At 31.9% G+C, this 288,358-nt stretch overlaps 3 protein-coding genes and 4 long non-coding RNA genes across 13 annotated transcripts; 2 read left to right on the forward strand and 5 right to left on the reverse strand.

Moving 5' to 3' along the window:
* Positions 1 to 17,260: 17,260 nt before the first annotated feature.
* Positions 17,261 to 89,771, forward strand: LOC127729564 (uncharacterized). Of its 5 annotated transcripts, none has more exons than XR_007994703.1 (3): positions 17,261 to 17,298; positions 77,771 to 77,833; positions 80,162 to 80,418. It is a non-coding gene; the product is annotated as an uncharacterized LOC127729564 (long non-coding RNA). The 5 variants fall into 5 exon arrangements; XR_007994705.1 differs by lacking the exons at positions 17,261 to 17,298; positions 77,771 to 77,833; positions 80,162 to 80,418 and adding exons at positions 77,201 to 77,300; positions 87,127 to 87,189; positions 89,515 to 89,771; XR_007994702.1 differs by lacking the exons at positions 17,261 to 17,298; positions 80,162 to 80,418 and adding exons at positions 77,202 to 77,300; positions 89,515 to 89,771.
* Positions 23,809 to 115,584, reverse strand: LOC127729569 (uncharacterized). Of its 2 annotated transcripts, none has more exons than XR_007994715.1 (5): positions 115,462 to 115,584; positions 97,097 to 97,288; positions 96,553 to 96,654; positions 25,335 to 25,452; positions 23,809 to 23,945 (listed from the first exon to the last, which is right to left on the reverse strand). It is a non-coding gene; the product is annotated as an uncharacterized LOC127729569 (long non-coding RNA). The 2 variants fall into 2 exon arrangements; XR_007994714.1 differs by lacking the exons at positions 96,553 to 96,654; positions 97,097 to 97,288 and adding exons at positions 27,270 to 27,371; positions 27,814 to 28,005 and having other exon boundaries at positions 115,462 to 115,581.
* LOC127729574 (uncharacterized) lies at positions 83,599 to 85,333 on the reverse strand. The gene is made up of 2 exons (XR_007994726.1): positions 85,265 to 85,333; positions 83,599 to 83,721 (listed from the first exon to the last, which is right to left on the reverse strand). It is a non-coding gene; the product is annotated as an uncharacterized LOC127729574 (long non-coding RNA).
* Positions 115,585 to 135,464: 19,880 nt separating the features above from the next.
* LOC127729581 (uncharacterized) lies at positions 135,465 to 139,284 on the reverse strand. The gene is made up of 2 exons (XR_007994733.1): positions 138,889 to 139,284; positions 135,465 to 136,449 (listed from the first exon to the last, which is right to left on the reverse strand). It is a non-coding gene; the product is annotated as an uncharacterized LOC127729581 (long non-coding RNA).
* A 73,281-nt stretch (positions 139,285 to 212,565) lies between these two features.
* Positions 212,566 to 224,420, reverse strand: LOC127729563 (B-cell lymphoma/leukemia 10-like). 2 transcript variants are annotated; one of them, XM_052237394.1, is made up of 4 exons: positions 218,797 to 219,026; positions 216,098 to 216,377; positions 214,805 to 214,994; positions 212,566 to 212,650 (listed from the first exon to the last, which is right to left on the reverse strand). In XM_052237394.1, exons 1-4 carry the CDS (start codon positions 218,854 to 218,856, stop codon positions 212,581 to 212,583), a joined length of 600 nt encoding a protein of 199 aa, XP_052093354.1. In that variant the 5' UTR covers positions 218,857 to 219,026; the 3' UTR covers positions 212,566 to 212,580. The 2 variants fall into 2 exon arrangements, with proteins under 2 accessions (XP_052093354.1, XP_052093355.1); XM_052237395.1 differs by lacking the exons at positions 212,566 to 212,650; positions 218,797 to 219,026 and adding an exon at positions 224,164 to 224,420 and having other exon boundaries at positions 213,365 to 214,994.
* Positions 224,421 to 227,200: 2,780 nt separating this feature from the next.
* LOC127729562 (uncharacterized) lies at positions 227,201 to 254,272 on the forward strand. The gene is made up of 2 exons (XM_052237393.1): positions 227,201 to 227,272; positions 253,162 to 254,272. The coding sequence occupies exons 1-2, from the start codon at positions 227,227 to 227,229 to the stop codon at positions 253,872 to 253,874; spliced, it is 759 nt and encodes a 252-aa protein (XP_052093353.1). The 5' UTR covers positions 227,201 to 227,226; the 3' UTR covers positions 253,875 to 254,272.
* A 13,354-nt stretch (positions 254,273 to 267,626) lies between these two features.
* Positions 267,627 to 277,731, reverse strand: LOC127729561 (cysteine-rich venom protein 2-like). The gene is made up of 7 exons (XM_052237392.1): positions 277,462 to 277,731; positions 275,631 to 275,846; positions 272,765 to 272,883; positions 272,065 to 272,156; positions 271,265 to 271,297; positions 269,909 to 270,118; positions 267,627 to 267,882 (listed from the first exon to the last, which is right to left on the reverse strand). The coding sequence occupies exons 1-7, from the start codon at positions 277,606 to 277,608 to the stop codon at positions 267,761 to 267,763; spliced, it is 939 nt and encodes a 312-aa protein (XP_052093352.1). The 5' UTR covers positions 277,609 to 277,731; the 3' UTR covers positions 267,627 to 267,760.
* Positions 277,732 to 288,358: the final 10,627 nt, after the last annotated feature.

The following is a 288,358-nucleotide window of genomic DNA, read 5'->3' on the forward strand; positions in this document are numbered from 1 at the left end:
ATATTGGAATGGCACATATTCATGAAAAATCAACAAATGGTCCGAAAGTCGGAAAGATGAATCGGGTTAGGACTCCAGTAGGTAACCCCTTAAGGTCGAGAGGTTATATTTATAAATTGCCTCAGTTCACCAGGACGTCACTAGTCAAAATGAAATAACATGTAACAGACAATTAACATCTTTAAATCCAACATAATTTTGGTTTTGGTTATCATGGTTATGAATATTTATCTTTAAATTTTTGGACAGATATTCATAATTCGTCAAGTTTTGACAAACTTCCAGTTTTGGCCATCTACAGTAGGCCTATCCACACCAGAGACCAAATGATGTACAAATTAGCTATAGATAACCGTACAATCATCAACAATGAGCCAAATCCATACCATATAGAAAACTATAAACATGATAAAAGGCCTCGAAATGACAAATGTAAAACAAATCAACAAGAAGCCTAACATTTATAATTTTAGAATTTAAAAGCCTGAATACTGTAAATTTCAGAAATTATTGCATGCATTATTATTGCCAATTTTAAAAAATGCACGAAGATGCGAGATTATTTTTTGAATTCAGGAAAACCTGCATACAGATATATGTATCAGATATAAGAATGCGATACAACTAACAGTCGCATCATTCACACAAAAAAAAACTCGCAATAATGGCTGAATTTACAGTTTTGTAAGATTCTCAAAATGTACACATTGAGCTGTGAATCTAACATTACTCATATCAACTAACATACCTTTTCAAATAACCCTATTGCATTGTATAGTGCAATGAATTCAGAGATATGGCAATACCTCTTTAATTTCAAGGTCAAATCAATCTTACGCATGTACAAACACATATGCTCACACAATAGACATATGGTCCTCAAAAATAAGAGGTGTCCATGCTATATATGACAAGATTTTAATCAAGTATCAAAAAAAAAAAATGTAACGTTTAGTTCTCTATGATGTTTAGGTTTTAAAGCATAAATATAGTTGAGCAGGATCTGCTAACTCTCACTGAGCACATGAATTCAACCCCAGTTTTTTGGTGGTGTTGGTGTTGCTTAGTCTTAAGTTTTTTAATTAAGTGTTCTGCTTTTCTTTTCTGCATCTTGTTTTTTGCCTTGGCATTATCAGTTTCTCTTTGTCTTATCTTTGTAATTTTAATTAATTAGAGAGAATAGACAAAAAAATATGGAAAATTTAAATTGGCTTAGTTCAGTGGATATTAATGACATAGCTAACAAAAAAAAAGCTGAAAAACATTGAAAAAGAAAAGTAAAAACAAAATTCCTTTTCTATAGTCTATTGTCTAATAGTCTAGGAGATAGTCAGTTTTGCTCCGACGCCCCTGCATTTTAGCAGGCACTTAATACAATTTTTTTAATTGAAGCAAACCATATCGGCGGAGGACATTTTAGCGCATTGACAGGACATTTTAGCGAGAAAAATCGGACGTTTTAGCACCATAGCATAACCCATTTTAGCTCAAGATTTTAAATCCATTTTAGCATAAAGTTAAATAATTAATGCCCATTTTAGCACAAGATTTTCAACCTCCTTTCAGCGAAAAGTGAAATTATCAATGCCCATTTTAGCGACAGAAATTATGAATAATAAATTTCAATCAATAAAGCACAATATAAAAAAAATATTATGTCAATTACAATACAACACTAAAAGTCTTAAAAGGTTATTTATAACTCAAATGTTACAAGTCCGTTCTAGTCTGAAATTTATATCATAGAGAACGTTGTAACAAAAAATTTGTTCCGGCGTGACATTTGTTCCGCCGGAACAAATTTCATAGGAAATATGTTCCACCGGAATTTATATCACAGAAAATATGTTCCAGCACTGTAAAATTTGTTCCGGAACTAATTTTTTGGCCAAATGTGAAATAAGTTCCAGAACAAAAAACTTAGCTCCATGAATTTTGTTTCAATTAATATTAAAAAGTTTTAAATAAGTTCCTGCGACATTAGTTTTAAACGAACATATAAATATTTCATAGAAACTAATGAATAAGTTCCGCTCAATCATTATTGCACACCGAAACATTTTCTTGTTACACTTAAATTATAATGCAAGCTAAATGCTGTACTGAGTGTACTTGCATGGGATACATTTGCAATTGAAGGCATGACTGTAACTATAGGATGAAGATAAGAAATAAAAGCGATGGTAATGTATCATAATTTGTATTTATGTTTTATGCGGTATTCCTCCTTGGTTCCTGTTAACTGTCATGGCCCCGTGTTCTAGTCATACATGTTCTTAGGACATGGCACAGTTTCAAAAGAGTGTGTCTTTTTTTTCTTCATGTCTTTTCATATTTATAAATGATCAAGTCACTTTGTCCTATTCAAATAAGTACATATGTTCCTCTTAAACTATACTTTTTTTCTGAATGATTTTTCTTAATCTAATCTTTTCTGGTTCATAAGTGTAATTTAGATATTTTTTACAGAGTATATAATAAAACATTTGCTATACTCCATAGGATCCAAACTGGATGATTTACACTTTTTATCTATTATATTATTAATATAATACTTATTTTTATAATGCTCTTGAATGATAACTTTAAACTCACTGATGACAAATGCTCAGTATATACATGCATTGATATAAGATAACTTGTTTAACAAGTGGAACATATTTCACAGACAAGAAACTTATTTCACCAGGTGAGGAACAAATCTCACAAACTCAGAACTTATTTCACCAAGTAAGGAACAAATCTCATAAACCCAGAACTTATTTCACTTGGTAAGGAACAAATTTCACCAGCCCGGTACTTATTTCACCAGGTAAAGTGTGGAACTTATTTTATAGAGATGGAACAAATTATATAGAAATTACCTGTGAAAAAAGTTCTCCCAGAACATATTTCCTGTGATATAAGTTCCACTGGAACTTTTTTCACAGGAACAAATTTTGGCTCACAACGTACGTAAAGGGCTCTTGATATACCCCCTGTGTAATTCTGTTCATAAAATTGGAGTAGGCACTGTTCCTTTTCTTTATTTTGTCTAGATTGAGGTGCACATTCATCTACACTTCTTTTGTTGATAAATGTTGTTGTTTTCAATTTGATGATAGTATCCAGAAAAACGTATAATGTTTTATACATGATTAACCAAACTGTAAACTGCAGGCTCCAAACTTGGGACAGACACATTAAGAATATGAGGGGGTTATATAAAAATAAGAAGATGTGGCATGATTTAAACACGTTTGCTGGTGCCGATTTCCTGCAAAAAAACACAGACCGGACAAGGCAGGACATTTATACATCCCCCATAACAGAAAAGACACAAAGTACAGATCTGCTAGTACTCACAGTTACTGACAGCTAGTTCAAAACCAATAACAACTAATAATAAAAAAAACCAAGTTTGTGAGCCCTCAACCCTACCCTAACTTGGGATAGTGGTTTAACAGCTCAACATAAGAACAAACTGTAAAAAAAACCGTTGCAATTGCCTCAACTCAAAAGATCGCTAACATGCACAAAATCATCTAATATAAAAACCATAGACAAAAAGCACGGAAATAAGAGATCTCACAAGTAAGAAATGAAAGTTTCTTAAAATGTTCATAAACCTCACAAGATAAGCTTTTTTATTGCTATTTCTATCTCCATTTATAACATTTTATTTGTTTATTTTGTGTATTTATAGGTCAGACATCTTGGTTTTCATGATCATCAAATGCATCAATAGGTCAATACTGAAGAGGAAACTTAGAGTTGATATTTTTCTACATTGTGCGCTAATTGGATTAATGTGAAATGGAATGTGTGCTTTCCTGCAAAAAGAAATAGGAAATTTCAGCATAATCACATGATAATGGCTATAAACAAAATGGAGTTTTATCATAGATGCACAAAAACACAATTGTGTAAATGCAACAACATATTGAATATTCCTTGAAAGAAGGGAGAAATGATGAAAAAAATAGTATTTTGTTGTTAAAAGGAACACCTGCTTTATCCACTCATTTACATCGCTCCCTCATATCAAATATACAGAGGACGATCTTTGAAGAACAAATTGCAAAAATGTTTTCTCTAAGAATTGAAAGAAAATGTTTAGTGGATGGAATAATCTATGCACTGAACTCTTAATATTTGATTGAATAACTGTACACAGCAGCTGGAACAGAAGAAAATTAAAATTAACATGAAAAGTGGTTTTTTGTTTAATCTGCAAATATGAACACACTATTACAATGTAAGAACACCACAAATGGTATGACATTCAAATTGGTTGCTTATTAATGTATTGCAATGAAACAATAGCAAAGAAAGCATAAAACTAAAAACTTTGCTACAAAAAATATTTTCTGAATCAAAATTTGTCATATAAAATATGTACAATACCTAGACCTAAACAGTCACACTGTATTGTTTTTGTATACATGTCATGATACTTATCAGTCAAAAATTTATTAAAGTTTTAAATATCATTTGTATCATTTATTCAGTCTAGCAAAAATTATATTCATACTGTTTGTATTGTTAAGAAATTTCCATAGAGGAAAAGTAGGGGAAAACATTTCCTATGGGGAAGTTTGATGTACAGACATTTCCATAGAGGAAATTTGGAGAACAATTTTTTCCTTAGAGGAAATTTACTGTCGTGAATTTTCCCTCAAGGAAAAATGTTTGTCAAAAATTCCTCAAAGGAAATGGAAGTTGACAAAATTTCAGCACAGGAAAAAGAATTTCCTCAAAGGAAAATTTGATGCAGCAAATTTCCTCACAGGAAATAGAATTTCCTCAAAGGAAATAGAATTTCCTCAAAGGAAATATGTATGCAGCAAATTTCCTAAGGAAAATCTTTTTCCTTTGAGGAAGAAAACATTTCCCTTGATGAAAAATCTTTTTCCATTAGGGAAATTTGATTTCCCTTGAGGAAAACAACTTTTCCTCTGAGGAAGTTTGTAAAAAAAGGGGATAACTTTTTCAACAGTGGTGCTAGAGCCAATTTTTTTAGGACAAATATCAGGGAACCAATACCAATTAAGTTATCATTTTTATTTTCACCTACCTCCAAAAATTAAGATGACAACTTTTGCACTCAGCGGAATTGCAAACTTGTCCCGGAGACTGTTCACGGTACTCTCTATTTTATTCAAAAGGTCAGTAATATTGTTCCGCAATGCGAACTCTTTAAATAATATAAATAATGGGATGTGATATTCCGTTTGGAATAAGTTTTTTACAATGACAACCAAACTTTCGTTCCAAATGTATGTACTTATGGATGAATTTAGTAACGGTTTTATGTAAATTGTGTTAACTTAATCCCGTATTTCAATAGTAATACATTAATCACGTTCATTGAAAAAGTAAACGTCACTGCGGATATTGGCATAGCGAACAACTTTTGAAATATATACATCTTTAGAAGGGATCAAAGGAACATGTCTGTCAATTTTGGTTTTTGTTGGTCATAAAGAAATGTTTTTAAAATTAAAACATTGGTGTGACGTCATTCTATTGTTGTACCGTTCTTTATTTCAGTGATTAGACTATCATTTACCTGTAAGAAACCATTACCTTTAACTGTCCAATATTTTTTAAAATAACCCTCCTCTTTCTTAAAAATATTGGACAGCTGAAGGTAGCATAATTGAATCGTACAGGTATATGATAGTTCAAGGACTAAAAAAATCAACCAATTTTTTGTGCTTTTAGACATTTCCTTTTGCAAAAGATTTATCTTCTTCTTCTTTGGATATAAAAATCGCCCTCTTCTCTTTTTCTTCCGAATATCATTTTCAGCAACAAGGGAAATAAAAAGAATAAATAATGCTTCTAACGCTTGACACATCATGTCGCAATACAAGGACCACAAGTAAAATAATTATATTATCATAATGATGAGAAAATCGTTCATCTGAAGTAAATGTTTTACCAAGTGTTGATGTGCAAGCCACATATTGTTCCTTGGACAAAATAGCTAATCAAGAATTTGATTAACAACATTAACATCACCCTGTGTACCAAGTGCAAATCGAGAACTTGCTTTATGAACTAGGGATCTTATATAATTTTCAGGTGTCGGCGTTGATTTGAAAGTTGTTTTTTTTATTTAAAAAAATTGATATTATTGTCTGTTACGGAATATAATGTAAAACTTCGCTTATCAACGACGATGAATATGGTAACAGAAAAAAGGAACACGTTACCCCAGGTTAAAGAAATAAATCATGTGTCCGATTCGCACTTTGTTCGGAGTGAATGATTTGTTAGAAACCGATGTACTATCTTGAAATTAAATAAACGTAGGTGCTAATTTAATCATATGTGTGTTTAATATAACGTAGGTGCTAATTTAATCATGTGTTTGTTTAATATACGTTTTAGACAGTTTTTAATTGTGATATATAAATTTGAACATAAAAACCTTTCTTGCATGGAATTGATTGAAAAGGGGAGGGGGTGGAGTTATTAATAAAAGTATTTTGACTATACATAACATCAAATGACGAATTACATTTGTTTTATTCCAATGTATTTATGAACAGTTTCAAACATTTCACTTTAGTTTAGATCGCAAAGGTAGAACCTGATGTTTAGTGGTTGTCGTTTGTTGATGTGGTTCATAAGTGTTTCTCGTTTCTCGTTTTTTATATAGATTAGACCGTTGGTTTTCCTGTTTGAATGGTTTTACACTAGAAATTTTGGGGGCCCTTTATAGCTTGTTGTTCGGTGTGAGCCAAGTCTCCGTGTTGAAGGCCGTACTTTGACCTATAATGGTTTACTTTCACAAATTGTATCTTGGATGGAGAGTTGTCTCATTGGCACTCATACCACATCTTCTTATATCTATATACATTGTATAAACTTGCCATTATTAGCTGCTATAACTATATCCTCCTCGTTGTCCGCACTGAAATCGGAAATATCTAATTACACATTTGATTAAATCCAGTGTTTAAAACAACACAATCACTATATATACGACATCAATTTCTTCTTTTTTTGCATTAAGAATATACTTTCATCTTCTTTATCCATTTTGAGACACCAAACGCATGTGAAAGAGGGACGAAAGATACCAGAGGGACAGTCAAACTCATAGATCGAAAACAAACTGACAACGTCATGGCCAAAAATAAAAAGACAAACAGACAAATAATAGTACAGATGACACAACATAGAAAACTAAAGACTAAGCAACACGAACCCCACCAAAAACTGGGGGTGATCTCAGGTGCTCCGGAAGGGTAAGCAGATCCTGCTCCACATGTGGCACCCGTCGAGTTGCTTATGTTATTACAAATCCGGTAAATGAAGGTATTCACGGAAAATATAGTCCTAGACACGCACACAGCATGATACACATGACCTGTGTCTTCATGTACGTGTAGCTATACATGTTGTTTACCTTCAGCTGTAGTTTATTTTTGTCTATTGTTTAAGTTGAGCTACTGTTTAGAAGGGGCCAACATGTAAGATAATATTAATAAAGTTTATCCATAAAACAATTTACACACTTGATGAAAATAAATCCTAACAAAAGTTTTTATTTGATTTCTTTTTCACCTAGTTTACATGTTAAACTATGTTTTAAGTAATATATAAGCCTGTGGCCTCAGACCTGTCCAATATTTTACAGAATGGACTGTTATCGACTTATATCCTTTACATATGGATATTTGAGCAAGAAGTTCCGAATACGAATATTTTTATTCTCATAAACATAATGTTACAGAGAAATTAGTATACAATTATAATACTAAAAATCTAAATAGCTTCTCCATAACCAAACTTACAACTTGTGAATGAATTATGATTTTAATAACTTCTATATATTTATTCTAAAACTGTCTTAAATGTGTAACAACTTAAATTATCGATTTTGACCTAAACCACATGCTACACGTGATATGCTTCTCACTCGAAAGTTTACTATGATAAAAACTTGTTTTAAACATATAATATTACTTCATAATAATCATAATTCAACTTACAATATTTGAATGTTCACAATTCTGTTTCCAATTACACACGTCACATTGTGTTCCCAAAAACTTGTCAGTGAGTGACAAAAATAAATGTCAACCTCTTTTAACTACCCACGCTATTATCTGCGCAATCGCAGTCAACTTTAACCTACGAGAGTATCAAAAATCTCTTTTTACAATAAAATTAAAATCTATTTATTTTTATCTTTATCTTCTTTTTATATATTCTTTGAATATCTTAATCACTAAATAGTAATTATTTTAGAATAAAAATAATTTCCAACTAAATTTCAATAACTATACAAAGGGAAACAATTCAATCTAAAAAATTATCAAAATCTCAATCTCTCATGCTACAAATCTTCCTTGTTTCCAAATTGTTGCTAGTTGAATACCATAAACATTGTCATTTAATTTGTCGACAACTTTATAAGGTGTTGGCTTCCAATTGTCTTGAATTTTACATCGTCCTTTCTCATGTTTCTTGAGAAGGACTAAAGTACCTAAACTAATGGTCTTATCATTTATAGTCTTCTCACGTATCAATTGTCTCTCTTCAATTTATGTTTAATAGATGGTAGATGTGTATATTAGTTCAATCGATCAATATGTTGATATTTTATCAGAATAAATAGACGAATCAATGTTTTCCTTTTCTGCTGATCAGATACAGTACACGCATGTTTTGTAATCATGGTTGACTAAAATTATTATTTAGAGTGATATTTGCTGAAAACATGACAATTGAAACATAAAATAATATCAAAAATAAACATGGAAGTTTCCATAACATATCACAGAACATAAGACTTATCAGAAATCTAAACAGCTTCTCCATAACTAAACTTACAACTTGTGAATGAACTATGACTTTAATAACTTCTATATCTTTTTTCTAAAACTGTCTTAAACGTGTAACAACTTAAATTATCGTTTTTCACCTAAACCACATGCTACACGTGATATGCTTCTCACTCGAAAGTTTACTATGATAAAAACTTGTTTTAAACATATAATATTACTTCATAATAATCATAATTCAACTTACAATATTTGAATGTTCACAATTCTGTTTCCAATTACACACGTCACATTGTGTTCCCAAAAACTTGTCAGTGAGTGACAAAAATAAATGTCAACCTCTTTTAACTACCCACGCTATTATCTGCGCAATCGCAGTCAACTTTAACCTACGAGAGTATCAAAAATCTCTTTTTACAATAAAATTAAAATCTATTTATTTTTATCTTTACCTTCTTTTTATATATTCTTTGAATATCTTAATCACTAAATAGTAATTATTTTAGAATAAAAATAATTTCCAACTAAATTTCAATAACTATACAAAGGGAAACAATTCAATCAAAAAAATTATCAAAATCTCAATCTCTCATGCTACAAATCTTCCTTGTTTCCAAATTGTTGCCTTCAACAATAAAATAAAAAATTATCAAAATATTTTTTTTACATTTTTCTTTATATTATTTTTTCCTTGTATTTTTTCCGATATATAAAAAAAACATCATATGAATACAATTTGAAAATAAAATCTAAAATGTAAATGTACAAAACAGTGTTCAAATCATAATTGTTAAAGTGATTGTTTTTCAGCCAAACTTCTTTCAGATTCTGTCCCAGTGATTTCCCTAGACTTTCTCCTAGTGCAGCCATTGCTTGTCCTAACTCCTCGAAATTCACTAAATTGCTTACTTGTTGGTCACATTTTTCAGATTTCACCAACACATTTTGATATTCAGACTTATTTTCACAAAACACAGAATTTTCTTGAGTATGAACTTTATTATGGTTCAACACAGATTTCGGTAATTTATACAGGTTTGAATGCTTTCCTGCTGATGAACGAGTTGTCTTCCTACGAACTGGTTGATCTTGAATCTCAGTTGAAGAATCACTTAAATCATCAGATAACACTGAATCTGTATACTTCCTTGTTTTGTCAAATAACACGGTATCAGAATTCTTCCTTGTTTTGTCGGTTAACACGGTATCATAATTCTTCTTTGTTTTATCAGCTGTTACGGTATTAGAATCTTCTTTTGTTTCATTTTCTGCAGTCTTGTCTAATAGAGTTCCTGTCTCTGGAATATGAGATATTTCTAAATATCCATCCCACTCCTCAGAAAATGAATCGCTGTCTTCAGCGTTTTCTTTTTCAACAGTTTGAGTACCTGTATCCAGAATTTCAGTTCTGGTGACGTTTCTGATTGGACCAGATCCATCTGCTAGTTGAATACCATAAACATTGTTATTTAATTTGTCGACAACTTTATAAGGTGTTGGCTTCCAATTGTCATAAATTTTACATCGTCCTTTCTCATGTTTCTTGAGAAGGACTAAAGTACCTAAACTAATGGTCTTATCATTTGTAGTCTTATCACGTATCAATTGTCTCTCTTCAACTTATATTTAATAGATGGTAGATGTGTATATTAGTTCGATCGATCAATGTGTTGATATTTTATGTGAATAAATAGACGAGTCAATGTTTTCTTTTTCTGTCTGATCAGATACAGTACACGCATGTTTTGTAATCATGGTTGACTAAAATTATTAATTAGAGTGATATTTGCTGAAAAGCTGACAATTGAAACGCGGTGAATTGTATTGATGATTAAATTGGAATTCCTGTGGGACCAACTTCAGTCAATTTTTTTTTTAATGAAATTAGATACCAATGCATGTTCAACCTATGCTTCTGATAATCGTCCATAGGATGAGGCGCAAATTTCAACGATTATCAAATATACATTAAATTATTTCAAATATAACTCTGTCAAACATCGCTTTAAAACTTAAATCTTTTTTTTTTCAAAAGTCAACAACATGGCGCCAGCGCCCTCACCTATATCAGTTCAAAATTAAAGTACGATAATACTGACATGCAGCCGAATGATGGCATGTTGCAAGTTTATCTTTAGTAAGCATAACTTGAGTAATTCGAATTCTAGTTCTCCTGTCAGATAGGCAGGTGTGTTTGATTGTCAGTATGAAATGCACTACAAAATAACTGTGTTCTCGGGCCTAAGAGATGAATTCAGGAAATGTAGTTTCTGTACTTTGGCAACGTCCCTAAATTGTTTGCTGGTTTCAATTTGTCAAACTCAATAAAAGTAAAGGATTTACATCTTTATTTGAAAGAAATTCTGTTAAAATGTCCCATTTTGACATTATACGACTGAAATAAGCATTTTAAAGCAGTTTTCATTTTTAAGCCTAAGAGGCATGCTGACTTTCTATCTTACAGCTTTTTATGCTTTGATATTTGTGTTTCTATGATTAATTCAAATTCTATTAACCATTTGTGAACTCTGAATATAGAGAAAAGTAGATTATCACAGAAAAAATATGTTGTATTTAGGCCCTGGTCGAACGGCCTGTTTAATGTATGTGAAATGTGAAGAGCTTTGAACATAGAATGTGTAGTCTATCATAAAAATTTCACTAAATCTGTAAAAAAAAACACTTGACAATGATCTGTGCACCTTATCCTTTTCATATACTACCTTTATATTCTTCTGTAGGATAGTATGTGGTTCAAATATATGCCAGTTGAGACTAAAACTACATTCAAGTTTAACATTGAAAAGTGAAAAAAACTGTGCATCAGACCATACTGTCTGCAAAAAATGTTGAATGCAAGAGTTCTTTTGCAATTAGACTTCTTGTATCATGACATCTTAGCATAGAACTGAGCACAAAGTAACAAATTTCCATTTCTTATAGCTTCTGTATGCATTTTTATATGTAAATATGTGCTAATTGACACTAAATAATTTTCAGTCTTACATAGCCTAAGACCATTTTATACTCATTTGGTATGCTTTTTGTAACTTTTCTTTCCATTTAAAGTACATTTAATACATATGAAAGAATAAGTTATAGTAAAAAACTTCAAAAACTTCAAATTGGTTGAAAGAAATGCATGTTTCTGAAAGGCTCCCCTTAATTCGAAAATCTCTATTTTCAGGCACAGGCTCATATAAATTTGACTTTTGAATAATTGTAATAAATCTGATAAACCAAAGGAGTGTTCAGTTGCTTTTAATACTTGATATATTATATTTAAGGTAGATTCATGGTATACCGCCATCTTGGATTGTACAATCTCAGTACAAAATTGGTCTAGTTATTTGCCCAAATCTGCAAATTTGGAGACAGATTTGCAATTTAATGGTGAGATTGTTTATTTATAAAGAAAACTTGGTGATTTATTGTATTATTCAAAATATTTAAACAAATATCAAATTTTGTGTTTTTAGAATCATTTTTTTTCAAATAAGCCATTTAAGGGGAGATAACTCTTTTAGTAAAAAATATATATTGGACTGATAGGGAAATTTTTTATTTTTACTTGTAGCAAGAAAACAAGTTCGGTGACACCATTTTTTCTTTTTATTTTTTTAAAACATATTATAAAACCTATCTTCTTACAATTTATTTCAAAATTCTATCTGATAGAATTTTTTTTATGCGCACAAATGTGTTTTTTCATTAACAATCTAACCAAATTTAGGCAATTTTCAACGACTCATAGCTTGGAAAATAGCACGGTGACCCATACTTTTTATTATATTTTTGAAAAAAGCATAGTAAAATCTTCCTTTTGGCAAATTATAAGAAAATTCTATCTCAAAAAGTATATACTTATGATCTACCTTAAGAGCATTTAAAAAGCAAATTTGGGTGCTGAATCTTTATGTTAAGTAGTGATTTGGTCCAGTTAAAAAAGGTCAAAAACTAGAATGTCTGAAACTGTCAAACTGAATTTTAGACCCCCTTAACATAGAATTGTCAATATTTTGAGTTAGAGCTGGTAGACTTTTCTATAATTTTGATATTATTTGTCCCAATAGTAGTACACTACACTGTAAAAATCTTTTTGAGATAGAGCAGGTGCGATTATTTTTTATTTGACTTTATTGTCTAAAAGAAATGCACTACGAAATAACTGTGTTCTCGGGCCAACTGCTCGAAATAAAATGACGAAAATTTATTATTGTTTTTCCCGTCATTACATACACTCATGAGATTGGTTGATATAAGTTCTTTTGACCGTTGCACCTCTCGTGCCACTAACATCGAATCCATTCTTAAACCGCATTTAAAATGTTTAAGAAGGTTGTATACTTATTCAAATTTAAATTATCTTACCAAATATAAGGTTGTTATTTTAGTGTGCCCAATCAAATATATACTTTAAAGTTGAAAAACAAAACAAGTAAAATCAAGAAGTTTACAAAATATACTAATTTTGTCATCGTTTGCCATAGTAACTAATCAAATGTGAATTAAGGATTTTTTTCTTAACTGCGTTTACCTTAGTTATGTTAGGACAAAGTTAAGACCATGTATGGTAAAAAAAGATTGCACTACATTTTGGACTAGAGGCCTATATTATATTCCATCATCCAACATTCGTCAGGCAATAGTTTGAATAGGTGTGTTATATATACACGGCCATCGACCCCATTATGTCATACTCGAATGATTGGATACAAACGCGTTAGTGTGACTTCCTTGTATTCTAATGAGGTACTTAATCTTTGACACTTGGCAAAGTAAGTAATCCTTTATCGTTATTATTTTTGCATTTATCAACAACGTAACTGAAAACGAGACATTTTTTTTCTTTTTTTCTTTTACATGTTTTCTTTCATGGGTTTTCACCAGTTGATGCAAATCTCTATGAGATCCTAGCGGACATATTATTCTTTTCGTTAAACGGACAAGTGTTGATCGAAAACTGCCAATTTCATAATTTTTGTGAAAAGATGTAAGATATAATTAAAAGACGACCATTTGATTTTTTGCGAAGCCGAGAAAAAAAATTAAGCATGCATAGAAACAGATGAAAATGTAAAAAATCCCCCTGCCACCTAGAATATCAAATTAAAAAGAAGAACCAAGAAATATAAATCAAGTGCTTGCATTGGTGATAACATGGGAAGGAAACTATTTCAAGGATTGAATGACATTCGTGATTCGTGTTAATTGACATTTTTGGAATATGCAAAATTTATAACGAAAACAGAATTACTTACTTTGCGAAATGTTCAATATTAAGTACTTCCTTATCATACCAGGAAGTCGTACTAACACGTCTGTTTTCGTATTACTTAAGTATAAATCAGGATTATAATAAAAATCTTGATTATTATTGACGGGATGCGTTTTTTTTTGTTGTTTTTTTTTTTTTTTTATGAAAACCTCTAGCAAAATGAAAGCATAATAGATATACATAAATCAAATTTGACTCGGTGGTATTTTATAAACATGATAAAGTGATGAGCTGAAATGAATTTCGACGAATATTAAACATATTAAACCGTGGTTGTCTTAATGTTTGTATTGTTTTTGCAGTCTTTAGTGTGATTGTCGGTCTACATTATGACAGTAAAAGTTTGATTTCTTTGCCGGATAATTGATATTACTCCATGGTTTTTTTAATTCTTCAATTCACAGGTGTGGCGTGATCGTCAGTTGTCAAAGAATTACTCTCAAACCGGTGATAGGGACCGTCTAAAACTTGCAATGAGGTGAGAGTTTTTGCTCCGTGTTGAAGTCCTCACTTTGACTTTGAAATGAAGAACAGCTATAAAGGCGCTGTTCGTTTGCTTTTTGTGTTTTTTACTGTGCATGTACTGATTTTGTGTCGGGGATAGATAACCCATATCCTTTTTTTTTATTAAGCATGCACTGACAATTAAAGACATATATGTATTTGGCACACACAAAGTTTAAAAAACGCCCTTAATCGTGTGTCTTGGCCAGATTAAGCTTGTTACCAAACAGCAGGAATCGTTGATTTGAAGGTCTAAAAGAGAAACAGATATTTAGCCTGAACGTGACTTTGGCAAAAAATAGCCAACTATCTACAAGCATGAAAATAACCAAGAATATCAAAGATGTATAAATACAAATAGTATAAGACATCGAACGTTTATCTTTTGTAGGGGGACGTTTTTTTTTCAATCTGGTGTCTTAAAAAAAAATGTTTTAATAGGGAGTGTGAAAAAAAATAGATTGATTCTTTTTAAAAACTAGAAAAAATGAAAAAGTTGTAATTTGAAAACAATGTAGTGACTGTATGTTATTGAAAAAACAAACTAGCCGGCACGGTAAAGCCAATGGTACTGAAAATGGCGTTAAACACCAAAAATCAACCAATCAATCTGGAGTTTCCAATTGCAATAAAGGCAATGTCAGTTTTGACATACCAATACACGGTTTTATACATGATTTTCAATTTTATATATCTATATTTCCAGAAATTTGTCTCCGTTAGTTTATTAATGTAATGGCCATAAAAAAAGTAAAAAGTATAAATAATCAAATAATTTTGAAGCCATCATTACAAATACAAAGTTAACATGATTAAGAGTAATGGAAACATTAATACTATAAGCATTTGCTGAGACTTCGATAAAACCTTGGAGCTACTAAAACAACCTTGACTAGTACTATTCTCAAAAAAAAAAACGGACTTATTAAAGTTAAAGTTTCCCAAAATATTCTTTTCATTCAATTACAAGTATTTCAGAAAGGTGTCTGCAAAAGTTAAGAGGGAAAGATTCTGGAAATTCTTTTCCATTAATGTTTGATTTCATATACGCATATGAAGGGCTGTATTTTAAATCAGGCCTTTGGTTTTCTAGTTTGAATAGTTTCACTTTTTGGTAATGTCAGGGCCATTTAAAGCTGAATATACAGTATGGGGTTTGCTCATTGTTGACGGCCTGTATTAATTTTGCTTACATGCATGTCATTTGGACTCTGGTGGATAGTTGTGTCATTAGCACTCATACCACATCTTTTTATTTCTATTTTCATTAGGTTTATTAAAAACACATTTTGCAAAAGATCATGTCAAGTATAACAACAAAAACGTTACTGTAATTTGAACCGCAACGCCTTTTCACTTTAGTCTAAATGTAAAACATAATTTTGAATGGTTTTACATTAATCATTTTTTGGGGCCCTTCATAGCTTGCATTTCGGTCTGAGCCAAGGCTCCGTGTTGAAGGCCGTACTTTGACCTATAATGGTTTACTTTTACAAATTGTGACTTGGATGGAGAGTTGTCTCATTGGCACTCATACCACATCTTCTTTTATTATACTTCACGTTACAATGCCATATTTTGATAGGCTAATACGAGGGTGTTAATTTACTTTATTACCCTTCATGGAGACGCTTGATCAAGTGTGCGCTTTATTAAATACGACTCTATCCTATGGCAAATACTCTATTACCCTTCACGGAGACGCTTGATCAAGTGTGCACTTTATTAAATACGACTCTATCCTATGGCAAATGATCTATTACCCTTCACGGAGATGCTTGATCAAGTGTGCGCTTTATTAAATACGGATGGTTGCTATGTACAAGACGTCATAGTTTATTACTTTGAATTTGAAATTTAATCGACAGTAAAAACAGAACATTCAGTATAATAAATTGAATAACACATATCTGAGAGGATGATAGAGCAGATTGTTACCCTTCGAAAACAAATTGTCAACCTTGGCTTCGCCTCAGTTGACAATGTTTTCTCGGGGTAACAATCTGCTCTATCACCCTCTCAGCTATGTGTTATTTATATAATATCTATATACATACTTCCCGAAGCGCCCCAAAGTTTACAGTGGTGCGTGATAGTAACCGTCGGGTCTTAAAAAAGATGTTTGGTTGTACTACGGAGTGATATAAAATACAAAATGTATATGTTTTGGCCAAAAAACAGGAAAAGAAGAAACTGTATTGAAGAGCTATAGAGAACAAGATCGTAACCCCACAATCACCCTAGACAGTGGATGCATAACCTTTTTCTGTTATTACGTATACACATGCAAACAATATGAATATCTTGGATGGAGTTTCATTAACAATCTGAAATTTTAGAAGTGTTGCAGAATTGTCGGCTTTCGTAGTTCTTAAATGTATTCTTATCTTGGAAGCCCTTCAAATTATGTGTTTTTGTCTTATGGAGATACTGTTAACAGGGATACACATAATGGCGAATTGTTAGAAATTGTTTGGTTAAGAGATGGCAGCAAGAATCAACGTCCGATTAGTTAGTTATCAGAGATCCCCAATCGGTGGCAACAAGTACAGTTACATGATGTACAGTAAAAAGCATTTCTTGAAAGTATTTCCCGCTATGTATAGCATTTTTGGAAAGTTTGTTTTTAAGTGACCACTTCAGTTGATCTCATATAAAAATGTAAATAGCGCAGTTGAAATTATATTCAGTATTACATTTAACTGTTTTATTTGAATGTAAAACATTTCTAAGGTAAGACTTATATTGTACACTAGCAAAAAGGGGGATGTTTGATAAAGGATTACTTCTCAATGCATACTTTTACATGTTTTATTCAATATGCAATTTGGAGGAAAATGATGCAGGTCTTTTAATGAAAACTGTTTAATAAATAATTTATAACGTACATGTAATACTACAATTAAAAAAACGTACTATTTTCACGATCATGATGATCATACAGGATCGCCTCTATTTGTCGTTTGTTTTTTTGCTTTTTTTCATTGGTTTTGTGTTGTTGGGTTTCTGTGTCATTGTCGTATACTTCAAATCTCCTTTTATTCTCGTTTATGATGCATAATTATACGTACAAACTTTATCACACAAAGAATACACCCTAAAAATCAAGCAAATTTACGACAGGATCGACATACTATTTTTCAAATTCAGTGCAATTTAGTTCTTTCGAAAGAGATGACAGTCTTGTAAAATGTTCATCTTTCGTTTACTAGAAACGAATTAAGGAGGGTCCGAAGCACCAAATTCATTAAGTTAACGACTTATTGAACCATAATTTTCAAATACACCATGGATTCTTTACATCTCAAGTTGGCTTTCTTCGTATTGACCTTCATATCAATAGTAAGTATACATACTATTTAAGGGCATACGATACAGTTACAAATTACAGGAGAGGTCATAACGTTGCTACCGTAAACTGTTATTTTTCGCGACGTCAATATGTGACATATCGGATAAAGATGCATTTTCGACTGATTTTAACCACTAGCTTGAAAACGAGTGCATAGACCTCTCTTTTTGAAATTGACATTTGGCTTGATTATGTATGAAGATTATTTTTACCAATTTTTATGAACAAATCAACGATGATTTGTTGTTAAATTAGATAAATATACAGCAATAAATGCCGGCTTTTTTTCTAAAATTATGAAAATATAATAAAAAGGAACTATTTCCACGATATTGTTTACGCATATTTAGAGCACTACTTATGTAAAGAAAATATTCCAAATTCTTTTACAAAAATCCGCTTGTGTTTGTCTTTGAAACAAAAAATTAAGATATGTCTGTCCATAGGATAGAAATATCAAAGAAATCTAAATTTTAGTAAATGTCTACAATTTCGACCCCATTCATCTCTAAAAGTACTACATGAAGATATATTTTTTTATTAATTATCTAAATTGACTATGTGAAAAATAGCTTCTGTTCGCCAAAAATTCATGGTGGGAATAAAACTGTATCGCATGCGTTTAAACTCAAGTTACAATAAATAGGCTATATCACCGATTTTCTTAAAATTTTGGCTCGTTGAACTTTAACTGAAAATCAAAAACATAATGCATTTATCTTTTTTTTCTCAGAAATATTATGATTGAATTCTTTCAAAATAAGTGTACATTTGTATAGAAAGCACAAAAAACGGTGAAAAACGTTCTTAAATTTGTCTTAAAATCATCAAATTTCCAATTTTTATTCCATATATTTTTCTTAAAAAACAATATGTTGTTGGTACAGAAATTTCCGTTTTAATGATATAGAAATAATTTGGTCACCGACTTCGTTTTAACGGTATACATCATTCAAAGTGGTGTACTAGGTGAAAATAATTCCACAAAACGTCGAAATAATCGTAGCTTCATCGTGTTGTAGGTCGTGAAACGTCGATTTTCAGATGGTTTTTGTCTAAAATGTTTTGTATATATATAAAAAAAAACAATTGCGGCCCCTTATTAGCGATAAATTTCCAAAATTGTCAACCCTAAAAACCCTAGGTGTTCACCTTTTCAACGGACCATCAGTGTATATTACTATATTGATTCGAAGTTGGTGTAATATCAAATCAGGAAACTACAGAAAAAGGTTGGGGGCGAGCAGTTTTATTATTATTTTGTACATGCATTCAAGGTAAAAAAAATTATAATGATACCATATTATGATAAATAAAAGAGTAGGACATCTTTAACCAGTACCTCTGGCTACTTTCATGTAATAGCGAGCAAACTTTAACTCTGCTTTCCAAACTATACTAGTCAACAAAAGAAACGATACAAGGCAATGTATTTTCCATATATAATAAAATTGGATACACTGTACCAAGGTAAATAATTGCCCAATTGGTCTTATATTTACAGAGTGTTTTTTTCTTATCAAAACCATTGATTTAAGGCAAATATGCGATTTTTTGTTGTTGCAATTTTTGTTATTTCAAAAATCGTATTTTCACCCAAAAATTCAAAAATCGATATAAGAACTTAAAACTCTAAACTTAAACATGGTCTGCTTAAAATTTTGAATGCCTTTGCAGATATTTGTATACTTAATTCATATCTTCGAAATTAAGTACCGACTTTTGTCATCATTTTCCGCTAAATAAATTTGACCCCTGTGTTCAATAACACGGTATTTTCTCACTTTCAAATTTGGTCAGATTCTTTTAATCATATGCATTTGCTTTGCAAATGAATGTTTTTTCTTAGGTAATTTAACAGTTTTTCCTATTTATTATATTTTATGATAAATTGGAGTTCAAACTTGTGTATCGTTACTTTTGTTGACTAGTATATATGCCGTCGTATTCTTTGTTCGACATATGATGTAGATAGGCAAATAATGAGGTTTGTGTGCAGGTAAACAGGTTCTACCGCACCACGTTGTGTGCAGGCAAACAGGTTCTACCGCACCACGTTGTGTGCTCGTACAAATTTGGCCTAGTATCTGGACCACGAAAAAATGTTGGTTGTTGTTAGTTTTTGGGAATTTTTTTTCGGAGTAGTCGGGCGTCTGTAGTTAGTATTTTTTGTGTTTCCTGTTCTCTTTTTTATGCATTATTTTATTCTTTTGCTGTAAATATACGGATGCCGACTAGGGCAACATTGAAAAACAAACATTTATCGTAATTACGGCATACCGTATAGACAAAAAGACGAACTGGAAATTTGTTATGGGCATACATGTAACAGTTATATATTTCAAAAACTGAACTGTTAACTTTTCTGGTAAATCAACAATTCATATGAAGATATTTACAATTATTCTAAATGTGCGTTTAGGCTTTTTATACGCGTTTTACGTGTTTTATCTTCAAAAGATGTCATTAAGTGACACGAACCTGTTACCTCAGATACTGTAGAAAGCACACAACATTTAATGTTAGATAGAAGTGATGGGGATTTTGTTTTCTGTTGTGATCTGTAGCGAAGTGTTGAAGGAAAAGAAAATGGATTGACTTTAAAAGTGCAAAAAGTAAATAATCTTACTATGACACTCTCACTGATAAGTACAAAATTTAATGTACAACGACGACGAGTTGGAGATGGGATATCGCGGGACACAAAAAGAGGTTGTTGAAACTTTTATATCACATTAAGGAGTTTACAATATCATCACTGTTTCCCTGCTTAAGGATCACTATCTTACATGTTTTTTTAGGGGGGGGGGGGGGGGGGGGGGGGAGTGTCGGAAGAAAAAGGACATACCCCTTATGGTTATATGGTTGACCTCTTATAAAATAATTTATTCTTCTATTGCAGCAACTGTTTTCGAAAAACCCGCCTTAAGCTGAAGGTGATATGCGGAAGACTGAGAAGAGTTTTAAGACGCACTTGTGCAGGTTGTACAGGAATTTGTGAAAGAAAAGCCCGAGGACGTTGCCAGTGTCGAGTCTGTATGAGGAACAGAAACAGGAACAGATACAGAGGGCGCTAACTATTCATATGATTTAATTGTTTATACAGTTTAACAGTTCTTTTGTCTTTTTAAAAAAACGTTTCACTAAATTGAATTACTAATAACTTATAGAATACCAGGAAATGTGGAGTATACGTCAATTACTCAACATCAGTGGTTAATAAAGAAGACAGTTAAAAGTCGCCGTAGGTATACGTACGGCCTGTTCAATAAACCAAATCTAAGTGTGGATGGTAAGCTTTTCAATCGCCCCTAAGTATAGGTGTGTTGTTAATATGATCAAAACAGACAACCAAATAACCGACTTCCACATCAAATTCTCAATCGACATAAATATGGAGAATGACAACTATTGACGATATCCTTGACTTCTTTTCAGACAAATTTACATCAGCCGGGGTACTCAATCCCCCCTCTTGTGTATCTTAAGCATTATTACTATGTTCCTCTTTCGAAAGCATTTTAGTGGTAGCAATTAAGAAACAGTTAACGTAATATGTACAGTTAATAAAGAAAAAAAAACAGAAAATATAAAATGTATATTATATAACAAAAAAAAAAAAACAAAAACAGTAAAGATCCGAATTATTTTCTTTTACTTTAAAAAGATTATATACTCTGGAATCTAAACACTTTTTTTTCGTCTCTGAAAAGTTACTTTGTTGTGACTTGGCAGTAAATTGTGTTGTTGTAGTTACTTTTGAAGTACAAAAAAAAAAGCAACAATAGTTTACCGATGTTCAAATCTCGTGAAATATCGAGGGACACACGTGCCCCAACAGGGTAAGCGTTTCCTGATATGTATGCATCAGCCACTATGCGAATCCACACTCAATAGAAATGCTCAGTTCGAATCATTTACGTTGCGTTTTATTGAAATCTGGATACCAAGACGATTTAATGGTTTTAGTAGAAATCAATAGAATTCACATTTATCTAAATCTACTTTATAATGAAATAAATGAATATTGACCATCTTGGATGACGCAATTTTACTTTCGTACTGTACAATTCATTGTCGAGCTGAAAAGCTGACTGTGACACAGTCAATTTTATAAACTTGTACTGTTATGGCTTTAAACGTGTGAATACTTGACACCCATTAATTTTGTATCAATGATCATCGGGTTGTGTAAGCTTAGGTCCTTATAATGGCATGGTCATTTCACTTTTTTTTGCGCCTTTTGCAGATTGAAATAGTCCCTAAAGCTCCAAAAACCATGTCTTTCTTTCGTTATCATTATAAATGCCATACATTTATCGCTTGGCGTGCAGTTGAGATTAAAAGCAAACCAATAGCTCTTTATAATCAGAGTATACATGTACATTGTTTCGATGGGTTTATAAACCATTTCTAAGAGACGTCCGTTTTATGGACCGTTCATAGGCATATTACTGTTGAAATCTTTAATAAAAAGTACTGACAATGCTGAATTTATTTTTCAGTACAAATATTTTTAAAACGATTTTGTATGATTAAATCTACTATCAATATTTAGAAAATGATAATTAACAAGATTCTTTAATTCTATAAAGAAACATTTTTTCTTCAATGATGAAAGCAATTTAATTTTTCCATTAATATTTCAATTTTTATTTAGTCTGAATGATAGATCTTACACAAAGGATTGATCCCTTTCGTCAATATTATTTTAGAGGCTTTCTTATTCTTTTCCTATTTTAATGATTGTTTCAATTTGTCCTGAATGTTCAATTAATTTGCCAATAACTATTTTTTCTTCGCCAGAATTTGTTTGTTATATGACATTCATTCAGTGATTAGTCTTTAGGCATAATCAAAACGAATATATTCGACGTCATTTTACCAAATTTAATGGAAACGAAAGTATATGGTATATTAATACACGAAAATTGTCTACCCATAGTTATTGATCTGCTTCATCTCAAAGTCACGGTGAGATAAAACGCATGTTATATATCAAATTAAAAAATAAAACTGTGCTACAACGTTCACCGATGTTGATGGTAAATTATTTGAATCGTTTTGCAATGTTCAAGGTAATTTTGTTCTTGGAATTAATTTTCTGCATTATTCACGTTTCTTGCAATTGCCTTCAAACTGCTGCTCAGACGCCAAATGTCAATTTTGAGTTTATACAAATGAATTATGTTATATATACATTGTCGCTATCATAGAATTAAAACCGTGACAGTATGGACAACAGCAACACGTATTTTGTTAATAATACTGAATTATTCACCTTTAACTTCTTTGTCATCGGCTATCGATAACAATGATTTTATGCTCACACAGTCTGTCAGAGGCCTTCCAGTGGGGATTTAGATAATCGCTTGTTACAGATTTCGAAACTTTCTTTTTACAAAACTTTAAAGGAATTTGTTTAAACTATTCTTAATATCAGCGCACCGAACAGCTTCACTTTAAAGAATGATAAATATTCAGAGCTAATATCATTAAAAAATACATTTACAGATTTCGATTTTCATTGTGGAAACTTTACGTTGATGAGATTATTTTACAAAATATCTTACGAATGATGTAAATGTTGTAATATGCCTAAAAGGTGTATTGCTTTGGGAAATAAAGTATTATTATTATTATGTTAAACATCTATGAATATGAAATCTAATATTATACAAATTTAAACATATGGATCTTTACCAATTCAACTGTGTAGAAACATTTGCACTCTTTATATCTCAGAAGAGTTCTGTCAACACTGCAATGATCTTTTTTTTTCCCATGATTTATATGGAAAGGTCGTTACAAAAAAAAAAATAAAAAAAATAAGAGAGTTATTCTTTTTTCTAACCTCGTCCTATATATATTAAGTTACAACAAAGTCAGCATTATTAAGTTATACGATAACTTTTACATTTATTTTTCAAGCTGACACATTTACCAGTTACCAGGTGGTTTGAAAAAGTTCTTATAGCTGATTGGAGGACTTGTGTTATATGCGCACTGATAGCTAAACCATGTAACCCTGAAAAGACAAATCTTGATCTCATATAGACAATTGATTTTAAACGTGAATATTACTGCTTATGCGACAGTTATCTGTCCCCCAAAATTCACTTGTGCGTAAATTTAAAGCCATTTAGGTAATTTGATTCAGTTCACTTTCAGTGTTTTGAAAAGATCCTACAAATCATCCTTTCTGATGAAGGTAAATCCAGAAAAGCTCTTTGGACGGATGAAATTCTCTAACGTGTTGTTTTCATTTTTTACAGCACTGGGTCGATACCTCTGCTGGTGGACTGCCAGTCCCGAGAGTATCATCAGCTTAGTAGTCAGTACTTGGGTACTACATGATTTATAACAAACCTTTCTAAAATTGCCCGTTTATAAATTTTGAAATTATAAAGAAACTAGGGTTTCAACTCCCTCAGGCAAAGTTGACCGTTGATAGATTTGACTATTTTTTAAGGTATTTGTTTGTCATATAGCTCTACAACTATTTCGGGTCATATACATCCTAGGCTTTCAAATATTCGGCTTTGAGCGTTCCTGATGAAGGTAAATCCAGAAAGAGCTTCGGACGCATGAAATTATTTAACGTGTTGTTTTCATTTATTATTGTATTCTTATTCTACGATTTCGGACGTACGTTTATCGGCTCTATCTTTTTTGTGTTCATTTTGAAACGATAGATAACATTAATGAAGCCTCTATACTATTTTTTTTTTTTATGTAATGAACTTTCAGTAACAATGGCTGATATATCTTCAGTAGTCGACTAATTTTTACTTCTGCAAGTTTGATTCTAGATCTTTTTAATCATTTACAAGGAGAATGCCAAAATAGACGGGCGAGAACCAACCATCGGACCCCTGGTTCAATTTGCGTTTAGGATTAGAGCTAGTGAAAGTTTTAGGTATGTGTATGGTTAAGGTTAAGGTTAAGAATAAACTCATCATAGATGCCAGGATTCGTCCACAAAAGACTCACCAGTGACGTTCAAATAAAAAAAAAGTTAAAAAGGCCAAATAAAGTACGAAGTTGAAGAGCATTGAGGACCCGAAAAGTTATTGCCAAACACAGCTAAGGTAATCCTTTCCTGTGCTATGTGTTAGGATCAGCTTTGTATAGCTTTGTATGGGTTGCAACCCCTGAAGTCAAAGAATGTCAAATTATATTCCAGGTTTAAACTTGAGCTACATAATGTGGTTATATTTTACTACTCTCCTTACGCTTAGAACATACCGTTTATACATGTAATATATATTTAGAGAACATAAGGAACTGATGAAAGCCTTGAATTATTTATTATATATTCACATAGTTTTGTAAAACTAGAGTTATCATTCTTTTCCCTAACAGATATATAGGATATTTTAAAGGCCCGAACGATTGTGACTACGTTAATACAAACCCGCCATCAGGAGACCAAGATGTGGTCATGAACTTCCCTTTATCTACTCTAAAAATCCGTCCTTGTGGAAGTTTGTCATTATAAACAAGTCTGCAATCTTTTAGGGAGTACTGTATTCCTAAAGATATTTTAGTAAAAGTTCAATTTTATTAAAGAACTAAAATGTTTAAACATAAACATCGATACGATACTTGACTTTCACTACATGATTACATGGTTCATGTAACTTTAGCTGTTTTTATTCCTTTTGGTAATGCTACCTTTATACACATTTGGTTCTTTAAACTCTTGGAACTCAGCTTTAACGTTCCTTGGAATTGATTAATCATAAAAGTGCTTCCAATACACACAGCAAAATGAAAAAATAAAACATTTTGACTTATTCTGCAGTGTGTAATATATGTTCGGAATCTTTTGTTCATTCCAATTAAACGAAAAAAGTTTTGACTGTTTGCTTGATATTAGAAATTGACCTCGAGACTGCATTATAGCCTGCTGGTAAATAGTTGTGCCGTACAAAATCTTGTCAAATAAAATAATTAACATTTAGACCATGTGATTTTCTTATTTTGTGTATTCAGTCTATTGACGTCAGTCCAATTGGTTGCAGTTTTATATCAAGCATTCGACTTTCTTTCCTTGACGTGTGAAACACAACTTCTATGATATTTCATGAAAATTTATAGCCGACCGTACGAGACCCTCATGGGTAGTCAATGTCGTTAACACCCCCTAGTAGTATGACAATACAATTTTGCAAAAACACATGTAATGTAAATTTCAAGTACGGAAAAAAAACCTTAACCACTCGCGTAATACATGTGCCTAAATGTTTGATAGCATTTCATCCCGTTCCCGTCTATACAAAATACAATACCAATTCATGCTTTCGTCATCCTGACTGAATTATTAAATATTTTTGTATAATTGGTAGCTTCATGATTATCTTTGTGTTTCCTTCCAGTTGTTAGACTATAAATGAAAATATAACTCTTCAAATAACACAGGAAAAAGGTTCGGGCATCTTTAATTTATATATAGATATACAAATATGTAAATGGTTTTGGAGGCTTGACATGTTCGCCTTTATAATGTGGTTCCAAGATCATTTAATTTATACGCAATAAAATGCTTGCAGACCCGTAAATCGCGTTTCAGATCTTATTTGATTAAGTTTGACGTACTTGGAAATTAATGGTAGACATATCCTGATAATTTTAAAGACCAAATATTCAAAATATCACCAGATTTCTAGAACCAGTTTTCAACATTTGGTGTCATATAGTGCTATAAAAATCATTAGTTTGTTGAACACTAGCGTCTTGTCAACGATTGTAGCTTGAATGTTCTCAGTATATGTGTAGCGAGTGTAGAAAATATTATTTTACAAAACAATGTACATGTACGATAACATTGCAACAACATATCCATCTGCAAATAATCTTGTTTTACTGAACATTAAGTAAAAAGAATCGTTGCCATGTCATTAGAATACGTGAAGGAATGAAATACATTGATTTGATTTATGCATGTTTGTTAAGGATGTACTTAGGTCAGGTTAAGGAGTTTTTGTCAGATGATCGAACTCCTTGGTTTTTTTCCTACTATACAGGGTAAAATATTTTGCCCCATAGCACCCATTTTTTTTTCATATAAAACTTCAATAGCTCATAAAAGGTCATTTACCAAAATTTAAGCAGATTCTAGATTTCTTTTCTTTCGATTTGAGACCCAAAAAATACCAATGCAAATATAAGATAAAAGTCTGAGTCAGCCTTTTCCCGCCATTAAAAAAAAATTAAATATCCCGAAAATATATTTTTAGCTTATTTTGTTCCTTAACTAATGCTCTTTTGACTTATAGTATCAATTTCAAATTTTAGATTTTTTTAATTTCAACTAAGTACATCCTTATTAAGAATATTATATATTTACCTGGCTCTCTACAACATTTTAGCATTCGTTTCAAACCTAGGTGGAACCAGCCACTATAGTAACCATATTTAGGACACTGAAAAAAATTGCTCACCGTGGAATCTACCAAAATAAAACGTCAAATATAACACATATCTTTATGAGCCGCAAAAATAAAAAAAAATGTTAAAAATCAGGAATCTATATATTGACCTAAAATTAAAACCAAATATTTTTTCATTGTATACAAGTAACATTTGAACAATTTGTGTGTTTCAGGATTAATCGCTGATTCTTGAATATTAAAAAAATATTTATTATATAATATTAAAATTTAGAAACCAGGAAATCTTATGTATTAATCATCACTATCATTACTTTGAAAAAATAAGGATATGGAGTTAAAAGACTGGTGAACAAAGTGTTTTCTTTCATTTACTCTTTATTTCAATAATAGTTTGATTATACATTTGCAGATTTTTTTTTTACAATTTATTCTACATTTAAGTTTCAAAGTTGAAATCGTTAATGCATAATGAAGTATTCGTCTAAATCAAATACTTACGGAAGATTTTGCACTTAACATTTTTGCCAGGCCCAGGTCCAGGTTTACATGCGATTCGATCTTGATCTGGAAAAACTTGATCTGGAACATTGCCATCTGGACACATTTGTATCCTCTTATAAGGTCTCATCAGGACTCTAGTTCCATTTGCACTTTCGGCAAAAAGTATTGCCAAAAGCGCAAATATTAAACCTTTATCGGTAAAAGAAAAAATATCAGTTCTCAAGAACAGTAAATTTTGAAAAAATTACAAACTCAGACAATATTGGCAGATTTTGCTGAAGAGACGTCAAGCAGCTGGGGAAAGCACATGCTGGAGTATTCCAACTGTCCAATTTTAGAAATTCTAACGTATCAAACGTTTTAAGCAATAACCATGATAACAAATTTTACATTTTTTATGAATTTAGTTTCAACCGATATGAGAATCTTCAAGTTTATGTTTTTTTACGTTATACATACATCATCTTCATTGATATACCAAAAATCAAAGTATATAAGGTCAAATAGCGATAGTACCAAAATATACACAACATGAGATGTTCTTACTAGTACAGTTGTCTGCAACTGAATAATATGCTTTTGTTTTGTTTTGGCCATACCTAGTAGTATGTGTCATAGACACGGAAGTAAGTATACTAATTTTTGCATGAACCTTATTGATAGTTTTTGTAGTCTTTCGGAATACCGGAAGTGCCTACTGTTTTTTTTCGGAATACATCTGTTCTTTTCTATGCCAACCTACGTAATAGGTAATTAATTCATCTAATGAATATGTATTGGTGTTCTACAGTTGCTATAGAGATAAGTGTTAATCGAGGCTGATTGATATCCTACAAAAGTAGTTAACTAGAAAAAAAATATAGAAAAGCAAACTGAACCTCAGAATCGTTGAGATGTTTAAAATACAGATATAAGATGCAACAACGAAACATTATATTTTTAAAGTTATAAACATATTTTTAGAGGTATGATGACGATTCTGAAAGAATAATAAAATGTTTGGGCGTGAAGTCTGTGATGTCAGATATTATGCATATGTAATAGCAGTGATGAAATTCTAATACAGGGTCAGAGATAAAATAACGAATGTCTAGTTTTATAGAGACTGAGTGATGATAGATACAGTCAGAGTTAAGATACTAGTAATGAATTTCTACTTATAGTAATTAAGGTTTTACTTTTTTATCAAAATAAAAATAAGGAAACGAAAGCAATAATAAGACAACTCAATGGCATCAGGCAGTTAGTTTTCTCGTATGAATTGTTTTACATTTGTCATTTCAAAGCCTTTTATAGCTTACTTTGCGGATTTTGCTAATTTTTGAAGGCCGTACGGTGACATGTACTGAGTTGTAAACTTCTACGTCATTTAGTCCCTAGTGGAGAGTTGTCTCTTTGGCATTCATGCAACATCTCCCTTTTTAAATAAAGAAACCATACTAAATCTTATTTAGAAATGCAAGTTAACCCTGGAAATTACGATGAAATTTAAAGGCGCCTCTTAGGTGCGTTAAAAGCAAAAATTATTTGTCATATTGAAACAGTTCATAAATAAATATGCGTTTGAGTCCTTAAAATAATACTATAGACATGAAACGATTTACAGACACACTGAGTGATATTCTTTGTGATAGGTGACCCCCTCCCCAACACACACACAATCAGACTTAAAGTTGAAGTAGCTGGTGGACAACGTCATGTCCCACCTAAAGAAGAATCAGTGCAAGATTCTTCTGGGAATTCCGTCAATGTGTTTTCAAGGAGTTGAGGCAATCTCTATTCATAAGCGAATTTAAAGGGTCTAGTTGACAGAGGCTTGGAACGTTTTTGGTAACACAATAGGACGATTTCTTAACGTTTGTATTCATACGCAAAAAATAGCACAACTAAGAAACAAATGTTTTTTATTTACTCAAAATCAATTTCCGTATTCAACGGAGATGCGATCGCAAAAACCGGATTTTTAAATAGCGTACTGGACATGAGCTATACTAAATTGGCACAGTTATTCCTGCTTCCTTCTGTCTGTCACACAATCGTATAACAAGAAGATCTAGAGATAAACAACTTCATTATATTTTGGCTAATTTGGAAAAGGCCAAGTTATGAAATGAAAAAGTGAGATTTGTTTGAACAAACTGATTTAAGTATAAAGCTGAGGTTTCAAACTATTTCTACTGTAAAAACCTGATTGGAGTGTGTTGCCTTGTGTATAAATAAATTGAGATCGAGCATATCTTGAATATGATAGCCAATGACCAAACCATATAAACCAGTGTTATTGGTTTTCCAAAACGGTTTTAGTTCGGAATTAACAAATAAGAATATAGCTTAGGGTTTTGAACTATTTTCAAACTGGCTACAAAAACAAATAATCATGATTCATTTGTTTTCTTCACAGAAAGACTGTTTTCATATTTAAATGTCGACTATATCCAGGAAGCTACCTCATATTCCCAAATCAGCACCTCAAAATGAAACATACAGTGGTTGTCTCCTATTTGGCACGTTTTAATGTTATCTATTGTAAAAGAGAGGAATGGGAGAGAGAGGAATAATTTCTTTGAGAAAATTATACCCATTATTGAACAGCAGTGTGTCTACATCTTATATAAAAAATGAAGTAAAATTATACATCTTTATTTAACAATTATCTGATCTTATATACATGTACCAAACCGGCATGTAGGTTCACGATTGCATTTCTTTTTTGAAGAAAACAACTTGTTATGAATTTTAGTTTTATCCTACTCACTCGGTTGAATCCGCTGCTCTCCGTGATGTTCATTCTAGCAACGTAAGTAGCCACGATCCTCTAGTGGCATGACAAAAGGGTGTATTTCTGCATTTTCAACACTGAGGTTGTGAGTGCGAACCCTGCACGTGGCAGGTGAAATCGACTCCAATCTTAATTGACTAGGATTGTCAGTTTTCCTACAGAAGGTCGGTGGTTCTCTCCGGTCACTACGACTTCCTCTACCCATAAAAAATGACCACCACGAAATAGGTAATGGGGCTGAAAGTGGCGTTAAACACCAATCACTCAATTAATCAAGGTATGTAATTGCACTAAAACTACAGCTCAATTAGTCAACGGTGACTTGGAGGATTGTTTTCTTATCAATTAACATTTATATATAAGCTCTTTTGGTTTAATGCTTTTAATTCTCCAATGTGACTAATATAAGTGGTTTGAGTAACACGTTTTGTTTACAGTAAGATGCGTATGTGCTTATTTTATCGTTGTTTTTTCTAAAGTTAGCACCGCTACTTGAATACTTTCGTTCTCCGAGTGTCCAATCCATCCTGTAGCCGGTGCGTCGGTACTGGAATGATTTAAAATTTATATGTCTTGTTAGTAAATTTACCTCTCATAAATTAGGTAAATCTACCAACCAAGAATTAAATTTTCAGCGTTAATCCATAAGGCAAAGCTCAGTTTTGTTTAATGTTCTGTTGAACCCGCCCTTTTAATTGTGTGCTAGCAAACGATATATCTGTCCTGTATCTGATCCCGTTTGTACACGATTACGGATTTCATTGTGTTATGATTAACAGTTTGCCAGTTATTGTATTTATATTTCATAACGTTTTATTATGGAATAATTAATAACTTTATCATTAAAGGGGCATTAGCTACGAGATATAAAAAAAAATAAGATTTGTTTTTTGTTTGTTCAATCATTAATGAAAGTGAAATATTGAAATAATAATTCGCTTTTAGCAGCCAGTTTGGTTCAATTTTGTCAAAATAAGCTAAGAAATATCGCTGATGAATTATTCACTTGCAAGTTAATAATTCGACCTCATTGAATCCGTTTTCAAGTGACCTTTTATTCAACTCCTTAGCTAGAGATAGGTTACCTATGTTCAGCTATTAAAAGGATAAGAATGTCAACATTGAAAATGTAACAAGGATAAATCATTTGAATGACTGATTCGATCCACAAAATATTCATTCTTATACAGGTAAAAACGAAGATTAACATATTTGTTTAATCTATAACATGAAATCAAACAGACCTAGAAAAATCCAACTGCACGTGTTCGCTATTTATTTATATCTATATTTATGTTTATATCGGGTTATATGACCGTTGGCAGTCCTCGGGGGTCACCTCGTTGGTTAATAAGATGGCGTCTAGACTTTTTGTAAGTTGAATATACGTTTTAGTAGGTTATAAATCAAATATGAGATTTTGAATCAAATCGATGAACTTGAATTTGACAGCTAATGCCCCTTTAAAATCGATTTTATGTAAATTCATTACAGTTTTATTCACCGTTTTTGTTTACGACTATGGAATTTAGAAGTTTAGTTCTTTCAACAGTTTGTTCTTTTTTGAATATGATTAAGTAGCAGTCTGGCTAAGAAACATGCAAAATGATGAGATAGTAATACACAGTGTATCACAGAAATTTACTATACTTTTTGTATTGCAAGGTCTTGTAAAATTAGTACTGACTTTGTAATATTAGACCATTCAACACAGTATATTTGTCTTGGTACTATATTGAATGTTTTGAAAATATGAACTTTCCCCACTTATTCTAGTCTAGAAATTTCACTATTTTCTACAAAGGCCGGATGATTTAAGGAAAATTGTTAAATCCAAACTAAAGAGAATAATTTTCTTTAACAAATATGATAAAATGAAATATGTAGCCTTATACTGGTTTTGAGTAAATTTGGTTTTATTTTAGAGTAAACATGATCTAAGAAAGATAACTCTTTCTATGAAATATAAGTCCCTCACACATAAAAACAGTTGCCATGTGACTAAAACATATTCAAGGTCATTTTCTAAATGGAATTAAAACATTTTTGAACCATTTTTGATTAGTTCTTTTTATGACAATACAGACTAGTGGTTCATATTCAACAAAAAGGAATAAATAGTATACAAACTATATTACTCTTCATTTACCCTGAACTGCAATCTTTACATTTACTCACTTTTTAGGCTGGTATGTTTCATTTGATATTACACATTTTTGTGTCGTTTTACCGTAACGGGCGTTCATATCCCTTATGAGAAGATACTGTGCATGATGTGGAGATATTTTTTAATTGTTTAGACAAAGACAAGTCTTTTCATAACTTTTCCAGTGACATGTTGATTTCTCAAGGAGAATTCCATTGGTTGTACTAGTAGTTTTCAATTTATCAGGACTTTATCAGCGATCTCCCCAGAAGACCAGCCAGTCAGACAATAAGACTGCAACACATACACATTGTAAATCATTTACGAAAACTGAATTAGAAATGTCTATACATTGTAGTACCAACATGACAAAGGGAAATTTTACAATGAGCAAGCATGGCATAACTTGTGAGGACGTTTTTGTATGTCGTCGCTACGCCATGTGTGGCTTTTTTTCAATACTAATCTTTCTTTTGGCTGTGTGCCCTTTCCATCAGAAAAAAAGGGAAAACAGTGTATTCACCCTCTACCCAGTTGAATAGGGAGAGCGATTAGAGAAGTAACCAGTCAGCAAAACAGGAAGACCAAGATGGACCATGGAGTAATGGTACATGTACATGTAAGTAATTGTAATACTTATACATGTTTTAATTGAATGTAAATTCATTATTCTCCTGTGAAGGATAGATTTATATTGAGAAAATGTAATCAAATGATATAAACACCCATCAGGGGTCCATTGTAATAATATAACAGTGTACGTATTACTTTTACATCACCACTCCCTCCCCCCTATTTTCTATGATTTATCTTTAAAAATCCAAGAGACTATGTTTTTGTAAATGAAGTCGAATCGATGCTCACTGTTATTGCCAATACATGTTTACAAAACAAGTACCTCTTTAAAACATGGGGGAGTAGACAAAAATATGACTAAAATGACTAAGGACCCGTCTAAATTGCATTTTATTGATAAATTCAACCTGCACTTACTGTTATCTTGATGACATTTTCTCGCTAAATAATCAAGAATTTTCTCAATATACTGCCAAAATATACCCAAAGGAACTTACTTTAAAAAAATCAATTATAAACGGTTATAACTGTCCTTTCCTATATTTATTGATTTCAGTTTTACACGCGAACTCTACACTAAAATTTACGACAAAGGGACATTTTTTCGTTCGCTTTTGTTAATTTTCTTTTCTTGGACGATGAAGTCCCTTTGGCACCATCAAATGAAAAAATCAGTAAACATAAATTTGAACATGTACATTATTCACTGATCAATTCTGTTTTGTATTTCACTTGTTAAAACACATTTTAAAATCATTTTTCATAAAGTTAGTATCTTACACATATCTGTTTTACCCCTTCTGACACCCACATGTATAGCAACAAATGTACTCCCTCCAGAAAAAAAAACCAAATAATAACTACAAATGTACCTCAACCGCCCTTTTTCCCCATTTAAAAATATTTTCAATAAAGTGATTTGTTTATTCTGTTAAAGGCCCGATATTCTGAATAATGTACATGAACATGCAATTGCCTATATTTGAAATTTATTACCTATACTGCTACACACCCACTAAGGCAACAACATTGAAGCAATCTTTAATGGTTGTAAAAATAGAAATGTTCTGGCTAATTTAAAAAGTTTTTATACCCCTTCCGAATATTATTTACATAAAGTGAGGGTGTATTGTCATGATAATGTCTCTGACAGTTTGGGAATGATATAGAACTGCTTTACAAAATTGATTGAAATTGTATTAGATTTTCTATGACCATGTACATGATTTACATGACTAAATACAGAGAACCACCTTTCTAAATGTGATAAAATTTTATCAATTTGTATGTACATGTAATAACAACCTATTGTTTTTACTGATTAAAGATCAAGAATAATCCTGATCTTTTAACAAAAATGAATATTTTATCTTAAATGATATGTAATAATGTTTTTTACTTTCATGTACATTATATTCAACATTGTACATGTTGTATGTCTTATTTTATAGGTATTTGTAACCAGTTGCGTAGATGGTGTATGCCCCTTTGATTGAGAACTATATAATGTTTAGGCACAAAATATAAAAAAAAGAAGTGTTAGCATTCACTTAGCTTGACGGTATATATTTCGTTTTCTGTAATTTCGTACCCCCCCCCCCCCCCCCCCCCCCCCCCCCCCCCGCTTTTTTTAAGAAAATTTAGGATCTGCCTCTGATTTCTGACTTGGTACAGACATTATTCAATGGTAGGTTAAACCTGGTTCTTTAGCTAGCTTAACCTCCCACTTGTATGAATTATTTATCGTTCCCTTTTATAATGCAAAAAGGTGCTCTCTGACACGTCGGCGTACTGATGAATTAAAATATAGGCAATCGTTTCTTACGTGGTAAACACATGCTCGTTTTCCGAACCACCTTTTAAAAAATTCACACTGTTGAATAGATTAGCAAAATTAAGTAACATTCTACTTAATTATGTGTCTTCATAAATCTCAAGATGGATTGTTTTTTAAACAAGCTGATCAAAAACGGATCAAATTTACCTTAAAATCTCCATTTTCATAAAAATTATCTATGCCTATGCTTCAAAGGAGTAGGTCCGGTAAGGGCCGATTTTGGCCTCAAAATTCAGGTTCATCTGATGAAAGATTTTGGACACTTTTTAAACACTTGAGTGTCTACTTCAGTCGATTCAATTAGTTTATGTGAAAGATTTGAACTGATTTAGTCATTTAAGACGCTCAAATTCAAGGTCATATATGAAAAATCTATCAAATATGCCATAATATGTCACTTTTCATATGGTTTTTTGTCAAAAATGAAAGTGGCCGCATCCGTGTTCATTCTCAATCTTTATATATGTTATGTATTATCATCAAATACAACTTCCATTTAAATATTTAGAATGAACACAAATGCGGCCACTTCCATTTAAGACGAAAACCGTCTAAAATTTAACTCAAATGCTAAAATTGTGAAGATTTCAGTAATTTAGCATGACTTAATAATGCTAGTACCCGATATATGTGCATTGTATTGTCAAAAACAGCCCATGTTTATGTAGCAGAAGTATTCTACTTTCCAATAAATAGCTTAATGTTTACATTTTAACAATTTTGTAAAACTGCTATATTTTGGGGCCAAAAATAGGTCTTTGAAAATTGTATAAAAGCATTATTCACATTAAACTAGTACTAAAAATTGAATAATGTTGTGTACAGGAAGCTTATTTATATTATTATTTAGAAAAGAGTGCATAAATATTGTAAAAGACGTTAAGACATGATCAACATTTAAAAAAAAATTTACCAGGCTACATATTTTCATTTTTGATATGTTTTACACAAGAGTCAACTGCAATAGTATGATCAAACAAAATAATTCTAATACCCTGTTCTAGGGAGATAATCAAGTTTGAAAACGTCAAATATTTTATTTTTTTCCAACATGAAATATTTGATGATTTGCTTGCCATGGTAACCAAGTTGCCTTGCTTTCATCCGTCTTTTCAAATGTTTCCTATTTTAATTGAACATTGTAGATTGTAACATTTAGTATATTTTTCTAAACAGTTTATCATTACTGTATTATTTTGATTTGAAAAAAACAATACAAATTTAAAGTTTTTAAGACCATTTAACACCTTGTTGCTAGGTAGAGCTGTTTCCATAGCAACATCTTGGATTTTTGTGTGCTGATTGTCATTTATATAAATTCTGCCTCAAGTCGAATCAATTTAAGTATAGCAGATACATATCCTACACTGTAGATGTATCACCCCTTGCATGATTCTTAGCTGAACAGCTTCTTTATTAGAATTCAATGTTTCAAAGGACAGTTTTTTTGTTATAAAATTATGTTTTTATACACAATATTACATAATAAAACCAAATAGGACGAAACATGTGAAAACATTCTAATGATCTGTTTTCGGTGTTCATAAATCATGTAAATAAACAGCTTTTACAACAATTACATGTCAGTAAATAACCAGTGAACATCATTTTAAGACGGATCAATACACTTAAAATGTTTTCATGCTTGTATTGACAAAATAAAACTCACATTGCGTAATACACATTTCGGACGCATGAAATTTACAACGTGTTGTTTTTATTTTTCTACAATTACTTGTTGGTAACATCAAAGATATGTCATAAAAACTACAAAATAAAACTTCAAACGAGTACTAGTTAAAATTAGTATTCTAAAATATTTCTAAGACATTAATCAAGTCTAACACTATGCTATATCGTAGTATACAAAATATAGACGAAACACATTTCTGAATGTGTAAAGGTGGTTAATGCGTATAGACTTGATATTTAAACTATTTATTTTGTTTTACTAATTTCCTGGTAAAGAAGCAAAAGTCACTAAAGTCAAAGAGAAAACAATAAAAAAAAAAGGAAAAATGAAAGACGCCGTAAATACAAACAAAAGAACCGACAATTCTTTATAGAAAATTAATGTCTTAGCAACCCTACCAAAACCCTGTGTGATTTAGGGTATTACGGAAGCGTAGTCAGATCCTGCCCCCCATGTTGAAACCGTTGCACTGGGAATGCAAAAGTAGACATATTAACACAGGTAAAGGTGTTGACAAAACATACATGATACATGAAAAAAGTAATAAAGACAAAACAGATAGTACGAATGGTTCGCTTCGACAAACGTCGGAAAGCTTATTAACGAAAAAGAAATCAGTCAGATAATGTCAGTGGTAAAATCGATTAAAAGCTATAAAGCGTCTGAGTTTGCTTAACGTCCAAAGGCAAATATTTCATTCATATTATCACAAAAAAATCTTCCACTACGGAGCATAGGTATTAACGTCCAAATTCCGACCAAGCGCGTAAATGTACACTCCATTTTGAAGATGTGTTTTCCCGTAGACAATCTTCATTGTTAAGGGAAAGCTCAACTTTGTTTAATGTTCTGTTTAACCCGCCATTTAAACTCTGTGCTAGCAAACGATATATCTGTCTTTTTCAAACTATAATCTTAAAAATACATGATTAAGGAATTCATTGTTTTATGATTAACAGTTTACGAGTATTAGTTATTAGATTTCGTAACGTTTGATTTTGGAATAATTCTTAACTTCATCACTATATCGATTTAATGTCATATCAATACAGTTGTATACACCGTTTTTCTTTACGATATGTATGGAATTCTTTCAACAGTTTATTCCGTTTTGAATATGATCAATTAAAATTCAATGCTTCGAAGTAGATATATTAACACAGGTGAAGGTGTTGACAAAATATATATGATACATGGAAATAGCGTCCTAATTCCAACCGAGCGCGTATATTTACATTAAATTTTGGAGATGTATTTCCCCGTAGACAATCATTAGTCCTAAGGGAACCAACTGTGTCCCTTTTACGTGGCGACCTGAAGTACATTCCATACAAGAGCTTTGCAAGAATAAAAAGGAGCCATTATTAACCTTTTATTCTTATTTTATAGTTAAATTCTTTAAATTTAGGTTCTACTATATAATGTCATCAGTAAATCATTCCTGGTTTTAAGACTATGCTGATGGCACCTATCATATCGAATTTGAAATAAAAGATACTAAATGCAGTAAAGCCTGCATCATATCTTGACTTACATCTAGAAATTGACAATGAAGTTGGCTGAGAATTAAACTTTTTGACAAACGTTAAACGATACGATTTTACCTTTCCCATTATGATATTTGATTAAGAATTGCGACTGTTCCCCTGGTAGTCTTTCTTTCTTTGCCAATCAGCGATTGACATTTCGAAACTATCAAGGACGCCGTTTTTGTTTAACATATTACCCAAAACATTTTTTTCTGATTGTTTTTTATTCTCTTCTAGTTTAAAGCTTTTGGACTGCAGTTGTAAGAGTTGTAAGTTGATATCAGGATTTGACACATTAAATTCCGTTGGTAAATCGATCAACCTTACATATTTTCTTCTAAATTATACTTAATTTTGAAATTACTAGCTTTGGCCCTTGAAAATCTTTCTAAAACGTCAATTCCGAGTCTGCGATTTACTTTAAATTTGCGAAATAAAAAATGGACGATTTTCTTTTCAAAAACAAAAAATCAGAAACATTTATTTCTATTTCTTTAGATTTTTTTCTTTAGAACCATAAAGTTTTCGAACTGCAGTTAATATCAGATGAAAAGAATTCACACATTAAATTCCGTTGGTAAATGAAGGCGACTTTAAATCTCGGAATTCGATTAGAAAGAGACAAATAAAGCGTTAACAAACAGAAACTGCGGGAATTGCATGAACTCAAAAAAGAGTAAAACCAGGTTCAGTAAGTCGACGAGTTAACACATTTGATGTCCTACTAAATTATACTTAATTTGAAAATAACTAATTTTGGCCCTTCAAAATTATACAAAAATTGACTATCTTACCTTTCATTGTGTAGAAGATTATTTCATTTGAAATATTTGTTTGATACACAGATACTTTTAGTGTATCACAAATGACTAATATATATTTCATGTTATTATTTTTACAAAAAAGTCGTAAACATGGTAAAGGGATAATTTGTAGTAACAAAACCAAAAAAATATAATGTAATATGAACATAGATTGATCAGTCCAATATCCATCACGTAGTACATTGTTCTTACAGTGCAGATGGTCGTATATTTCAAATAAATCAAAACTCATTGTTTTACGTCATAAATTTGGTACCTATAAAGGTATACGGTTTAACCTGTTTCGTGCATTAATGTTTATTCAGTGATGCTTGACGTCACAATACTTGAAAATCAATCTTAAACCTAATACAAATTACTTTTAAAACGCACTTTATGGCAATACCACTTAATTAATCAAAATGAAATGTTTCGCAGTATTTTAAGAAATGATTGCACTATTTATCGGTCGTACCACTGTCTGTACCAGTCTGCTTTACTCTAAATAAAATTGCTTATCGGCCGTCCCGCTGTCTGTATCACTCTGCTCAGCTGTTAATAAAATTGCATATCACGGCTTTGTGACGTCAAATACGTTAACCCGGCCCTGATAACTTTCACCCGGACATATCACTGACGTCATAATTAATAAACCGACGTTGACAAGTATGACCCGAACTGAACAAGTCATCCTCAGTTTGCTGGTGAAACAAAGAAAACACTTGTTTCTATCATGCAAAATACACAAATACAACCTGATAATTGGTACGTGTCTGTGTATTATGTATTATTAATAAACTCCTCACAGGTACGAGGACTAAACCCTGGAATCCAGACGCGCACTCCGTTCACAACAAAAGCACGAAGTTAAAGAGCACAGAGGACCAAAAATTCCGAAAGGTATTGCTAAACACAGCCATGGTAATCTTTTCTTGAAAGGGTAGAAAATCCTAAATATTTCGAAAAAATTAAAGTTTTGTAAGCAGTTGATTTACAATAATATCCATATCAACTAGTATCTCAATTGTTTGTAAAACAATTGAAATGTCTTTCCAGTTAAAGTCTGATATTTGTAATGCACTCTTTACGACCTTTCATTTGAAATGCGACAAGCATAGCTTCTGAAACTTTTCACTTTTTGCACTTAATGACCCTATCCACTTAATTTTCTAGATCGTAAGTACGATATTTGTAATGTAGACTTGATGACCTTTCATTTGCTATGCGACAACACCATCTTCTAGAAAGTTTGATTTTTGCACTTACTAACCCCATCTAACTCATTTTTGGAGGAGAGGAATTTTGTTTTTGAAATGTACACATTATGACCTTTCATTAAATATAAAACAACCTTACCTTATGAGACATTTTATTTTTTGCACTCAATGACCCCACCCAACCCATTTTTGGGAGACATCAATTTGATATTTGAAATGTACACATTATGACCTTTCATTTAATATAAAACAACCTTACCTTATGAGACATTTAATTTTTTGCACTTAATGACCCCACCCAATCCATTTTTGGGAGACATCAATTTGATATTTGAAATGTACTCTTTATAGACTTTCATTTGATATGCGACAACCTAACCGTCTGGGAAGTTTGAAATCTTTGCACTAAATGACCCCACCCATCCCACTGGGATGAAAAAGGGGTTTAAAATTTTCATTTTTGAGTAGAGCACATTTAGGCGTTCAATTTGATATACATAATGACCGCATTTGGCAAGTGTCAAAAATGATGCAATATCAATTATATAAATAGAACTTATGAAACTTACAAAGTCAATGTAAAAGATGAAAATTTCAAATTGTTTTTTTTTTTCGTTTTTCATTGAAAGTTTTTGGTAATAAGTCAAACATATAACCATGTTAAACTCTTCAATTTCTGACATTTCAGGTGGAAACTGTTGTTGATTCAGAAATACATGCTCCGCTCGCAAAATTTCAAACTGCATTATCTCTATAACAACAATAGATATCTCAAATCTGTTAAATGATAAATAATCTGCAGTTAAAAGACAACATTGTAGAAAAAAAATGGGACAATTCCAAAGTTCATCAAGGTCACAATGAATCATCAAATATATGATGCAATACCAAACTTGAGAACCGGAAGTCGTAGAGACATGGGACTACCACCATTCAACTCAGGACCACTTGACCTTTCAAATATCACAAGATCAAGGTCATTATACACTTTGAAGGTCAAGGTAAAATTTCATCATGACCTGACATTGACCTCAAATTGAAGGTCTTAAAATACTGATCACTTTTGCAATTTATAGTAGTTGATATCTGTTACCTTTAAAAAGATATACACACAATATTATACTTTTAAGAATCATCTCGTCGTAACTTTTGAACAGACGGTCGGACAGTTTTGAATTTAATGTATTATATGTAAAGCTCGTCTAGAGGAACATTCTTAAAAGTATAGTATTGTGTGTATATCTTTTTAAAGGTAACATATATCAACCTACTATAAAGTGCAAAAATTATCAGTAATTTAAGACCTTCAATTTGAGGTCAATGTCAGGTCATGATGAAATTTTACCTTGACCTTCAAAGTGTACTATGACCTTAACCTTGTAATATTTGAAAGGTCAATATGGTCCTGAGTTGAATGGTGATAGTCTTATGTCTCTACAACTTCCGGTTTTCAAGTTTGGTAGTGCATCATATATTTGATGATTCATTGTGACCTTGATGAACTTCGGAATTGTCCCATTTTTTTTCTACAATGTTGTCCTTTTACTGTAGATCATTTTACTTTTAACAGATTTGAGATATCTGTTGTCGTTTTAGAGATAATCGATTTGAAATTTTGCAAGCAGCGGCAAGTATTTCTGAATCAACAACAGTTCCCACTTGAAATGATCAGAAATTGAAGAATTTAACATGGTTATATGTTTGACCAAATACCAAAAACATTCAATGAAAAAAAAAACCCAAAAAATCAATTTGAAATTTTCATGTTTTGCATTGACCTTGTAAGTTTCATAAGTTCTATTTATACAAATGATATTGCATCATCTTTGGCACTTTGCCAAATGAGGTCATTTGATATATCAAATTGAAGATCTTAATGAGCTCTACTCAAAAATGAAAATTCTAAACCCCTTTTTCATCCCAGTGGGAAGGGTGGGGTAATTTAGTGCAAAAAATTCAAACTTCTCAGATGGTTAGGTTGTCGCATATCAAATGAAAGTCAATAAAACGTACATTTCAAATATCAAATTGACGTCCCCAAAAAATGGGTTGGGTGGGGTCATTGAGTGCAGAAAATAAATTGTCTTCTAAGGTAAGGTTGTTGTATATCAAATGAAAGGTCATAATGTGTAAATTTCAAATATCAAATTCCTGTCCTCCAAAAATGAGGTAGATGGGGTTATTAAGTGCAAAAATCAAACTTTCAAGAACATGGCGTTGTCGCATATCATATGAAAGATCCTCAAGTCTACATTACATATATTACACTTCCGATATCAAATATTTAGGCGGATGGGGTCATTTAGTGTAAAAAGTGAAAATTTTCAGAAGGTATGCTTGTCGTTTATCAAATGAAAGGTCTTAAAGAGTATATTACAAAAACATCACTTTTACAGGAAAGACCTTTCAATTGTTTTACAAACAATTGAGATACTAGTTTTTTTTTTTTCTTCCAGCATTTTTTTGACATGGCTTTCCCTTGTTTCTATTGGAGTTATCAGAACCAAATATGGACCATCGATAGACCTCATCATGAAGTATTACCAGATGAGGCTGTGTAAGGATTTCATCATCCCCTTTAGAAGTTATCTCCCTTTTATTGTTTTTTTTCGACATGGCCACCCTCGTTGTTTTTAAAGATATCATGACCTTATTGAAACAATAAGTAGATCTCATCATTATGTATTACCATATGAGGCTGCGTAGGATTTCATCATCCCCTTTGCGAGTTATATCCGCTTAAAGCAATTTCTTTAATTTGCATTTTTCTTAAAAAGTATTAGAGATAAAATCGAATTGAAAATTGGAGCATCAACAAGAACAGATGGCAATGTTAATAAACATAAACAATGAATTTGTTATCATCCCTTATAAGGAGTTATTTCCCTTTAAAAATTATACACATTTTTTGAAAAATTCTATTTCGAGAACCGGAAGTCGTAGAGACTTGGGGCCTTCACCAATAATCTCAATTCATGTTACCTTTAAGTTGCACCCAAGGTCAAAGGTCACTGAGTGCAAAACAAATTTACGCTGCAATTTCAAGCTTACATATTAAGAAAACGATAAGAGTTTGCTGCATGCATACTGTGTATAAAATGTATCTCGTTGCAACTTTTGAACAGACGGTCGGACAGTTTTGAGCTCATCGAGAGGAACATTTTATACACAGTATGTGCGCAGCAAACGCTTATGGTTTTCTAAATATGTAAGCTTGAAATTGCAGCGTAAATTTTTATGCACTCAGTGACCTTTGACCTTGGTGCAAATTAAAGGTCACATGAATTAAAGATTATTGGTGAAGGCCCCAAGTCTCTGCAACTTCCGGTTCTCAAAATAGAATTTAAAAAAAATTGTGTATAATTTTTGAAGGGAAATAACTCCTTATAAGGGTTGATATCAAAATAATTGTTTATGTTTATTAACATTGCCATCTGTTCCTGTACATGCTGCCGTTTTCAATTCGATTCTATCTCTAATACGTTTTAAAAAAAATGCAAATAAAAGAAATTGCTATAAGGGGACATAACTTTCAAAGGGGATGACGAAATCCTACGCAGCCTCATATGGTAAAACATGATGATGAGATCTACCTATTGTCCAAATAAAGTCATGATATCTTTAAAAACAACGAGGGGGGGGGGGGGGGGCATGTCGAAAAAAACCAATAAAAGGGAGATAACTTCTAAAGGGGATAATGAAATCCTACACAGCCTCATCTGGTAATATTTCATTGGGGGGGGGGGGGGGGGGGGGCGTTGCTTTTTTGTCATGGCGTTGCTAGTTTGATTTTGACTTGTGAGTTTGTATATCACTTGGGTATCTTTAATCTCTCTTTCTTCTGATGACCATAAGCGTCTCACTAGTTAACATACCTATGTGCGATCAAACATCTTTCTAGCCTGGAACAGCGGCATAGCCGCACATCGTTAGAACATAATGTCAAAACAACTTAAACATTTAGTTTAACAATAAGTTTATGTGTACGTTTTAAATTGATGTATGACATTTAACAACGAACAGTCTCTGGGACAAGTTTGCAATTCCTCTGAGTGCAAAAGTTGTCACCTTAATTTTTGGAGTAAGGTCAAAATGAAGTTGATAACTTGGTTGGTATTGGTTCCTTGATATTTGTCCTAAAAACTAAAAAAAATTTGGCTCTAGCACCACTGTTAAAAAAGTTATGCCCCTTTTTTTACAAATTTCCTCAGAGGAAAAGTTGTTTTCCTCAAGGGAAATCAAATTTCCCTAATGGAAAAGATTTCCCTTAGGAAATTTGCTGCATAAATGTTTCCTGTGAGGAAATTCTATTTCCTATGAGGAAATTTGCTGCATTCAATTTTCCTTTGAGGAAATTTGCTGCATTCAACTTTCCTTTGAGGAAATTCTTTTTCCTGTGAGGAAATTTTGTCAACTACCATTTCCTTTGAGGAAAATTTTTACAAACATTTTTCCTTGAGGGAAAATTCAAGACAGCAAATTTCTTCTAAGGAAAATATTGTTCTCCAAATTTCTGTATATCAAATTTCCCCTATTTTTCCTCTATGGAAATTTCTTAACAATACAAACAGTATGAAGATATTTTTTGCTAGACTGAATAAATGATACAAATGATATTTTAAACTTTAATAAATTTTTGACTGATGAGTAACATGACATACAAAAACAATACAGTCTGGCTGTTTGGGTCCAGGTATCATGGGTATTGTACATACTTTATATGACTTAAATTTTGATTCATAAAATACTTTTTGTAGCAAACTTTTTTGTTATTTGTTTTCTTTGTTATTGTTTCATTGCAATACAATAATAAGCAAACCGATATGAATATCATACCACTTGTGATGTTCTTAATATTGTGCTCATATTTGCAGATTAAATTAAATAAACACTTTTCATGTTAATTTGAATTTTCTTCTGTTTGTGCTGCTGTGTATTATTATTCAATCCACTATTTAAGAGTTCAGTGCATAAATTATTCCATCCACTAGACATTTTCCTTCAATTGGTAGAGAAAACATTTTTTAAATTTGTTCTTCAAAGATCTTCCTCTGTATATTTGATATGAGGGAGCGATGTAAATGAGTGGATAAAGCAGGTGTTCATTTCAACAACAAAATACTATTTTTTTCTACATTTCTCCCTTCTTTCAATGAATATTTATGTTGTTGCATTTACACAATTGTGTTCTTGTACATCTATGATAGTATTCCATTTTGTTTAAAGCCATTTTGTTGAAATTTCCTATTTCTTTTTGCAGGAAAGCACACATTCCATTTCACATTAATCCAATTAGCACACAATGTAGAAAAATATCAACTTTAAGTTTCCTCTTCAGTATTGACCTGTTGATGATCATGAACACCAAAATGTCTGACCTATAAAAAAAATGAAAAAAAAAATGTTATAAATGGAGAAAAAAACAGCAATATAAAATAAGCTTATTTTATCATGTTTATGAACATTTTGAGAAACTTCCATTTGATATTTTTACTTGTAAGTTCTCTTATTTCAGTGCTTTGTGTCCTAGGTTTAATATAAGTCGTTTTAGTGCCTTACAGTGATATTTTTGGTTGAACCACCTGCAACAGTTTTTACAGTTTGTTCTGATGTTGTGCTATTAAAACCACTGTCCCAGGTTAGGGTAAGGTTGAGTGCTCACAGACATGATTTTTTTTTATTAATTGTAATTGGCTTTGAATTAGCTGTCAGTAACTGTGAGTACTAACAGATCTGTACTCTGTGTCTTTTCTGTTATAGGGCATGTATAAATTTCCTGCCACGTCCGGTCAGCAAACATGTTAAACCCCACCACATTTTGTATGTGCCTGTAATTCAGTAGTTGTCCTTTTTTGCTGTATATCATATTTATTTTTCGTTTCTTGTTTTGTACATAAATCAGGCTGTTAGCTTTAACCTTTGAATTGTTTTACATTTGTCATGTCATGGCCTTTTGATACCATACAGTTAACTATTATAGCTAACTGTATGGTATCAGATTTGCTCATTATTGAAGGCTGTACGGAGAACCATAGTTGTTGTTTCTTTGTTATTTGGTCTCTGGTGAGTAGTTGTCTCATTGGCAATCATGCCATATATTTTTATTGTTATATTAACACTGATTAACCACGCCATATTCTTAATGTGCCTGTCTATAGTAAGGAGCCTGAAGTTCAGAGGTTGTTGTTGGTTCATGTCTGTCATATTTGTTTTTTGTAAATTGTTTTGTTATATAAATTAGGCACTTAGAGTTTTATAGTTTGGATTGTTTAAATTTTTTCATGTTGGGGCCTTTATTGGCTGACTTATAAGGTATGGGTTTTCTAATTATTGAAGGCCGTCTTTGGCCTATAATTGCTTACATCCACTTCATTGAACTCTGGTGGATAGTTTTCTCATTTACCATACCGCATCTTCTTATTTTTAAAATAGTAATCATTCAAGGGCAATAACTTTTATAGATATGGCCTTACCATTTAGGCCTTTTTGTGTTCGGTTTATCTTGTTTTGCCGATCATTTCTACTGTTTATATTTTTCTTTATCTTCTATAGTTCTTGCCCTTAACATAAAAAGGGTAAAAATTATCATTTAATGCCAATAACTACTATGAGAAGTCAACTGACAATTTTGGCAATGTTGACTCATTTGTAGATCTAGTCTTGCTTATAATTTTTGCTGTTTAATTCCTTTTTTTTTTACCTATTACAGTTTTTGCCAAAGAAATAGGTAACAGGCCCGAGAACACAGTTTTTTTGTTGTGCATTTCTTATAGACACAAAAAAGGCAAATTTAAAAAATTGCACTGGCTCTATCCCAAAAAGAATTTTACAGTGTAGTGTACTACTTTTGGGACAGATCATATCACAATTATAGAAAAGTCTATTAGCTATAACTCAAAATATGGACAATTTTATGTTTAGGGGGTCTATAATTCAGTTTTACAACTTCAGACATACTAATTTTTTACCTTTTCAAACTATACCAAATCACTACTTTACCTATAAAAATGGCCGCAATTTTTTTCCAATGTAATTTCATCCTCTTACTTACTATTTTATCCATAAAATATAAAGAAATAAATTTGGAAGGAGTATGGAAATTATTTGCAAGTTCTACACTTTCCACACTACGGACCTAAGAGAGTAGAAATACTTGACAATTTTAATCAAACTTGCCATGAACTAAGATTAGGGAATTATAAGACAGTTTACCTAGTTTCATGGCAATAGCATATACATTAAAGACTATATGGTCATTCTTATGTTTGAACTTTGGGTGTTTATGTTTTTACGTGTAAATCGAAAAACTTCAACTATCAAGATTTGGGCCTACATAATTTAAATATTGCAAAATATTGCTTTTTAAATGCCTTAATATATAATTTTGCATGTATTTAAAGCAGCTGAACACTCATTTGCTGTCTCAGATTTATTACAATTCTTCAAAAGTCAAATTTATATGAGCCTGTGCCTGAAAATAGAGATTTTCTATTGAAGGGGGGAGGAGGCTAATATAGAAATGTAATTTTATCAAACAAATTTTAATTTGTGAAGTAATTTTTCTATAAATAATTCTTCCATATATATTTAATGTATTTTAAATGGAACGAAAAGTTACAAATAGCATACCACATGAGTTAAACAAGGTCCTAGGCCATGCAAGACTGAAAATTATTTAGGGTCAATTTAGACCGTAACACATATTTACATATACAACATGAAAAATGCATACAGAAGCTAGAAGAAATAAAAAAAAATGTTTCTTTTCGGTAACTTCTAGGCTAAGATGACATGATACAAGAAGTCTGAGTCATGCTTAAATTTTTTTTAAATGTAATTTCATCCCCCTACTTACTATTTTATGCATAAAATATATGAAGAAATAAACTGTCCACACTAGGGACTCTATTTGTAGAGAACGAAAATCAAAGGATGATAACTGTGTCCCCGGACAAACAAGATTTCACATGCTGAAATGTCTCGCCTGCTTTAGTTTTGTTCAGAAATTTTGATTCCATGCATCAAATATAGTTTACCTATTGCTTATAGTATCTGATAAATGACAAACCAACAAAACTTATCATTGACCAATGAACCATGAAAATGAGGTCAAGGTAATCTAAAGCCTTGCAGACATACATGTACACCTTACACTCATTCCATGCGCCAAATATAGTGGCCCTATTGCTTATACATGTAGTATCTGAGAAATAGATCAAACCACAAAAACTAAACATTGTCCAATGAACCATAAAAAAGGTCAAGATCAAGGTCAGATGAAACCTGCCAGTCTGACATGAACACCTTACAATGATTCCATACACCCCATACAGTTAACCTATTGCTTATAGTATCTGAGATACGGACTTGAACACGTAACTGTAGCCTTGATCACTGATCCATGAAATGAGGTTGAGGTCAGGTGAACCCCTATCTGACTGACATGTAGACTTTGCATATACCAAATAATATTTTTTTGTCACCTTTCACAATATCTTCCTTAAATTATATTATTTTTTGGGTAAAAACATTAAATCTAAAACAAATTGAATGCAAATACATATCAGAATATTACTTTTTTATTATTTGTCTACCTTAGAACAATAAAAAAAATTAATATTTTGAAAGTTATTATGTTTATCTCTTCTTCCTTTAAATGCTTAATTTGATTGGCTTATCCAGCACCATGAGACGATATTACGACATTTCCATTGACTATTCGTTAGGTCATAGATAACTTTCAAAGGTTTAGACGATGTACATTTCATCCATGGCAACGGACATATGTGCATGATGTGATTTCTCCAAAAATATACAAAACACTCACACAAAACACTCACACTTTTCACCTGGAAATGGTTTTTTTTTGTCAAATTTCATTAGATTCTGAAGCATACAAAAAATTTTAAAATGTCTGGTGTTAAAGTTGGACGCTGGAAAAGGAAATATGACGTCATGCTGTTATGTGCAGGAGACTACTTCAACGATTCGCGGAAGTTTTTTTTTAACAATAAGAGTGTTGACCATAAGAGCAATAGGTTTAACAACTCTTGAGACTGGGATATCGCCTGATATCAACTCTCGTTATTCAATTTAAATATTAATAATAAACTCACCGAAGGCTCTCTTATTATTATATTGAAATTAAATAACTCTAATTGATATCAAGCGATATCCAATTCTCACTCGTTATGAAACATACAAGTCTCACATTCTGCAACTTTCGTTGCAGGCAATACAAAAAACTTAATTGAAGGGCAATAACTACTATAAGGAGTAGACCCAAGATTTAAAGTAGTTCAGTTTTTGCAAAATATGCAAATAATGGGTAAACATCATCATTGAAGGGAACTCCAATAAGATTTAACTGTTTCTATTTATATATTAGTTTTCAAGATAAAATGGCAAATATGAAGAAATAAAATTGGTAAAAATCTTCATTTTAGGGCAACTAGTCCCATTAGTATGGTTGATCACATAGGTGCTTGAGGACAGGATCCTGTTATGAGCCCCACATAGTCCCTCCCCCTTATTATCATAAATCTTATATTTTTCAATATATATCACTTGTTTGTACCATATATATACTAATATACCATATTTTTACTCTTAATATGCATGTTAACTATCAACGTGAATCTCGACTATACAGCGAAGCGAAAGGTTGCCAACTTCGTTTCAGGGAATTTGGGCTATGTTCGGGAAAAATTGTTTTAAAATGTAATAAAATGTCACCTACCGGTCTAATCAACGAGTACTTGCTGTTCCCAAGTAATTATCCTTATTGAATATCAATATCGGTGTTGCTGTTTTTTTTTTTCTCCATTCGACTTCGATCAACGGAAGTTACAAAACAACGACATCTGTGTGGTCTTCAGCTCAAGAAGGATAACTCCACCTGAAAACGCGGGAAATTAGATGATTTCCGAGAAACAATGTACAGAACGAAAAGATAAGAGAGTTTCGAATTGATTATTTGGCTGAAATTTTAAACTGTGAAAAAAAATCTTAATCTGTGGAAAACAATAGTAGATAGTGATGGCAACTACCAAAACACCCATTTTCACTTGGGTTGTATAAAATTTACAACCATGCAATGAATCTGAATTTGTTGATCTCATTGAAACTAAGAAAAAATGTTAATTTGAAGTGACAAGTTCTGCTGTGGGTAATGTCATTACAAAACTTTCAACAATGTTAAAATAAAATCAGGTCGCTGAAAAGAAAACTAGCGTAAATCTTCCCAAAGATACTATGGTTTATCATGGAAACAGGACACAATTAGTCAGCCTGGTATATCATTTATTGACATTCAAACTCTTCTCCCTGAAGACTATTTTGTAATATCGAAAACTCAAACATCAACGAAAAAAGGACATTGTACGGGATAAATTATAAATGGTAGTAAAATAATGATTGAAATTCAATTAGAAGCAGATGGGGGCATTTCTCTCCTAGTGATGGGAAAGAAAATTGGACTTGAAAAGATAGAACTTCAGGAAATGTTTCCAATGACAGTAAATTTAGTTGAATCTCTTTTAAAAGTTATAAAACAACTTAGGTACTGTATTGGCGTTAATAGTGTCGAGCAAGATTTACCTCATTTTGAAGAGCAAGTGTGTCTTGTAGGTGACGAGAACTCCGAACAAATACGGTTTCGTGCCAAGACGCGTTGTAAGGTTTTGCCATTCAAAACTTCTAATGCTGCCTCCTTGTGTTGTGGTAACTGTAAAAAATTAAAAACAAAAGTTCAAACAAAACAACAAAAGTGTGACACAGATGAGAAAAATAATAATGATATAAACTTAAATGACAACAATACACATGATAATGAAGTTATCCTAGGTGAGACTGATCATAATGATTTGAGTGACATTTTGACAAAAAATTTTCCTGATTGTTCTATGAAAATGCGGACATTTTTGATTAGTCAAAAATGGCCTTAGAAAGGAACCAAAATGGCCGGAGGTGGAACAAGGAAATTATACGGTTGTGTTTAACTTAATTTTTACTGCAGAAGTCCAAGGGGCTATAGTGAATTAAGAAATAGCAATTTCATAATATTACCATCCCAAAACTTGCTTCGACGTTATAAAAACTCTGTTTATCAAGAGGCAGCCATTAATAGTGATATGTTAGATTGGATGGCAAATAAAGCAACAATGAAAAGTATACCCCTGAGGGATATCAAGGTGGACTTTTTATAGATGAGATGTCTATACAACAAGATTTGCAATTTCGCAAGCGAAAACACAATATAGAGCTGATTGGCTTCACTGAATGTTCACTGGAGTCAATTATATTTGAGCAAATAAAGAGTAATAAAAAAGAAAGAACTCTTGCTACGCATGTTCTTCAATTAGTTTTCTTAGGATTTACAGGTAACCGTTTTCCATTTGCACGTTTTCCTTCTCATACTGCATCAGGACATGAACTTTACTTACTTGTATGGAAATCTGTTAATATGTTATCAGCATTTGGATTTACAATTCAATATATCAGTACTGATGGGGCACAAAGCAACAGAGACCTTTTCAAAATTTTGTTGCCAGACTTTAACACTATAAATGCAATCACATGCTCTTTTCAAAACATTTTTCTCCAAAGGAGAGTCAAAATTTTTGTTTATCATGGACATTTGCCATACTGTTAAGAAAATAAGAAATAACATTTCTAAAAGTGGAGATGGTGCTTTTTGTAACTGGAGGTTAAAGTTTAAGAACAATTTCATAGAATGGACTCACTTTAAACAGGCTTATCTATGGAACATTTCAACAAACCCATTTCCAGTTCATCATAAACTAATACAAGAACATATTTTCTTAACATAAGAAAATAAAATGAGGAATCATTTAGCAGAGGAAGTTTTAAATAGTGACATGTTACATTTAATGAAACTTTACAAGTCAAGCTTATGGGATGCAGGAACTAAGGTTGATGCAACCATGGAATTGCTACAACATACAAGTGTGCTCATTCAAAACTTTAAAGACTCACGGCCTATAACAGATTCAAGCGATGAGAGGATTAAACAAAATCATGATGTTTTACAGTGGTTTTTCAGTGGTTAAAAAATTATTAAAAACAATAGTGAAATAACAAACAAGGAAAAACATCTTATATCCCATCAGACTAGGGAAGATATAATTTCTTCTATCATGGGATTTGAAGAAATGTGTATATATAAACTTAAGTGTTCAAATGCATCAATAATTCCAAGTCGTGTAAATAGTGATGTCATAGAGAACATATTTTGTCAACAGAGAACACTTCATAATGGGGCTAATACTAACACAACATATCTAGGTTACTGTCACTCAGTAAATTCAGTTATTCTTGGACAGACATCAATATCTCGCAAATCTAATGCAGGAGGTGGAGAGGGAGCACAATTGAACCAAGCAGTAAGGGCAAATAAAAAGGGACAAAGGTTTATTGTTGAAGAATGTACATTGCCATGTAGATGGCTTTTCATATTATTTTGTTGTTAGGTTGCTGTCATTTGCATGTACCCCACAACTCAATTTTAAACCAAATAAGCTGTTATATAATAATATAACTCTGAAACTGAAAACTGACAGTGTATGTTTTAATGCGATAAAAGAAATCTTTCAGAAAAAAAATTATGCAGAGCAGAGGTGAAAAGTAGTCTCTTAGCAATCATACATCATATTCTTATTTAATATTTTTAAAGATGAAAGAAAATTGAGTAACCTTAATGGCCAAAATTCCTAGAGGGTAGCATAAATTCCCCCCTTTTTTTTGGGGGGGGGGGATTGAATAAATCTACACAAAAGAACAAATTACCTGTGAATATACGCTATTGGCACAGTGGGCAGGTGATGAAAGCAACTGCTTCACTAAGACTAGCCCAAGTTTCATCATCTTGTAAATTTGCACAATCCCTATGGTACCATAAAGTACAAGCATCACAACATATCCAATCCTCATCTCCAATATCCGGCTTATTACACACCACACATTTTTCATCAGATTCATCAGATATTAGAATATTTTTCTTTCTACTCTTCCCTTTCCCCTTTCCTTTACCTCTCCTTAAAGTTTTTCTTTTATTTGATTGTATTTTTTCTTTATTTTGAATTGTAGGTTGGAGTTCTGAAGCCAAAGAATCAGGTGATGTAGAGGCTACATTACTAGGGCCTGGAACTTCTGAGACCATTGATTGAGGAGCTGCTGAAACTATAATTTTAGAAGTTGGCTTAGCACCTATTCCAGAAACATCACTTTTATCCGGATATGGTACGCAATCACTTTTTAATATTGCTTTACCCAATTCAGAACTTATTCCTTCCTTTCGCTTTTGAGTTGAAATATTTACATTGTACATAAGACACAACATAAGCAAATCTTTTTTAGTGAAAGAATTTTCTGAAAGAAACTTTTCATTCTGCATAAGTTCTGATCTCAGTCTCAAATGTGAACCTTCTTTGTCCTTTGACTTGTCTTGAATCAAAAATTGCATATTAAAAGATTTCACCACTTTTTTTGATTTCTCTGATACTTTTTTACGAAGTGCCTTTCCTTTCTCTTTTTGGAGAAAAGTTAAATAATCCCTTCTGAATTGACTGAAAGACACCTTCAAAAACAGATGCACAGCTAAATTGTAAATGTCTATATAATTTTCACTTGAAAGGGTTATGGAGTGAATAATACTGTAAATATTGTCTGAGGATGTATACTGGATGTTGTAATTACAAGTTAGTGTTTGAACCCATAAATCAAACATATATTTGTCATTTAATAATTCATCTGTGACATAGATATATAAATTTTTTCCATGCTCAACAAGATTTATGTGAGATAGTTTTTGTCTACACAAAGTTTCAAGTTTACTAAAGAATTCAAAAGTTACATCAGTAATGTTGGTTAAACTTTCACGCTAATTCTGTTTTCTTTTAGTCTCTTCTAAGCTTTCTGGATCAATGCTTGAATTCATTAAGACATCATAGGAGGTACAAAGAGAAGATAATATGTTCATTCGATCTTGAAGCTTCAATATTTTTTATTCTGATCCTACAGCAAACAAAGAATTTCTTATTTTAATAGACAAATTATGTTTTAATTTAGCTAGAACATAGCCACTTATATATCTAATTTTTCCTTTTGCAGGGGAAGACAACTCATCAGATGTGGGAATGTTTTAAATGATTCTGGCTTCTGTAAATTTAAATGAGAAGGTAAATCTTCAAAAAATCTTCTTTCCAAGTAATATAAAACAGCTGTCATAAACTGATAATATATTCCAGATGCACATTCATCTTTGGAATACATACTTAGTAAAGACTGTACACTTTTAACATACTCCTCTGAATTCAAATATTTATGAAACTTTATACAAAAAATCATGATGTCGTTTAGCTGGATAGTTTTTTTCTCCTTCTGGAAGACTTATTAGTCCAATGTCTTCAATTGACGATAATTGTGATTGATACCACTCATCAAAAATACAAAAATTTTCTAAAATTTTCATTTTTAAAGATTTCATGTCATTTTCTAACTGTGACCCAACATATTCATTAAAAACAGAATCAATGACAGCCTTAGCTTGTGATGATGATTGATCGTTTGTCAAAACATTTTTTTCAATGAAACAATCAAGAAGTTCTAGTTTTTCAATTTCACTGTCAGAAAATCAGAATCAGAGTTAAAATTATCATCAATTTTAGCATATGTACATGTATTATCAGTATTATCATTACTGTCATCATCGTCATCATTATCATCTTCATCATCAGAATCAGAGTCATCATTTTTTGTCTCCCTTATTTCCTATACCATGTCTACAACATGAAAGATCATCCTTCAAAATTCCTAATGTAAAATTGTTGTAAAAATCTAAAACATGGGAAGGATGCTTTCGACACATTGATTTTTTGAAGTTGCGAACTCGCAGACCATCAACTTGTTCTGCCCTGCCTACAGCCACACCTATTTGTCCTGGTTGGAAACAGTATTCGCAATTGACAACACTTTTTAAACTCATACCTTGTGCCTTATGAACTGTAATAGCATAAGCTAATTTGAGAGGTTTTTGAGTTCTGTTTGCAAGAAAGACATTATCTGCAGGATCATATGTTGTAAACACAACAGGTTTCAGTGTTACTGTTGACAACTTATTGTTGATTATAAATTTGACATCAACTGAATCTGAGTTCAGTTGATTTACCGTACCACACTATCCATTTACTAATGTATCGCTTAAATTTCTCACAAGCATCACACGACAACCAACTTTTAGACCCAAATTCTTTGGTGCCAAAAACTTTCGCAAGTAGAATTCAGATCCTACATCATTAGCTTTATATGTTTTAAGTTCGCCTTGCAACTGTTGTATTTTATTATAGTTAAAAATATCAACATCATAGTTTCTAGCATAAAGATGAACAGCTGTGTCCTCATTTGGCAATGGACGATCTTAAGAGTTTAGAAAAGCAACATTTTCATTTGATAGTTCTCCCTTTTCGAGTGCATTTATGCACTGAATCAATGCAGTTTCACTTTGCCTAGGAATTATATTCAATTGTACCTTGTGTGGAAAGCAATCATTAAACCATGGCAGTTTAAAACAGTGGCTACTAGAATCTCCAATAATTTTATTTGGAACAAGGGGTAATTAATAAAAGTCACCCGACAGAATTACTTGTATCCCTTCAAAGTATTTAGCATTATCATTAATTTTTCTTCATAGTACCTCAACTTTGTTGAATGTTTTAGCGCTTACCATTTAAACTTCGTCAATTATGAGGAGATCTGTCGTTTCAATATTATGTTTTACAGACATAAAAGGTTCTTCTGATTGAACCAGGTGTACAATCTCTTCTTTAAGATGCCTTCCATTCTCTATCCCGGCCCATTTGTGTAAAGTTTTGGTCCCACATCATCGTAGAGGGTGGATGCTATACCCGTCGAACAAACTATGGATACATTTCTATGTTTTTCACGTTGGTCCTTCGCGATATATTTGATAAGAAAGGATTTACCTGTTCCTGCCTGACCACTGATAATGAGATTATGCCCATTTGTTAAATAAAAGCCATCTTCTGATCTTCGTCTAACATTTTAGATTTGTTTTGAAATGTTTATGTATATACTTTATGTCGTTTGTTTACTTATTTGAAACTCTCTTACCTTTTCGTTCTGTACATTGTTTCTCGGAACTCATCTAATTTCCCGCGTTTTCAGGTGGAGTTATCCTTCTTGAGCTGAAGACCACACAGATGTTGTTTTGTAACTTCAGTTGATCGAAGTCGAATGGAGAAAAAAAACAGTAACACTGCCAGCGAAAATAATAATTAAAAGTGTTTAAACGGTAATATTTTATGTCTGGATATTGATATTCAATAAGGATAATTATCTTGGAACAGCAAGTACTCGTTCATTAGACCGGTAAGTGACATTTTATTACATTTTAAAACAATTTTTCCAGACCATAGCCCCAATTCCTTGAAACGAAGTTGGCAACCTTTCGCTTAGCTGTATAGTCGAGATTCACGTTGATAGTAAACATGCATATTAAGAGTAAAAATATGGTAGTTTAGTAAATATATGGTACAAATAAGTGATAAATATTGAAAAATCTAAGATTTATGATAATAAGGGGGAGGGACTATGTGGGGCTCATAACAGGATCCTGTCCTCAAGCACCTATGTGATCAACAGTATATCTTTTAGATTGTCACCGTTCACTGCAAATGGATCACTTGAGATAGGGGAATGGAACTAATAAATTGATCGGATCAGATATGAAGTTCCCAGTAACGGAGAACCTCTATCTTTGAGTTAATATAAATAGTGTCGGTGGTCTCACAAATGAATCTGAAGGTGAATTGCAGGTAAATTAATTAGCAGAAGTGAGACAATTATCAAACTTGCACATTATTCATTATTTCGCAGTTATTTACGGTTTATTAGCTGTATATTTCACAAAACAGGTGCTTCTGAAGGTATACATGTATGTAATCAATCAATATACTTTTGTGTATTTTACTGCTACAAGATATTTTATTTGCTTATCACGATGCCCGTTGCTGGGCAGGGTAACATAATTACAAGACAGGCAAATATATGACTGTGAACCCAAGTACTTTGACTTTTATATATTACATGTATATCAAGTCCTGACACAGTTAGCACAACGTGTGTGTTAAGTTGATCACAAAGAGGGTGGTAAAAGGACAAGGAATTATAAATTTACAATTCTTGAAAAGGGGGAGAGTACGCGGACGAACGGGACTTAAAATAGCCACTTCACGATGATCGAAAAAAATACCTTGCACGTTATTTTCACCATCTTGTCTGAAACACGGTGAATAATGAGCTTCAAGCACGAAAACAATAAGTCATGTGAGTTACTAATGACAAAAACACGTTGTACGGAAATAACCCTTAAACCCTTCAATAAAGTCTCATGTTAAGTCAAATGAAAAACAATTATAGCGAGGAAAGATAGATCTAAATTTGTTAAGATTGCCGGATGTAAACAGTGCCTATGCAGTTCGGACATTTTGCAGATACATTTTGCCAACATAACAAGCTCGAATGATCTAAACCTAAGAATAAGGATAGAGTCATTGTCAACATGGTAAAATCCGACCTGTCACCTTGCGACCTGACCTGTAAGAATGTTCAAAACCGAGAATGGTATAATTTGATAAGAAATAAAACCTGCCAGTCAAATTTGCTTTACGAGACTGTGTGACCTCAGGCAGTTTTAAAATGTGACCGTGTGTCTCTACTTGAGCCCCACAATTCATCGTGTGCGTGTGTGTGGTTAAAAAGCGGGGACATTGATTTTTTTCATTTGGGACAAAAAATTTGTGTCCATCTTGATTCAAAAACTTATTATTTTTTAAGACCAACCAGAAACTTTTTTCAAAATTCAATGTTGTATTTCATAATTTAATATCAAAACTAAATATTTGTTATACTTCCCTGCTGATTTTTTCTCAAGAAATCATAGAATCAATAAATGTATACATGTAGATCTTAATTATGCATGTCTGTGTGAGATCCATTTCATGAGACCAATGATTTCTATAGAAATCCTTAATGGGACCCTTTATAAATACAGTTTTCTATTATTCCCGGAATAGATAATAATTTTCTTTTAATCTTTGGGAAATAATCCGATATGTTTTCATGTTAAATTATTTCACTTCATAATTATGATAAAGTAAATCCTTTTTTTTTATTTAAACTGAATATTTTCAATTTGAAAAACGTTTTAAATTTTAGTGGCATAGTCAGTCAACTGATTAGTTGCATGGCTGATTACAGGTAAAGCAGTAATTTTCCATATGACAGTAGCGTGTACCATGGGGTGTGTATAACTTATTTGGAATACCTTAAATTTCTGGGGAACATCCTGTCCACGTGTAATACTTAATATATATTGCAACTGATGACATTACACAAATTTTCTTCTGTTAAATGTATTATCTGTGTCGATTTGATATTCTTCCAATCAAAATTTTCACAAAAAAAGATAATTTAATAAAATCATTAAAAAAACCACTAGCAAATAAACTTCTGTAACTACGCATTGAGTAAACGCAGATTTGTGTTTTAAGGGCTAATTTCCAGTGGACTTATTTCATACTAGATAACTAGACCTGAGATAACTGTACCTCTTTATATATGACAATTAAAAAAAAAACTTCCGATCTTATACATGTACCTATAAGTAACAAAATTTTGAACAGCTTCAAATATATGGCTTAATATTTGAGATGTACCATTTGTATCACGTCTTGCTGAACGTGTAACCAAATTAAAAGGCAGAAAGAAGGCTCAAAACCGCATTTTTTAAAGATATTGTTTTTCAATCCCAAAATAGAGAATGGATATACAGATTAAAGTCCAGATGAGATGAACTTTCTTTTCTGCCGAAGTAAATATATTAACAAGGATTTGTATAGTAGGATTATACAAGTCCTTGATATTAATAAATTGTTAAATTCATTAATTTTCTAAATTTGAACATGTGAGCGAAACAAATAAAGGGGAAATTGGCCATACCTTTTTGGTAAGTGGACAAAAAGAAAAGAATAATTTATTTATTATTCTTCAAATATATAAGAAAAAGTTCTTAAAAAGATTTCTATTTATTCCATTTTTTTCAGTTTAGGAAATTGTTTATTAGCCATGAAGCCATTTATGTACCAAGCCATTTTGACTATTTGTTTTCTTAACAATTAATTGATCATTATTGACTTTTTAAGAATGAATTTTTAAATAAATTACTTTATATATAGTAGTTCAAGAAAAATATATATATTGTTTAGATAACTGTTTTCTTTATATTCAATGGAACAAGAAGTGAATTCGTTAGAGAACTAGAGTAACGTCCTTTATGGCGTGAAACATTATTTTTTACAATAAGGCAAAAAAAATAATGACAACAAAACACCCTCACGGGTGACTTGGGAATAGAAATATGGTCGTTACAGGTCTTTTTCTGACCGCAATAAAACCCTAGCAGAAGTGGGACGTCCATTGGGCTGTGCGGGATGTATGTAGACGTACTCAGCCACGTCCAGTCAGAATGGGGGACGTTGAATCCGATGCCTCGTGAAGCGAGAGTGCAATGCTTTTCCACATGAAGAACCCTTGCAACAACTCTTTGAGGGGACCGTAGGTGGCCTGTTGTTAGGCCAAATTTCTGTCCCTCATTTTTCAGTGGCATTCGAAATTTTCCCGACCTTATCCCGGACGGCCTCAATTACAAGACCTACCTATCGTATTTATTGTTAGTTTTGTTAATTTGTTCTCGTCCTGAACATACATCAAATATTTGCCACTGGATGTTAAGCAACCAACAGTCAATATTTTACAATAGGGAATGAATATCTCCCACATTCACTTGTCTCTTGAAGGATCAATATATAATTTCTTCCATTTTTCCCCCTATAAAATTAATAAAATATGTAATAAAAAGAAAATATTTCAAGATCTTTCCCTTATATATATTCGAACAATTGTCACCAAATTATTTGTGACTTTTTGTCCGTTTACCTAAAATTACATAGTGACGTGTGTTTTTTTTTTTATTTTGCGAAAGACCAACAAATCGATTTTTATCACCAAATTTGTCTTTGCTGGGATTAACACTAAACACGTACAACAAAAAGTATCAATTAAAAATTCACAGTTCAGTTTTGGGATATTTTTTTCTTTGGATACCAAAAGACTTATTGTCAAAAACGTTGAAGTACTTTTTTTTTAACCATCATTTATAAAACGAATTTGTAAACAAAATTTATTCTTAAATATTAATAATGATCAATGATTGTTAAGAAAACAATCCGCCAAAATGGTTTGTTAATTAACTGGCTCCATGGTGTAAAAATATCACCTTTCTTTAACAAATAATTGATAGAAAAAATATGAAAGCGAAGCCTTTACTGTAAAATAAATTTATCTAATAAAAATAAATTCATCAAGATTTTTCTCTCATAACCTTTAAACTGAGACTTCTATAACAGTTATAGTAGTCTCAGCCTTTAAACAATTATTGTAAACTAATTTATTTGAACTTTTGTCCTGTGACTTGCTGTACGTTTACCAATACTTATACTTTGTGAAGTGTTTTCATATCCATTGCTCATTAACTTCATGTTTTTCGAATACTTATAATGGGGTAATTATTATAGTCAGCAATAGCTCACAATTTATCTAAAAGAAACGAGATGTTATATTCAAATTCTGAAATATGAATCTAGTACTTAAAATTCACAACAACAAAATTCTACACCTCCATTTATTTACCTAAGTCTTTTTGTCTCCGCTTTGAAGCCGCCATCCCGTACCAAACATAGCCAACACCTCGCACATACATGGCATATTCACGATGTTGGGGTTTGGCAATATACAATCAAACACCTTTAAGTTAGCAATATACAGCAGGTAGTAGATATGAATTTGTAAATTGGTATATTGGATTTTACCTGATTAGAACGTGTCTCGTTAATTTTCCTAATAAACTTGCACACACATAATTTGACTTTTAATCGTAAGGTTGGAGTATCGGTCGTTTTGTATTCAAGAAACTGGGTTTGCATCAAAATAGACTAACTAAAAGCAATATGCTATAGTTGTGTTTTATAGATTATTTGTCATTTGGTCGTTCTTATTTTAGTTTTTGATATGGCGTTGTCAGTTTGTCTTCGACTCGAGTTTGATATATTCTGCATCTTTTGTGCTGTATTTTAACAATTATTTACAAGCATGCTGCATGTTTACACATTCATCAATATATCGAATCTAAATAAAGCTTTCTTATAACAAAAAATAAAGAGATGTTAAATGATTGGTAATGAGACAACTATCAACCAGAATTCAAAATACCTGATATAAGCAACTGTGACTTACTTACTTTCTTTAGTCAGAGTGATCGTAAATTAATCGGATAAGCTGGAGAAAGGGGGGGAGGCTTCATATTAAAAACAAAATTAGCCGAGTAGTTTTTTTTTGTGATAAATAATTAATTCACAGTTACAGACATTGATACGATAAAATAAGCTCTTGAAAGCTCAAGTCCACTTCAAGTTTAACTGGTTTTTAACGCTGCACCGGGTCTATGAACCAGGGGCTCATTTGACAAATTATCTTTCCATTAAAATTGATCGTAAGATATAACAATGAATTGAATATTTAAATATACAATTCCTTGGGTTATAAATACTAAAAAAAATGTTCATGGTCTTCATGACTTTATACGAGTATTTTCACTCGTACGATTTTTTGTGAAATGAGGCGTAGAGACATATATAAATGTATATCGGGATACTAACTGCATAGTAAACTATTTATGTACTATTAGTTATATTTAAAAGTGTATGTATGTATTGTTCTCGAGCACTATCGGTAACCTCCTCGACACGGCTCATTTCGGTCTTAAAAGTAAACATATATATACTATGTTTCCTTCCCCTGCATTCCTCGATCGCTCTTGTAAAAAATAAACAGCACAGTAGAATAATGTAACAACAACAGCAATCGACGTCAGTATTGAGTACCAACAAATGGAAAATTATTCAAAAAGAAGGCACAGAAAATTCAAATACTGGTATGCACACAAACTAACATGTCACTGTAGTCAACCTCAAACATGATCTGTTTGTTAATGTGCCAAGTTCGTTTCTTTCACACGACAACGATGGTGGGGGAAAACCCACCAAATTGGAATAGTTCCCCAAATGAGAAACTATCCCGCACTTTTCTAGTGTAAAGTTTTTTTAATACATATTTTATATTGGAATGGCACATATTCATGAAAAATCAACAAATGGTCCGAAAGTCGGAAAGATGAATTGGGTTAGGACTCCAGTAGGTAACCCTTTAAGGTCGAGAGGTTATATTTATAAATTGCCTCAGTTCACCAGGACGTCACTAATCAAAATGAAATAACATGTAACAGACAATTAACTTCTTTAAATCCAACATAATTTTGGTTTTGGTTATCATGGTTATGAATATCTATCTTTAAATTTTTGGATAAATATTCATAATTCGTCAAATTCTGACAAATTTCCAGTTTTGGCCATCTGCAGTAGGCCTATCCCCACCAGACCAAATGATGTACAAATTAGCTATAAATAACCGTACAATCACCAACAATGATCAAAATCCATACCATATAGAAAACTATAAACATGATAAAAGGCCTCGAAATGACAAATGCAAAACAAATCAACAAGAAGCCTAACATTTATAATTTGGGCAACTGTTTAGAATTTAAAAGCCTGAATACTGTAAATTTCAGAAATTATTGCATGCATTATTTTTGCCAATTTTAAAAAATGCACAAAGATGCGAGATAATTTATAAATTCAGGAAAATCTGCATACAGATATATGTATCAGATAAGAATGCGATACAACTAACAGTCGCATTATTCACATAAAAAAAACAACTCGCAATAATGGCTGAATTTACAGTTTTGTAAGATTCTCAAAATGTACACATTGAGCTGTGAATCTAACATTACTCATATCAACTAACATACCTTTTCAAATGGCCCTATTGCATTGTATAGTGCAATGAATTCAGAGATATGGCAATACCTCTTTAATTTTAAAGTCAAATCAATCTTAATCATGTACAAACACATATGCTCACACAATAGACATATGGTCCTCAAAAATAAGAGGTGTCCATGCTATATATGACAAGATTTAATCAAGTATCAAAAAAAAAAAATATGTAAAGTTTAGTTCTCTATGATGTTTAGGTCTTAAAGCATAAATATAGTTGAGCAGGATCTGCTAACTCTCACTGAGCACATGAATTCAACCCCAGTTTTTTGGTGGTGTTGGTGTTGCTTAGTCTTAAGTTTTTTAATTAAGTGTTCTGCTTTTCTTTTCTGCATCTTGTTTTTTGCCTTGGCATTATCAGTTTCTCTTTGTCTTATCTTTGTAATGTTAATTAATTAGAGAGAATAGACAAAAAAATATGGAAAATTTAAATTGGCTTAGTTCAGTGGATATTAATGAAATAGCTAACAAAAAAAAAGCTGAAAAACATTGAAAAAGAAAAGCAAAAACTAAATTCCTTTTCTATAGTCTATTGTCTAATAGTCAGGGAGATAGTCAGTTTTGCTCCGACGCCCTGAATTTTAGCAGGCACTTAATTCCAATTTTTTTAATTGAAGCAAACCTTATCGGCGGAGGACATTTTAGCGCATTGACAGGACATTTTAGCGAGAAAAATCGTACGTATTAGCACCATAGTAAAACCCATTTTAGCTCAATATTATAAATCCATTTTAGCGTAAAGTTAAATAATCAATGCCCATTTTTGCACAAGATTTTAAACCTCCTTATAGCGAAAAGTGAAATTATCAATGCCCATTTTAGCGACAGAAATTATGAATAATAAATTTCAATCAATAAAGCACAATATAAAAATATATTATGTCAATTACAATACAACACTAAAAGTCTAAAAGGTTATTTATAACTCAAATGTTACAAGTCCGTTCTAGTCTGAAATTTATATCATAGAGAACGTACGTAAAGGGCTCTTGATATACCCCCTGTGCAATTCTGTTCATAAAATTGGAGTAGGCACTGTTCCTTTTCTTTATTTTGTCTAGATTGAGGTGCACATTCATCTACACTTCTTTTTTTGATAAATGTTGTTGTTTTCAATTTGATGATAGTATCCAGAAAAACGTATAATGTTTTATACATGATTAACCAAACTGTAAATGCAAACAACTTAAACATTAAGCCAGCATAAATTACAGTTCGTGGTTTTAGTATGATGAGTATCAACCAGGTAAGTTTGCGCTAAAATGGGCTATCGAAAAAACAGGTGAATGGATTAATCCTGCGCTAAAATGGGCTATAATTTCTGCGCTAAAATGTCCCCTGGTAGTTCAAAATGTTCGATAAAATGTCTTGCGCCAAACCATATTGAGTCTTTGATAGTCTTTGAATTTTATCAATGTGATGAAAATACAATAATCATAAAATTTTTATAAAACTTTGGTGAATTGTTTTTATCTATTGACGTAAGCTCCCTTACGATTTTTATAGATTTTAGATTTTATAATTCCAAGGATTTTATTCATAAAAAAGGGGGGATTTTCCAGTTTTCTGACTAAAACTCAAAAATGCTTTGAGCAATTTTCATGAAACTTGGTGAATTGTTTAAATATATTAACATAATTTCTCTTTCAATTTTTTTCAATTTTTTGATTTTAGTTTTTTTAGTATTAGGACTTTCGACAGTAACTAAAAATTGCTTTCACCAATTTTCTATTTGAGCAGTGCTCACAGTTTTTCTAGTTGATCATTAAAATTCATTTAAAGCATAAAGACAAGCTAAAAGGGCAACATGCTAATCATGCACTTATGGCGCAGCCCTTTATTAAACACGCATTAATATGTATTAAACAGCAAAATAATAATTGATGCAAGATGTCATTAAATAATAATTTTTACCCTTTTTATGTGTAGGGCAAGAACTATAGAAGATAAAGAGAAATTATAAACAGCAGAAATGATAGGCGAAGCAAGATTTGCAGAGGTCAACAAAGCCTAAATTGTAAGGCCACTTCTATAAATGTTATTGCCCTTGAATGATGACTATTATAAAAATAACAAGATGTGTTATATATGATAAGAAAACTATCGATTATAGGTCTATGATAGCAATTATAGGCCAGTGACGGCCTTCAATAATGAGAAAACCCATACCCTATAGTCATAATAGTCAGCTATAAAAGGCCCTAGGATGAAAATATTTTAAACAATCCCTATAAAACTATAAAACTAAATGCCTAATTTATAACAAAACAATTGAAAAAAAAATTAAATATGACAGACATGAAACAACAACAACCACTAAAGTTTAGTGTCAGACTAAACTGCAGGCTCCAAACTTGGGACAGACACATTAAGAATATGAGGGGGTTATATAAAAATATAAGAAGATGTGGCATGATTTGAACACGTTTGCTGGTGCCGATTTCCTGCAAAAAAACACAGACCGGATTAGGCAGGACATTTATACATCCCCCATAACAGAAAAGACACAAAGTACAGATCTGTTAGTACTCACAGTTACTGACAGCTAGTTCAAAACCAATAACAACTTATAATAAAAAAAAACCCAAGTTTGTGAGCCCTCAACCCTACCCTAACTTGGGATAGTGGTTTAACAGCTCAACATAAGAACAAACTGTAAAAAACCGTTGCAATTGTCTCAACTCAAAAGATCGCTAACATGCACAAAATCATCTAATATAAAAACCATAGACAAAAAGCACGGAAATAAGAGAACTCACAAGTAAGAAATGAAAGTTTCTTAAAATGTTCATAAACCTCACAAGATAAGCTTTTTTATTGCTATTTCTCTCTCCATTTATAACATTTTATTTGTTTATTTTGTGTATTTATAGGTCAGACATCTTGGTTTTCATGATCATCACATGCATCAATAGGTCAATACTGAAGAGGAAACTTAAAGTTGATATTTTTCTACATTGTGCGCTAATTGGATTAATGTGAAATGGAATGTGTGCTTTCCTGCAAAAAGAAATATGAAATTTCAGCATAATCACATGATAATGGCTATAAACAAAATGGAGTTTTATCATAGATGCACAAAAACACAATTGTGAAAATGCAACAACATATTAAATATTCCTTGAAAGAAGGGAGAAATGATGAAAAAAATAGTATTTTGTTGTTGAAAGGAACACCTGCTTTATCCACTCATTTACATCGCTCCCTCATATCAAATATACAGAGGAAGATCTTTGAAGAACAAATTGCAAAAATGTTTTCTCTAAGAATTGAAGGAAAATGTTTAGTGGATGGAATAATTTATGCACTGAACTCTTAATATTTGATTGAATAACTGTACACAGCAGCTGGAACAGAAGAAAATTAAAATTAACATGAAAAGTGTTTTTTTTTTGTTTAATCTGCAAATATGAACACACTATTACAATGTAAGAACACCACAAATGATATGATATTCAAATTGTTTGCTTATTAATGTATTGCAATGAAACAATAGCAAAGAAAGCAAAAAAACTAAAAACTTTGCTACAAAAAAAAATTTCCGAATCAAAATTTGTCATATAAAGTATGTACAATACCTAGACCTAAACAGTCAGACTGTATTGTTTTTTTATACATGTCATGATACTTATCAGTCAAAAATTTATTAAAGTTTTAAATATCATTTGTATTATTTATTCAGTCTAGCAAAAATTATATTCATACTGTTTGTATTGTTCAGAAATTTCCATAGAGGAAAAATAGGGGAAAACATTTCCTATGGGGAAGTTTGATGTACAGAAATTTCCATAGAGGAAATTTGGAGAACAATATTTTCCTTAGAGGAAATTTACTGTCTTGAATTTTCCCTCAAGGAAAAATGTTTGTCAAAAATTCCTCAAAGGAAACGGAATTTGACAAAATTTCCGCACAGGAAAAAGAATTTCCTCAAAGGAAATATTTATGCAGCAAATTTCCTAAGGGAAATCTTTTTCCTTTGAGGAAGAAAAAATTTCCCTTGGTGAAAAATCTTTTTCCATTAGGGAAATTTGATTTCCCTTGAGGAAAACAACTTTTCCTCTGAGGAAGTTTGTAAAAAAAAGGGGCATAACTTTTTCAACAGTGGTGCTAGAGCCAATTTTTGTTAGGACAAATATCAGGGAACCAATACCAACTAAGTTATCAACTTTATTTTGACCTACCTCCAAAAATTAAGATGACAACTTTTGTACTCAGCGGAATTGCAAACTTGTCCCGGAGACTGTTCACGGTACTCTCTATTTTGTTCAAAAGGTCAGTAATATTGTTCCGCTTTGCGAACTCTTATAAATAAATAATGGGATGTGATATTCCGTTTGGAATAAGTTTTGTACAATGACAACCAAACTTTCGAACCAAATGTATGTATTTATGGATGAATTTAGTAACGGTTTTATGTAAATTGTGTTAACTTAATCCCGTATTTCAACAGTAATACATTAATCACGTTCATCGAAATAGGAAACGTCACTGCGGATATTGGCATAGCGAACAATTTTTGAAATATATAAATCGTTAGAATGGATCAAAGGAACATGTCTGTCAATTTTGGTTTTTGTTGGTCATAAAGAAATGTTTTTAAAATTAAAACATTGGTGTGACGTCATTCTATTGTTGTACCGTTCTTTATTTCAGTGATTAAACTATCATTTACCTGTAAGAAACCATTACCTTTAACTGTCAAATATTTTTTTTAAATAACCCTCTTCTTTCTTAAAAATATTGGACAGCTGAAGGTAGCATAATTGAATCGTACAGGTATATGATAGTTCAAGGACTAAAAAAATCAACCAATTTTTTGTGCTTTTAGGCATTTCCTTTTGCAAAAGATTTATCTTCGTCTTCTTTGGATATAAAAATCGCCCTCTTCTCTTTTTCTTGCGAATATCATTTTCAGCAACAAATGAAATAAAAAGAATAAATAATGCTTCTAACGCTTGACACATCATGTCGCAATACAAGGGCCACAAGTAAAATAATTATATTATCATAATGAGGAGAAAATCGTTCATCTGAAGTAGATGTTTTACATAGTGTTGATGTACAAGCCACATATTGTTCCTTTGACATAATAGCTAATCAAGAATTTGATTAACAACCTAAACATCACCCTGTGTACCAAGTGCAAATATAGCTATACATGTTGTTTTCCTTCAGCTGTAGTTTATTTTTGTCTATTGTTTAAGTTGAGCTACTGTTTAGAAGGGGCCAACATGTAAGGTAATATTAATAGAGTTTATCCATAAAACAATTTACACACTTGATGAAAATAAATCCTAACAAAAGTTTTTATTTGTTTTCTTTTTCACCTAGTTTACATTTCAAACCAATTTTTAAGTAATATATAAGCCTCTAACAGTCTGCGGCCTCAGACCTGTCCAGTATTTTACAGAATGGACTGTTATCGACTTATATCCTTTACATATGGATATTTGAGCAAGAAGTTCTGAATACGAATATTTTTATTCTCATAAACATAATGTTACAGAGAAATTAGTATACAATTATAATACTAAAAATCTAAATAGCTTCTCCATAACTAAATTTACAACTTGTGAATGAATTATGACTTTAATAACTTCTATATCTTTATTTTAAAACTGTCTTAAACGTGTAACAACTTAAATTATCGTTTTTCACCTAAACCACATGCTACACGTGATATGCTTCTCACTTGAAAGTTTACTATGATAAAAACTTGTTTTAAACATATAATATTACTTCATAATAATCATAATTCAACTTACAATATTTGAATGTTCACAATTCTGTTTCCAATTACACACGTCACATTGTGTTCCCAAAAAATTGTCAGTGAGTGACAAAAATGAATGTCAACCTCTTTTAACTACCCACGCTATTATCTGCGCAATTAACCTACGAGGGTATCAAAAATCTCTCTTTACAATAAAATTAAAATCTATTTATTTCTATCTTTATCTTCTTTTTATATATTCTTTGAATATCTTAATCACTAAATAGTAATTATTTTAGAGTAAAAATAATTTCCAAACTAAATTTCAATAACTATACAAAGGGAAACAATTCAATCTAAAAAATTATCAAAATCTCATTCTCTCATGCTACAAATCTTCCTTGTTTCCAAATTGTTGCCCTCAACAATAAAATAAAAAAATATCAAAATATTTTCTTACATGTTTCTTTATATTATTTTTTCCTTGTATTTTTTCCGATATATAAAAAAAACATCATATGAATACAATTTGAAAATAAAATCTAAAATGTAAATGTACAAAACAGTGTTCAAATCTTAATTGTTAAAGTGATTGTTTTTCAGCCAAACTTCTTTAAGATTCTGTCCCAGTGATTTCCCTAGACTTTCTCCTAGTGCAGCCATTGCTTGTCCTAACTCCTCGAAATTCACTAAACTGCTTACTTGTTGGTCACATTTTTCAGATTTCACCAACACATTTTGATATTCAGACTTATTTTCACAAAACACAATATTTTCTTGAGTATGAACTTTATTATGGTTCAACACAAATTTCGGTAATTTATACAGGTTTGAATGCTTTCCTGCTGATGAACGAGTTGTCTTCCTACGAACTGGTTGATCTTGAATATCAGTTGAAGAATCACTTAAATCATCAGATAACACTGAATCTGTATACTTCCTTGTTTTGTCGATTAACACGGTATCAGAATTCTTCCTTGTTTTGTCGGTTAACACGGTATCATAATTCTTCTTTGTTTTATCAGCTGGTACGGTATTAGAATCTTCTTTTGTTTCACTTTCTGCAGTCTTGTCTAATAAAGTTCCTGTCTCTGGAGTATGAGATATTTCTAAATATCCATCCCACTCCTCAGAAAATGAATCGCTGTCTTCAGCGTTTTTTTTTTCAACAGTTTGAGTACATGTATCCAGAATTTCAGTTCTGGTGACGTTTCTGATTGGACCGGATCCATCTGCTAGTTGAATACCATAAACATTGTCATTTAATTTGTCGACAACCTTATAAGGTGTTGGCTTCCAATTGTCTTGAATTTTACATCGTCCTTTCTCATGTTTCTTGAGAAGGACTAAAGTACCTAAACTAATGGTCTTTTGTAGTCTTCTCACGTATCAATTGTCTCTCTTCGACTTATATTTAATAGATGGTAGATGTGTATATTAGTTCGATCGATCAATGTGTTTATATTTTATGTGAATAAATAGACGAGTCAATGTTTTCCTTTTCTGTCTGATCAGATACAGTACACGCATGTTTTGTAATCATGGTTGACTAAAATTATTAATTAGAGTGATATTTGCTGAAAACATGACAATTGAAACGCGGTGAATTGTATTGCTGATTAAATTGGAATTCCTGTGGGAACAACTTCAGTCAATATTTTTTTTAATGAAATTAGATACCAATGCATGTTCAACCTATGCTTCTGATAATCGTCCATAGGATGATGCGCAAATTTCAACGATTATCAAACATACATTAAATTATTTCAAATATAACACTGTCAAACATCGCTTTAAAACTTCAATCTTCTTTTTTTCAAAAGTCAACAACATGGCGCCAGCGCCCTCACCTATATCAGTTCAAAATTAAAGTACGATAATACTGACATGCAGCCGAATGATGGCATGTTGCAAGTTTATCTTTAGTAAGCATAACTTGAGTAATTCGAATTCTAGTTCTCCTGTCAGATAGGCAGGTGTGTTTGATTGTCAGTATGAAATGCACTACAAAATAACTGTGTTCTCGGGCCTAAGAGATGAAATCAGGAAATGTAGATTCTGTACTTTGGCAACTGTACTTTGGCAACGTCCCTGAATTGTTTGCTGGTTTCAATTTGTCAAACTCAATAAAAGTAAAGGATTTACATCTTTATTTGAAAGAAATTCTGTTAAAATGTCCCATTTTGACATTATACGGCTGAAATAAGCATTTTAAAGCAGTTTCCATTTTTAAGCCTAAGAGGCATGCTGACTTTCTATCTGACAGCTTTTTATGCTTTGATATTTGTGTTTTTATGATTAATTCAAATTCTATTAACCATTTGTGAACTCTGAATATAGAGAAAAGTAGATTATCACAGAAAAAAAGTGCAAACTATGTTGTATTTAGGCCCTGGTCGAACGGCCTGTTTAATGTATGTGAAATGTGAAGAGCTTTGTACATAGAATGTGTAGTCTATCATAAAAAATTCACTAAATCTGTAAAAAAAGCACTTGACAATGATCTGTGCACCTTATCCTTTTCATATACTACCTTTATATTCTTCTGTAGGATAGTATGTGGTTCAAATATATGCCAGTTGAGACTAAAACTACATGCAAGTTTTCCATTGAAAAGTGAAAAAACTGTGCATCAGACCATACTGTCTGCAAAAAATGTTGAATGCAAGAGTCCTTTTGCAATTAGACTTCTTGTATCATGACATCTTAGCATAGAACTGAGCACAAAGTAACAAATTTCCATTTCTTATAGCTTCTGTATGCATTTTTATATGTAAATATGTGCTAATTGACACTAAATAATTTTCAGTCTTGCATAGCCTAAGACCATTTTATACTCATTTGGTATGCTTTTTGTAATTTTTCTTTCCATTTAAAGTACATTTAATACATATGAAAGAATAAGTTATGGTAAAAAACTTCAAAAACTTCAAATTGGTTGAAAAAAATGCATGTTTCTGAAAGGCTCCCCTTAATTCGAAAATCTCTATTTTCAGGCACACGCTCATATAAATTTGACTTTTGAATAATTGTAATAAATCTGATAAATCAAATGAGTGTTCAGTTGCTTTTAATACTTAATATATTATATTTAAGAGCATTTAAAAAGCAAATTTTTGCAATATTTAAATTTTTTAAGCCCAAATCTTGATAGTTGAAAATATTTGATTTAAACGTCAAAATTAAACAATCAAATTTCAATATTAAAATTGCCATAGTTTCTATAATATATATACTATGGCCATAAAACTTGGCCAACTGTCTTATAATTCCTTAAGCTTAGGTTATGCAAAGTTTTATTAGAATTGGTCAAGTCGTTCTATACTATTAGGTCCGTCCGAGGACACATTTATCGTCCTTAGATTTTCGTTGTCTACAAATATAGTGCCTAGTGTGGAAAGTGTATAACTTGCAATTTTTTTTCATACACTTTCCAAATTTATTTCTTGATATTTTATGCAGGAAATATTAAGTAAGGGGATGAAATTACATGTTAAAAAAATTTGGGTGCTGAATCTTTATGTTAAGTAGTGATTTGGTCCAGTTAAAAAAGGTCAAAAACTAGAATGTCTGAAGCTGTCAAACTGAATTTTAAACCCCCTTTACATAGAATTGTCAATATTTTGAGTTAGAGCTGGTAGACTTTTCTATAATTTTGATATTATTTGTCCCAATAGTAGTACACTACACTGTAAAAATCTTTTTGAGATAGAGCAGGTGCGATGTTTTTAATTTGACTTTATTGTCTAAAAGAAATGCACTACGAAATAACTGTGTTCTCGGGCCAACTGCTCGAAATAAAATGACGAAAATTTATTATTGTTTTTCCCGTCATTACATACACTCATGAGATTGGTTGATATAAGTTCTTTTGACCGTTGCACCTCTCGTGCCACTAATATCGAATCCATTCTTAAACCGCATTTAAAATGTCTAAGAAAGGGTGTATACTTATTCAAATTTAAATAATCTAACCAAATATAAGGTTGTTATTTTAGGGTGCCCAATCAAAAATATACTTTAAAGTTGAAAAACAAAACAAGTAAAATCAAGAAGTTTACAAAATATACTAATTTTGTCATCGTTTTCCATAGTAACTAATCAAATGTGAATTTAGGATTTTTTTCTTAACTGCTTTTACCTTAGTTATGTTAGGACAAAGTTAAGACCGTGTATGGTAAAAAAAGTTTGCACTACATTTTGGACTAGAGGCACATATTATATTCCATCATCCAGCATTCGTCAGGCAATAGTTTGAATAGGTGTGTTATATATATACGGCCATCGACCCCATTATGTCATACTCGAATGATTGGATACAAACACGTTAGTGTGACTTCCTTGTATTCAAATGAGGTACTTAATCTTTGACACTTGGCAAAGTAAGTAATCCTTTATCGTTATCATTTTTGCATTTATCAACAACGTAACTGAAAGCGAGACATTTTTTTTTTCTTTTACATGTTTTTTTTCACGGTTTTTCACCAGTTGATGCAAATCTCTATGAGATCCTAGCGGACATCTTATTCTTTTCGTTAAACGGACAAGTGTTGATCGAATACTGCCAATTTCATGATTTTTGTGAAAACATGTAAGATATAATAAAAAGACGACCATTTGATTTTTTGCGAAGCCGAGAAAAAAAAATAAGCAGCATAGAAACAGATTAAAATGAATATTCGCTCCACCGAAAAATCCTCCTGCCTCCTGGAATATCAAGTTAAAAAGAAGAACAAAGAAATATAAATCAAGTGCTTGCAATGGTGATAACATGGGAAGGAAACTATTTCAAGGGTTGAATGACATTCGTGATTCGTGTTAATTGACATTTTTGGAATATGCACAATTTATAACGAAAACAGAATTACTTACTTTGCGAAGTGTTCAATATTAAGTACTTCCTTTTCATACCAGGAAGTCGAACTAACACGTCTGTTTTCGTATTACTTGAGTATAAATCAGGTTATAATAAAAATCTAGATTATTATTGACGGGATGCATTTTTTTTTTGTTTTTTGTTTTTTTTTTGTTTTTTGTTTTTTATGAAAACCTCTGGCAAAATGAAAGCATAATAGATATACATAAATCAAATTTGACTCGGTGGTATTTTATAAACATGATAAAGTGATGAGCTGAAATGAATTTCAAGGAATATTAAACATATTAAAACGTGGTTGTCTTAATGTTTGTATTGTTTTTGCAGTCTTTAGTGTGATTGTCGGGCTACATTATGACAGTAAAAGTTTGATTTCTTTGCCGGAAAATTGATATTACTCCATGGTTTTTTTATTCTTCAATTCACAGGTGTAGCGTGATCGTCAGTTTACAAAGAATTACTCTCAAACCGATGATAGGGGCCGTCTAAAACTTGCAATGAGGTGAGAGTGTTTGCTCCGTGTTGAAGTCTTCACTTTGACTTTGAGATGAAGAACAGCTATAAAGGCGCTGTTCCTTTGCTTTTTGTGTTTTTTACTGTGCATGTACTGATTTTGTGACGGGGATAGATAACCCATATCCTTTTTTTTTATTTAGCATACACTGCCAATTAAAGACATATATGTATTTGGCACACACAAAGTTTAAAAAATGCCCTAAATCGTGTGTCTTGGCCAGATTAAGCTTGTTACCAAACAGCAAGACTCGTTGATTTGAAGGTCTAAAAGAGAAACAGATATTTAGCCTGAACGTGACTTTGGCAAAAAATAGCCAACTATCTGCAAGCATGGAAATAACCAAGAATATCAAAGATGTATCAATACAAATAGTATAAGACATCGAACGTTTATCTTTTGTAGGAGGACGGTTTTTTTCAATCAGGTGTCTTAAAAAAATGTTTTAGAAGGGAGTGTGAAAAAAAAATATATTGATTCTTTTTAAAAACTAGAAAAAATGAAAAAGTTGTAATTTGAAAACAATGTAGTGACTGTATGTTATTGAAAACACAAACTAGCCGGCACGGTATAGCCAATGGTACTGAAAATGGCGTTAAACACCAAAAATCAACCAATCAATCTGGAGTTTCCAATTGCAATAAAGGCAATGTCAGTTTTGACATACCAATACACGGTTTTATATATGATTTTCAATTTTATATATCTATATTTCCAGAAATTTGTCTCCGTTAGTTTATTAATGTAATGGCCATAAAATAAAGTAAAAAGTATAAATAATCAAATAATTTCGAAGCCATCATTACAAATACAAAGCTAACATGATTAAGAGTAATGGAAACATTAATACTATAAGCATTTGCTGAGACTTCGATAAAACCTGGGAGCTACTAAAACAACCTTGACTAGTACTATTCTCGAGAAAAAAAAACCGGACTTATTAAAGTTGAGGTTTCCCAAAATATCCTTTTTCATTCAATAACAAGTATTTCAGAAAGGTGTCTGAAAAAGTTAAGAGGGAAAGATTCTGGAAATTCTTTTCCATTAATGTTTGATTTCATATACGCATATGAAGGGCTGTATTTTAAATCAGGCCTTTGGTTTTCTAGTTTGAATAGTTTCACTTTTTGGTAATGTCAGGGCCATTTAAAGCTGAATATACAGTTTGGGGTTTGCTCATTGTTGACGGCCTGTATTAATTTTGCTTACATGCATGTCATTTGGACTCTGGTGGATAGTTGTGTCATTAGCACTCATATCACATCTTTTTATTTCTATTTTCATTATGTTTATTAAAAACACATTTTGCAAAAGATCATGTCAAGTATAACAACAAAAACGTTACTGTAATTTGAACCGCAACGCCTTTTCACTTTATTCTAAATGTAAAACAGAATTTTGAATTGTTTTACATTAATCATTTTTGGGGCCCTCCATAGCTTGCTGTTCGGTGTGAGCCAAAGCTCCGTGTTGAAGGCCGTACTTTGACCTATAATGGTTTACTTTTACAAATTGTGACTTGGATGGAGAGTTGTCTCATTGGCACTCATACCACATCTTCTTTTATTATACTTCACGTTAAAATGCCATATTTTGAAAGGCTAATACGAGGGTGTTAACTTACTATATTACCCTTCATGGAGACGCTTGATCAAGTGTGCGCTTTATTAAATACGACTCTATCCTATGGCAAATACTCTTTTGCCCTTTACGGAGACGCTTGATCAAGTGTGCGCTTTATTAAATACGACTCTATCCTATGGCAAATACTCAATTACCCTTCACGGAGACGCTTGATCAAGTGTGCGCTTTATTAAATACGGATGGTTGTTATGTACAAGACGTCGTCATAGTTTATTACTTTGAATTTGAAATTTAATCGACAGTAATAACAGAACATTCAGTATAATAAATTAAATAACACATATCTGAGAGGGTAATAGAGCAGATTGTTACCCCTCGAAAACACATTGTCAACCTTGGTTTCTCCTCAGTTGACAATGTTTTCTCGGGGTAACGCTCTGCTCTATTACCCTCTCAGCTATTTATTATTTATATAATATCCAAATACATACTTCCCGAAGCGCCCCAAAGTTTACAGTGGTGCGTGATAGTAACCGTCGGGTCTTACAAAACATGTTTGGTTGTACGGAGTGATATAAAATACAAAATGTATATGTTTTGGACATACAACAGGAAAAGAAGAAAATGTATTAAAGAGCTATAGAGAACAAGATCGTAACCCCACAATCACCCTAGACAGTGTGGATGCATAACCTTTTTCTGTTATCACATATACACATGCAAACAATTGATCTTGGATGGAGTTTCATTAACAATCTGAAATTTAAGAAGTGTTGCAGAATTGTCGGCTTTCGTAGTTCTTAAATGTATTCTGAACTTGGAAGTCAATCAAATTATGTGTTTTTGGTCTTATGGTGATACTGTTAACACGGATACACATAATGGGGAATTGTTAGAAATTGTTTGGTTAAGAGATGGCAGCAAGAATCAACGTCTGATTAGCCAGTTATCAGAGACCCCACATCGGTGGCAACAAGTACAGTTACATGATGTACAGTAAACATCATTTCTTGAAAGTATTTCCTGTTATAAATAGCATTTTTGGAAAGTTTGTTTTTAAGTGACCACTTCAGTTGATCTCATATATAAATGTAACTAGCGCAGTTGAAATTATATTCGGTATTACATTTAACTGTTTTATTTGAATGTAAAACATTTCTAAGGTAAGACTTATATTGTACACTAGCGAAAAGGGGGATGTTTGATAAAGATTACTTTTCAATGCATACTTTTATTCAATATGCAATTTGGGGGAAAATGATATGTCGTTTGTTTTGTTTTTTTTTTTTTGTTTTATTGTTTTTTTTTTCATTGGTTTTGTGTTGTTGGGTTTCTGTGTTATTGACGTATACTTCAAATCTTCTTTTATTCTCGTTTATGATGCTTAATTATACGTATAAACTTTATCACACAAAGAATACACACTAAAAAATCAAGCAAATTTACGGCAGAATCGACGTACTATTTTTCAAATTCAGTGTAATTTGGTTCTTTTGAAAGAGATGACATACTGCACTAAGTCTTTTAATTTCTAAATTTACATCTTTCATTCACTAGAAACGAATTTAGGAGGGTCCGAAGCACCAATTTCATTATATGAACGACTTATTGAACCAGTATTTTCATATTGCAGAAATACACCATGAATTCTTTACATCTCAAGTTGGCTTTCTTCGTATTGACCTTCATATCAATAGTAAGTATACATACTATTTAAGGGCATACGATACAGTTACAACTTACATGAGAGGTCATAACGTTGCTACTGTAAAATGTTATTTTTCGCGACGTCAATCTGTGACATATCGGATATAGATGATTTCTCGACTGATTTTCACCACTAGCTTGAAAACGAGTGCATGGACCCCTCTTTTTGAAAATGACATTTGGCTTGATTATGTATGAAGATTAATTTTACCAATTTTTATGAACAAATCAACGATGATTTGTTGTTAAATTAGATAAATATACAGCAAGAGATGCCTTTTTTTCTAAAATTATGAAAATTTAATAAAAATGAACTATTTCCATGATATTGTTTACACATATTTAAAGCACTACTTATGTAAAGAAGATATTTCAAATTCTTTTACAAAAAACGCTTGTGTTTTTCTTTTGAAACAAAAAAAAAAAAGGTATGTCTGTCCACAGGAAATATCAAATAAATGAAAATTTAAGTAAATGTCTAAAATGTCGACCCCATTCATCTCTTAAAGTAGCACGTGAAGGTATATTTTTTATTTATTATTTAAATTGACTAGGTGAAAAACAGCTTCTGTTCGCCAAAAATTCATGGTGGGAATAAAAACTGTATCGTATGCGCTTAAAGTCAAGTTACAGTAAATAGGCTTTATTACCAATTTTCTTAAAATTTTGGCTCGTTGAACTCTAACTGAAAATCAAAAACATAATGCATTTATCTTTCTTTTTCTCTGAAATATTACTAATTGAATTTTTTCAAAATAGGTGAAGATTTGTATAGAAAGCACAAAAAAACTTCGGAAAACGTTCTTAAATTAGTCTTAAAATCATAAAACTTCTAATTTTTAATCCATAGATTGTTCTTAAAAACTATATGCTGCTGGTACAGAATTTTTTTTTTTCATGATGTAAAAATAATTTAGTCTCCGACTTCGTTTTAACGGTATGCATCATTCAAAGTGGCGTGCTAGGTGAAAAAATGCCACAAAACGTCAAAATAATTTTAACTTCATCGCGTCAGATTTTTGTCTAAAATTTTTTTATAAAAAAGAAAAATAATTGCGGCCCCTTAGAAGCGATAAATTTCCAAAATTGTCATCCCAAAAAACCCTAGTTGTTCACCTTTTCAACGAACCATCATTGTATATTACTATATTGATTCAAAGTTGGTGTAATATCAGATCAGAAAACAACAGAAAAAAGGTGGGGGCGTGCAGTTTTATTCCTATTTTGTACATGTATTCCAGGGAAAAAAGTTTATAATGATACCGTATTATGATAATTAAAAGAGTAGGACATATTTAACCAATACCTCTGGCTACTTTCATGTAATAGCGAGCAAATTTTAACTCTGCTTTCCAAACTATATGCCGTCGTATTTTTTGTTCGTCATATGATGTAGATAGGCAAATAATGAGGTTTGTGTGCAGGTAAACAGGTTCTACCGCACCACGTTGTGTGCAGGTAAACTGGTTCATCCGCACCACGTTGTGTGCTCGTACAAATTTGGCCTAGTATCTGGACCACGAAAAAATGTTCGTTGTTGTTAATTTTGGGAATTTTTGTTTTCGGATTAGTCGGGCGTCTGTAGTTAGTATTTTTTGTGTTTCCTGTTCTCTTTTTTAAGCATTATTTTAATTTTTTGCTGTAGATATACGGATGCCGACTAAGGCAACATTGAAAAACAAACATTTATCGTAATTACGGCATACCGTATAGACAAAAAAGACGAACTGGAACTTTTTTATGGGCATACATGTAACAATTTTATATTTCAAAAACTGAACTGTTAACTTTTCTGGTAAATCAAAAACCTATATAAAGATATTTACAATTTTAAATATGAGTTGAGGCTTTTTATACGCGTTTTACATGTATTATCTTCAAAGATCTTCTTAAATGACACGAACCTGTTACCACAGATTCTGCAGAAAGCACACAGCATTTAATGTTAGATAAAAGTGATGGGAATTTTGTTTTCTGTTGTTGTGATCTGTAGCAAAGTGCTGAAGGAAAAGAAAATGGGTTGACTTTAAAAGTGCAAAAAGTAAATAATCTTACTATGACACTCTCACTGATAAGTACAACGGCGACGAGTTTTTTTTATATATAACTTTAAGGAGTTTACAAAATTATCCCTGTTCCCTGCTTTAGGATCACTATCTGACATGTTTTTTTTGTTGCTTCTTTTTGTTTTTTTGTTTTTTTGTTTGTTTGTTTTTTTTTTTTTTTTTGGGGGGGGGGGGGGGTCGGAAGAAAAAGGACATACCCCTTAAAGTTATATGGTTGACCTCTTATTAAATAATCTTTTCTTCTATTGCAGCAACTGTGTTCGAATAACCCGCCTTTAGCTGAAGGTAATGTGTGGAAGACTCTGAGACGAGTTTTAAGACCCACGTGTGCAGGTTGTGCAGGAATTTGTGAAAGAAAAGTCCCAGGACGTTGCCAGTGTAGAGTCGATCGCGTTTGTATGAGGAACCGAAACAGGAACAGATACAGAGGGCGCTAACTATTAATATGATTTAATTGTTTATACAGCTTTACAATTCTTTTGTTTTTTTAATTAAACTTTTCTCTTTACTGAATTTCCAAATTACTAATAATTTATAGAATACCAGGAAATGTGGGGTAACGTCAAGTACTCAACATCAGTGACAGTTAAAATTCGCCTGTTCAATAAACTAGCGACAAGTGTGTATAGTAAGCTTTTCAATCGCCCTAAGTATAGGTGTACTGTGTTGTGAATATGATCAAAACAGACAACCAAATAACCATGATAACTGACTTCCACATCAAATTTTCAATCGAAAACATGGAGAATGACAGCATGATTTTGTGCAGACAAACTAACATGAGTCGAGGCACTCAATCTTCCCTATTGTATTTCTCAAGGTCTCATAATTAGGTTCCTCTTTCGTTAGCATTTTAGTGGTAGTAATAAATAAACAGTTACATGTACAGTTGATATTAAACCAGAAAATGTAAAATTATATACGCATTACAGAAAAACAACACACAAAAACAGTAAAGATCCGAAAATAATTATAATTTTCCTTTACTTTAAACAGATTATATACCTGGATTCGAAACACTTTTTTTCGTCCTTGTATCTGTCAAGTCTCTTTTTTGTGTCATGGCAGTACTTTGTTGTTGTAGTTACTTTTGAAGTACAAATAGAAGCAACAGCAATTTATCGATGTTTAAATCTCGTGAAATACCGAGGGAAACACGTGAAATCTAAACAAAGCAAGACCAGGTGCCCCAACAGGGTAAGCGTTTCCTGATATCAACCACTCAATAAAATTGTTCAGTTCGAATCAATTACGTTGCGTTTTATTGAAATCTGGATACCAAGACGATTTAATGGTTTTAGTAGAAATCAATAGAATTCACTTTTATCTAAATCTACTTTATAATGAAATAAATGAATATTGACCATCATGGATTACGGAATGTTAGGGAGCTGCCATTTGATTTTTATGGGGGGAGCTAGGATGAAAATTTTGTCCTGCATTTTTTTTAGTTGTAATCTCTGTCCTGCCTTTTTATTTTTCACTCTATTTGGTCCTGCCTTTTTTATTATAAATTTTTCCTGACTTTTTTTTTTTTTACATAAATTGTATTCCTGCCTATTTTTTGCCAAGTTACTAGTCCTGCCCTTTTTTTTTACTCAAAACTCGTGTCCTGCCTTTTTTTCAAATTTCATCCTAGCCCCCGCTATTTTGTATCAATGGTCATCGGGTTGTATAAGCTTATGTCCTTATAATGGCACAATCATTTCACTTTTTTGCGCATTTTGAAGATTGAAATAGCCCCTAAAGCTCCAAAACCATGTCTTTCTTTCCTTATCATATAAATGCCGTAAAGTTATCGCTTGGCGTGCAGTTGAGATAAAAAGCAAATCAATAGCTCTCTATAATCAGTGTATACATTGTTTCTATGGGTTATAAAGGGGCACTAGCTGTCAAATTCATGTTCACCGATTTGACTCAAATTCTCATATTTGATTTATAACCATGTAAAACATTTATCCAAATTATAAAAAGTCTAAAATAAACTATTTACAGGGCATTGGCTCGATAATATGTAGCTCTGCTTCGTGTGTATTTTAGTTTTGACGCCAGTCTTGCAAGTGAATAATTCATCATCATTGTTTCTTAGCTATTTTGACAAAATTGAACCAAACTGGATGCTAAAAGCGAATTATTATTTCACTATTTCACTATCATTAATGATTGAACAAAAAAAATCATACTTTAGATTTTTTATATATCTCGTAGCTAGTGCCCCTTTAACCATTTTCTAAGAGAAGTCTGTATTATGGACCGTTCATAGGCATATTACTGTTGAAATCTTTTATGAAAAGTACTGAACAATGCTGAATTTGTTTTTCAGTACCAATATTATTAAAATGATTTTGTATAATTAAAGCTACTTTCAATATTTAAAAAATGATAATTAACAAGATTCTTTAATTCTATAAAGAAACATTTTTTCTTCAATGATGTAAGCAATTTAATTTTTCCCTTAATATTTCAGTTTTTATTTAGTCTGAATGATAGATTTTTACACATAGGATTAATCCATTTCGGCAATATTATTTGGGAGGCTTTCTTATTCTTTTCCTATTTAAATGATTGTTTCAATTTGTCCTGAATATACAATTAATTTACCAATAATTATTTTTTCTTCGTATGAATTGCCATAATTTGTTTGTTACATGACATTCATTCAGTGGTAGGTGTTTAGGCATAATCAGAACGAATATATTCGACGTCATTTTACCAAATTTAGTGGAAACGAAAGTGTATGGTATTTTAATACACGACTTTGCTCTTCTTCATCAGAAAGTCAAGGTGAGATAAAACGCATGTTAGATATCAAATTAAAGAATAAAACTGTGTTAAACAGTTCACCGATGTTGATGGTAAATTATTTAAACCTTTTTGCATATGTTCAAGGTAATTTTCTTCTTGGAATTAATTTTCTGCAGTATTCACGTTTCTTGCATTTGCCTTTATACTATTGTTCAGACTTGTCAAATGTCAATTTTGAGTTTATACAAATATGTTATATACATTGTCGCGATCATAAAGGTAAAACCGTGACAGTATGGACAACAGCAATTCGTATCTTGTTAATAATACTGAATCATTTACCTTTAACTTCTTTGTCATCGGCTATCGATAACAATGATTTTAAGCTCACACAGTCTGTCAGAGGCCTTCCAGTGGGGATTTAGATAATCACTTGTTACACATTTCGAAAGTTTTTTTTTCACATACTTTAAATGAATTATTCTTTATATCAGCACACCGAACAGTTTCAATTTAAAGAATGATAAATGTTCAGAGCTAATATATTTTAAAAATACATTTACACATGAGGTTATTTTACCAACTATTGTACGAATGATGTAAATGTTGTAATATGCCTTAAAGGTGTATTGCTTTTGGAAATAAAGTATTATTATTATAATGTTAAACATCCATGAATATAAAATCTAATTTTATACAAATTTAAACATATGGATCTTTACCAATTCAAATGTGTAGAAACATTTGCACTCTTTATATCACAGAAGAGCTCTGTCAACACTGCAATAGATCTAAGTTTTTTTTCCCATGATAAGCATGGAAAGGTCGTTACAAAATAAAAAGAAAAAAGAAAAAGAAAAGAGAGTTATTCTTTTTTTCTAACCTTGTCATATATATATATATATATTAAGTTATAACAAAGTCAACATTCATTAAATTATACTATAACTTTTACATTTATTTTTCAAGCTGACACATTTACCAGTTACCAGGTGGTTTGAAAAAGTTCTTATATGTGATTGAAGGACTTGTGTTGTATGCGCACTGATAGGTAAACCATGTAACCCTGAAAAGAGAAATCTTGATCTGATATAGAAAATTGATTTTAAATGTGAAATATTACTGCTAAAGCGACAGTTATATTTCCCCCAAAATTCAGTCGTGCGTAAATTTAAAGCCATTTAGGTAATTTGATTCAGTTCACTTTCAGTGTTTTGAAAAGATCCTACAAATCATTCTTTCTGATGAAGGTAAATCCAGAAAAGCTCTTTGAACGCACGAAATTATCTAACGTGTTGTTTTCATTTTTTACAACACTGGGTCGATACCTCTGCTGGTGGACCACCAGTCCCCGAGAGTATCATCTGCATAGTAGTCAGTACGTCGGTGCTGACATGATTTATAACGAACCTTTCTAAGGGAGCTACCATTTGATTTTTATTTTTTTTTTAAAGTTTATCCTGACTTTTTTTTAACTAAATTGTCATCCTCACTTTTTTTTTGCAAGTGTCTCATCCTGCCTTTTTTTTTACTCAAAACTCCTGTCCTGACTATTTTTTTCAAATTTCATCCTAGCCCCCTCCCCATAAAAATCAAATGGTAGCTCCCTAAAATTGCCCGTTTATAAATTTTGGAATTATAGATGGATTTGGGTATTTTTTAGGTATTTGTTTGTCATATAGCTCTACAACTGTTTCGGTTCATATACATCCTAGGCTCTCAAATTTTCGGCTTTGAGCGTTCCTAATTAAGGTAAATTCAGAAAGGGCTTCATACGCATGAAATTATTTAACGTGTTGTTTTCATTTATTATTGTATTCTTATTCTACGATTTCGGACGTACGTTTATCGGCTCTATCTTTTTTGTGGTCATTTTGAAACGATAGGTAACATTAATGAAGCCTCTATACTATTTTCTTTTTTTTATGTAATGAACTTTCAGTAACAATGGCTTATATATCTTCAGTAGTCGATTAATTTTTACTTCTGCAAGTTGGATTCTAGATCTTTTTAATCATTTACAAGGAGAATGTCAAAATAGACGGGCGAGAACCAACCATCGGACCCTTGGTTCAATTTGCGTTTAGGATTAGAGCTAGTGAAAGTAATAGGTATGTGTATGGTTAAGGTTAAGGTTAAGAATAAACTCATCATAGATGCCAGGATTCGTCCACAAAAGACTCACCAGTGACGTTCAAATAAAAAAAAAGTTAAAAAGGCCAAATAAAGTACGAAGTTGAAGAGCATTGAGGACCCGAAAAGTTATTGCCAAATACAGCTAAGGTAATCCTTTCCTGTGCTATGTGTTAGGATCAGCTTTGTATAGCTTTGTATGGGTTGCAACCCCTGAAGTAAAAGAATGTCAAATTATATTCCAGGTTTAAACTTGAGCTACATAATGTGGTTATATTTTACTACTCTCCTTACGATTAGAACATACCGTTTATACATGTAATATATATTTAGAGAATATAAGGAACTGATGAAAGCCTTGAATTATTTATTATATATACACATAGTTTTGTAAAACTAGAGTTATCATTCTTTTCCCTAACAGATATATAGGATATTTTAAAGGCCCGAACGATTGTGACTACGTTAATACAAACCCGCCATCAGGAGACCAAGATGTGGTCATGAACTTCCCTTTATCTACTCTAAAAATCCGTCCTTGTGGAAGTTTGCCTCCATAGCTTGCTGTTCGGTGTGAGCCAAAGCTCCGTGTTGAAGGCCGTACTTTGACCTATAATGGTTTACTTTTACAAATTGTGACTTGGATGGAGAGTTGTCTCATTGGCACTCATACCACATCTTCTTTTATTATACTTCACGTTAAAATGCCATATTTTGAAAGGCTAATACGAGGGTGTTAACTTACTATATTACCCTTCATGGAGACGCTTGATCAAGTGTGCGCTTTATTAAATACGACTCTATCCTATGGCAAATACTCTTTTGCCCTTTACGGAGACGCTTGATCAAGTGTGCGCTTTATTAAATACGACTCTATCCTATGGCAAATACTCAATTACCCTTCACGGAGACGCTTGATCAAGTGTGCGCTTTATTAAATACGGATGGTTGTTATGTACAAGACGTCGTCATAGTTTATTACTTTGAATTTGAAATTTAATCGACAGTAATAACAGAACATTCAGTATAATAAATTAAATAACACATATCTGAGAGGGTAATAGAGCAGATTGTTACCCCTCGAAAACACATTGTCAACCTTGGTTTCTCCTCAGTTGACAATGTTTTCTCGGGGTAACGCTCTGCTCTATTACCCTCTCAGCTATTTATTATTTATATAATATCCAAATACATACTTCCCGAAGCGCCCCAAAGTTTACAGTGGTGCGTGATAGTAACCGTCGGGTCTTACAAAACATGTTTGGTTGTACGGAGTGATATAAAATACAAAATGTATATGTTTTGGACATACAACAGGAAAAGAAGAAAATGTATTAAAGAGCTATAGAGAACAAGATCGTAACCCCACAATCACCCTAGACAGTGTGGATGCATAACCTTTTTCTGTTATCACATATACACATGCAAACAATTGATCTTGGATGGAGTTTCATTAACAATCTGAAATTTAAGAAGTGTTGCAGAATTGTCGGCTTTCGTAGTTCTTAAATGTATTCTGAACTTGGAAGTCAATCAAATTATGTGTTTTTGGTCTTATGGTGATACTGTTAACACGGATACACATAATGGGGAATTGTTAGAAATTGTTTGGTTAAGAGATGGCAGCAAGAATCAACGTCTGATTAGCCAGTTATCAGAGACCCCACATCGGTGGCAACAAGTACAGTTACATGATGTACAGTAAACATCATTTCTTGAAAGTATTTCCTGTTATAAATAGCATTTTTGGAAAGTTTGTTTTTAAGTGACCACTTCAGTTGATCTCATATATAAATGTAACTAGCGCAGTTGAAATTATATTCGGTATTACATTTAACTGTTTTATTTGAATGTAAAACATTTCTAAGGTAAGACTTATATTGTACACTAGCGAAAAGGGGGATGTTTGATAAAGATTACTTTTCAATGCATACTTTTATTCAATATGCAATTTGGGGGAAAATGATATGTCGTTTGTTTTGTTTTTTTTTTTTTGTTTTATTGTTTTTTTTTTCATTGGTTTTGTGTTGTTGGGTTTCTGTGTTATTGACGTATACTTCAAATCTTCTTTTATTCTCGTTTATGATGCTTAATTATACGTATAAACTTTATCACACAAAGAATACACACTAAAAAATCAAGCAAATTTACGGCAGAATCGACGTACTATTTTTCAAATTCAGTGTAATTTGGTTCTTTTGAAAGAGATGACATACTGCACTAAGTCTTTTAATTTCTAAATTTACATCTTTCATTCACTAGAAACGAATTTAGGAGGGTCCGAAGCACCAATTTCATTATATGAACGACTTATTGAACCAGTATTTTCATATTGCAGAAATACACCATGAATTCTTTACATCTCAAGTTGGCTTTCTTCGTATTGACCTTCATATCAATAGTAAGTATACATACTATTTAAGGGCATACGATACAGTTACAACTTACATGAGAGGTCATAACGTTGCTACTGTAAAATGTTATTTTTCGCGACGTCAATCTGTGACATATCGGATATAGATGATTTCTCGACTGATTTTCACCACTAGCTTGAAAACGAGTGCATGGACCCCTCTTTTTGAAAATGACATTTGGCTTGATTATGTATGAAGATTAATTTTACCAATTTTTATGAACAAATCAACGATGATTTGTTGTTAAATTAGATAAATATACAGCAAGAGATGCCTTTTTTTCTAAAATTATGAAAATTTAATAAAAATGAACTATTTCCATGATATTGTTTACACATATTTAAAGCACTACTTATGTAAAGAAGATATTTCAAATTCTTTTACAAAAAACGCTTGTGTTTTTCTTTTGAAACAAAAAAAAAAAAGGTATGTCTGTCCACAGGAAATATCAAATAAATGAAAATTTAAGTAAATGTCTAAAATGTCGACCCCATTCATCTCTTAAAGTAGCACGTGAAGGTATATTTTTTATTTATTATTTAAATTGACTAGGTGAAAAACAGCTTCTGTTCGCCAAAAATTCATGGTGGGAATAAAAACTGTATCGTATGCGCTTAAAGTCAAGTTACAGTAAATAGGCTTTATTACCAATTTTCTTAAAATTTTGGCTCGTTGAACTCTAACTGAAAATCAAAAACATAATGCATTTATCTTTCTTTTTCTCTGAAATATTACTAATTGAATTTTTTCAAAATAGGTGAAGATTTGTATAGAAAGCACAAAAAAACTTCGGAAAACGTTCTTAAATTAGTCTTAAAATCATAAAACTTCTAATTTTTAATCCATAGATTGTTCTTAAAAACTATATGCTGCTGGTACAGAATTTTTTTTTTTCATGATGTAAAAATAATTTAGTCTCCGACTTCGTTTTAACGGTATGCATCATTCAAAGTGGCGTGCTAGGTGAAAAAATGCCACAAAACGTCAAAATAATTTTAACTTCATCGCGTCAGATTTTTGTCTAAAATTTTTTTATAAAAAAGAAAAATAATTGCGGCCCCTTAGAAGCGATAAATTTCCAAAATTGTCATCCCAAAAAACCCTAGTTGTTCACCTTTTCAACGAACCATCATTGTATATTACTATATTGATTCAAAGTTGGTGTAATATCAGATCAGAAAACAACAGAAAAAAGGTGGGGGCGTGCAGTTTTATTCCTATTTTGTACATGTATTCCAGGGAAAAAAGTTTATAATGATACCGTATTATGATAATTAAAAGAGTAGGACATATTTAACCAATACCTCTGGCTACTTTCATGTAATAGCGAGCAAATTTTAACTCTGCTTTCCAAACTATATGCCGTCGTATTTTTTGTTCGTCATATGATGTAGATAGGCAAATAATGAGGTTTGTGTGCAGGTAAACAGGTTCTACCGCACCACGTTGTGTGCAGGTAAACTGGTTCATCCGCACCACGTTGTGTGCTCGTACAAATTTGGCCTAGTATCTGGACCACGAAAAAATGTTCGTTGTTGTTAATTTTGGGAATTTTTGTTTTCGGATTAGTCGGGCGTCTGTAGTTAGTATTTTTTGTGTTTCCTGTTCTCTTTTTTAAGCATTATTTTAATTTTTTGCTGTAGATATACGGATGCCGACTAAGGCAACATTGAAAAACAAACATTTATCGTAATTACGGCATACCGTATAGACAAAAAAGACGAACTGGAACTTTTTTATGGGCATACATGTAACAATTTTATATTTCAAAAACTGAACTGTTAACTTTTCTGGTAAATCAAAAACCTATATAAAGATATTTACAATTTTAAATATGAGTTGAGGCTTTTTATACGCGTTTTACATGTATTATCTTCAAAGATCTTCTTAAATGACACGAACCTGTTACCACAGATTCTGCAGAAAGCACACAGCATTTAATGTTAGATAAAAGTGATGGGAATTTTGTTTTCTGTTGTTGTGATCTGTAGCAAAGTGCTGAAGGAAAAGAAAATGGGTTGACTTTAAAAGTGCAAAAAGTAAATAATCTTACTATGACACTCTCACTGATAAGTACAACGGCGACGAGTTTTTTTTATATATAACTTTAAGGAGTTTACAAAATTATCCCTGTTCCCTGCTTTAGGATCACTATCTGACATGTTTTTTTTGTTGCTTCTTTTTGTTTTTTTGTTTTTTTGTTTGTTTGTTTTTTTTTTTTTTTTGGGGGGGGGGGGGTCGGAAGAAAAAGGACATACCCCTTAAAGTTATATGGTTGACCTCTTATTAAATAATCTTTTCTTCTATTGCAGCAACTGTGTTCGAATAACCCGCCTTTAGCTGAAGGTAATGTGTGGAAGACTCTGAGACGAGTTTTAAGACCCACGTGTGCAGGTTGTGCAGGAATTTGTGAAAGAAAAGTCCCAGGACGTTGCCAGTGTAGAGTCGATCGCGTTTGTATGAGGAACCGAAACAGGAACAGATACAGAGGGCGCTAACTATTAATATGATTTAATTGTTTATACAGCTTTACAATTCTTTTGTTTTTTTAATTAAACTTTTCTCTTTACTGAATTTCCAAATTACTAATAATTTATAGAATACCAGGAAATGTGGGGTAACGTCAAGTACTCAACATCAGTGACAGTTAAAATTCGCCTGTTCAATAAACTAGCGACAAGTGTGTATAGTAAGCTTTTCAATCGCCCTAAGTATAGGTGTACTGTGTTGTGAATATGATCAAAACAGACAACCAAATAACCATGATAACTGACTTCCACATCAAATTTTCAATCGAAAACATGGAGAATGACAGCATGATTTTGTGCAGACAAACTAACATGAGTCGAGGCACTCAATCTTCCCTATTGTATTTCTCAAGGTCTCATAATTAGGTTCCTCTTTCGTTAGCATTTTAGTGGTAGTAATAAATAAACAGTTACATGTACAGTTGATATTAAACCAGAAAATGTAAAATTATATACGCATTACAGAAAAACAACACACAAAAACAGTAAAGATCCGAAAATAATTATAATTTTCCTTTACTTTAAACAGATTATATACCTGGATTCGAAACACTTTTTTTCGTCCTTGTATCTGTCAAGTCTCTTTTTTGTGTCATGGCAGTACTTTGTTGTTGTAGTTACTTTTGAAGTACAAATAGAAGCAACAGCAATTTATCGATGTTTAAATCTCGTGAAATACCGAGGGAAACACGTGAAATCTAAACAAAGCAAGACCAGGTGCCCCAACAGGGTAAGCGTTTCCTGATATCAACCACTCAATAAAATTGTTCAGTTCGAATCAATTACGTTGCGTTTTATTGAAATCTGGATACCAAGACGATTTAATGGTTTTAGTAGAAATCAATAGAATTCACTTTTATCTAAATCTACTTTATAATGAAATAAATGAATATTGACCATCATGGATTACGGAATGTTAGGGAGCTGCCATTTGATTTTTATGGGGGGAGCTAGGATGAAAATTTTGTCCTGCATTTTTTTTAGTTGTAATCTCTGTCCTGCCTTTTTATTTTTCACTCTATTTGGTCCTGCCTTTTTTATTATAAATTTTTCCTGACTTTTTTTTTTTTACATAAATTGTATTCCTGCCTATTTTTTGCCAAGTTACTAGTCCTGCCCTTTTTTTTTACTCAAAACTCGTGTCCTGCCTTTTTTTCAAATTTCATCCTAGCCCCCGCTATTTTGTATCAATGGTCATCGGGTTGTATAAGCTTATGTCCTTATAATGGCACAATCATTTCACTTTTTTGCGCATTTTGAAGATTGAAATAGCCCCTAAAGCTCCAAAACCATGTCTTTCTTTCCTTATCATATAAATGCCGTAAAGTTATCGCTTGGCGTGCAGTTGAGATAAAAAGCAAATCAATAGCTCTCTATAATCAGTGTATACATTGTTTCTATGGGTTATAAAGGGGCACTAGCTGTCAAATTCATGTTCACCGATTTGACTCAAATTCTCATATTTGATTTATAACCATGTAAAACATTTATCCAAATTATAAAAAGTCTAAAATAAACTATTTACAGGGCATTGGCTCGATAATATGTAGCTCTGCTTCGTGTGTATTTTAGTTTTGACGCCAGTCTTGCAAGTGAATAATTCATCATCATTGTTTCTTAGCTATTTTGACAAAATTGAACCAAACTGGATGCTAAAAGCGAATTATTATTTCACTATTTCACTATCATTAATGATTGAACAAAAAAAATCATACTTTAGATTTTTTATATATCTCGTAGCTAGTGCCCCTTTAACCATTTTCTAAGAGAAGTCTGTATTATGGACCGTTCATAGGCATATTACTGTTGAAATCTTTTATGAAAAGTACTGAACAATGCTGAATTTGTTTTTCAGTACCAATATTATTAAAATGATTTTGTATAATTAAAGCTACTTTCAATATTTAAAAAATGATAATTAACAAGATTCTTTAATTCTATAAAGAAACATTTTTTCTTCAATGATGTAAGCAATTTAATTTTTCCCTTAATATTTCAGTTTTTATTTAGTCTGAATGATAGATTTTTACACATAGGATTAATCCATTTCGGCAATATTATTTGGGAGGCTTTCTTATTCTTTTCCTATTTAAATGATTGTTTCAATTTGTCCTGAATATACAATTAATTTACCAATAATTATTTTTTCTTCGTATGAATTGCCATAATTTGTTTGTTACATGACATTCATTCAGTGGTAGGTGTTTAGGCATAATCAGAACGAATATATTCGACGTCATTTTACCAAATTTAGTGGAAACGAAAGTGTATGGTATTTTAATACACGACTTTGCTCTTCTTCATCAGAAAGTCAAGGTGAGATAAAACGCATGTTAGATATCAAATTAAAGAATAAAACTGTGTTAAACAGTTCACCGATGTTGATGGTAAATTATTTAAACCTTTTTGCATATGTTCAAGGTAATTTTCTTCTTGGAATTAATTTTCTGCAGTATTCACGTTTCTTGCATTTGCCTTTATACTATTGTTCAGACTTGTCAAATGTCAATTTTGAGTTTATACAAATATGTTATATACATTGTCGCGATCATAAAGGTAAAACCGTGACAGTATGGACAACAGCAATTCGTATCTTGTTAATAATACTGAATCATTTACCTTTAACTTCTTTGTCATCGGCTATCGATAACAATGATTTTAAGCTCACACAGTCTGTCAGAGGCCTTCCAGTGGGGATTTAGATAATCACTTGTTACACATTTCGAAAGTTTTTTTTTCACATACTTTAAATGAATTATTCTTTATATCAGCACACCGAACAGTTTCAATTTAAAGAATGATAAATGTTCAGAGCTAATATATTTTAAAAATACATTTACACATGAGGTTATTTTACCAACTATTGTACGAATGATGTAAATGTTGTAATATGCCTTAAAGGTGTATTGCTTTTGGAAATAAAGTATTATTATTATAATGTTAAACATCCATGAATATAAAATCTAATTTTATACAAATTTAAACATATGGATCTTTACCAATTCAAATGTGTAGAAACATTTGCACTCTTTATATCACAGAAGAGCTCTGTCAACACTGCAATAGATCTAAGTTTTTTTTCCCATGATAAGCATGGAAAGGTCGTTACAAAATAAAAAGAAAAAAGAAAAAGAAAAGAGAGTTATTCTTTTTTTCTAACCTTGTCATATATATATATATATATTAAGTTATAACAAAGTCAACATTCATTAAATTATACTATAACTTTTACATTTATTTTTCAAGCTGACACATTTACCAGTTACCAGGTGGTTTGAAAAAGTTCTTATATGTGATTGAAGGACTTGTGTTGTATGCGCACTGATAGGTAAACCATGTAACCCTGAAAAGAGAAATCTTGATCTGATATAGAAAATTGATTTTAAACGTGAAATATTACTGCTAAAGCGACAGTTATATTTCCCCCAAAATTCAGTCGTGCGTAAATTTAAAGCCATTTAGGTAATTTGATTCAGTTCACTTTCAGTGTTTTGAAAAGATCCTACAAATCATTCTTTCTGATGAAGGTAAATCCAGAAAAGCTCTTTGAACGCACGAAATTATCTAACGTGTTGTTTTCATTTTTTACAACACTGGGTCGATACCTCTGCTGGTGGACCACCAGTCCCCGAGAGTATCATCTGCATAGTAGTCAGTACGTCGGTGCTGACATGATTTATAACGAACCTTTCTAAGGGAGCTACCATTTGATTTTTATTTTTTTTTTAAAGTTTATCCTGACTTTTTTTTAACTAAATTGTCATCCTCACTTTTTTTTTGCAAGTGTCTCATCCTGCCTTTTTTTTTACTCAAAACTCCTGTCCTGACTATTTTTTTCAAATTTCATCCTAGCCCCCTCCCCATAAAAATCAAATGGTAGCTCCCTAAAATTGCCCGTTTATAAATTTTGGAATTATAGATGGATTTGGGTATTTTTTAGGTATTTGTTTGTCATATAGCTCTACAACTGTTTCGGTTCATATACATCCTAGGCTCTCAAATTTTCGGCTTTGAGCGTTCCTAATTAAGGTAAATTCAGAAAGGGCTTCATACGCATGAAATTATTTAACGTGTTGTTTTCATTTATTATTGTATTCTTATTCTACGATTTCGGACGTACGTTTATCGGCTCTATCTTTTTTGTGGTCATTTTGAAACGATAGGTAACATTAATGAAGCCTCTATACTATTTTCTTTTTTTTTATGTAATGAACTTTCAGTAACAATGGCTTATATATCTTCAGTAGTCGATTAATTTTTACTTCTGCAAGTTGGATTCTAGATCTTTTTAATCATTTACAAGGAGAATGTCAAAATAGACGGGCGAGAACCAACCATCGGACCCTTGGTTCAATTTGCGTTTAGGATTAGAGCTAGTGAAAGTAATAGGTATGTGTATGGTTAAGGTTAAGGTTAAGAATAAACTCATCATAGATGCCAGGATTCGTCCACAAAAGACTCACCAGTGACGTTCAAATAAAAAAAAAGTTAAAAAGGCCAAATAAAGTACGAAGTTGAAGAGCATTGAGGACCCGAAAAGTTATTGCCAAATACAGCTAAGGTAATCCTTTCCTGTGCTATGTGTTAGGATCAGCTTTGTATAGCTTTGTATGGGTTGCAACCCCTGAAGTAAAAGAATGTCAAATTATATTCCAGGTTTAAACTTGAGCTACATAATGTGGTTATATTTTACTACTCTCCTTACGATTAGAACATACCGTTTATACATGTAATATATATTTAGAGAATATAAGGAACTGATGAAAGCCTTGAATTATTTATTATATATACACATAGTTTTGTAAAACTAGAGTTATCATTCTTTTCCCTAACAGATATATAGGATATTTTAAAGGCCCGAACGATTGTGACTACGTTAATACAAACCCGCCATCAGGAGACCAAGATGTGGTCATGAACTTCCCTTTATCTACTCTAAAAATCCGTCCTTGTGGAAGTTTGTCATTATAAGCAAGTCTGCAATCTTTTAGGGAGTACTGTATTCCTAAAGATATTTTAGTAAAAGTTCAATTAAATTAAAGAACTAAAATGTTTAAACATAAACATCGATACGATACTTGACTTTCACTACATGATTACATGGTACATGTAACTTTAGCTGATTTCATTCCTGTTGGTAATGCTACCTTTATACACATTTGGTTCTTTAAACTCTTGGAACTCAGCTTTAACGTTCCTTGGGATTGATTAATCATAAAAGTGCTTCCAATACACACAGCAAAATGAAAAAATAAAACATTTTGACTTATTCTGCAGTGTGTAATATATGTTCGGAATCTTTTGTTCATTCCAATAAAACGAAAAAAGTTTTGACTGTTTGCTTGATATCAGAAATTGACCTCGAGACTGCATTATAGCCTGCTGGTAAATAGTTGTGCCGTACAAAATCTTGTCAAATAAAATAATTAACATTTAGACCATGTGATTTTCTTATTTTGTGTATTCAGTCTATTGACGTCAGTCCAATTGGTTGCAGTTTTATATCAAGCATTCGACTTTCTTTCCTTGACGTGTGAAACACAACTTCTATGATATTTCATGAAAATTTATAGCCGACCGTACGAGACCCTCATGGGTAGTCAATGTCGTTAACACCCCCTAGTAGTATGACAATACAATTTTGCAAAAACACATGTAATGTAAATTTCAAGTACGGAAAAAAAACCTTAACCACTCGCGTAATATATGTGCCTAAATGTTTGATAGCATTTCATCCCGTTCCCATCTATACAAAATACAATACCAATTCATGCTTTCGTCATCCTGACTGAATTATTAAATATTTTTGTATAATTGGTAGCTTCATGATTATCTTTGTGTTTCCTTCCAGTTGTTAGACTATGAATGAAAATATAACTCTTCAAATAACACAGGAAAAAGGTTCGGGCATCTTTAATTTATATATAGATATACAAATATGTAAATGGTTTTGGAGGCTTGACATGTTCGCCTTTATAATGTGGTTCCAAGATCATTTAGTTTATACGCAATATAATGCTTGCAGACCCGTAAATCGCGTTTCAGATCTTATTTGATTAAGTTTGACGTACTTGGAAATTAATGGTAGACATATCCTGATAATTTTAAAACCAAATATTCAAAATATCACCAGATTTCTAGAACCAGTTTTCAACATTTGGTGTCATATAGTGCTATAAAAATCATTAGTTTGTTGAACACTAGCGTCTTGTCAACGATTGTAGCTTGAATGTTCTCAGTATATGTGTAGCGAGTGTAGAAAATATTATTTTACAAAACAATGTACATGTACGATAACATTGCAACAACATATCCATCTGCAAATAATCTTGTTTTACTGAACATTAAGTAAATAGAATCGTTGCCATGTCATTAGAATACGTGAAGGAATGAAATAAATTGATTTGATTTATGCATGTTTGTTAAGGATGTACTTAGGTCAGGTTAAGGAGTTTTTGTCAGATGATCGAACTCCTTGGTTTTTTTCCTACTATACAGGGTAAAATATTTTGCCCCATAACACCCATTTTTTTTTCATATAAAACTTCAATAGCTCATAAAAGGTCATTTACCAAAATTTAAGCAGATTCTAGATTTCTTTTCTTTTGATTTGAGACCCAAAAAAATACCAATGCAAATATAAGGTAAAAGTCTGAGTCAGCCTTTTCCCGCCATTTAAAAAAAATTAAATATCTCGAAAATATATTTTTAGCTTATTTTGTTCCTTAACTAATGCTCTTTTGACTTATAGTATCAATTTTAAATTTTAGATTTTTTTAATTTCAACTAAGTACATCCTTATTAAGAATATTATATATTTACCTGGCTCTCTACAACATTTTAGCATTCGTTTCAAACCTAGGTGGAACCAGCCACTATAGTAACCATATTTAGGACACTGAAAAAAATTGCTCACCGTGGAATCTACCAAAATAAAACGTCAAATATAACACATATCTTTATGAGCCGCAAAAATAAAAAAAAATGTTAAAAATCAGGAATCTATATATTGAACTAAAATTAAAACCACATATTTTTTCATTGTATACAAGTAACATTTGAACAATTTGTGTGTTTCAGGATTAATCGCTGATTCTTAAATATTAAAAAAATATTTATTATATAATATTAAAATTTAGAAACCAGGAAATCTTATGTATTAATCATCACTATCATTACTTTGAAAAAATAAGGATACGGAGTTAATAGACTGGTGAACAAAGTGTTTTCTTTCATTTACTCTTTATTTCAATAATAGTTTGATTATACATTTGCAGATTTTTTTTTTACAATTTATTCTACATTTAAGTTTCAAAGTTAAAATCGTTAATGCATAATGAAGTATTCGTCTAAATCAAATACTTACGGAAAATTTTACACTTAACATTTTTGCCAGGCCCAGGTCCAGGTTTACATGCGATTCGATCTTGATCTGGAAAAACTTGATCTGGAACATTGCCATCTGGACACATTTGTATCCTCTTATAAGGTCTCATCAGGACTCTAGTTCCATTTGCACTTTCGGCAAAAAGTATTGCCAAAAGCGCAAATATTAAACCTTTATCGGTAAAAGAAAATATCAGTTCTCAAGAACAGTAAATCTTGAAAAAATTACAAACTCAGACAATATTGGCAGATTTTGCTGAAGAGACATCAAGCAGCTGGGGAAAGCACATGCTGGAGTATTCCAACTGTCCAATTTTAGAAATTCTAACATATCAAACGTTTTAAGCAATAACCATGATAACAAATTTTACATTTTTTATAAATTTAGTTTCAACCGATATGAGAATCTTCAAGTTTATGTTTTTTTACGTTATACATACATCATCTTCGTTGATATAACAAACATCAAAGTATATAAGGTCAAATAGCGATAGTACCAAAATATACACAACATGAGATGTTCTTACTAGTACAGTTGTCTGCAACTGAATAATATGCTTTTGTTTTGTTTTGACCATACCTAGTGGTATGTGTCATAGACACGGAAGTAAGTATACTAATTTTTGCATGAACCCTATTGATAGTTTTTGTAGTCTTTCGAAATACCGGAAGTGCCTACTGGTTTTTTTTCGGAATACATCTGTTCTTTTCTATGGCCACCTGCGTAATAGGTAATTAATTTATCTAATGAATATGTATTGGCGTTCTACAGTTGCTATAGAGATAAGTGTTAATCGAGGCTGGTTGATATCCTACAAAAGTAGTTAACTAAATTAGAGTCGCGGCGTACGTTCAGTTTTCTGAAATAAATGTGTGTTCACATTGGCGATTAAGTGACCGTTAATGGATAGGGCGTTTTTAAGATTTTTAAACCAAGCCATTTTAGCGTGATTGAAAAAGAGCAGTCCATTAAGCAGCAATTAAAATTCTACGTCCAGGAAAGATACAAACCAACAAGGAGTTTCTTAAATTGTTCCTATTTTGATTGAAATAGCAAAAATGGAATAATTATTAGAAGTCCATTACTTGAATTGGTAAAATGTTGGATATCCTTTATCTTTATCGAAATACAAATTAAAATAAATAGGAAAAAAAATATAGAAAATCAAACTGAACCTTAGAATCGTTGAGATGTTTAAAATACAGATATAAGATGCAATAACGAAACATTATAATTTTAAAGTTATAAACATATTTTTAGAGGTATGATGACGATTCTGAAAGAATAATAAATGTTTGGGCGTGAAGTCTGTGATGTCAGATATTATGCATATGTAATAGCAGTGATGAAATTCTAATACAGGGTCAGAGATAAAATAACGAATGTCTAGTTTTATACAGACTGAGTGATGTAGATACAGTCAGAGTTAAGATACTAGTAATGAATTTCTACTTATAGTAATTAAGGTTTTACTTTTTTATCAAAATAAAGATAAGGAAACGAAAGCAATAATAAGACAACTCAATGGCATCAGGCAGTTAGTTTTCTCGTATGAATTGTTTTACATTTGTCATTTCGAAGCCTTTTATAGCTTACTTTGCGGATTTTGCTAATTTTTGAAGGCCGTACGGTGACATGTATTGAGTTGTAAACTTCTACGTCATTTAGTCCCTGGTGGAGAGTTGTCTCTTTGGCATTCATGCAACATCTCCCTTTTTAAATAAAGAAACCATACTAAATCTTATTTAAAAATGCAAGTTAACACTGGAAATTACGATGAAATTTAAAGGCGCCTTTTAGGTGCGTTAAAAGCAGAAATTATTTGTCATATTGAAACAGTTCATAAATAAATATGCGTTTGAGTCCTTAAAATAATACTATAGACATGAAACGATTTACAGACACACTGAGTGATATTCTTTGTGATAGGTGACCCCCTCCCCAACACACACACAATCAGACTTAAAGTTGAAATAGCGGGTGGACAACGTCATGTCCCACATAAAGAAGAATCAGTGCAAGATTCTTCTGGGAATTCCGTCAATGTGTTTTCAAGGAGTTGAGGCAATCTCTATTCATAAGCGAATTTAAAGGGTCTAGTTGACAGAGGCCTGGAACCTTTTTGGTAACACAATAGGACGATTTCTTAAAGTTTGTATTCATACGCAAAAAATAGCACAACTAAGAAACAAATGTTTTTTTTCTCAAAATCAATTTCCGTATTCAACGGAAATGCGATCGCAAAAACCGGATTTTTAAATAGCGTACTGGACATGAGCTATATTAAATTGGCACAGTTATTACTGCTTCCTTCTGTCTGTCACACAATCGTATAACAACAAGAGATAAACATCTTCATTATATTTTGGCTAATTCAGAAAAGGCCAAGTTATGAAATGAAAAAGTGAGATTTGTTTGAACAAACTGATTTAAGTATAAAGCTGAGGTTTCAAACTATTTCTACTGTAAAAACCTGATTGGAGTGTGTTGCCTTGTGTATAAATAAATTGAGATCAAGCATATCTTGAATATGATAGCCAATGACCAAACCATATAAACCAGTGTAATTGGTTTTCCAAAACGGTTTTAGTTAGGAATTAACAAGTAAGAATATAGCTTAGGGTTTTGAACTATTTTCAAACTAGCTACAAAAACAAATAATCATGATTCATTTGTTTTCTTCACAAAAAGACTGTTTTCACATTTACATGTCGACTTTATCCAGGAAGCTATCTCATATTCCCAAATCAGCACCTCAAAATGGAACATACAGTGGTTGTCTCCTATTTGGCACGTTTTAATCTTATCTATTGTAAAAGAGAGGAATGGGAGAGAGAGGAATATTTTCTTTGAGAAAATTATACCCATTATTGAACAGCAGTGTGTCTACATCTTATATAAAAAATGAAGTAAAATCAAACATCTTTATTTAACAATTATTTGATCTTATATACCAAACCGGCATGTAGGTTCACGATTGCATTTCTTTTTTAAAGAAAACAACTTATAATCTTTTATATTTATAATTTTAGTTTTATCCTACTCACTAGGTTGAATCCGCTGCTCTCCGTGATGTTCATTCTAGCAACGTTAGTAGCCACGATCCTCTAGTGGCATGACAAAAGGGTGTATTTCTGCATTTTCAACACTGAGGTTGTGAGTGCGAACCCTGTACGTGGCAGGTGCAATCGACTCCAATCTTAATTGACTAGGATTGTCAGTTTTCCTACAGAAGGTCGGTCGTTCTCTCCGGTCACTACGGCTTCCTCTACTCATAAAAAATGACCACCACGAAATAGGTAATGGGGCTTAAAGTGGCGTTAAACACCAATCACTTAATTATTCAAGGTATGTAATTGCACTAAAACTACAGCTCAATTAGTCAACGGTGACTTGGAGGATTTTTTTCTTATCAATTAACATTTATATATAAGCTCTTTTGGTTTAATGCTTTTAAGTCTCCAATGTGACTAATATAAATGGTTTGAGTAACACGTTTCGATGACAGTAAGATGCGTATGTGCTTATTTTATCGTGTTTTTTTCTAAAGTTAGCACCGCTACTTGAATAATGTCGTTCTCCGAGTGTCCAATCCACCCTGTAGCCGGTGCGTCGGTACTGGAATGATTTAAAATTTATATATCTTGTTAGTAAATTTATCTTTCATAAATTAGATAAATCTACCAACCAAGAATTAAATTTTCAGCGTTAATCATAAGGCAAAGCTCAGTTTTGTTTAATGTTTTGTTTAACCCGCCCTTTTAATTGTGTGCTAGCAAACGATATATCTGTCCTGTCTCTGATCCTGATTGTACACGATTACGGATTTCAATGTGTTATGGTTAACAGTTTGCCAGTTATTGTATTTATATTTCATAAGGTTTAATTATGGAATAATTCTTAACTTTATCATTAAAGGGACATTAGCTACGAGATATGAAAAAAAAAAAATAAGATTTGATTTTTTTTTGGTTCAATCATTAATGAAAGTGAAATATTGAAATAATAATTCGCTTTTTGCAGCCAGTTTGGTTCAATTTTGTCAAAATAAGCTAAGAAATATCGCTGATGAATTTTTCACTTGAAAGTTAATAATTCGACCTCATAGAATCCGTATTCATGTGACCTTTTATTCAACTCCTTAGCTAGAGATAGGTTACGCATGTTCAGCTTTTAAAAGGATAAGAATGTCAACATTGAAAATGAAACAAGGATAAATCATTTGATTGACTGATTCGATCCACAAAAACTCATTCTTATACAGGTAAAAACGATGATTAACATATTTGTTTAATCTATAACATGAAATCAAACAGGCCTAGAAAAATCCAACTGTACGTGTTCGCTATTTATTTATATCTATATTTATGTTTATATCGGGTTATATGACCGTTGACAGTCTTCGGAGGTCATCTCGTTGGTTAATAAGATGGCGTCTAGACTTTTTGTAAGTTGGATATACGTTTTAGTAGGTTATAAATCACATATGAGATTTTGAATGAAATCGGTGAACTTGAATTTGACAGCTAATGCCCCTTTAAAATCGATTTTATGTAAATTCATTACAGTTTTATTCACCGTTTTTGTTTACGACTATGGAATTCAGAAATTTAGTTCTTTCAACAGTTTGTTCTTTTTTGAATATGATTAAGTAGCAGTCTGGCTAAGAAACATGCAAAATGATGAGATAATAATACACAGTGTATCACAGAAATTTACTATACTTTTTGTATTGAAAGGTCTTGTGAAATTAGTACTGACTTTGTAATATTAAACCATTCAACACAGTATATTTGTCTTGGTACTATATTGAATGTTTTGAAAATATGAACTTTCCCCACTTATTCTAGTATAGAAATTTCACTATTTTCTACAAAGGCCGGATGTTTTAAGGAAAATTGTTAAATCCAAACTAAAGAGAATATTTTTCTTTAACACATATGAGAAAATGAAATATGTAGCCTTATACTGGTTTTGAGTAAATTTGGTTTTATTTTAGAGTAAACATGATCTAAGAAAGATAACTCTTTCTATGAAAGATAACTCTTTCTATGAAAGATAACTCTTTCTATGAAAGATAACTCTTTCTATGAAATATAACTCCCTCACACATAAAAACAGTTGCCATGTGACTAAAACATATTCAAGGTCATTATCTAAATGGAATTAAAGCATTTTTGAACCATTTTAGTCCTTTTTATGACAATACAGACTAGTGGTTCATATTCAACAAAAAGGAATAAATAGTATACAAACTATATTACACTTCATTTACCCCTGAACTGCAATGTTTACATTTACTCACTTTTTGTTTGAAAAGAGTTTTAGGCTGGTGTGTTTCATTTGATATTACACATTTTTGTGTCGTTTTACCGTAACGGGCGTTCATAATCCTTATGAGAAGATACTGTTCATGATCAGGCATGGGGTAATGCAAATTTGTAATTGTAATGCATGGTAATGCATTACATTTTTCAAAGTAATTGCATGTAATGTGTAATTCAGCAATTTTAGCATTACATGTAATTGTAATTTAATGCATTACTTTAGCAAAAAGTTGTGTAATTTCATGCATTACATTGCATTACATGGCATTACATTTTTCTGATACTATATATATATATCTTTTAACAGATTATTTAACAAAAACAGAATATAAGATTTCTTGATTAACTAAAAAATTATCATTTGAATATTCATTTTCTATTTATTCTCCACACTTTACCCACTTGTACTTAATCATAAAGAATGGGATTATCATTCTCTTACTTAGTTTTTTATTTCATATATTTTCCTGCATACAAAGATTGATATTTGAAAAGCATTACTGTAAAAGTGTCCCATTGTTGTCAAAAGATCAGAGAGTACCTTGTCATAATTAAATAACAGATAATTGAACATTGTCATAAAACACTAATTGGTTTGTTTTACAATCAACAACATTTGGTCATAAATTAAGTTCTGTGTATATTTTATAATTAGGAAAGAATTTCTCAGTAAATATTTTGATTGAAATTAAAAAAAACAAAAAACAAATGTATATTTAAATTTATGTATGTATAAAAGAAAAGTCAAGATTAAGTTAAAATGAAGCTTAAAATTCATCTCTGTCACTTCTTTTAAGAGAAACACAGAGATGCATAATATATTGAAACTTTAAAATCAAAGATAGAAGAGCAACCAACTTTGATAAGTTTTGTGAAACAGTCAGGTAGTCCGAAATATCATTGGGATGATCCTAAGCAAAAGGAGGCTACAGATGCATTAATTCAGTATATTGCTGGTGATTTACTTCTGTTTGCTACAATTGATAGCCAAAACTTAAAGAACGTTGTTAAAAACTTGACCCAAAATTTAACATTCCAAGCAGAAAACATATCTCGTCTAAACTTATTCATACTAAAGCCAAGGATATGCTAGAATCTTTTATTATTTCATGTTGTTTTTCAAAATTCTTGATTTTTATTTTCACTTGATAATAAAATTTTAATACAAATGTAATGTGTAATTCAATGCATTACTTTGCAAAAGTAATTGTAATTTAATGCATTACTTTGATAAATGCATGTAATTGTAATTGTAATTTAATGCATGGTTTTGTCAAAGTAATTGTAATGTAATGCATTACATTGCAATGTAATTCGCCCCATGCCTGTTCATGATGTGGAGATATTTTTGAATTGATTTAGACAAAGGCAAGTCTTTTCATAACTTTTCCAGTGACATGTTGATTTCTCAAGGAGAAATCTATTCGTTGTACTAGTAGTTTTCAATTTATCAGGACTTTATCAGCGATATCCCCAGAAGACCAGCCAGTCAGACAATAAGACTGCAACACATACACATTGTAAATCATTTACGAAAACTGAATTAGAAATGTCTATAGTACCAACATGACAAAGGGAAATTTAACAATGAGCAAGCATGGCATAACTTGTGAGGACGTTTTTGTATGTCGTCGTTAGGCCATGTGTGGCTTTTTTCACTACTAAACGTTCTTTTGGCTGTGTGCCCTTTCCATCAGAAAAACAGGGAAAACAGTGTATTCACCCTCTACCTAGTTGAATAGGGAGAGCGATTAGAGAAGTTACCAGTCAGCAAAACAGGAAGATCAAGATGGACCATGGAGTAATGGTACATGTACATGTAAGTAATGGTAATACTTAATTTAATATACATGTTTTAATTGAATGTAAATTCATTATTCTCCTGTGAAGGATAGATTTATATTGAGAAAATGTAATCAAATGATATAAACACCCATCAGGAGTCCATTGTAATAATATAACAGTGTACGTATTACTTTTACACCACCACTCCCTCCCCCCTATTTTCTATGATTTATCTTTAAAAATCCAAGAGACTATGTTTTTGTAAATGAAGTCGATTCGATGCTCACTGTTATTGCCAATACATGTTTACAAAACAAGTACCTCTTTAAAAGTTGGGGGAGTAGACAATCACGCACAACGAAAGATGAATTTACAAAATGTGACTAAAATGACTAAAGACCCGTCTAAATTGCATTTAATTGATAAATTCAACTTGCACTTACTGTTATCTTGATGACATTTTCTCGCTAAATAATCAAGAATTTTCTAAATATACTGCCAAATATACCCAAAGGGACTTACTTTAAAAAAAATCAATTATAAACGGTTATAACTGTCCTTTCCTATATTTATTCATTTCAGTTTTACAGGCGAACTCTACACTAAAATTTACGACAAAGGGACATTTTTTCGTTCCCTTTTGTTAATTTTCTTTTCTTGGACGGTGAAGTCCCTTTGGCACCATCAAATAAAAAAATCAGTAAACATAAATTTGAACATGTACATTATTCACTGATCAATTCTGTTTTGTATTTCACTTGTTAAACACATTTTAAAATCATTTTTTCATAAAGTTAGTACCTTACACATATCTGTTTTACCCCTTCTGACACCCACATGTATAGCAACAAATGTACTCCCTCCAGAAAAAAACCCCAAATAAAATAACTACAAATGTACCTCAACCGCCCTTTTTCCCCATTTAAAAATATTTTCAATAAAGTGATTTGTTTATTCTGTTAAAGGCCCGATATTCTGAATAATGTACATGAACATGCAATTGCCTATATCAGAAATTTATAACCTATACTGCTACACACCCACTGAGGCAACAACATTGAAGCAATCTTTAATGGTTGTAAAAATAGAAATTTTCTGGCTAATTTAAAAAGTTTTTATACCCCTTCCGAATATTATTTACATAAAGTGATGGTGTATTGTCATGATAATGTCTCTGACAGTTTGGGAATGATATAGAACTGCTTTACAAAATTTTATTAGATTTTCTATGACCATTTACATGATTTACATGACTAAAAACAGAGAACCACCTTCCTAAATGTGATAAAATTTTATCAATTTGTATGTACATGTAATAACAACCTATTGTTTTTACTGATTAAAGATCAAGAATAATCCTGATCTTTTAACAAAAATGAATATTTTATCTTAAATGATATGTAATAATGTTCTTTACTTTCATGTACATTATATTCAACATTGTACATGTTGTATGTCTTATTTTAAAGGTATTTGTAACCAATTGCGTAGATGGTGTATGCCCCATTGATTGGAAACGATATAATTTTTTAGCACAAAATATAAAAAGAAGATGTGTTAGCATTCACTTAGCTTGGCGGTATATATTCCGTTTTCTGTAATTGCGTACCCCCCCCCCCCCCCCCCCTTTTTAAGAAAATGTAGGATCTGCCCCTGATTTCTGACTTGGTACAGACATTATTCAATGGTAGGTTAACCCTGGTTATTTAGCTAGCTTAACCTCCCACTTGTATGAATTATTTATCGTTCCCTTTTATAATGCAAAAAGGGTGCTCTCTGACACGTCGGCGTACTGATGAATTAAAATATAGGCAATCGTTTCTTACGTGGTAAACACATGCTCGTTTTTCGAACCACCTTTTAAAAAATGTACACTGTTGAATAGATTTGCACAATTAAGTAACATTCTACTTAATCATGTGTCTTCATAAATCTCAAGATGGATTGTTTTTTAAACAAGCTGATCAAAAACGGATCAAATTTACCTTAAAATCTTCATTTTCATAAAAACTATCTATGCCTTTGCTTCAAATTTCAATAGACTATCTTTGAAAATTGTAAAAAGCATTATTCACATTAGACTAGTACTAAAAAGTGAATAAGGTTGTGTACAGGAAGCTTATTTATATTATTATTGAGAAAAGAGTGCATAAATATTGTAAAAGACGTTAAGACATGATCAACATTTAAAAAAAAAATTTACCAGGCTACATATTTTTATTTTTGATATGTTTTACACAAGAGTCAACTGCAATAGTATGATTAAACAAAATAATTCTAATACCCTGTTCTAGGGAGATAATCAAGTTTGAAAACGTCAAATATTTTATTTTTTTCCAACATGAAAATATTTGATAATTTGCTTGCCATGGTAACCAAGTTGCCTTGCTTTCATCCGTCTTTTCAAATGTTTCCTATTTAAGTTGAACATTGTAGATTGTAACAATTAGTATATTTTTCTAAACAGTTTATCATTACTGTATTAATTTTATTTGAAAAACAATACAAATTTAAAGTTTTTTAGACCATTTAACACCTTGTTGCTAGGTAGAGCTGTTTCCATAGCAACATCTTGAATTTTTGTGTGCTGATTGTCATTCATATAAATTCTGCCTCAAGTTGAATCAATTTAAGTATAGCAGATACATATCCTACACTGTAGATGTATCACTCCTTGCATGATTCTTAGCTGGACAGCTTCTTTATTAAAATTCAATGTTTCAAAGGACAGTTTTTCTGTTATAAAATTATGTTTTTATACACAATATCACATAATAAAACCAAATAGGACGAAACATGTGAAAACATTCTAATGATCTGTTTTCGGTGTTCATAAATCATGTAAATAAACAGTTTTTACAACAATTACATGTCAGTAAATAACCAGTGAACTTCATTTTAAGACGGATGAACACACTTAAAATGTTTTCATGCTTGTATTGACAAAAAAACAACTCACATTGCGTAATACACAATTCGGACGCATGAAATTTATAACGTGTTGTTTTTATTTTTCTACAATTACTTGTTGGTAACATCAAAGATTTGTCATAAAAACTACAAAATAAAACTTCAAACGAGTACTAGTTAAAATTAGTATTCTAAAAAATTTCTAAGACATTAATCAAGTCTAACACTATGCTATATCGTAGTATACAAAATATAGACGAAACATATTTCTGAATGTGTAAAGGTGTTTATGCGTATAGACTTGATATTTAAACTATTTATTTTGTTTTACTAATTTCCTGGTAAAGAAGCAAAAGTCACTAAAGTCAAAGAGAAAACAATAAAAAAAAAGGAAAAATGAAAAACGCCGTAAATACAAACAAAAGAACCGACAATTCTTTATAGACAATTAATGTCTTAGCAACCCTACCAAAACCCTGTGTGATTTAGGGTGTAGTCAGATCCTGCTCCCCATGTGGAAACCGTTGCACTGGTAATGCAAAAGTAGACATATTAACACAGGTATAGGGGTTGACAAAACATACATGATACATGAAAAAAGTAATAAAGATAAAACAGTTAGTACGAATGGTTCGCTTCGACAAACGTCGGAAAGCTTATTTACGAAAAAGAAATCAGTCAAATAATGTCAGTGGTAAAATCGATTAAAAGCTATAAAGCGTCTGAGTTTGCTTAACGTCCAAAGGCAAATATTTCATTCATATTATCACAAAAAAATCTTCCACTACGGAGCATAGGTATTAACGTCCAAATTCCGACCAAGCGCGTAAATGTACACTCCATTTTGAAGATGTGTTTCCCCGTAGACAATCTTCATTGTTAAGGGAAAGCTCAACTTTGTTTAATGTTCTGTTTAACCCGCCATTTAAACTCTGTGCTAGCAAACGATATATCTGTCTTTTTCAAACTATAATCTTAAAAATACATGATTAAGGAATTCATTGTTTTATGATTAACAGTTTACCAGTATTAGTTATTAGATTTCGTAACGTTTGATTTTTGAATAATTCTTAACTTCATCACTATATCGATTTTATATCATATCAATATAGTTGTATACACCGTTTTTGTTTACGATATATATAGAATTCTTTCAACAGTTTGTTCCGTTTTGAATATGATCAATTAAAATTCAATGCTTCGAAGTTGATATATTAACACAGGTGAAGGCGTTGACAAAATATATATGATACATGATAATAGCGTCCTAATTCCGACCGAGCGCGTATATTTACATTCAATTTTGGAGATGTATTACCCCGTAGACAATCATTAGTCCTAAGGGAACCAACTGTGTCCCTTTTACGTGGCGACCTGAGGTACATTCCATACAAGAGCTTTGCAAGAATAAAAAGGAGCCATTATTAACCTTTTATTCTTATTTTATAGTTAAATTCTTTAAATTTAGGTTCTACTATATAATGTCACCAGTAAATCATTCCTGGTTTTAAGACTATGCTGATGGCACCTATCATATTGAATTTGAAATAAAAGATACTGAATGCAGTAAAGCCTGCATCATATCTTGACTTACATCTAGAAAATGACAATGAAGTTGGCTGAGAATTAAACTTTTTGACAAACGTTAAACGATACGATTTTACCTTTTCCATTATGATATTCGATTAAGAGTTGCGACTGTTCCCCTGGTAGTCTTTCTTTCTTTGCCAACCAGCGATTGACATTTCGAAACTATCAAGGACGCCGTTTTTTGTTAAACATATTACCCAAAACATTTTTTCTGATTGTTTTTTTATTCTCTTCTAATTTAAAGCTTTTGGACTGCAGTTGTAAGAGTTGTAAGTTGATATCAGGATTTGACACATTAAATTCCGTTGGTAAATCGACAAACCTTACATATTTTCTTCTAAATTATACTTAATTTTGAAATTACTAGCTTTGGCCCTTGAAAATCTTTCTAAAACGTCAGTTCCCAGTCTGCGATTTACTTTAAATTTGCGAAATAAAAATGAACGATTTTCTTTTCAAAAACAAAAAATCAGAAACATTAATTTCTATTTCTTTAGATTTTTTTCTTTAAAACCATAAAGTTTTCGAACTGCAGTTAATATTAGATGAAAAGAATTTACACATTAAATTCCGTTGGTAACTGAAGGCGACGTTTAAATCTCGAAATTCGGTTAACACATTTGATGTCCTACTAAATTATACTTAATTTGGAAATAACTAATTTTCGCCTTTCAAAATTATACAAAAATTGACTATCTTACCTTTCATTGTGTAGAAGATTATTTTATTTGAAATATTTGTTTGATACACAGATACTTTTATTGTATCACAAGTGACTGATATATTTCATGTTATTTTTTTTACAAAAGAGACGTAAACATGGTAAAGAGATAACTTGTAGTAACAAAACCAATAAAATATAATGTAAAATGAACATAGATTGATCAGTCTAATATCCATCACTTAGTATATTGTTCTTATAGTGTAGATGGTCGTATATTTCAAATTAATCAAAACTCATTGTTTTGAGTAATTAATGTGGTAACTATAACTTATATTGTATACGGTTTAACCTTTTTCGTGCATTAATGTTTATTCAGTGATGCTGGAAGTCGCAATACTTGAAAATTCATCCAAAACCTAATACATATTACATTTAAAACGCTCTTTATGGCAATACCACTTAATAAATCAAATTGAAATGTTTCGCAGTATTTTAAGAAATGATTTCACTATTTATCGGTCGTACCACTGTCTGTACCAGTCTGCTTTACTCTTAATAAAATTGCTTATCGGCCGTCCCGCTGTCTGTATCACTCTGCTCAGCTGTTAATAAAATTGCATATCACGGCTTTGTGACGTCAAATACGTTAACCCGGCCCTGATAACTTTCACCCAGACATATCACTGACGTCATAATTAATGAACCGACGTTGACAAGTCAATAAAGAAAACACTTGTTTCTATCATGCAAAATACACAAATACAACCTGATAATTGGTATGTATCTGTGTATTATGTATTATTAATAAACTCCTCACAGGTACGAGGACCAAACCCTGGAATCCAGACGCGCACTCCGTTCACAACAAAAGCACGAAGTCGAAGAGCACAGAGGACCCAAAATTCCGAAAGGTCTTGCTAAACACAGCCATGGTAATCTTTTCTTGAAAGGGTAGAAAGTCCTAAATATTTCGAAAAAATTTAAGTTTTGTAAGCAGTTGATTTACAATAATAACCATATCAACTTGTATCTCAATTGTTTGTAAAACAATTGAAAGGTCTTTCCAGTTAAAGTCTGATATTTGTAATGCACTCTTTACGACCTTTCATTTAAAATGCGACAAGCATAGCTTCTGAAACTTTTCACTTTTTGCACTTAATGACCCTATCCACTTAATTTTCTAGATCGTAAGTATTTGTAATGTAGACTTGATGACCTTTCATTTGCTATGCGACAACACCATCTTCTAGAAAGTTTGATTTTTGCACTTAATAACCCCATCTAGCTCATTTTTGGAGGAGAAGAATTTTGTTTTTGAAATGTACACATTTTGACCTTTCATTTAATATAAAACAACCTTACCTTATGAGACATTTTTTTTTGCACTCAATGACCCCACCCAACCCATTATTGGGAGACATCAATTTGATTTTTGAAATGTACGCTTTATAGACTTTCATTTGATATGCGACAACCTAACCATCTGGGAAGTTTGAATTTTTAGCACAAAATGACCCCCACCCTTCCCACTGGGATGAAAAAGGGGTTTAAAATTTTAATTTTTGAGTAGAGCACATTTAGACGTTCAATTTGGTATTCATAATGACCGCATTTGGCAAAGTGCCAAAAATGATGCAATATCAATTATATAAATAGAACTTACGAAACTTACAAAGTCAATGTAAAAGATGAAAATTTCAAATTGATTTTTTTTTTGCGTTTTTCATTGAAAGTTTTTGGTAATTAGTCAAACATATAACCATGTTAAACTCTTCAAGTTCTGAAAATTTCAGTTGGAAACTGTTGTTGATTCAGAAATACATGCTCCGCTCGCAAAATTTCAAACTGCATTATCTCTATAACAACAATAGATATCTCAAATCTGTTAAATGATAAATAATCTGCAGTTGAAAGACAACATTGTACAAAAAAAAATTGGACAATTCCAAAGTTCAACAAGGTCACAATGAATCATCAAATATATGATGTAATACCAAACTTGAGAACCGGAAGTCGTAGAGACATGGGACTACCACCATTCAACTCAGGACCACTTGACCTTTCAAATATCACAAGGTCAAGGTCATTATACACTTTGAAGGTCAAGGTAAAAATTCATCATGACCTGACATTGACCTCAAATTGAAGGTCTTAAAATACGGATCACTTTTGCAATTTATAGTTGGTTGATATCTGTTACCTTTAAAAAGATATACACACAATATTGTACTTTTAAGAATCATCTCGTCGAAACTTTTGAACAGACGGTCGGACAGTTTTGAGTTTAATGTATTAAATGTAAAGCTCGTCTAGAGGAACATTTTATACACAGTATGTATGCAGCAAACTCTTATCGTTTTCTTAATATGTTAGCTTGAAATTGCAGCGTAAATTTTTTTTGCACTCAGTGACCTTTGACCTTGGGTGCAACTTAAAGGTCACATGAATTAAGATTATTGATAGAGGTCCCAAGTCTCTACGACTTCCGGTTCTCGAAATATAATTTTTCAAAAAATGTGTATAATTTTTAAAGGGAAATAACTCCTTATAAGGGATGATAACAAACTTATTGTTTATGTTTATTAACATTGCCATCTGTTCTTGTATATGCTGCAATTTTTAATTTGATTCTATCTATAATACTTTTTAAGAAAAATGCAAATACAAGAAATTGCTTCAAGCGGATATAACTCTCAAAGGGGATGATGAAATCCTACGCAGCCTCATGTGGTAATACATAATAATGAGATCTACCTATTGTTTAAATAAGGTCATGATATCTTTAAAAACAACGAGGGGGCCATGTCGAAACAAACCAATAAAAGGGAGATAACTTCTAAAGGGGATGATGAAATCCTACACAGCCTCATATGGTAATACTTCATGATGAGGTCTATCGATGGTCCATATTTGGTCTTGATAACTCCAATAGAAACAGGGGGAGGCCATGTCAAAAAAATGCTGGAAGAAAAAAAAAAAAACTAGTATCTCAATTGTTTGTAAAACAATTGAAAGGTCTTTCCTGTAAAAGTGATGTTTTTGTGATGTACTCTTTAAGACCTTTCATTTGATATACGACAAGCATACCTTCTGAAAATTTTCACTTTTTACACTCAATGACCCCATCCGCCTAAATTTTTGATATCGGAAGTGTGAAATATGTAATGTAGACTTGATGATCTTTCATATGATATGCGACAACGCCATGTTCTAGAAAGTTTGATTTTTGCACTTAATAACTCCATCCACCTCATTTTTGGAGGACAGGAATTTGATATTTGAAATGTACACATTCTGACCTTTCATTTGATATACAACAACCTTACCTTAGAAGACAATTTATTTTCTGCACTCAATGACCCCACCCAACCCATTTTTTGGGGACGTCAATTTGATATTTGAAATGTATGTTTTATAGACTTTAATTTGATATGCGATAACCTAACCATCCGAGAAGTTTGAATTTTTTGCACTAAATGACCCCACCCTTCCCACTGGGATGAAAAAGGGGTTTAGACTTTTCATTTTTGAGTAGAGCTCATTAAGACCTTCAATTTGATTTATCAAATGACCCCATTTGGCAAAGTACCAAAGATGATGCAATATCAATTGTATAAATAGAACTTTTAGCCTTTCTACCTGCCGTTAGGTTTTAAAGGACGATAACTCTATATTTTACAGGAAGCTGAAATGCGCAATGCAATCACAACCTATTTTCACGAGTCACATACAGTTATCCTAAACGGACCGTAAACCTTTGCTTATTTCCACCATTAATTCTGTTATTAGCATTTTTTTGTTATAATAGGTATAGTCATTGTATTGAAAAAAATCATTCCTCTTTGTCGCATAATTTATATATAATGCATAGTGATGCACGTTGACAGAATATGAAAGTGCATATGTAGTTGTCTCCCTTAGTAGTATAATCAGTTTCAGAATGTGCATATCTGGCTTCATGATAAAAAGTATTTAATAAATTAATCCAAGCATTACACAACAATAGGCATTTACTAAAAATTAAAAAAAAAATGGCTTGAAATAATATTGCCTTAACCTCCTCCCCTTAAAGAAACCAAAATTGTATTTGGCAAACAGGATTATTATGTCATTGTTATTTCCCTTGTTTAAAACTATAAATTTCATATTTCTTTATTTAATGACTTACATGATGCTTATTCAATTCATATTTGTGAAATTGAATAGATATTGGTATTTTGAATTCATTGGTTAAAGATATTTTTTTAAATTCTAAAGTTTAGTATTTGCATCGTCGCAAATCATTTATAACCTTATTTGATAGACTTAGGCCTATACATTTTATATAACTGGTTTGTAATCATTATATTAAATTGTCTGAAATCCAGTCCAATAAAGGAAAGCTGTGAATTTCCAAAACTTCCATTAATGGATAGTGCATCTGTCATGTGCCTTCTTACAACGGGTAATTATTGAAGTCATGGAATGCTCCATTCCTTTACTTTGGACTACATGATAAAAGTACTTAGTGACTAAATTATATATTGTTTTCACTGTTTTTGGTTTTCATTTACTTAGATATTTAGATAGCGCTTTTACATTTGGCATCCATCGTCTCCGTATAAATCAGTTCACAAACTTGAACAAGCATTTAATAAGCCACTGGGTGTTAAACAATGATTGATGCATCAGTTCAACTCAATCTGTAGTGTTCTATGCTTTATTTCGCCTTGATTTACATATATAAGTGCTATTGTGCAATACTGTGCCGTTGCACAATACTTAGTTAACCTGTTATATATTTATAGGCTTCATAACGTGTGAGAATGGGATATCGCTTGATATCAACTCGAGTTATTCAATTTCAATAATAATAAACGAGCCTTGTCCCATGGACAAAATGTACATCGCCATAACCTTTGAAAGTCATCAATGATATAACGAATAGCCAACGGAAAAAAACCACAATATATTATGAGAAAAAAAATCCCCCGCCCACCCCCCCCCCCCCCCCCCCCAAAAAAAAATGAAAAAAATTTCAAATTTTGATAAATTTGTTGAAAATAGTATGACCCCACCCCCCCTTAAAAAAAAAATCCCCCACCCTCCAAATTTTTCTTTTTTTTTTAATTTGAAATTTCAAAAAATATGAATCCACCAAAAAAAATTGACATGATAGAACTTTTCGGTCGTATAAAAACATTACAGAGAAAATGATTTCGTTCTTTGCTAGATAATTGATGAAACAGACTATACAAAATAAAAGTAGTGAGCGAACATTGGGTTATTCCTCTTTGTATGTAAGAATGTCAAAGAAAAATTTTGGTTGTTCCCCTTGCATTCATTAGTTGTTTATAAACCAAAAAAATATATTACTTTTTTCTCAGGCGTGCATGAATATACAGTCAAATGTTTTGTTATATTTTGCTCTAATTGTAGATGACTGTTTAAAAAAACAAATTTCATTGGTTTATTTTGATATTTACAAAGTTAGGTAGAAAGGCTACGTTAGTGAATGAATTTTAGTCTTAAAGGGTCATTTTGATCTTAACATGATCTGCAGAATTTTAACCTAACAATATTCAGTCATGTTCAGTCATTCAGCTAATTTACAGACTTGGCCATTGCGGTCAATTCAATACTGTTCAGACAATTCGCTTGGAGTCAATTTAGTACTGTTCAGGAGCTGTTTTGACAATTCAGTATGATGTTAATGTTAACAGGTAAATAATATAATCTATATTTTTTATTTTTATAAAGTTTAGTACATATTACACTACCGTGAGATAATGGTAGGGATTCCGTCTCCTTCTTTAACTTGTAATTTCCGTTTACAGTTGAGAGACCCACGCATTACAAAATATCCAGCCGTGTATTGAGCATCAGACTTAATTTTTTAATTAAGTTAGATTTAATCATAAGGTTACCACAAATAATTCTGTATATAACAAAGGTATTCCAAGTCTAATCAGATCAGTTCAGAAAACGTATCTGTGTCACAATCTCGTCCTCATGTTCTGTCATAAAGCAATGTATTTTCTAACTATTCTTTAAATGATATAACTGAATAGGAAAAGTATATACCTTACCATTCATACACGTGTTCATCATGGTAGTTCATTGAGTCATCTGCAAATATTTAACGAAATCATTTGCTAAGTTACCACATAAACATGAAGTTGTATGTTTGATTGTTGTAAAGCTTTGTTTAAAAAAAAATATCCAGCGTTTACGATCTAGTAAATAGTCATGAAGAAAACATTTGTGTTTCACCCAGCAAAATGACAAGACAATAATAGACGAAATACCGTTATTTGAAAAAAAAAATATATTTGCTTTACGAAATCGAACACTTAACAATTTTGAAAGCCCTCTTTACTCACATTAAACCGATGTAAATGTAACTTTATGTACTATTTTGTCAGATATTTGATTTTCTTCAACCATATGTTAAAATCGGTGAATTGATTTAGAATTGTATTATTCGGTTACGACACATCATGTATTAGTTTCTAAGATTGCTTCTTAATGACGCAAAATAACGTGGAAATTTATATACATTAATCTAACAATTATATTCGATTGTATTTACGGTGCATTTATTAGAATTGAAAACCGCTTTGCAATGTTTCTTTAAACATCCGTCTTCTAACATGGCTAGAAATAAGCTAGATTTAACATATACTGTATGTACTTAAAAATTCAAAAAAGAAAAAAATATAATATTGTTAATATCAAATAAGAATTGCCAATAAGAAAGAATAGGCCGTAAATAACTACAAGTCGCCATACGGTATTATACAATAAATAAAACCCTTATCGTATAGAAAGTCCAAACAATGAATTATTAAGTCATGTTCAGTCTTTCACTAAATTTTCAAATACTGCGGTTAATTCAGTACTGTTCAGTACTTTTTCATATAATTCAGTAACTATATAGTTGATCTTTACAGGTAAAATATAACTACTAAACATTTTGAACATAGACTGAACTGATCTTATTTGACTACAATCGAATTTTCTGAAAAGTGATGAATTAACAGCAGTAGATGAATTCTGAAAAAAGATTGAAAAACTAAAAATAGCTTTTAAAATTTATTGTTCAGTCCCTTATGAGTTGTGCAGATCAAATGACCGTTTCAAACTAAAAGTCGTTTACAAAAAATAAAAACAACCCGTTTTAAATTACATGCGTCCAAAGCGCTCTTCTGAATTACCTTCATCAGGAACGCTTAAAGCTGAATATTTGAAAACCAAGCAAGTGGGTATTTATACTTTAAATTACCTTGAAATTATCAAAGAAAATAATTGACCAATATAATTATGACCTTTATCAATAAGTTTCTTCAGATAATATGCCATGGTATAGCAACAATTTATAAACTTATCTGCTTGTGGATACTATATCTAGAAGGATAGTTGTGTTGCTCAATTTGTTTTTGTAGTGTAGTGTGTCATGAAATGATCCTTGTATCATTCATTTATTCTTTTGACAATAACGCCGCTTATTTTTCTCCTACTTGTGCATTTAGGTCACATGCATAGTACGTCATCTACTATTTGTTTAAATGGTGTTTATTGTGTCTTTATGAAGTTAAGACAGGAAAAAGACGAAAGATACCAAAAAGGAAGAATCAAAACTCATTTACGTAAGTCGAAGAGAGACCGAAAATAGATGTTATTGATAACAGTTTAGAAAAAGAGGCTCAATTAGTGCCAATTATCCATATATGTAAGCGAATAATAAACTAAAGACACATAAAAGCCTAGTTCAATCAAACCCGCCAAAGGAATCAGAGTGATGCATAATGAAAAGTTATACCTAACATCCCTATTTTTCACCCGATAAAGGGTACAAATCCAAATTCGTAAATAGTCAAGTAGTCAAGAACTAAGACAAAGAGCGTCTAAAAGTACAGAAACCGTTCAGGTGCAAAACGATTATTTTGATACCATTATAGGTGTTACCTCTCTACCGTTAACTTAATATGCTTATTCTTCAAAAATCAAATAGCTTCTTGAAACGTGTGACATATGTCTTACATAATATGTTTTAATAAATAATTGATGCCTAGTTAATGTTGTATATATTCCTTTGCGACAGAGGGGGAGCAAGACGTGCATGGTATGCACATTATATCTCTTTGAGTTTGTTAAAAAGGAAAAATGAAATCCAGTCACATCATTTGTATTGCTTTTTTTTCTCGCCGTTATGTGTGGAACATGTAAGTCAAGTCTATAACTACTTCTATGTGATATCATTTTTATTGTAACGAGGACATACATTATACCCACTGACGGTTGATATGAGATAAATAAACATTATCAAAAATGTTTTCAGAATTGGACAATATTTGATTGCACAGATAACCGCATAATTTTCCGATAAGAAGACAGTGCTCCGGTACTAGCATGATAAGCATAGCAGTTTTTTTCCGTAATTAAAGATTATCGATGGTTTTTCAAACGAGACGGTGTTTCTCATCTACAATTTTATCGGAAGGCGACAGCCCTGAGATGAGATGTGGCCGAGAAACATCCTAGAGTTTGAAAGACCATTGGTAATATGTTTATAGCTATTTTGCCTATGACGTCGTTGATGTTTACATTGACAACGTCACGTGCGCCCTTGGTTTCTGACGATAATTTTCTATCTCAAGTAAAAAAAGACCAAAGGAAGAATACGCAAAATTGCGATAGTTATAAAATATCTTACTGTACTACACATTTTAAACCAACGAAGGCGAAGGAATGTTTTTATTACCGAGACACTTTATTCGTTATGCACTCAATAGTTTTTACTTATAGAAAAGATCTTTAATCTCTTGTCCATGGTTCAAATTTGAATTTAATAGTTTTTTAAAAGGCTTCACATAGACATGACGAAGGTCAGTTTTTATGATTAATATTGGGATATTTCTCAGCATCAATCTCATCGAAGGGCAATAGTCTTGAGATGAGGTGTGGCCGAGAAACATCCTCGAGTTTGAAAGACTATTGATAATTTGTTTATCGCTATATTATGCCTATGATGTAGTTGTTGTTTACATTGACAACGCAACCTGCGCCCTTAGTTTCTGACGATGATTTGCTATCTCAAGCGAGTAGCATGATATGAAAATTATCACAAAATAGACCAAAGGAAAAATACACAAAATAGCGATAATATTGTTTTATTGGTACCTACATCGATTTTTTAATCAATAAAATAAAGCATAAAGATAAGTTATTGCTATACGACTGTGAATATTAACGGTCCTACATTCTGTCGAAACATATTTCTTGGCATTGCACAATATCAAGTTTTCTCTGACTGTGTATGACGTCTTTATACTAATTCTATTGGATGTGTACTGATTGATATTTAAGTACATGATTTGTTCATTAGTTGTTATTGGCTTTGAACTATCTTTCAGCAACTCTCGGTCATAGAAATACACTCAGAACTCAGAGTATATAATTTGTGCTCGAAACACCAAAAAATAGTAGTTTGATTGGTTGAATTTCTGAGTCTGAGTACGATAATCGTACTTGAAATTTTTATGACCGAAAGGCCCGTACTTTGTTTCTTAAGTCCTGTGTGTTTTGTTTGGATCTCATGAGTCAAGCCTTTTTAATAGTGAGTTTTTATGTTGTGCTGTTACATCACTGTTCCCGGTTCGAGGGGGAAGGGGGTTGTTGGGCGCCCGCAAACATGTTTAATCGCGACACACTCTCTGTGTGTGTCTGTCCATAGTCAGAAGCCTGTAATTCAGTGGTTGCCATTTGTTGCTGTATATCATAGTTGTGTTTCGTCTTGTTTTGTACATAAATCAGGTCGTTAGTTTTGTTGGGGCCTTTTATACATGTAGCTTGCTATCTGGTTCAGGTTTTGCTCATTGTTAAAGGCCATATGATAACATGTCGTTACTTACCTCTACGTTAATTGGCCTCTGGTGGAAAGTTCTCATTGGCATTCATATAACATCTTATTATTTTTATATGTAACCGCTTTTCATGTTTCTATGGTCAATTTTATGTTTTCGCGCGCATATTGGTTTCTCAGTTGGATATAGTAAAAGATTAACAACCTTTGAGTTCTTTAATGTTTATAGTGTTAGGTGCAGTCTGCTGATTGGGTTACATTTACTTTATTACCATTGCTCATATATCAGTCTGTCAATAGCCATCTGACTATAATCTCTTATAGTTGTAAGACATGATAACTTTCTGTTAAATCATATTATTAGTGAATATGAGCAATAAGACATAGAATTGAGAATGGAAACGAGGAATGTAACGGAGACTTTAGACATAACATTTTGAATCCTTTGTAGATATTATTTTGATATTTTAGTATTGTTGTTTTAAATCATCAACAAAAATCAATGTTAGTACCGATAGAGATTCAAAGATCTGATAACATAGTCACACTGATACTGTCTTGAATATTTCAAATTAATAAGTTAACATGGATCATATCTAAGTTTACAGGTTCTATAAACAACTCTACCGTTAAAATCAGGATGTATCATATTTGTAAAAAGATTTCTACAGTTACCATTTTAACTACCGAACTTTCAAACTAAACGTATGTATCTATGAAAGAATTTGAAAAATTTGTCAAGTAATTTGTAGTTAAGAAATCCCTGACTGAATAATTTACCAGTTATATATAGATTGATATTAGCGAAATTTGAAATTTCATTACAGACTAAGGCATAGCGAATGTGTTTAGAACTATACACATCGCAAGAAGGGACCAACTAAATATAAGTATCCAAAAAAAAAAAAAGGATAATCAGCAAGAGGGAACGAAAAATCGCCTCTTTTGTAGAAATGTGTGAAAATGAAATGACCAAACCTAGAAAAGGTAACATTATTACTGTTATATTAGGTGCATATTTAACAGAGTTTAAAGCCGTTTGCATGATGTCAATATCTGCATTATGTTTAGAAACTTCTTGATTATTCTAAGCAAATAATTATCACCAAGGCAAGTGTTATAAAATTTTTCAATCGAATTGATTTTAACGGATCTCAACTAAATTTGGCTACAAGTTAGCTGTAATTCACAACAATACAGGATCACATCTGCTCTTAAAGGGTTTCAATTGGTGCTCGTATGATAACCTTCAACCAGCTCATATTGTCACAATTTTTAGGAAGTAAATGTAGCATGTTTTGATTTTTCCTTACAAAAAAGCTTTATATTAGTCACATCAAAATCATGTCTAATCACATCAAAATCATGTCTAATCACATTCTTCATAGGACTTTTAATTGAATAGTAAAACTACACTTTGTCAATGATGAGATTGTATAGACATGAAATATAGAGAGTCATAACTATAAACTGAGTTGAAAAGAACATCAAAAACACGGAATGTATTAAATCATTCAAATGATGTTTAACACTCCAAAAAATCAGTTCCATTTTTTTTCCCGCAAAACTATGGATTTATAATTTACCTCTGAAAACCTCCTTTCACATACTTTCCATATATATTTTTTAAACTTTAGTTTTTTCTATCGTGTATTATATATTTTGAAATAAAATGTGTTTACATCTTGTTTTCCCGATCAGATACACTTTCTAAACTGAATGAATTGTTAAAGTAATTAACTAAATGTGTAAGCCTTACATGTTACAGGTTATGCAGGATTTGCGTGTAGGAGGAGTGGAGGAATTTGTACGAAAAGCTATTGTCCAAAGGGTTATTTTGAGGACTATTTGCCATACGAAGACTGTTATTATACTGAAAGATGTTGTCTTCCCTTTTGGCATCATAAGCCATCCAATTTTCCAAGTACTTACTTTGATTTAAATCAATTAGGTGTATTAGGATCTCACGTACATTAATTGCCAAATTATGTGCTGTTCATTTCTTCAACAACTATCATATTAGTATGAATTTCATATAGATATGAACATATTGATGGCAACGCGCTAAAAAAATCGAATAAGTCATTGATCAGTAATCATTATCACTAGTATCAGACCTGAAACCTGGACATATGAATATCAATCATAGTATGCACAACTGGGTTTCTTGAATAATTATCTTCAAATCCGATCGCCACCAAAAGTGTGGAAAGCGGAACACATTTAAACTTTCAGAGAATTATCAACAGAACAACATACATGTACTTATTCTACATGTAGCATGAGATACGAGGATAATTAATCGCCAATAAGACAGCACCCGAACGACGAAAAAAACTCAAATAGACATCTCCACAGCAACATCTACAATCTTAAACAATAGACGGGGTTTTTTGCGATATTTCAAGGTCTAAACCGTGCCCAGTCTATACAAGTTGTGAATAAATTTGACTGACACAATTTTCAATCTTTGTTTTTTGTCAGTTGTCATATTACATGTATCTCCCTATTCACTGTTTATCAAGTGTGTGCATCTCCTTCGTAACAAAAAAGATATCAACAAAATTCTTTTTCTAAATTGTTCGTTACATCCTCAGGAATTTTTGGCTTATTTGGATCGAAGCGATTCGATGAAATTTTATAGGAGTTATCTACCTTTATGAAATAAAATTGTCGTTATGTTTTTGTTACTCATAAACGGTAAGCCGTATAATCCTATAGTCTTTTTATTTGAGGTCCTTGGATCCTTACTTCAAAAATGAGGTCAAGGTCAAAGGTCAAGGTCATGTTCTGAATTTTTTCTTTTGCCTGTTTTTGCATTTTCTCCGATATTTTTAATGTTATATATTAAAGAACAAGTGCAAAATGTTTGTTATATTGTGATGAAGATATGATACATTTTTTCTGAGACAATCCAGCGACATCTTATTGGAGTTATTGCCCCTAAAATGTTTTATTTTAAGGTAAATTGATTATTATTTCATATTGGTACATGATAAAGCCATAAGATCTTTTGCAAAATGTTAAGTGACATATGACCTTGAAAAATGTCAACCGGAAGTGACCTTGAGTGAACCGGAAGTAGTCATTTTTGCACTTATTTCATGTAAAAGTACATAGAAACCATATATTTTTTGAATGGTCATACATTAATCTATCATTTGAGACCGGAAGTGATAACATTTATAAACCGGAAATAGCATATTATCTCCCTTATTACAGGCATAAGTATATATAAACCATATATTTTTGGAATCAGTGTAAATAAAGCTATCATATGAGACCGAAAGTGACATTTTCTAAACCGGAAGTAGCCAATTATCTCCCTTTTTACAGGCAAAAGTATATATAAACCATATATTTTGGAATCAGTGTTAATAAATCTATCATATGAGACCAAAAGTGACATTTTCTAAACCGGAAGTAGCCAATTATCTCCCTTTTTACAGGCAAAAGTATATATAAACCATATATTTTTGGAATCAGTGTAAATAAAGCTATAATATGAGACCGGATGTGACATTTTCTAAACCGGAAGTAGCCAATTATCTCCCTTTTTACAGGCAAAAGTATATATAAACCATATATTTTTGGAATCAGTGTAAATAAATCTATCATATGAGACCGAAAGTGACATTTTCTAAACCGGAAGTTGACAATTATCTCCCTTATTTCAGGCAAAAGTCTATAGAAACCATATGTTTATTGAATCAGTATGAAGAAACCTATGATTGGACGCCAATAGTAGCTTTGAGTAAACCAGTATTAGCTTCTCATCAATTATTTAGAAAATTAATGTGGAAAGACCTTCAATTGTTCTTTGAACAATTGGTTTTTAATTTTTTTTTTTCTTCCGCCTAATTTTGTTCTTGCGATAAATATTTGTTTCGCAATATGTAGCTTAGATATTTGGTATATGATATCGAACAGTTTATGCGCCTTAGAAATTTACCCTGCGAAACCAAATAATTTTCTTTGTAGGAGTTATCTCCCCAAACACTGTTTTCCTTGTGCAAACATCTCCTCCGTAACCGTAAAAGAAAGCGACAAATTTATTTTACCAAATTGCTCGTTATATCCTCAGGATGTTTTGTCCAATTTTGACCGAAGCGATACGTAAACTCCATATGAGAGTTATTTCCCCTTCTGTATTTGACATAAGGGATATATAAATGTATAGCATGAATGGTAAGTGATAGAGACCTAAGGTATATTGATTTGAGTTCCTTGGTTCATTTAAATGAAATTGAGGCCAAGGTCAAAGGTCAAGGTCATATTCTAAATTTTGACTTTTCCTTGTTATTTGATCTCCTCTGTCACTTTTGAAATTACAAATTAAAGAACTAGTGCAAAATGTTTGCTTAATTGTGATTAAGATATGATACATTTGGTCTGAAATAATCCAATGATATCTTATATGAGTTATTGTCCCTGAAATGATTCAATTTAAGATTAATTGATTATTACTCCAACTTGGTACATGATAAAGCCATAAGATCTTTTGCAAAATGTTGGGTGACATATGACCTTGAAAAATATCAACCGGAAGTGACCTTGAGTGAACCGGAAGTAGTCATTTTTGCACTTATTTCATGTAGAAGTACATAGAAACCATATATTTTTTGAATGGTCATACATTAATCTATCATTTGAGACTGGAAGAGATATTTTATAAACCGGAAGTAGCATATTATCTCCCTTATTACAGGCATAAGTATATATAAACCATATATTTTTGGAATCAGTGTAAATAAAGCTATCATATGAGACCGAAAGTGACATTTTCTAAACCGGAAGTAGCCAATTATCTCCCTTTTTACAGGCAAAAGTATATATAAACCATATATTTTTGGAATCAGTGTGAATAAATCTATCATATGAGACCAGAAGTGACATTTTCTAAACCGGAAGTAGCCAATTATCTCCCTTTTTACAGGCAAAAGTATATATAAGCCATATATTTTTAAAATCAATGTAAATAAAGCTATCATATGAGACCGGAAGTGACATTGTCTAAACCGGAAGTTGACAATCATCTCCCTTATTTCAGGTAAAAGTCTATAGAAACCATATGTTTATTGAATCAGTATGAAGAAACCTATGATTGGACTCCAATAGTAGCTTTGAGTAAACCAGAATTAGCTTCTCATCAATTATTTAGAAAATTGATGTGATAATACCTTCAATTGTTCTTTGAACAATTTGTTTTTAATTTTTTTTGTTCTTCCGCCAAATTTTGTATTGCGATAAATTTTTGTTTGGCAAGATGTCGCTTAGATGTTTCGTATATGATATCGAACAGTTTATGCGCCTTTGAAATTGACCCTGCTTAACCGAATACTTTTCTTTGTAGGAGTTATCTCCCCGAACACTGTTTTCCTTGTGTGTGCATCTCCTCCGTAACCGTAAAAGAAAGCGACAAATTTATTTTACCAAATTGCTCGTTATATCCTCAGGATGTTTTGTCCAATTTTGACCGAAGCAATATGTAAACTCCATATGAGAGTTATTTCCCCTTCTGTTTTTGACATAAGGGATATATAAATGTATAGCATGAATGGTAAGTGATAGAGACCTAAGGTTTATTGATTTGAGTTCCTTGGTTCATTTAAATGAAATTGAGGCCTAGGTCATATTCTAAATTTTGACTTTTCCTTGTTATTTAATCTCCTCTGTCACTTTTAAAATTACAAATTAAAGAACTAGTGCAAATGTTTGCTTAATTGTGATTAAGATATGATACATTTGGTCTGAAAGAATCCAATGATATCTTATAGGAGTTATTGTCCCTGAAATGATTCAATTTAAGGTTAATTGATTATTACTCCAACTTGGTACATGATAAAGCCATAGGGTCTTTTGCAAACTGTTGGTTGACATATGACCTTGAAAAAAGTAAACCGGAAGTGACCTTGAGTGAACCGGAAGTAGTATTTTTTGCACTTATTTCATGGAAAAGTACCTAGAAACCATATATTTTTTGAATGATCATAGGTTAACCTATCATTTGAGACCGGAAGTGACATTTTATAAACCGGAAGTAGCATATTATCTTCCTTATTACAGGCATAAGTATATACAAACTATATATTTTTGGAATCAGTGTGAATAAAGCTATCATATTAGACCGGAAGTGACATTTTCTAAACCGGAAGTTGGAAATTATCTCCCTTATTTCAGACAAAAGTATATAGAAACCATTTATTTATTGAATCAGTATGAAGAAATCTATACTTTGACGTTATTAATAACTTTGAGTAAACCAGAAGTAGCTTCCTATCAATTATTTAGGAAATTGATGTGGAAAGACCTTCAATTGTTCTTTGAACAATTGGTTTTTAATTCTAATTTTAGGTCCGCGCGCGCGAGGGTGTTTTGAAGTCACGTGATGTTCAAATATATATGTCTGGGGAGACCGTTGAACAGGGCACATGTATATTGATCGGAGAAACACGATCACTATTGATTTTATGATTTACAGGTCATTGATGACGGATCATACATGCATCTTACATACACATGTTTACGGGAGCACAGAATTGTATTTTAATGCATTTTTACAAATTTGAATGTAGGAATTCAGCAATATTTACGAAATTAGGAGCAATTTCTACGTCATTGAATTTTATTTCTCAATCAAGCGCACCGCACCTAACGGGAACTTTTTTTCTTGATTCATTTTTTATATTTTACAGGTTAACTATTGTCGTTCAATGCATTCACACAAACATACTGCTGTTATTTTAGTATTTTAATAAATCGTTCATCGATTAATTTTAGAAAACACATGAATTTGAGCAGATTTTTGCAGGGATGAATTTCTATTTCAGACATTTGTTTATAAAAAGGATTGCATTTTAAAATTAAAATGTATAGGACTGAACCTCAAGGCGAAATGGGATTCCTTCAAAAAGAAAGAAACAAAGAAAAAGGGGGGGGGTGGAGGATGATGGACCTTGGTTGATAAATGACAATAAGATGCATGTATACATCATGATAGCTGCAAAGTTTGAGGCTATAATTAGTTCATTTTGTTCATTTTCCCGTTTCAGTGGCATGGAACCCCTTAAACAAGGACGCGTACCATTTTGACAGAAACTTTCCACTAATATCATGTCGCGACTAACATTTTGGTCAAATTTTTTTTATACGGCATACGGTTCATGTGTTTCAAAAACATAACGACAAATTTATTAAATAAAGGCAGATAACTCCTATAAAATTTCAGCGAATCACTTCGAACCAAATAAGCCAAAAATTCCTGAGGATGTAACGAACAACTAAGAAAAAGAATTTTGTCGATATCTTTTTTTGTTACGAAGAAGATGCACACATATGATAAACAGTGAATAGGGAGATAACTCTTACAAAGAAAGTTGTTCGGCTAAGCAGGGTGAAATTTAAAAGGGAATAAACTGTATGATACTATATAAGAAATATCTAAGCGATATATTGCAAAACAAAAATTATCGCAAGAACAAAATTTGGCGGAAAAAAAAAAAATAACAATTAAAAACCAATTGTTCAAAGAACAATTGAAGGTCTGTCCACATCAAGTTTCTAAATAATTGATAGGAAGCTACTTCTGGTTTACTCAAAGTTATTAATAGCGTCAAAGTATAGATTTCTTCATACTGATTCAATAAATAAATGGTTTCTATATACTTTTGCCTGAAATAAGGGAGATAATTGCCAACTTCCGGTTTAGAAAATGTCACTTCCGGTCTCATATGATAGTTTTATTCACATTGATTCCAAAAATATATAGTTTGTATATACTTATGACTGTAATAAGGAAGATAATATGCTACTTCCGGTATATGAAATGTCACTTCCGGTCTCAAATGATAGGTTAACCTATGATCATTCAAAAAATATATGGTTTTTAGGTACTTTTCCATGAAATAAGTGCAAAAAATACTACTTCCGGTTCACTCAAGGTCACTTCCGGTTTACTTTTTTCAAGTTCATATGTCAACCAACAGTTTGCAAAAGACCCTATGGCTTTATCATGTACCAAGTTGGAGTAATAATCAATTAACCCTAAATTGTATCATTTCAGGGACAATAATTCCTATAAGATATCACTGGATTGTTTCAGACCAAATGTATCTTATCTTAATCACAATTAAGGAAACATTTTGCACTAGTTCAAAAAACAAGGAAAAGTCAAAATTTAGAATATGACCTTGACCTTTGACCTTGGCCTCAATTTCATTTAAATGAACCAAGGAACTCAAATCAATATACCTTAGGTCTCTATCACTTACCATTCATGCTCAACATTTATATATCCCTTATGTCAAATACAGAAGGGGAAATAACTCTCATATGGAGTTTACGTATCGCTTCGGTCAAAATTGGACAAAACATCCTGAGGATATAACGAGCAATTTGGTAAAATGAAGTTGTCGCTTTCTTTTACGGTTACGGAGGAGATGCACGCACAAGGAAAACAGTGTTCGGAGAGATAACTCCTACAAAGAAAAGTATTCGGTTAAGCAGGGTCAATTTCAAAGGCGCATAAACTGTATAAACGATATCATATACGAAACATCTAAGCGACATCTTGCGAAACAAAAATTTATCGCAAGAACAAAATTTGGCGGAAGAAAAAAAAAAATAATCAGAAGAAAACCAATAGGTCTTTCCACAGAAAAGTGGAAAGACCTAATAATAATAATCAGAAAAAATACAATAGGTCTTTTCACAGAAAAGTGGAAAGACCTAATAATCAGAAGAAAACCAATAGGTCTTTACACAGAAAAGTGGAAAGACCTAATTATCAAATTACATTTAAACATACAATCTTTCTAATTATAATGTACCTGAAATTGACTTACAGTTAATTTTCGACTCTTTCATTTTGATATCAAACCTGCCAAAAACAATGTGAATGGAGAATTTAAAATTTGTTCTAGAACATACACAGTTTTTAGGTCTGACGTAGTTATCAAGTGTTCAATTGTTTTTGTGTTGCATTGACAAACAATGAATTCACTTATATAGTTGTACATACTAAACGAATACATCTGCCCAACAATGATTAAAGGAAGATATATAGAACTGGAAGATATAATCACTTAAGATGAACAAAACAAACTGACGACGCTTTAATGAGTCTATTGTTTGTAATTTGAAATTTATGGTTTCTGACTTATCATCGATAGCTATCAAAAATGCATTCCATGAAAAAGTTCTTTTTAGACTTCAGGAAGAAAAAAAAACCTTCCTGTTTGATAAAATGTATCCGAGAATAAACAAAATTCGTCTTACAGAGACTGAATATATGTTTCCGTGACAATTTATATTTTTATTACTTTAGTTGAACCATTTTGTATTGCTTAGTGGATTCCATGCTTAGCCTATTTGTATTTGTTTTGAATAAAATGCAATTGGGAATGTGATTTATTAAATTTTATTTTTAAATAACCATGGGTATAATAACTGTACGAATGAATCGCTTAACATATTGATCGATTCAGATTCAAATACATGAACTAAACATGCAATACGCCTTCGTTACTGTAACAAATGATGTTTTTACGAGTAAACAGATCTTTTATTCATATCTGCGGCGTTCTAATTCGAACAGGATTAGTAAGTCAGTAACCTGATGTTCAGTGGTTGTCGTTTGTTGATGTGGTTCATAATTGTTTCTCGTTTCTTGTTTTTTATATAGATTAGACCGTTGGTTTTCCTGTTAGAATGGTTTTACACTAGTCATTTTTGGGGCCCTTTATAGCTTGTTGTTCGGTGTGAGCCAAGGCTCCGTGTTGAAGGCCGTACTTTGACCTATAATGGTTTACTTTTACAAATTGTGATTTGGATGGAGAGTTGTCTCATTAGAACTCATACCACATCTAATTATATCTATATACAATAACTTCATTTTTCCAATATATATATACCAGTGCAACCCTACCCATTCACCAAATCCCACAAATTGACAATACATTCAGGTGGTATTGCTACTCCTCCTCGTTGCCAAAACAACGTTGAAAGAAATACAAACAAAAACCAACCCAACACAACACAAAAAACAAATAAACGAACAGAAAGCAAATTATAATAGTAATGATGATAATACTAAAACTAATCAAACATGCGAATAATCGTAATAATCATAATAATAACTAATCAAACATGCGATTAATAATATTGATATGGGGACGAAGTCCCCAATTGCAGTAGAAAAATAAATAAAAAAAATAAAAAAAATAAATAATAATTAAATTTAATCTACTAATGAACTCAAAATCATTAACTTTTTTTTCTAACTTTTTTCATTTTCCCGCATCTGCGCAGAAATCTTTTCCGGTATCGTTTATCTCGGGATTTGAGTAAAATATTATGGGAAAGTGCCTTATAACATTTGGGATGTATTCTTCCGACGTTTCAGTCTCGTTGAAATCTCGTTCTGGAATTATTTCCAAAACATGTGATACATGTGGAAAATATCAATGAATTTAAAAAATGTTATAATCAAACTTAACTCTGTGAAAAAATTGTGTAGTTACAATGAGTAGTTTTTGAGTATTAATTTATTCAAATTTTATTACCAATCAAGTCAGTCTTTTTAGCCAAAATTTTGAGAAAATGGGTGAGGATTACAAGAAATGATTTTACCAGAAACATGTACATCCCATATCACTTTTTTCTTTTCAAATTTCTTAGATATGTATTTTTTCAATCATTTATACATTGTAACAAAGAAGTAGAAATAATATGCATTTTGTTCTTAGAATAGAGAAAAATCACAAATTTTAAAAATTGACACGAAAAAGCATCAAAATATGATAAAACTTTCTTATATTAACACCTACCTATAGTTTTTTTAAGTTAAATTTATTCAGATTGGTCCACTTCATCTTTATTGAAAGTATGAAAAAAAGTTTAATTGTGGAGATGTGATTTTTTTCACGATAATAGCCCAAAATTGGATAAAAATTGATGAAAAAAGGGAAAATCATCAAAATTGGGTACTTTCAAAGGGCCGTAGCAAAAAAAGAAGTGCACCAGCATATGATGTTTTCTTCACCAATTATTCTTTTACAGTCATATAAATCCAAAAATCAGGTTAAGAAAAAAAGTTTAATTCTAGAAATTTTTGGCTCCTCAGCGCTGTGCATCCTTAAGCATTTCAATAAAACTATAGGTCAATATAAAAATCGACATACTAATGAAATCATAGCGTTTCTTTGTTTACATTGAAAATGACGTCACAACTAAAATCCCTAACAACAGGACCAACATCGGAAACAATTCCGTATTTCCGTTTCTTAATAACAAATTCTGAAGTTAAAATATGCTTGAATAATTTAAAAGATAATGTATACAGACTTCGTCCCTTTTCACAGGTAACGCCTGCCTCATATTAATAATAATAATAATAATAATAGTAACTATTCAAACATGCGAACGCTGTCATTAAAAAACATGAATATTATTATACCTTACATATTTTATAAACAATTCTATTGGGTAAAACGTTATCACGTGACATGGGATAATTCAGTTAATTTTCATTTAAATGCCAAAAAAGGACGAATAACCCTAAAATTTCACACCCAGTGGTGTATTATTCACTGTTGAATAACCTTTTGAGCTTCTTGATTTGTAATCGAGTTATCTCCCATGAAAATGACGTCACAGACGTAAGTAAACAAAAGTGCAACGTTCACATTACAGAAAACCCATCGAGGGACGATGAAACAAGGCTTGGAAATGTATCTAGTGCCGAGGATATCCCCTATAAACGGTCCTTTACAGGGCCATCAATATTTTACAAAAAGATCCTACCTTTGTTTTGCATATGAGAAATTTTAATACACAAATTTATTTCGAACGTTAACTTGTATTTGTTATTACAATAACAGTGAATAAGGTAAGTAAGTGCTTTTTCAATGTTTCAAAAGTCCCTTCCACTATTAGTTTGGTATAATAAAACAATTGTGGCCCCTTAGAAGCGATGAATATCCAAAATTGTCAACCATAAATTTTTTAATCCTGGAATATGAATGGAATAATGAGTTTATTTCTATCCCTATGCATAGATTGTCCTAAACGAGATTGCAACAACTTTTTGTCCTTTCTTACTCTACACAAATGTCGACTTATGGTTCTATGTATATTATGTTAATTATTATATGAATTTCATATAGACAATTACTTGAATGTGATTGGTCCTTTAGAAAATATTGCCTCCCTTGGTTCATACATCCATTGCCCATGTTGCCGAAACTGCGTTCGTAACCTTTTTAGATTACTACATCGATTTCATTTTGATATATCCATGTACGATACACTTGAATGAAATAGAAAGTTGAAATTGAACGAAAAACATAAAAAACGTTTAGGTGGATTTTTATAAGGATTAAACATATTTTTCTAGTAGTAATAGATGTGTGTGAACCTGGCGTAAGATTCACAAACTTTACATAAATGTCCTTCAAACTTTAAGTCAGCCTGTAAGATAATCGGTAAGTAAACACATGCGAAAACTCTAGACAACATGCGTTATAGGAACTCCATATGCACATACAATGACATAGTTAACATTCTATTTGAAGAAAAAATGAATGCATCGTTGTATGAACAAAACGAAAATATCTGCCCCCAAAAAATTTAAGAAAGAAATATCGGATTTGACAATAAGATTATCACGTAAGATGTATAAAACAGCCGAAGACGCTGCTAAAAGTCTAGTTGTAGATTGACATTCATGGTTTTAGCTTATTGTTTTTATTTATCAGCAAATACAAATACGTTCCATGAAAATACTTGTTTTTAGTCTTCAGGAAAAAACGGCTGAACCTTCCTGTTTGATAACTATATCAATATAGAAAAAGTTCGTCTTAAAGAGACTGAATATTTGTTTTCGTGACATATGATATTGTTATACGTTATCTTTTCTCCTTCTTGCCGACTTGTTTCTTTATTATTATGAGGCTGACTTCATATAGGAACTTCTTAGGAAGAAAGATAAGACGTTAGCAATATCCTGTAACTTTACGTTCCGGTATATAGGTGGTGTTCTCTCAGTAAAAAGTACAAAATTTAGTTACTATGTTGTACGAATCTATCCCATCGAACTAGAGATAAAGGATACTACAGATACAGTTAAGTCTGCCTCATATCTTGACTTACATCTAGAAATTGACAATGAGGGTCGGTTAAAAACAAAACTTTACGACAAATATGTGGAGCAGGATCTGCTTACCCTTCCGGAGGACCTGAGATCACCCCCAGTATTTGGTGGGGTTCGTGTTGCTAAGTTTTTAGTTTTCTATGTTGTGTCATCTGTACTATTATTTGTCTGTTTGTCTTTTTATTTTTGGCCATGGCGTTGTCAGTTAGTTTTCGATCTATGAGTTTGACCCTCTGGTATCTTTCGTCCCTCTTTTATAATTTATGTTAAATCATTTTTGTATACCTTTCTTGATTCTACATTATTTGTCATTGTTCTGAATGGAATGCAGCGGGGAATGGAATTTCTTATTTGTTCTTTTTTTCGAACACCATAGGAAATAAATGCACGAATGAATCACTAAAAACACTAACAGAAATTAAATAAACATTCGTTACTGCGACAAATGATATTAGTTTATGGAATAAACATTCTTTTTCCCATGCAAAAGGAGAAAAAGAGTTTGTTCTGGAAAATACATTTTAAGATACTATATTTTATTAAGACGTAGTCCTCAATATCAGTAAGAAAACCAAAGAAGAGGTCAAGCAATATAAGTTAATATACCAGTGAATCCAGAATCTTTCATTTAAACTTTGGACTTTCGAATTTGCGCAGGAATCCGTTCCGGTTTTTCTTTTTTCTCCGTATATTAATATGACAAAGTTTGTAAAAATAGAATTCGTACCACTTCCCTTTAAAAGTATTCGATCCTGTACAGACATTTGATTTTGAAAGGAATATTGTGTTATATTTATAGGACGACCATTTGATAATATCGGGGGGGGGGGGGGATTTTTACTTTTGAGCACACTTATATTCTGCATTCCGTTTGGTAAAATATTTGTTTTGGGCAAGGTTATTAACTTTCAGTTCTTACCAGTCCTGATCTCAAGGTTTTCCTACCCCATTCCCAGGATGGATTTTTTTCTATTCTATTTCTGTCCATACTTCAGAGATGTATGCATCTCGCATCGCTGGTATGTGCAGACTTTTCGGGGTTGCTTTAGTCTGAGCTTGAAGGTTTACAGTGTACGGATGATTTATTTAAAAAGTTTTAAATTTCATTAGTTTGTTCAAATAATGAGGCTTTAAAACCCTATTCTGCATAGTTGACAATATATCTGTGAAAAAGAACCTGACAAATAAGGGATATTTTTGCAAATAAAGACTTTAATACACGCCGATGTGTCCATCTTTTCCGATTTCATTTAGAAATAATCAGAATTTAATTTAGATAATACTTTATAAAATAAAAACGTAGCATGCAAAAAAAAAAAACCCAGTGAAACACGCATTTATGTGTTTACATAAATAGAGACGTCAGAAATTTTAAATGTCTTACAATATGACCAACGCCAGGGACTATTCTGTATTTCTGCTTACTTTCCAGAAGACATTATGCAGGAAAATCGATGAACCAGATTGTTTTATTGTTTAGGCTTCCATCTCATCTTGAAGATACTGACGTTTGGTATTTCCATGATAATTGTACCTAATTTAGTAAATGGCTTTACACAAAGGTAAAAATGGTTTCCTTGTTAATAAGAATCAACACTATCTTAATACTTTAGTATAAAAAAACGAATATTTATTTACGCAGCTAGCTGACACACTTCATCCTCTTTCACAGGTAACACCTACCTCATATCATATCAACCTCGTGTGCACATATTTTTGTTGTTGTATTGAAATACAACTACATAACTTTGGACAAATTTATAAGTTTATAGTGTTTCCCGCTTTTTGCTAGGTAGTTAGCGCTTCAGTAGTGATATGATTTATAAAACACGTAGTGAAGTACATTCCTGGCTTTCAAGTATTTTGGTTTTAGCGTTCCTGATTAAGGTAAATACAGAAAATCGCGTCGGACTATTTTCATTCACCGTATACAGTTTTACGAGAAAAAAGGTAAGATATTCGCCTATTTAATCTCATAAACTGCAATTGACTGTAACCCAAACGGAAGATTAAGCAGGTGATGTAAATTTGAATCAATTCTTTTTTAGAATAAAGACAACCAATTACTAGGTTTTTGATTTGGGGACAGAAACATATGCGTACTGATAGGTTCAGCTTATTCTTAGCACTCAGTCTTCCCTTTGACTTAATGAATAAACAAGGTACATAGAAAAACTTACTATATCAATCAGGTAGAGCTTTTACCCTACAACATTTATAAAAGCTTACAAAAGCACAGATACATTTAAAACAATAGCTAATATCATTTCAAAAACTGATCACATTGATAGTCAGCTTAAAAGTATTGAAGATGGTGATATGATAACATACTGCAATTGCGACTATATGATAACAGCTCAGAAAATTGTTTTTAGCAAAACATCATTAACAGTGCAAGAAGGTACTATAAATGAACAATGCCGGAGGTAATGGAGTATATTCACGAAGGGCTTTAAATGACCCTTAGATTTTAACGTTTTTTGAATAAGCCAAATTACTGCAAATTTCACATTGCAATAGTTTTGATATAATTATTAATAAAAAAAAACATTTTTGTTTTTAGTCGAATTTTTTCGAAATTATAACAGTTTTTTGACATAATTTACTTGGTGAAGCCCCTGATCCAGAATTTTTTGTGTCTAGGGAATCAATATATTCATTGGTTCTTTTTGGCTACATAACATTTTGGATCGTATGTTGTGGCCATTTTTTTTAAAGCTTTTAAGTCTTAAAATGCATAAAATCATATCCAAAATGTGCTGACTTTGCAGCTTATGATGTACTCTTGATAAGATATTTTTTACCTAGCATTAATAAGGCCTTTAAAAAAGGTCCATTTTCGGACCAACGGTCCATTTAAGAACCAAGTTATGTCCTTTTTTATATATAAAATGAGGAAGTCAAAATTCAAGACTTTATATAGGCAAGAGTGAACCTTATCCTTTGTAAAACAAAAAAAGATGAATGCAGAAAAAAAAATTTGATCTACACAATTTAGTTTCAAACTATCCTAAACTCGACAGAAAATTATACAGACACATGTAATCTTGGTGGCTTTATGGCTTTATGAATTAAAATCAGGGTGTGAAATTTTTATTGGATTTCTGCAGTTAGAATCATATTTACATAATACAACCGTTCATGTGATATACATTTTAGTAGAATTTTTGTCCATGTTATGATATCTTTATCCCTTTTGAAAAGAAACATTTTTTTTTTGGTAATACTATTCATGGATTTCTTTCGTTCGCTTTCAATTGAAGATATATTGTTTTCCTTTTACCGAACATATTGAAAGGTGACATTTTTTTCTGAGTTATAATAAAGAATGTACATAGAACGCGACAAAACTAAAAAAAAAATCATAGATTACAAATCAAGCAATTACATTATACACAGGAAGATTCTGAAAATCGTATGAATACGATATTTCAATTTGTACTTCAGCTTTGCTTTCATTGTCCACTTCAAATATTGGACAAACGATCTCGGGGGAACCAAATACTATAAGTTGGTCCAATATTTGCATAGTTTCTTTGTCAATTACGGAAAAATCTTTATGTTCCATATTAACAAAAAAGCCAAGTCTACCAGTAACAACAGTCCTTGGTGTATTATTGTAACTGATTGTTTTGATAACGTTTTTCTCACTGTGTAGTTCAAAATTTTCAGATGACATGCAAATGGACAATTTGCAGATATGAAAAGATATATACCATATAGCAATGGAGTCATCATCTAAAATATCATCATTAAAGGAATCATAGGATTCCCTTTCATGGACGAAACCTACTGATGCAAGTAGTTCTTCTGAGTCGAAAGGAATGTTAAAAAGATTAGCAAATGTGTACTTAATCTCGAAATATATTTTGTCTGTTGATTTGAAACATCTATCTCCTTGTATGCCGGTGTAGATGAGCACCCCATATTGGACCACGTGGTTCACTGAATCCGGTGTCTCTCTGGTATAAACATTACTTAATACTCTATTGTCTGTCGAAAGGAATACCAATGAAGATGTTGATTTTCGATCGAATTTCAAAGTAAAACTGTAAGGACTGTCTGAAAAAAGAACATTCAATACTTACGAATTTATAAAAAAAAAACAATACATATTTACGACTAGGGAGATGATTCAAATGTGAACTTTCCAAGAGTTACAAATGGTGAAGTTGAAATCATCGCTTCGAAAATTTTGAGGATGCCACCTCGAGTTGATTGACGGTTATGGAATATTTTTCTTACAGACGAGGACGGATATGTGCCAAATGTCGTAACTACAATCCCGTCCTCTTTTCCCCGAGTGTGACCTACCGTATTAGACTTATCACCGGGTTTTTACTTACATGAGCAACACGACGGATGCCACATGTGGAGCACGATTTTCTCACCCTTCCGGAGCATATGAGATCAGCCCCTGTTTGGTATGGACTATGATGCGCAGTTTTTAGTTTTCTATGTTGTGTTTCGTGTACTGTTGGTTGTACTTTGGTCTTTTGTTTTTTTGCATGGCGTTGTCAGTTTATTTTCGACGTGTGAGTTTTATTTTGGTATCTTTCTCCTCTCTTTGTTTTAACGCGTTTTACGTATATATTTAGGATACGCAATATTCGTCTATCATTAGTTTAGTTATGCTTTCCCGAATGTCTATTAAATATTTTTAAAATTATTGTGGGGATCATTTGTTTTCATCTCTGCACAGGATGATCTTTATTTCCGTTACTTTGTTTGCAGTTGGTACAGTATTGAAAAGGGAAATTATCTCTCTTGATATCCTTCAGCAAGAACAGTTTCTGCGAAAAACACGTTAACCATTGGCAAAAACACTTAACCGCTGTGTGATATCACATTTATGCACTTGATTAACATTGGTGTAACCAATGAGTGTTAAACTGTTTGCAAAATGAATCCGTATAATCCGTCATTAGTCAATACAGTTTCGTATACATACAACCATTGGATGATTTCAATCTATAAATAATGACTATTTAGATAAACGAAACATCGGGATTCAGGAAAATTCCAATTTATTTACTTACACAATATATAAACAAAATGATGATGGAGCTTGACACCAAAATTGATAAAATGTTTTTTTTTTTTTTTTTTTCATTTACTATAAATTGGTCGAAACCACGGCCGCTCCAGTCAGTAGTCAGTGCTTCGGTACTGATATGATTGAAGCAATCTTTTGATCAATTCGCTGTTGATTAATTAAGTGATTATTAAGAAATTGAAGTTCCAACTCCCTTAAGCAAAGTTGAATTTAGATTTTTTTGGCATTATGAGGTCCCCACTACATATATTTTGGTTGTATACACCCTTGACTTTTTTTTGTAGGTTTGAGCGTTACTGATGAAGGTAAATTCACAAAAGCGCGACGGAAACACGGAATAAAAATGTGTTATCTTTATTGACATTTGAAGAAACGAGTATTAAACTATGAATACATTTCTGTCCATATACACATCATTCAGTGTCAGTATTCATCATTCTGTGTCAATAAGTAAAACAGCATTCATTGTAGTACACTACAAACATAATGGACACACAATTGAAAATTTATAATTGTTTTGTAGACTGATTATTGTATATTTATGGTACGCACAATTAAAAGGGTACTATTTAAGACAGAGGCGACACATACCAAAGGGACATTCAAACTCATAAGTCGAAAATAAACTGATAACGCCTTGGCAAAAAAAGAAAAAGACCAAAAGACAAACATCAGTATACAAAACACAATTAACACAATACTGAGCAACACGAAACCTCGCCAAATATATATATATGTATATTTATAAAATTATGTGAAGCAATATGACCAGCAGGAAACTAAAAGGAATACCAAAATCGATTTAAATTTAAACTTTTCAGAGAGGGTTTCGTACTAATTTCTTAATTTACCAATGGAGCATTTTAAAAAGGTATTAAAAAGTTGATAGTTTCCTTTAATTTATTGTTTTTCCCCTCCGACACATATTCGACAATTATAATTGAAAAAAAAACATAATATGTTTCTTCGTCTGCCGCTAGGTGGCCGCCATCATTTCTGATTATTCTGTCAATAAATGTATAAGTTTGTCAATGAAAATTATATTTTATATATAGGAAAGTTTGCTTTTTTTTTTAAATATCGGACGTATGAAGTTATCGTGTTGTTTTCAATTTTTGACGTGGTTCACCTATACTTGCGAATTGTAATAGCCAACAAATAACATTAACTGCACGGAATATAGTTATTTGAATCAACTACCGAATTCACCGTAAACGAAAGTTCATAGTAAATATTATAGGAAGTAAACGAATAGTATTTTTTTAAAACATAATTAGACCAATTTATCGTTTTGAAAAAAACAACATTAAATTCATAAAGACAACATGGTCGGATTAATAATTTAAGATTAAAGATAAAAAATTTAGATATTTTTTGTTTTCTATATATGTTTTTAAATTTTAATTTAAGTGTGAAATGTTATATATATAAGTAACAAAGTATACCCTTTTCCGAAGACGAGGATTTTGATACCAGCAGAGGGACAACTATCCCTAGTGTCAGGATTACACCGCATATAAAAGCAAGTATGGGCCACTTGTGCTGCTTCAATCTATCTCTGGCAGTCACAGGCTCTGTGTTCTCTCTGACTGCACTTGACTTAAATGGCATTTGAACATTACTGCCCTGCTGACTTGCAATTACGTTTTCAACTTGAACATCTATGGTTCCTCTGACTAGGTCTTCATTCGTCTGAATTTGTACATTAGTGCCCTGACGATTTACATATTTAACTTTAGAGTTTGAACCCTGGATAGTTGTAACTTGTTCTTTTATGACTGAACAATTGTCGAAGTTATCGGATGACCTATAGATGTCAGAAGAATTTTCTTCGTCGTTGAAGTCACCTATAAAACGTGAAGCAATACATACTGAAATGAATGGAACTTTAAAATTCATTTGATGATTTATCGCTTTGTTGTTTACCTGTAAATCCGACATAGCTTACATTTCAAAAGAGAACAAAATAATGCAAATAATGCGCCATGGCAAAAGAGAAAAAGACCAAAAGACAAACAACGGTAGACAAAACACAACATAAAAAACTAAAGACTAATCAACACGAACCCCACATTAAACCGGGGGTGATCTCAAGTGCTCCGGAAGAGTGAGCTGATCCTGCTCCACATGTGGCACCCGTTGTGTTACCCATGTAATTACAAACCCGGTGATAAGTTTATTCGTAGATCATATTTTGGGAAAAGGAGGGCGGAATCGTTGCTACGACAAGTGGAATATATCCATCATCATCTGTGAAACAGATATTGCATAACTGTCAACCAGCTCATGATGGCGTCCGTTAAATTTTCGAAGTGATGATTTCAATTTTACTACTTTGAACTGTTGGTTTAATAGCTTCATTGTGAGCGGCAACCCTCTATCAACGAAATCATGATATAGGAAACGCCCGTCCTGGCGATGGACTATCGTATAAAATCTTGATTTGTTACAACAACAACGGACAGTTATTCTATAATAGAACATTGATAATTTTTACAAATACGAAAATAATTTCATTGATTTGCAGTATCTGAAGATTTAGATTTCCTCTGGCTCAAGGGGAAATTTTTCATCAGAGTTATTTTTGATTTGTACCTTTTTATTTCATATTTAGGTAAATGTTCACACGGTGATGTCCTCTGAAACATATCTTTATTTCCTAATATATACGTTCTTAAAATCAAAATCCACTGTACGCAATGTTATGGAATAAAGACGGAAGTTCGCATTAGAGTTTTAAAAAAAACAATGTAATGCAAGTCAATATCGATTTCTCTGCGTCAAAACATGGTTTGAAGTTTACAACATACCTTTATGTAGAGCTGATGCAAGATGTGTTTCATTTAAGGAAAGCCTAATATTTTTTTTAAATTTCTATTCAAAACAAATATTTTGGATTTAAAAGGAAATGAACGAGGATTATAGATAATTGCATGCCATTTCCAAGATAAAGACGTTTCGTTGGAAGATACACAAAAATTACATTCTGCAAATCTTTATTTATGTTTTAAACAAGGACCGAAATTCATAATTTCAAATGCTTTCCAATTTATTTTGTTTGTCAATAAAATATTTTGGTGACCAAAATGCTGTAGATCTTTATTCTCGCGCGTTTAGTATTGAATTAGAGTAAAATTTAGAGAGGCGAAAGAAACCAAACGAGTATTCAAACTTATAAGTCGTAAACAAACTGAGAATGGCATGGCAAAGAACGAAAAGCGACAAACAAGTACACAAAATACAACATAGAACACTAAAGACTGAGCAACACGGACTCCCCAAACAACCGGGGCTGATCTTATATGTTCCAAAAGGTTAAGCAGATCCTGCTTCAAATATAGCACCTCGGCATTGCATAAGAAACCAGAAAGACATTGACTTTGCTGTCAATCAGAAAGAAACAAAATAATCATATTTTGCCATTTATAATTCTTAAGTTATCAACAATCCCTGATTGAAATGTGTTAATTACGCGTTACTAATCTCCTCATTTATCTAATTGGTTTTTTAACAATTAATATAATTTGAGTTTATCCTGTATTGGATTTGTTAATATACATGCTGCGATATTTAACTTAATTCACACCACCTCACACTCATGGTAGTGGTTATGACATTTATTCTAATTTTGAACAGATTGTTTCTTTGGACATTTTGTGGTGAGAGTCAGTTTTTATTTTTTAACATATGATAAGATGTTTACGAACTTGCAAAATGCAGCGTTTCTTTTGTCCAAGAGTATATTGATATACGTTAATTTGTTTAAATACTTCAAGTATTGCTCTTTTATGAGTTTATCTAACATTTGTAACTACAAAAACAGTATCGAACAGCAGGACGTAGGCCACCACTTGAGCAGCAAATACTTCCTCATCCGGAGCATCAGAGTTTTTTCCACGGTGCGTATCTGAGGATTTCAGAATTTTGGTCTCAAGCGTATACATTCTTTATACCTTATGATGGGAATTTCAGACCACCTGTTGGTTGTGCTCACGGAAATCATATCACATGTTTTAAACAAACAAACACCAATCACTTATCAACATAAAAAAACACATATCTGCACACACATTGATTTTAGGGAAAATATCGGATTAGTCATAACAATATAATCACACAAGATAGATAAAACAACGAAAGATGCTTCATAGACTCTTCTGCTTGTAAATTGGCATGTTTGGTTTCTGATTGATCGTATTAAATTATGGAGAAACAAACGTTCAATGCAAAATTTATTCTTAAGCTCTAAGAAAATAAAAAAGGCGATGTTTGACATGTTTGATAAACTGTACTATATATATGTAGAAAAAGCTTGTCGTGCAGGGTTTGAATAATTATTTTCGTAAAGTATTTATTGCTATTACATGTGTCAATTTATTATTCCACACTATTTGTTATTGTTTCGATCGGATACAGAGAAGACTGTGATTTCTTAAGTTGTTTTTATTTGTTGATCACCTTGGGTAATAAATGCGCTAGAAATGTCATTTTTTATCTTTCCAATATTTTACCATTAAAAGAGGGGAAGATACAAAAGGGATATTTAAACTCGTTAATCAAAGAAAAACTAACAACAAATAACACGTTATTTTTCAAACTTAACTTTTTTGCAATCGTAAGAACCAAGTGTCAAAATCTAATTAGAAACCACAACAAAAAATAGCTTAAACCGACAAAAACAATAAAATAAACGCGCAAGACACCTGTCGAAATAATAATAATAAAAAATTTAAACATGCAAACTTGGCATAAATAATGTTACTAAACTGCACTATTTTGTTTTATTTTCAACTGTTTTATTTTGATTTACAACCTTGGAAAAACAAAATCAACAAAGTAAACAAATGAACGAACATGAAACCATTGGTAATACTAAAATTAACCAAACAAGCTTTATCAGAAATCATGTAACTGATGTTACTGTTGATATTCGGCTCTTCAATTTTGACTTATTTGTGGAAAAATCAATAAAAAAATTAACCAACAAGAATATACTACTACTACTACTTCTAATAATAATAATAATAATTATAATAATAATAATAATAATGATAATACCATTATTAAAAATAATAATAATAATAAAACATAATAATCAAATAATAATAAAACATACAAATGTTCTTCTCAATACTGTACTTTAAATGCACTTACAGTTTATATTCGAATCTCCCATATTATAACAAACCTGTAAAAACCGATACAATAAGAGGAATTTAAAATTTCTTTTTTGGAAAACACACAGCTTTAAGATTTAAATAGTTACCTCTTGTTCATATACCTTTTTGTTGTATCGAACAAACAATGAATCCACTAATTGTGTAACCACAACGAAAATATCTTCCCAAAACGATTTAAGGAAGAAATATCGGATTTTACAAAAAGATAAACCACACAAAATGTATACAACAGCTGACGATGCTTTAAAGAGTCTATTGTTTGACAATTGATATTTATGATTTATGTGAATATCTTACATTCTTTAACTGACAAAATAATTCCCTGAAAAGTTGGTTTATACTTCAAGGAAAAAAAGAAAAAATATAAAAAAAACCCGTGTTTGATAAACGCAGATGATGGGTATGAAATGTTCATGTTGCATGATAATGTAATAAGAGAATGTCTGTTAAAACCAACTGTTTGTTATCACTGGTTATATACGTGAGTTTATGTTGTTTTTTCATCATTCTAAATAGATAATATGCAATCGTTAAATACAGATTATATATCTGAAGTCTTACCATAAACACTGGAATGTAACAAATCCTGGCCACTTGTCATGTTTGGGGATATACAATACCCATGAAAATATTAATCACAAATATCAAGGTCCTCTCTATTAAAGGCTTCTTTATTCATTAAACAAATGATTTCTATGTATATGTATGTAGCAACAAATGCAACAAGGTTATACAAAATTAAGAAAAATATTAAATGAAAAGTATGCTCAGGGCTTTATTTACATAAACTGATAGAAAAAAGAGTATTTTTTTTATCAAGAGTGTAAATTCCTTTCGTTCGACTGTTAAAGAAAAATTTATTATGCTGGGTTCACTCTCATTTTTATTTGACCTTTGATCTGGCAGAGAACGCAAACCCTGTCATTTGTTTCCTGGTGTGTTATCTTATTTCAGAAATAGATGTTTATAAAAAAAACATTTTGTAGTTTCTGTTCAATCATTCAGAACTTGTCATGACTTGGGAGATATAAAGCTTGACATATGCCATGTATACCTATTATCCACCTATGAAGACTTTATACACCCTTTTTATTTCTGTATTCCACAAGAGATATTAAATGCTTTCAATGCTTTAATAGAAAATAAAAACTTATGATGTTATTATTAAATGAAAACATCAGTCCCTCAATTGTTGAAAGCTTTATAAAATGATACATTTTTTTTAACATTCAGACTCTAACAGAAATGCCATATTATTTTATAACACATGTATATGCAATAATAGTTATTCTGAATGCAATAAATATCAGGAATTATTCTGGGTGGGACGACTACCAAGTATCTGTCAACTTAAAACCCAACCCCCAATTATGCATATCATATAACTAAATGTTGCAAAACATGCAATAAAGTGTAATGCCAATAGACTGTCAAAAAACCTGTCTAATATGTAATTTTGATGTTAAGTGTGGGAATAAATATAATCAAATTTAATTTTTTTTCACAAATTAAAACAACGCCATGGGCTGTGCATACTGAAAACTAATCATAATGCATATACACAAAATTTCGGGTCAAAAATGTAACATCAAAGACATATAAAACCATCTCTGGTAAAAATGACCATGTTAACCTGTCATCAATATTTCATATTAAAGATAAACAAAAAAATGTAAACATAGAAAGGACTGTTTTATCATAAAAAGGAATTTATTTATAACTGGGTGTAGATTGAACAACTAATGAAGATTGTCTGGAGAAGATGAACTTGGAAGGAAACAAATATATATAGCGATGTGATATCATCTTCATTCTTTTGCACTTACACCTGTAAGCTATAAAATAAAGAACTGATTCTGTTCAAATGGGGTTTCCTGTCTTTTATTTATGATATGTCAGTTCTTTGAATGATTACACTGGAGTCAAGTCATCCAAGATATGTCTACTTACCTTCTACCAGATCACAATTACAATTGAACTTCATGGGGAGGTTTATATGCATATTTTTATATGGTTACCGTACTGAATATCTGTGGGTTGCATTTTGTAAACTTTAACCAGGACTGAAAAACAACATTGAGGCATTTAAAAGGGAAAATGAATCACAATAAATTAACAACGATTTAAGCATTTCAATAAAAAAATGATTTTCTTTTAATTTTGGGACAAGCTAAATATTGTAAGGATTCTGAGCTGTTTTGGTTAAGAGCAGAGAAAAAAAAATAATGGTAACGTCATGTAACTTTTCCATTTTTGTTTTTCAGGTCCAAGAGTACCAAAATAAACAAGTCACATTTATTTTTCCTAGTTAAACCGGACCTGTGTCAATTCGTTCAGTCATATTGTGGTTACAATCAGTTTTTAATTTTAAACCATATTAATGTTATACTTCATTTTTGAACGTCCAAAACTGAAACGATTTTTTTTCAAGACTGTATTTAGTTGTATGTGTACTGTGCGGATTGAATATTTTTCCATTTTTTTTATTGTCCCTTGGTATCTTTCCCCCTTTTGTCATATTTAATGTCAATCCAGAAAGAATTTTGAATGAAACATATTGTTTGCAATGTTAGGGTTCATCAAAATTCGGTACTGTACTAAATCTAAGGTAGAAACTGCCTTATACATGTACGAAACGTTGATCCACGGATTATATTTAACGGTTTTCCAAACTTTTGATCTTAAAAGTACTTTTTATACCTATTTATGGTAGTGTCAGAACACCTGTTTATTTTTTTTTTTTTTTTGTCCTCATGGAAATCATATCATACGGTTTAAAGAAGAAACAAAATAACTTCAGTCGTGGTGTTTTATAAACAGATAAAAAATATCCGGCAATATTGGATTTCACATATAAGATAACATCATGCACGATAGTTAAATACGCTTCAAACAGTCTTTTGTTTGTAAATTGACATTTTTGGTTTCCAAATAGTGGTGTTAAAATATATATATAAAAAAAATACATTCCGTGAAAAAAATCATGCTTAGGCTTCACGAAAATAATAAGCTTCCTGTTTGCTATAACTGTATCAGTGAATAATTCTTCTTACATATACAAACTTTTTCTAACCGTTTGTCTAAAATTCGCCGAACTGCACATTATTTGTGATTGAATGAATCGCAGTGGATATTGTGATTTCTTCTTTGTTTCGGGAAATAATGTTATCATATGCATGTCTCTATCAATGTGTATAAATCAGATGAAAACGGTTCACAAAGTCTGCTGTTTGTAAATTGACATTAATGAATTCCTTAAAACGGATTGAAAAACTTCCTGTTTTATAAACTGTATCAGTAATGAAAAATTTACTCTATAATTTCGTGTACTCAAAAATAACTCTCATTGTTCTGTATGATATGCAGTGTGGAATGTAATCTATTACATTGATTTTTTTTCTAAGCAACTGAGTATTTTAAGCATAAATAAATTATTAATATAATATCACTGCTGTTAATAACATAGTTTACTGTGAATTGGAACGTTACCTAATGTATTTTGGAAGACACAGAAGAATGATTCAGTTTTGGTTCAAATTATTAAAAACTGATAACTGATAATTGACTGATAACAATTCATCTAAATGTATACCTTATAGATATATATATATATGACACAGATATGTTGCAATTTTATCTAGATAGACCTGTTAATCAGATATATAAACCTTATATATGTAAATATCGTATCTCTGCCCATAGTCTCAATACAGAGACAGGCAGATATTGCAATGTAGATAGAGAAAATAAATTATGTACTATGTGCAATAGAAATATTGTAGATGATGAATACCATTTAATTTAGAATGTAATATATATTGTAATTTAATAAAACAATATATTAAGAAATATTATTGGCACAAACCATCCTCTTTTAAACTTATACAGTTGTTATAAGTTCATAATGTGAAAGAGCTTAACAGTTTAGGTAAATTATTGTTCAATATCGAAAAAATCCGTTTATGTACACAACATGTAGTTGTTTTCCTTATTTTTCATATGAATTTATTGTCATTCTCCGCCATATGTGTATTTTGTACAATTATTGTTATCAATATTACTTTGATGCATGTAAATAACCTTTAAATAGCCCTGATACAAAAATGTGAATTAATTCAAACGGGAAAACTTTCGGCCTTATTTATACAACGAGAATAACGAAAAACAAATATACTGTTCCACATAAGAAACGCATAGCTCGGATGAATTTTTCCAAATGCAAAACATATATTTTACAAGGTGAAATGGAACGGTCAATTGCATCTTCGAATGTTTACAGGTAAGTTTTAAACTTTAAATGCCCGTTCTGCTGATTTGGCTCTCTGCCACATGATATTTGCGACTCGCTAAAAGTCCATAAGACCTTTTTCGCCGCGAAAATTTGCTAAGGTTTTTCATAAGAATTTTGTAGTCAACTCAACAGTTACACTTTTGCGCATATAAGGATCAATTTTGAAGATTTAATTCATCAAAACGTTAAAATGCTGTCATGCCAAGTTTGGATCCTGATATTCGATATATCATCATCGGCCGTCTCCAGGCCGAAGTCACTGTGTCTAAACTACCCCGGCAAAAAATGTTTGGACTCGATGGTATCTAATATCCGGCACGGTGACGGAACATCAATAGATAGAGAAAAGGTTTTCTGTTTATTAATTTGTTATTGTTATGATATCGAAGAATATTTATACATATACAACTATTTTCCATTGTTAGATTTAATATTTTCTACAACCGTTCTAGATTAACGGAGAAATAAGTAAAAATGCACGTCAAAATGACGAATTGAGTGAACCTTCATTTTGCCACGAATTTGTTTAATTTCTCCTTAAATTGTTCACATGGTACGGAAAGAAAGGTACGGAAAGAAAGATATTGACATGGAGATTGCAAAACTAGTCACTTTGAGCACCTCAATACTTGTATTTCTGCGTATGGATCGAAAGAAATGGGTCATGTCAAAATGGAAGCACCCGGTTTTGTCAATGTGTACAACCCGGTTTTGTCCTAGATTTCACAAGGCAGAAGCCGGTTTTGTCTAAGAAAAAAAGGCATAATCGCATAACATAATTGAATTTCAGCAATTAGGAGGAAAGAAGGAGTTTGGTGGCTGGTTGGAAAACGATTTCTTACAGAGGACAACTTATTATTTATTGTATCTGTAAACACTTGAATTCCTACTTTATTGGAACAAAAATAATTATAATTTTGCTTTGCATTTAAAAAATTACTCTAACTGCGAAATAGATAGAAATGAAAGTTAAACCGCAAATTGAGATTTAAGCTCTCTATACGTTTTTTTTCATATGAATTATCTAAATTTTAGTGTTTAATCTTAAAATTAGAGTTTATGGTCTTAAAAATTGAAGAACGCACATTTGATATGTGATTTTCTTGCACAACAGGATGGTTATCTTTATAAGTACCCCAATCTACCTAGGGGTGTAATATTTCCTATGATCGTTTAAAATAAATCTTCTTAGGGCTAAATGTTCAATATATGGCATGATAATCAGACAAATGTAAATATGCTTTCAGAATCGCCATAGAAAATGAATGTTTATGGTGAGAAAAGGATTACAATAATCATGCATTAAAAATCAAATCCATCTATCCCTAATTGTAACTATAATACTAAGTATAAATTAGTATAATAGTCTCAGGCCATCGAAAAATGCAATAATGATTATTTTATTGATAGTTGTATAAATAAACGGTTCTGTTATCTCTCCATTGTGGTATTATTATCGTACATTGACGTTGGTCAGTATATTATTGACAATATATAGGGACGGATTCAGGTTTTTTCAAAGTGGGCGTAATTCAAACAGCTTACATACCGCAGAGCGTAGCGAAGCGAACAATGTTTTGGACGAATTAAGCTAAAAAAAATCGAAAAAAAAAAGATTTAATATATTTTGGGCCATCAAAGGTGGGGATGGGGGCATGTGACCTATACGCCGCCTGGATTCGCCACTGATGTTATATAACTAAATCGTATACCAACTTAAAATTTTATAAGAAATAAGAAAGCAGGGACACCCGCGAAATTGGATGTATGTGAGTGGGATTATCATGTTTATTCTAAAAATTCACATTGATATTTTGGAATTGTCGGAATGCGAGACCAAGGGATGTAAGTTCGTGGCGGCTTGAACTATTTGTATGAAGCTTCATATATCAGAAGTTAGAGGGCCTGACTGCAACATAACTCGCACACAGATCTTTTATGTAACGATGTTTCTATCTGTCATATGTCCATTGCCCTTGACCTCATTTTCATGGTTCAGCGAATTCCCAACAAAATGAATAGCTGATAATGGTTGATATCTATGATCAAGGTTAACATTTCGTGTTCAGGTCCGTATCTCTAATACCATAAGTAATAGGTCAACTATATTTGCTAGTATGGCGCATATGACTATTTAAGTGACCTTGAACTTATTTTCTTGATTAATTGGTAAATGTTCAGTTCTTTTTTTTTGGTTGGTTTTAATGATTGTAATGTGTTCATGTCCGTCTGGCAGGTTTCATCAGATCTTGACTTTTTTTATGGTTCCATGAACAATGTTAATTTTATGAGATACTTTTATTAAATCATTTATCTTACAGACCTTCAAAATAAATTCGATATCGATCATTCCAGCAGTCGCGACATGTCAGTGCGTACAATCACTCTTGTATAAATAATACGTAGTATTTATTTTTTGTTACAAAACAAAAAAAAAACGCAATTGAAGTTGTTTTGCCATGTCTGATTAGTTTATCTCGTTCCTGTAAGCCTTAATTATGAATTGTTAGACTTGACGGTGCAATCTTGTTCAGAATTCTTGGTTGGTTTTAGCTCACCTGACCCCAAGGGAAAAGTGAGCTTTTTCATCAATTGGCCCCCTTCGTCCGTCGTATTCCGTTATTTTTTTTACATAATCTTCTCCTCTGAAATTACTGGGCTACAATACATTTAACAAACCTTATCCACAATCTTATGTCGGGTTAAAAGGTCTAACGAACTTATGTTTAATTGTTTTTCATCATCATTTGGGTATCTAGTTTAAAGGGTTTTTGATGACCCCGCTTGTCAACAAAGATGGCCGACATGGCTCAAAATAGAACATAGGGGGATGCAAGTTTTGTATATTATTTGAAAACAGCTATAGATAAAGAAAATTTAACAGGGGCAGATATGTTCATAATGTTGAGCTTTTGTCCATACACATCAAAACTCTCACACGAATTCTTATAGAAGTAAATGTCCTTGAATGACAAATTTCTCTTTTTTTTCCATTTTTGTCTATTATCTTGAAATATATAAAAGCCTTAGCAAAAATGATCAGCAAGACAATATATACGAATAAGTCGACTTGGTCGATATCCTTGTAACAATTAGTGACGTTTAATTACGATTTTTACCATTTCTTTGCGTTTTTTTCCAATTATCTTACAAACATCTTCTCCTCTTTAACAATTTAATCAAACTTGGCCACACGCTTAATTGACGTATCTGGTTTGAAAACCCACATGATCAGCCATTTGTAAATTTGTTTTTTGTTTCAGGGTACCAGTGTTAACGTTGCTTTTCATAAAATAAACAAAACCGGGTTCTATACATAGACAAAACCGGGTCATTGTGTAGTAAACAACATTGACAAAACCGGGTGCTTCCATTTTGACATGACCCATTTCTTTCGTTCCATACGCAGAAATACAAGTATTGAGGTGCTCAAAGTGACTTGTTTAGCAATCTCCATGTCAATATCTTTCTTTCCGTACCTTTCTTTTCGTACCATGTGAACAATTTAAGGAGAAATTAAACAAATTCGAGGCAAGGTTTACTCAATTCGTCATTTTGACGTGCATTTTTACTTATTTCTCCCTTAATCGAGAACGGTTGTAGAAAATATTACATCTCACAATAGAAAATAGTTATAAATGTATAAATATTCTTCGATATCATAACAATAACAAATAAATAAACAGAAAACTACCTTTTCTCTATCTATTGATGTTCCGTCACCGTGCCGGATATTAGATACCATCGAGTCTAAACATTTTTTGCCGGTGTAGTTTTGACACAGTGGAAGTGTACTGAAGTAAAGTAGCAAGAACTGAAAATTTTTACCAGAGCACAATTTCGCAAAGTTGAAACAGATACCAGTAGACTGGCTGTACTAAGGACGGCTCGAGGAGTGGACGACCTATCCAAACGACTCCTGGACAATATCGCTACATCCGGGTGTCTCATCTACGTAATCGAACCTTTGCAGCAAGAGCCACTGCAGTTGGGATACCAGGATTGAGAGGAATCAGCTCACAAACAGTCCGGAACCGACTGCGACAACATGGCATTAGACCCAGGAGACCGTATAATGGACCCGTTTTGAGGCAGTTACACAGTCGGATTAGAGTCCGATGGTGCAAAAGATTGAGGGGCTGGACATTCCGCAACTGGCGCAGAATCTGGTTCAGTGATGAGTCCCGTTTTATACTTAAGAAACGCGATGGAAGAACTCCTGTCAACCGGCGCAGGAATGAACGTTTTGCTTCTTCGTGTGTCCAAGAAGTGGACAGCTTCGGTTGAGGAAGTGTCATGATGTGGGCGGCTATCTTTAATGACAGTAAAACGGAATTGGTACATGTTCCGTGTAATTTAACGGCTAAAAAGTACAGAGACGAAATTCTCCACCTCACCTTTTGCATTTTATTGACCGACAGAGGGAGTTATTCCAGCAGGTCAATGCTAGGCCTTATACAGCGCGTTTAACAATGGACTACCTTAAGCAGAATAACACCAATGTGCTTCCTTTGCCCTCCGAATCACCGGACTTGAATCCTATTGAGCATCTATGGGACCAACTGGATAAACGTGTGCGCCAGCGTCATTCCCAACCTCAGACCCTTGATCAGCTCCGACAAATGTTGCAACAGGAATGACAAGCAATTCCACGCAACAGCATTAGATTATTGATAGCATCCATGCCGAAAAGATGCGTAGCAGTCTTAGCATCGAGATGTGGTCATACATGGTACTACGGTACTACCTTTAATGGCACCGGAAGTAACTATTTTTGTGATAAATTGACTTTTATTCATCAATCCCGAAGGAATTGACTGTCCTCTCCTCAATCAAACACGTTTTGAGTAAATATCATTTTTAGTAATTGTAAAATGTCCATTCAAAATACATGTATTAAAATTCTTAAAAATCCATTATGCGCTTCCTTTTTTGCAGAGTATATGACAGACCCGAATCAACGACAACCACTGAATTACAGGCTCCTGACTTGGGACAGGCATACAAATGATATATTTTTATTATGTACGATGCCTTCTTATTCCAACACAGCACCATATTCTTTCAAATATATACAAGAACACTCTAACCTTTCCACATTTTCTAAGAACCAATATATACAAAAATATTTGATCCTTTTACTGGATGTCAAATTCACTTAACAAAAAGCAACAAAAACTAAACAAACAGACCAGACAAGGATAAAATAAACGAACAAGACACATGTGATAATGATAAGGATACTACTACTACTTCTAATAAAATAAATCGAATTAATAGAAAAATATTTTATCATTAAAAACGTAATAACATAACGAAGTGCATAATGTTGATATTTGACTCTTTCATTTTGATTCAAAGTTAGGAAAACCAATACAACACAATAAGAGGCATTTTAATGTTTGTTCTTAAAAATACACAGTTTTGAGACATTCTATACTCTCAGATGTCTTATTTACACACACTTTGTTTTGTGAATTAAAATTTAATCACACTAGTATTTGTACCGGACCGATTTAAAAGGACTATTGTATTTGTTTCATAAAATTGTGTTATATTATTCATATCTCTATCAATATATAGAGAACAGATATATTCTTGTAAATTAAAATTGATAGTTTACGCATTCTGGTCTTTATTAATCTAAAATACAGTCCATGAAAAAGTTATTTTAGGCTAAAAAAAAGAAAACTAAAAAGTTTTGTTTCATAAACTGTAACAGTGTAGATAAAATTTGTCTTATAGGGTTCAAACAAATTTTCGTAACAGTTAATGTTATTATTACTTATGTTTAGCTAGTAATACAACATTTGATAGATTCCACACTTTTTGTCATTAATCTCAATAAAATGCAGTGGGAAATGTGATTACGTATATAGATCTTTTTCGAATTCTTTATTTCATTATCACACAGAGTAATATTTTATGAATGCAATAAGACTTCGTTACTGTGACAATTGATATATTCATAATAAGTACATATGACATTCTATATCCGATACATCCTGATTTGAATAAATTTACTTTCCAACATCTACCAGAACAACCCCTTTTGTCAAAAAATGACCATATAAAAAATTGGTATAGCTATTCATATTTGTTGACAATACAATATTGAAAAAATACAAACAAAAGAATACTACAAACATAAAATCGAACAAGAAAATCATCGTAATGATAATAATAAATAAATATGCAAAATGTGTCACTTACTTCTTTCATTTTGACCTAAAACTTGGAAAAACCCAAAATCAACAAACAAAACAAAATACAAGAAACCCATGCAAATAATAAAATTAATCAGACAAACTTTATCACAAATCGCATAACTAATATGTGCTTAATGTTAATATTCAACTTTATCATTTTGACTTATATGTCTGGAAATATAAAACAACAATGATAATAATAATAAAAGTTATGACAACAATAAAAATAAGAAACATTATGACAATAATAAGAATGATAACAAAACTAATAAGCAAACACAATCTTTGTCTTAAATAAGTGTTAGAGAATTTATAAGAAGTAGTGGATTCGTAAACGATAACTAACGAGCGACGTTAGTTGCAAGTTGATCATCCTATCCAGATCCACTACTTCTTATAAATTCTCTGGCTTAACCCATTTCTAGTAATACTACTGTCTGTTTTACGTTTTGACAATAAATCAACGGAACTTCATAAAGATAATTCGTATTTTGTCTTTTTTATTCTAAAATAGTTGGAAATGATTATATCCACACGGTTCTCATCTATACTTAGACATTCGACAAGTTAACATAAGTTTAATATAACTTAGATGGGGTGTTAGCTCCCCTTTTTAACTCCAAATCCTATATTGGTTAATAAATATTTCATTGAACGTTTAATCATTACAAATTATTAAAATTGAATAGATTTTCGTATGTACGATTTATTTAAAAAGACATATATAAATATACAGAATTTATTTATCTTGTTTTGAAAAGTTTAAACATTTTAATTACCAAAATTTAGAACCTTTGAAATTTTTATATATATATATATATAATATTTAGCAAAATTTAGCAAGATGTCGGAGGGCAGGTTACCAATTACCCGTACTAATCCAAATTTACAAGGTTAGCGCATCTGCCACAAACTTACCGTTTCATGTTTCTCCATTTCAAACTGTTTCCGTTTCAATATGCTTAGATTATTTTAGCGTTATAACATTTGGCATCCATCGTCAATCAGTCAATAAGCAAGTATTATCTGTATTACGCATTCCCGAATCCCCAGCATAATTGTTCCTGCTGCATATGTATGATTATGTTGATTTATATAATTTCAATCAAGCTGTTCATAGTTGTTATCAGTCTTTCCAGGCCATGATTGATAATTTTCCTTTCGGCAGCAGTTCGCCTTAATGAATCCGATACAATAATGTCCAAATTTACACAGATTTATTTTTAATATAAATTAGATTTTGAATTCATATTCTCCTATTTTTTGCATATTTATTCCTTTTGTTGCATCTCTTCCCGTTTCCGTTTCCTTTCTATATTTTGTCATTTCCTGATGCTTTCTTTGTCGCAAAATATTTAGGAAGTTAAACATTCGGGACTCATGTTTTAAATTTTCTCATTTCCGTATTTTTGTGGCATATCCCTTGTTTGTTATAATTGCCAGCAATGGCTTTTCTCTATTTTATTTTATTAACAAAAAAATATACATGTTACTTTTGACGATTTAAAACTTGCAGATAGACAATGTTCCTTATATAAAAAAATATGCTATAAAAAAAACCCCAAAGATCCCGATATTTTTTTTATATGGATCTCATTTGGTCAACATTTGAATTTAAACTTAAACTATTCCTTTCTCATACATTGGTTGTATTGTAATTTATACATGTATTTTTATTTCATTCGAATTAAACTGGAAACAAATAATTACGATATAAAATTAAAAACCAGAGCATGACATCAATTACGTTTTGCGAACATTGGGACAAAACGGCTATACTTTTTGAAACGATCTAAAAACCGTGTTGCCTAACGAAAAAATATTAAACACTATATTGTTTAAGAAGAAAAACAGAAAAACCTTTACCGCCAAGTTTTATTTTTTATGATCTAACTATGCTTATTTGATAAACAGCTGGTTAAAACCTCAATTTTAAAGAAAATACAGCGTTTTTTTCGTTGGGACAAAATGGCTATACTTTTTGAAGTCATTGCAATAGAAACTATACGCATGGTTTCCGGCAAAAAAATATCATGAACCAGGAGAAAAGTAAAAAAAATTTCAAAATAATATTGAATATTTTTTCTCTCAGCTTTTTCAATTTCACGTTATAAATGCGCAAACCCGAAATATACTTACTTTGCATACGGTTGGACATTTTTCAGACCGTTTACAAAAGTAACATTTTCCGGATTACGGTTTCAGCGATATTGATTTTGCTTTAACACGCGAATAATTATAACAATAGCAATACTATTGTGAAGTTTTACGATGATCAGAGAAAACATACCGTAGGAGAAAAACGGAACTCTGATCTTTTGCACACAAAATGAAACGTTGGACATTACGTTTTTGCGTAAAAATGGGATAATTAAGTGTTATAATTCCTGGTATTTTAAATTTCGGTTCCTTTTTGTCTTTAATTTTAAGTCTAATGGAATGAATTCAATCAGAAATCACTATATTTTTATCGAACTGACCAGTCTACGTATTTATTTTTATGCTAATCTATAGCAAAATGGAATTGGTACCAACATCGTGCGCAACGTCTTTGTGGTTTTTACTGCCAAAGAAGTAGTATTACGGTCGTGGCTTTTATATCACACTTTATTCAAATGAGAGTCCGTTCAATGTTGCCTTGATGTATATTTGGACAGTTTATATTCAAACACAGTAAAATTGATTGATAGCATGATAATATTATAAAACTAAAACCATAAGTAACCATTTGCTATGATGAAAACAAAAATTGAAAGTTCTTGTACGTACAAAGTGACCAGTGTAATGGCATATGGATGTTTATTTTATCAAGGAATTGTACGGATATAAACAATTCCTTGATTTTATAGTGGTTACAACTATTGTGTTATAGCCACAATCGTATAAAGGTTCAGTCCATTATAACGATGTTCTATTTCGACCTATGTTTAAACCTGACATCCGGAATAATCTACTTTTGTAAGAAAATGTTTTATTAATGTTTTCACTTGTCATTTTATAAATGTTATATTTTAATATAGCTATATAATTATACTCAAGAACGTTCAAATGTAGAACATAATCTTCCTTAAAAAATAACACCCAAAATAAAGCAAATAAAAAAAAATTTGAAAAGAACATGAAGAAACCACGAAATAATATATATGTCATATATTACAGAAGCTAATTATTAATGTGACAGAAATCCACACAGACATGTATTGACAATTAAGTGATTTAAGAGTATAATTTAAATATTGATTTATGTCAGCACTCGTGGTATAGTGGTATCATGCATAGACTGAAGACTGTAATGATTTACGATGAAAGAGGGACAAAAGATACCAGAGGGACAGTCAAACTCACAGATCGAAAACAAACTGACAACGCCATGGCCAAAAATAAAAAGACAAACAGACAAATAATAGTACAGATGACACAACATAGAAAACTAAAGACTAAGCAACAAGAACCCCACCAAAAACTGGGGGTGATCCGATCTCAGGTGCACCGGAAGGTTAAGCAGATCCTGCTCCACATGTGGCACCCGTCGTGTTGCTTATGTTATTACAAATCCGGTAAATAGTCGGTAGGTCACATTCGTGAAAAGGGAAGGATATTGTAGTTATGACATAAGGAACATATCCGATATCATCTGTGAAACGGTTATTTCATAACGGTCAACCAACTCGTGATGCCGTCCGTAAAATTTACGAAGGGATGATTTCAACTTCACCATTTGGAACTCTTGGTTTAAAAGCTTCCTTGTGAGCAGCAACCTCTATCAAGGAAATCATGATAGGAAATACAAGCCCGGGAATATCGTTTCAATTGGGAGATATATACTCCGTATGCAGGCGGAAAATACGCGCGAGTTCAAACACAGTGGTCAGTGGATTCTTAAAAAAAATCTACACTAAGAACAATAAACTGACGTCAGAGAAATTGGTTAATGTACTTTAAATGCTGATACAGTGTATACTCGATTCTTGAATTTTTATATAAATCCTGGAAAAACCGAAACAACACGAGGCATTTAAAGTTTTTCTTGAAGATACTCTATTTTGAGGTATAATATAGTAGCTTTATGTATATATTTTTGTTGTATTCAAATTTGATTTCATTTAGTTTTGTAAGGTCTTTTGTTTTTTGCTCAATTCAAGAATTAAATTATATTCATGTATCTAGCGATAACGAAATGACATGCAAGGAAAACCTATCCTGCTGGTATAACCACAACTACTTGACAGGAAGGAAAATAAAGAAAAAAAAAAAGAATTCAATAGCTATATACTAATAGAAATTGATATAGGAAACAAACCTAACAGTTAACAACCCTCAAGACCCCTTATATTTGATCACTAGTATCAAAGTCGTCGAAATTAAAGGCAACACAAGTTGACCGATGTTCATATCTATTAACCAAGAAGATACAAATCAAGGTAAATCAAAAACATATGGACCGATGATCTACAAATAAAGCGAAGCCGGGTGCGTCAGCAGGGTAAGCGTCTCCTGCTTACACGCATTATCTGCTATATGAATTCAAATTCATTCAAACTGTCACAATTAGGAATTGGACACAATCTGTACTTTATGGATCAGGTGAACACTCTTATATCTGAGATGTAAGACCGCGTTACCATGTCGTTACTTAGTAGAGACACAGACACTCCGTACCCGTATATCAATTGAGATGGTGACCGTCACATTTGTGAAGTGTCAGATTTAGAAGTTTTTCTTCATAAATCTGCTGAATCAGTCTGAAATCAGATCTTCTCCCCAAGTAATCTTTTGTTATCACCCCTCTCCCGAAGAAACGAAAAAAAAAAATCTAATAAAAAATAAGGTTTCTGTCAAAATCACTCAATATTGGGTTTTTTTAATTACTTTTTTTCAGAATTTTTGTTTGTTTTACTCTTTTTATCTTAAAGATTAGATAGTTCAGGATGTTCGCTACACTGTTTCAAAATAACAAGTCTTTTAAAAGTGTTCTCGTATCAAGTAAATTGATACTCTTGATCATCACCTAAAAGAGAGGCGAAAGATACCAAAGGGACATTCAAACTCACAAGTCGAAAATAAACTGACAACGCCATGGCTAAAAAAAAGAAAATGGACCAACAGTCAAACAATAGTACACAAAAAAAAAACAACATAGAAAAACTTAAGACTGATCAACACGAACCCCACCGCAAATGTGCAGTGTTGTACTTTTTTAAGTGCCGTTTTAGCGTACACAAGTTTAATCTATTATGATATAAAAATAAGAAGATGTGGTAAAATTGGCAATGAGACAACTCTCTACAAGAAACCAAATGACACAGAAATTAACAACTACAAACAATGTATAGGTCACCATACGGCCTTCAACAATGAGCAAAACCAATACCGCATAGTCAGCTATAAAAGGCCCCGAACTGAGAGAGAAAACTAACGGCCTAATCTATGTACATAATAATGAACGAAAAACAAATATGATACACAGAAACAAACGACAATCACTGAATTACAGGCTCCTGACTTGGGACAGGCACATACAGAATGTGGCGGGGTTAAACATGTTAGAGGGCAAACAGCCTGGGACAGTGGTGTAACAATGCAACATACGAACAAACTATAAATATCAGTTGAAAAAGGCTTAACTAATCAGATGGATACAAACAGAAATACATATAACAAAAACATAGAATGGAAGTGGCAGGGTACTTATACATCTCCACAATATAAAAACACTAAGTACAGATATGTGAGTACTCACAGTTACTGACAGTTCAAAACCAATGACTAATAAAAAATTCATGCATCTAAGACTAATCATAAATCAGTACACATCCAGCATCCAATGGATTTAGTGTAAAGACGTAATTAACAGTCAGTGAAAAGCATGACCTTGTGCAATGCCAAGATACAGGTATCGACAGATTGAAGAGCCATGAATGTGCATATGTATATAAAATAATATTTAGTTAGATTTTATTTTAGTAATAACAAAATAAATATTAATACAAATGAAAACAATATTCAAAGATCTAATTACAGTGTTGAATTGGTAACCTTTTAGAATAAGTTTATTTAAAGGATCGATAAGTTTACCCAGATCGTATCTTAATTTCCTAGCTCGGTTAACAACATCTCCGTAAAAATTAGGATGTGCTATCCCATTTGAAATAAGTTTTCTACAGGTACAACCAAACTTCAAAACCAAATCTTTATATGTATGGAAGCAATTAGTAAAGGTAATGTGTGGTAACGAAATCCCTGACTTAACAATTTAACAGTAATACATAAATTACGTTCATTAAGATCCAAAACATCACAACAGACACGGGCATAGCGAACGAGTTGTGATATATCAACACCGTAAGATAGTACTAAAGGAACATCATCGTTCCAAAAAAAAAATTAACAATAGGGAACGAAAAATAGTCCCTTTTGTCGTAAATTTTAGTGTAGAGTTTCCCGTGTAAAACTGAAATATCTAAATCTAGGAAAGGATTGTTATTACCGTTTATATTTGATTTAAAGTAAGCTCTTTTGGGTACATTTCGGCAGTATATTTAAAAATTCTTGACTATTTATCGAAAAAGTATCATTAAGTTAACGGTAAGTGTTGTTGAATTTATCAATTAAATGCAATTTAGACGGGTCTTTACTAAGTTTGGTCATAAACTGTGATTCATAACAATACAAGAACAAATCTGTTATTAAAGGGACGCAATTGGTGGCCATAGGAATACCTACAACCTGTCGATTAACTTTACTGACGAAACTTACATAAATATTATCAAGGAGACAATTAACAGCTTCAATCATCTCATCACACCTCCAGTAAGTATATCTAGCATATTTACCTTTCTCATTAGAGAAGAATGCTTTAAATGAGTTGCAGTAAATATATTTCCATTCAGATTTAGTAAACGATCATTTAATTAAGTAGGAAAACTTTTTTTTATAAGATTGTGTGAAAGTGTAGTGTAAAGAGTTGAAAAATCAAAACTGTCAACAGAATCAAAAGGACCATCAATAGCACGTAGTTTATCTAAAACATCCAAAGAATTTTTTACACTCCAAAAATAGTTAATTCCACTATTTTTATATTTTTTTTAACAAAAGTTATTGATAAGTTTTTTGATAGTAGTTAGTTTTCTCAATTGAATGGTTCCATATTTTTCATTTCGGGGCCTTTTATAGCCGACCATACGGTATTGGTTTTTCTCATTGTTAACGGCCGTACAGTTGCCTATAATTGCTTACATCAACTTCATTTGAACTTTGGTGGATAGTTGTCTCATTGGCAATCATACCACATCTCCTTATTTTTATAAGGAACTAGTTAAAAGCACTGACATATTAGTTGTAGAACACTTACAAGAGGCAGAGATGAAACGATATTTTACTGGTTTTTGTGTAGTTTAGGTAACCAATACATAGTACGGACCTTCAAATGTTCAAAAGAGGCCTTAAGCTGTGATGTGTTTAAGATATGATTGTTTACAATATGACTCTCTGTGGAGCGCACGGACTTGAATGTAGAAGAATTTTTAATAAAATTATTCTGAAGAACGTCCGTGTAGTATTTACGGCATACCACCACCACATTGTTGGCTGCTTTGTCGGCCAGTACAAACACAAACCGCTTTGAAAGTACTTGAAGTTTGTTTCTTCTACTAAAACTAGGCGTATTATGTAATCTTTTATTTATTTCTGAATTATTTTCAAAATGTGATATTCGAATATCCACAACATTCATGCATTTATTTAAATAAGAATCAAGATATTTTTTTATCAGATTTTTCCCGTTTACACCAATTTTTACAATACGATGAAAGAGTGTCTTTTGTGACCTGCCGACCCTGTTTCCAATCTAATTTAGATGGAGGACAATAATTTGGTCCTTTTTTCAAAAAGTTTTTAACCTCTTTTTTCGCCATGGCGTTGTCAGTTTATTTTCGACTTATGAGTTTGAATGTCGCTCTGGTATATTTCGCCTTTCTTTCACATATCGGTCAGAATCGAGTTAAAGCTTCAGTGACAAAATAGTTGAGTTTTCGAGATATAAGCAGAGGAAATAAATCATAATAAATTTATCAATGTTAACTATGAGCGCTTATCCAACAATATGACTGTGATCTTATAGCAAAATATTCGTCGATCAGGACAATCCGTATACAAAGTCTTCCCTCCTTCCTAATGTGTTTCCAATTTTATAACATATTCAATCCAATAAAATCTAAGCCATACCAATAAGCAACCAATCAGTATTAACTGTTGTTCAGTGAAAATTTCCAGATTGCCTGCATATCGACTGAAACTTAGAGCTCGCACCGTGATATTATACAATAATAGACTACAACAGATATCGTCAATTCCATCAAGGAAACAATAGATGTACAAACACATAAATACAACAACTAACATTTCGTCAAGATATCTTGACTTTGTACAGGCACAAAATGTGATGGATTAAACCATTTCAACGCACACAAAACCATTATCTTCTTCCTATCCAGAAAATATGTCGTAAAAGTTAAACAGACATAAAAAGGGTTTTTTGTAATTGGCATATATACCCATATATACCCTCGTGAACTGAAATGACTGTCATACAAACAGAAGGTTTTGAATGCTCTGTAAATTAGAGTCGACCTACCACTTTCATTCGAAAATTAAGTTACAGAGTGATGACTGATGTTCACTTGCGAGTGGTTTCTATGAGGATCGTTTGAAGGTATTTCCTCAAAATTCAGAATATACCTTGTAGTCTAATACAATGGTTAATCCCCTTTCCTAAATGAACGTGTAGATAAAACAATGTTGTGAATGATAGCAAAGACAACTACCAAAGATCCACCATCAACACTAAATTCCCAAAAGGATAAAATTTCTAGATTTGAATGAAGACAATCCAATGACAAAGTTCTGGTCATTGGACGACAGAAACATGATAATGCATCGGTGGTTTAGCCCACCGTCCACTCTCTAATTGTGGAATATAAATGGTACACATAAGAACGTACAAAACAGTTTAAAAACTCTTAATGGTATGATAACAGTATAAAAGAAGAATAAAATAACGAAAATAAAAAAAAAACACATTTACATGTAAAACAATAAGTGATATTATTTCAAACAGAGTTGAGAATGGAAATGGGGAATGTGTCAAAGAGGCAACAACCTAACCAAAGAGCAGAGAACAGCACAAGGTCACCAATGGGTCTTCAACGCAGCGACAATCAAAGAATCGAAAGATGTTACTAGAAGAAATGTAAAATTTTTAAACCGGCAATATAAATACATGCTCTCTTAGACCTGAACATTAGCCAACGAACTTGATTAGAAGATGATATTTCATTCAGTAAAACGCCATAATAACTATATGACATTATCAGCAATGAACAACATCCAAAGAAAATTTGTACAGACGTTCAATGCAGAAAAAAATAAAATAAACATTTAGTTTAGTTTCAAACCATACTTAATCTAAATACAAGATCTAAAAGACATTTTCTTGCAGTCGTTTGCAATGACAAAATATCAATACTCAAAGGTTTCTGCTTTGCTTCGGGCTTTTAAAAATGTTTTAGAACAAGACCAAGTATAAAGAAACCAATTCATAGAGATTTATCAAATTAACATATTTGCACATCAATGATGTTTAGGAGTTATTGTTGAAGTATGATCAAATGTAATTGTTCACATTTCCTCATTTATTTTGTATGTTCATATGAAAAGAAAAAAATAGAGAAAAATGTTAGACAATAACATTAAAATCAAGAAGCTTCCACTATGCGTAGATTGTACACTGCGAATGCTGAACAAATTTGCTCTGAAGAAGCTCACTCGTTGAAATGTGTGCAATATTTTCATAGTTTCTTTGTCAATGACTAAAACTCTTTACGCTTCATATTGACAAAAAAATTCCAGTCTTCCAATAACATGCGTTCTTGCTATATTACTGTAACTAATTATTTTAATAAGTTTATCAATGTTCTGTATATGATGCTCAGCTGAAAGGCATATGGACTCAAGGCAGTTATGAATATAAGTATAAAAATATTAATGGTAGTTTGTCATCAAACAAACTCGTTTATAAAGTTGGAAATAGTTGTAAACTAAAGTAACACAGAACATTCTTTTCTATTTTACTTCTCATTGTTGCTCTGCACTGCAGCGAACCAGTATTATACCAGTATACTTCCCAACAATTGAAATAACTCATATTTAATTGTAATTTTCATTTAGAATCGGGTTTTCGAAGTGAGTTTCTGAAAAGTCCTATAGTTCTGTTATATTGACACAATTGTGTTAGACATGTTAGAAGCCCAAACAGACATATTTGGTTAACAAGACAAATAATTTGGATCCTGCAGCCAATATTTTGCAAACATGATTTGGCCTTTTTAAATGTTTTTATTCGAGCATCACTGATGAGTCTTTTGTACATGAAACGCGCGTCTGTCGTTCATAATTTTAAGCCTGGTATCTATGATGAGTTTATATACATCATGTATATACATCATCAAATAATCCAATAACAAACAATTAAATCTAACAAAGACGAAAACAACAAAAAAGTTTGTGTTGTTGACAGTCAATTTAATCTAGAACAGTTTACTAAAAGATAATGATATATACATACTCTCCAAAGAAAGTAGAAATTAATTAAAATATTAAAACGAGAGTACACGAAATGAAATAACACTATACAAATGTAAAATGTATGTGTCCGAATCGCCCCACTGGACTTACCTGCATCAGGACCCCCTAAGCCAAAAAATTTAAAGCTGAATGTTTAAATGCCGATCAAAGTTAAGAAAAATACTACTACAAATGACACAATAGTACAAAAACAAATAAAGGGAAATCTGTAAAGGTATATTATACACAACTTCAGTATCTAGAATCTATAACGCAAGACCATCCTGTCTCATTTGTGAAGTTGACTCTGAATATTATCAATTAAGTTTTGGTACCTTCCCATGTTTTGTTTTTTTTTTTAGGAAAGAGACGAGATTTTCTTTGAAAAAATCCTGGCTTATAAATATTTGCCCCGACACCGATGACGTATTACCAAATCTGACTAGCAACTTCTAGCTCTTGGATATCGTATGAGTTCAGAAATGTAAAAACCATACGCGGGTAAAGTGGGTTTATTGCTGCTTTGTGAGGAAAATTTAAGATATAAAGACTGAAATCGTCTCGTTTGTAATAGATTTTGGTACTGAGATGACCGCTAGAGTCAAATAAGAGGTAAACATGTAAATGTCTGAACACTCAAACTATTACAAACTCGGCCTAACATTATTTTTCATATAACAATAAATTGAACAAAATCAGCCTATATATCGTAGATTGTGTTTCTTTTGTGTTTTTCATTGCCGTTCTTTTTTACATATTATTTCACGGAATTTTTTATATCTTTAAACTACTGAGATAAAAACATCATTTTTTGAGAAAATGTAGAAAATAGATAAAATAAACCTAGATGCATAAGATAAAAGAGGCAAGCATTTATGATATACATTTAAAAAACAAACTGGTTTTAGCGCAAGCAAACATGTTTAACCCCGCCATATTATGTATGTGTCTGTCCCAATTCAAAAGCCTGTATTTCAGTTGTTGTTGCTGTAAATATTTGCTTTTCCTTATTTCTTTTGGGGGGGGGGACAGAAATCCGTTATAGCCGCTAGTTTCTTTTCGTTTAAATTTTTTTTTACATTTGTCATTTGACGCCTTTGATAGTTTACTATGCGTACGGATTTTGCTCATTGTTGAAGGCTATAGACTTACTGTAATTCACTTCCCCCATGCTGTATGCTCTATGCTCTTTTTTGAATGGAAAGACATTACATTTGTCAACATTTTAGAAATCGCTAACAACTAAATGGTTTAAAGATATTAACATATATAGCCCATGTGAAAATAATCATAGAATATGACAAGAAAGAAGTATTTCTTAATTGATTAAACGATTGTTGTTTGAAAAAATAAAATAGTTCATGCATTTGTAGGAATTTAACAAATGTTGTCAACATTTTAGAGATCGCTAACTATAACATTTTAGAAATCCGTTAAGGCCGTTAGTTTATCGTTTGAATTTTTTTACATTTGTCATTTGAGGCCTTTTATAGTTTACTATGCGGTACGGATTTTGCTCATTGTTGAAAGCTATAGACATTTCGTAACTCACTTCCCCGAACATGTACAATTTCCTATATAATCAAAATAATAAGATATCATGCCATGCTCTATGCTCTATGCTCGTTTTTAAATTGAAAGACATTACATTTGTCAACATTTTAGAGATCGCTAACTAAATGGTTTAAAGATATTAACATATATAGACCATGTGAAAATAAGCATAGAGCATGACAAGAAAGAAAATTATTTCTAAATTGATTAAACGATTGTTTTTTGAAAAAAAAAATAGTGCATGCATTTGTAGGAATTGAACAAATTAACAATAAATTTAATAGGTAGGTTCTACAAAATGAGACGATCAGGATGATGGTATGGAAATTTAGACTACCTCTGATTAAAGAGTGCATGGCAGATATACACATAAACGTTCCTTTACAACATACCACTTACTGATCCTACAAATAGATTTGATGCAAGGTTTTTATAGCATTTCAGAAGCGTCGCAATTTCCCTACACGAAGGTTTGGATCAAACGTCCACATTCCGACCAAACGTGACTGCGTATATATATCCCAACGAACCAAAAATCACGTCCCTCTTTAGCATGGGTTTTACTGTCGGACAGGAGAAGTCTAGGTATATACCATTTGCGTTGAATAAAATAAAATGTTTTGTTTACTAAACTACTAAACTGCACCCAATGACACAAACAAACCCAAAAGATATTTAGATTTTTTCAAAACACGTATTCAAGACAACAGAAGACAATATAAAAAGTATTTTATATAACGTTTTGTAGACTTTTTGTTTTGTTTTGTGTAATCGTCGTTTCTATCATTTTGCTATGATTTTATCGGTCTTTCCTCAACTTATGGGTTTTGATTCTTCGGAATCTACTTCTTTTTTTTTTAGACAGGCATCTTTACAATTGAAATGCCCAGTTCAAAATCAACCGATGCTAAATAATGCTGAGAGTATATTTAACAGAGACTATTAAACATCTGATATAACACTAGCTTATTCTCAAAAAGACAAAAACTTCAAAATATGACAAAAGACAACAGCTGACGAAGTACCTGTCTTCGGTCAGGCACATGAATCTGGGGCGGGATTAAATTTGTTTTTGTGTGTATGAGAGTGTGCATGTTGTTTTTTGTATTTATGTTGTTGTTGTTTTTTGTTTTTTGTTTTTGTTTTTTGTTTTTTGTTTTTGTTTTTTATCTCAAAGTATCTTTTCGTGCAGTTTTATATTAATATGTTAATTAACTATCATTGTGCTTATTATGTAAAGTGGTGATTTGTATGATGAATCAAAATAATAGCAAAATAGAAAATAATTTCTAAAGTGTACATATTGTGTCATATTGTTTTGTTATAACGATATTACTACATGGCTTTAATCCACATAGATATGTTTTTTTATTACAAGAAAAACTACCAAAAATTTACTTCACCTAGATATGTGTATTAGAAGACAAAACCACAGTAACCGCCACATTATAACAATAAAACAATCTAGTACCAGTCCCATATTCAACGCGTCGTTAGATTTTACTCCAATCAAGCTTTCAGCACTTTATCTGTTGAATATATGTATGGAATGATGCCCCATAAAGTGTCAAATATGAGTCTTTCTATATTTAGATAGATTTCATAAGTGAACAAAATTTATCACCCTCTCTGCATTTCGACGAAATAATGACATTATGTTCTTGATTGGGCTGTGTTTTTTTGTATAGGCTGGAAAACAATATAAACCAATGCCTTTATTTTTATAGATTCAACACCAATTAAAATGCCGATCACATTTTCTTTTCTGTCAACAATCGTTTTATGCAAGTTCGAATGGTCGAAGAAAATATACCACAGACTTAACAATTCTCCTCACACAGGTGAATTTGAGAACTGGTAACTGGCGTAATCTGTAACACCCTATGGTTGTAATGACAAAATAAGTATAGATATTATATCAACTGATTCCTGTATTACTAGGGAAACATCATTGGTTTGCATTGGATATATATTTAATGATTTTATAATTTGTTAGTTGTTGGTGCATTTCGTAAATTGGTTTTTCAATAACAGAATATACACAGTTCAATTTTTCCCTCAATAAAGAAACGGTGTTATTATTATTTTTTACTTCCAATAGAGTGTCACCGTTTCTAATTTTCCATATTGTGCTATATGCACATCCACTCAATATTACCTTTCCACATACGAAAAAAGCTGGAAAATGAAGCTAACTATTCTCTCTATCTAATACAACTACACTAAAAAAAGGAACACTATTAAATATATATATATTGTATATACAGGCTATATATGTTATGATATTGTATAATTGAATGATAATCAAAATAAATGTCGATACAATTTGCTATGCAATAACATTAATAATTGGAAGATTTGTGAAATTGTAAGAATACATTATTTTCATTTCTGCATCAAGATAGTGGGGGTTATAAACACCAAACACTAGACACAGCTGATCAGTGGACACTACTTTTGTTAACGTGAACAATATTTTCGGACTGTCCTTGTCAATAACGGAAAACTCATTGCGGTTCATATTAACAAAGAATCCAAGTCTTCTTCTGTCAAGTGTACCGGCTGTATTGCTGCTTCTTAACATGTTGACTTCTTTGTATGTGTTCGTAGTAGCGTGATTGGCTACAAGGCATATTTTAGTATTGCAATTTTGAATCGTAAATGACCATCCGTGGTTTGCAACACTGAAGGCAGAGTCCATCTTTTCACGACTGGCGACTCCTACTTCAAAGACCAAAAGAGTGGAATTTAAAGACTGTAAGATTTCGTACGAGAACATAATCTCAAAGTATATTTTACTTGTAGAAGTTAAGCATCTATTTCCTATTGTTCCTCTGTAAGTGTTAAACTGTTCCGGATGATTTACAGCATTCGGAGTCTCTTTACTAAAAGAATTACCCATTACTGTATTATCATCAGACAGGAAAACTATTGAATGAGTCGACTTTCTGTCAAATTTCAAAGAAAAAATATACCCAGCATGGTCACCTGAAATAAACCCATATAAATAACTTGACATATTATTGTAATCATGTTATCTGTTATCATTTCTGCGTTTCACAAAAAAGGGAATTTGATATCTTAATTCTACACGAGAGGAAAACTCATGATAACTAAAATATATGATAATTTAATGTTCTCATGAAAGGGTCAATGAAAATGTTAGACATGTATCACTACAGAATGGGGTGTCTCAAATAGCTCAGTTTATTATGATTGATAATTATATCGTGTGAACTACTATTACAATTTCTTTTGAAGACCAAACAATACTATTAATAGATGAGCGTTTATATCTGATTATCAGTTCATTGATATTAGTAATTCACAGTTTGGAATGTTAATCCAGATAAGTTCAAAAAAATACCTTGACATTTGTAAACGGTTTGTCCTTTTTTTTCCGTTAACAATATATCCAAATATTAAAATTACAATTGTGGTGAAAAAGTGACTTAGTATGATTGCCAATGACTGACAACTATCCACAAGACCAAATGTCGTTGATGTTCTATATTTCACCGTACGGTCTTCAACACGAAGCGAAACCGTTATCGTATATAAGCCATGAGTTTTTATTTTGGTATCGATATGCTGCACATTTAAACTTTTTAAGGTCTTCCAATACTCTTGAGTGCGTTAACTTTGTACAAAGGCAGTCTCGTTTTTTTCGAAACTTTATACCTCATCCCATCTGAGTTTAGTTCTTCAAAAGACTAGATTTGTTGTTTTCAGGTAACTTTGCTTGCAAAAATGGAAAGTTCTGCCCTTGACAGTAGATTTATAACAGTGGCATTTTCAACGAAACGCTATCATGATTGTTCCTTTTTGGCATTCCACTGATAAATAAAAAGACATCCGCGTTAATGTATGTTGAAGTCTGGTGCGTTATCATGTGTTTTCCTCGTTTAAGCATAGTATTATTTCAACAAAATTGTGTCTAATATAAGTAAATGCAGTTTATATGAATTTAGTAAATCCTGCCGAAATATAACGCGCTGCATATGTTTAACCATCAAAAGAACCATTTGATCGAGTTAACGTTCCTATAAGTAAGAGACCACAAACACGTAATAATAGACCCAAAATTGATCGCCCTGAAGATCATAAAAAACATTTTATTAAAATAAAGTATGTCAATAAAGGTTTTGATTTTGTAAATATTGCCGGTATTTTTAACGACCATTCTGTTAAAGAACAAATTCCTGGATATTTTGATAATAATGAACTCCCTCTTATTCGTTATATTTACAAGAAATCTACCCGAAAATTTGTGTTTAATTATAGCCAAGTCTGTAAAGATGTAAATATCAGTGAAAATACACCTCCGTCATGTAATTGTAGTAATTCCGAATACACTTATGGCCCCATTTCCCATGTTATAACAGGAGACCTTAACATCGTTCGCGACCGAGAGTTAAAATCAATCCTCAGTAAAGGACCTAAATATCGTCCCCCGTCAATTATTAATTGGAATGAGTGTCGTAATATTATCCACGACTCACTTCGTGCTTACTGTTTGAAATGGATAAAACGGGAAAAAGCTGACGAAAAATCTTTGAGCTCTTTTTTTAATTCAGTAATGAAGATAGTTGATATACATATACAACATTTTAAAGAACATTTTACTCTTAACAACAACCATAAAAATCCGATCACTCGTATCAAACATAAACTAAAAGAACTAGTCAAGGAATTTGTTTTTCTCCCGGCTGATAAAGCTGCTAATAATATCATTATAGTTTGACGTAAATTTTACATTGAGGTTCTGCAAAAGGAAATCACGAATTCACCAACATTCCAACTGACTTCATTTTCAGAAAACGATATCTGTAACAAACATAAACTATTAGCTACTTCTTTACAAGCAGAACCAAATACAATGAAAGTCCCAACTATGTACTGGCTTCCGAAGCTACACAAATCACCTTACAAATCTAGATTATTATTTTGTCTTCAAGTCATTGTTCCACTACTAAATTGTCTATTCTACTTACTAGTACACTTGGTACAATCAAAAACCTGATAATAAATTGTTCAAATAAGGCCTTTGAAAATAGTGGAATTAACTACTTTTGGAGTGTCAAAAACTCGTTGGAAGTACTTGATAAATTGCATGCATATATTGGTGATTTTGAATCTGTTCAAAGTTTTGATTTTTCTACCCTATATACCACTTTGCCTCATATTCTTATTAAGAAAAAATTTACACACCTAATTAAATGGGCATTTAAAAGTCGGAATGCGAAAACATATGTTCAAACTCTTTTAGGTAATTTTTTAGTAGCAACAAACAAAAGAGCTATGTCAATTGGACATGCTTTGATACTATATCTGCCCTTGAATTTTTACTTGATAACATTTTTGTTTGCTTTGGAGATTCCGTTTATTGTCAAGTTATCGGAATTTCAATGGGGACTAACTGTGCACCACTCACTTATTGCGGACCTGTTTTTGTATTGTTATGAGTTACAATTTATGACTAAAATCAGCAAAGACCCATCGAAACAACATCTGATACAAAAAATTAACAATACTTTTAGACATTTGGATGATATATTGGCTCTCAATAATGACAACTTCAGTATGTATACTAAAGAAATTTATCCGGTTGAACTTACTTTAAATATAGCTAATACCAACAATGACCACTGTCCTTTTATCGATCTTGATATCTATATCATTAACGGGAAGCTTAATACAAAAAATTATGATAAAAGAGATGATTTTTCATTTCCTATCGTTAATTATCCTTTTTTAGATGGTGACGTTCCTTGTCACCATCTTATGGTGTTTATATATCTCAACTTGTACGATTCGCTCGTGTATGTAACAACGTATTAGATTTAGCGAGAGAAATTTATATATTACTGAAAAATTATTACACCAGGGTTTTCGATATTATAAACTAGTCAAAACATTTACTAATTTTTATCATCGGTATTAGGACATCATTCGTAAATATAACTCAACATGCAGACATCTTATACGTTCGGGTATTTCACATCCAATCTTTTATGGTAATATTCTTTACAAAGCACAAAAATGTCAGTATTCACCTCAAAAGCTAACAAAACCTTTAAACAGACTTATTAAGAAGGGATATAGTTACGATACTGTTGTAAGGTCATTAAAGATTGCATATTTTGGCTTTAATATTGATTCACTTATATGGTCTTTGCATCGGAATTAAACATATTTATTCTAAAACCAGTTGTTGGCATGACACGGGTTATGTTCTTCTCGTATAATTTATGACGGTATAATACTAAACCCCTAACAGGAGGGATTGTGCCTGATATTCATATGATGAAGACATGATCTTTCAATCAGTTTAATTGAGGTCTGGAGCTGGCATGTCAGTAACTGCTAGTAGTCTGTTGTTATTTATGTATTATTGTCATTTTGTTTATTTTCTTTTGTTTCTTATTCTGACATCGGACTCGAACTTCTCTTAAACTGAGTTTTACTGTGCGTACTGTTGTACGTTTGTTTTTTCTACATTGGCTAGAGGTATAGGGGGAGGATTGAGATCTCAAAAAACATGTTTAATCCCGCCGCATTTTTGCGCCTGTCCCAAGTCAGGAGCCTCTGGCCTTTGTTAGTCTTGTATCATTTTTAACTTTAGTTTCTTGTGTATAATTTGGAGTTTAGTATGACGTCCATTATCACTGAACTAGTATACATATTTGTTTAGGGGCCAGCTGAAGGACGCCTCCGGGTGCGGGAGTTTCTCGCTGCATTGAAGACCCATTGGTGGCCTTCGGCTGTTGTCTGCTCTATGGTCGGGTTGTTGTCTCTTTGACACATTCCCCATTTTATCTAGTTTGAAAACTGTATCGAAAATTTTAGAAAAAAAATGTTTTCGCTTTTCCATATTAATTTATAATTATCATGGAATAAATAAGTGTGAAATATAATAAATAGAAAAAAAATCTACCCTTTTCCGTTAACGAGGATTTTGACACTATCACAGAAACAACTATCACTAGAGTCAGGATTACACCGCATATAAAAGCAAGTATGGACGACTTGTGCTGCTTCAATCTAATCCATATATCTCTGGTAGCCTTAGGTTCTGTATTCCCTTTGATTACACTTGTATTCAACTGCATTGGTACATTAGTGACCTGACGACTTTCATTTACGCTTTTAACCTTTGCGGTTGTTCCCTGCAGAGTATTAACTTGTCTTTGGTCTTTAACACTGTCATTATCATCAGAAACTAGATCCATGGAATCTCTTTCATTGTTGCAGCCATCTATACAAAATCAAAAATACACGCATAAGATAAATTCATATTATGCGTTCATTATTTCTCTCATGAAATTTATTATTGACTCATTAACGTTCATATTTTAATTCCCAATTGTTGATTTTAAAATTTAAAATTCGTACAAAACTTTGATTTATGCGAAAATATTAATTCGGATGGGATTTATAGATACATGTTCTACATCCTATTACGGACAATTGGCGGGGACAGATACAATCGGTTACACCGATCAGAGGAATGTTTATCGGTTTGACAGGTAGGTTAATATATATTCCTATTTTTAAGTTTACAGTACTTCTTTGGTAATATTGTATGTTTCACTAACATAATTTTTTTTTTCAAAAATCAAATGATGACATCACTTTTTTACACACATATCAATGAGTCAAGTTGATATCAAAATAAGAAGATATGGTATGATTGCCAATGAGAAAACTCTTCACAAGAGACCAAACGACACCGAAAATAACAACTATAGGTTTACGGCCTTCAACAAGGAGTAAAACCCATACAGCATAGTCTACGGCCTTCAACAAGGAGTAAAACCCATACCGCATAGTTTAGCTATAAAAGGCCCCGAAATAACAAATGTATAACAATTCAAACGAAAAAACTAACAGCCTGATTTATGTACAAAATAATGAACGAAAAACAAATATGATATACAGCAACACACGACAACCAATGAATTACAGGCTCCTGAATTGGGACTGGCACATACAGAATTTGGCGGGGTTAAACTAGTTTGAAGGCACCAACCCTCCCCTAACCTGGGACAGTGGTGTAACAGTTCAGAATAAGAAAAAAACTATTAAAATCAGTTGAAAAGGGCTTAACTCATCAGATGGAAACAAAGCAGAAATGCATCTAACAAAAATACAGAGTGGACGTGTCAGGGTACTTATATATCTCCACAACGAAAAGACGCTAAGTACAGATCTGAGAATACTCGCAGTTACTGACAGCTAGTTTAAAGCCAATAAAAACATCTCCGTAAAAACTAGGATGTGCTATCCCATTAAAAATGAGTTTTCTACAACCAAACTTCCAATGTTTGATGTTCTCTCGTTTTGAAGAAGAGTTTGTTAATAATGATATGTTTCTTTAAAACTTCAAATGAAAAGTCACAATTAAAGTGTCATGGAATATATAAGACAAGTACTAGTTTCTTCCAAAGAAGAGGAATTTTGTTATATAATTATTGTTTTTAACTATCTGTCAAAGTCGCAGTCTGGGCCGATTCATCCGTCTGGAAAATCCGCCCACTGAATACTTTCATTTGTTACCTACCGTTTGTGACGTCTATCTTAGTTTGAATTAATTTACATGAGATACAAACAAAACTTCAATAAGAAATATAAAAGATTTGTTTTCATTTGCAACACGATTGAATAGGGCAGTCAACATATTTTAACTATCATGTACACCAGCCCTGGAAATCGCTGACGGCATACTTTGCGGCATTGTACATGTTGTATATATAGTCAAGATTTATTGTTGAATTTTCAGACTCAGACTCAAACCAGAAACATCCATATATATACGATGTAGAACATTGACTGGTCAGTGTTTGGAAAATGCTGGTGAAATATATATGCATTACATTTTTGAAAACTTAGGCATGTGGTTTGTTATGGTTTTGCTAACTTCACACCAGACTATAATTCGGCGATTGTCTTTGTGTTGCTCTAAGTCTTAGTTCTGGTCTATTTGAGTTAAAAAAAAGTTTTCAAGTTATGAAACTGGTCTCAGACAGCTTTCATACATGTTGTAATAATTAACCTGGTTCTTAACATTTCTAAACAGATTGAAAACGGATAGCAAATCATAGTTTTCAAACGACTATTAAAAGGGGTAGTCTACGATTAAGAAAAAATATTAAAGTATGATTAGCTTTGTTTCAAACATTACTAAAATGTCGGGTGATTTTACATGAACAATTGAGCTATTTTTGTTCGCCAGACACCTAAAAAAATTCAAATTTTGACCAAAAGCATCGTATGACGGGATGGATTATCCAAATTAAGTTTTGTACATATACCATCCACGTGTCTTAGTTGTTTGAAGGGAATACAATCCTTTGTTTTTTCATACATTTCTGACACTATTTTCATATCACATCTTAAAGTTATGACTTTATTATTGAATATTTACTATTTTCGCCTATTTTTTTTCCACGTTTGATCACGTGACCAAATGTGCAATTTTTTTTTTATGCAAAGAAAAGTTAAACTGTTGTTTTAAAAAAAATTAGTTCATAATCCTATATAAAGTATTAAAAAAGTTACAATTGCTTAAAATTTATTCATGACTTTTCGGCGAAAAAAAGCAAATTTGTGGCAAACGTAAATGAGTTAAAAAGAGCCGGACATGGTTTAATATCATGCAAACTTTGATAGAATAAAGCGATATTAATCTCCTTATTTGTCTGATTGATTTATCAATTATTTAAATTCGAGTTTACCCTGCATTAACATTTGTAAATATACATTCTGTCATATGGAACTTAATTCACACCACGTCACATTTTTGTTCGTGGTTGTTAGAATTATTCAACTATCGGAAGGATTGTGTTTTCATCTTGAGCTTTTTTGTGGTGACAATGAGTTTTTATGTTTTGACATATTATAAAATATTAACGAACATCCTAACTGCAACGTTTCTTTTGTCCAAGAGTAAATTTATATGTTAGATTTTTTGCATTTGTATTGTTGTGGTTACGAAAATCATATCGTAAAAACAAAACAAATATATCTGTTCCTGTTTGATAACTGTACTGAATAAGTGTAGAAAATATTCGCCTCCAATGGTTTAAATTTTTATTGGTGACATTTAAATTGTTATTTCTTATGTTGAACAATTATTCTATAGAATCATGGATTCCACACTATTTTTCATTCTTTTTATTGAGTGCAGTGGGGAATGTGATTGTTACTTTGCGCGTTTGGGTCTAACACCTTGATTCATGCATGAAAGAAAACACCACCTAACACATACACCGACACAGCTTCATATATTTGTATTAAAATGTAAAAGTATGTCCCAATAGGTGAACAGGTATTTCTTTTTCAAGTGCGTTTTAATTTGAGCAACGCAATTCTATTTTTCCAACATCTACTAACAAAGAGGCGGAAGATACCAAAAGGATAGTTAAGTTCATAAATCGAAAACAAACTGACAACAAAGTATATATTCTAACCTTTTTACAATCACAAGAACCAACTCAAACTGACAAACACTTAATATTCCTCGTTCTACTAGGTGTCAAAACATTGTTAAAAATCACAACACATGTAAACTAAACCGATAAAAAACGATAAAATGGACAAACAAGAAATCTGTGATAATAATAATAATAATAATAATAATAATAATAATAATAATAATAATAATAATTAAATATTAATTGTTCGTGAACAATTGAGAGGTCTTTCCTTTTCGAAATGTAAAATATATGTTTAAATAGATGTAAAATGCATTGAAAAGCATTACACACACATAAAACCCTGAAAAAATGGTCAAAAACATAAAATTCATGATCTAGGTCATGACCTTGACCTTTGACCTTATTACATTTCTCAAGGTCATTGATCACCAGTATCCTTGCTGAAGACACCATGAGTCTATCAACTTTAGTTTAGGAGTAAACGCTTAATTTGTCTTTTCAGAAAACGTTAATGGGGTTATGCCCCTTACGGATAGGTCAAATCTCTTCGGTCAAATGTAACAAAGTTGCGCCTTAATGACTTAACATTTTCCACTATTGACGTTTCCTGTACGTATAAGGGTTTCTGAGAATTCCCAAAACAATTAGTGAGGTCAAATGTCAAGGTCAAGCTTTAAAACACACTGAAAACCATTTAAATAAGGTCAAAAACACATAATTCGCTATCTGGGATATGACCTTGACCTTTGACTTTTTGACCTTTGTCAAGGTCATTTGTCCTTAATGTCATTGCTGAAGACCCCATGGGTTTAAGACCTTTGGTTTAATTGTTCAAGCTAATTTTGTCTTTTCAGAAACAGTTAACGAGGGTTATGCCCCTTACGGCAAGGTCAAATCTTTTCGGTCAAATGTAACAAAGTTGCGCCTTAAAGACCGAAACATTTTCCACTATTCAAGACTTTTGTAAGTATAATGGTTTCTGAGATTATTCCATAACAAGGTTTAAGGTCAAAGGTCAAGGTCAACATAAATATTTGACCTTGAGGCATTTTCAATGTCACATGAATTGATGATCATTGGTGAAGATCCTAGGTGACTACGACTTACTTTTTCTGAGTTTTTTCTACCTATTACGGTCACGGTGTTTGAATGATAACAAGGTTTTTAGGTTTCGGGCAGATAACTCCGGACCGACAAAATTTTACGGCTCACAGGGTGGGTTCCGGATAGGTATTTGTGACACCGATACAAAGTGTTAACCAGAAAGCGAAATGTTTTACGGTTAAGGCTGCTCACTTCGTCAAAGTTTGGCGGAAAAAGAATAATGATAATAATCAGAAGAAATACAGTAAGATCTTTTCTTTTTGGAAAAGGAAAGACCTTAAATATCCATAATATTAATAGCCTTCTTAGTTCAAAAATTTATGGTTGCTACGGACTTGTATGTTCATAACAAGCGGTTGCTAAGGACAAAAGTATTTTTATGTCATTGCTAAGGACAAAACAAATACTTCCAGTATTAAAAATGGCATATCTACTAATCATAGCCTTTAGAGTTAAAAAAATATATAATTTATAGCCTTCTAAGTTAAAAAAATATATGGTTGCTAAGGATTTTTATGTCGTTGCTACGAATCTTGACCTTTGCCCTTGACCTAATTTTGTAGATCATATTATGCTGAACATTTTTTGCAATTCAAAGTTGCTTTCTATCTCTAACCTCGTTTCAGATATAAGCAAAAAATCTTCATTTCGGACCCCGAAAATAGTTTCGGTGCCATAACAAATGTAGATCGCTTTAAGACACACATATTCTGAATTACATTTTATCAACCATCTTTTACGGTTTTTGAGTAATTCCTAAAACAAGCTAAGGTCAAAATCTAGGTCATGACTTTTACCTTTGACCTCGACCTCAATTTCAAGGTGATGGATCATGGACCTCATATCAAAAAGTCCAGGTCTTTACGACTTACAGTTCATAAGATTTAGAGACATACTGCTTACGTCAAATATTTAAGGGGGATAACTCCTATAAAAAGTCAACGGATAACTTCGACTCAACTGTTACAAACTTGCACTTTATCCCAAGGAATAATTAAAACAAATATTTTGTCGATATCTCTTACGGTTTCTGAGGAAAAGCGATAACAAGGTTTTCGGTGTAAGGGAAGATATTCGCTGTGAAAGAAGTGTTACGGCATGGTGCCCTTACCACAAGATAGCTTTTGGTCAACCGATACTTGATACCTATTATCATTTCAACATATCGCGTTCTTTTTGGGGGAAATGTCGTTAAAGTTTGGCAGGAAAAAAAAAAAATTAAAATGTCAATTTTTCTTGAACACTTGAGAAGTATTTCCTTTCCGTAATGGAAACTATATGTTTCAATAGGCGTAGAATGCATTGAAAAGCTCTAAAACACACATAAAACCCTTAAAATGTGACAAAAAAACACATAATCCTATTTGGGACATGTCCTTGACTTTTGACCTTATGACTTGTGTCAAGGTCATTGGTCCACGATGTCATTACAAAAGACCCGATGGGTCTAGGACCTTTGGTTCTAGAATTAAAGCTAATTTTGTCTTTCAGAAACAGTTAACGGGAGTTATGCCCCTTACAGATAGGTCAAATCTCTTCCATCAAATGTACAAAAAGTTGCGCCTTATGACCCAAACATTTTTCACTCTATAGGATTTCTGTAAGTAAAATCGTTTTTGAGATATCCAATAAAAAGCTGAAAGGTCAAAGTCAAGGTCAACCTTAAAAAGATTTAAAACACACTTAAAATCCTTTAAATAAGGTCAAAAACACATAATTCGCTATCTGGGACATGACCTTGGATCTTTGACCTTGTGACCTTTATTAAGGTCATTGGTCCCTAATGTCATTGATGAACATCCTATGGATCTAGGACCTTTGATTTAATAGTTAAAGCTAATTTTGTCTTTTCAGAAACCGTTAACGAGGGTTATGCCCCTTATGGCAAGGTCAAATCTATACGGTCAAACTGTAACAAAGTTGCACATTATTGACCTAAACATTTTCCACTATCCAAGATTTCTTTAAGTATAATGGTTTCTGAGGTTATCCCATAAAAAGGTGTAAGGTCAAAGGTCAAGGTCAACATAAATATTTGACCTTGGGGCATTTTTAACGTCACATGAATTGATGATCACTGGTGAAGTTCCTAGGTGGCTACGACTTACGGTTTCTGAGTTTTAGTGGCCAACCGACATCGGTTACTTTTCAAAGGGGCATAACCCTACTAATGAGTCGTTGAATCTTTTCGATCCAAATGTATAGAAAAACCAGGGTCTGGTCGTGAACAAATTCCACCCTTCGGTTTTTTATCTACCTTTTACGGTTACGGTGTTTGAATGATGACAAGGTTTTTAGGTTTTGGGCAGATAACTCCGGACCGACAAAATTTTACGACTCACAGGGTGAGTTCCGGAAACGTATTTGTGACACCGATACAAAATGTGAACCTGAAAGCGACACGTTTTACGGTTAAGGCTGCTAACTTCGTCAAAGTTTGGCGGAAAATTGAGAGGTCTTTCCTTTTCGTAAAGTAAAATATATGTTGCAATAGGCGTAGAATGCATCGAAAAGCTCTTAAACACACAACAAAAACCCTTAAAATATGGCAAAAAACACATAATCCACTATTTGGAACATGACCTTGACTTTTGATCTTATGACCTTTTTCAAGATCATTGGTCTTTGATGTCATTGCAAAAGACCCATTGGGTATGGGACCATTGGTTCAAGATTTAAAGCTAATTTTATCTTTCCAGGAACCGTTAATGGGGGTTATGCCCCATACGTATAAGGTCAAAACTCTTTAGTAAAAAAATAACAAAATTGCGCCTCAATGTCACTTTTTAAGATTTCTGTAAGTATAATTGTTTTTGAGATATCCCATGAAAAGTTGTTAGGTCAAAGGTCAAGGTAAAACCTTAAAAGCTTTAAAACACACCTTAAACCCTATAAATAAGGTAAAAAAAACATATCAAAAGACTTTAGGTCTCCACTATTTATTGTTAATTAGTTACATTACCATACATCTTTTTTTAACATTCAAGGGGAGAAAACTCCTAGTTAATGTTACCGCACCTCTTCGAAGAAATTTTTCCGACAGATTAAAACTTACAATTTAATGAACATTTTTTTTCGATATACATCACAGTTTCTTAGGAGTAGCATGCACAAGCAAAAGCAAAACATTAAAACATAACCTTGACCTTTTACCTTGACCTCATTTTCTTTTTGATTTACCCAGGACCTCAAATCAAAGGACCCTTGGTTTCTATCACTTATGATTTTTGAGTTACTATGACGTTTCACTTATGTCGAATACATAAAGGGAAATAACTCTTATATGGAATCTGCAGATCTCTTCGATCAAAATTATTGATGACAACCTGAGGATATAACGAGCAATTTGGTAAAATAATTTTGTCATAATCTTTTACGGTTGCGAAGAAATAATGCGCACAAGAAAAACAGTGTTCGCGGAGATAACTCTTACAAAGTAAAGTAATCGGTTAAGCAGGGTCAGTTTCAAAAGCGTATAAACTGTTCGATATCATATACAAAAAAACTAAGCGACATCTTTGAACACCAATGCAGCGCAAGAAAAAAATTAGGCGGAAAAAAAAAATAATCAGAACAAAATGTAAAGGTCTTTCCACAGAAAAGGTAAAAGACCTAATAAGAATGATATTCAGAACAAAATCAAAAGGTTTTTCCACAGAAAAGTTGAAAGACCTAATAATCAGAACAAAATCAAAAGGTCTTTCCACGGGAAAGTTGAAAGACCTATAATAAAAATAATAATCAGAACAAAATCAAAAGGTCTTTTCACTTTCCGCCTCCGGGTGCTGGGTTTTCTCTCTGTGTTGAAGACCCATTGGTGGCATTTGGCTGTGTTCTGCTCTTTGGTCGGGTTGTTGTCTCTTTGACACAATCCCCGTTTTCCATTTTAAAATTAATTTTCAACTAACTTATCATAAATAATGTAACTGAACTGCACTAACTATTTATATTCAACTGTTTCATTTTGACTTATTATTCCTGGAAATATCAAAATTAATAAAATAAAACAAACAAACTAGAAACTAGTAATTAAAATATTATTATTATTAATAACAATAATGAATATAAATAGGATAATAATAGTAAAATTAATAAAAATGACAATAATATTAATAAAAAAAAATAATCAAATAATAATCAAACAATGGCATATAAACTGTCTTATCAATAATGTACTTGAAATGCACTTACAGTTTATATTCGTCTCTTTCATTTTTATAACAAACCTGCAAAAATCAATGCAATAAGAGGAATTCAAAACAAAATTTGGCAAATACACAACTCTAAGATTTAAATAGTACCCTCTTCTTCATGTACTTTTTTGTTGTATTGAAAAACAATGAGTTGACTTATATGAATTTGTAAACAAAGGAGAATACCCGCCCAAAACAATTCAAGGAAGAAATATCGGATTTTACAAAAAGATATAACCACACAAAATGTAAACAACAGCTGACGATGCTTTAACGAGTCTTTTGTTTTAACATTAATATTTATAATTTATGTGTATAATACTAAGCAAAACACATTCCATGAAAACGATTTTTTATTTTTTATTTTTCAAAGGAAAAAAAAAGAAAACGAAAAGATCCTTCTTTTTTGATAAGCTGTATTAGTGGATAAAATGTCGTCTTAATATATTGGATATTTGTTTTCGTGACAGTTAATATTATTTTACTTATGTTGAACTATAATTATTCTATAAATTAAATGAATTACTTAACATTTGACAGACGCAGATTCAAATACACGTATTACAAATTCATTACATCTTCGAAATGTGACAAATTAGATATATTCTAATGTGTAAACATTTTTTTTTATATCTGGTGCGTTTCGATAAAAAAAGTCGAACACAATATCTTCAACTTTCCAATATTTACAAAAAAAACAACCTTATCCATTCCAACCCTTTTTCAAAAAGGTCTCAATACAAACATTTTGGTATTGCTACTCATACTAAGTGTCAAATCAATGTTGAAAGTAAAAATAATAACTATGTAATACTAATTAGTTATAATATTAATAATAATGATCGAAAATGCGAACTTTGTCATAAATAATGTAACTGAAGTGTTATTACTGTTTATTTTTTTACACTTTTATTTTGACTTTAGACTAATACAACAAAAGAGAGACGAAAAATATCAAAGAGAGAATCAAAACTCACGTGCGTAGCTTTTAAGATAAGAAACAATTGTAAAGTTTGTTCTTGAAGACATAATTGTATGGTCACACTTTTTGATGTATTTAAAAATATTAAGAATCACTTTGTACCGATTTAAATATTCTATTGTTTATTTCTGTCATTATCAATATTATTAATAACCATAATATTCAATGAAATAATATAAAATTAATCAATAAGTAATAAACGTAAATGAAGTGCACTTACTGTTGATATTCGACTCATTCATTTTGATTTAAATTTGGGAAAACCAATACAATATGAGGCATTTAAGATTTGTTCTTGGAAATACACAGTTTTAAGATGTAATATAATAGTACTCTCATGTTCACACACTTTTTAACTGTATTTAAATATAACTAGTCATTTTGACCGATTTATAAGGTCTTTTGTATTTGTTTCAAAATGTAATACAATCATGTGTGTATCAACATGTTAACAAATGAAGACGCTTCAAAGAGTCCTGTTTTTTGTAAATTGACATTTATTGTTTCCGCATTATTGTCTTTAATTATCTAAAAATACAGTCCATTTTCAAAGTTAAAAAAAAACATGAAAGAAACCTCTTGTTCAATAAACTCTGCCAGTGTTGAAAAAGTTTCGTCTCTCAAATATTGAGTATTTGTTGTCGTAACAGATTAATATAATGTTGAACTAGTATTCAATAGTTTCGTGGTTTCCACACTTTCTACACTGATGTAAATGAAATGCAGTGGGGTATGTGATTTCGTACATTGTTATTTTTTTCGAACACTCTGTTTAATAAACGCAAGGAATTCTATATTATTAATACAACATGCTTTCGTTACCGTGACAAATTGTATGCTCTAAACGAGCAAACATGTCTTGCTATATTCGGCGGCAACTATGCTACAAAATGTACAATTGTTTGTTTGTAAAACTGGAAAAAAGTAGCGAAAAATAAAGAAGTTACGACAGAGTTGGCAAAAACAAAATTTTACCAAGGCGAAAACCTGTCCAGAGGTCCCCATTCGAACAGATTTATGTCAACCCTTTGCAAAAAGCGATAATACAAACATGTGATATTGCTACTCATACAAGGTGTCTAAACATTATTGAAGAAAAAAAATGCAAACAGAAACTGAACCAGACATACCATCACAACAAACAAATAAACGAACAAGATAATAATAATAAAAATAATTGTAATTATATCGAAAAAGCAAAAAAATTTGTCATAAATAATGTAACCGAAGTTCACGTACTTTTAATGTTCGCACGGTGGGTAAGGTTGTCCTGCGAGAAAACGTTCTGTGCTGGTGATTCGGTCCTATTAATTAAAGGCGGCTAATTTAACAAAACTACCGATTTCAACTGAAAAAAATGTACGAAAAGGTAAAAATTTTGATCGTAAAGAGCATTAATTTGAATCTCTGCCCCCGGCAACAGTTTTTATTTTTATTTAGAGGGGGGTCTAGAAATGGGGAATTATCTTATTGTAAAGAGACAGTCGAGTACACATCTTACGTTCAAGGCTTGTTTGAGTTGATTGTTTTGTCCTGAAACGTATAAATAAAATGTTTTATATATCTGTCTTTAGATTCGATTTTTTAAATATATTTTAAGGCTACATGTTAATATAATAATACAGAGAATTCACAGTATAAAAAAAAGAAAAAAAATGGGTGTAGCGAAATACCTTTGTAACGAGTCATTGTTACAGAGAAGGTGTGTTCGAAACACAAACAATAAAAGCTTCATGCTATTACAAATGTTTAACTAAAAGTGTATTTCTTAGTCTGGTATTTTATTTTTTTTCGACCAATTATTTTTCACTCATTTTCAATTAGTTTTTTAATATTTTAATTATTCATGAAATATATTTTAAAAAAAGAAAAGTAGGACACATCGTTCAATAACTCTTCTTTAATTCTTTATCAAAAATGAATGACAACAGACTTTACTTTTGGATTTTTAAAATGCATAACTGAATAAAATCTAATTTTTGTGTTTGTTATTTAGGCTATCTAGTCTATATTATCTGACAAAGCCTGCCCTTCCATGAAATATTTAAAAAAAAATTTAAGTGTTTTATTGAAGTTTCAAAAATACCCTCTCACAACCGATAAGACAATAATGTTATGTTGAAAAAAGTCTTAAAGTTACACCAAATAATGCTTAATAGCTGATTGATACATTTTTCTTTTGAAGTGCAATTTTAAGTCTTAGGGAACCCCCTTCCCCTCTTGGAAAATGTTTTTTTTGGTAAAACTATCATCTGCAGTAATAAAATCATTCTTGATCATCTGCATCAAATTATTTTGATCAACAATTTTAGAATTTTAAAACTCCTCCAAGCATAACAACTTTCACCGTGACCTCCCTCTTTCTTATTCAAAACAAAACCGGCAATATTATTGTCATCCTTTTAGTAAACATTGTTATGCGTTTACTTTTCTACATTGGCTAGAGGTATAGGGGGAGGGTTGAGATCTCATAAACATGTTTAACCCCGCCGTATTTTTGCGCCTGTCCCAAGTCAGGAGCCTCTAGCCTTTGTATTATTTTTAATTTTAGTTTCTTGTGTACAATTTGGAGTTTAGTATGGCGTTCATTGTCACTGAAATAGTGTATATATTTGTTTAGGGGCCAGCTGAAGGACGCCTCCGGGTGCGGGAATTTCTCGCTGCATTGAAGACCTGTTGGTGACCTTCTGCTGTTGTCTGTTCTATGGTCGGGTTGTTGTCTCTTTGACACATTCCCCATTTCCATTCTCAATTTTACTAAATTGTTACAAAGAAATCTGATTTTAGCTGCTGAGGACACATGATTCTAACGCGCTGAAACAAGACCGAGATTTATTTGGTTGCATGAATAAAAAGAAAAGGATCTACAGTATCGTACAAATTTGTCAGAGAAACAATATCCAGGATGCTTAGGCTGCACTGAATTTATTATTTAAACTCATCTAAGAAGTGTTCAGGCTCTCCTGAAAGTTTGCCGTGATCAACATAGGTTGTGCTTGGTTTTCATATGATGAAAACATTATCTTTCAATTAGTTTAATTGAGATCTGGAGCTGGCATGGCAGTAACTGCTAGTAGTTCCTTGTTAATTTTATGCATCATTGTCATTTTGCTTAGTTCCTTTAGTTACCTATTCTGACACAGACTCGGACTTCTTTTAAACTGAGTTCGTCTGTACGTATTGATGTGTGTTTGTTTATTCTACATTGGCTAGAGTTACAGAGGGAGGGTTAGGATCTCACAAAACATGTTTAACCCCGCCGCACTTTTGCGCCTGACCCAAATCAGGAGCCTCTGGCTTTTGTTAGTTCATATATTTGTTATGGAGTTTAGTGTGACGTCCATTTTCATTGTACTAGTAAACATTTTGTTTAGGGGCCACCTGAAGCCCGCCTCCGGGTGCGGGATTTTCTCGCTGTGTTGGAGACCCATTGGTGGCCGTCAGCTGTTTACTGCTCTTTGGTCTGGTTGTTGTTTCTAACCAATTCTCCATTTCCATTCTCAATTGTATTGAAAAAAGTCCTTTATTCTATACCTATGCTCTCCATTTTTATGCAAAACCTTTTATATTTTGATTTTTCGGGTCATTGTTGAAGATCGTACGGCGACGTATAGTTGTTAACACCTAATTAATAAGGATTTTGATGGAAATTTGTCCATTAGCAAACACACCACTTCATTGTTTTTATATATGTATTGGATACTTTACACCGTATTTTGATGGTCATGCAAAAGGATAGTAATCCCGCAAATCTAATACATATTTTCTTATCTCAAAAGGGGGCAAGAGGGTTTTGTTGTTGTTGCATAAATCAGATTACAGTAAATTTTAAATATTGATAACCGATAACAGCAGTTTGAATCATCTTAAATGAGAAAAACAGAAAACAGAATTCAAACATAAAAAAACAGTAATCAAGGGTAATTAGTCAATAACAGTTAACAGAACATATATCTTCAAAATAACAGTTAACAATAGTTTAAAAATGCCCAAAAAAACTCAACAGTAAAAATCTTGCATCCCCTCTCAAAAAACTAATTAAAACAAAATAGAATCAACTTTGCTCATATGAAATATCCACTAAATATATGCTAGGTATATTTTCTAACAACAACACAAATTTTCTGCATCAATGATCTTGAATATTTGACACTTTTAACTACAAAATAAAGGCACAGAACCAGGACATAGGTGCACGGAACCAGGACCGTTTTTATAATCACCAGCACATCGTCAGGACAATTTCGTTTTGCAAATCTGCACGTCTTTTGCAATAAAAAATCGTTGTAATATTCCTCGCATGATACTTGCGACCTATCAGAGAAAAACTTAGCAACAGAATGGTTGTTTTATTGCCGTTCTGGTACAATGTAAACAAACCCTCCAGCACAGAATCAGGACCCACCAGCACCAGTCAGGACCGAATCACCAGCACAGAACGTTCTCTCGCAGGACAACCTTACCCAGCGTGGTTCGACTCTTTCATTTTCAATAAAAACAAAAATCAAACAATCAACCAAAGAACCGACAAGAACTCCACAATTATTCAAACAAACTTCTTAAAAATCACTTTACTAAAATGCACTCCTTCCTTTTGTTGGGCATTTTGACTTATGCCTGGAAATATCAAAATCAACAAATAAACGAAACAAAAAGCTCATTATAATGATAACAACGCTATTATAACTTAAAATCATAACAATAGTCAAAATGAAAAAAAAGTGAAAATCAAAAACACACTTCGTCATAAATAATGTCCTTGAAATGCACATACAGTAAAACAATTGTTGATATGCGAATCATTCATTTCTATATGAAACCTGGAAAACAAATATGTCTATTGTACTTTAAATTATGTAATTGCTTTCATGTTTCTAGCGATAAAGAAATGACATCGAAGACAATCCTTTCCTGCACAAATAACCATAACTACTGGACAGAAAGGAAAATTTTAGAAAAAAGGAAAGAAGACCTATATGCTAAAAAATGGTATAGGAAACTAATCTTTCTTTAACCAATCCTGATCACCTTAGCCTCGATCACCAGAAGAAAAGTCGGCGGAATTAAACTCAACAGCATTTTACAGAAGTTCACATCTGATAAATCGACAAAGAAGATACAAATCGAGGTCAAAACAAAAACATAGGGATCGATGAACTCCAAAATAAGCGAGACCGGGTTCATCGACAGGGTAAGCGTCTCCTGCTATACACATCATCCGCCATATAAATCTACATTAAATCAAAATAGGACACACAGATCAGATGAATACCACCCATACACGAAAAAAAAAAAAAAACTCAAATAGATAAAAAAAAATCCATTAAATAGTTTTTTTTAAACATTTTTTCTTTGTTTATTTGTTTATTTTTTATCTGATAGATTAAATAGTTTGCTATTATATCTAACAATATCATAAAGATATCAAAATCTTTCGGAAAAAAAACATCATCATGTAATCTTCAAGAAAAGTAAATAAAACATTAGCGAGCATTAGAACAAAAAGAAGCCTTAAAAAAACTTTTCTAACTTTGCTTGCGACAGCTAAAAATTTTGTTTTGGCACCTTTACTGTATTCATATATTGTTATTGAAAAGTAAAATCTGATAAAAAAAGAATAATGAAAATAATTAACTCCAAGACAAATTCAAAAATGATACCAGTACCAAAGTTAGATTAAGGTGGCTCGGCCCTTTAACAGTGCGCATATTTTAAAGCATGTTTCTAACGACGAGCGCCTTGGAAACGGTCGATTTTTTCTCAAAAATAGTTTTGACGCCATTGGAACGCGGGCGTGTATGATAGCACCCTTTCCCGATGTCAACAAACCATGCAAAACGTTCTACAAAACAGGAAATACGTACGGTCAGAAATACAGAGTGGTTTGTTTAATTTTCACATACAAAGGACAGAATTATAGATGATATATCAAAGCATAACATTAAAAAAAAAGAAAATATAAATATTGACATGTACGACGGTATCTGGTGCGTTCGCTCCAAAAACACATTCTCACCATACACGTTCGTCCCTTGGATCCGTTCGCACCCTCTTTTCATTTAAATACTGGTAGAATATATCAAAATATGTCAATTAGATGTATTAGTATATATATATATATATATATATATATATATATGAAAATAGTTTGCCAATGACGCAATGTTTAACCGTAAACAAAGGATAGCGATGTAAACAACTGCATGTCACCTTACGGCTTTCAAAAACAAGTAAAACCCATATAGTATGCTATAGTATAAAGGCATCGGGGTTCATCTGCACGCTATAAATAATAAATAAATAAATAATAATGAATAAGCTTTATTTAGAGTCGGCAAAGTATACAAACAGAGTCAACATAAGCTCTAATGAGCTTTTAACCGTATTATCCGTTTGGCGTATTATAACATTTTGTTACTGTCATAAATCTCTTTTTTACTTGAAATATCTTCCAATTCATCTTCATTTCCAAGTATTGGTAGGATTTTATTCCGGAGTATGTGAAATGGTTTCCCACTGAAAAATTTTGATAATAGTAACGTATTTTTTATTTGCCAAAAAATTTTGAAAATAACAATTCCGGAGTATGTGAAATATTTTACATGTAACACTGCAACATTTTGATAATAGTTAAGTATTTTTTTATTTTCAAAAAAAAAATTTTGGACATTACAATTTTGAAACAAAGACTAAATACTTGACAGTCACACATAACATTTTTATTAAAAAATTTATATATTTTATCAAATAATGGGCACGAAAATATCTAACAAATTTTCTCGTATCATGATTCTATGATTTTTGGAACTCTAGTCCAATAACATGAGACCTCAGGGCCAAAGTTTTCTATTTATGATATTATCCTTTTACTTATTTTGCTATTTGTTAATTTTCTATTTTCTTTTGTATTTATCAATCTGCCAACAGAGTTAGCAGTAAAAAAAGAGGAAATATCAGCGTAATAACTAAAATAATTGAATAAGAATGAGTTATTATAATAGACTAACGGAACTCGAGCAACACATTTCACTAAATTGATTATTTGTTTTACGCAGAAAAAAAAACCCGACACTTCAATAATTTGCAGTTTTCAACCTTTGATCATGTAGATGAAAATTGGTCAATAGTAACCGGGAACTTACTAGTATTCCGACCTTATATATCGGTCTATGCTATTATCCCTCAATACCGCATGCTTTGCGGAGAAGCGCAAAATATTTGGTTTGACCAAGTCGGAATTTTGCCTAGGACACACACCCGCAGTCTACCGGGCAGTTCCAAACACTACCAGTTAAAGACATTATATATAAACAAAATCTATACTACTAACTAGGTTCAGGAAAAGTTGGGATTGTAATTTTAAAACTCCGCCCAGTACACAGGGACGCTATATTAGTCGGTGATATTGGCAAACTTTAACTTCTGTCTTACTTTTTGACATGCGTTTTTTCAAAAGGGAAGCTAATAAGGAAAGTTCTTGATTTAAAAAAAAACAAAGTGGAGTGTGTCATTGCGGCAAAAAATAGGTATGACAACTTTTTTAATGATGTGTGAACACTGGTTTGACCCACCTGCTAGCTGCAAAGAAATGTAATTATCAGCCTATGATGATAATATGGAGATGAAATTATTTTTTTTTAATATTGACTTTTAAATTTGAGCTTTGGTGGATAGTTGTCTCATTGGCAATCATACCACATCTCCTTATTTTCATATCGTAGGATTATCATGGGTATAGAAATATGACTTCCCTAATCTGACAGATAATCCCTTGCTATGACAGGGTGTTCATACAGCTGGATGTATAAATACCTCGGGGGAAGGGGGGGTGGGGGGGGGGGGGGGGGGGGTGGTTCTGTTACCACACCTTTTTCATATATTGCGTAGGTAACAATGTAACCTTTTCCCGTATTGTTTGGGTTTCATGTGGTGTGTAATTATTGACCTTGTCTTATATTTTTGATAGTTTTTCCGATCTATACACATATATTTAAACCTGAAAAGGTGACCTATTCCAGCGGCACGTCCTATTACCTTGTCTATAGGACTCGGAAAGGGGGGGGGGGGGTACTTCAATACTTAATTGATAGAGGGTGCCGCTGGGGTTCTGTTACCCTACCCTTTTCATATATTGCGTAGTTAAAATGTAATCTTTTCCCCATAATGCTTAGGTTTCATGTAGTGTAATGTAAGACTAGAATACCAAAGTGTCAAAAGAGAAAAATTGGTTGTGAATCATTCCATACATATAGTTTATTTACTACATGTACTTTGAGTATAGAAAAAACAGACAAAAACATGACATTGACAAATGACCTATTGCTAACAGTATCTGATAAACAACCCTAATCAGGTAACTTTAACCTTGATCACTGATCCACGAAATGAGGTTGAGATCTTTGTTGCAATCTGTATTAATTTGAGTGTATATTGAATTGTACAAAACAATATTAATCTGGATCATTGTGATACTGTAAGTTTAGAAGTTATTGTGAGGTTTTTATTAATGCAATTAATGCGACAGGGTGAATATCGCAATAATAAGAACTTGCATTCTGATAACTGAATTATATATACATTTATACAGATTTTTTTGTAATGGCAATAATTAAACTCCCAATTTAGTCCATTCGTGAAAAATCGCAATAATAAATGCACGCAATAATTTCTGAATTTACAGTAGGTAAAAATTTTGTCAGTTAGTGAGACACAAATTTTCCCAGACAATATATAATTCTTTTGATTGTTTTGTTTGGTTGCTGTCTCATTGAACAAAACTGTATTTTATTTCTCCTTTTATCCAGAAAATATAACTTTTGAAATAGAAACTGAATAGCATATGGATGGAAAACAAATGCCAAATGATGTAAAATAATCCAAGTGGCCATTTAGGTCAGGGGTTGATGAGGTAAAAGATGAGGCAAAGGCATAAAGGCATGTGCATTTACCACAACTGCCACTTGGTATTATGATTTCCAAAATTTCCAAATCTCATAGCTACCTTCTGTATTAAAGACAACTGCATATAACATGTATATAAATGCAGTTTGCATATCATGAATCATGTTTGCAGCAAAATTCACTACAGACAGCAAAACAAAATTAAATCAGCTCTATCAAAATTCATTTTTTGAAACATTTTTGATATTTATTCCTAAAATGTCTATGAGATCAAATTTATAAAACATTTATTAGCATTGTTAATTTCAATATACTAGTAATTGTTGACATGTATACATCATATACATGTACAATCATTAGCTGATCAGCTCTAGTATTTTCATTATTTTTATATCAATATTCTTCATCAGTGTTTTTTATAAGACTCAATAATCTGTTTTCATCATTGGGACAGGTAGGTAAAGTAGGTCCTTTTGATCTTGGATTTTTTTTATGGATTTTGACAGCACTAAAGCATATAGTTCCAAAAATATAGTTGATCTTGGCTTCGTAAGTGGATTCTGACAACACATTGCATATAGACACCAAGTGTAGATGATCTTGGGCTCTCTCATATGGATTCTGACAGTACTTTGATTATACATGTAGTTCCAAGTATTGTTGATCTTGGCTTCTAATGTTGTTCTTAAGTTTCAGCACTTTACATATAGTTCCCAATTGCAAGACAAGATGATACTGGCTTCTCGTGTAAATTCTGTCAGTTCTTTGCCAATAGTTTCCAAGTAAAGTTGAACATTCCAGGATCTTTCACAACAAATCACTCCTTCCTCTTACATGTACTTGAAGCCTGAAAATAAATGTCAGAGTAGTTCTGTCAGAAAATCAACCATGATTGACATTTAAAAGCATAATGTAGTTCATATTTTAAATAAATGGGGAATGTGTCAAAGGGACACAGATGATGCCCCCGCTTGCATATAAAGTTATAAAGGAACATAACTAAAGAACGGTAAGAGTGACACTACCCAAACGTTTACTTGATCTGAGTTTTGTTGTAATAAGTAATGTGTATAAGTTTCATAACATTTGGATGAGGCAAACTAAAGTTAGAGAACGGAAACAAAAAAATCAGCAATTTTTCCATTTGTAAAGGGGCCTAACTCTAGAACAGTAAAAGTGACACCACCAAAAAAAATCAAACTTGATCTGTGTTTGTTGGTAATAAGCATTTTGTATAAGTTTTAGAACATTTGGTTGAGGCAAACTGAAGTTAGAGAACGGAAATCAATTTTGGGACGTTCGTACAAACAGATAAGGGTAAAACCTAATGCTCACTCCGTTACGGCGTAAAAAAATGAAGAATTTGTGGCAACAATAATGAGCAAACAAAATAAATGTACATGCACATGTAAATAGTGATTTTGTTTTTAAATATATGTTGAGTACAGACTTCTCGGGGCATGCTGTTTGGCTGCCAGGGACAACTTATTTCTCTGCCTAAAAATTCTGAAATGCAGCTGAGCTACATTTGTACTCCTCGTCAACCAAATTATGCTGAGGTGTCTTGTTTGGAATATGGGATACACAGATTTTGTATTTAAAGATACTAAGAACAAAACAATAATAAATTTTTTAACTCAATTGTATGTCTTATTTGGTAAACAAGATAAGCCCTACGTGTATGTTTAAACCTGATACTTGATTATTTTTTATACCAAAGAGAGACAGGGGGAGGGGGTTTAATTGTAAACAAATTGTGATCAAGACGAATCCATCAATAAAATGTATTGCCTCGTACTGTAGGGTTATAATTTACAAATTAGGCCATTTATATTCTCTAGAAAACAAACTAAACAATTAATCCCTTGAGGGGTTGGACAGGGGTAAGGGAACATGAGAATGAGGGATCAGGAAGCGGGAAAAGGGGGTACCATGTGCATGTCCGTTAGTTAACCTGGTCTGAAGTGAAAATAAAAGTAACTAGTTTGGTAGAAGTAAATCTTATGAAGATTATAAATAGAAAAGACCCTTTGATCTCGTGTGAGTCACTTTATTTTTAAACAATAAAAATAAACTTAATATATCTCTATTTTACCATGTTATAGAACTATACTAACAAAAGCCTGATTTAGAATTAAAGAAAGGGTACAAATAGACTGAGGGTGCGAAGGTGTGGGGTGCGAATGTAAAAGGGATGAACGTGAATTGGAGCGAACATGATTTTGGGTGAAAGGACAAGTATTCGAAAAGAGGAGGGGATGAATAATCTGGGAACTATATTTTGCCATTTTTTTGTCTTTGAGCAAGGGGGATGGAAGTAGAAGTAAGGGGAGAAAATTTTAGAGTAAAAGGGAAGGAAAATGGGAGTTGGGGATAGGGAGTGGGAATCATGGACCCCTGTCCGAGGGAAGTTATGGGGTACCCCACATTACTAGTCATTAGACGTTAACGATAAATATTTTACTCCATTTGACCCTAACATTGCTATGAAATTAGATTTTACGAATGACGATATCAAATCAAGACTCATTTGACGCTAACGGTAGCGCATAAAGGACATTGTATGTATGTATGTATGTATGTACTGGTAAATTCCTCCGATATCCGAAGAACCACTCGAGAGCTGCGAGGGTACAGTGGAATCCATTTACACTCCCTATCGGGATTAATGGAGATATGTCACTAACGTATTTACAAAGTTCAATATTTACAAGGACAATCCTCACCCTAACACCAGGGAGTGTTAGGACACCGGGCAGAGTCTGTTATTATGGTGGAGGAAGCCGAAGTACTCGGAGAGAACCACCGGGCTTCTCGGCGGGAACAGACAAACCGAAGAGATATCTTTGTATGTTAAGCGTGTCCGGTCGTCGAATTTCTAATCCAAACACACCTATGCCTCAGTATGCCTCAGTATGTTCGCATATGAATGTTTGTTAAATGTTGAGAAGAGGGGGGGGGGGCTTTTTTGGATAAAACCGCAACATGTAAAATACATTTATGATTACCTTCATTAAACTGATACATGTAAGTACTTTGGGTTATAAATATTGCGTTATCTTCAGTCTCTTCTGCCAAATTCAACGAATGACTCAAAATGTCGTCCGTCTTATACCCGTCCATATTGACAACTGCATACCATGAGCATGATGCATTTTTTTTTTGTAATAAGAATGCACGATACGGCCAACCTTGACCTGCTGATCCATATTCGCACATGGATTTAACGGGAATATGCAAAACGGCAACTTTGACATTTGTAAAATCTACTTACTTGTCAAAGTTTGAATGAAGATGTCAAAGTAAGGTTACTAGTGGGGTTTCATTTAAAAAAATTCTTAATAATCATGGTTTGATACTGTCAATAAAAATGCTATCCATTCTTTTTCATGTAACATTCAATTTAAACACCCACCTATCCCTCAGTGTAGAACTATTACATATGTTTGGTGATTTATTGGGAATATATGATAGTGTCCTTCACTTAATTACAGTTATAAACTAGAAAACGTAATTTTTTAATGTCAAGAATACCTTTTATCTTATGCAAATTTTCTTTAAAAAACCCAGACCATTTGTTTAAAAACCCGGACGGTTTCACTATTGCTCTCGAAAAAACCCGGACAATAATAAACACTGAATGTTTTGGTTGAATACAAGGAAATTGTGCTTCTTTGTTGCTCAAAACATGTATAGTATTCAAAATAAGATGGGTAGTCATGTAAAAAACTGTTATAATTACGAAATAGCAGTTAATTGACCTTATCGCATGTTTTATCACTCGAAAAACCCCGACCTACACTCGAAAAAAAATGGACCGATTCACACGAAAAACCACGATCCTAGCCGGACACTTTACCTACCGTGACAATGATAATAGAATATTCAGTATGATAAATTAATAAACACATAACTGAGAAGGTGATAAAGCTTGGCCACGGTTGACAATTTCTCTCGAGGTAGTAATTGGGTTTATTTTTAAAAAAAGAGTGTAGTATTCCATATTATATATTGTTTCATAAGAAGACAGGTTTAGGTTTAGAAGAAATCTCATTCATTTGCCAGCTTCTGATAAAACTGCGTTTTAAAAAGACTATAGGAAATACTTATGTGCAGTTAGGCAAAAAAGGTGCATTTACTTTTTTATTTTATATAAATTGCAAATAATACACATAATTGTATAAACACTTATTTAGAGTTATATTTTGATAACATTCTTACGTCTTTAAATGTTTAGATTTCAAAATAGATTTTTGTAGTTTTACCAATTGTGTTCTTTTCCCGATTGTGACATTTCTGCTGAATGTTGATGTCCATGGTGAGTGATGAAGAATAACAGAAGACGCTTATCCTGTCGATGCACCAATTCTCGCTCTATTGTAGTTCAAGCGATTACAATAATAATTACGATCATATTGTAAATACTGTATACACTAATAAAAAAATCACAAAATGTTCAGCTTTGTATTCATTGAAGCTTCTGGGCAGAACTACATCGCCCCAACAAAATGTAAAATTTGAAATGTGAATTTCTTTTTAAATAAAAGGAAAAAGATAAAACAAAAAAACAAAAAACAAAAAACAAAAACAAAACCAAAAAAACAAAACAAAACAAAAAACAAATCAAAACAAAAAATCCATAAATAATCATTTAGTCACATCATTAAAAAGGCATTATAATTAGTAAAGTACTATTTAAAGTTTTATATAATAAGCGCACTAAACATTTTTATTGACATTCATTTTTGCAATTCTTCCTTTAGGTTAATCGTCTTAATGAAAAAAAAAAGTATATTTGATCTCTCACATAAAATCATTAAGATGTTCACAAAATATTAACATGCCAAAAACATATTAAATAAATAAAAATGGAAGTCTGGCAGATTATATAACATACTAGGTTTATGTAGGGATTAAGGAATCTAGCTAGAAAGTTTAAGATCACAACATATGAATTGAGGCAACAGTAGATTGCATGTACCGATGTTGAAATCTCGTAAATCGATTACGAACATACAAGTTAAGGTTACAAAAAAAAATTGAATGAATCACATGGACCCAGAAAGGAGTGAATTCGATTGCTCCAACAGGATAAGCATCTCCTGTTATGCATGCGTTACTCGTCATACATATCCACATTCAGTCAAAATGTCACCATCCGGGGAATAGGACACAATCAGTAAAATTACAGATCATATGAATATACTGTTTTCTAAAGATCTAAAACAGGGAAAACCAGTCAAGTAGTTTCTTCTCTCTGTGTGTATGCAAAATTTGAGAAAAGAAGATTTTGGTCATCACGTGACACTATGAGTACTTTATTTATTATCGACGAGATAACATGCCTGTTCTGAAATTCAAAATGGCAACTTCCCTTACTAACTATTATGTATATTTCGAAATATGCTCCGGCGTTTGTCTTACACTCTTTCCTGTTTCAATTTCATATTTTTGCTCACAAATATGAAGGGAATCATTGTGTTAGGAAAATATACTAATTTATATTAATAATGCAATACAAGCAATGACAAAGCCATAACAGACGATGTAAGTTTGCACAACAAAGAATAAGAAAACAAGAAAGAAAATGATTTTCGGTTTTCACGTACAGAAAAGTAAGTCATTAGAATACGAATATGAATAGTGAATGAGAATTTGAATTGCATTAAGACACCAAGGGACAATCAAATTATTTGGATAAATGGCAGACAACCCTATTGGTAAATGAAACCCCAAAAAAGATAACAATTATCCTCAAAACTTTAAAGCAGCACTCTATCCACCAGTTTATTGGCAATCTGCCAACAAAAATTGCCCCACTAGTTTTACATCTATTAAGTTATAGTCTGTAATGTTGCTAAATTCCAAATCTGATTGGTAAATATAATCGTAATCTAATAAAAAAAAAACATTACCAAATTCGTAAACCGTTCAATAACGTAATTTTGTCTATCTTAAAATCGTGACCAAATGTCACCTTTTAGGGTAATATTCTTAAAATACTTAGGACAGACGGTATATAATATAAAAATAAGAAGATGTGGTATATTTGCCAAATGAGACAATTATACACTAAATACTAAAATGGAACATGTAGACAGCTCGCTCACAGGCAAAAAAAACCCTAACTATATAAGACCATTACCGATTGATATAACGCATATTTTGAAAAATTACCCCCTCCCGCCTCTCCCCCTCCAAAGAACAACAGCATAAATAGTACAGTAAAACTAACATATAACTCATTTATTAGGTGCAGGGAAATGGTAACCAATGTAAAACCTTGGTGCATTTTGTTGATGTTAAAAAATATGTGTGCTTAAAAAGAGTCGCATCTGTGACAGATAGTGTTCAACTCTAAAAAAAATTATGAGCATTTCAAAATAAATTCTTATAAAATCTGCAAAACGTTTTATGGCCAAACAATACTGCACTTGCAATAGCACAATTCGTATGGTTCAGTTAAGCTAATAATACATCAATATATGTCTTGACCTTGTATATTTTGTTTTTCATGTGATGATAATCTTCACAGTCTTATGAAAACGAAAAACAGATAAATAAGACTAGATATAAGAAGATGTGGTATGAGTGCAAATGAGACAACTCTCCATCCAAGTCAAAATTTATAAAAGTAAACCATTATAGGTCACAGTACGGTCTTCAACACGGAGCATTAGCTCACACCGAACAGTAAGCTATAAAGGGCCCCAAGGGCTAGTATATCAAAACTTAGAAAAAAAGAACAGAGGGATGAAAATAAACATGGATTCAATACGAAAAGAAAACACTAAAATAAAATTGCTATGTAATTTAGAACAAGGCAGACCATCTTCATACAGCAAGTCATACGCAATTCTCTAGAATGGACGTTCACACAATGTACCAGTGTCATTCAACAATAGAAGTATCAAACATGTGTTTAAACAACTACAATTATTATCTCAGAGTGTGTTTGTTACTTATTCAACAAACCCTGGAATAGCCTTAACCTTGGCCAAGATCAGCTAGTCGAATATGAAAATTTTTTAACGAATATTGGAACTGACTTTGATTTGCGTCATAGTCATTGTATTACACCAGTTACAGGAATCTACATGTGAACCAAGTATGGATTCCCTCAAGGTTCTAATTCTAGTTACTTTGACATAGTAAAATATGGAAAGGCAATCGAATATCTATATACCCACGACCGTAATATGGGAACACAAGTGATCGTTTCTATATTAGAAAAGGGTGATATGGGTAACACCGACACGTATATGATTCGACCGGAAATGCATTTATATGTCGAGCGATAACAGAACAGTTTGTCACATTTTCAGGTGCCCTTCTTTTTAAGATTGACAGTTATCAGACAGACAGATTTATACTTGGCGTACGTCGTATTATTTATTGTGATCATTTTGGTAATGATTCGCATTCGCTAATAACACAGGCGAGTGAAAGCGAGTGGTATTGAGGTTACAACAAGTGGAACGTACCCATTGTCATCTGAGTCACTAGCATTCCATAATGTTGAACAAACTCATGATTCCGTCCGTAAAACATTCGATGTGACGAATTCAATTGAACATTTTGCAATATACTTATTTGAAAACAAATCATAGTTGAAGAACATGTATGTCCGAACTTTAACACATTGAGGTAAAGCTACATGAATAAATAGTTAAATACATTTACCTTTAATACACTGTATCAGTTAATATAAAAAAAAACACAAATAAAACAATCCAAGTTATCCATTTACTGCAAACATTCTTGACTGTTCCGTTAATTTGTTTTGGTTCTTCGCGAAAACAGGCATAGGGGGAGGTCAAAACTAAACGTTTAATTTAATTGGTTACAATTATTTTCAGCGCACGTGGTAAATCTTATTCGATATCATTGGTTGATATTTGGAAATTCTAAAAACAATAGTGTTTATTTTTTGAAGGTTTTTGGCACTTTAAAACATTATCCACTTAACTGAATTCATTTTGAGGATGCACAATTTTAAGATCAAGTGCTACAATTATATTAAACGAAAGCAAGCTTATATGCAAAGTGCAACAATTTCCCAAACTGACTGAGCGCTGACAGTCGTTCTGAATGGATATTACAGTTCAAAGACCCAACATATATATTTCATTGATATCTTCTTCGAACAAGCACGCCTGTTAAGGCTGTGCAAATGAGCTACAATACGCGTTTTTAAAGATTGTGATGAAAAAGAGGCTCAGCGGTTTTTATAACCAGGGTCATATTATTTGTTTATCATCCGATTGTTTGAGCTATATATTTCACTTAACGGATACTTTGTAAGAACACTCTATGTTTGTGCCCTGTTCTACACTTGTTTATATCAATACGTCATCATCTTGGCTGTTCGATGCTTACAAAACCTTTATAGGGAGATCTCTGATTATATGTCTTGCTTTTGTTGTGTTAAAACGTTAGAATGTCGGTACACCTTTTTAAATTATACGTTTTTTTTTAGTGAATTTCATTTAGATCAGGAAGTAAATATCCTTTAATGATTTGTGTTATTTCACTTTCGCATGTTAAATTCAGATTTCATAGCACAAAAAATGCATTGCCTCAGGATGACATAAATGTGTCACGTCAAAAACCTTATTTCTGCAACTGTTAAATCATTCAATTTTTACTTTTTTTTATTATCTGATAACAAAATGAATAAGTGTTTTAAATCTTCAATTTCTTGACATTTTTTCTTGTTAGTTCCCCGGTTTTTTGTGGGGTTCGTGTTGTTCAGTCTTTAGTTTTCTATGTTGTTTTTGTGTACTATTGTTTGTCTTTTGGTCTTTTGATATTTTCTTTTAATGCGATGGCGTTGTCAGTTTATTTTCGACTTATGAGTTTGAATCTCCCTTTGGTATCTTTTGCCTCTCTTTTTCCACGAAACCGTTTTTGATAAGTTTACGTCTGTGTTTTTTTCTAATCTTCATGAAAAATTTGCTCTGACATCTAATTGCACATGTTGCACAATATTTTGAGGAACTTTGAACATGTTCAAAAATATCGAATGATTTATATTAGGAATAAGAATCACAAGTATGTTCAATCTTCAAGTAACATTTTAATATAACTGTTTTACTATGGTGATACAAAACTGGTCAGATATTTGAAAGATTTTCAGAAGAAATGTACGTCGTCTCCACAGTGTTTTCTTGTTTTAACATATGTATCAACATGAGTATTAATCAACAAACTAAAGCAATCTCTGAGATGTAAATCATGGCGTAAATACAATATTTCTATGCACTTCATTTTTTAACGATATAAAATTTTCATCATAATAGCAGTTTTACCTTTCAAATTGGCATGAATGTGTATGACCTTTTCATGTAGGGTATATGAATGTATAAAAATCAGTGTTCATTACAATTTACGCCAATGAAACATGCTTTTTTGCTGAAAATACAATTAATTTTAGATCGCCTATTAAGAGTTAGTGCTTGCTATTTCGAAGCGTGCTGTTAATACTTGAGGTGTATTGTCCTTTTCAGATAAAGCATATTCAACAATTATATTAATTTTTGTTGCATTATGATTTTACTGTGGAAATTGTGCTAATTACACATACGTTTGAGATTTTCAAATATTTTGGCCTAGGGCATCACTGAAGAAACGTTGATTGTCGAAATGTACATCTGATGCAGAAAAACTGGTTCTATTTAATGTTATTACACCAATTCTTATTGATTCTGAAGTATTTCGCGTTTTTTGTTGTTGTTTTTGCGTGATGCATCTGGATTATGCATATAGAATCTTTATGTGTCACTGGTTGTATAAGTCGTAATATTTATCAGTTAATCCTTGTATAACGTTTTTGGATGTTTAAATTTATAACAACCCATTAAAGAGTTAGAATGTAGTTTAATCAACTATTTTCAAATACAAACTAATTTGAAGTACTTAAATAGCGTTTCATCTAATACCTACAAACAAATCTTTGGTCACTTTTCTCTTACATTATACTTTTTTCAAACCACATGGGTACTAAAAGCGATAATGAATCATTAATATAAAAATAATGATATGTGGTATGATTGCCAATAAGACAACTTCAATGTATCTAACAGAGTTAAAATGACGAATATAAAAGCAATCACAGGCCACCGTACGATCTTCAATCTTACCGTAAAGTCAGCTTTAAAAAGCCCTGACATGACAAATAAACGAGAAAATTTTCGGCCTTATTTATACGAAAAACAAATATGATAGACCTGAACCAACGACAACCACTGAATTACAGGCTCCTGACTTGGGACCGACACACAAATGATATATTCTTAGTATGTCCAATGCGTTCTTGTTTTAACACAGCACCTTTATCTTTCAAATATATACAAAAGCAACTCCAAATTTTTTTTCATTTTCTAAGAACAAATACATACAAATAATATTCGATCCTTCTACTGGATGTCAATTTAAAAAAGAATAACAAACAAACAATACAAAGATAAAATAAACGAACAAGAAACATGTAATAATGATAAGGATGATACTACTACTACTACTAATAATAATAATAAAATCAATAAAAAAAAAAAAAATATTTTATCATTAATAACGTAATAGCATAATAAAGTGCATACTGTTGATATTCGACTCTTTCGTTTTAATTTCAAATTGGTAACATCAATATAATATAATAAGAGGCATTTAAGGTTTGTTTTTAGAAAAAAAAGAGTTTTATATACTCTCGTGTGCACACACTTTGTTTTGTTGAATTACAATTTTCTGTGACTTGACTGTAAGTGTTGCTTTCCCCCTATTGCAATTAATTCAAAGTTCTGACCAAATTGCAATTTGTTTTATCAAATCAAACTGTTCAGCTGGTCAGAAATTTGAATTTACTGCTGCAGAAAACCACAGTCAAGTAGTGAGAGTGCAAGGTGATAAAATACACTGGTATTTATATTGGATCGATTTATAAGGACTATTATTGTATCTGTTTCATAAAAGTTAGTTATACCATACATGTCTCTATCAATGTGTAGAGAACAGATAAAGACGCTTCAAACAGTCTATTCTTGTAAATTGAAATTGATAGATTACGCATTCTGGTCTTTAATAATCTAAAAATACAGTCCATGAAAAAGGTTATTTTAGGCTTAAAAAAGAAGATAAAAAATTTCCTGTGATAAACTGTAACAGTGTAGAGAAAATTTGTCTTACAGGGTTTAAACAAATTTTCGTAACAATAAATGTTATAATTACTTATGTTTAGCTAGTATTCAACATTTGATGGATTTCACACTTTTTGTCTTTGATTTCAATGGACAATGTTAATTCAAATTCTTAATGACATTAATACACAGAATTATATATCATAAATGCAATACGACTCCGTTACTGTGACAATTGATATATTCTTAATAAGTAAAATTCTACATCTACTACTGTCCTCATTTGAACAAATTTACTTTCCAACATCTACCAGAACAAATCTAAATAGTTCAACCTTTTTGACAAAAAAATGAACCCAATATAAATAGTTAGTATAGCTACTAATACTTTTTGAGAAACCAATGTAAATAATAATAATAATAATAATAATAATAATAATAATAATAATAATTATAATAATAATAATAATAATGAAAAGTCAAAATGCAAAATGTGTCACTTACTGTTAATATTCCACTCTTTCGACTTAAAACCGAGAAAACCAAAATCAATCAACCAACAAAACAAAATACAAGAAGACCATTGTAATGATACAATTATTACAATGGGCTCTATCACAAATCATATAACTAAAATGGGGTTACCTTTAATATGCAACTCTATTATTTTGACTTATGTCTGGAAAAATCACAATCAATAATGAAATGAAATAATAATAAAAGAGTTAAGCAAACAAAAACTTTGTCCTAAATCATCTACTAGAACTGCACATTCATTTTCAACTTTTTTTAATTGGCGTCTGGCCAATGAAATTTTAAGCCTGGCATCTATGATGAGTTTATTTATATACAGTGTATACTCGACTCTAAAATCTTTATATCAAACCTGGAAAAACCGATACAGCATGAGGCATTAAAGTTTGTTTTTTAATATACTCTGTTTTGAGGTATCAAATATAGTAGCGGTATGTGTACACACGTTTCGTGATATTGAAATATAATTATATTAAGTTTGAGCTGTTTTAAAAGGTCTATTGTATTTGCACCTTTAAAGAAATAAATTACATTCATGTGTCTAGCGATAAGGAAACTATATTGACGGAAATCCTATCCACCACTTATAACCACAACTATTTGACAGGAACAAATTCGAAAATATAGAAATAAAGAATTGAATAGCTATATGCTGAAATAAGTTGCTATAGGAAATCAACCTTATGAATACAAACTCTCAAGTCACCTTATCATCGATCACAAATAGCACAGCCGTCATAATTAAAGGCAACATAATATACTAAATCGATTAAAAGAGAGGCGAAAGATACCAAAGGGACATTCAAACTAATAAGTCGAAATAAACTGACAACGCCATGGCTAAAAAAGAAACAGACAAACAACAGTACACAAAACAAAACATAGAAAACTAAAGACTGAGCAACAAGAACCCCACCAAAAACTGGGGGTGATCTCAGGTGCTCCGGAAGGGTAAACAGATCCTGCTCCACATGAATTTAAAACGATACAAATCTAGGTTAAGCAAAAACATGGTTAAGCCGACAATATCATAACATGCTCTCCTAGAATTAAATAGTAGCCAATGAACTTGATTCGAAGATCATTTTCTTCCGTTAAACGCCATAATCACTTTATGCAATATATATCAGCAATGAAGAAGGAAAAAAAAAATTTGATTTAGTTTCAAACCATACTTAAGACAAATATACGATTGCAAAGATATTTCCTTGCACTCGATTGCAATGACAATATTGAACTTGAAGGTTTCTGCGTTGCTTCTGGCTTGTAATGTTCATAGAACAAGACCAAATATAAAGAAACCAATTCTTAGAGCATGTTCAAACTTATATTTTGCATATCAATGTTGTTTAGGAGTTAACGTTATTGTTGAAGTATCATGCAAGTGTGTACATTTCTCTTTTGTCTTGTTTATTCAAATGAAAATAAATGAGAGAAAAAATTAGGCAATAACATTAAAAACAGGAACTTTCTGAAAATCGTACGAATATGTCATTTCGACCTTTACTTCCACTACGCTTGGATTGTACACAGCGAATGCTGGACAAATTTCCTCAGGGGAGCTCACTCGTTGAAATGTGTGCAATATATTTATAGTTTCTTTGTCAATGACGGAAAACTCTTTACGATTCATATTGACAAAAAATCCCAGTCTTCCAGTAACAGGCGTTCTTGCTGTATTTCTGTTATTTATTATTTTAATAAGTTTATCAATTTTCTGTATCTGATGCTCAGCTGAGAGGCATATGGACCTAAGGCAGTTATGGATATTAAATGACCACCCGTCACTTCCCCCAACATAAAAGTAATTGTCCACCTTGTTTCGACTGACCAAACCTATTTCAGCAATTAGTGTTGTCGTGTCGTTATTTTGCATGGTGGAAAGAATGGTAAACGTGTACTTAATTTCGAAGTATATTTTGTCTGTTGATTTGAAACATCTGTTCCCTAATGCTCCCAAGTAAGACTGTAATTGTTCCGGATGGTTCACTGCGTCTGGTGTCTCTCGGGTATAAACATTACTTAATACTGTATTGTCTTTCGAAAGAAACACCAACGAATGTGTTGATTTTCTTTCAAATCTCGAAGTAAATGTGTACGTACTGCCTAAAAAACAAACTTGCAATACTTATTGATTTATATAAGAAATTAGATTATTCATGGAAATGAGATTATTCATGGAAATGAATGTATTTCTATATATCTATTGGTTCGTGTTTTGTAAACTGGATTGTTGATCTTTTTTTCTATGGTAGTGTCAGTTTTTTACGACTAGTGGTGTTCCCTCCCCTCCTTTATGATATGTTATCTACCGTTTTTAAATTGTATAATGAATAAATCTTGTTTGGCTTCTTTTATAAATATCAACTATGTATTTATCAAAGAAATGACTGCAATAATTTTTCTGTCTATGAAGAAATAACATCAAAAATATGGTGCACACTGAATAAACCGCGTAGCGTGGTATTTAAAAGTGTGCACCACATTTTTGAGGTTATTTCGAATAGACAGAAAAAATATTACAATCAGTCCTTATAATGTAATTCTAAATTCAATTTTTAAGGATTAATTCATGAAAAAACGTTGATGACGTCACGGTAACATGACAAAATTATGTCTATGAGCTAATAGAATAAAAAATGCAGCCAATCAGACATGTCAGAAGACGTAGTACATCCAAAATTAAATTATATTGAAATGCGAAAGTAGTCAATTATGTATAACAAACATCTAACATCATCATTTCTGCAAATGACGAAACATTAGTCTTCTCCACTGTAAAAACATCTTTCAATGATTGCATGGTGAGAATTACGATTTTGCTTTGGCCTAGTTGAAACAAAATTAACAGTATGTTGAGGTATATTGAAAATATAATAATTACCATCTTCCTGAGGTGATGATTTTGTCAGCATTACGGGAAAAACTATAGCTATGGTTAGAATAACACCACAAACAAAAGCTAAAATTGAAAATCTATGTTGTTTGATTCTTGCGCATATATCTTTCGTAACAACTGGCTTTTGTTGATTCTGATTTCCCTGTGGTATTGGTCGCTGGATACCAACTCTGTCATAATCATCAGATGAGAAATCGACAGTATCATATAAACTCGACATCTGAAAAATATCACAATAGCCCGACAAAACGATTTAATAATTTTACATAGAGCAAAGGTTCTTAAAATAAAATGTTATACAATTGTGAAAAATTTGATCATAAAACATAATAAAAAGTAGGTATGTTCTTTAGATTTTCCAATACTTATTATAAAGATGATGTTTTCTTGAGATTTCATCACGATTTTATTCATCTTGACCAATGACGGCTTCAGCTACAAAAATATTGATTTCGCAGTTTATTAAAGCTAATCACGGTAGGTATAGTGTCCGGCTTGGGTCGTGGTTTTTTGAATGAATATGATCAAAAATGTAAACAAACAGACTTCCTTTCTGGAAAACGTGAAAAACGATGCTAGAACCTTATATACAAGATAATAGATGGTAAATTAGTATTTTTGATTAAAAGATATTATCAACCCTACATTATTTTGTTTTAAAAACGTTTAATTAAGCCTTACAATGCTTTATTCCAAAATATAGATTAAAGCCATTTTTATACGCATACCAATGCAAATGTCAACGGAAATGTGCATATGAAATCTATGTATACTTTATAGATATACAGACACTTTACAAAAATTATTGTTTTTGCATTGAAAAGGATATTTTGGAGAGTAAATTCATATGACCGTGTTTTTTAGAGTGTGACCTTGTTTTATCGAGTGAAAAAACAAAATCACTATGGTTAAAAATGTAATGTGTCAGTGCATAAACGTTTAAAAAACAATGAAAAGGTTCAAATAAAGTACTTTTCACAGCACGAAACAAATTGAATGCATTAAACCAGTTCGATAATGCTATATTAACACGTATGTGAGCTCAGACCTGTTGGACTGACGTACGTACACATACATGTAGGGTGTAAAGCGGGTAAATGTGTGTGTGTGTTTTTTTTACAGAAAATCCTTAATGTTTCATAAACTATTTGTCTTGATAAACATATTTCCAAAACAAATTGTTATTCCATATTGGTATTATTTTAGTAGATTTCTCAATATGAATTGGATTTTAAATAAAACAGCATATTCACCTGGAGAAAAGTGATATTCACCGCGCTAAACGTCAAGCGCTTTTACATGACAAAATGGTAAAATGATTGATGAACAATTTGTTTTGGAAATATTTGTCATTAAATACATTGTTTTCTCTCGGAATATGGAGTAAAATATTGGCAAAACATTTCAAAATTTTATTTTTATTTAATTTATTTTTTTTTTATTATTATTGTTTTTTCCAGAATTTTAATTTTCATAATTTTTGCAAAAAATTATTTCTTTTGGAAATTTTGGCATAATTATTTTTTACCCTGGTGAACTATAGCTAGGATGGGGTGTTATTTACACCCGGGTAATTAACCAATCGGATTACAAGATTTTTGCTTCATAAGAAATAATGTTTTATCGTTTTAGAAATGCAGATCAAGGACAATGTTCAATTGCTCCTACTGTGAAGAGGAGTCTGATCAAGCGTATGCTTTGCTTGGTCATACAGTAATAAAGCACCAGAATAGCTAAAATAAATTGACAATATATATTTGTGAGGTGAACGCATTCAGAATAAGATGAACAGTCACGAAACAAACTATTATACTCGCGAAATAGGAGGAAATCGTACTGATCGCATGTAAATTCAATCGAAAAAAACCTGATCTACACTCGAAAAAAGAGGACCGATTCACTCAATAAACCACGATTTCCGCCGGACACTATACCTACCATGTAATGCTCTTTAAGGAAAATTAAATTAGAATTATTAATAAAGGATATAGAAATAGTATACAATTTCCCCCTTTTTAAGAGGTGCCAGTCCCAAATTTTCAACTTTTCAACAAATTTGAATATTTATCGACTAAACCGATCGTAATGGAGAGGGTTTATGTAGGCTTTTAAAGGGGCATTAGCTACGAGATATACATTTTACAAAAAAAAAAAATAAAGTATGATTTTTTTGTTTTAGGTCAATCATTAATGAAAGTGAAATAGTGAAATAATAATTCGCTTTTAGCTGCCAGTTTGGTTCAATTTTGTCAAAATAAGCAAAGAAACATCGCTGATGAATTATTCTATTGCAAGTGAATAATTCGACCTCATGGAATCCGTATTCATGTGACCTTCTATTTAACTCCTTAGTTAAAGATGGGTTACGCATGAATTATGCGTATTCAGTTATCAAAAGGAACAAAAATGTAAACATTGACAGTGAAACAAGGATAAATCATTTGATTGACTGATTCGATCCACATAAAATCATTCTTATACAGGTAAATACGATGATTAACATATATTGTTAAACTATAATATGAAACCAAACAGACCTAGAAAAATCCAATTGCACGAGTTAGCTATCTATTTATATCTATATTTGTGTTTATATCGGGTTATATGACCGTCGGCAGTCTTCGGAGGTGGTCTCAATGGTTAATTAGATGGCGTCTAGACTAAAATACACACGAAATGCTGATACATATTATCTAGCCCATTCATTGTGAATTGTTTTTTTTTGTCAGCACATAAAATCTATAGCTCAAGACCATCCTGTATTATTTGTGAGACTTATACTTGTTCTAAGAAATAATTGTATGGCTTTAATGAAAATGGTGTATAATAAATATTTTCTAAAATTCAAGTCATTTATTGCTTGAATCTACGTTATTTGTTGCTTAGATCCATGTCATTATTGTTTTAATCTACGTCATGTGTTGCTTAAGTGCCAGTTTTTGTAAGGATCAGGCAGTTCAAATAAAAATCAAAACATGGTCAGAAAAAACCGCCAACCTTACCATGTTATTTTGAAGAACCATCATTCTGAGCCAGAAACAGTATGTCTTTCGTTTCTGTATGTTTGGTAATTCAAAATAACTCTGGATAAGTTTTGTTTAGAATGATAGCAAAATACGGAGTTATCTCCCCTTAAATGTCAATTGGTAGTGCATTTCAACCAAATTGTATCTTCTATTACCAGAACAAGAAAGGGAAAAGAAAAGTATGTTCTTGCATTACTACTTATTATGAACTGAAACCAATGTAAAGTTCAGTGGGTTTTTATTCGTCAAGTTTTCACCACTGCCTGATTCTTATTCAGACAGGAACTTAAATCCGCTTCATTTGTTGTTTGAATTTGCGCATTTGTTGCGTAAATCAACGTCATGTGTTGCTTGAATCCATGTCATTTTTTTCTTGAATCTACGCCATTTGATAATTAAATCTACGTCTGTTAAACTTTGATGGATAGTTGTCATATTTGCAATCATAACACACCTCATTATGTTATACTTTCTTACCTTTTCAGACTCTGTAACCAATGTATTTTAGAACTGAATGAAAACTGTCCACGTTAAAACAAGAACCTGACTGGATATTGTTGATATCATATCGAATGTTTTGAGAATTTATTATCTTTTCTAAAATAGTCGCACGTAGATACTAAGAGCTCTTAATGTCAAACTGTCAAACTATCGTAAATTTAGTTGATAAAAATAAATATATTTGTTAGAAGTTCTGAAATAGGTTTACTAGTTGACAATTGTGATTTTACGAGTGGCACAAACTATGCAGCTAGGTATAAATTAAGGTAATAAATCATCAAAAATCTATGTAATGCTTCTAGTTTATTTGCATGTCTTTAAATTTGGGGGATTTGTTTAGTTTTTTTAGGCTTTTTTTTTGTTGTTGTTGCATGCATATGTTTTAACATACGAATTGATCGTTGCAATGACTCAGCGTTTCAACTTGTTGCAAATATTTTTACTCTTGATTACAATCAATCATACATATTAGAATAATGTCAAATTGACTATATCGATTCTGACATGTTCCCGCACTTCATGTAACATCAAAAAGATTTAACGTCTGTACCCTTTAAAAGAGAATAGCACATTCTAATCTAAAAAAAAAACATCAAAGAAACACTGAAAGAATAAGTCGTACTTGGTTTCAAAAACAATATTAGCCAAAATTTAATTAAATTTCATGTTTTATAAAAAGAACATTTTTAAAGATTCTTTGTAAAAAAAGAATTTAAATTCAAACAAAGTTCTCTGAAACTGACATCATCATGCTTGCAGACAATTTAACTAAATGTTGTGAAAATTCTCCTTTTATTTGCAACTGGCTGGTTGTTTTTATATGCGCAAACAATTGTGAGAAACGAGTATTAGACATGGATAGCGTTGGCATATAATTATAGAATAGGAAAATACTTAAAATGTGCAATATCAAAATGAAAGGAGAAGGTGTGATTGCTTATGAGATATCCACCCATCAGATACAAACATAAAATATGTAAACAACTATTATTTGTCACTTTACCATCTTTAACAATGAGAAAAAACCCGAAACATATTGTAAGTTGTAAAAAGGCCCGGCATGACAAAATGTACCTCCATCTTCTAACGCGAAATAACTAAAAAAGAAAAACAACGGCTTGATCAATGCTTGAAACAATTAACGAAATAACAAATATGCCAGACAGCAGTCAAATTCAACCACTGAATTACAGACTCCAGAATTGTTACAGGCACATACAGAGTATGACGGGGTAATTGTCAGGGCTCAACCCTCGACTAATACGGGACAGTGGCGTAACAACACAACATGAGAACAAACTGTAATCATCAGCTAGAAAGGGTTTGTTTCTTCTTGTACATATTTAGCCTGAATATGCACTAAACAAATATACATGTGCATATGAAATAAAATATACGTTCTGAAAAATCGGTATCATTTGAATTACACCTAAATGTGTACATCTATGTTCCTATGAATTTTAAAGCTATCTTTTGGTGCGATACATTATCTTTTTTTAGTTCGATTTCAGTATGTTTCATTTTCAGAAATGTTTCACTACTGATGTCCTAGTAAAACTGGGAAATGTCCGTATGGACAAAAATATAACTGAAATAATTATAAAAAACAATATTAAAAATGTATTGGAAAAGGTCAGTACTAAATCAGTACTGAAAAATCAATACTGGTACACTTCTAAAAGAAAAACAAGTATTGAAACGACTACGACGGACACCAAAATTAAAAAATAAACAATTGTGCCAATTAACGTATTAGCAAGACAATAACACTTAAAATACGTGTGTTGTGTTATAAGCGACTTTCTGGAATTACCTTCACCAGGTACACTTTTAATCAAATATTTGAAAGGAAAGGAGTTATAAATACTTGAGACACTTTGTGATACGAAAGAAAGTAATATGACGTTTCTATCTTGTAATAATTGTTCAGTATATATTTTACTGTATATGCAACATGCTCTTTATTGGTTGGTGCAATAGCGGATCCAAAAGTGTGTGTGTGTGTGGGGGGGGGGGGGGGGGGGGGGGGGTTCCGGGGGTAGGAACTCCCCCTTTTTTTTTTGAACGATCAATGCTTTTGAATAGAGACATATGGTTGAAACCTCCCTTTATCCTAGAGTGGGAACACCCTCCTCCCCCTTTTAAAAATGGCTGGATCCGCCCCTGTCGGTGATTAGTTTAATAAAGTATTCGTATTTTATAGAGGGTAAATGTACAAAAATGCACACTTAGCAGATGGTAACTAAATTCCAATAAAGTAAAAATATTTAAAAGCATTAAAAGCACAAGTAAAATCACGAACTCAAGATCATAATATTAATTCTAATATTAAATTTAAACAAATATAACAAGTATGATGTAAAACATATGCAACAGTTATAATTTAGTCGCAAATATTTAATAAAATAGCATTGCCTTTATACATTATTTACTTAAGACATCTGTATATGTATTGGAGAAAAAGTTATCGATTAGGCTCCTGGCGATGGACACATCTGATATTACATTTTTATATGTTTATTAAACAAATCATCGTGTTGCGTTTTCCATTATCTTAATACTATTGATTTGTCGATAAACCTATTGGGTATAGTGGAAGTTGGTGTGGTTGTCATCCGCCGTCCAATAACTAATTTTCAGTGGTGTAGACAATTGCTATGATCTAAAATGCAAATCTAAATAGGCAATCTGTATATTTTTTAGGGGACGGAGGATAAAATGACACAAAATAATTAAGATGCAACTGTATACATAGTATTTGAGGCTAGTTAGCCCTAGATGGTTGATGTAATTTTATTTAAACCTCATTTAGTTATAGTGAAGTAGCTAAGGTCTAATTATATTGAAGCACTTTTTCTGAGAGGGGTCTCGCTACTTTCGATGCAGTATGTCCTTAGTTAATCCGAATCCCTAACATGATTCTGGCATTGATACTTCTTTAAACTCAATGATTTAAGGTTTATATATTTGATAGCGTTTTGACATTTGTACTGCATCTCACTTGTATAATATAAGGCGAATAACCTTGTAATTAAGAGTTTGACCAGTGGCATTGTCTGTCGCCCATCAATGAAGACTATAAGGTTAACATTGGTTTGTTTTTTGGAGTTGCTGTCTCACTGGTGTTTATACAACATCTCATTTGCTATCTTTTCGTCAAAAAATAACTATTCCCTCACTATCAACAATTAGTAAACAACTTGTAAACATGTAGTAAATGCTTAAATTAATATCCTACTACAGTATCATTAAATAATGTTCATAATACCATAATCGAACAAAAAAAAAAACAAATAATTAGAAAAAAATATAACCATAAAAGTAAAAGTGGAACTGTTAAATAACTGTACAGTACCTTGTTTCTTCTTTCAGTTTCAAGCGACCCTTCATAATAAATTGAAGATAATTCATCGGGCATAAAAATTATTTATATGGCAGTATTAAACTTTATGTTTGCGAAATATTAAAGGCACATGTATTAGCTAAAGAATACCTTTGAAACAAGTAAACAAACCACAATCATACATTTTGATAATTGAAAATTTCTATGTTTAATAAGTTATTTTTTATCAGACGTCACTATGATGCTTTTTGAACTCTTTGTCATGGTGTCGACCGCGAGTCTCGTTTCTGGGTGACCTTTTGTTTTGACATTCTAAATAACTGCCTCGTAACCAAATATAATATAGTTTACGCATGGCCTTATACAATGGAAAAACCAACACCGTATACTAGTACAAAATGTAGTTAGCTATGAAAGCTCCGGAATGACAACATGCGAAACAACTCAAAAGAGAGAAAAAAAACAACCTGATTAGTACTACAACAATGAAACGTAAATGAGGAAAGATACCAAAAAGAACATTCAAACTCAAAGTCCTAAATAAACTGACAACGCCATGGAAAAAAAGAAAAAAACCAAAAGACAAAATACTGTACACAAAACACAAAATAGAAAAATAAAGACTGAGCAACACGAACTCCACCAAAATCCGGGCGTGAAATACATTCTTTCTGGTCGATTTTACTGTTAAAATTTCTCTCTACTTATCTGTTATAGTTTTCAAGATAATATATAACCCAAAACTGTTTTTGAGATATAAGACCAACAAATGTTTTTTTACTCATGTTCTATTTTTAGCAACATATTAACCATAGTTGATGATGGATCGAATCCCCGGTTACTTTGTTTAACTAAACACCCTAAGGAAAATTCAGGTAAAGTTGGTAACACTTGGATCATGAGTTTCACAGGAGAAGATTTTTTTAAGTTAACGACGACAACGGACGCCACATGATGGCAAAAGCTCACGTTGCTTTTATGCCAGGTGAGCTAAAATCATGAACTCAGGATAATAATAATAATAATAATTTTAATATATAATTTAGCAAAAAAAAAACAACAAGTATGATGTAATACACATGCAACAATTATTACGTACACTGTATTTGAAAATTAAATAGCAGCAAAGATTTAATAAAAATAACATTGACTTTATACAAACTTTACGCTAGACATCTGTATATGTGTTGGAGAAGATATTGATTAGACGTCTGGTGATGGACACATCTGATAGTACACTTTTATATGTTTATCCAAAAATTCATCGCGCAGAGTAAAATGTTGCCAATCTTCAGTAGTTGTAGACAATTGCTATGATCTAAAGTCTTAATAAGCAATCTGTGTATTTTTAGGGGAGGGCGTACAATGACACAAAATAATTAGATGCAACTGTATACATTAGTTAGCCCTAGATGGTTGATGCAATTTTATTTAGACCTCTTTTAGTTATAGTGAAGCAGTAAGGTTCTAATTATATTGGAGCCCTGTTTCTCGCCCCATCCCGCCCCTACTTTCAGTGTAGAGTGTCCTTTAGTAAGTTAATCCGAATCTCTAACATGATTCTGGCATTCATACAACTTTAAACTCAAGGATTAAAGGTTTATATTTGATGGCGTTTTGACATTTCACTTGTATAATATAAGGCGAATAACCTTGTAATTAAATAGTTCTATATGGTCTGCTGTCCATCAACGTAGACTATAAGGTTAACATTACTTTGTTTGTTGGAGTTGCTATCTCGTGGTGTTTATCCAACGTCTCATTTTCTATTTTTTTTTAATCAAAAAGTAACAACCAACAACTTGTAAACATGTAGTCAATGCTTAAATTCATATCCTTACAGTATTATTTAAAAATATTAAGTTATAATAACATAATAACATAAAGGGTCCTCGGTGGCCGAGTGGTCTAAGTAGTTACTACTGTAATCACTAGCCAGTCAGCACTGTGGTTGAGAGTTCGAACCCCTCTCGTGCAGGTGCACTCGACTCCAATCTTAATTGACTAGGATTGTCAGTTTTCCTATCGAAGGTCGGTGGTTTTCTCCGGACACTCCGGCTTCCTCCACCAATAAAAATAGGCCGCCACGAAATAGCCCAAAAGCGGTGCTTAAAAGTGGCGTTAAAACACCAAAAATCAAAAATCAAAATCATAATAATGTAATAAAAGGAAAAGAAAGAAAACCAATAATTATATAAAAAAATATAGATATACCGTGAGAAAAGTAAAAGTGGTACTGTTTAATAACAATATTTAATTTGTTTGCGAAATAATAAAATATTAAACGTACGTGTTCATGTGTTAGCTAATAAAACACCTTTGAAACAGAAAAAAAACAAACCACAATCATATATTTTGAAAATTGAAAACATCTAATCTATCAAACGTCACTATGATGCTGTTTGCACTCTTTGTCATGGTGTCGACCGCGAGTCTCGTTTCTAGATGACTTTTTGTTTTGACATTCTAAATAACTGCCTCGTAACCAAATATAATCCAAATCTTTTTCGTCCACTGGAGTAATACTGGTATCCAACGACTCAACACATTGTTTCTGCGGTTTCCTATTTGGTTTAGGTAAAGTGTTCACATCTACTTTCAAATCTACTTCTATAGAACATTGTTTGTCTTTTAAAAGTGCTGAAATTACAATTTTTTCTATAAGTATGTTTCTTCTCTAATTTGCAAGTCAGTTTAAAGCTAAGCGTGGACATTAATGTTTATGAATACTCTTTAAATTTAATTATTTTAAAATAAAAAGTAAAATAGCAAAAATACCGAACTCAATGGAAAATTCAAAACGGAAAGTCCTTTATCAAATGGCAAAGTCAAAAGCTCAAAAACATCAAACGAATGGAAAACAACTGTCATATTCCTGACTTGGTACAGGCATTTCGGTGTATTGAATCTGGTTTCATGGCTAACTAAACCTCTCACTTGTATGACAGTCGCATATAATTCCATTATATTGACAACCATGGGTGATAAAAAAAAAGACATAATAGGTAACATTGTCAAAAATTGGGGTACAGCAGGCAACATTGTGTTATAATCTTAATCCCAATTAAAACAAATAACTATTTCAACGAAGAAAAACAAAATGGCATATAAACACTCTACAGACATTAAAAATGAAAAAGAAGAATAAAAAAATTGACAATAGCACAATAACGCAATGTATATATATCGAGCGACGGCAAAAGCATACATGTATTATCAAAAATGGACTTTACAACGTGTTAAACATACATCTAAATATTATAATAATAACCAGATTGACAGTATTAAATTAACTGCACCGAATGAGCAATCCGACAATTAACGTCTCTCTAGTGATGCTTCTTAGCAAAATACTTAAATTAAAGCTTAAAACATAATACAAACGAATGAGAAGCTGATAAAACAAAATGAACAAAAGTTAAAGCAAAACCTAGACAAGGAATCCGAGCTGTGCACCGTCCTAAACGAGCAATATAAGAAAGGTATATAGTTGATCGACTATTGGAAGTGGTGAAAGCTTCGAAAAGTTTGTGCAAATAACAATATTCCAATTCTGTATTTTGATTAAAGTCATATAATAGAGCTTGTGTCAAATGCAATTTTTTTTATGAAGGAATACGATTTTTTAAATTCTCAGAAAACATATTTTAAGTGTAACAAATGATTAATTCTTTGAAAACTCTTATAATAGAATATGCGATCGGTCCATGCATATTATGAAAATTAACTATTACAAAACTTACCGACTAAGGCATTCTTCCTTTTTTCGAACTCTTTATTGAGCATCTCGACGAGAAAGGTTTGAGTTTTATTTCGTTGTATTGAAAGCACTAACATTTCATAAGCTTGAGGTCCTTTTGTGAGAAGAATATCCAAAAGCTTTCCAACTTTTGAAGTTTGCGTAGTTTCTTTTTTTATATTTTCTGAATCATCTTTCGTTATGATAAACTTTGACCTGAGAAAGTCAAAATGATCTTCTGGATTTATGTATTTGCAAAGATAAGACCGTTTTTCCTCTAAAATCTGAAAAGATAGGAAACTCTTTGAACAAATATGCTTCAATAATAACCATATATTCGTTGATTGAAAAATAGGTGATTTCCATTTACATAACAAATGTGAAAACATTACAAAAACACCTTATATATGGGGAAAAAAACTTGCAAAACATAGAAATTTCTGTGGTAAAAACGCATTGGAGTAGAACAATAGGCGCAATTTCATCAAGAAGCTTAAGATTCAGCACTGCTTTGACGAAAAAGATAGAAACGGACTCTGTTGGATAGTTATCTCATTGGAAATCATACCACATCTTCTAATCTATATAGCAAAACAGTAATTAAATGGGGCCAAAAAAAAAGAGAATAAAACAAATAAAATTAATTTTTTCAAATTCTTGTTAGTGTTGAAATTTTTCAATTTACCCCATTTTGGACGTGCTTTGTGTCTTTGTTATTGCTGGTTTGTTGTTGCTATTTTCACGATTCAAAAAAGTATACGAGAAAAAAATTGGAATCAGTTTAAAAATTCTATTTCCTCAAATGAATGTTTCCTTGAATATTTGCTATCCGATTGGTAAAACAAAAAATATTGTAATTGTTTTCACGACAGCGCATTTCCACAATAAAAACAGCGTAAGAAGTACAAAAAAATATTCTGAAGTATCATGCCATGATTAATTTGATTATCGTGGCCGTGGGTACGCCTCAAACCACACACTTTAAAATTGTTATGTGTTGTTTATACGTCAAACACACGGCATTTAGAAGTATTGTCAAAGATAGGTCGGAGCTGAATAGCGCTAACGTATGAGGTCTCCCTGCATACGGGTACATTGCAAGCTTTCATGGTATACCCCCGACTCAACGTGTTGGTCTAGTACAAAGTAGTATGTATTTATATCGAATTTACATGCTTTTGTCCTAAATATGCTTGTAATGTTTGTCTACGGACGTTCAAAAGCCATTAAATTATCACTCTATAAATCCTTATTGTCTGACGTCACGAAAAATTCAATAGGTGGACATTCGTTTTAATGATGATGGTCATAAGTTGCATTGCATTGGGTCGCGCGGGGAACAAAGAGCAGATTAACTAACCAAATTGTGTTGTATGACCAAAAGAAGATGTGATATGAACGGCTTTTAGACAGCAATTCAACAATACAAAACACAAGATAAGTCAGGAGCCTGTGATTCAGCTGTTGTCGCTGTTGCTGTATATCATGTTTATTTTCTTTGTTTGTTGTTTTGTACATAAATCAGGCCAGATCGTTGGTTTTCTCGTTAGAATTGTTTTACATTTTGTCATGTTATGGCCTATTATTGATTGCTATGTGGTATGGGTTTTGCTCATTGATGAAGACCTTACGATGACCCATAGTTGCTAACATCTACAACACATGGTCTCTTGTGGATAGTTGTCTCATACCACATCTCCTTATTTTATATAATTATATATTGGAGTCAACAGTGCAATACACTTGACTTGTTGCTGTTTAATTGTACCGCCCTTTACTGCGTCACATTCTATGATTTTATATCGCAGGCATTTTTTCTAAGCCTTAGCATGTATTAGATAGTGAAACTTGATAAGCTACTAGTATTTAAAAGCTTATACTCGTCTTTTAATTACATTCTACACTTTGTATCTCACCCCCCCCCCCCCCCCCCCCCCTCCCCCCCCCACCCCCCCCCTCTCCACGGAATTCTCTCATCCGACAGTCGAACTCATGCATAAGACAATCTTCCAATGCGGTGTTTGGGATGTATAAATACACAGCCACACCCAGTCGGAACGAGGACGTTAAATGGGATTTTTTTACAAATCATATCCGTATAATTTAATGTTGATTTATTCTCTTCCTGCACATACCTGAAATATTTGCCACTGAACGTTAAATAAACAGTTATCACCGCATTCATCAAGATAATACAATCATTATTATGTTGTTTAACTGAATTTGCTGCGCGCAAAGTGTTTTTTTCTATAAAAGGTACGATTACAGTCAAGGTTTGAAAGCAATTATGGCAGTTATATTAACTATGCACTTTTACAACTTTTAAACTTAAATGTATTCAACTTGCAAAGTTAATAGTTATCAGAAACAATAATGAACCCTGAAAAATAATAAAAAAAATTATAAAAGGTATCACGCTTTGTTCAATTCCAAACTCAAGCGGTAGTATTTCATATTTGTTATAGAGCAGTATACAAAATGATTGTACACTATGTTTGCTCACGATTATACATGAATGTAGAAATACAATAATTTGTACATATACACACCAATATCCGGTATTTAACTACATGTACTTACTTTAACAGTTTAAGATGGTGTGTTTATTTACCTGTTCCGGTTGAAATGGCATAAGCTATTTAAAAGTGATAATTCTCGCAAATAATTCTATGACAATATAATAGAAATAATATTTATATTTACATAACGTTTAGCATTCTCTAAAATTTCTTCTTCTTCAACTTTTTCCACAGATGGCATCATATCAACAGAAACGGTTACATGGGAAAGCCAGCGTTATTTCCTTGTTTATCTTAAGGTTGTACACTAAAGGTAAAATCCCCGACGGTAATTTAACTTGTATCCGTTATATTATATGATTTAATAATAGGACATTATTCTACACTAAACTTTTTGTTATGTGCGGAAATTACATTTGATTTATTCTTCCCGCTAAATTCCAATTATATATTATACATAATTATATCAAATTAACAGCAATAAAAAATAAATTATAATGATAAATCAATCAAATTTGTGTATTGCCATATAAGCTTCAAACAGTAAGTTTGTGACAAATACACATACAAAATATGTACACAACTTAAATGAAAAAAAAGGGGAGAGGATACCAAGGGGACATTTAAAACTCAAAAATGTGAGTCGAAGTGAATCCGAGAACGACATGGCAAAAAACGAAAGGCGACGATTGATTGATTGTTGGTTGCTTGACGTCCAGTGGCAAATATGTCATGCATGTTCAGGACGAAAACAAATTAACAATAAATACAATAGGTAGTTCCTGTAATATAGGCCGTCTGGGATGAAGTTGGGGGGAAATTTGGACTACCACGGGAAAATGAGGGTATACATGTATTGGATAGGGACAAAAATTTTACCTAGCAACAGGCAACCTACGAACCCCTCAAAAGAGTTGTTGCAAGGGTTCGAAACGTGCAAAGAACGCGTCGGATTTCAGAAACAACTTCCGAAGGGATGACTTTAAATTAACAATTATGTAGCAAGAAAAATATGATAGGAAACGCAAGCTCTGGAACATCGTATCAACTGAGAGATATATTTATATGTATATACTATTATTATAGACCAGTTAATAGTAAAAAAAGCCCAATCGTTAGTTCTAATTACTTTTTATGTAAGATCCGAATGCAATCACTAGTGATGGTGTTAATGGATTTTGATTTAAAATCATCTTTTCTTCAGGAGAAAATTCTTGATCAGAAATGATTCTCCATCAATCTCTTAAGAGTTGTCAAACTAATGACATTGATAAAATAAATTATAAATAATAATGAATAGTTATTATTACCATGAGTAAACTAGCCATTTGATTCGTCAACCACTTGGTCTTGTTTAAACTAATGACAGTACACACGTTACTATATATCATCCTAAGATGAAAAAGACATAATGGCCCTTATTTGAAGGGAATTAATCCAATCTCGTCAACAGCTGCTTACACATTTTTAGAAATTATGCAATACTAGGCGTATGTACCCTCGAGGACTTTGAGTTTATAAGCGGTAGTATCGAACCCTGTAATCTTTCAACGGTTTGTTTTTGCTTCATCTGATGCACATTTCTTGGTTTGACACAAGGGAAGCTCAGAGCAAAATATAATTCACTATAAAGATAAGAAGATGTGGTATGATTGTCAATGCGACAAATATCCACCAGAGGCCGAAGGACGTGGATTTAAGCAACTAAAGCCTTCAACCATGAGTAAAACCCATACCATGAAGTAAGCTATGAAAAGCCCCGGTATGACAAAATGTGAAACAATTCGAACAAGAAAACTTACATTTTTTGTACATAAAAATTGCTCATTGTTGGAGGCCGTACGGTGACCTATAGTTGTTAATTTCTGTGTCATTTGGTCTCTTGTGGAGAGTTGTCTCATTGGCAATTATACCACATCTTCTTTTTTATATTTACATGTATAGTATGATCTGTGCTAAAACAATAAACAGAAGACAAAAATATGGCAGACAGCAAACAACGACAACCAATGAATCTCTTTACTTTGGAGGGGCTTATAAAGATTGTGGCGGGGTTAATCATGTCTGTGGGCACTCAACCCTCTCCCAACCTGTGTCAGTTGTGAAACAGCAGAACATAAGAAAAGACACGAAATCTGTTGGAAAGGAATTGACTCATCAGATCGACACGAAGCACAAAAACAACAAAAAAAAGACAACAAAAGAAACAAGTTACCGATCCATTTGCTTGTTTTTGAATCCCTGATATTTATTTCAAGTGCACTATATTGTTATATGTTGATTTATCTGAATAAATATTGTTGAAATTAATATAAATTACTGATCCAAGAGTACTCAAAGTTACTGTTAGCTAGTTCAAAGCACATTTATTTACAACTTATAGATTAATCCTGTTTTCCCAGACTTAAACATCAATAAGTGTATATAAAAAGAAGATGTGGTATGATTGCCAATGAGACAACTCCACAAGAGACCAAATGACACAGAAATCAACAACTATAGGTCACCGTACGGCCTTCAACAATGAGCAAAGCCCATACCGCATAGTCAGCTATAAAAGGGCCCCGAAATGACAAATGTAAAACAATTCAAACGAGAAAACTAACGGCCTAATTTATGTTACAAAAAAAATGAACGAAAAACAAATATGTTACACAGCAACAAACGACAACCACTGAGTTAAAACGTTACAGGCCTAGGCTCCCGACTTGGGACAGGCACATACAGAATGTGGCGGGGTTAAACTCGTTTGAAGGCGCCAACCCTCCCCTAACCTGGGACAGTGGTGTAACAGTACAACATAAGAACAAACTATAAAAATCAGTTGAAAAAGGCTTAACTCATCAGATGGATACAAATAAAAATACATCTAACAAAAAACAGAGTGGACGTGGACGGGTACTTATACATCCCCACAACAAAAAAAGACACTAAGTATAGACCTGAGAGTACTCGCAGTTACTGACAAAGTGTAAAGACGTCATAAATATTCCGGGAAATGCTAGCATATGACCTTGTGCAATGCCAAGCTATAAGTATTGACAGAATGTATGACCATACGTGCTAATAAAATTAATGCATATATAGCAACTAATGTTTTAATTTATCAAAAACAAAACTATTACAGTAACTGTGAGTATTGTTCAACCAATATTAAAAAATCCTACTGCAGTGGTCTTTAGAATAATTTTATTCAAAAGATCAATAAATTTACATGGATCATATTTAAATTTACGGGCTCTGTAAAAATTTGGACGCGTTGCATGTATCTCATTTGAGATAAACTATAGGTCATGTAGGTACAGCCAAACTTCCATAACAAGAATTTCATAATATTTTCCAGGCATAGTGTATTTGTCAATGAGATGTATAAATAATATATATATATATATATATATATATAGATTCTACCACTGCATCGAGTGTGATACGATATTTATCCACTCGAGACAGTTAAATTTTCAAATTTAAAACGCGAGGCTCGCCGAGCGTTTTAAATATTTAAAATTTAACTGTCGAGAGTGGATAAATATCGTATTACACGAGATTTGGTGGTGGAATCTGTTTCTCTAATGATTTTCAAACAAAACGCAGGCAAATTTATTCCTTCTTTTCGAATGATCTGCAAAAAGATGTGTTCTTTCTATGTGATGTCATCAGGCATGGTCGCCTTTTTTCATGCCGTCACAATAGGAAATTCAGAGGAAAGCAAGAAAATTCGACGTCATAATCGGATTTTAACCAATGAAGAACTGAGATCAAACGAACCACACGTTGATTAAATTTTTTTTATACAATGGGTGCAGAAAGGGATAAATTGACGAAGAATTAGAGAAATATATATATATAGAAATATTTCAAAGTCAGAAAGCCAAGCCATGATAAACTGAAAAGACCGTGATGATATTGTTATCAAACAAGCAGACAAAGGAAGTGCCGTTGTTGTAATGAACAAGACAGACTACATCGAAGAAGGGAATCGTCAGCTCTCTTACACTAAATTTTATAAAGAATTAACATGTGATCCAACCAAGGAAATCAACAAAAAAATAAATGACGTCCTCTCAGAAATGAATAAAGATAAACAAATTGATGACGATACGTACGATTATCTACGCCCAGACGAAACTTGTACAGCCGGTCGATTTTATTTACTTCCAAAACTCCATAAAGAAGGAATTCCAGGGAGACCTATACATTTTTTGTAGTATCAGCTAATGGCCATCCCACCGAAAAAATTTCAGAATTTGTTGATTACCACCTTAGACCACATGTTAGACAACTGCCATCACATATTCAAGATACAACTGACTATTTGAAGAAAATTAATTCCTTAAGTCCTTTACCTAATGACACAATTTTGGTTTCGATGGATGTGTGTTCTTTATATTCCAAAAGATGAAGGAATAGCAGCGTGTGAAAAAGTAAGGAACACTCGAAGGGATAAACATCCCCCAACTTACTGTCAAGTTCAATTGCTTAAGCTAGTGCTTGAAAATAACAACTTTATTTTCAACGACAAGCACTTTTTAAAGATTGACGGAACTAGTATGGGAACAAAAATGGCACCTTCTTTTGCCAATATTTTTATGGGGGATCTTGAAGAACGCATCCTTTTGAGTGTGCCATACAAACCCTTGTCATGGCTCCGTTTTATTGATGATATTGACATGAAATGGAACGATACTGCAGAACATCTACAAGATTTCTTAGATCATTGTAACCAGTTTCATCATTCAATTAAATTTACATCTGAATTTTCAAGCGAGAAAATTGCTTTTCTCGACACCACCACATTTGTAAAAAACGGGGTCATGACAACTGATCTCCACACAAAGAAAACTGATAAACACCAGTTTCTTTCTCCAAAAAGTTGTCACCCGAAACACTGCTCCAGGAGCATTCCTGACAGTCAAGCCATCAGACTAAAGCGAATTTGCTCCTTGGAATCCAAACTCAACTATCGTTTGGGACAACTCAGAAAACAACTAAAATCAAGAGGATACAAAACCAAAAATATCACAGAAGCTTTTGATAAAGCCCAAGAAAAAGATCGAAATATCCTCATGGAATACAAAGATAAGACGACCCGCCCAGATAGAATTCCGTTTGTTGTAACCTTCCATCCCGATTTGACAAATATTTCATCTACTGTCCGCAAACACTGGCGTCTTATCGAAAATGACTCTTCCTTAAAAAAAAATTTTCCATCACCTCCTGTTATTGCCTATCGCAAACCCAAAAATCTCAAAGACATATTTGTTACATTTAAAGTAAAAAACAAGAGACTTCTAAAATTGGGTGTTACAAACAATGCGGCAGAAGCAATTGTAAGTGCTGTAAAGTCGCCAACACTGACCACTCTTTCACCAGCACAGTAACAAAGATATATGTATAGAAATATAAGGGTTGCCGGTAAAAGAGGTTTACAAAATACAAAATGTAGCCTTGGAAAAGAGCCTGAGGGGTTAGAAAATTATCAGGAAAGGTTGAATAATACACGAGAACATTAGAGGCGAACATCCTTTCAATTATATTAAAGAGCTCTTACCTTTGTTATTTGAAACTCTAGAGTTTCAAAATATCTGTTATTACATGTCATCTTGAGTTTATTCAATTGTTCATGATCACTTTTGTATCTCCATTATGAAACCATATCTTAGCAAAAATATGTTGACAGATTTCTGTATCCGAATTTGAAACGTACACAATATGTTTTCTTTACATTTATTTTTGTAAAGATTGCGTGATATTAATTGCAAATCATCAAAATAAATATACCACGAAAGATTAATGAAATGTTTGACTGATAAGTAACGATTGAACTTCCTTGAAAAATATATTCATTCAAAATTTATTTCCGTCCCTCACTTAGTAATTTCAACGCAGAACGGATGTTATCAATTATAAAATTGTAGCATTATCAAAAAAAAACATGTTGGATAATCGATTTTCCTGGTGCTCGGTCTTCCCTTCGGAGCCTTATATTGTAACAATATAAGAGTGGATATTAAGAGGAAACCGGACTGCCCGGTGAGAACTATTGACCTTCGGCAAGAATACTAGCAATCTTAGTCATTTAAGATTGGAGTTGAACGCGCCTGCCACGTGCGGGGCTTAAACAAACAACCTCAGTGTTGAGAGGTTATTGGTACAGTAGTAGAACTACTTAGACCACTCGGCCACCGAGGCCTCATTGAGTAATCAGAGTGACTGCAAGAATCATGTAACTCATTGTCATTTGTGAAGAAGCAGCGTAGTAATAAAATTTACAACAAAATGTAATTCAACAGTATTTAACTTGTTATTTCAATCATTATAAAACAACAAATACATCAGTCGCGGATTCAGGGGGCCATAGAGGGCGTACCTCTTTGATCGGAAAAAACAGTCCTTAGTTTTTTGCGTAAATTTGTCAAAAATCATTTTTCGCCTCGCTCTGCTCGGCGTTATATACTATATATATTTCTGGTTCCGCCCCTTGTTCATACTCTGCATTCAACATACACTAATTTAGCAAAATGTAATTGGTATTGTTTATACGGTTATAATCTAACTTTGATCATTCTATTTTCTATTTCAATATACTGGCATTGCAAATAATTTTTATGAAGGGCAAACATAAGATAATCACATGCATCCATTTTAACGGTTTTGATATAAGTGGTTTAAAGTTGGTGTGTAATTTGTACAATATAAGTCTAAGAACAATTGTATAGTACTTTTGTAGAAACAGCCGTATGCTATGCAGTAATTTAAAAACCAAAAGATACCTAAATGAGAAAAAGGAGATACGGGCCCTGTGTTAAACTTTTTTTTGGCATTTTATATATCTTTTTATTATGTGTTTTTATTTATAATTCATTTGTACTTAGATGACGAAACTAATTAATGTGACAACTCATTAACAGACATTCTATATCGGATTCTATAATATAGTATGGTTACACAGCACCAGGGCTAAAACCACAACATATTGCATAATATACATGTACTTTAACCAAACGGAAGGACACACATTTGCTACGGCAAATTTGCAAATCTAACTTTGTTGGGTTTATTTTCAGAATTTCAAAGATGAAAATATCTTAATTAACAAAAGGATAAACTTGTTCAATCATTTCGTAATATAACTGAACAAGCAAAAAAAATATTGTTTCGTGGATCTTTGAAACTGAAATGTTGATGTGAATTAAATATACCATGGACTCTTTAGGAATAAGGAAACACGGACGGCGAATAACATACTTGAAAGAGACGGTATAACCAATTATTAAATATATATATTTAATAATTGGTTATAACTAATTATTAAATGTTATAACCAAATTGAATCATCAACCAATTATTTAAATGTGTGCATTTAAAATTGTATCATATGCCCTTCAATTCACCTATTACTTGTTCATATTAATCCTGCATTTTTACAAAGTACGGTCATATTTTGTCAAAGTTAGCTGTATTCGATCGATGCTTAGCCGAGGACCAATACAGCTGATGGTGACTGACTGTACGAGAGTATACTATTTTGTTTTAATACATGATTGATTGTTTTTTGCTTAATGTCCAGTGACAAATATTTCATGCATGTTCAGGACGATTTTTAATACAGGATCAATATTGAAACACTCATTTATTAAGCAATGACTTAAAATAACCAACAAAATCTGACTGATAACAAATACGACTGTAAAACGACTTATAGAGGATTAATATGAACTAATGGCTTAATTTTCATTAAAATGCAAGGAATGACGAATAATCCTTAAAATTAATAATGTGCGATGAATTACCCTTCTATTCACCGGTGAATAACACTTTGATCCTCACGATTTTACACGAGTTATCTGCAATCAAAATGACGTTACTGACGCAAGTTAAAATTAACAAATGATAACGGTCACGTTAGAAGTCCGTCGAGTGACAAGGCAACAAGTATTGGAATTTCTAATGGTTTCGGGGAAAGCTTTCACACACGACTCTTTTCAGGGTCATCACTATTTTACAGAAAGGATGTACCTTTATTGTACATATGAGGCATTTTAAGACATAAATAATTGTCTGAGGTAAGTGTTTTGATAATCTGTTGCTACAGTAAGGCATGTTCAAGAGCTTCTTTGACATGTATACTCCGATAGTTATAAAGGCCTTTCTACTGCTAGTTCGGTATTATAAAACAGTTGTAACCGCTAAGATGCGGTGCATATCCAAAACCTATCGCGAAATGCACACTTCAATTTTCTGACACCTTTTTGAACTTATAATCAGGAGTTAAATTCTGTATTACACCAGTTAAAATTCTATATTAGACCTGTTTGTCTGTATTAGACCTGTATTAATTACCAGTTCTCAGACACAGGGTATTGTAACAAATGGAAGATGTTTAATGTGTTTTTTTCATTGGTTAATATTATGATATATAAGGTAAACTTGAATGATCATGAACTGATTAGACAACACCATGCGTCCTACTTCCCATACAACCTTCAATAAAAACTATGACGGATGTTCACACAATTAATTATGTACGCAACAGACTAATAACAAACATTTATTTTTATAGCCATGTAAACATATATGTTAATTTCCTTTCCCAATCTAAATATTGTAGCACATGACACCACTTATTTCTGGGAATATACGAAGATTTTCATACTTCGGTAAGATTTTATAATTAATATCGTCATAACAATTAATTTTAATGCTAATTTTATTATATTATGTGAATAATTTTTCCGGTGATTTATTTCTTGAAGAAAATAAATTGTGAAACAACTATAATCAGTTGTTAATAAATTTAAACTTATTTATTGTTGCTTAAACATTTTAATGAACAGAATATAGAAATAAATTAAACTGATCAAATATAATTTTACAGAATTTTAATGTAATTGACTATTATAATAATAAACAAAAGAATAAAACTTTGACCAAAATGTTGTTTAACATTCAATTTGATTTCTATAAATGCAAACTAGTAACTTTAATTTACCGATATTCAGGATTTGTAAGTCCATGATGATATACAAACCAAGAAAAACTTATTAAAAGTAAATAGCATTAACCCCAAATGAAGCAAGACCGGGGCTTTTGGTCATAAAACTTTACTCAGTACTCTGAGTACAAAATTTGTGCTCGAAACACCAAATCCAGTATTTTGATTGGTTTGATTTCTGAGTCTGGTACGATAATCGTGCCCGAAATTTTTATGATTGCAAAACCGGGTGTGTCGACATGGTATGTGTTTCTTGCTATGCTATGTATGCATCATCCGCAGTATGAATCTCAGCTTAAGATTAAAGGATAATAGACGGCATTCTGAACTACGGAAGGCGACCAGAAAAGGTCATTACATGAACCCTATATCAAAATGTAATGCATATTTTCTTTTTCATCTTTATGATCGGTATAATACAAGTATAATGCGAGGTTGTCAGAAGGGTCGTTGACCATCTTAATAGTAGTCAGCAAAATGTCAAAGTGAGGTAATCGAAATGTTATACACCTCCACTATTATAATATGTTGAGCAATTGGTAATTAAAATGAACCTTAAAAAAAGGGGGGGATACTAAGGGGAAGACAAATGAAGAAAAAGTCGCTTGTTTTAAGAGTTCAATAGACCGACTAACCTGCATGATGGCTGAAAATCCACATAAGGATATAGTAAACATTATACTATTGTATTATATTTTCCTATGGTGCAGATTTTTGTAAAATCGCGATAAAGTGTAACCTTTCGATGTTTTGGTTTTTCTTGATCTGATACGGAACCAGTTATAATTCATACCCGAATGATAATTTCAATAATTTTTGCAATAAAATGAAACCACAATGTGTCAGCTCGCCTGACAGTGTGCAGCAAAGCTTTAATTTTATTTGAGACAAATAAATGCAAACGAAAGTTCATCTGTTACTGTCTGCCTAGGCCGCAAAACACAAAAACCAATCTACAAGAATAAAAACAATTTTCATTATGTACGCAAATACAAATTATGAATCAAATTAAAGATTCTATTCTTACACACATTATTATTCACATGAATCAAAAATAACACCAGAAAAATACATGTTGTCAGGGGGGGGGGGGGGGGGGGGGGACTTTACTGCACCAAAAGCGAACCTCGAATGACAATATCTTAAATTCACATAACCACCAAAATTATAGCACGTAATATTTGAATTGACCTTATTCAAATATTATGGTCAGTTCTAACTCAACCAATGAAATATACATTTAACCTATTATATACATTCAACACGTGTATCAATGATAAACAAATACACGTGATAATGTTAACATACCGGTGTACATAAATTTAATAAATATATTTATATTGCCTTTCGTAGTCGATGTTCACAAAAAAATAACAGAACAATCAATCCTCTAAAGGTTTAATATACAAAAAAATGACAGAACATACAGGTACGAGCATTTTAGAATCATATCTCGGATTAACTGTTTATTTTCTATCTAAATAATTCATGCTGTGTTCCTAGCTTCTATTAAGCCCGATTCATGTTTTGTATTATTGTTGACAATGAATTAAATTTGTGCTGTGTCTTGAGTTTTGTTAATAAGAATATAAATGTTCATCAAATGTTGTGTCTTTATGTTTTACTTTGTACAGTTGTTAATTTTAGTTCCTTTAAAATTGTTTTATTCTTAAGTTTTCCGGAGAGATTAATTCTATTCCACATCGGAATAGAACCGAATTAATACAGAAAATGTTAAGCATTTCTGTTATATTTGCCCGCTCAGTGCTGCCAACAAGAGTATATCTAACTGTAATGGCAATTGTGCATTATTTACTCTTACGCACCAAGACTATTCTTATGAGCTTCATCATTTTTTCTCGTTGAAACTTGGATCGAGTGATACTGTGTTTGTACCCGTTCTTTCTTTGTTTTTCGGTGGATGTTGAAAAACTTTTATGAAAATGTCTATACATGTATATGTTTTCGAGTTTTATTACATATCATAATCTAATTTCAAGCTTTAAAAAAATGGTTGAGAGTTTCCGTGGATGAAGATAAATTTTAACATTTTCTCACATGTTTGACGTGAGATATAGTTACATTAGTAACTAATCTCTGGGAATCAGATGTAAATGTAACAAACTAGATTTCAACAAAATTACCAAACCATCATTCTATTGAATTTCGTATTAGTTATCATGAAGGATTTCCGAAAAATTGTCCTAAATGTAAAAGCTCGCGATTTTTGAAAATCCCCTTCTGACCTTCGATTACAATTTTTTAAAATCAGCGCCATTTTAGAACTCTACGAAAGGCTTTCATCAAAAGAAATTATACTTATCTTCAAAATAAGACCAAAATTAGCCGTGACGTACATGTATGTCGGTCCATTTTTTTTTTCTCTATTTTACCCTTTTTGTCACCGAACTATAGATTCTACAGAATGGTTATATGTTTAATTTCATAAATCTCAGAGGGCTAATGGTGACATTTATCCTACCTTTTTTTATTTATACCATTTGGATTGCAGATTAAAACCTTTCATGGATGAATAGATGGCTATGTATTGTCCAGTTGCAACTATTACATATATATATTCAGGACGAACATATGCAAATAAATATGAATATGAACACTGCTTTGAACTAGACTATTACGCTGGGCGAGATTTTAAACGTGCCAGTTCACAAGAGTTCATAATAAACCACAGGAAGTTATCCATTTTACGTTCAGTAAAATAATATAAAAATAAGGAGATGTGGTATGATTGCCAATGAGACAACTATCCACCAAAGTTCAAATGAAGTGGATGTAAGCAATTATAGGCAGCCGTACGGTCTTCAACAATGAGAAAAACCCATACCGTATAGTTGGCTATAAAAGGCACCGACATGAAAAATATGAAACAGTTCAATAGAGAAAACTAACGGCCTAATTTATGACAAAACAATTTACGAAAAACAAATATGACAGACATAAACCAACGACAACCACTGAACTACAGGCTCCTGACTTGGGACGGGCTTATAAAGAATGAACAATAATGTTCAATCTTAATTACAAGTTTTCCAATACTGAATCACACATTTTTTCTCAATTCAGTACGGATTCTGATTTAAGTTTAGCCATGGTCGTGTTTTTCTTTGACTTATGGTTTTTAATTACCCCTTGGTTTCTTCTCCTCGTGTTTTTAAATGTTATTTTTTTTTAATATTTCAAGATTAAGTTGTACACCATCTCACGTGGTCCATTTGTCCAGCTGAGTTAATTAGTTGCTATTAAGAATATTCCTAACAAAATTGAGCCTCCACTGACATTTTAAGCCCTTTTCATCAATTAATTCTTTCTTTTTTTGTGTTTGTAAGTTTAATGTGCTTACATTATTTGTAACTCTCGTGCTGGAGCAGTTGCACAGAAACCTTGATGAAAAACGTATGTCTTATAATTTTGAAACTGTCTATAGCTTGATTGATAAAAAATGATATTTTGGTTTTTCAAACCTCTAAGACTTTTGGCACTGAAATTATTAAATGCAAGTGAAATTTCAACATCTGGAGTCCTCTCTAGTATCAAATTTAATCCTCGTCTTAAATATGAAAACAGCAACCTTTAGACATTTTAAATGCATTAGACCAACAATTTTGGTTTGGTCATCATCGACCAACTCTCTTGAAAATTGGCATTCGCTGCTTCTCCGTTAGGCAAGTGGCATTTATGAGTTAGAACAAAGACGGGTCGGCTCGGATTCCGATATTGTGTCTGGGTATATGTACCTCATAGTAATCGACAATCAATGTTTGGGAGAAAAATTATTCTATAAAAAAAGTTGCTAGTGGAGGATATGTAGACAAGTGTCAGATTATTGATTGATAAGTTATAAATATTCTCTCTGGTTTGAATAATAAAAAACAAACATATTTAAACATTGACAGACTTTGCTCAATAACAGTCTCGTTTTCTTATGTGAAAGATCGATAATCAAAAGGTCCGTCGCTGGTAATTATCTGGATAGATTATTTAAACTGTCACCGCCTCGGTGATTTCGTGGTAGCGTGCTTGGCTCGAGTGCCTGATGTCAAACCAAAGTCTTGTCAATTGGTTTTTAGAAGTTACAGCAAAGACTGTCCGGTCCGTATTCAGAATAATGTGCCCGGGTAGGGTGACATGTCTTCCTTCCTGATGACTGTTCTCTTGCACGTTAAAAATCCGACTCAGCGTGTCGGTTTAGTACAAAACATGTCTCATATTCATATTACTGTAACATTTTCTCGTGCTGAATAGGCATATAACTTTAACTTGCCACTGGACGTTAAACTTTCATCCATCCATCCATATTCAATATTGGGTGAAAAAAGAGAACATGTAGAATTTCAACAAATCTGGTTTATCTTCAGAGATTTTAATATAAGTAACTCAAATGTAAAGTTTTATACATATTTCATGAACAAATTCTAGGCCTTGAATATGATGACCAATCATAACTTTACAGTTCACAGTATGCATAGTTTATCTAAAGTCCTGTATGCAAAGTGAATTAATAATATATATGCATATATGTAAGTCGAAACACCTGAATGTGCTTTCTTGTGACCGTGGCATAAAAAAAAATACAAGCTAAAGACACAAAAATACCTCTATAAAACTAACAATAGTGTGTTCTATCCTAAAAATATACTAAAATTCCATATTCACAGAAACAGTAGAATTATTTTGCAAATTTTAGGTCCCAGTGGCAAAAAACAGAAAGAAATCCTTAACCCCTGGGTCATAAAACAGATAATTTAACCTGTAAATGCCATGATTTTATCATAAAGGTCCATTGTATCGAAAACAATAACCTTGTTTTAAATATACTTCCCGGTAAAGTCTTTTATTTTCATTGAAAAGAGGGAGTTCAAGACGGTTTTAAAAGATAAGTGTACGTTTAAGCATACATTCTTCAAATATAAATTTCCTCGCTTTTAGACACGTTTTGACATGCCCTAAATGAGGGTCCGGGTGGGATTTACAGAATGGAGAATAATGGGCCAAAATAATAAAAAATAGATGACAATGCGGTGCCAACATATAAAGAATAAGAGAATAATTTGCAAAATGAATTAAAAAAAAGATAAAAACAGTTTTAAAATTAAAGAATACAGACATAAAGTCACCGCCACCCAGACCCTCATAAATCGTTTCCTTTTGATCAAGATTTCAGTTGTCTGTTTCAACTTATTTCAAAGGTTTTATTGTGCAACTTAAAATATAAGTCATTGTCTTCTACATAATCACGCATGAGTACTGATGTATTTTTATATTGATGAATGTCTAGGCTATTTATAGTATGAAACATTCAATCAACCTCTTTTTATTTCAAGTTTTGTCGATACAGTTCAGACCAAAACTAGGATAAGATTTTTTTCGGCAAATTGAAACCGTGTGTATTTCTTAAGGTGGTACCGTCAAACACCTTGACCAAAATTAATTTAGCCCGTTTAATTTCAATAAAATTTTGACAAAATATTAACTTTGACCCTTTGACAAAATTATAAAAATTAAAAAAAACCTAATATTTCCTTAACAATAGAACGTGATTAAAACGTTCAGCTGATTTTTACAGAGTTATCTCCCTATAGTGGTATGTACCACCTTAATTTATGTTTTATCAATACAAAAGTTCTGTCTCAGATTAATCACACATATTGATGTGGTTATTAAATTTAAAGTCATTTTTATGAAAACTAAAGTAATAACTTCTCATGCATGCAAAGTTCTAACGCATCTATAGACTTCAGACTAGAGTAAGATTATTTACAGTGTTGCAAAAAATTTTAAGTGCTTTGTTAACTAGAATTAAGTTACATTCATGTTTATTTTTTTATGTTTAGATTTATATAATATTAAAGTAATCATGATTATTTATAGAATGAGAGCGATATAATTATATTGTGTAGGTGTATAAACTAACATATGTGTTTAGAGACATATATACGTTGTAATGTTATACCATTGTTTCATGTTAGGGTGAAGGTTGACGCATGTTAAAACGTTTCAACCCGCTGCATTTTTATGCAACTGTCCTAAGTCAGGAGCCTGTTGTTCAGTGGTTGTCGTTTGTTGGTGTGTTTCATAGTGTTTCTCGTTTCTTATATAGATAAGACAGTTGGTTTTCCTGTTTGAATTGTTTTACACTAGTCTTTTTGGGGCCCTTTATAGCTTGCTTTTCGGTGTGAACCAAGGCTCCGTGTTGAAGACAGTATTTTGACCTATAATTGTTTACCTTTTACACATTGTGACTTGGATGGATAGTTGTTTCATTGGCACTCATACCACCTCTTCTTATTTATATGATTGTATAGTATGCAAAGGTGAGTGTATGTGTGAAAAAAAAGAAATAAAAAAGAAAAGAAAAGCTAGAATATATGACTTGATGATTTCAACTTTCCAATTGTCAACTTCCTATTGGGCGGCAGAAACATATCCTCTGTTCAATCGTATGGGGTTTACATATCTCAGTGAATACTTTACGCTCATACATGCAAGTACTATATGGACTTCATTAACAGGGGTGTGGTCCTTTCACAAAAACTGCTCAGAGTTATAAGGAAGAACGACTGAATTCGACACTACATAAGTCTTATGGTCACGATGACGAATTGGTTGACCGATACCCTATGTGTGTCTCAACTCACTAGCGACATGATTTCGCGGTCTATAGTCTGGTAAAGTCTGGTCTGAACTGGTCTGTAATTTTACCGATTATGACATTTTTACCTAGTGTGAATTCGCATGGCGGGTGGTGCATGTGTAGCAGGAGACGCTACCCTATCAACGCAACCGGTCTCTTTCCTTTTTGGGGTTCAGGCGATTCCATCAGTTTCTGTTTGTTACCTTGATTAGTCTATTCCTAATCGATTTACGAGATTTGAACATTGGTTAACTACTGTCGTCTTAATATTTTGAAGTTTGTTTTTTGTATCACATACCGATATTTTCAAACATTCTGAAAAGAAAACTCTTTTGATTCTTTCATAAGCAGAAAAAAGGATGGTACGTCAAATAGGTATTTTACTATTCTGGAAATAACATAAAAAATTACTTTAAAAATGGCGGTCATAGAAAATTATATATATATGCTATGCAGTAGAATTAATTTCTGTAGAAAACAGATAGCAACTTGCTTATATATTTAACAATTTAGAAAATGAAATAAAACTGACCTTAAAAATGGCGGTCCTAGATACTATATATATGAAAAATGGAAATAAAAGTTCTTAGAAAATTTTATATCATACAAAGTAATCATTCTTAATTAAGATGTAAATAATTTCTTCAAACTATAATCAAATGATTTAAACAATATGCTTGAGTTATGCCGCTTTGCCTGAGAAACATCATTTTAGATGATAAAAATTAAAGAGAACTGGCAGCTCGCACATATAATTTGTAAACACTTTTGATTACTTCAAAAAAAGTCGTAGCCAATGTCTATAGAACTTAAAAAATTGTTAAAATATTACATAGACATAGACATATTTTATTATTTCCAATCACAGTGCCCTAAATAGAGCAGTACAATCATACATAACTAAATTAACAGATTTATAAAAAAAACTAGGAAAGTGATTTTTTTATAATTGAATATTTAACAGAACGGAGCAAAAAAAAAAACAACAACACAACTACATTTGTATAACTACGATAACAGTACAATATATATAATTGTCTAGTTTCTGGGCATCTATACCTGTGGAAGGAGAGACAACTCCTACTCCTAAGTAGCATTAGCTACTAATTTATAAAAAAAAAGTTTGCAACATAGAACCTAATTTTGATATAATATTTTTATCTTCACTACTGAATAACCAAATTATATTTATTACATAAAATTCTACATAAGACATAGGTATCTTTGGGATTCTGAACCTGAACCTCGGTACATTGAGTGTGTTTAATCAACATTTGATAGTTAGACTAAAACAACGTTAAGGATTAGGGGGTCTGTCATCTTGATATTTACCTTTAATTCACCTGTCTCAGTTCTTAACTAAAATATTGTTAAAAGAGGTATTTTTAAAAGATTTATTGTTTTTTGGGAAAAGATTGAGTTCAAGACGGTTTATAAATTTAAGATATGAATTTCCTCGCTTTTAGACACGTTTTTGGGGTTCATGCCATGCCCTAAATGAGGGTCCGGATGGGGTTTACAGAATAGAGAATAATGGGCAAAAATAATAAAAAAATGGAAAACAACGCGGTGCCAACATATAAAGAATAACCAATAATTTGCAAAATAAATAAAAAAAAAAGAAGATAAAAACAGTTTTAAAAGTAAGGAATACAGACATAAAGACTCCGCCACCTAGACCCTCATAAATCGTTTAATTTTGATGATGATTTCAGTTGTCTGTTTCAACTATTTTCAAAGGTTTTATTGTGCAATTTAAGATATTAGTCATTGTCTTCTACATATTCACGCCTGAACACTGATGTATTATTATATATTGATGAATGTCTAGGCTATTTATAGTATGAAACATTCAATCAACTTCTTTTTATTTCAAGTTTTGTCGATACAGTTCAGACCAAAACTAGGAGAAGATTTTTTTTCGGCAAATAATTGAAACCGTGTGTATTTCTTAGATGGTACCAAACACCTTGACCAAAATTTATTTGGCCCGTACAATTTCCATAAAATTTTGACAAAATATTTACTTTGACCCTTTGACAAAAATATAAAAATTTCAAAAAATTTAATATTAATGATTAAAACGTTCAGCTTATTTTTACAGAGTTATCTCCCTATAGTGGTATGTACCACATTAATTCATGTTTTATCAATACAAAAGTTCTGTCTCAGATTAATCACACATATTGATGTGGTTATTTAATTTAGAGTCATTTTTATGAAAACTAAAGTAATAACTTCTCATGCATGCAAAGTTCTAACGCATCTATAGACTTCAAACTAGAATAAGATTCTTTGCAGTGTTGCAAAAATTTTAAGTGCTTTGTTAACTAGAATTAAGGTACATTAATGTTTATTTTTTATGTTTAGATTGATATAATATTAAAGTAATCATGATTATTTATACAATGAGAGCGATATAATTATATTGTGTAGGTGTATAAATTAACATATGTGTTTAGAGATATATATATACGTTGTAATGTTATACCACTATTTCATGTTAGGGTGAAAGTTGTCGCATGTTAAAACGTTTAAACCCGCTGTATTTTTATGCAACTGTCTTAAGTCAGGAGCCTGTTGTTCAATGGTTGTCGTTTGTTGGTGTGGTTCATAGTGTTTCTCGTTTCTTATAAAGATTAGACCGTTGGTTTTCCTGTTTGAATTGTTTTACACTAGTCTCTTTGGTGCCCTTTATAGCTTGCTGTTCGGTGTGAGCCAAAGCTCCGTGTTGAAGACCGTACTTTGACCTATAATTATTTACTTTTTACACATTGCGACTTAGATGGATAGTTGTCTCATTGGCACTCATACCACATCTTCTTATTGATATGATTGTATAGTATGCATAGGTGAGTGTATGTGTAAAAAAAAAGAAAGAAAGGAAAAACTAGAACATATGACAAACTTGATTATTTCAGCAAAAACATATCATCTGTTCAATCTTATGGCGTTTACATATCTCAGTGAATACTTTACGCTCATACATGCAAGTACTATATATACGGACTTCATTACCAGGGGTGTGGTCCTTTCACAAAAACTGCTCAGAGTTATAAGGAAGAACGACTACCTTCGACACTACATAAGTCTTATGGTCACGATGACGAATTGGTTGACCGATAGCTTATGTCTGTGTCTCAACTCACTAGCGACATGATTTCGCGGTCTATAGTCTGGTATAGTCTGGTCTGAACTGGTCTGTAATTTTACCGATTGTGACATTTTTACCTAGTGTGAATTCGCATGGCGGATGGTACATGTGTAGCAGGAGACGCTACTCTATCAACGCACCCTGTCTTTTTCCTGTTTGGGATTCAGGCGATTCCATCAGTTTCTGTTTGTTACCTTGATTAGTCTATTCCTAATCGATTTACGAGGTTTGAACATTGGTTAACTACTGTCGTCTTAATATTTTGATATTTTTTTTTCTATCACAGACTGATATTTTCAAACATTCTGAATAAAATACTCTTTTGATTTTTTCATAAGCAGCAAAAAGTATGTTACGTCAAGTATGTATTTTACAATTTTGGAAATATATGTGCGAGGTGCCAGTTGTCTTTAATTTTTATCATCTTAAATGATGTTTCTCAGGCAAAGCGGCATAACACAAGCATATTGTTTAAATCATTTAATTATAGTTTGAAAAAAATATTTACATCTAAATTAAGAATGAGTACTTTGTATGATATAAAATTTTATAAGAACTTTTATTTTCATTTTTCATATATATAGTATCTAGGACCGCCATTTTTATGGTCAGTTTTATTCATTTTCTAAATTTTAAAAATTTATAAGCAAGTTGCTATCTGTTTTCTACAGAAATTACTTCTACTGCATAGCATATATATATAATTTTCTATGACCGCCATTTTTAAAGTAATTGGCATCTTTGGAATTCTGAACCTGAACCTCAATACCTGTTATGTAATGTTTAACAATTTGTTAATTTCTATAGACATTGGCTATTTTTTTTTTAATATTTATATAAAAATTGTGAAAATTATGCGAGCTGAATTCGACACTACATAAGTCTTATGGTCACGATGACGAATTGGTTGACCGATAGCCTATGTCTGTGTCTCAACTCACTAGCGACATGTTTTCGCGGACTTTAGTCTGGTATAGTCTGGTCTGAACTGGTCTGTAATTTTACCGATTGTGACTTTTTACTTAGTGTGAATTCGCATGGCGGGTGGTGCATGTGTAGCAGGAGACGCTACCCTATCAACGCACCCGGTCTCTTTCCTTTTTGGGGTTCAGGCGATTCAATCAGTTTCTGTTTGTTACCTTGATTAGTCTATTCCTAATCGATTTACGAGATTTGAACATTGGTTAACTACTGTCGTCTTAATATTTTGAAGTTTGTTTTTTTGTATCACATACCGATATTTTCAAACATTCTGAAAAACAAATACTCTTTTGATTTTTTCATAAGCAGCAAAAAGTATTGTTCGTCAAATAGGTATTTTACAATTTTGGAAATAACATAAAAAATTACTTTAAAAATTGCGGTCATGGAAAATTATATATATATGCTATGCATGCAGTAGAATTAATTTATGTAGAAAACAGATAGCAACTTGCTTATATATTTTACAATTTAGAAAATGAATAAAACTGACCTTAAAAATGGCGGTCCTAGATACTATATATATGAAAAATGGAAATAAAAGTTCTTATAAAATTTTATATTATACAAAGAACTCATTCTTAATTTAGATGTAAATAATTTCTTCAAACTATAATCAAATGATTTAAACAATATGTTTGAGTTATGCCGCTTTGCCTGAGAAACATCATTTAAGATGATAAAAATTAAAGACAACTGGCAGCTCGCACATATAATATGTAAACACTTTTGATTACTTGAAAAATTTCGTAGCCAATGTCTATAGAACTTAACAAGTTGTTAAAATATTACATAGACATAGACATATTTTATTATTTCCAATCATAGTGCCCTAAATAGAGCAGTATAATCATACATAAATAAAAAAACAGATTTATAAAATAAACTAGAAACTAAAGTGATTTTTTTTATAATTGAATATTTAACAGAACGGAGCAGAAAAAAAACAACAACATAACTACATTTGTACAACTACGATTACAGTTCAATATATATAATTGTCTTGTTTCTGGGCATCTATACCTGTGGAAGGGGAAACAACTCCTATTCAAAAGTAGCATTAGCTACTAATTTATAACAATAAAGTTTGCAACATACAACCTAATTTTGATATAATATTTTTATCTTCATTACTGAATAACCAAATTATATTTATTACATAAAATTCTACATAAAACATCGGTATCTTTGGAATTCTGAACCTGAACCTCGGTACATTACTTGAGTGTGTTTATCCAACATTTGATAGTTAGACTAAAACAACGTTAAGGATTAGGGCGTCTGCCATCTTGATATTTACCTTTAATTCACCTGTCTCAGTTCTTAACTAGAATATTGTTAAAAGAGGTATTTTTAAAAGATTTATTGTAAATAAACGTTACATAGATACACAAAACAAAGAATGACAACTACACGTTAACTAATGAGGTACAAGGCGTATTAGCACTAACAGTATACAGATAAAACGTTTTGTTTTTATTTTAGATTTATAAGATACTATTCATTCAGTCATTTGCAAAATGCATTTGTTTGATATTTTTATTGAGTAAAGATAGTTGACGAAAGTTTTTTAATACAATTGTATAGTCCTGTAGTAATTATAACATGCACGTTTCAGATTGACAAATCTTAAGCTGATTATGGAATAGAAAATATATATTGACATTCTTTTTAAGATTTATACAAGAGATATTTTGAATACATAATTTCTTTTTTTTTCATATATTACAAAAAAAGGATATACAACAGTAAATGATAAAAGAAAACCATATGATTGCGAATATTTTCTTTAAGGTTGTTTATTAGATGGTAAAAAAATTATGCTAAAAATTAAACGTTTTATCCGTTTACATTTTGTTGCTTATACGTCTTATACCTCATTTATTAATACGTGCAGTAGTCATTCTTTATTTTGTGCATCTATGTACCGATGTTCAAACGAATGATGTTTTTTTTCAGGTACAGCCTCGCAAAGATACCGATGTTTTATATAGAATGTTATGTAATGTTTAACAATTTGTGAGTTTCTATAGACATTGGCTAATTTTTTTTACACTAATATAAAAACGTGAAAATTATGCGAGCTTCCGTTTGTCTTTAAGACTTTCATTAGGTTTGAGCTGCAATTTAAATTAAATATTACTCAACAAGTGGCTTTCCATCAGCATGATGCACTTTCGTCAAGCTGAAAATTTGAAAAAAAAGTCAGATGAGAATTTGTTTTAGGCTCGCCAGAGGGTGATCTTACACTGACACACCAAGTCCGAATGGGATAAATATTTTACATCCCAGCTGTTCTAGATTAGATAAAAAATCATTTACGCTTCATAAAATTTAATTTAGAACGCCACACAATCATTAAAATATACTTTATATATTACTATATAGTATATACCCTTTATGAGCCCCGGACACAATGTTTAAATATGTTGAATTAACAGAGAGTTTGTATCCAGTCGTTCGTGTGTAGGGGTATGAATCGTGGGTCTATATGCTCAATGTCTTGAGTTCGAATCCCAGCATAGACACTGGATTTTTTCTACATAAATTTTGATAGTTAGTCTTTTCCGTATAAATATTTCTAAGTTTTATTATGGATTTGACATTCCCGCTAAAATGTTACAGAACAAAGAAAAGCATGTAGAACAAAGAAACTCAAGCTAGGGTGATCTGGTATGGGTGATTCCGCTCAGATCACCCATGGTAGAACAAACAAGCTGGGATGTAAAACACCTGAGATCACCCCTAGTTTATGGTTGGGTTCGTGTTGTTCAGTCTTTAGTTTTCTATGTTGTTTTGTGCACTGTTGTTTGTCTGTTTGTCTTTTTTCTATTTAGCCATGGCGTTGTCAGTTTATTTCCGACTTATGAGTTTGAATGTCCCTTTGGTATCCTGCGCCTCTTTTACATCATAGATGTCTATCACAAAAATTCATACATGGTCACACCATGACAAAAGTAGAGTCTGCGATCTGAAAATCAACAGAAAAAATTAATACATTGTATTCCCATAAATATTATTCTCAGAGAGGTATGTACATAAAAAACGTAATATATGAATGTACAATTTACATTTTGGTTTTTCTCGGGTATGTTTTTATAGTTTATCACACAGAGAATCGTATTTTAGTGATGTATACGACAAACAAAACAACTATAAGAACTGTTTAAAATATAGAAGTTATAATGCCTTGACTTAACGGCGATGTTTCTTTGTCCCATCTTCTGCTGTGTATATATATCACAACTCATTCGCTTTATTTGAAACGAGATATTCCATCCTAATTTTTACGGTGATGTTGTTTATAGAGTTAGTAAATTTAGCTTTGGCTTTGAACTAGCTTTCAGTAACTGTGAGCACTCTCAGATCTGGACTTTGTGTCTCAAGTTCTTTTGTTAGTTAATTTTTATATGACTTGTTTCCATCGGGAGAGGATAAGGCGCCCAAAACATGTTTAAACCACTACATACTGTATGTGCCTGTCCTAAATCAGGAGCCTGTAATTTTATGTTTGTCATTTGTTGCTGTAAATCATATTTGTTTTCGTTTATTGTTTTGTACATAATTCAGGCCGTTGGTTCTCAAGTTCAAAAGTTGTTTTACATTAGTGCCTTTTATATATAGCTTGCTATGAGGAATGGGGTTTTTTCTTTGTTGAATTATATTTGCTAACATCTACGTAAGTTTGATTTCGGGTGGAGAAGAGTTGTATCATTGACAATCATACCACATCTTCTCATGTTTATATTCTGAATTCAAACAACCTTTAATACAGTATTTACTCTTAGGATGTGCACTGTAGCATACGTGATAAAACTAGAAACAAACTAAGTGCCTTATCATAATAGCAGAACGGAACCGGATATATATAGTTAAATGGATTAATGTAGTTAAATGGATTAATGTAGTTAACTGGATTAATGTAGTTAACTGGATTAATCTAGTTAAAAGGATTAATGTAGTTGAATGGATCAATATAGTTAAATGGATTATGTAGTTAAATGAATTAATTAAATTAACTGGATTAATTAGTTAACTGGATTAATCTAGTTAAAAGAATTAATGTAGTTGAATGGATTAATGTAGTTAAATCAAGGATTTGTATAGTAAGAAGGATTGGAATCTCGTGGACTTTTGCATAGACTTATGCAGCGCGAGAGTTTAGTGTGATTACCCATGATGCATTTCGAAGATGCTCAGCGTGCCTTAATTTAATGGCGGATTTTGCATCGCCTTAACATCTAGATAACCGTTATGTAAGTATTACAGTCCATATTTATCAAATGTTATGCATGAAATAATAAGCTTTAAATGGTTCTGGTGCAATTTATCAACTTTTTCGATTGCAGTAAGAATGCACGGTTCATAGAATGAATTTACATTTTTACCCAAATGAACTCAACCTATCCCGCCTAATTGGCTGTCCAAAAATAATTTTCTATTTCATACTCCTCCCTCAAAAAACGGAGATGAGTGATAAAAGTTATATTTTCTGATAGATATAGGATTGCTTCAGATCGTGAGTAATTTCGTAATGTTAAATTAATTCAGAAGAAAATACTGTTTAAATAAAAACTTTTATTTAGGCTTTGCAGGTAGTCATAATAATATATACATATGTCAAGATTATAATACAAATGAAATACCATGTGATCATAGATTATAACTGACAAATAAACTCTGAATTAAAGAACTACTAAGAAGTATCTTAATAAATATAAAGAATGAAGCATAACAAAATAAAAATTCTATGAGATACAAATGAAATGTAAATTTCATACCCGCCAAACCGAAGGTCCGCCAAACAAACAAATCTCAGAAACTGCAAATTGCAACTTTTATAATAATTCTAAAATAATTAGAGAGTAAGTCTACACCATCTTCTATAATCCAAGTCGAGGACTCGAACCTCGATCTCCCATCACAAGGACAGGTGTACTAACCATTGTACTAACAAGGATGCATGATAGAGTCAACAGTGTAAACCCTCTACAATAATAGAAAAAAACAGGATAAAAATTCTACTCTCTCTCATGTGGAGATTAAGAATAAACCTTCTCCTAAAAATAAGCTGCAATTTACTAGTAAATTTGAATTTAAAATTCTTATTCAAATTTCAAACACAATCAAAATTCGTTCTACTTCAAAAGATTCAAAGATGTGCAAGAGTATTAGCTATAAAGCTAAAAACCTTATTAAGACCAGTGGTGGACAAATGCAATTTGTCAATTGAAAACAAAGTGTTAATTGGCTTCCTCACTCTATTATAAAAAGTCTTCTCACATGCCATGTATCTGACATTAGTAAGAGAGGAAACAACTGTTTTAGTACATTGTTAAAATTGACGAACAATTCAGAATGATTAAAATCACATGGCCTGGGTAATATTGAAGATAAAATAATAACACAATCTGGATTACAAATCCTCAATTCATGTATAATATCACGAATGTACCTTTCAAATAAATTAGTATTAATGTTAAATACATCATTTGTACCCACATGTACAATTATATTCAATTTGTTAAAATGGTACCAGGTGAATACCCTGTTTTTTAGTTTCCTTAAAAGCATTTCGCAACTCAGCCGGCTAAAGGCCTGGAGTTGCGTATTTCTCATCTCCGGAAGATACTTTAACATTGAATCTGATATTACTAAACTGGGTTTACCCCATGCCTTCAAACCTACAATATAATGTAAATCATTAACTACTAATAAAATTATAATTCCAAATAAAAAACATATATCACAGTCTACAAATCATTTTTGACGAGACTTGCATCTTGTCATCTAAACCATATCTAAGATACAATTTATAGGCGTCACTCTTCCAATCCCCTTGTAATTGAATGAGTTCAGAAGATACACCACATTGGAATGCCCAAGTTGCACCTCCTCTTCTGAAGCTATGAGATGAGTATTTTGTTGGATCTAACCCAATTTTCTCAATAATGTTTTTTAAAAATGTCTGTAACATATTGTAGGACACTGGCTTAGTTTTTCTACCAGATAATACAAGAAAAGCTGAGGAAGATGCTGAAACAGGAACTTTTTTGCACATGGCCTTGAAGGCACTAAATGCACATAACGGAGAGGATAAAGGTTTAATAATTGGTATTTCTAAAACTCTCTCCCCAAATTGTATAGTCTTAGACCAACGAAACTGAACTAATAAATAATCTTTAAAAACTGAAATATTTTCTCTATGCAAACATGTAGAGCTTTCATCTACTGTCCCAACCAAATTGGATTTTCTACATATCAAATAGAAAGCAAAAAGAAAAATGCACCAATATATGTAACTATTGACATCATCAAAATCTAATTCTTCCCTTATTTTTCATAAAAGACTAGGTGTGATTGGAAGAGCTGCCCGAACTGTGTGGGGATTGCATCGTTTCAATCCCTTCATAAATAATCTAAAATAAAATGACTCAAAATGAATAAAAGATAGATCAAAAAGTAAATGTAACACCTTAACTCCATTCAGATAATTTCTGATTGAGTCTACACTTTTAAATGATCTACTTAAAAACTGTGCAAACAAGCAAGGCAATGTTTTTAAATTATAAAAATGACAAAACAGAAAAAAGGCTTTCCACTGTATCTTTAAATTTGTTCTAGTTCCTGATGCATGTGCAGATTTCAAAGATTCTTGTGCTTGTGTTTTAAGCATGTGGAGATCTACAGATAAACTACGTTCACCAACTGTGACAGAATCTGAAAAAAATTTGAATCTACATTAATATGTTGAAAATTTCTACCTTCAATTGATTTATAAAATTGCATGGGGTAAATATCTGACAAACTCCATCTGGACAACATATCAGGTAGCCTATTATCAATACCGTCTATATGAATAGCTCTTAATTCACATTCTTTAATTGCACAAATAAAACATATTTCTCTAAGACATGCTTGTAAAAAACGACTCCTTGATTTCCCTTGATTAATAACTTGAACTGAAACCATATTGTCACACTGAATGCATATCTTTCTGCCTCTCTGTCCCCACAACTTCAAACAAACAATAACTGACAATAATTCCAAAGCATTTATATGTAAACTTTGCTGGACAATGAAATCTGGAAACACACAATGAAAGAACTGTCCATTCGAAACCCCTCCACAACCAACCAAACATGCATCTGAAGCCATATACTCGTCCGGTTTTGTCCATTCTTGAAGATTCAACAGTGAAACACCATTATATATCTCCAAGAATTCTGACCACCAGAGAAGATCATGCTTCAATTTCAAGGAAACCTCTAAAACACAATCCTCATTTTTAAACTCCCTAAGAAAATTTTAAATTCTTGATATAAAAATACGACCTGGTCGAACACAACTAGCAATAAAATTCAGTTTTCCTATTAAGGACTGTACTTCTTTAAAAGATGCAGTGTCTTTATTTAACCAAAATGAAACTAAGTCAAAAATCTCCACCAATCTATCAGGAGTGACTTCCATTGTCATTTTCTCAGTATCAAACCAAACACCTAAAAAACTCATTCTGTGAGAGGACTACTAGCTTTCTCTACCGATTCTTCCAAACCACAGCTATCTAAAACCCATTTCAATTTTTTATATGAAATATCTGCTTTTCACTAATTTCAGCACCAGCAAAATCATCTAAATAATTTATCAAAGATATATCATGGTTTTTGGCTATAAATCTGACAGCATTCGTCACTGTCTGACAAATGAAAGCACTTGATTTTAAACCCATAGGTAAAACTCTAACAACAAAATAATGACCTTTCCAGGTAAAACCAATTATGGATGTACACCTCTGAGGAGCCAAAAATTTCTAGAACTAAACTTTTTTTCTTAACCTGATTTTTGGGTTTATATGACTGTAAAAAAATAATTGGTGAAGAAAAAATCATATGGTGGTGCACTTCTTTTTTGCCACGGCACTTTGAAAGTACCCAATTTTGATGATTTTCCCATTTTTCATAAATTTTTACCTATTTTTGGGCTATTATCGTGAAAAAAAATCACAGTTCCACAATTAAACTTTTTTTCATACTTTCAATAAAGATGAAGTGGACCAATCTGAATAAATTTAACTTAAAAAAAACTATAGGTAGGTGTTAATATAAGAAAGTTTTATCATATTTTGATGCTTTTTTGTGTCAAATTAACCATGCTGTCAATTTTGTAAATTTGTGATTTTTCTGTTTTAAGAACAAAATGCATATTATTTCAACTTCTTTGTTATAAATCATTGGAAAAATACATATCTAAGAAATTGGAAAAGTAAAAAGTTATATGGGATGTACATTTTTCTGGTAAAATCATTTCTTGTACCCCTCACCCATTTTCTCAAAATTTTGGCTAAAAAGACTGACTTGATTGGTAATAAAATTTAAAAAATTGATTACTAAAAAACTACTCATTGTAAATACGCAATTTTTTTCACAGAGTTAAGTTTGATTATAACATTTTTTAAATTCATTGATATTTTCCACTTGTATCACATGTTTTGGGAATAATTCTTGAACGAGATTTCAACGAGACTGTAACGTCAGAAGAATACATCCTTAAATTATAATCTTTTGGATCAACTGAAATTTGTCTATAGGCTCGGCGTAAATCCCTTTTAAAAATTTTTCAGAATTTACCTTTCTCTTTAATAATTTCAATAAAATTATCCACATTAGGATAATGTAGTTCTATATGTTTACCTAAATAAACATTTTTATCAATTCCATCATTGACTGATTTACCCCTTGGAAAACTCAAATCCATGATAACTCTCCTTTCTTCCGAGTTTGCTTTTGGCACAGAATTCAAAGGAGATATTACCAAATGATCATTAAATGGGTTTGATGCAAAAGGACCTAGTACCGCACCATAGCCTACCTCCTTTTTGATATATTTATCAATATCTTTGGCAAAATCCCTTGCCCCTGTATGATTTTTAGCAATTTTATTGTTTCCAAATTCCTCAAAATTTTCTATCAAAACCTAAAGGCCAACCAAATTCCAACATATCACAGACTTCTTGGTCTTCATAATCACATAATTCTTGTCTCCAAAACTTAATACATAATTTAGAATAAACTGGAACTTTAAATAAATCAAAATTATATCCTGATACACCAATGAAGGAATTATGCAAATTCAAAAGAGAATTTTGTTCTGGTAAAATAACTTCAAATACTGCAATACACAATTTACAATGATCTTTCTTATGTAAACATGAATTTTGTAGTCAGGCTTTTTTATTCGGGCAATTGTATGAACACTCAGGATGTGTTTTTTGGATATTATCTTTTTGCCAACATGAAGCACATATGTGATGCACAGTCCTAGTTATACCTCTAATGACTGTTGTGTGAGTTGAGTTGCTATGTTCACATTTATTGCGCTGATATTTAACACAAAACCAAATTTGCTCTTTACCAGCTTGATTTTTGGAGACTGATCTAAAATTGGCTTGCCTCACTTCTTTTGGCAAACTTTGTCCACTTAACATTACATTCTATAACATCTGTGAGTCATCAGACCATGTTTTTCTACCTAACTCAATAAGTCTTAACCAGGCAGCATAACATTCTAATACCGATGCCCAGTGATAAATGGAACTAAAATAGGCAATTTTCTGTAATAATTTTAAACGTCCTTCTTTTTCAGATTTGTTTTTGCAGAAATTATTTATAATTTCGAGTTCTCCTGCAACAAGCATAATAAAATTCAATTGTTTAAACTCCAAATCTTTACTCACATACTCAAACTGTAAAAAATTATGTGGAAAAAACTGAATTTATAACTTTATCTGCAGATTTTATTTTAAGTCCTGACTTTAACGTTTTACTCTTTTTCTTTGACGATAATTTAGCTGACAATTCATAATCAGAAGAATCCTCAGAGCTGGAAGTTGAACTTGTTTCAGATTCAGACTCGGTACAACTGTTCCCTCTCAATACAGATTCAGGCAACTGTACTACCTTCTGAGATTTAGAATCAGAATGTTTTTTCCTATGTTGACTAGTTTTAGAAACAGAACCCATAGTTAAATTTAATTTTTTTAATTGCTGCAATAACTCTTGTTCACTTGTTACTTTTTCAATTTTCAATTTTACATTTTTATCTTTTGAAGTTTCAGCTAGCCCGGACTTTCCACTAAAATGTGTGTCAAAGTCCAAACCTAACCTCTTCATTTCATCATTTACATCTTTATTTAATTGATCGTTAGCTCTTAAATTCGTTAATGTGATCCCACCCTTTGACTTCTTGGATTTCTTTTTAGGCTTTTCTTCTAACTTTGACATCCCATCTACTTCCGCTTCTAACTCTTTAATCCTCTTGTTGAACTGATCCCTCTTGAGTCGTTGTTTCTTTTCTTCTTTTTTTTAAATTTTTTGAATAAAAACTTTTATTTAGGCTGGCGACTTTTCTCTTAGGACGATCCATAATTTACGGAAATACTACATAAAAGTAACAAAAACTGTATAAATCTCAACGACGACGACAACCGTTGATAAAAATTGAACAAACGACGAAATGCCCAAATTAAATAAAGAATATCGACAATTCGCTATAAACTATTATTCTTTCTGAAAAAATGAACAAACGACGAAATGCTCAAGTTAAATAAAGAATGTCGTTTTGAAAAATGAACAAACGACGAAACACAATGTTCATTAACAAATTAACTTCGCTGATAGAAGTTTCAACGACAAACTAAGACATATTTAAACATAAAAATTCTAGATTATTAAAATGTTGACTACCTGTTTTCTGGTGTTTCTGAAAAGTGAAAATCAGTAGTGAGATCTACTTTTAAACTGAAATTTGTATCAAATATGAATTACTGTAGTGCGTGACCAATAAAAAACGTGTTTAAATTAAATTAGAAGTCAGTCCAAACTAAACCTTGACCAGAGATGTGTTCACTTTTAAATGAAGTGAGACCAATTGTCCATTTACCAATTCACTAATTTATTTTTCTGATTCTTCAATAATTATTCATTTTTAATCAAAAATGTACACATGCATTAGTTTTCGTTATTTTTCCGTTTCCTTGAGTTGATTACCACAAACAGGGGCGCGTCGTAACAAAAATGGGGGTGGCATAGGAAAAATCATTAAAGTTCTATAATTGGCCGAGGATAATGTTCACACATGTTTACAAACGTAAAACATTAATAATAAAATTACTTGAAGAAAGCTCAAAACGATAAATAAGGGAATTGTGATACTTTTCTGGCTTCAAAAATCAATGTGATCCTCAGATGAATCGTAACTTACCAGGCATACATATGGAGGGGATCCAATTGTCATAATAACCTGATACTTCCGTCCTGTTACCGAAATCGTTAAACCATGTTTTTTGAAATAGTTTTACATCAATTTTACATAAAAAAAACCCGAGATTTGCCTTTGCCGACGTGGAAAGGGACAGTGCATGGTTGGTAAAAACTTACTCTTTTCAAACGTTCAGCCCAATGTTTATCAGCTGAGCCTGAACCTCCTATTCCTTACTCAATAGACAATAAGTTAATTTTTTACTGACATCACTACCTCAACACAGCTCATCATTCTTTAATGATATATAGGTACTGCTGTTTTTGCCTTCCATCAATATATAAATCATTTACTCCATTTATGTACCCCCAGCTTCTCTATCTGTTTATACCACATATCACTAGTACAAATAATTATGACGTCTTGGAAGGCTTTTATACTTTTTTGATTTGACGCCTTATTTTTATTTTTTGCTTTGAGGCCTTCCTGTGAAGGCGTCAAAGCAAACAATTAAAATAGCCTTGCAAGACGTCATAATTATTTGAACTAATGCATTACATGAGCTCTCTCTTCTCTCAGCCCAACTGCTAGTAACTATATACCTTAGTTTGGTTTTTTTTTTGTTTGATTTCATTACTCGAGAAGATATGAAAATATCAATTTTTCTGTGCTTTTTTTTAAGTGTCGTTTGATTAGACACACATGTTCTGACATGATAATTCATTTAGGTCCTGCATTGCCTTTTATGATATGTACATGTATGTATACATAGTTTTGTAATTTTTGGATAAGCATATGACTGCTCCATTAAAATAAAATGTGTATTTTTATGTTTGCTACATCTTATCTTGTAGAAAATTTTAACAATAATAGAAACATTGCTAAAATTCCTGAATTGGCATAAGCTTACATATTTAATCATAAACCCATAGAAAACTTATATAAATCTTTTAAATATAATTGTTTGAGCAGAGCCTTTGAGGTTATATTGCTGTCTCTATTGTTGATACAGATTTGATATTGGAATTTTTAAAGCCATATATGATATTGTCTTATTATTGCCATATGTAACTATATTACACAATTTTTTCCAGTATTCCTCAAAATGCCTAAACTGGTGACAGCTAAGAAGAAAGTCCCATCACAAAGAAAGCCCAAAAAACAGTCTAAGCAGTTGTGTGCCAACAACAGTTGACCATTCATACAATAATCATGTGGACTTTACCAATGTCATGCCTTCAAAAGGAAATAGAAATACTAGTGTATCGGTACAACTAAATGAGACTATTGACCAAAACGTTCCTCTGATTGCCATTTATGGAAAGATTTATCAACAATATTTCATTGGGTCATCAACATTCAATCTCTTTTATCAAAACGTGAGAGCTAATCTTTGTGTGTAGGGAACTTTGATAGTGACTTGATAGATGTGATACCAGTTGAACTGGATGTCTATATTTTAATGTAAAAATAAATTATTGAACATCATTTATCAAATTCCTTTACATGCCAGATTCATTTAATATTCTGCGAACCTGCTATAACTCCTTGGTGATGAGTGTATATTAATGATTCTCTTTTCCGCCATTGCCTTTATTAGTCCAGTTTTTCATATAAATATGTGTGATTAATGTCTATGAGTACATGTAGCAAAATAAGGAGACATGGGGTATGATCGCAATATCAAATGAAGATTTTAGCAACTAGTAATCTACATGTATGTTATCATACACAATTATCAAAACCCATACAGCATCATAAGCAAGTCGATAAAATTTCTCGCATGAAACCAACAGCCCGTACATAAAACATGGCCTAAAATCAGTTTTTAGATCAAATTTAAAGTTGACATAAGGGTAAGGAGATGTGGTATGATTGCCAATGAGACAACGGTCTACCAAAGTTCAGCTGAAGTGGATGTAAGCAATTATACAGTCTATCTTTATTTTATATCATGATTGACAAAAGTCATAGACAAGTGTTTTACATGTAATTGTGTGCTATAAAGTCAATATGTATATGTATACTAGTATTCAAGCCAAAAATGTACAAAAAATATATACTGTTAAACAGATAGACAATAAACATTTATGTTATCGTGTTAACCAAGACATTATTGATAAACCTAGCATACATGAAGCTTTACTGCTGTAACTTACCTCATATGAAAGCGTACCAACGTACAATCAGAAAAAGATGAACAAAATCTTCTTGTGATATATGACACGGTATCACAAGTCGCTCTTTTCAAGTTAATGCCTGTATAATACGTAACCATGAATAATTCATGATTGACTACTTGAGAGGCTGTTATGACAGAGAGCTGACACTATAAGGTTGCCCTATTAATTTATGCACAATTGTTTCAAGTTCGATGACAAGAAAGAAAAATGTATCAGTTGGTTTTCGAAGACCCCTTCTGTCCTGTTTGTTAAACCATTCCCCATATGCATTCACAAATGTAATGTTATTAGTACAATTCTAAAAAATTGCTTGCAGTAGATAATTTAAAACACACTGAGTAAGGTTTCTTCAATGCCTATATAATGAAACCGGCTACATGCAGAGCTGGATTTAGAGAGTTTTCCAGGGGCGTCTTCTTAGGCAGTCATTGCCCCCTCCCCCCTTTATGAAATTTATGGATCCGCCACTGACATGTATATAATACACAATGCAGTAATTCTTCTTAAAATGTGTGGTTTGTTCTCAAACTATGTAATTGCCGAAATAGCAGTTCACAATCACTTGTTGTGGTAAGATTAGTTGAGCTTGCCACAAAAATGGTTTTGCACCTATTTCCCGAAATTGATAGTTTTGGAAGAAGCAAATTTGCAAATAGGAATAATGTCATCATTTAAAAGAATGAGATATTTTTTTCATTGTTTTGGCAATTGAATGAAATTAAAAATTTACAGAGGTTAACATATAGTAAACACATTGTTCTTACACATTGAATTACGATTTTTCATCAAAAGAAAACACTTTAATTACGCTTTGTCATCAAAAGAAACTTGAGTGGTAATCAATAATAATTACATTTAAGAATGATTAAAGTCCTTTACCATCACAACAATGTCCATAACGTAAAAAAAAAAAAATAATAATTCGATACATGTGTACAAAAAATTACCGAATAATTGTTCCGATATCGTAAGTGACAAGTAGTAGTGGCGTAAGAGAAAACGATAAATCACGAGATTCCAATCCGTCTTACTATACAAATCCTTGGTTCAATGGATTAATGTAGTAAAATGAATTAATCTAGCTAAAAGGATTAACGTAGTTAAATTGATTAATGGGTTAAAGGGGTAAAAATAAATGTTTAATCGTCCCAAGTGCATTAGAAATGATATCATACTATTTTTTCTTTACAATAAGAATGCTATTGGTCGTAATGCATATAATACTAGCATTGCCATTTTAGCTAAAAAATGAATAATCTTTCTTAATTGATTGTTTCCAAGAATTATAGTTACTGTAGCAATAAATATAATTGTTTATTATTTTGCAGTGATGTCTAGGACAGTGGTCATGAGTTTCCAAGTATGGCTGGTATTTTTCTACTTAATCGATTCAATGGTTGTTGGACAAATGCCGTCAGAATATAAATCTAACGCTGAGTCATACATTACACCTTACCAATCACTTGGAAATCTTAAACCAACAATGGGACAATCCAACTTAGGGTTTGGAAACTCTATGATGCATATGGGCCAAAATAACGATCTTTCTGGAGCGCAAAGTTCACATTATCAACCTAGTATGGTTCCCGTTAATCCAACCGATTTAAGAAGAAGTGTACCAATGATGACAGGTGAACAACAACCATACCAGGCAATGCAGTCCTTTAGAAAGGAATCAAATGTAGGTGTTCCCCAAAGATTTGACTTTCAGGACTTTAACCCGACTATGTTGAATGGACATAACCCTTACAACAGTCACCGACCTACAACTATTATCACCCGAGACAGAGCAAATAACCAACTCGTCGATTCACATGGACCTTCAAATAGAGTATATGGTCCAATTAATCACGTTGGTCCTTCCAATGCAGGAGAAGATACGAAAGGAAGAAAGATAATAGGATATAAAACTGTCCTGGAGAAACGAAAAGTTGCTGTCGTGACGATGACAAAACAACCTGTTGTCCGAATGAAGAAAGTTATAAAAAAAGTTCCAACAATACGAATGGTTACAAGAGAGGTTGTACTTCCAAAACATTAACATATATTATGGACAGCGAAATGTAAATTAACTTAATAAGCTGTATTGGATTATTTATTTTATGTTTGGATCGCTTTCGTTGAAAATATTTTATAAAATAGAAATTCGGACGAGACCGTTTTTTGTCATCTTGTTAATTTCGATATGTATATTTTATCTAAATGTCTACACATATCATTATATAATGTTTTAATGTAAACGCTTTGTAAATATGTGGTAATTATTCGTTCGGCGCCACTGGGAGTAGGTCTAAGAACAAAAGGGTAGATTGGCACCCAAAGCTTCAGATTTATATTGTTCAATTTACTTAATATTATTTACTATTTATGATATTAAATTATAAATGATTAATGTGAACTGATGATGATACTATCTAGTAAAATGGCTTATTTTGAAAAGGCGTTTTTACTCCATCTTCAAATTTTTGTCTTTATTTTCAGATCAATAGTCGTATATAAATCCGCATTGGGACCTCTGCATATATATAAAATTGAGAATGGAAATGGGGAATGCGTCAAAGAGACAACAACCCGACCAAAGAGCAGAAAACAGCCTAAGGCCACCAATACGTCTTCAACACAGCGAGAAAATCCCGCACCCGGAGGCGGGCTTCAGCTGGCCCCTTAACAATAATGTATACTAGTTCAGCAAAAATTGACATCACACTAAACTCCAAAAACATATAAATGAACCAAAATTTTAAAAATACATACAAGACTAACAAAGGCCAGAGGTTCCTGGCTTTGGACAGGCGCAGAAATATGGCGGGATTGAGTTTATCTTTATCAGATTAGTGGAGCATTTGACAGACCCAGCAATAAAACGTTGTTTGAATATCAATATTTAAATATCTAGATCTCTTAAAAATGCAAAACTGCACAATCATGTGTTACCTACGTTACTTGTTATCTTCATAAATCAAATAAGAAAAAAGAGCGAACAGTTGAGGAAATTCTGAATGTAGATATGCTCTCGTTGTAATTTGTCGACGTACAATAAAGTGTATTTGATAATTATAGTCAGAGCGGTGGTTGGCTCATTAACAGGCTGAAAAAATTTAAGATTAAGTACAATAAAACATTTTGTGAAATAAATACAAGTTACACTTATTTGTGCGTAATGTACTCGACAAAATTAAATACTTTTAATTTTCTTGTCATTTAACAGAACTAATAATAATATTTTAAAAGAAAATGTGAATATATATTAACTTTAATTTTGTCAGTGAGAAAAGTATGAATGTGGATACTTCCGAAAAAGAGGATGCAGATACCAGTGGAATATCCAAACTCGATCATAAGTAGAAGACAAATTGACAACGCCATGGTAAAAATAAAACGAAAACTTAAATGATGAGAACAATGATCCTTTCATGTGGCCATTAAAAGTAAAATTTAAAATGTACCAATACAAAATATCGCTCTAAATCTGTTTGTAAGGTCATGTGTCAAATTTTTAAGTTAATTTCAAAATTTAGTCTAACGGATAAGTTGAATTTCGGATTTTTTTCTTTGATGCGTTTATTTGATAGGTAAATCAAAAATCATCCTGATCCAAAAAAATATCGTGTAATGACATATTGCTGCAGTTTCTGCGTAATGGTATATTGCCAAAACTTAAGGCTTCCTCTCCCATTTCCCTTTATGAAACAAATAAATTGTTTTCCTGTCTCTACAAGCTACAAACAAGTTAATTAACGTTTTGTTTTATAAAGATCGACAATAATGACTTTATCCAATCAAATTGCGGAAGTTTAAATTACGTGTCCACATGATAAAAGATATTATGAATAAATGAGAATATTTCCTATTTTTAAATTATGTCGTTCAAAAGCAACCGAATAAACAAAAGTCAATCTTTTTTCTTAATTAATTTAACTTAATAATATATATTTCATGTTGAACTGTGTTCCGTTTCATTATGAATATCAATCATCATAAACATTGAGCTTGCAAAATCAGTAACAGTTTTAAATTTGTAAACGTATACGGAAAATTTGCATTCAAACATATATTTGTAAAATTGTGCATAAAATAAAAGAATAGTATTTCTGAAAAAAATGTTACTGTCTATTAAATACAATTAGTTACTTAACTAGTCTTGTTTTTTGTTTGGCTAATGTAAGATAAAAAGCTCTTAAATATAACACAATTTACATAATTTTCTGTTCGTAATAAGCTAGTTATGTCTATATGTCGTTTTTGTGCTCTTTAATTTAGAAAAGGGTTTCAGTCAAATTCGGTTGGCCTTTTTTGAAAAATCATAGATTTTAGTATTGAACCTTTCAATTTAAGATATTTGATTCATATATTTAGGTAATGAGTTTGAATTTTGTTCTTAAAATATCTCTGAATTCATAGTATCTTTCTGTACTTTAAAAGCACAGTGTAGATAATACATTTAGAATACGAAAAAAACAAAAACAAAGCCAATTATGTTTGATATAAATGATGTTGAGAAAAGTCAGAGAATTGTTGAAATGAGATACACTTAAATTTCACAGACATTATTTCATGGTATTAAAATTTCTACCAAAGGATAAAGGAACCTACAATCCAGCAATTCATATTGATAGCAAGGTAACACACACATTATTTAAATTAATATTCAGGTACGAAAATATGAAGATTCTATACCTTTGGATATTTCAAAGCAAAGCATCATTTGTAGTCTTATGTTCCAGTTTGCACTTTCGGAAATAATCACGTAAAACACATCAAAAAATAAATATATATCCATATATGTAATTATATACATAAACAAAATCTTGTTCTTTAAAACTCACAACTTCATGGTACTTTGTTTCCGTTCATTCTGTTATTTATTTGACAACAAAAGCATATCAAACAAATATTTAGAATTTTCAGGACTACTGTATTTTCAGCTCCATAAATTACGCACTGTTACCGTCATGGTAAAAGATATAATAATTGATTACTATTATATATCACTGACCCCCGTAGATACATAATTTATTCTGTCATACGTTTCGTTTCAAATGTTTTACATAGAAATACAACAACCCTATAGATTGTCATCGGGGAGGTAAGACATTATTTTTTATTCCATTGAATGTGTAATTCGTTCGTTTATATAAATAATATATGTGGGATATATGTTAACGAGACAACAAACAAACAACATCAAAACCCAATTCACAATGGGGTTAAAAAAACAATGGCTAACAACAGAAAAATGTCAAAACATTTTTTTTTCTTTAACAAATTTAAAATAATTTATTGCACTAATAGCTTACAACAATGATGCTAAAAATGAAAAATGTCAAAACATAAAGTTAAGCTGTAATTTGTCCCTTGTCTAGAAAAAAGTTTTGTATAAATTTACCATAGAATATAAATAATCTGTCAAAAACAAAGTTACTAAAGAACAAGAAATCTAGCCTTGGAAATACTGGGGCCTGTTTATCGAAGCTGTCCTAGGATTTGTCCTGAGACCTCTCTTAGGAATAAATTAGAATAATGTTAGGACCGACTTACGACATGTCTCAGCATGCACATCGAAGCTATCTTAGGACTATCTTAGCTAGGATGTCCTAACCGCTGTCTTAAGTGTTAGCGTAACGAAAAGTTAGGAATTTAAAAATTTTAAATTTTTAAAAATGCATTGAACTTCACCAGTAGTAAATAATTACAATATCGAAAATTAGAAATATTATTAGTATTGTCATAAAGAAAATAAATAATATTTATCTTATTATGGTACATTTAAACTTTATGAAACAAAAACAAAAACACAAAAAATGGGACAAAGTTTTATATAATAATTGAACAATTTATTTGATTGATTGATTGATTGTTGGTGTTTTAACGCCACTTTTAAGCGCCACATTTGGGCTATTTCGTGGCGGCCAGTTTTTATTGGTGGAGGAAGCCAGAGTACCCGGGGAAAACCACCGACCTTCGTTAGGAAAACTGACAATCCTAGACAATTAAGATTGGAGTCGAGTGCACCCGCACGAGCGGGGTTCAAACTCACAACCTCAGTGTTGACTGGCTAGTGATTACAGTAGTTGAACTACTTAGACCACTTGGCCACCGAGGCCCCCAACAAATTATTTGTAAACAGCAGTAACAGTGAAAACTAATAAAAGACAATCGGTAACAATCATTATATATTATAGAGTGAGTTTAATTCGAAGTGTCACGGTTTTATACTTTACAGAGTTCAAAGGCAAATCTCGTGCATCTTTCATAAAAATACGGAAGACAAATTATTTCATTACGGATCACATGCGGTTGGGTAATGGACCCCCTTTTTCTGAATTTTTTTCAAAGTAAATATTCTTTAATATATATTTTAACCTATGTCAATTTATTTTATGTTTTATATATCTAAATATACGATGCCACTCTATTCTTTTTTTCCACGTGGAAAATATGAGTAGAAGAGTGTCCCGTATATACTACTGTTTTGTACTATCTTTTGGATAAGAGCAAGAACACATTAAATTAGCGAAAATAGAAAAAAAATATTTAGTAAAAGGGGATCCATATATAAGTGGCGGTCGTATTTATTTACAAATAAACCATCATAAAATATATCCTAAAGTTATGACCATCCTTAGACCATCTTTAGACACCTACTTGGGTATCCTAAAGTTAGGACGAATCTTATGACTTTTCCTAAGTTAGGACATGTTTGATAAACGCACTTAGGACAAAGATAGGCCCCCGAACTTTTAGAATCATGTGCAAAACAGTGTAGCCGAAACCATTGATTGGCGCGCTAAAATATCCCATTGACTGGGTCAGATTAGGTGAACGTTCGTCTGTAACGCCCACAACTCACGACGTATTTATTATAGACATTTAAACTGTGGGGTTACCAAAGGGTCTCAACGCCTAAATAAAATAATTCGAAAAACTAATCAGGAATAACCTTTGTGTTTTGATTTATATTGAATACTTAAACGTTCTTTACTTGTGTTTTTGTTATGTTTTGATAATGAATTTTTATGATATCGGACGTTCTTTCAGCAAAAAAGGATTTAACTGGCTTTAAAAGTTACAATGGATGTGTTGATTATTATCTTTTTTTCGGACGTCAAAGCGATTTAACAATTGCGGTTGTCCAATTAAGTCATCTTTTAACTTTTATCTGGTCAAAATTTTATTTTAGAACGAATGCATGATCAACTTTAAAAAGTGTGCAAACACAAAACATATAGACAAAATATACTTCTTTCCTGTCTTTTTCGTACTTGCAAGTTATTAGACAGTAAAAAGGCTATTTGGATCAAGCTTTGTGAAATTTGCATTTACGTTTTTGAATAGGTACAGTCAAGTTTAGCGATTGATAATTCATTGATAACATTCTGGCGTATCACAAACAAACAACTTGTAACGTCTCATTTCATTGGCCGAAAGATTTAAATACAACAACAATTGTAGTGTGCACGTGAATTGACACAGGTGACCGACAATGGAATGTACTACGTTACTACGAACGTAAAAAACAATGATTTTTGGTCGAAATAATTAAATAAGTATTTTGTGAATTTCAAATAGTGGGGTCGAAATATTATACTAATAATTTGTGTTAAGTAATATTCTTTATGCATGCAGCACTTGTACCGCACTATGAAAAATATAAGGATAAAATAAAATACATGTGCCGCTTTTATACGAATGAATGTATGAACCACTTTAATTTCTTTCATATTGACGCTAGGTTATTATCCTGACAATGTCGTAGTTACTTATAATAAGGATATCATAATACTGATCCATTTCAAATTTATGATGGGTTGCACATTCCTCTTTTATTGTTTTCATGCTATAAAACGAAAATAAAGTAGCTAAGCGTTTGGTCATTCAGAAATGACGTGTCATAAACGAGCAAATTGTCCCCGAAAGATCGTATCATGTGTGCACGTGAATATAGATGTATTATGCAATGTACTATCATGGTCACCACGAAATTCAAATGAATTCAGTGAAGGCATGTTGGTGTAAAAAGGTTTGAAATGTTTCATCGGCGAAGATTTTATTTTTGCATGTGTGGAACTAAAAAATTAATATAAATACTTGTGAGAAATGTCGTAGTTTATAAGGAACTATATAAATGTACTGTTTTCGATTTTAATTGGTTGAAAATTTATCCTTTAATTTCATACCGTAAGAATAGAGCTTTGCATAACATTGTTGAACTATCCGCCAAAGTAACGTGTGGCATGCGTGCGTATTAAAATGAAATACAAAATCATACATGTATGATACACTTATAAACGAAATATTAAGAAATTAAGGATGACTACTGTAAAAGTATGTACAAAAATGGAGTCACCTTTTATCAATACTTTTGGTGAATAACCACACTGTTTAAAACTGATTGTTTTCGATGCAACTATTTAAATATTTACAATATATAATTTTCAACCGAGGATAGCAAAACAGTTAATTATAAATTAAGAAAGTATATCGCTGGAGTTTATAAAGTACATTTCCTTCCACTGTGCCATGGTTTGCCATCTCCATTTTTTCTCTAAACAAAGCATGGCTGGTTACATGTTCTGAATTTACTTAGAATTTCGGGATTTTTTTTTTCAAAATCAAGTAAACTAAATCAGAAAAAAAATCACACTATCCTAAAACTTATGAAAGAATATGAATAATGAACATGACAGTTTATAACACAAACCCATTTACTATAAAAATCGAGCAATATCTTTAGTATGTAATTTGGTTATTTTTGTAGTTAAGTACGGTTTCATTTCAAGTACAACGTTAATTCATCAAGTCCTTTGAATAAAAGATAAGGCAGGGTGAGCAACTTGACAAAAAAAAAGCAGGATGACGGTTTATGTAAAAAAATCAGGATAAACTAATAAATATAGTCAGGACCTAACAGACTGAAAAATAGAAAGACAGGACAGAGATAACAACTAAAAAAAAAAATGCAGGACAAAATGTTTCATCCAAGTCCCCCACCCCCAATCAAAATAAAATGGTAGCTCCCTTAATCCAGAACCAATTGAGAGGAGACAGTTGAATTAAATATTTCGACGTGACTGTTAAGATTAAAGTTTAAAATTTTACATGCACATGTATAAAAGCTAGAATTGCCATGGGATAATAAAGAACACAATCATGTACGTGAATACGACGATGGAAGTTTTTAATGACCTTGACCGGCTACGTGAATACTGATCAGTCCATTCAGCTTTATAGTACGCTCGTTTTATTTTAGCAGGTGTGAGGTCAAAGGTTTGAATTGACCAATGAAAACGATCGTTCCTTAACGAGTTAATCTAATAAAGTTTGTTTGACTGATTATGTTGCACGACCTTTCGCTAAGCTTGGCCGCAGTTCAGTATACAATGTATAGTTTGATGATCTTTTCTGCTAACTACTATACTTGTGAAAAACCCTTGGCAACAGAAACATATTCAGCTTTTTTTTAAATCGACCCAATTTACATAGTAATGGACGACTTCGTACATTTTATGATCGCAAATAAAATATGTATATAATATACTGTGCACTGTAGTTCGTATATATACTGAGACCCTTTGGCAACCCCACAGTTTAAATGTTTATAATAAATACGTCGTGAGTTGTGGGCGTTACAGACGAACGTTCACCTAATCTGACCCAGTCAATGGGATATTTTAGCGCGCCAATCAATGGTCTCGGCTACACTGTTTTGCACATGATTCTATTTGAACTCTAATGGATTGCCTCACTCATCCGAGGCAAATAAAACATGGAAATCGGTTTTAAAAATAGAACTAGTTTTCCCAAATAGTCACGTGGTTTTACCACATCAAGTAATGTGATAACCACATCAACGAATGACAGGACCACATCAAATACTAGAACGAACACATCATGTAGTGTAAAATTGTCAAATTTTGAAACATCATTATGTAATTTTCAAGCCATAGAAGGAGTTGGCAAATCATCATTACGAAATAACAAAACCACATTTTGTAATGAAACAACTACATTACGTTAAGCCACATACACATCAAGTAATGTTCAACCACATTGCCTAATAACACATCCACAAAACTATATCAAGTCCATACGAAACCATATCATGTAATATCGAAATATCATTAAGACTTAGTAATGACTATTCCATATTGAGTAATATTAAAACATCATTTAGTAATGTCAAAACCATATTATGTAAAGACAAAATATCATCAAGTAATAATAATACAACATAACGTAATATCAGACTACCACATAAGACAGCTGTGGTTCCATATTAACCCCATTATCATATTTGTATATATTTCCCGATCGGAAATTCAGGAGGGATACAATGTTTTAATATTTAATTCTCCACGTCATTTAGTTTCTGGTATTTAGTCGTTTCATTGGTAGTCATGTTACATCTCAATGTTATTATGATTGGTCATGATTTGCTATGTTGTAAACTTCATTGGTTTGAAGATTGATTGGATAGAGTATATGTTGCATGTTCAAGTGAATTCAATACGACATTATTGTGTAAAGCTGTTTGTATAATGTGATTTCGACACAAACAAACTTTATATTTTTTGGGGATATTTCTGTAGCGACAACATACTTGTCGTAAAATGACATGGTAAAGGTCAACATGTATAACGGGGCAAGCTAGATTCAGATGAATTAAAAATTTCAAAGCTTCAGTAAACAAGTGACTGTACTAGTCACAGCTTCTCATTCATGTCTTACCAGTGTAATATTTCTTCTTTTTTATGCTCTGGCCTCGTTTGTGTAAATCTCGTAGGTGGTTATGCCATTATTACAATAACATTCCCAAATGTAATTTACTCAAAGTTTTACAAGAGAATTATAAGCCTTTTTTTTAAATCAAAATATTAAACAAGTAGAATAATAAAAGAACCGAACTCCAAATAAATTCAAAAGTGAAAGTCCCTTATAAAATAACAAAATCAAAAGCTCATTCACATCAGACGAATGGAACACAATTGTCATATTCCTCACTTGGTACAGGCATTTAATGATGTAGACAATGGTGGATTACACCTGGTTTTATAGCTAGCTACACCTCTTCTTATATGACAGTCGCATAGAATTCCATCATATTGACAACAATGTGTAAGCAAAACAAACAGACATAATCGGTATGTGTTATAATCTTAATCACTATAAAAACAAACAACTATGTCAACAAAGAAAAACAAAATGGCATAAAGACACTGTATAGACAAAGCACAAAAGCAAAAATGAAAGACAAGAATACAAAAAATGACCATAGCACAATAACATAATATTTTACACAGCAGTGACTATGTCAATATGTATTGTTTCAGGTGAGGATCCCCTATAATGAATTTACAATGGCTTGGATTGTTAACCATTGCCTTTGTAAATGTCTCAATAGTAATGGGCACACAGCCCGTGTATATCACGTTGAAGATGGACGAACCTAAGATAGATTTGGATAACAAAGTATACAGAGAACCAATTTTTGAGCGTAATTTTGGAAAACAGATGTTTAAACAAGTACCAGAATCATATGCTATATTCAATTCAGATTATAGTTACAATGGTTACTTCAGGCATCCAGTTCAGCAGCAACCAATGAAGAATGACAACAGGGCAACCTTATTCTTCAGTAAAACGGACAGAGGAAATATGGTACACCCATCAATGTATTACAGAGTCTTCAACAAGCATCTCCATAGTGTGACACCGTATGCATCTTTTTTTCCAATAAATGCAAACGGCGAAGAAAATCACGTGCATTTCCTTAGACCCAATCCGTATCGTCAATATTAACAATAACATAGGATAAAATGAGGGTCTGGATGGAAGGTCTTTTATTTCTGTAGTTTTAATTTTTTTAGGCCATTGTTCTCTATTCTTTATATTGGAGTACCTCATTATTCTCTATTCTTTATATTTTTGGTCCATTTTTCTCTATTCTTTATATTTTTTACCCATTATTGTCTATTCTGTAAACCCCAATCCACACCCTCATGCAACAATTTTTTGTTTTGAATTAAAAAAATGAAAACACTTTAAAGTCTGTTAGTTAGAATTATAGAATTTGGATAGACAACAGAATCAACAGTTTATCATTGGGTGCACGTTTACGTGATACAATTGGATCTTTCAATTAAAACCTGATTTCTAATTATAGGCAGAGACTTATTACAACCTAGCTAAATGATTGCTGTGGAATAGTGAGTGTATTATTCAATGTTTCAGAATTTAAAAAAGCAAACGTTATCAAATAAATTGATGATACTTTATAATCCTGTTGAAGTTTCTTCATGTGAATATTTTGACCAGCAAATTACTCTGAATTTCATTGATAACAGTAGTATTTATGATATATTGGAACCACAAGATATACAATAAAAATCCAAACGTATTACTTCTTGGTTATATTTGTTTTGTTTGTATTTATATTCTATCAAGGTGAATAGTGAAACCTAAACACTCTGGATGACCTTAAGTATAGTCCTGTAGCAGCGAGCAAATGTTGACCTTGCTTTAAATCATATGTTATCAGTGGTCATCCTGCTGGTAACCATGGTAGCTTAACTGTTGAGTTTGTTTTAAATATTATTGTGTATTTAACTGTCACTTCAACATCGACTACATAGGCAAAGGGGTATTTGTGCACACGTCAACCTGGTTTGACTCTCAACAATTTTATGCCTGCACCAATTGCAAGTTAGACAATGTGGATAATAGATTGTTCGTCATTGTTTATGTTTGTAGTCTATTTTCTCGTAGTCGTCGGTTATTGGTTGTTGAAGTGGTATGTTTTTCTTTTAAGTAGGGTTGTGCTTAGTAACGTTTGATTACTAAAGCTCTGTCCAACTTTTTTTTAATGTTTGTTCTTATGTTGTGCTGTTAAACCACTGTCCTAACAATCACGTTTGACCCCGCCACATATTTTTTGTGCCTGTCCCAAGTTAGGAGTCTGAAAGTAAGTTGCTGTCATTTGTTGCTGTCTGCCAATTATGTTGTGTTTAGCATAAACAAGGCCGTTGATACTCTTTTGCATGTTTTTCGCATTTTGTCATGCCGGGGCCTTTTTCAAATTACTACATTGGTTATTTTTAGTGTTTAAGGTCGTACCCTATAGTAGTTTACTTTCTTATTCTTTGATCTATGGTGAAAGTTGTCTCCATGCCAATCATATTATATCTTCTTATATTCATATTAATATTTCCTATTTCAAAAGACACTGCTAAAAGAAACACTATTAAACGAGATCCCTAAAAGCACCAGTCATCAATTTTTTTTTGTGAACGAAAATTGATTCGCTTCCTTCTTTAAAAAATCACGATGTATTTCATTAAAAAAATGGATTGATGAATAATTGCTAGTGCATCGGCGAAATCTGAAAAAAAAACGCTTATTAAGGCGTCATATTTACACAAAGAACACAATAGTACATGTAAATGTTTCAAAATGAAGAAACAAATATAAATCTTAATTTTCAAACATACCAGATATGTATGTAGCTACTAATATGATATTCATTGAACGCAACCATAAGTTGTGTCAAACTCTGTTTCTTACATTTTTTCTATTCATTCTTGTGGGTTTTTTAATGTCTTTTAGAAAAAAAGATGTATTGGATTGCATATTTATATGTTGAAAGTGTAGACACATATTTTACTTATGTCTTAACTCGTATCGGAACAAGTTTATTTTTCACATACAATTTAGGCATTACGAAACTCAAATCCTCAAACCAAATAGGGGTATTTAGGTTCAATATAAAAAAAAATAAAACATTTTGATTTTTGCTTTCACATTTCATTAAAACTAAAATTGCATAAATTTTAGCTTGAAAACGATTAAAGATTCTGCCACAAAACATGACCAAACCAAGACGTATATGTCAGTATTTGACAGGTTTTGCTTAATTGTCCGTTTAACGTTTGAATAAGATGACCTATGTGATACGTTTTCGCATTCTTTGATCTATAGATACTAGAATAGTCGCAATGATCTGTCAATGTATGTATTGTGACATTTAAACTTAATGCATTAGCATGTAGGGTGATATATACACTACAGAAGACGCTAACCTTGTCGACGCACCCAATTTGTCCTTTTTTGGAGTCCAATAAAATTTTTTGTATCTTTTGATGAATCTATGAGATTTAAAGATGAATAAATTACTATTGCCTTAAATGTGATATATATGCATTGCAGAAGATGATGCGAACCTTGTCTACGCACCCAGTTTCTCCTTTTTGGTGTTCAATCAAAATTTGTGTATCTTTTTAAAGGTATGTGGTACACTTTTAATTCAGGGGAAACATTAATTTGATAAGTTTCATAAGCTGAATTAGGTAAATTCATCGTGGCGACTACACCAACAAATATTTTTTCAACTCATTAATTATTCTAATACTGTACATCCCCTTATTCAAAAGTTTATCAATTTTCATGGATTGACGAAAATTTTCGTGGATATTTGATTACGTGGTTTTGCCAAATTCTGTATTTAATACAAATATATAGATAATGTGTACTTCGTTGAACATTTAAATTCGTGGTTTTACCTACACTAGCGAAATCCTCGATAATTGGTTTCGCACAAACAATAATGAATCCACATACACGCCTTTATGTATCTTGTACCCTTTTCTTTGCAGTCTTAATATCTATACACAGCAGTATGATATTGATATTAGTATATAGAAATTTAATATAGAGTATGTTTAATTATTAAATCAGGTCAATAGTGTCGTTGCCTTCAAAGGCTATGGACAGTAACGTCGACAATTATATATTAGATGTCACGTTATTTGTCATCATTTGTTCCTGATTCGTCCACTTTTTCTCTTGATTACTATTATAGCAATATTATATTTTTGAGCATCATTATACATACAATACATCTATTTAAATTGAAACAAAATATACATATAAACAAGTTGAATAAAAGTAAAAGGAGAGCAAGAGAACGAGTAGGGTATTATTACGTGAAATTAAATGTGTGTTTGCCTGTATGTTAGAAGTTGTGGCATTCAACGTAAATTATAAGGAATATTTACAATGTTTTATTCACATTCTTGAATAAAAGAATTAATGGTTCTGTTCGTAAGTTAGTGTTACATTTCCAAACAGCAAAGAATTTAAGTCTATCAGACTTGCTTCAGGTAACAATTTTAGATACTGATATCAATATTGATTGCTTTTTTTGGAAATGGAATGTAGTTACTAAGTTAATAGCGGCAATGAACCTTTGATATAGTATTGACTCTATGTACGTAAAAAGTCAACTGCAACAGCTTATGATACATACACATCTCAGTTGATAAGAAATAAACCACTAGTACTCCTTGGTGTTTTTGCAATCCTCGTTTAAATAAATAAAGTATTAAATAAAATAAGTTCATGTGTTATCGATTGTTTTCATTCCTGTTTTTTCAGTTGTTTTGTGACTAGACCTCTTTGATTGACAAAATATTATTCGAAATTGTTATATTAACCTTACTCATCATGCTATCTAACTTTCCTGGGATGTTTGAATAATGGACCTTTGTTTTGGAATGTGACCATTTAATTTCAGATTGCTGTTTTGTTGTTTTGTTTGTGATAGGCAAGCAAGGATCTCTTTGTAATCGCAATATGGACAGAGGAACTCACAATACTTGAATGCACAAATAGGAATTCATTTCAAGTAAAAAAAATCACATTAAAGTGTCTGCAACATAATAATGAAACACCCGTATCATTTCTGTTACCTTTTGTTTGAAAAATTATTACAAAACATAAAGAACAGTTTCTTCTTTCTAGTCGCGCAACTTTACTATTTACATTCCCGTCGATCATTCAAAGGACAATCCTTTGAGATAAACAATCTTGTTCCATTTTCTGTCGGCATGACTTACCAATAACATAAAAATAGACATTTGTGAGTGTTTTTCTTTAACAAAAATTACACGTCTTTGCACAATTCTTTGACATAAATTCTGCATACAAAGAATTTTTACAATAACCAAGCTGTTGCCAGTATTGACATGAACTTGAGTCTCTGCTATCAACACACGCTGAAATAAAAGAACAAGAATTTCTAAAATTGTCGGTATAAGTCAATGCGTCAAAAACTAAATAAAACCATGCAACAAAAAGCTATAATTCTTCCCATGTCTAGATGAGTTGTTAGTGAATTTATTAGCAAAAAGTGAAATAAAAAAAATAGACCGAACTCCAAAGAAAATTTTAAATGGAAAGATCTTTTTTAAATGGCAAAATCAAAAGCTCAAACAAAACAAATGTAATCAATTAATAAGCAATTATCAGATACCTCACATCAGCGTTTTATTCTTGTTTAACAAATACTTCTTGACTTGAGACAGCCCTGACTCCTATCACAAATGGAAGAATCATAATGGCGGTACAATATGATCATTTATGCAAGATGGCAAACCATCCTATTAAGTATGAGAGCTTACTCTAAAACGGACGTAGAGGATTTGCGTTCAAAAGTTGTCATTATCAAAACACTTAACGAATTGGTCGTTGCCCAATAAATCCAGGTGTAAAAATTGACGATATATAGCATGGTTAAGAGCATATGAGGACAAATAATCTTACTAAGTATGAAAACTGTTTGTCAAACGATCTTTGAGTATTGTTGTGTTTTGAACGAACAGATGGACAGACGGAAACCATAACCATACCCCACAGCGTGATATGGGGGGGGGGGGGGGGGGGGGGGGGACAAATATTACAAAATAGACGCTAAAGTACGCGAAATAACTAAGTACTTAAAGAACCCTATACAATTGCATACCAGATATAGTAAAATACTTTAAATATATAAAAGGGCAAAGACCTCATAATTTATTTACATTCTATTTGACATTTTTTCATACATAAATAATGAGGATTGAGTGAGTCAGGCATAGTTTGAGGTAATTACTTGTACAAAACTTCTATGAGGGAACATGTCAGGACATCAATATATAAGCTGAATTATTATTACAAACAATTAAATGTAGCAATAGGAAAGTGCAGTTTCTATTTCTGTTTAAGGAACACAGAAAAATATAAATAATATTGGAATGCATATTCAGGAAATTTGATATTCTATTTACAAAACTACTTGACATATTTCAGAAATTGTTATTATCAAAAATGACAGTCATATTACCTGTTATGTCATAATCGATCACTCAAATGGTGACATTTGACCGCTAATTAGTATATATCTTCTTCCACATTTAGTTCAAGATGTCATCATGTATGAATATTAGTCTATGATCAGCATTATCATAAATGTGTTTAATACCATAAAATTGAAAGCACTTTAAATATTTATGGAAGAAAATTGGCTTGATTTTTCTGTATAAAGCGATTCAAATTTATTTTAGCAAGGAATACTGTAGTGGTAAGTATCACCGTTCTTTATCAAAAGTGAATTGTAGTTGTTCCTGTACCATGCAAAATTAATCACTTTTATTACTCAATTTGTATTTTATAAGGACTGATAAACCGTATCCTAGTGTAAACATCGCTTAAAGTTAGTGTTGTGAACATACCCGCTGTATTTAGTCAAAACGGATTATACCATAAAGTTAAAAAAAATCAAAATACTCCTCGAATACAAAAACAGCTATTGTATTGTCTCCTAAGAAGAGATATATTTTTACTTTTCGCTTTTTACGAGAACGGGCATACAATATTTCAAATATTTCTGTAGATTTAAAAATAAAACTGAAAAATTAAAATGTAAGAATTTAGTGATATGTTCTACTATCATAGCAAGTTTATGGTTAAAGATTAATTCTTAAACGTCTCTTTTAGGGGAGTACTCCACTGCACTTGATGTGACCAAAAATATAGATAAATGGTGTACAGCAAAATTTAAATTAATGAAATCACGATATAAAATACGTAAAATATTTCAAGCCAGATTTGCAAATATCGTTAATCTCAGTAATGCACTACTGGAAAATGCGTATAATCTCCCAAATATATATATATATATATATGTATATATATATTATGAATTTCTTGTTGAACACTTTGGAGTTTCTTTTAATGAATATTATGCGTAATCATTTTACTTACAAGAATTGTGGCAAAATCCACAAGTTTTACGACAAAGGGTGAATAGATCAAAGGCGTAACGTCTATCAAAACACATTTCTGTCCAAAGTTCACACTGTGGAGATATATCAAAACAGATATTTTCTTGAGAACTGTGTATATTTTTGTCCACAAGTGGAGCAAAGGTATTCCTTGAATTCCAACGAAATAATTGGTTTTTATTTAATGACGCTGAAAGAAAAATTAATATGTATTAAAATAGAAACAATTATATGAATAAAACTAAACATATCATATGGATACTCCAAACAAGGTACTTCATACCTGAATCAGGCAATTTACGCGCTCAATTTTAAAATTCATTCATTAATTGTCGTATTATTCAAAACTCTCAGTCAAAATATGTTCTACGAGAATCACCAGTCCTTAACCTGTCATTTGATACCTCATTTACCAAAGCATAATCTGCTCAGTTTGATATTTACACATATGCGTAGGAACTTATTTTGTTTTAAATTTTTACTACTTTCCAGTATGTAATTTTTTGATCGGGTCCAATTTTGTGGTGTTACATCTTACAAAGTCTATCCGAATTATTTGTGCAAAACGGTGCTAGGGGCCGTCTTAAACTTGCAGTGAGGTGGGAGTTGTTTGTTTGTTTTTTTTTGGGGGGGGGGGGGCGTGTTGAAGTCCTCACTGTGAGTTTGAGATGATGAACAGCAATTAAAGCGCTGTTCCTTTCCTTTTTTGTGTTTTTTGCTGTGCATGTACTGATTTTGTGTCATGGACGAATACCACATAGCCTTTGTTTTTCTAATCTTTAAAAATTAAAAAAAATCCAGTATAAAACACACATAATTCTCTTTCAGATAACATGTATGTAATTAATTGGTATTAAGCTTCCCACATCATAACTACATTTCTAACAAATAGAATGTTATGCTAACTGGTAAATTATTGCCTGAAATATCATCACTTTAAAATCTTGATTAATATTTAGATGTGATCCAAAGCCCAAAAATGTTTTGCAACAAGATGTCTTTTACAAAGATGTAAATATATTTAAAATATAAGCTTTGCCTACAACACGTACAATGCAGGCCTTGGCTCACATATTATTATGCCAAAAGTTTTTATGAAAAATAACCATTTTAGTTTCAATATGTCAAATTTTCATAATTCATATCACAGTATTGAAATCACTAGTAACATTTTTGTACTGACGTGTCCTAGGCCTGACTATATCATCATATTATTTATTGATAATTAACACAATTGAGAATTGCTTCAAGATTTTATTTTGGTAATTTCAGGCGCCATTAAATAATGGCCATTATAACTTATCACTTTTCATAACTAATATTTTATGTTACTTACGCATTATATTCCTTGTTCCTGTGGAGTGATGTCCTGAAATAAAACAACAAGAGGTTACTCGCAATCGGCAGAGTATGCCGTTTTTCATATATTGAATATGAGATGTCTTTAACAAAGATATCTTTAACAAAGATGTAAATATGTTTAAAATATAAGCTTGGCCTACATCATGTACAATGCAGGCCTTGGCTCACATATTATTATGCCAAAAAGTTTTTATAAAAAATAACCATTTTAGTTTCAATAACTAAAACATAATAAAATATATGTAGCTTCTTTGTGAGCAAGAATCCTCTATCAAGGAAATTATGAAACACAAGCTCTGGAAAAATCGTAACAACTGGGAGATATATATTCCGTATTCAGTAGCTGCTGGGATATTTTGACACAGAAATCGAAAATTCACAATCATATAGCTGAAATCCTTTTTTTTTCGTCGTAAAGTGTTGTTCTCAACATCTTTATAGTGGAACGTGAAGTTAAAGGATAATGCTATCTCCTATCATTCATCATAAGAAGCTCCTTATGAAGTCTGCTTCATATTAAAATACAGCTTTAACATGTTAAATTAACTTTGTATAATAAGTTACTGCTATACATTAATTGAAGAAGCTGTCATATAAGTTGTAACAAAAAAAAAATTTACTACGCTACAATATAAATAACTAATAGATGATGTCTGCATCTGTGATTCATAACAGTTATGTATATGGTTTCATTTTTTCTTGAACAAATCTTGATCTAAAAGCTTCATTTTGCTGATATAACAATTGTACATAACTTATTTATATATCACTGACCTTCACAAAGACCATTATCACACCGTTGACCGTCTGTACATTTTTTACAAGAATTACCCACAATATATGGATTTTTTCCAAGCACGTTTCCTCTGAAAAAAAAGTAGTTTTTTTAGACTGTATGATTTAGAGTTTGAAATAATATTGACCTGTCTATTGTTGAATATTGAGGGTTGCCCTTTGGATGTAAGCTGGCTATTTGTATCGTTTGGGTTTGCTGTCTGATTGATGTTGACGCAAATTTTCTTTGAATTTTCATTGGAGTTCGGTATTATTGTTATTTTACTTTTTATTCAAATTAAGGTATTGACCATATGCATTTGATGTTAATGTACTTGAACTGTTGTGTTGCATTTTAGTCTAGGCATCATAATTTTAATGTATAGATACAATTTTTAGTCCATTGTGGGTAAACTGTACAAATAATGCGAATTTTGTGACAGTATATATCCGATGACATCACTCCCTTTATTTCGTCTTGTCATTGGCAGGTCAAGAACAGTAAACAATTTTCATACAATAAGTAACCTATCCACAATTAATAAAGTTGCCCTTTTGTTCAATCTAAATTAAATATTAAAAAGATATATATTAGGTTTAATATGTGTTTTGAATTTATTCATTTCATTCATTTTATTTTTCTGTTACAATTTTTGAAGGCGAATTGCAAAATTGAATATAAATCCATACTAATACTTACGGTGGGTTATAAAAGCAAACCAAGAACCAAGCGTCTTTCACTGTCACCCCATTTTTCATAAACAAAACAGGACACCTTGTCATACCACAACCGACTTTGGATGTATCAGCCCATATCAACTGAATACAAATTTTACAAAAGTCAGTTTCCTTTTATGTATTGATATACTACTGCATTTATAATCTACCATTGAAATACTTCCATGTTAGGTTTCTTGCATTTTGAAAGCATATACGTGATTGTTACAAAGTTCACCAAATAGTTGTATCTCAATTTTCAACGATAACAATAACCTTATCTTAGACATGTTAGATACTTGGATTAAAATTTAGTACGCCAGACGCGTGTTTCGTCAACAAAAGACTCAGTAGTGACGCTCGAACAAAAAATGTCGAAAAGGCCAAATTAACTACGAAGTTGAAGAGCCTTGAGGACCTAAAATTCGGAAAGGTTTTGCAAAATAAAGCAAAGGTAATAGACACATTAGGGAAAATGGTTGCATGTGTTCGAACAGCTTTCAGTACAGTTAATTTTAACCTACATTATGTTAGCAGATAAAGAAAACATGTGCAATTAGATTACAGTTTTGTAATATCATCTATAATATTTTCATACCTAAAACCTAATACTAGATTAATCTGTTGAGAGTAGTTTATGGGTGTATCTTCATCACAGGTTGTCAAATTTTAGAATCAATCTACGTGTTTGCTATTGATCATCTGAACTCACGACACGGCAAGTTGATAAGGAACTTTTTTTAGATACATGACTTTCACCAGTTTATGAATTTCAATATGTATTTATTTTATATTTGTGGAGGCTTTAATGGTAGATGTGCTGAAGAGTATGATAACATATCTAGAATAGATGATGTAAATGTGAGAAAATTGTACGCGTTATAGTTGCTGTACTGCATTTATTGATTTTCTAACAAGTAGTAATAGTTGTATGACGAATGGTAGAAATGGTACAAATAAGGACTTTACATGCTTTTCAATTAAAGGGTGACTCTGCTGTTAATTATTGTATCACAAGCTTTAAAAATTTTCAATAGTTTCAGAATTTTGATGTGATTCCAGCTTCGGACCTGACCATAACATTCAATCTTAATATGACTGGGTTAAAAACGGGATCTATTCCTGACTACTCCATGTATTACTGTGAGGTGACCTTTAGTGTGCCATTACCGTCGTTTCGTACCTCAGGAAATTCTGATTCCTGATTCTGCGTTTATCAGATATGGTATGCATTTAGATGAGACGTTAATAAAAACATAATCGAGTTAAATATTATTACAATGTGGAGTCACATTACTAAACACATGACTATATCAAACAACTAGTAGGCCCCCTAATGATTGACGCCATATTTTCTTTGATTACATAATTGTACTGTAAGTTTGTAATGGAGCAAGTTTTATCATATCTTGATCAGAAATGTTGTAGTACATTTTTATATTGCCCTCCTTCGATGACAACTTGTTTTAACCAGACAATTTATGGACATCTTTATTCATTAATGTCAAAAATCGGATTGTATGAAGTAAATGTGTTTCAAAATGTCTAGGTTGCTAAATTAACATCGTCTTATCTTTGAAAATATCTAAAATTAGTTATTGATGTTCAATGCAATTCATATAATTAGTATCATCTTTTCCTTTCGTTTCTTTAAACTTTTGTCATGGCAATTTCCCTCAGAGTATCATCATATCTGTACTGGCTAGATTTAAAACAAATCCGTTGATAATTATAAAAAAATATTCAGAACTATGGCGACATTGACTAAAGATAAATTTGGCTTTATGTTGGTCCATTTTGATCATATACCTCTTCACGTGTTTTGGTCTTAATCCTCCTGGGTTTTAGATGTTTGGGTTTGATCGTTCCTAATGGAGGTAAATCCAAAAAAAGCGCTAAGGACGCACGAATTATTTTAGTGTTATTTTCCAGATAATTGATAAATGCCTTTTTAGATCATTTCGACAATTAAACGATTCGTAAATGTCCGAACAGATACTAAAATTAAAAAGAAATATGACAGATGACATGCCTGCTTACCGTTTTGCTGTTTTCAGATCGTATTTCTTCTTTCACCAATGCCTTAGGAGAATGTTAAATGTATTTGATCCCCAGGAGTAACCTGAGGGTACAGGAATTTGGCCCAGTTTCTACTACTGGGGGAAGGATAACACATATGGGGAAATCCACGTTTGGATGCGCAAGATGTATAAGTAGGGGGAAAACATCCGGTCGAAATTTGTACGTTTAATTCGAGTAGGAAGAGTTCGTGTTCAGGAAATATGCAAGCATCTCTACAAATGATCACAAGGCCGTTTGTTACAAGTTATAAAAAGAAACCAGGAAAGTGTACGGGAAATTCAAACCCTAAGTTGAAAAAGAATAACCGACATCTCTTTGACGATAATATTAAAAACCACTTGACAAACAGCAGTTCACAAAAACACTGCACAGAAAATCATCTGTTGGATACATTGTAAATTTGTTCTCGTCTTGATTACGCCTAAAATATTTACCCTTGAACATAAATCAAACATCAATTAATCATTTAATTGATGTTGATAGTTATTTCTTTGCCAAATAGCAAAGCTGTAGCGATACAGATAGGGATCACTTCGGCTGTTGTGCGATGTTCCAAGATAACTTCATCGTCAATGATGTCATTTATTTTGAAGTTTATGCTGCTCAAATTCCAGTGAGTATTCAAATAGGTTTTTTTTTAATGTTTGCTGAAAATGATTTACGTTGAAGTTCTTAAAACAGAAAACAAAATACAAAACTTTTTATTGAAAATTATGCATTTTCAATTTGTTTTTGTGGGTGCTTCTACAATCTATCAGTCGAAATACCTGAGTATAATGTCCTGTGTTAGATGACAATTTATTCCCGTATTTATATTCCTCCCTGCCATTGTTCCACATATTGAAACCTTCTTCAAGTAAATCTTCTAATCCCCGATTAGCTGTATGCATTGCTAAATTTTCTCCGTTGCCTATTCTCTGAATCTGAAAACGACAATTTTCTGCCCATCTCGAGGCTTCTTCTTCCAATAAAGGGCTCCAGTCCTAAAAATTTTATCGTATAATATATCAACGACAATCTTCGCACGTTTGTTGAAATGAAACAGATAACAGTCGTTAAAAAACAATTGATGTGAAAAATCTGGCTTTATATATTGTAGTGTTGATGTAACATACAAGTACAAATCCCCAAAAAACATTCGTTTCTTTTATTTTTTCTTTCTCTTTCTGTTTTTATGCGGGGCAAATGAAGTAGGTTTAAATAAATTAGTTTTTCTAGATATAATTATTTTTTCAAGTTTTCATTCCTTTCCTTTTTGTTAAGTATTGCATTTAAGTAAAGCCGGAATACTTCAAACACGTATAGTTTTTTTTTAAGAATTGAATGCTTCTTTTTGTAATTTGATACGGGTGTAAAATCGTTAACAGAGACACCTTTTATATGAAGCGCGGAAGCGATTCATACTTAAAATGTGCGCATGATTGACGTTTTATCAACCCTATTCAATTACAAAAAGAAACATTTATTTCTTATAACTACATTTAAACAACTAAGAAATTACGAGTCATATCAAGATTTTCTAATTTTTTTTCTATGCACTGTAGTGACGTTGTCATAAGAAACGTGCGGTCATGAATGGTGAATTTTATTAAGAAATGCAATTTGATATTGGAAAGCCTTGTGATTGATGAACCAAAAGTACGAGTTCTCATGGAAGATCCATATTATGTAATATGTACTGTCTATATAAACTGCAAACTCAAACGAAATATAGATAGTCGTATCATGCATTAGATTCTAGTTATAGATCAAGCTGAAAAATTCAGGAAAGGAAATTTTTAGAATATTAGATTTATCTGCTTGGTTTTTTTTTAACATTTTCTGTATCTTAATAACATAAATTGATGGTCTCTTTGTTTGGTTTTTTTTTTTCATTTCCTGGTTAATTCGAAAAAATGTCTAAAATGGACATAAATTAAGACGACAAAATGAAACAACATTAATATAAACTTTCTGAATTTGAGGAAACAGTAGTTTACCAAATTGCAAATCTCATAAATTACGAAGTTAGAAATCAGGGTAAAAACAAAAGCCTATGGAATAGCATGATTTTCAAAAGAAGGGAGACCGGGTGCTTCGACAGAATAAATTTAAGACACTCTTGCTATGTTTGTATCAGCTGCAAATCAAAACTCAGTCAAAATGCCATAATCAGAAAAGTACATGATCGGTAAATTACAATGTAACTAATCAGACGACTATTCTAATAACTATGACAAAATTATTTATGCATGAAACAATATATCTTAATTCTTAGTTCCTTACAATAGTATATTCAGAAATCACACATTTTACACTGACTGATATATATATCGATTTTGTCCCAAGAAACATGCTGAGAACTTACGCAAGAGCATGGTCATGATGGATTGTTTTTAATGATTATAAAAGCTTAAAAGGCACATATATATACAATCAATGATGACAACCGGCAATCTGACATCCAAGATAATGTTCCGAAGAACCATACCAGAGACGGCTACATGTCCTAGTCTTGAAACATTGAACATACAAAAAACAAGCAAACTCTATACGCAACACACACATATATATATGTATATATATATATATATATACATAGTTTTAGACAGAACTTACCAGTTTCTGCATATTAGAAGCTTTAACATCCCTCCTGCAGTCATTATGCAAGTCAAGAAGTAGTTGTTTGTAAGGTGATATATCAAGCACAGATTCTACTGATAAAATCCACAATACAAAAGAAAGAAATCTGTAAATTATTTCCATTACTACAAAAATCAATTACAAAGTTGGCTCTTAGTTCTTAAAGCATAGACTTTCTTACTTTGTAGTCTTAATCTTCTATCTGAAGACACTCTGTCCCAAAGTTCTCAAAGGGACTTGAACACAGAATTTAGACTTTTTCCCTATAATATACACGAACCTGTCTAAGATATAAAATACAATCTAATTCCACAAAATGAACAAATCACTTTAAACTCGAGACATTTTTCACAAGATAAATATTTACGTTTTTTGTCGTTACCATCAAATAAGTTTTGATTTTTTTGAGTCATTCGTATGTTAATTGGTTCAAAATCATGTCACAAAATTAAACGTATCAATTACTTTCAGTACATAAAAGTTATGACAAATGAATTTCCTCCTTTTAAATACATGTAATGCTGTATCATACACTATATGTTGCGTTTGACTCAGCCAAATGATCAAAACTATTTCACAGGTTGTTTGGGATTGGCTAACACATGATAGATTTGCAGACTTTTAAAGATGACATGTGCAACATCTCATTGTATATACATTTCAATACAAATTTCAATTTGTTGGTTAAATGAAAAATGTGACAATTATGAAAATGTTATACTTTATCTTTAATCTAAATGGCAGCTGTCAATAGGAAAATTGACCAGGATACCCAAGACAAATATGTTGGGTTACCGCATTTGGCACATATGAATAGAGCCAACAGTAGTTTTTCGATGTTCAAATTTTCATAAATTTATCAAGAAGATAAAAATCAATGTAAAAAATATATGGGAACATTTGAGTTCCAAAAGGAACGAGACCAAGTGCGTCGACAGGGAAGCATATACTGATATGCATGAATCACTCACAATCCGAATACACTTTCAGTCAAAACGTCACAATCGGGAATAGGACACGATCACTAAAACACTTGTAAATAAATAAACCATTTGTCCCCTCAGTTATTTAATAATGGTTACTTCCTATTGGATGAAATTTGTTTTGGTTTTAATTAGTGGTTACTATTTCGTGTATTGTTTATGCAAATCATGACGAAATATCAATGTTCTACCTTTCAATATACTGTCATTTATTTCTGTTATGTTTACATCATAAGGTAATTATAAGTTTTTTTTTTTATTATTCTATCGTTTTATAAACTTGTTTACATCATTCCTCTTGTTACGTATGACAGTTATATAGTGATGAGACTATCAAACTTATAAAATGTTATAATTTATGTAAATTAAGGCAAATTTTCATGACTTTTACATTGCTTAGAGCAGTAACGCGTGCCGTTGTCTAGTAATTATTTCTAAAGTTTGTTATGAAGCTAAAAATTTATTGTAAGGGATTATTTTTTATTGTGGTTTTTAAGATTTACTTGAACTATTTACGCAAGTTCTATTCCATTTATGTCGTTCACAACATACATGTTGTTATGCTGATTAGTATTTTGCTTCATTTGAATTTATTTGATGGTTTTATTATGCATCCTTTATCACGAAGTTGTAGAGTAAAGTTTTTAAAAACCCGAACAACTGAGTTTGGCGAAGTTATTAATAATAACATAAACGGTACCAATTTTGCTGCACCAGATGCACATTTCGACAATCAATGTCTCTTCAGTGATGCTCAAGGCCAAAATATTTGAAAATCCAAAGCTTATTAAAAAGACGAAAAGCTATAAATCAAAAAGGACAAAAAAGTATAGCCAAAGCTGGGCAAGGAATTAGAGCTTTGCATGAGGGAGATAAATTCCTTAATTTAAAATAATTTCAAAAATTTTATAACAGCAAATTGTAATAACACAATATCCGTATTTTCATGCCAGTACCGAAGTACTGGCTACTGGGCTGGTGATACCCTCGGGGACTATCAGTCCACCAGCAAAAAATATGATAACAAGAACTTCTACCATCCAGCAAAAACAAAAATATACTAAAGGTAGCATATATCTGATACGCAGCCAAGTCAGATCAGAACGAGGGTGTTGCATTCGATGCCTCGTGTGGAGAAAGAAACCATACTCATTGCACGTAAATCTTTGAGGTAGCCTGTTGCAAGGTAATACTTCTGTCCTAATCCACTATATCTTATTTTCCCTTTGAAAGTCCAAATTACCGTTAAGGGTTCAATTGTTTCAAATTTGTAACGGACTCCGAAAGGAGATATATCTACTTCTCATCTCTCGCTTTCTGTAGGGGTATGTTATGGTGATGTAGACTTATATATCATCGAAGTATGGTAGTACGTTTTTTTTTCCGAAAAGAGACTTGATATTGTTAGACGGAAAGAAATTTTTCCTCGCACTGGGAATAAAAAAAAAAGTCGTAAGCTTCCCCAAGTATTTATTCAAACCTTTGGTTACTGATGAAGGTAAAGGAATAGGCCCGGTAAGACCACTTTTTAACCCCAAACTATAACATTTTTACACATTTGCTGAAATGTAAACTTTCAGCTATTTATTGAAAACTGGAATACTTTTGTTCCATAAATATGGGCTGTTTGTGACAATACAATGCACATGCATCAGGTACTAGCATCATAAATTCATGCAAAATTACTGAAATCTTCACAATTTTAGCATTTGTGCTAATTTTAAGACGATTTTTGTCTTAAATGGAAGCGGCCGCATTTGTGTTCAGTCTTAATATTTAAATATACATGTATGTTGCATTTGACGATAATACATAATATATATAAAGGTTGATACTGAACACATATGCGGCCACTTACATTTTAGACAATAAACTGTTATCACAGAGATATGTCTCGCCTTTTTGTAATTTTGATAATGCAAATGTTGAAATTAAAATAGCAATACTTTTACATGTAAGTTATGCAAATATTCAAAGTCGATGAACCATGACTGAAAGTACATGGCTAAACAATCTCCATAGAATGAGATGTGCCAATGCTAATACAACTGCATACCAAATACCATTGACTGATTATAAGTCGTTCCCTTTAAACAAACCTAATCACAAACATTAACTTGTAAACTATGTAAAAGTTTCAACGTCAATGAACCATGATCAGGGGTGGGGCTATAAAATCTCCATGGAAACGATACTTGCAAATGCCAATAAAGTTACATACCAAATATCATTGACTTAACATAAGCAGTTCATCTTAAACTGATCTAATCACAAACTTATACATGTAAACTAAGGAAAAGTTTCAAAGTAAATAGACCATGACTGAGGGGGCGGGGCCAAATATTCTCCATGGAAATGAGATGTGCTAATGCTTATACAACTGAACACCAATTAACATTGGCCTAACACTAATTGTCCCCATTGAACTGACCTAATCACAAACTGAAACATGTTAACTTAGCAAAATTTTCAAAGTCTATAGACCATGACCAAGGGGGCGGAGCCAAATAATCTCCATCGAAATGAGATATGCCAATGCTTATACAACTGTATACCAAATATCATTGACCTTCCACTAGTGGTTCCCCGTAAATTGACCTAATCACAAACTAATACATGTAAACTATGAAAAGTTTCAAAGTCAGTAGACCTTGACTAAGGGGGCGGGGCCAAACAATCTTCATGATAATGAGATGTGCCAATGCTAATACAACTGCATACCAACTATTATTGATCTACCACTAGTGGTTCACCGTGAACTAGACCTAATCACAAACTAATACAATGTTGACGCCGCCGCGCCGCCGGCGCCTGTAGTACTGGGAGGATACCGCGGCAAGTGGACTGTTGGTCTCCGAGGGTATCTTCAGCCAAGTAGTGGATGTTTCGCCACTGACATGATTTATGTCATGCATTTCTTATAAAAACGCGTTGATTTATGAAGAATTTATTACGCAAGTAAGGTTTCAATCCCTTAATACAAAATAGGGGCTATCAGTTTTATGATTTTGAGCGTTCCAGATGAAGGTAAATCTAGAAATGGGCGTCGAACGCACTTAATCTATATAGTACTATTTCATTTTCTTAGTTTTTACATTCTATAAAATATCATGCAAAGTAAATTATATGTAGTTTGACAATAGACAGTTTACTTGTATAAAGGTTACATTCAAATTAGTCAACTGTTGAAACATAATGAAGGCTAAAAATATATATTTCGTGCGCTGCTCGTCACACATTCTATTTATCATGTTAAAATGTTACATTTAATGATTAGAAAACGCATCAAAGATACGTCAAACGCGCGTTTCATCTACATAAGACTCATCCGTGATGTATGAATAAAATCAGCCGAAACTCCTAATCTATTACGAAGTTGAGGAGCATTGCAAACCAAAAATTCTTAAAAATTTGTAACATATGGCTGGTGTCATATTTGCTTAATGATAGAAACATTCATAGTGTTTCAAATAATCTAAACATTTAAGTAACAGTAAATTTACAGAAAATGACCGGACAAATGATAATTCCGCCATGCAGCAAAGTGAATGTAAAAATATTAAAATATGCTCGTTAGCCTACACTAGATTCATAAGATGCACTCGAATCAAAACAGCTTCAAGGCCAATTCTATAATTTATTATGAAATAAAATATCATTTGAAGGCTTAAACAATTGGGCTAAATATAGCTTATACTCCCGTCACACTAGGCCACGATCGCACTACGATCTCTGAAAAAAATGTAAATTTCGACGATCGTAGTGCAATTGTGTAGATCGCAGTAATGTCGTGGTACGGTCGTGGTGAGGTCTTCATGATCGTGATGAGCGTGGACCAACTTTGAACATGTTCAAAAGAATCGTGGTGCGGTCGTGGCGAAATCAGGTCGTAGTAAAAGCGTAGTGAGAGCGCAGTAAGGTCGTGGTAAGATCGCAAAGGTCGCTGTACCATCGTAGCGATAGCGCGATTCTAGTCGGAGATACTGCGCTACGATCTCACAGCGACTTTACTACGACCTCACTACGACCATCACGTTCTCACCGCGACCCAACCACGCTTCTACTACGACTATACCACGTTTATACTACGCTGTACAAGACATAGTACGATTCTAGCACGCTCATGCCGTCTTCATCACGCTCTTCTTACGACCTGACTATGTTCATACTACGACCATTTCGAGTTATAGTCATGCTCATTGTCATTGTCACATAAAATATATAAAAGCTCTCCAGGTTTTGTTTGATACATCAATTTCAATTAACCATGGAAACACAAGACCATGTACATGTAGTAATGCTTCTACAATCATAAACACAGATACAAAATCTTAACGACCAGGCCATGATATTGTTATTGAGATAACGAAAAAGAAGAATAAGGAGAAATTTTAGACGGCGTAGCTCCTGTTGGGTTCGTCCTTGGTTATCAACCGAAAGGAGACTCCAGTTTAGTCATTATGATCAGTTGATGAACGAGTTACGAATCGAGAATGAACCTTCCTTCTTTATTTTTTTGAGAATGCCACCAGAGATGTTCGATAAACTTCTAAACAGAGTTGGTCCAAGAATCAAGAATACAGATACTCTTTTTAGAAGAGCCCTATCGCCTTGTCTTAAACTTGCCATCGCGGTATGAACGTACTAGTATGATCGTAGTATGATCGTTGTAAGAGCGTGCTATAATCGTAGTAGAAGCGTGCTAAGATCGCGTTGCAATCGGATAAATCGTGGTATGGTCGTAGTGAGAACGTGATGAGCGTAGTAAGATCGTGATAATCGTAGTGATTTCGCAGAATAAGAGTGGTGAGAACGTGGTATAATCGTAGCCGGATCGTTGTAGAAGCGTAATGAGGACGTAGTAGCATCGTGAAAACAACATTTACATTTTCATGCCGCTCATACCGCGACCTCATCACGATCTGAATTTATTTTAGATCGCGGTGAGCGTGGTGCGATCGTGGTCTAGTGTGACGGGGGCATTACTATTTAATATCAAAACTCGCAAATCAAATAGGTCTTTCACAAAAATATTGAAGTGTCTTTTCTCTGGTATTTTAAGACAGATTTATATTGTTAAACTAGATCATCCATTTCAAGGTAAAGTATTTAAAGAGAATATAACTGAAAATAATTCCCTTTTCACGGGGTTTTTTTTTCTTATAATTAAAGGCTTTTGATCGAATATTACCACCCAAAATAACTAGTTCACATAAGAATTTTTCCTGAAAAATTCATGTACAATGTTTTAATTTAAAATCAGATGTTCCAATATAGGTATGGTAACTTTTATACTAGAAATTGTAGAAACATCCACTATGTTATTAATTTCGTGTCTATAGATAGATATAAGATGTGATATGAGTGCCAATGAGACCACTCTCCATCCAAGTCAAAATTTATAAAAGTAAACCATTATAGGTCAAAGTGCGGTCTTCAACACGGAGACTTGGCTCACACCGAATAGCAGCATGTATACCCATGGATATAATATACTGACGGGACTTAACACTTGACAATCGTATCGATTATATTGTATAGTCAATTATTACCGATATGATACGGAAACGGAGATGTGTCAAATTACGCATACGTACTCGCTTTTATTGACGATAATAAACGGCCCTACATAACCAATTCGAAACAGTTTTGAAATAATGATTGGAAATTTTTCTTGTATTTTATAACAATAATGTAAAAATATTTGACTAATTCAAAAATGATAAAACGAACAATTATACAGAAACTAAAGTTATTTTTAAAAGAGAAAACGGCAATTGCGGTTATAACTTTCTTTCAATTTTGTTTCTGTTTTCTTATTATGAAACTATAAAAATCGAATTTTCACCTAAAATGTACTCAAGTACGAGTGTATGCTTTAATACTTCAAAATAAATAATTTCAGTAAATATTATTTGTGTTGATCACAAAATGTTTCTAAGTAGAAAATTATTATTCTAATTATTATACATTTGATTGATGATCAAAGGTAACTGTTTTTTATCTATTTTTTTTAAATGAATGGGTTGTCTTTTATTTTGTCTGACAATAACTACTCTTTGATTTTGCATTTACAGCAAAGAATATTCCTTTTTTGTCTTAATAATGTAAAAGTATCCAATTAATTCCACAATGATAAAACAAAAAACAATAAGACAAACAGTAAAGTTTGTTTTATTAGAAAAAGCGGAAATTGCAATTATAATTTTCCTTCTTTTTTTTTTGTTTGTTTGGTTATATATTTTTTTCATCAACTGAGACATACAAGAAAATTGGATTGGATTAAAAAAATATACAATATCGCCTTATGTCCTGTTACTTTCTGGCAATGCAATTTGTGTTTTTGTGTTTGTTTGTTTGTTTGTTTTTTTTTTGTTGCAATTCTTTTCTTCTGTAAAAATTATGTTCATTGAGGAAATAAGTTATTCTAAATATAAGCTACCCCCCCCCCTCAATTTAATAAACCTTATTATTTATACGATACAAAGTTATTTATATTTTATTTCACATTGGGAATTTTAATTGTTTCCAAAGAGTTTGAATTCGTGTGATGAGGTAACCATTCAACTTCCTGTGTACAAGGTGTCAATCTAAACTCATTAGAATATGTTGTGATTTACCTGGTAATCAAATAATTCCCACCTAATATACATGTCATACTGTGAAATTATATGTCTCGGAGACATGGTTGTGTATATTCAAATGAGAATTTAATTGCCATTTTATTCAAAACTTTTAATCTTAAAAATTAATTACTTCGTTAAATATTATGTGTGTTGATCAAAAATTGTTTTCGAAGTAAAAAATAATTTTGTATTTATTGATGGTATGCCATTAAATGGATTGCTTACGTAAGAAAAAAAAAACAATAAATTTTAACTTTATCGCTTTATTTTAGTGATATAAGAATATATATCGTTACAGAAATGTGCCGAAATGTATAGAGATAATAAATAAAACAGTGGCCATAAATCAGTGACCATTTCACGACGCTTTAAATCACTTCACAACATGAACATCTCTTTTTTATGTGCCATTCTAAATAACAAATTATATTTTGTTTCGTTTAATACTTGAACAATAAAACGTTTTTGGCAATCGTTTTAAATAAATCTGTAAATTTACACATTCGTTGACATCTTTAACCCCAAACCTCGCAAAACTCGTAATATCTCGTGGAGTCCTGTATTTAGGCAAAATCATAAGGAAAAATCTAAGAGATTCTAATCCCGTTAGTATAATAGTCCCAGGAAAACCTTAATGTATGTTGCAGTACCAAAAAAATATTACTAATATAAAGATATAGTTTAATTTTGTAAACACGTCTTCTGATTGGCTTAAAAGTTTTTGTCTATCAGCTCATAGACATGATTTTGTCATTTAACCGTGATGTCAGCAACGTTTTTTCATGTTTAACTCAGTAAAATAAATTTAGAATAAATTATAAGGAGTGATTGTAATATTGTTTTCTGTTTATTCGAAATAACCTCTAAAATGTGGTGCACACTTTTTCATAACCGCATAGGATTATTCAAAAGTGTGCACCACATTTTTGAGGTTATTTCAAAGAGACAGAAAAAAAGTCACTCCTTAAATAAGCGTACAAAATATTCAGATTCTTTAGTAGTGATAAATCATAATTTATTCATAATTGATCAATTTTCTTGTATGAGAAAGGGCTATTTTTATACCAGACAATACACTTTTATTCATACATCAGGATTCTCTTTTTATAAAAAAAGTTAAATGAGAAAATGATAAATGACGTTATGTGTTACAGTAATTGAATTTTTTTCTTAATCAGTTGGACCAAAGCTAATTAATTATGCAAGAATGTATTCCACGTCACATGCGATAGACCTTCTTCAAGCACGTGTATACAAATACGAATTTAAAAGAAATGATTAAATTTTCATTTCAGTTTTAAAATTCAAATCATATCATTTGCTTAACAAACTCTTTGTGACGATTTTTACCAACTAGTTGATTTAATGCACTATTAAAAGTGTTGCATGTAATCAGAAAGGTTGACAAGGCATATATAAGTTGTGTCCGTAATTGTTATCATAGAACTTTTGAATTTAGAAAATATTTTAAATGCTTTCGACTGAAAAACTTTGATAGATTTATAAATAGTATATCAGTATTCTAAAACATAGTTGGTTTGATGTATGAAATAAGTTGTGTATGCCTGTTGTGGCGGTTTTTACTATATTGTTTTAGTTTGTTATGCCATTTTTATTCTGGTGTGTACCCTCTATATTTGGCTATGTAGGATGGCCGACCATATTTGTTTATAGGTAAACCTGATTTTTCATGTGATTGTTAGGCTTTTGAAACTTTGTTACCAATTTGAGTTCATTCAGGCGTAGAAACTCATCTACCGGCAAAACTATTTCCCTATATTAATCGGTGTTATATACCTTTTTTTTTAAAGCGAATTCGTGAAAGTTGTTGGTTAAATCCTATTTTTTTGTTTGTTTGCTCATAAAAGGTGCAATATTCCCCTTATATTGAAAGTATGTATAATGCTTCTTATCAGACTATGAATTGTTTCATTGTTTGCTTTTTAAGCGCTAGCTAGTCGCTAAAGCACGTTGTTTTAAGATATTTTGTGACAGGCCACTTAACTCCTAGAATTGATTCCTTATGGAAGGATACGCTAAAACCTTCATTTTTACAGGCTGCAAAAATTACACTTTAATGAAGTTTTGGAAATACGTCTTTTTAATCGAGCGTCACTGATGAATCTTTTGTAGACGAAATATGCATCTGGCGTCAATATCGTAAACCTGGCATCTATGATGAGTTAATAACGACTTGTTTTTTTAGTAACGTTGCCGGTCTTTCCAAGAGTCAACATGAAACAATACATTGATACAGAAGTATAATCGATTCACATTTTTCGAATTGGCCGCTTCATAAACTTACGGTATATATGTGTCACAGATGACCTCGAATATATCCGATGCAGTATTCCTATCTGCTTTTGGTATTGTTTCATCACTATGATTTATTTTTGTTATTTCATTTGCCATAAGAAAAGCGACGAATGATTCTAATGAAGCAGGAACTGCGTACCCTTTGAACGCTCCTTAATTCATTGACGATTTTTTGTGGGGTTCGTATTGCTCAATCTTTATTCGTATGTGTGGTGATTTCAAGATTGTTTAACGTTTTTTTTTCGAATTTTCTTTTTTGACCACAGTAGTGTGCGTTTTCTTCGACTTATGGATAAAATGCGTCTTAGAATGTTCTTTGTTTTATGCTGTTATGATTCTTATGTAAAAAAATGACTGTGTTTTAGGAATATGATACTTGTTTTCCATTCGATTGATTTTGCCATTTATTAAGTGACCCTGTTTTGCATTTTCCTTGGAGTTTATTAATAATACATACTACACAGATACGTACCAATTATCAGGTTGTATTAGTGTATTTTGTATGATAGAAACAAGTGTTTTCTTTGGTTCACCAGCAAACTGAGGATGACTTGTTGAGTTCTGGTCAAACTTGTCAACGTCGGTTCATTCATTATGACGTCGGTGATATGTCCGGGTAAAAGTTATTAGGGCCGGGTCAACATATTTGACGTCACAAAGCCGTGATGTGCAATGTTATAAACAGCTGAGCAGAGTGATAGAGCCAGTGGGACGGCCGATAAACAATTTTATAAAGAGTAGAGCAGACTGGTACAGACAGTGGGACGACCGATAAATAGTGAAATCATTTCTTAAAATACTGCGAAACATTTCATTTTGATTTATTAAGTGGTATTGCCATAAAGAGCGTTTTAAATGTAATATGTATTAGGTTTTGGATGGATTTTCAAGTATTGTGACTTCAAGCATCACATAAATGCACGAAACAGGTTAAACCGTATACAGTTA

This window comes from Mytilus californianus, unplaced genomic scaffold, assembly GCF_021869535.1.
Source record: "Mytilus californianus isolate M0D057914Y unplaced genomic scaffold, xbMytCali1.0.p SCAF_2, whole genome shotgun sequence".
Taxonomy (NCBI): Eukaryota; Metazoa; Mollusca; class Bivalvia; order Mytilida; family Mytilidae; genus Mytilus; species Mytilus californianus.

Coding starts and splice junctions, on each gene's coding strand:
- LOC127729563 (XM_052237394.1), bottom strand. CDS start 218,856: ATGATGCCATCTGTGGAAAAAGTTGAAGAAGAAGAAATTTTAGAGAAT. Junction 216,378..218,796: donor TAGAGAATGCTAAACGTTAT/GTAAATATAAAT, acceptor CTATCTTTTCAG/ATTTTAGAGGAAAAACGGTC. Junction 212,651..214,804: donor TTAGAATGTCAAAACAAAAA/GTCATCTAGAAA, acceptor TCAAAACAAAAG/GTCACCCAGAAACGAGACTC.
- LOC127729562 (XM_052237393.1), top strand. CDS start 227,227: ATGACACCACTTATTTCTGGGAATATACGAAGATTTTCATACTTCG. Junction 227,273..253,161: donor ACGAAGATTTTCATACTTCG/GTAAGATTTTAT, acceptor ATTATTTTGCAG/TGATGTCTAGGACAGTGGTC.
- LOC127729561 (XM_052237392.1), bottom strand. CDS start 277,608: ATGGAAATAATTTACAGATTTCTTTCTTTTGTATTGTGGATTTTATCA. Junction 272,884..275,630: donor ACACAGGACATTATACTCAG/GTATTTCGACTG, acceptor ATTTGTATTCAG/TTGATATGGGCTGATACATC. Junction 272,157..272,764: donor GTTTGCTTTTATAACCCACC/GTAAGTATTAGT, acceptor CTTTTTTTTCAG/AGGAAACGTGCTTGGAAAAA.